The sequence below is a fragment of the Asterias amurensis genome, chromosome 17, assembly GCF_032118995.1.
Source record: "Asterias amurensis chromosome 17, ASM3211899v1".
Taxonomy (NCBI): domain Eukaryota; kingdom Metazoa; phylum Echinodermata; class Asteroidea; order Forcipulatida; family Asteriidae; genus Asterias; species Asterias amurensis.
In genome coordinates, this window is record NC_092664.1 from 9,568,472 (window position 1) to 9,856,829 (window position 288,358).

Consider the following 288,358-nt stretch of genomic DNA (forward strand, 5'->3'; position numbering starts at 1 on the left):
GGCACCAAATGTTTTAGAATAAATAATGATAAACACAGATATGCCTCGAAATTGCGTGGTTTGCCTTCAAGGTCCTATGATCGACACTGGCCATTATGCATATTCATTTAGAAGACCATTAATAAAGGCACATGGACATGTTATGAGGTAAGTTATTTTGACCTTCACCCGTTTTGTGAAAACATAATTCACATTTTGCCAATGGCAATTAACCTTAAGATCGATTTGAACCGACATACACCTGCAATACAATGCTTCTCTGTCTCCGGAGAAACTTATGAGGGCGGTGTCACATGCAATTGTGTCCGCCATGCAATACTGTCCGCTCCGGAAACTTTTGCATATACAATCGTGTCCGGGGCTATGCAAAAACCGTACGGTGTGGACATGTACATGTATATGACTGTACATGAGCGTGCATGCACTGAACCTACGGTACTATAATATATGCAGCATTAATAATTTTTTGTTAACTTATTTTATGATTGCATTATTTAAAAGAATGGTAAAACGTATTCCGTCAATCAATGGCGTTTAATTCACTGCAATGACGGTTTTGCACGGGGCGGACACAACTGCATATGCAAATGTGTCCGGGCGGACACATTTGCATTTTGCAGCAGCGTCCGGGCGGACACGATTGCATATGCAAAACCGTCTTGGGAACATTATTGCATATGCAATAATGTCCTCCGGATTGCATAGAGGACATTACTGCATGCGACACCAGCGGACGTCTGCTCACTTGAATCCTGCTTAAATGCACTGTATGCTGTGCACTACTGGTAAAGAATGGTTTGCATTAAAGGCAGTGGACACTATTGGTAATTACTCAAAATAATAATTAGCATAAAACCTTACTTGGTAACGAGTAATGGGGAGAAGTTGATGGTCTAAAACATTGTTAGAAACGGCTCCCTCTGAAGTGCCATAGTTTTTGAGAAAGAAGTAATTTTCCACGAATTTGATTTCGAGACCTCAGACTTAGAACTTGAGGTCTCGAAATCAACCATCTAAAAGCACACAACTTCGTGTGACAAGGTTGTTTTTGTCTTTCATTATTATCTCGCAAGTTCGATGGCCGATTGAGCTCAAATTTTCAAAGGTTTGTTATTAATGCATATGTTGAGATACAACAACAGTGAAGGCTAGTCTTTGACAATTACCAATAGTGTCCACTGCCTTTAAGAACTTACTTGAACCATGGAGGACTTGAACGAGCAATGAAGAGCTTACGATAGTTATTATTAAACATTTTGAGAAACGGCTCCCTCTGAACAAAAGGACAAGACATTGAAGTAACGTAATTTATGAAAAAGAGATAATTTCTCACTCATCAGATACAAAATAAAACCAGCCCTTTTTAAAGCATTCGAAAGCACACAAAGTAATGCAAATGAGTGTTTTTTATTTCAGATATCTTGCAAATTCGATGACCACAATTGAGCCCAACCTTTCACAGGTTTGTTTTATGCAGTTGGGATACCAAGTGAGAATACTAGTCTTTGTTAATCAATGTGCCCAGGCGTCGATTTCACCAAACTATTCATAACTTAGGATTGATCTTAGGACTTAGGACGGGTTCAGTATCAAAATACGTAGGACGCATTGAACCCATCCTAAGTTAGGACGGGTTACTCGTCCTAACTCGAGTTAGGATTTATCCTAGCGTTACGTAAAATCGACTGCAGTGCCTTCAAACCGAAATTTTGCCCAATAATTTGTCACCTTCATGATAGTCGGCTCTAATGAATATTCAGTGAGGAGAAAGGCATTTATTGAACAGTTTCTTGAGAGACATTTTTGCAGGTTGATTCCAAAGTGATCTCAAGGCTAATTGCCATTGAGAAAATGTGAATTACTTTTTTACAAGATTGTGTGAAGGCCAAGATAACTGACCTCATAACGTTTTATTTCGCAGACAAAGCCCCACCGGCCAGGTCTCAGCATTGTTATTCTCCAATACTCACACAACAGCAGGCAGCTAGCATGCTAACCATGTTTAGTGTTATTTTTTATCGACAAAGACAATCAAAAACTCAAATTATAGAAACTTCATGTGAAGCATTTGGTACTGGAAAGCACACCAAATTATAATTTGTGGAACAATGTTTTTTCTTTTTCTTTTATTCCCTTTAAACTTCTATGACTGAGCCAAAATGTTCACAGGTTTGTTATTTTTAAGCATGGTCTTTGACAATCACTAAACGTAACCAGGGGTCGATTTCACAAAGGTAGTCCTAACTTAGGACTAGTCCTAGGCAATACTAAGAGATAGGACCAGTCCTAAGTTAGGACCAGTAACTCATCCTAACTTAGGACTGGTGCTATCCTAACTTAGGACTGGTCCTATCTCTTAGCATTGCCGAGGACTAGTCCTAAGGTAGGACTACCTTTGTGAAATTCACCCTAGTGCCTTTAATATAAGAAAAAAATCCGAACATAATTTTGCATTAAGGACAGATCTGCAATGACTGGCCTTAGATGCAAACTACAATTTGACGTATCTATTCTACACAAAACAGAGGAACTTTAAAGGCATAAGGCACTATACACGTTTGGTAGACCAGTATTCTCACATTAATACATAAAATAACAAAGTAACATGTGTGAATTTGGACTCAATTTGTCATTGAATTTGCAAGAGAATAATGACAGAAAAGGTGAGAAATTAGTGAGAAATTACCTCTTTCTCAAAAACTACGTTACTTCAGAGAAAGCCGTTTCTCACTGTAGCAATTGTTTATCAAAAGCTCTCTATTGCTCGTTACAAAGTAAGTTTAAATGCTAACAATGTTTGAGTAGATACCAATAGTGTCCAGAGCCTTTAAGAGTTTGGGAACGAATACTTAGTTATTTCGCCTTTAGCTCCTCAGATGTTAACTTTAACTGTACCATGGTAATTGATGCGTGGTGTACAAGAAGGGCGTTGGCACGATAGGCCTACTCTTTTTTAAACAGTCAAGTCATGGTTGTATATCTATTGTTATCATTTTAAGAAATGGGGTCAATTGCAATCGGGACTTGTGGACTCTTAAATCAAAATAAGTTTAAAAGGTGACATATGCCCCATCATATGATTCGGTATTGCTATGGCTACAAATTTTGTGCCATCAGATATGTCTGCCTGAAGTTTGAACAAATGTCCGTGTGTTATTCCACGGTTTCTTTAACTACGGTTTGCCACGATAATTAATGTATACTAGCGGGATGCCGCGCTTCGCGCGGCACCCCGCTAGGATATAAAAATCCTTTACACAAATATTTCGAAATGTGGGTGAGGGTGTTATACGCCTCTCTCAATATTTATGCATGGCGTCATAATTCTAACCAAAAATGAAGCTATTTCGCACGTCCACCACTACTTGCAGTGGCTGTACCCACCTCGTTTTGGGTTAGACAACGTACCTTATGCATCTAGAAACTATAAGGCTCCCCTGTGATCCTTATAGGGGTCTAATATGTTGGGCCTCCCTAACGTTACACGTTTTTCAAATCAGCGTTGATAGGTGAAACTGACCGTTAGCCAGCAATAACTAAAGTTTCTTTTGTACTACACTACCAAAACTTTCTCCACACACTCAATATACATTCATAATGCTTGCATTTCCTTTTTAAAAAACATCGTCAAAAATGACATTTTTTACGTCCACGATACATAGCGTTGCTACAGCACTATAAGTAAAGCGAGTTTTTGGAACATGCTGTGTGCCACAAATCTAATTTATCTACTGTTTTTTTTTTCGGGGGGGGTGGGGGTGGTAAGTGCGTGGGCCTCTTTTTAGTTTATTCTCATCTAAATTGGTCTTGTAAACTTTCTGGTCAATAGGCTGCATGTATAACGGGAGCACTTAACGTGAACATCAAAAAAGTGTTTTGCAGGCAGAGATGCCAAGTCCAGAGGCTAGCTATGTGTGAGATTTTTCAAAGCTCAACCCCCATCCCCCCGGAAAAAAAGTTGCCAGTTTAAGAAGGCCTTTTTAAATCGCCGCCCAACTTTTTATTATTATTTTTTTTTTATAAATAAATAAAACAATGTGAAATTTAATTGTGGACAAAAAGTGTTTCAAAATGCATCAAAAGCCTCCTCAGAATAATTAAAACTCACTTGAGGTACACAGGAGATGTTGATGGTTAATGTGGAGGTTCGATTGTGTCAGATTATATCCTTCCAAACTTGAAAAAAATAGACTAAAAATGATGTCCAAAATCAATCGCTCACTTCTTCTGCCTGTTGTGTCTTCGCTAGTGGAGCGCATTTCAACGAATTTGCTAAAAGAATCGGAACAAACTTGTGCGCAATAAGCGTTTTGCGCTCTGCCGAATTTGAGCTGAACCTACTGGATGAGCAAACGCGTGCGCAATCTGCAATTTTGCGCTCTGTTTGTACAAATTTTGTACAAAAAATGTCGTTAATTTTTTTCCCGATCTCGCCCCAATAATGGTTGATGTGCGTGTGAGCGTGAGACAGAGCCCAAATGCGTGAGTCTCACGCCTAATGCGTGAGACTTGGCAGGTCTGGTTTTGTTTTATTGTCACTTTGGGCTTATTGCATCTCGCGAAATTTGAACGACAAACGACACAATTTCTGACCGCGTTCATGTTCACGCTGCTCTAGGAACAAACCTCCATACATCCCATATCTCTGGAACCCTATATCGTACAAACTAAATAAAAACGATAAACTCGTCCCCACTCCTTAATTTTCTCTAACTTATTTCACTTTCAGAAAGCATGTCAAGTCATGTTTAGGGTTTGTTACGTCCAGTTTGGGTCAATAGACAAACTCCTAAAAATGTAACCCATTCAGCCGCACGAGGTCTCTTTTGTTAATATTATCTCCATCAGTAACCAACCCGACGGGCCGATGGCTAAATTAATCTTCATAATGGATTTGGCAAAATGTACATTCTGAGACCTGACCGACACACTGCTCTAACAAATTTTGTGAATGGACTTATTCAAAAGGAAACTTAATGTCGTTTTGCTTAACAACTTTGACCAAATGCAAAGCAAAGTTCTTTTTTTTACAGCTTCAAAACAGCCTTTGACGTGTGTGTATAAGTTTCACCATAGAGTAAGGAATGGTTTCACAATTCTACCGCCATGGTTAAACTCTGAAACTGCAACATTATACCTCCATGAACAGACCGTATTCTAAAACGGTATCCATGTACCCATTTGAGTTTACTGGCAAAAGGTCCAAGGTCGCCACCCACTGTCAACCTAAAGTGGTCCCACGGCTACCTTCTTCACCAAGCAACAGGTGGCCTGTCTCAAACCAGACAACACACCACTCACAATACACTGACCAGAATGGCTCTTTGTGTAAGGCCCCCCCCACCCCCAAAATGTTATTAATTGTAAAGTTCCCTTAGACACCTTCCAACCTATAGCCGGCCCTACCCAATGTTTCCAAATTATTAAGCTTCCGTTTGATCCCATCCTTGTTCATCATGATAATTCTCATGCCGTTTGGAAGTGAATGCTTTTTTATAAATATTCTCCATTTAATCTTTTCAACAAATGAGTCACCCGCAGAAGGATTTCTAGGAAGTCTGATAACAACGTCGACCAGTGGTTGACACATGGTCACCTGCGAAACATCAATCTACGGTACTTAATCCATTCAATGCAAATTCGGTCAAATTCGTGAGATTGGTTTCGGATTTGTCCTGGCACCCAGCCTCTTCGACCCTTTCGACCCTGCGCGGCAATGAATGAACCAATCCGGAGAACCATGCTTAGTACAACACGAAAGTAACCTGACCAAAAAGGGCGGATCGAATGGCGGGTGGGCGTTCAAGGGGCAATGAATGAACCAATCCGGAGCACCATCTGCGAAACACTGTCCAATGAGTCGCCTGTCAGAAAGATTTCTAGGAAGTCTGGTAACAACATCGACCAGTGGTTGACGCACGGTCGCCGCCCAAACTTCCTCCAATCACATGACTTGTAAGTGCGAGTTTGGATCCGGGTTTTGCAGACTTGCAACCCGACGTCTGAAACCACACAAACGTATTGAATTCCATACAAACAACCGTGTTGGATTCCACAAGGATGCCATACCACTGGACCTTCTAATTTTCAATCCAAGATGGCGCAGGTTACGCTTTTAATAGTATAGATATGTTGGGCGCGATCGGTCAATCTGCGCGATCAACCGATCGCGCTGCGCTATTGAACGATCAAATTATGATCAATTGGTCGCGCAGCAATCGGTCGATCGCGCAACAATCGGTCGATCGCGCAACAGTCGGTCGATCGCGCAATGACATCTTTGCGCGATTGACCGATTGCGCTACGAGTATTTTTCCCGTTATCAGCGGATCGCGCAGGAAAGGCTTTGCGCGATCTACCGATCGTGCAGGATTGGGTTTGCGCGATCGACCGATAGTGCAGGAAAAGTCGCGCGATCAACCGATCGTGCAGGAAAAGTTTTGCGCGATCTACCGATCGTGCAGGAATGGGTTTGCGCGTTCGACCGATCGTGCAGGTAAACTATTCCTTGGGGCAATTTCTCAAAGCAATCAAATTCATAGCAGGACAAATTTTTGGTATCACCATAGTGATTTATATAGTGACGTCATACTACGATTGATTTGCAGTTACAAACAATGTTACATCTTTGTGAATTCGGCCCCTGAACTCCAGCCGATCGCGCCAAACAATTCCTGCACAATCGGCCGATCGCGCAAAACCATTCCTGCACAATCGGCCGATCACTTATAACCATTCCTGTACAATCGGCCGATCGCGCAAATTCATTCCTGCACAATCGGCCGATCGCGCCGAGCCATTCCCGCACGATCGGTTGATCGCGCATGTTCGTTGCCGAATGTTGCGCGATCGACCGATTGTTGCGCGATCGACCGATTGTTGCGCGATCGACCGATTGCTGCGCGATCGACCGATTGCTGCGCGACCAATAGATATTTCAATAGCGCAGCGCGATCGGTCGATAGCGCAGCGCGATCGGTTGATCGCGCAGATTGACCGATCGCGCCCAACATATACACCCTGACAAAATATAAACCGCTTTCACGAGATGCAACATCCTACTATATATTGGCACTTACTCAAATGTTAGCATAAAAACTTAGTTTGTAACGAGCAAAACGGAGAGCTGTTGATTAAAACATTGTGAGAAACAGCTCCCTCTAGAAGCGACATATTTTTTGAGAAAGAAGTATACTGTCAAAGATCAGCCGTCGAAAGTTGAAAGTTATACCTAAATACAAGATATAGGGGCTACTTGCTCAGAGAACAGGGATAAAACTAATCAAGTAATTGCTATTCAGATTGCTGATATCCATATTTATTTCAATAAACATATGCATACAAATTAACAACATATCAAGAAAAAATAGAAAACACCATATCCATTCACATTTAGCGAGGTGATAGTGGGTAGCAACCACGTTTGTGTTGATTAAAGGCAGTGGACACTATTGGTAATTACTCAAAATAATTGTTGGCATAAAACCTTTCTTGGTGACAAGTAATGGGGAGAGGTTGGTGGTTAAAAACATTGTGAGAAACGACTCCCTCTGAAGTGCCATAATTTGGGAGAAAGAAGTAATTATCAACAAATTTGATTTCGAGACCTCAGATTTAGAACTTGAGGTCTCGAAATCAACAATCTAAACACACACAACTTCGTGTGACAAGGAATATTTTTGGTTTCATTATTATCTCGCAACTTCGATGACCGATTGAGCTCAACTTTTCACAGGTTTGTTATTTTATGCATATATTGAGATACACCAACTGTGATGGCTAGTCTTTAACAATTACCAATAGTGTCCACTGTCTGTAAAGTTTTTTTTTAAAGCCTTATGAATGAGAACTTTATGACACTATAAAGTGTTGATAGTACTGTCAACATTTAAAATTAACATAACATTTAAAATGTAGCATATTTTCACATTAATACAAATCTGTACATAAAAGATCTACATGAACATTAGACTGGTCTTTATTGGTTTTAAATAACCAGTAGTGATTTCATTGGATGCAATGTTTTCATTGGATAGTGTGCAGTGACTAATTAAGCTTTCCATATATCTGATTTTTGATTGGTCTAAGGTGACGTGGGTGCAGCTGACAAACATCACCTCTGACCAATCAAAACACATCCAAAAAGCTTTCGTGAGTCTGCTGCATGCAGTGTGCACTAGTGTATTATGTACAGTACATTTACTTGCATAAAATATTGTGTTAAAGTATGAAGGAATTTACTTGATTCTTCATGTGAAATGAATGTAGGTGAAAGGTGATTACGGACGAGGATTGACCAAGGCTCAACAGTAGATCTCTGGAATGTGCTATAAATTCAGAGTTACCTCTTGTTATGAGCAAGATGTGATAAAAACATACGGCCTATTTCCAATCCGCGGTTCAATTTGACAATAATTGGGCATGCTTTGAGAATCCGCTCATGGTTTCAGACGAGAGCCTAAAGCCCAGATCATACTCAGTGAAAATTTTGTTGCGAATTTGTGACGTAAACATTCGTGTCGCATTCGCATTCACAGGAAGTATGAACCGGGCTTAACGCTGAAGCCGTTGATACGAAAAGGGCTGTATGTGTGCTCTGTATACACTGCAGGCTGGTATTGTTAATCCATCATTCAAAACCAACGTGATTGGTCAGACTGTGGGAGGGTTATTAACTCAGAGCATGAACAATATCTGCTGTTACGCAAATTCTTACTCTTCCTGTCAACTGCACAATGTCGGGTCTCGATAAAATTTCATCACCGACAAATTCTCTGGTCCAGCTCGTCTCTCCAGTAAAACTTGAGATGTGAGATTTTGCTTTGCCAGTAATCTTCGAATATCATCTGTGAAGTGGGTGAAAAATCTCGAGTTAGGATGGGTTTAATGCGTCCAACATCTATCATGTCTATGGAAACCGAACATAACTCGTCCTAAGTCCTAAGATTAATCCTAAGTTAGGAAGGGTGTGGTGAAATTGACGGCTGCTTTAAAAAACTTAGCACAGAATAATACTTCTTAGCAGAATATGGTTACCAGCCCAAATTAAATTTAAGTTTGCATTGTTGTGAATGGTCTGGTGCCTACATAATTTTTGCTAAACAAAGAAATTTGTCAAGCAGTACTTTCTGGTTAACAGCTTTATGAATTTGGGCCCAGTTTCATTGATGTCGTGTAGCAAGCCATATAGACAAGGAAGTTTTGCTTAGCAGAAATCAGGTTACCAGCTCAATTTACATTAAAGGAACACGTTGCCTTGGATTGGTCGAGTTGGTCTTTGAAAAGCGTTCGTAACCGTTTTTATAAAATGCATATAGGTAGAAAGATGTTGTAAAAGTAGAATACAATGATCCACACAAACATGCCTCAAAATTGCACGGTTTTCCTTTTACCTCGTCGACTATTACGGTCGGCTATTTATTTTTGACTCCCATAAATGGCCGACTGTGTTAGTTCGCACAGTAAAAGGAAAACTACGCAATTTCGAGGCAAACTTGTGTGGATCATTGTATTCTATTTTTAAAACATCTTTTGAACCATATGCATTTTATTAAAAAAAATCGGTTACAAACGCTTTTTATAGACCAACTCGTCCGATCCAAGGCAACGTGTTCCTTTAAGTTTGCAATGTTGTGGCTGGTGCTTGACTAAATATCAAGCAGTATTTTCTGCTTTTAAAAGCCCAGGATACATTGATATCCTATACATGTCCACTGTTTCTTCTGACTGCACTTATTACCAGGTTTATTCTCCTTGATGACCAGTAAGTAGAAAGATCCCTTTGGCGAGAGCAGCTTTGATACTTGTGGTAATAATCGATCCAGGACTTCCCTTCCGTCTTTGCCTCCTGCCCAGGACGAGGCGATACTTGAACTTCCAACCTACGAAGATTAATATAATATTAAAGGCAGTGGACACTATTGGTAATATCTCAAAATAATTATCAGCATAAAACCTTACTTGGTAACGAGTAAAGGGGAGAGGTTGATAGTATAAAACATTGTAAGAAACGACTCCCTCTGAAGTGACGTAGTTTTTGAGAAAGAAGTAATTTTTCACGAATTTGATTTCGAGACCTCAAGTTCGAAATCAACCATCTAAACGCACACAACTTCGTATGACAAGGGTGTTTTTCTTTCATTATTATCTCGCATCTTCGACGAACAATTGAGCTCAAATTTTCACAGGTTTGTTATTTCATGCATATGTTGAGATACACCAAGTGAGAAGACTGGTCTTTGACAATTACCAATAGTGTCCACTGTCTTTAACAATAATAGAGGCTTTTTTGAAGCGCACATAACCGTCACTTGGTGACGCTCAAGGTGCTTTAACGTAAAGAATTTCCTGGCAAGGTATGCGGGCCTATGTTTGAATTATGAGACCAGGGGTCGATTTCACAAAGAGTTAGGACTAGTCCCAACTTAGGACTAGTCCTAGGAGACATACAAATTACATGGATAGTCCTTAGTTAGGACGAGTAACTGGTCCTAACTCGAGATAAGACTAGTCCTAACTCTTTGTGAAATCCACCCCTGCTCCTATTAATAGCACCATGTAATGGTTTTGTGGCCCAATATGCTGCCAATCAAACCAGGAAAACACCGGGGCGAACCCCTTCTCTTTCGATAAGTGCACTAGGTTCTTTTGTGTGCACACACAGGACCAATGTGTTTACGTTCCATCCTGAGGACTAAGCATGGTCAGTTGGTCTTGAAAAAGCATTTGAAACCAATTATTATGAAATGCATTTATATGATTATAGAAGGATGTTTTTAAAGTAGAATATAATGATCCACTCAAATATGCCCCGAAATTGTGTGGTTTTCCTTTCATTTTGTGAACTAACACCGCTGGAACTTTTCCGCAAAATGGCGTGCCATGTTATAGTTATAAGGGAAACCGTGCAAATTCAAGGCATTTCTGTGTGGATGTGGATCATTATCTCCTACTTTTAAAACATCTTTCCAACCATATATGCATTTTATAACAAACGGTTTGCAAATGCCTTTCATAGACCAACTCGCCCAATCCAAGGCAATGCGTCCCTTTAATTATACTTATTCTTTTCCCCCTTATTACATGTAATTGTCAATATTTTTCATGGAAGTATTGAAATAAAATAAATGTGTACTTGAATTTAAAGGCAGTGGACACTATTGGTAATTGTCAAAGACCAGCCTTCACAGTTGGTGTATCTCAACACATGCTTAAAATAACTAACCTGTGAAAATTTGAGCTCAATCGGTCATCGAATTTGCGAGATAATAATCACAGGGAAAAAAACACCCTTGTCATAGGGAGTTGTGTGCATTTAGATGGTTGATTTCGAGACCTCAAGTTCTGAATCTGAAGTCTCGAAATCAAATTTGTGGAAAATTACTTCTTTCTCGAAAACTATGGCACTTCAGAGGGAGCCGTTTCTCACAATGTTTTATACCATCAACCTCTCCCAAATACTCGTCACCAAGAAAGGTTTTATTCTAATAATTATTTTGAGTAATTACCAATAGTGTCCACTGCCTTTAATTAAATGAATAAATATATCATGAGTAACCAAGTCTCTAGCTCACCTCTTCAGATGGTGTGACTACATACGGCGGATTGAAAATCAAGACATCAATACTGCCCTCAAGGCGTGGTTGGAGGGCACTCAAAAGGTCAGAGGTCACAGCCTCAACATGAACACCATTCTGGTCAGCTGTGCGTCTTGTGCTGGTGGCTGCTTTAGGGTTTGTATCCACTCCTCTGGAAACAAAATATACTAATACTGAAAGTCTTATATAGTATACGTATCTACCAACATGGGACTCAAAGCGTTTGTACATTTTTTCAGAAAGATGATTTGCATCAGGATAAAGAAGAATAATTTTGTGTGTAAGCACTTTGTACTAAGTACTTTCCCGAGCTCTGTGAAACAAATCACAGGGATATTACTCGGGTGAGATTCGAACCTACAACCTTTGCAACTAAAAAGCAATTTCATACCAACTAGACCCCAAGATTACCCGGTAGCTAGAGGCAGTTCGAATCGTATGACTTTAGCAGAGTGTACCCCAACGATGTTATTGTAAAGTGAAACAAATGGCTCACTCAAGCCTTGGCACTTGGCATTTGGTGGTGTGTCGTGGCCAAGCGGATAAGAACACCAGACTGATGTTTTTAATCAGTAGAGAAGGGTTCGAGTTCCGGTCGTGACACTTGTGTCCTAAAGCAAGACACTAAACCATTATTGCTGCGTCCTTTGGATGGGATGTAAAGCCGTTGGTCTTATGTGTTTTGTAATGCACTAGACGTGAAGAGAAGGGGTTCGTCCCAGTGTTCCTGGTCTGATCAGCAGAATAGCGTAACACAGCACCTTGTAAACCATTACAAATGATTGAGAAACTAATTAATACTCACAAAAAGAAGGCCATGCTCTTTAACAACTGAGCCAGAAATGTTATGACAATGCCTGAGCCTGGCCCAATCTCAACACAAATGCAAGGCCTGCAATCAACAACAAATGAAAAACAGAATTAAATTACAAACTGCTAACTACCAACCAAAAGGACCTAAACAGTATAACTTTTTGTTTGTTTAATGGTTAGTTAGTGGCCTGATTTTTCTCAAAGGCTAAATGAAAACACAACAAAGATTATAAGATAAACAGGGTACAAAATGGCAGGGGTAGAGGGAAGGGGCTAGTTTAACCACAACAAAGCTGGGAACACATAAGACAGTAATCAAAGAAAGTAATTAATTACTGAATAAGGCAGACTAAAAAAGGGATATCTGTGAGCAAAAGGAGAAAGCAAAGACAACAAATTAAGGTCAGACCAGTGTTGTAGCTAGACCACGTTTAGTGCTCTAAATCCAAGGGCAAGCGGTTCATCAAACAATATATATGAAGCCATCATTGCTAAAGAAGTGCAATCTGGAAGAAATCTGTGTTGCTGCTGCTGGGCGAAATTTGTTAGTTCTTGGCAGGCCCAACCGGCACCGCCCACAGTAGTTGCAATAACTCAACCCCCTAAACCTCCAGACGCGGGGAGGAGGGTTACATTATCGCAACTACGCCCACAGTGGCTACAACACTGGTTCAGACCGAAAGGGGTTATATGATTATGATACATAATGTACTGTTCCACCGAGTCTACAACCATTGAGATAATTGAACTTTCTAGTTGCAGCTTTAGACAGTGTTTGCATACAAATTGACATTTTCAATCTTTGCCCTGATTTTTCCTGCAAAGAATTGATTTAATTTTCTTTACCTCGAACTGTGAAGATGCTCGACATCCTTCTCCAGTGCATCGAGGAGTAGGAAAGTGTCTTCTGCTGGCTCGTAAACATCATGGAAGTCTTTTGAGCTTAGATGAGAATAGTCGGGAGTACTCATTCCAATGTTCATTGATACTGTTCATTGATACTGTAAGTGTGAGGGAAATATTAGAATGTATCTATTAAATATAAAACACTTAAATTTCAGATTTGAAACGCATCGATATTCTCATACAATGCACTTAAGACACCCACACTCCCTACTTCTAGAAACTATAAGGCTCCCCTGCTCACAGGGGAGCCTTATAGTTTCCAGAAGTACACAGTCCCCACACAGCAGTTTTGGGTTTTTGATTTAGAAAAATTTCTGTATCCTTCCACCACTTTTTCATTCGATATGAAGTAAATAAATTATGTCCAAGATTATCCTTTTGGGTATGTGTGAAAAAGTGGTGGCAGGAATAGGATATGGTAATCTTTCCCTGGCATAATTATACACTGTAGCAGTGAACGATTTCCCTTGTATAGCAGAGGAGCACAAGGGGTCGGTGTAATATTTTCTAGATTCCCCGCTACAACTTAGAAGTACATGTAGGCTTGTATTATTTTTAGTAGCCATTTCAGCCTGAATAATTTGCTATGCAAAATGGTACAATTATAGAATACAGGGCCACTCCACTATATATACCCACGGATATCCAAGGCTGCGTGGATGCAATCAGGGTTAGGGTTAGGGTTACGGATAATCTTTCGGTCGTCGCCACCAATTTATCCGCCGTTAATTAACTCCAAAACCACTGAATTTTTTTCTTACCTGAGAAGAAGGGTTACCGCATATATACATCCAGAAAAAAAACTTTATCCCCGCATCGTTTGTTTATCAAAAAATGTTTTACATCCTTCTCCACGTGCGGGTTGTTTGGCGCCCTCAAGAGGTTGAAAACATTGGTTGAAAAGAAGAATTGGGCGTTTTTAGGTCCAATTTGAACTATTTCTTGCGCACAACCTGTTATACTGACCATCAGGTTTTTGGGCTACATGTGTTAAACTAATACGAACTAGCTTAGCTGTTAGTCAGTGTCATGTGAGCTGCGATTCTGTACGATAAGTGAGTGTTTATTAATCCACAACATGAAACATGAATCTCCAGAAAGTGTCACAAGCAACGAGGAAAGTTGCCCAACACCTTCGTTGTTTGCTACAGGCGGACAATATTTGGACGGGAGTTTTATGCGTGTTGTCTTTCATGACATTACTTGCTGTTTTATCGCACGCTAGTGTTCCATTCATTTTCATTGCCGCACTGTGTGGAGGGGGATGGGCAACTTCGAGGGTGACTTCCCACGAATTTCAAGTTGGGAAGACCCGGGGAATTTTGCAGTTGATGCCTGATCTTGTGGACCGTTGCAAGGAAAAGAGAAAAGAATTCACTTTGCCAGGTGTTAATGAAAATTTAAAGCATTATTCGGTTAAGGAGTTTACCACCAGACACGGTGAAAAGGATGGAACAATTTTTCGAAATACACAGTGTTTACATACATTGCCAGTACCTGCCGTGCCTGTTTCACTGAAACTGACAGACACCGTCGATAAAGAACTGCAACATCTGTTGAAAAATGTCATGCTTGACTTTATCTCGTCTTGGTACGACGTTTACATCAGCGACCACAACCGCGGCTCTGAACTTTTCCTTGAGCATCTTCTCAAGACATCCATGAATCTTTGCAATCGTCTTGCGTCAATAGAGAAGAGGACTCTCGTCACAAAGTTGTTACTTGAGTTCCGAATCCACGTTTACCAATTCCGAAAAGCCACATCAAGTTTGAGGAAGCTACCAAATAAAAGAAACGGAAAGGAATTTGAACATGATAGCAGTAGTTTAGTTGCGTCCTATGAAATGATGTCGCTGTTACATCCTGCAATACAAGGAGCAGATATGGAAGCGGACTTTCTAAGGAGCACTATGGATATTCTGGTCAACTGTGCCGTTCCGAAGAGTGTAACCCAGTGTCGAGCGAGTACGGTAATTATCGTTGAAATTCTGACGTGCAATATTCTCTTGCCTCTTTTGGATCTGCTCTCCGATCCTGATTTTCTTTACCGACTCATCCTTCTGATTGTCTCAAGTTCTGTTTCAGAAGGCAGACCGAAGGCACCAGCAGAGAGTAATGATGGTAGTAAATGTAGTAAGCTAGAAAAACCTAATTACCAAAGTGAAGAAACGAACATTCCGATTCGATCGTCATACCACAATGGTCAGTCCCATCATTTAGAGACAGGTGTTACCGCATTGGCGGCAGATCCTACTGAACAGAACTTTCTTTTTAAGCAAACCCCTGCAACGGCTTGTAGTAACCCAGACACGACAAGCAAGAAACGATTACCTTTTGAAACTGATACATCACAGTCAATTCAAAGTAATGAAGGTGCTCATCGTACCAGATGTCCGCTACAGCCATCGTTATCCTTTCCAATTTGTCGATCTAAATCCACGGACCCTATTAATGACGCGATCCTTTCAAAAGTACATAATGGATTAAGCTTCATGTACTACTCATCGTCGACAGTTCCAGTCTCTCCATTATTGGATCACGCCCAATCAACATTACCAAATAGCCTTCCAAAGATGATCAGCTCTCCTAAGTCTGTCGGAACAAATCCTAAAGTTCGTCGACGGAGTGCCTCAGATTCCAGTTGTAATTCCGCATTCATTTCAGGAGATCTACTAAGCCATGTAACTCTGAATCCATGGGTCACGCCAAGACCTCCAGCGGAAGGTGCAGAAACTGATGATCTCATTGTAACAAATATCCCATTGACAGGTTTGGAACCTGCAATTCTAATAGCACCAGAGAACGAAGACTCTGCGGAGGTCTTTCCTTTCATCAATTCTAAGCCTGATGATCTGAATTCACCGCTAACAACAGGCATAGATTGCCAGTTTCCATTCGACGAAAGTGTAAAACCACAAGTAAGTTCTACTGTTGACGCGGCGCAAATTGATGAAGCTGTAGAAATCTTCAATAGCAATGATGATGGTGTTGAAACGTACACACGGACATCAGTTGTGGACAACAGTAGCAACGACAATACTACTGATGGGTCCATAATGCGTCCGATTCCACAATCAAGCTTAGTAGAGAAACCAGACATTGATGTGCCTTCATCACCCATTAAAAAGTTACTCAGACGACTCTCAATAAAGACCCTCTCTGAACCTGACGGCCCAACCCCAAATATTCAAGATATGACTCAAGATCAAGTTCACAAAAGTGATGCAACCAAGAAAGAACTCTCCCCAGCAAGAGTTTCAAGCTGCTCCACTTCATTGCTCCCAATCGACGATCAAGCAACAGGTAGTAGTTCAAAAATCCCATCTGCTGAAAACCCTAGGATAATTTCGATGACTTCACAAGGTGCAGAAGAGCCCATCGATGCATGTCTAACGTCTGAGGTGCATTCTTCAGAGAGTTTAGAAGCTGTGGCTTACCGAGTTGGCAATCTCCTCATTCCAAAAGCAGAGGTCTGTAAAGAGACTGGTGGAAAGAGTGAATTCTTCCTGTACTCAATACAGGTGGGTATGGTTGGTACTAGACTCTGGTCGCCTCTCTTCATCCGCAAGGATAAAGACAGGTGCTTGCTTTTCAGAACCAATGATTTCATTGGAGAAACATGGGAAAAGTTTCCATATGGCGCAACCACTTTTTTATTTGATATGAAATAACACAGTATCTAATTTACCTCAATGAGATATCCCTTTTTGTAAAAACGAGTGGAAAAGTGGTGGTGCCATACGGAAAGTTATCCGAAACATGCAGTGACATAAATCTTTTCATAGCTGTGTAACTATTGATTGGTCTGAGGTGATGCCGGTACAGTTGACAATCATCACCTCGGACCAATCAAAACACAGATATAGAAAGCTTACTTCCGGTTGTCTGCACGCAGTGTCCACATCGTGTATTACATGTATGTACAGTTTAGAAAGTTTGTATGTGAAATGAATGCAGGTGGAGGGTGAAGATGGGCAGGGATTGACCTCAAGGCTGAAGGCCACTCTCTGGTGTTATTCTCGAGCCTCGAAGTGTGACGTCAGATGTTCAGGCTGGTATGGTGCAGGCCTGTGTAAAGGCCATGGTGGCCATGGACTTTGTTGCCGCTGGCCTACTTACCCTTGGTGCCTTTCAGAAGTTCCTCAGACTTGACAGAGTTTCCAGTGGAAGTGCCCTTTTCAAAATGAAAATGGCCTTGCCCTCTCAAATATGAAATTTTAGGCTTGTGGTGTGGTTGCAACAATCCTTACCCACAATCCTCCCAGAGTCCCAACAGTCATTTTATGGGTGCTTTTTGTGGTCGGAACCAATAACGGTTTCGGTTGAATTGGCCATTGGTTATCACAGGCCAATGACCGAAACAGTAACTGGTTGCAGCCGCCAAAACGCACACAAGCTAGCTTTGCCCTAATTTTAAAAGCTGTCAAGTTTTTGATAAATTGTAAATACATTTTTTTAACTAAAGCAACTCTTCACTTTCAGTTTGATGTGCAGCCAGTCTCTCCATTGCAACGTGATGGCTCACAAACCTGTGATGACTCTTTATCAGAACGGCAGCTTGTTAAGAGAAGACACAGGGAGTTTGTCAATCTCCACTCAAGGCTGGATCATAACCCTGAGCTTAAAGCTAGCTTGAAAGGTTGGTCATTATTTGTAGAGTGTCGTGGCTGAGTAGTAAAGAGCATCAAATTTAAGTTCTGGTGGTTAAAGACACTAGACACTATTGGTTGTTGTCAAAATCAGTCTTCTCACTTGGTGTATCTCAACATGCTTAAAGGAACACGTTGCCTTGGATCGGTCGAGTTGGTCTTTGAAAAGCGTTTGTAACCGTTTTTTATAAAATGCATATGGGTAGAAAGATGTTGTAAAAGTAGAATACAATGATCCACACAAACATGCCTCGAAATTGCGTGGTTTTCCTTTTACCTCGTCGACTAACACGTCGGCCATTTATGGGGGTCAAAATTTTGACTCCCATAAATGGCCGACCATGTTAGTTCGCACAGTAGAAGGAAAACCACGCAATTTCGAGGCAAACTTGTGTGGATCATTGTATTCTACTTTTAAAACATCTTTCCAACCATATGCATTTTATAAAAAACGGTTACAAACGCTTTTGTTTTGACCAACTCGTCCGATCCAAGGCAACGTGTTCCTTTAAAATAACAAACCTGTGAAAATTTGAGCTCAACTGGTCATAGGTTTGGGTAAATTGTCTGTGTACACCAAAAATAAAACAGTGCACTCCTGTTTAGTAGGCCTGGGCAGCAAATGAAATCTACTGCTCGACTAGTCAAGCCTCAAAAGGTCGCGACTTCAACACTAAGTCGCAACTTGTTTTAATTCCCAAGATGCATTGGGGCATATTATTTGCCGCAAGCACAACAGTAAAATTCATGCTGTAAGGATTGAAGGATTGTATCACTGATGTCTGATGTAAGTAAATTATGTTGTTGTGCATAGCCCTGAACACAATAGACCGATCCAGTAGGCTCCGCCCACAACGCACGTGTGGGCAAGAACACGTGGGGCTCTCCAATGCCTGTCTGCACAACTCTGCCGCGCGCGCCAAGATATGCGCACGCACGTCGGACCTTATTTGTCGGACCTTCATTGCGTTGTGATTGCTCAATACGCAATGGTGCGGAGCTTAATGGATCGGTCTATTGGTTCACCAAACAGTTGCCACAGCAAAAGGGTGCAACAGCATAAGTTCAATCAGAGCACCACAACCTGCTGTGGGTGCTATGGCCTTTTTATCTGCTCAAGGCAGTCGAATTATTCACTCCGAAAAAAGACCGCCGCTGTATAAAAACCCACCCGTATTCACTGTGCGTAACATCGCACGACACGATGCCCCAGTACACTATCCGCATGCGGAGGCCGTCAGGCCGACAGCCTTGTAGGATCTGTGTTGAAGCCACTGACCTCATTACTATAATAAGCGAAGAGTTCCCACGGTCAGCTCATTACCATAATGCCCGCGAAAGACGAGACACGTTTACCTCACACACCAATTTCGTCCACTATTGGAATTTTTTCAATACAACACATTAAAACGGGAAGATACAGATCCGACAAGGCTGTTGGCCTGACGGCCTCCGCATGCGGTTAGTGGTGTACGAGTGCAATGACTTGTGTGAACAGTATTCGTGCGATGTGACAATGTGTATACGGGTTGGTCATTCGGTGTGATCGCACACACCATGCACAGGGTATACGGCGGGTGGGTTTACAGCTGCGTCTTTTCGGAGCGAATAATGCGACTGCCTTGAGCAAGGCTACATTTCAAACCATTTTGATTTCTCTTTGAAACAGGGTTACGAGATGTCCCCAGGCGTATTTCTTTTCCCCTGGCACCAACAGCCAAACCAGCCATTCAGCAACGACGTTTTAGTCTTCAAAATTATCTCCAGGTAAGAGAACTCAAAACCCAAGTTGTTCCAGTTCCATGCGGATAGAAGTTTGAATTTTTTTGTTTTTCCTTTATTCATTTATAGGCACTGTACACGTTTTGTAATTGTCAAAGACCAGTGTTCGCACTAAGTGTATCCCATCATAAGCATAAAATAACAAGCTGGTGAAAATTTGGGCTCAATTGGTCATCGAAGATGCGAGAAAATGATGAGAGAAAAAACACCCTTGTTGGACGAATTTTTGTGCTTTCAGAAAAAAGACTTCTAGCTAGAAGTCTTTTATTATTTTAGTGAGAAATTACCTCTTTCTCAACAACTACAATACTTCAGAGGGAGTCGTTTCCCACAATGTTTTATACTATCAACAGCTCTCCAATGCTCGTTACCAAGTCAGTTTTTAAGTTAATATTTGTTTTGAGTAATTACCAATTATATCGGAATTTGCGCTATACAAATTAACAAGTAATTATTATTATTATTGTCAAGCATTTAAAAAGGGTCTGTATACAGTTGGTAATGACTCTGAAAATTCATTAAAAAAAATAACTTGCATGGTAAGAAGTACAGCAGCTTCGGTTAGTATAATGCAGTTTGAGAAGCATTTCCCTTCTAAGTGCTACGGTTACTACACTTTTGAATTCCCCAAATTTGAATGTAAGAAGCGATTCAGCAGTTTACATTTAGTTTGCGGTAACACCATGTGTGTATCTACTTGCCAGGTAGAGTTTGTTCTTAGAGAACTGTCTTGCTTAATTCTACTACCGCGGAGTAGATTGTTCAGGTGTTCGGGAGACTTCTCAGTTCTGAAAAGATCTGTCCTGCTTATTAACTATTACCTGGGCGGATGGTATAGAAATAGGCTTGGACTACTACTTTAGCTTATAGGATCGTTATTAACTGTACTACCGGGGAGTAAGTTCTTGGGTTGGTCTTTACTTTTTGCAGTACTGAACGCATCTAAGATGTGTATTCCTATTAGGGATTATTCTGGCTGATATTGTTTAGCTGGTAACCTTATTTTGGTCTAAACATACTTTCGATGTGCTTAGCTACTTGTTAAGTAGGATTTGAAACTTTGAATGGCGGAAATTAGATATGGAAAGGTTTTGCGGGAACACAATGTTATGACTAGCTCTAATTGAGTTGGGGTAGTTCTGAAAAGAACCATTGGTTTCAACTCAGCTCTGATCGTCTTCTGGAAAAAGCTACTTGTTGTGCTAGAGCAGCTCTGGACAATATGAGGTTTATTTCCATTGGAACACAATTCAATGCATCTTTGATTGTTAATACTTTCAGCAATTGCTTGCAAAGCCTCTGCTACATTCCAGTACCGAATTGCGGGAATTCTTAGCCTTAGAAGGCAACTCGCACATAGAGTACGTCAGACATCAACCGAGAGAGTACGTCCCAAGGATAGACAAGGTAAGTGCTGGAGAAGGTTTAAATTGAGAATAAAGTAGTTTTGTTCGGTTAGTTACTTGCCTCTGGGCATCCCTTAATGTTGGCATTCTCATCTGCAGGATTAATTTTCAGAATTTTGGCTTTTGTGCACCTTAAATTGGGTTGAATCAGCCAGATTCAGAATTATTGGCCATGGCATGCTGGAATCTTAAACTTGACTCCCACACCGATGATACAATGGTGGTAGCCTATGTAACCATCTGTCGTCATCAACAAAAAGGCTGACGACCCCTAGAAAAGGGGAGATTTGGAATATGAAAGATATAGAAAAAATAGGGCAACTGCCTACAAAGGGCTAGAATAGCTCAGTTGGTAGAGGGCTACAATTTCGCCCATATCTCGTTGGGCCCCCCCTGCCCCCTTTCAATGTTGGTTCCAATTGGCGGTCCTCTTGTGCGTTACAGTCAACATTGAGTGGGGGAACGGGGGTGGGGGAGACAATGTTTATTGTCAATGGGAAGTGGACAGGGAGTGGTTTTATATAACGTTAGGAATGGGTGGCCCAAGCATTTTGGCAGGCATTGTAGCTTGTTAATACGGAGGTCATCGGTTCAAATCCAGCTCTAGTAAATTTTTCTTTTTTCAATCCCTAATACAAAAAATATTGCATTTACAGCTGCTGAAGCATGGGATGTCGGGCTTAGTGGACACTTTCAAGTCGGCCCTGCCCAGAGCGTTGAGTGATCAAGGTTCCATTCCCCCCATAAGTCCGCCCACTTCACCCATTAGGAAGACGAAGTCGTCTAGGAGTCTCTCGTCCTCTGGGTCACCGAGGCCGGGCTCTCCAAGGCCGGGCTCTCCAACTCCTGGTGAAGAGCAGGACGGTATAGAGAGAATGTATACATTTGGCAGAAGACCCAAGGTGAGGGCAGTTTGTTATTTATTTATTTATTTTTTTAATTTATTTATTTCCTACAGCCAAAAATGGATGGACACAAAATTTTAGTAATTACATGTAGCAATAAAAACTATAGAAAGGGTAAAAATTGTGCAAGAGAAGTCAGAATGGAGTTTTTTGGAACCATATTAATTTTCCCAAAATTTGTTGTCAACTTATTTGCAGACAACACTTCAACTAGCAATGGATTCCATCATCCAAGATCACACCAGAATGAAAATTGCGACCCTCTCGAGAAACCCATCCTCTGACAACGATGTAGCTAGTATCGGCCTACGTTCAGAAGGAGACGGCTCCGAGTCTCCCGCCCAAGCTGTATCAGAAACAGACAGCCCCCTGTCTCCCGCCCAAGCTGTATTGGAAACATTGCCGAGTAACCCAGGCTCGGTGTTTGGTTCTGAGGAGACGCCTCTGTTTGATGCCGTTATGTCTTTACTTGGAGAGGCACTCCACAATAAGGAATCTTGGTTTCTTGATGAGGGATTCCAGAATGTGTTGACCAGACTCGCTGGAGGCCCCTTGGATGGGTATGTTCCATTAACATTCTTAACATGTAGTAATGTCTAACTTAAGGACACTGTACACGTTTGGTAATTACTCAAAATATACAATGTGTATATTAGCATAAAACCTTACTTGGTACGAGCAACGGAGAGCTGTTGATAGTATAAAACATTGTGAGAAACGGATCCCTCTGAAGTAACATAGTTTTTGAGGAAGAGGTAATTTCTCACTAAAATAATAAAAGACTTCTGGCTAGAAGCCTTTAATTCCTATCTGAAAGCACACTATTATGTACAACAAGGGTGTTTTTCTTTCATCATTTTCTTGGAACTTCAATGACCAATTGAGTCAAAATTTTTACAGGCTTGTTAATTTATGCATATGTTGGAATACACCAAGTGAGAATACCGGTCTTTGACAAATTACCAAACGTGTTCATCAGTGCCTTTAATAATAATCGATGTAATCATCTATTAAAGGCAGTGGACACTATTGGTAATTACTCAAAATAATTATTAGCCTAAAACCTTTCTTGGTGACGAGTAATGGGGAGAGGTTGATGGTATAAAACATTGTGAGAAACGGCTCCCTCTGAAGTGCCATAGTTTTCGAGAAAGAAGTAATTTTCCACGAATTTGATTTCGAGACCTCAGTTTTAGAACTTGAGGTCTCGAAATCAACCATCTAAACGCACACAACTTCATGTGACAAGGGTGTTTTTTCTTTCATTATTATCTCGCAAGTTCAAAGACCGATTGAGCTCAAATTTTGAGATACATTAACTGTGAAGGCTAGTCTTTGACAATTACCAATAGTGTCCACTGCTTTTAAATCGGTAATTGTTCCTATTTTTCGAGGCAATGATGATGCTTTAATCCAGTAAATCTTTGGAAGTCATTATTTTCACCTTCTTTGCATAAATTACTTCTCTTTGTTTGTTGATCAGGTGGATAGAGCGACAAGTTCAGCTCCTATTCTCTGAACATTGGTGTGCCTTCTACCTGTCGGAGCTTCGTCAACTCCTATGGCCTGATGGGAAGTTACTTTCAGCCAGCGACGTTGTCAGGACGGAGGCGGAGAAGGCGGCCACCAAGGAAGAAGCTTTGGAGAGCCTCGTTGATCTTATGCCAGGTACATGCTGATTTCATTTAAAAGCAATGGACACGTTTGATAACGGTCAAAGACCAGAATTCTCTCTAGGTGTATCCCAACATATGCATAAAAATGACAAACCAGTGAAAATTTTGCTCAATTGGTCATCGAATTTGCAAGAGAATAGTGAAAGAAAAAACACCCTCGTTGCATAACTTTGTGTGCTTTCAGATGCATAATAAAAGGCTTCAGGCTTCAAGACACCAGTCACAACAATGTAAACTTTATGTAATTTTGGCTGGTAACCCGTTTCTAATTTCTATTACCCGTTTCTAAGCTTAGCAAGTCTGTGCTTAGCAAGTTATTTTGTGCTAAACAGGCTTCACGAATTGGGCCCTGGTCTTCAAGTTCCAGGAATTTTCAAGGAACATTTATTTTGTTTTTACAGATTCATTCTACACGTTTGTTGACAAACAAGACTGGAAGGATGGTCTCCAGCTACTACTTGACTCACTGGGAGATCCACAGCTTAACAGGTAAAGTTATGGAAGTGTCGTGGCCGAGCGGGTAAGAGAACCGAATTCAAACTCTGGTGTTTCTGATCAGCAGAGTGTGGGTTCGAATCCCCAGGCGTCGCACTTGTGTCCTTAAGCAAGACACTTTACCATTGCTTTGCCTTCAGATGGGATGTAAAGCCGTTGGTCCGATGTGTTATGTATCGCATGTAAATGAACCCAGTGCACTTAAAAGTAAAGGGGTTCGCGCGGTGTTCCTGGCTGTGGCTGCTGAATGCGCTGTAGCACCTTGTAAACCCTATAAGGTGCTACATAATTGGTTCTCAGAATTCATAACTTTCAATAACCTCTCTTTCTGTATTAATATAATTATATACTAAGCGCCTTGAGAACCTTGTTGGTAGATACGTGTGCTTTATAAGACTTGGATCTATGAGTTCAAGGCTGCAAATTTACCATTAGCCTTTTTATTGTGTTGTCGTGACAATACTTTGCCGTAAAAACTGCGAGTACCCAAATCTGATCATTGGTACCTTCAAGTATTGACTGTGCCAAGGAAGTGGATTTGAGGAGAGTGCAAAAAAAGAGATTGCTATCCAAACAGGGTCTTTATTTCACTTTGGTTAAAGGCAGTGGACACTATTGGTAATTACTCAAAATATTTATTAGCATGAAACCTTTCTTGGTGACGAGTAATGGGGAGAGGTTGATGGTATAAAACATTGTGAGAAACGGCTCCCTCTGAAGTGCCATAGTTTTCGAGAAAGAAGTAATTTTCCACGAATTTGATTTCGAGACCTCAGATTTACAACTTGAGGTCTCGAAATCAACCATCTAAACGCATACAACTTCATGTGACAAGGGTGTTTTTTTCTTTCACTATTATCTCGCAAGTTCGATGACCGATTGAGCTCAAATTTTCACAGGATTATTATTTTATGCATATGTTGAGATACACCAACTGTGAAGGCCAGTCTTTGACAATTACCAATAGTGTCCACTGCCTTTAAACAATAGTTAAACAACAATATTATTCAATCAAGTTCTCCTAGCAAGTGTACACAATACTTGTTTGGGATTTGTATCTATAATTCGGCCGAGGCCTGATACAATACATGTAACTCTATGATAGTGCACAAAAATATCTGATGTGAATCCAACCTGAAGGGATATGGCTATCATATCTGGATTAAGCTGAATCTGTATCTGTATCCGTGTTCTTGCAAAACTGCTCTAAATTTGTTTGCATGCTTTTAAAACGATGCTTTCCTTTTGGTTGTATTTATAAAGGCATCTTGTGTTCACTGCGTTGGATCTACTGATGGATTCGCTGATTGCTGAGATTCAAGACGAAGACTTTCAGAAAGACCTACTCTCCAGAGTGTAAATGCGGTGAGGACAGAGGGTGCAATTTTGTTTTGTAATCGACCCTCCCAAGAAATGTACATGCGTACAGACACTATTGGTTGGCAAACGCCATAGAGATATGCACTGAGCAAATGTGTCTGCGGCACGCTACCATCATCCCCATACAAATAGGCGAGTATTTTGCCAACCAGCGTGTTAGTCCTAACGCGTGACGTACAATTTACATCTTTTGTCTGACCATTCAGTATCATTCACTGGTTGTTTTGAAAGATAGCTACAAGCTTGCCACATCATGGTGTGTCGTGAATACATCTGCATTACTCGGTATGCTTTGGGCACCAAAGCAAAAATTCTATGTTTGGACGAGATTTGCAGTAGAATTATTTTTCAATCTTCTTTTTCAGAGACTTAATATTTTATAAGAATCATTTAAATACCAAAGTAAAGCTGACTTCTTCCTCATCACAGAACTCTCAATGTCATGAATGTGTTTTCAATATTTCAACTGTTTTGATGAGTAATTTATTCCTAAACACATACAACACAACGTGAATATGAAAAATACCAAAAGAAGTGCACACAAACAAATGCATACCTCACTTAGTGAAAGCACTAACTAGCAACAGTCAGTAGATAATAAGAGTATCAAAGTCTTATATAGCGCATGTATCTACTAACAAGGTACTCAAGGCGATTAGTATACATTTATACCAAAAGACAGGCTATTGAAAATTATGAATTCTGAGACCAAATTATGTGAGAGGGTTTACGAGGTGCTACGGCGCATACAGCAGCCACAGCCTGGAAAACCGGGGCGAACTCCTTCTCTTTTCGATAAGTGCACTGGGTTCTTTTACATGCGTTACACAACACATGGGACCAACAGCTTTACGTCCCATCCGAAGGACGAAGCAATGTTTAAGTGTCTTGCTTACGGACACAAGTGTCACGGCTTGGAATTCGAACCCACACTCTGCTGATCAGAAACACCAGAGTTTGAATAAAATATTAAATAACAACCATATTTACAGAGCGCCTTTTCAAAAGGATAAAAAAGTGCTAGGGATAACGCAAAAAACAAAAAAAACAAAGAATAATGAATCATGAACGGAGCAAAAATACATAAAGCAACAGAATCAAAAACACATACGGTGCTCTTAACCGCTCGGCCACGACACTTCCAGATATGGGGGTTTTTGGATTTGTTTGTCACTTTTTGAGGGTTCTGGGCTAGTATAGTGAATCAAAAATGCTCTTTTCCAAAAATCCCTGTAAGGTTTTTAAAAATCGAACCAAAGATGTAGGTAGTATGTCAATACATGTACACATATGTTTTTCAACACAGTAAATTAATAAATTCATAGATCCATATTTTAATTGTTTTTTATTATTATTTTTTTAAACAAAAATCTTTGTTCTCCCATTGTTTTGGACTTGCTTCAGTGCATCCCGTTAGTTATGTTCACAAAAATCAAACCAAAGATATTGTTTGTTTTATAACTTACATGTAAACGCAAATTTTTATCAATTCAGTATTATTAATTGAGGACTTTTTTGCATCTTTCTGTGTAAGTTTTAATCGTGTCCTTGTTTTGTTTTATCAACAAAATCAAACCGAGGCGGCCCTACTTGTAGTTAAGCCCGGCTCATACTTCCTGCGAACGCGAATGCGATACGAATGTTGATGTCACAAATTGGCAACGAAATTTGCACTGAGTTGAACCGTGCTCAACTCACTTGCGAATATCGCTTCGTATTCGCATTCGCAGGAAGAATGAACCGGGCTTTAGGCATGCAAATGGCAAAACACATCAAGTTCAGATTTAATGGTTTAAACCTGGCACACTTAAAATTGGTTCATATTGTGGTGTGGTAATTTAGGCTGAAAAGCTTTCAAGAAGGAAATCTGGCACATTTTGGGTGGAAGGATACCCAAAACCACTTTATTATTAATATTATTACTATTATTGTTATTATTATTTGCAATCCCTTGTAAAGGCACTTTACTTGTATTATTTTTATTACAAGATTATATGTAATATTATTAGAAAGCGATTCCTAAAGAAACTGAATGACTCAAGCACCAGCAAAATAGCTTAAATTTTATTGAAGTAATGTTATAAGGTATGTCATGCTCCTTCCCAATGCTCATACACCTGTAAAACGGTTTTACCCTTACGAACTACCAAAAGAAGCACAAAAATAAGCATATGAAAAACATGGGAATAAGGCCGGGAATTGGGTTACTCTGAACTTTGACAAAGAAAAGCGCAGTAAGTGGATTTTACCACAACAAAATTGTGTTTCAGCAGAAGCAGCGGAGTTGGGCTTGTATGTAAACCATCTTGGGCAGAGATTCAAAGACCTCTTCTGAGGCATCCTTTCTTCTAGATCTTTGAGGGCCGCTTTTCTTTTGGACCTCTGCCGATTGGCGCTTCTTGCCATCGCTTTCTAGGTGCTGCTAAACCATTACCAAGTCAGCTTTGCTGGTGTCCGCTATCTTAATTTTTTGTTTTCGTTCAGAAATTAAGTCTTCTGCCTTGATGCTGGTGTCAAACACCTCTTGTAGGTCACTCTTTTGGATTAAAATCCTTAAATTTTACTCTTTTTAGTCAAAAGAAGCATTTTATTTTGTGATGCTCACACCTCTGCTGACCCTGGTTGGTATATGAGAAGCTGCCTTGATTTGCATTGAAAAATGTTAACGCTTGTGATAATATTTGTCTGTACACGTAATAATCAAATTCCGAGGCGTGTGTTTCATCCCATTTGGGGGACACTAACATCTGTTAACTCTGGTTCAGTGGGCTCAAAAGACCCCAGTGGGTTTGAGAAGCTACCTCGTCTTGCATCGAAAAATTTCAACGCTGATGAGAACGTTTGTCTGTACATGTATTATAACCAAATTCTGGAAGGTGTGTGCCATCCCATTTGTATAGGGTTTACCATCTACTCTTAGGTTGCTTCTTTTGAACACACTTGAGTGAGTGATTGCATGAACATTTGTTCTGATCTCTTCTCTACAAATCTTGTGCTCTGTCTTATTGACATTTCTCGTGGCTGCTAGCCCTGCCCCTTTCTTGAATTCATCGTTATATGCAAATCTTATCATGATATTCGACCAGATAATTCTAGTGTGAGGAATTTGTTGTACTGGGTTAACACCCCAATAATAACTGGTAAAATAACTACTTAAAATAATCAGTGCAATTTTGCTTTAATCACTTGCCATCAGATTGTTACATATTTTAAAGAAGAATTTATTCCCACCATAACAACTTGTGTTTTTACATCAAGTGTCACATTTTATGTCACATTCTCATTTGATTAATATTTGGTTTACATTCCAATGGGTAAATCTTACTGGTCTCAATTTCATAAAGCTGCTTAAAGGCGGTGGACACTATTGGTATTTACTTAAAATAATAACCATCACAAAACCTTTCTTTATAACCAGTAATGGGGAGAGGTTGATAGTATAAAACATTGTGAGAAATAGCTCCCTCTGAAGTGAAGTAGTTTTCGAGAAAGAAGTAATTTTCCACGAATTTGATTTCGAGACCTCAAGTTTAGAACTTGAGGTCTCGAAATCAAGCATCAGAAAGCACACAACTTCGTGTGACAAGGGTGTTTTTTTCTTTCATTATTATCTCGCAAATTCTACAACCGATTGAGCTCAAATTTTCACAGGTTTGTTATTTTATGCATTTGTTGAGATACAACAAGTGAGAAGACTGGTCTTTGACAATTACCAATAGTGTCCACTGTCTTAAAGCAGTTCAATTTGCTAAGCATACGAAAATTATGTCTACCAGAATATGGTTACCTGCCAAACTACCATGTCACAGTACAATTTGTGACTGGTATCCTGCTCATATCTGCTTAGCAAAACATTTCAAAGCAATATTCCCTGCTTAAGTTGCTCTTTGATTGGGCCCTGGTGTCCTTACTTGGATTATTGGACATAAGGAAACTAAGGCCGTGTCCGAAACGACGACTTCGGCTACAGCTACGTCTAGATCAGCGCGTCTCCCAGTGTTGAGGAATAGGCAGACGCGCGCGATCTAGCCGTAACTGTAGCCGAAGTCGCCGTTTCGGACACGGCCTAACTGAGACGCTGTTGAAACAAGTAAACAACGGAAAAACCCAACCTTGTTTCTGCACACTTCGCCGTGTCATGACACGTGTTTAAAACAAATCTGTTGTTCTCGATATCGAGAATTGGTAATTGTTTTAATGTTTTCTCAAAAAGTAAAGCATTTCATGGAATAATATTTAAGGGAAGTTTTTCACCATTACCTTCTGTAAACCCTGTAAGTTATTTGTAAATCTGTGAACTTTTCATTTTTGTTCTGTTCAGAAAGTGTCCAATGGCTTTAATTTGCTAGCAGTTACACTGTTTTGTGATGAAATCACTGCTTTTTTGCAATGTTTATGCATGCCTATGTGATTCCAATTATTTTTCTTTCAAACTTTGTGAATATATAGTAAGTCTATAAAAAACTATATTGAAAATATAAAAATTATAATTATATGGAAAATATATTATTGAAATAAGATTTTCAGAATGAAAAAAGCTATAATAGTGCTGCACAGTATGAAATGAAACTAAATAAAAGCAAAGAATCAAATATTGTGTAAGTGGGTGTCATTGATTTGTTGTTTAACATCAGAGTGCTTTCCAAGTCAAGGAACTCTATACAGGGCAATCAGATCAAGTGAACGGACAACCCTGATCGTTGTGGGCCAAACAAACTTTACATTTTTATCAGACTATAATCAAGCACTCCCTGCAGGGCTAGCCAATCACTCCATACAGGGCTAGCCAATCACTCCATACAGGGCTAGCCAATCACTCCATACAGGGCTAGCCAATTACTCCATACAGGGCTAGCCAATCACTCCATACAGGGCTAGCCAATCCCTCCATACAGGGCTAGCTAATCACTCCATACAGGGCTAGTCAATCACTCCATACAGGGCTAGCCAATCACTCCATGCAGGGCTAGCCAAGCACTCCATACAGGGCTAGCCAATTACTCCATACAGGGCTAGCCAATCACTCCATACAGGGCTAGCCAATCCCTCCATACAGGGCTAGCTAATCACTCCATACAGGGCTAGCCAATCCCTCCATACAGGGCTAGCTAATCACTCCATACAGGGCTAGTCAATCACTCCATACAGGGCTAGCCAATCACTCCATACAGGGCTAGCCAATCCCTCCATGCAAGGCTAGCCAATCACTACATACAGGGCTAGCCAATCACTCCATGCAGGGCTAGCCAATCACTCCATACAGGGCTAGCCAATCACTCCATACAGGGCTAGCCAATCACTACATGCAAGGCTAGCCAATCACTCCATGCAAGGCTAGCCAAGCACTCCATACAGGGCTAGCCAATCACTCCATGCAAGGCTAGCCAATCACTACATACAGGGCTAGCCAAGCACTCCATACAGGGCTAGCCAATCACTCCATGCAAGGCTAGCCAATCACTACACACAGGGCTAGCCAAGCACACCATACAGGGCTAGTCAAGCCCTCCACCACCTACGGCAAACTTTGCTTAAGATCACGGCAAACTTTGCTAAAGGTTTATTTTTTATGTATAAACTTTTGTTTTACTCTCATCAGACCCAATCACAAGTGAACGGACAACCCTGATCGTTGTGGACCAAATAAACTTTACATTTTTATCAGACTATTATATGGAGGTATAGGCCTAATTGCTTCTCTCCACCCAGGGGTAAATGGGTACCTGTGAGGGCAGAGATGGTTCTTGTGATTGGTTTAGTCGAGTAGCACACATATTGCGCACAGGCTGTATACTCCCCAGGGAGCTGAGATGGTTTAAGGAATGATTTAAGGCCCAGTGACCAGGGGTAATAATGTCGGAAGCGCTTAGAGACACCCCGTGGAAAGCGCTATATGAAAACCTTGTATTATTATTATTATTATTAGTTATCTTGTGTCAAAGTTGTAAAAACAAGTGCAGGCCTAGTTGAGCCCAAACAAACGTGGTTTTATGATGTACCTTGCCCTTAGAGTATAGTCCTTGTCAGCAACTTATTAAGAGTAATGTAAAACATTGGGTTTTACTGAATGGGTGAGTTTATTTCCATGCTCTGTGCCCATGTACAGTTTGTAACTGCTGCTCATTATTGCTAAGTAATATTTTCTGCTAGTATATAAACAGCTCATTGGTTTTCAATGCACCAAACATGCCAGGCAAACCAACCAATGGTGAGTGAATAATGTTGTCAAATTTTTCGAGTTAACATAAACCGGGCGCAGCTTCGTGTGCGGTTGCGACGGACTGAACGATACTTCATGATGTGGAGGCGTTGAGGGTTGTTCTCGATTCTTTCAAGGCCCCTCCCCCTCCCCCACCCACCATCGCATCGCCCCGATCCCGGATTATGAAGGCCTTGATTACTTCTTCAACAGAGGAGGATATATATAGGGTAAACAACCCTGACAGGGGTCAGTGGTGAGTCAAAAATCACGAGATATCTACAGAACGGCTCTGTATGCACACCCAACTTACGTAACGGTTATCGGCTTTTCGGGATTAATGCTCCGTTATTTTTTAGTGTGGACCTCTAGCTGGGTAAACACCCGAGATTGGGGAGTAGTCATGGTTTAAAAATGACGCAGCTTTCATAACAAACCAAAACTTACGTGTATAATGTAATGTAAATTGATTGTACACCAATATCCATTATAAAAATATAAAAGAATGACATCACACGGCTTACCCATAAAATTATTGTCTGGTCAAGTTATTTCTCCTGTGTCATATGCTGTGTTATTGTTTGGTTCACTATAAGAGTGTAACAGACAGAAGCGGGGCATATGATAGTTCACACAAAAGAGGGTACAGAAGCGGGGCATATGATAGTTATACCCTCTTTTGTGGGAACTATCATATTATGCCCCGCCTCTAAACACACCCGGGTCAGAGTTGACCCGGATTCCAAGTACTTCACATGTGACACGGGTCCATGATATATTTCTGGGTCAGGCCGAACCGAAATATGTTTGAACCAAAATCTTTACCAGCATTGGCGTAAATTTGAACCATTTTTGGTGTTATTTTGGCACCTTTCCGTGTCACAATGACCCGGAAATAAGTCAGACCCTGTGGGACACGCGGGTCGGCTCAAATTTGACCCAAGAGTTTTGAAAGGGTAACTCGAATTGTTACTCTTTTTCGTTCCGTTTTTTTTTCTGAATTCCTTTCAATATTCCATTGCATTGCCTTTTTTCTTTATAGCTAATTGGTTTTTGTTCGTGCCTCTGCTGACGAAGGTTCGGTTCGGATCAAAAGCCAATGACGACAATTCCTCAATTTATTTTATAAAAGGGAAATAACTAATAACAATTACCCCCCCCCCCTCCATAAATAACACCCAACTGAATTGAACGTCATAAAATAACAATAAAGTGCCACTCAACAGTGTCACTTAGTAACAACAATGATTACAATTCAGAATTGAGGGCTAACAAAACTATTATGTTAAAGCCATTGGACACTTTCGGTAAACAGTATTGTCCAAGGCCCACACTTCGTGTATCACAACTTATATAAAAAATAACAAACCTGTGAAAATTTAGGCTCAATCGGTCATCGGAGTCGGGAGAAAATAAAGGGAAAACCCACTCTTGTTTCCGCACGTTTCGTCGTGTCATGACATGTGTTCAAAATAAATTTGTAATTCTCGCTATCGAGAATTGATATTGTTTAAATGTTTTCTCAAAAAGTGAAGCATTTCATGGAATAATATTTCAAGAGAAGTCTGTTAAAGCGTACAATGTTTAGACCTATACTAGTTTCGATTCTTGTATAACTCTGAATTTCAATAAACCCTGAATATAGAATATAAGGTCATATTTTAGTGCGCATATTTTAGTTTGTTGAAAGCAACTTATTTTAAAGCTTTATTTTCAAACCGTTTTCGATAATTTGAAACCATCCTGATTATGTTTATGACCAGGGCCAACATTCATAGAACTTCTGAACCACAAAAGGTATAGCTAAGCAAAATCAAGTACAATTTGTGACTGGCATCCTGCTCGCTCTGCATAGCAGAAAATTGATAAGCTACATTTTCTGCCTAACCACCTCTACGAAATTGGGCCTCCTTGCTCTTAAAAACACCCCCCCCCCCAAAAAAAAAAAAAAAAGAAAAAAAAAAAAAAAAGAAAAAAAAAAAAAAAACTCAGAGGAAACTTGCATGACATTTCTTATCGTTCCGCTAGCCCATAGCCTGATTTTTCTTTTTCGATAATAGGATTAAGAAGTTTGGCAAACATTGGGTTGCTGGTCTCACTTGAAGATAACAAATGTTAACCTTTGATATGTAACCATCTTTTACGCCCACCGAGGCCTTGACGAGAAGGATGCGAATCAAAACAACAGTGTTCCGCTATTCTCTTACTCCATATTGTTAATTTATATACAAAACGAACCAAACAAAGTGGCACAACTTTAATGTCTGTGAAAACCACTTCTGTGCGTGATATCTTGGCAGCAAGTTTCTACTTTTTTTCTGGACTTTGGTTGAATATAGGAGACTTGGCACTTGAGGTAAGTAGGGCCTACATGTAGTTAGTTAAAGCGCTTTTCAACGGTCTTGCACGGTTTAATTGCATTGAGTATTGTTTTCATGTATTGAATGTTGACTAATTAAAGGCAGTGGACACTATTGGTAATTGTCAAAGACTAACCTTCACAGCTGGTGTATCTCAACCAATTCATAAAATAACAAACCTGTGAAAGTTTGAGCTTAATCGGTCATCGAAGTTGCGAGATAATAATGAAAGAAATATAACCCTTGTCACACGAAGTTGTGTGCGATTAGATGGTTGATTTCGAGACCTCAAATTCTAAACTTGAGGTCTCGAAATCAAATTCGTGGAAAATTACTTCTTTCTCGAATACTATGGCACTCCAGAGGGAGCCGTTTCTCACAACGTTTTATACCATCAACCTCTCCCCATTACTCGTCACCAAGTTAGGTTTTATGCCAATAATTATTTTGAGTAATTACCAATAGTGTCCACTGCCTTTAAGTTCCTGAAATTGTATCCGTAAACAAAATCCACACGATTTTTGAAACGGAAACTTGAAACAAAGATTAAAATAGTGAGAATTTCTTATTATGTTTTAGATGTTTTTTTTTCTTGTAAATGTTTTAGGCCTATAGCTTATAATCTTCATGTTTTTAATGTTCAATTGTTTTTGTTTTGTGGAAGCATTGCTAAGTGTGAATAATTTGTACATAGGCCTAATCACTGTTTGAGTTCGGTCATTTCAAAGATCGTTGATACCATGTAGGTAGAACATAGGGAGAGGGATTGGTTACAGCTGTTCCTTGCTCTGTGGTTACAGGCATTGAGGTTTCACACTCAGTTTTCAGAAGCAGAAAGAAAATATTTACCAGGGAACCCTTGCGTATATTACATAATGGAGTAATTTAAGCTAATGTGCTGCATATGTGAAGCATCAAACTGAACTGTCCACTGATTTAGTAGGTTGATTTTGGGTTGAGCAAAGACAAATTTGCTAGACAGGAGTTTGAACCAACGACCTCCAGATAACGTGCCAGCTCTATACCCACTGATCTAGCCTATATCACAATGTGGGCGGTCCCGATTGGCAGTATGAGCCGCTCTATCTATTGTTAGAACATGAAGTAGCCTTCGGTAATGTCCACAAACGCTTTGTTAAAGCATTGATTGCAATGGACATTGTCGCCCTTGGTCTTTTGTTGCATGAAAAGAGTTTACAAAAATGGCGCCCAGGGCATACTTAACATTAATCCCGAGTTGTCCATGCATGCACACTTGCATCTTAAACACAGGTCTATTTTGACTGCCAAAACATGGTTGTATGAGGCATAAAGCACTGTCACTTTCTTTCAACAAGACCAACACCTTTGATGAAACCACTGGATAGTGTATTGGTGAAACGTCACTGATGAAACATTCGTGAGTTTGTTTTCATGTCTTCATCCATATATTGGAATTTGTAAAAGGAACATCTTTACTGACGTTCTGGACACTCCTAAATGAAAAGATTTAGAAATTATTTTGTTTGAAGCTGACTCTTTCGTCACCATGATTGAGCACCAACGATTAATATGCTCATGACTGTCTTTGCATATAGTGTGAGGTCAAATGGGATCTATTCATACTGAATATATTCCAGAATAAGACCAGCATCAACTTTATAACCAACTGCAACTTTTAATTTTGTAGTTCCTCCGACACCAAAAACCCGTACCTGTGTGAACACAACTTCTAACACACGAGATGGCACCGTCCGAGGAATACCTCGAATCCAACGGGAACAAATCGCTAAACAACGGCGACACCGAATCTGGGAAAGCCGACGGCATCTCGTACGAGAAGGAAAAAGATGCTTCACTTGACAACGAGGAAAGTAGTGAGCGCAGTTTCCGCTACGGGTGGTTCGGCTGGCATCCCAAATGGTTGCAGGGATTTAACAAGGCATCATGGCTTCTCGTGATTCTATGTGGTTTTTCAACTGCGCAGGTAATACTCAAAGTTTGCAAATTTATTTCAACCGTCTATCTCCTTATCTTGTTATCAATTTGAAACGCCCATCAATTTGTCATCAAAATGAGGTGGTCGCGTCTTACACTCTTAAAACTCCCGGTTCAGATTTGACCCGGATTTGGGTCCTAGGGGGGCAGACCCAATTTTGGGTCAATTTGACCCGGAATCTGTGTCAATGTGACCCGGAATCCGTGTCATGTGACCCGGAATCCGTGTCATTTTGACCAGAAATTAGGTTAAAAGCGGGGATTTTGACTTGGATTCCGGGACATATTGACTCGAACCCCGGGTCAAATTGACCCAGAAATGGGTCTGCCCCCCTGGGACCCAAATTTGACCTGGGAGTTTTTAGAGTGTACAGTTGTAAGCCATTTTGTGGTATAGTCGACACATCACTACTGCTGCTTTTGTTGGTTGGGTAAATTTGTCTGTATGCACCCAATCCAAACAGGTGCCCTCTTGTGTCCACCATACCTCAAAAAGGCTAATGGTAACTGTTGTGTCGAGTAAGACGTGTATGTCTGCCTGTAGTCTTTAACTTCTCCATTTAATATTAAGAAACATATCTTGTTGGCGTACTTGACGTTAATAGCTTAAAGGCAGTGGACACTATTGGCAATTACTCAAAATAATTATTAGCACAAAACCTTACTTGGTAACGAGTAATGGGGAGCGGTTGATAGTAAAAATACATTGTGAGAAACAGCTCCCTCTGAAGTGACGTAGTTTTCGAAAAAGAAGTAATTTTCCACGAATTTGATTTCGAGACCTCAAGTTTAGAATTTGAGGTCTCGAAATCAAGCATCAAAAAGCACACAACTTCGTGTGACAAGGGTGTTTTATCTTTTATTATTGTCTCGCAACTTCGACGACCGATTGAGCTCAAATTTTCACAGGTTTGTTATTTTATGCATATGTAGAGATACACCAACTGTGAAGACTAGTCTTTGACAATTACCAATAGTGTCCACTGTCTTTAAAAGTACTATACCTAAAGTCCATACTCAATACTAGTCACGAAAATAACCATAGTGTCAAACAAAATAATATATGATAACAATGCCTTGGTGGTCCTTTTCGAAAGGGTCCAGGTGTCTTCTTTGTAAAGCAGTATGTAGGTCTATGACTTGATGTTATTTTTTGTTTTCACTCCAGGGTTTGGTAATCAACGGGTACATTAACGTTGGTGTAGCCACAATTGAACGTCGCTTCGAGTTAAGCAGCAGTGCCACTGGCCTCATCGTCAGCATGTATGACATCACATGTGCTGTTCTCGTCCTCTTTGTGACGTATATAGGTGGGCAGGGCCACAAACCAAGATGGCTGTCATGGGGGCTGATCATTATGGGAACTGGCTCTCTTATATTCGCCCTGCCTCACTTCACTACTGGCCTCTACGAACCCGTCGTAGGTTCGGTCTCCGTTCTGTGTGGGGGAGCCGACTCGGGGGAACCACAGTGTGACGAAGACGGGGGTGGCACCTCGGGACTCTCCAACTACTTCTACGTGTTCGTTTTGGCCCAGATCTTCCATGGGCTGGGGGCTCTACCGTTATACACGCTCGGAGTTACTTTGCTGGATGAGAGCGTCACGACAAAGCAGACGGGTCTCTACCTTGGTAAGGAATCGCACTATAGACGATGTGACCTATGTTTACATTCAAACCGCCCTCTGTTGACAAAACACTACATACGTCATGTTTCGCCGGGCACTGAGTTGCGTAGTCATAGTAAGACTGCGTACACTTTCTAGCTGGCTGCCAAAACACAAAGGTTTTGCCCGGCGGTATGCGCGCGAATCATGTTATGGTTTTCGTGTGACGTCAGAGGTCACATCGTCTATACTGACCAATTTAAAACTCAGGTTAAAACATTGTTCAATCAATGGTGTCACAGTTAATTTCATTCCTTGCTGTATCTTTCAACATACCTCTTTCTCTCTTGAAAGTGCATAAGGACCTAACGGTTTTATAGACTATAAGTACTGTCTATTATTATTATTGTTCATGAGTTATTTCTTAAGTCGGCTAATGGCATTATAATTGTTCACATGAGCGACTGGTCACCAACGTTTTTTTTTTAAACAGTTCTACCTTTAAGTAGTGCTGTATTCTTTTTAAAAGCTAGGTATACATTGCAAATAAATGATGTGTTGAATCAATTCGAAAATCAGTTTGATTTAAAGGGAAGGTACGTACGTTTGGTGATCACTCTTAACATGAATAGCAATAAAGGCTTTTGGTTTGAAATCATTTTTAGAGACATTTCACTTCGAAGTAAGGTGGTATGTAAAAAGATATAATTTAGTTTTGTTAAAGCCATTATACACTTTCGGTACAGAAAAAAAATCACAGGTTTACAAATAATTTACAGGGTTTACAGAGGGTAATGGTGAAAGACTTCTCTTGAAATATTATTCCATGAAATGCTTTACTTTTTGAGAAAACATTAAAACAATATCAATTCTCGTTAGCGAGAATTACGGATTTATTTTAAACACATGTCATGACACGGCGAAACGCGCGAAAACAAGAGTGGGTTTTCCCGTTATTTTCTCCCGACTCCGATGACCGATTGAGCCTAAATTTTCACAGGTTTGTTATTTTATATATAAGTTGTGATACTTGAAGTGTGGGCCTTGGACAATACTGTTACCGAAAGTGTATAATGGCTCTAAAGGAACAATACAGAATTGGTAAGAAACAAAAATTGTGAAGATCACACATTTACATCAAACTTATACGGTCTAATGATGATGATAATAGAAAACATCCCTTGAAATATTTCTGTCTGAAATTGCATATTTGATGAGAAACAAGGGAGCGTTTAATTCATTTTTGTTTTGGCATCGAAGCAATGCGAAATTTGTAATTGGTTTTTCACTATTCTCTCGTGACCCAGAAGGCCGATCGTTCTCAAACCTCTACAGGTTTGTCAGTTTATATAATGGTGGATTACATTAAGTGCTTACACTGCCAGCAACTGTTTTTGCAAGCAAAACCAATTCTGTAATGTTCCTTTAAACCCTACAATTTTAACCTGAAAAGCGTTACTGCAGTGACTCTTTATTGATTGCATATCCTGTTAGGGATTGTTATCTTATAAAATTGCTCCGGAGTTTCGACGGTATCTACAACACTACCACCTTTTGAAATGCAAAATTCTCATGTCAGTTTTATTGCATAGGCCTACATCTACATTTTTAAATGTATACTTTGCAATGTATGCCTATGCTGTTGTAAAATATAGTATGTTCATTTATTGTTGTTTTTTCATGTAGGATGGTTTTATGCATTTTCTGCATTCGGACCAACCCTGGGTCTTCTCTCTGGTGGAGTTTTCCTGGGTATTTATACAGATTTAAGTGTCGACCAAAAAAGGTACTTTTTAAAGATTTATTTTTAAACTAACATACTGCCGTTGTCAAAACAAGTTAGTAGACTTGTTGATGATCAACATATCCATGGCCCCCTAAAACCTTTACAAGGTTGCCAAAATGTATGTGCCAATTGGCTTGACAGAAAACTGTTCAGCAATATTTACTGCATAAAGGCAGTGGACACTATTGGTAATATTACTCAAAATAATTTTTAGCATAAAACCTTACTTGGTAAAGAGTGATGTGGAGAAGTTGGTAGTATAAAACATTGTGAGAAACGGCTCCCTCTGAAGTGGTGTAGTTTTCAAGAAAGAAGTAATTTTCCACGAATTTGATTTCAAGTACCTCAAATTTAGAATTTGAGGTCTCGAAATCAAGCATCTGAAAGCACACAACTTCGTGTGACAAGGGTGTTTTTTCTTTCATTATTATCTCGCAACTTCGATGACTGATTGGGCTCAAATTTTCACAGGTTCGTTATGTTATGTATATGTTGAGATACACTGAGTGAGAAGACTGATCTTTGACAACTCATACCAATAGTGCCTTTTAGCGGCTATATGAAATTGCTCTATATTATTAATTTGAAACTGAAACATGATTATGATTAAATTAAACTTACTATGACAAAAATGATGACATAATACATTTTGCATGTTTTGCGACATCCACTTCCATGTGTGGTTAAAGTTGAAATTGGAAATGTCAAAGCTTTTCGAAACACTGTGTGGATCATTATATTATACTTTTAGACGCGGTTATCCTCCAAACATGAAAGTTTCGCTGCAGGGGCTAAAGTGCACCTCTTCGTGATAACACTGACGAATTTGTAATGATAATTCATCTCACATGCTACCATATAACGCATAAAGAAGAGAAGGGGTTCGCCCCAGAGTTCCTGGTTTGATTGGCTGCATATTGCGCCACAACACCCTGTAAACCATTGCATTGTGCAATGAAAAAGGAGATTGTCTCATAATTCAAACGTAGTCCCATTCTTGCAGAAATAATATGTTTTTACTTATTTCGTTTCTCTATCATTGAACTCGAAATTATTTTGTTTCAAATCCTAGTATTGAAGTTACATCGTCCGACCCAGCTTGGATTGGTGCATGGTGGATTGGTTTTGTCATCGGGGCCATTATCTCCTACATTGTTGCTATACCAATGAGTGGATATCCGCAAGAATTGCCAGGTATGTTTATTCTTATGATGTTTGTAACACTTGTAACACGGCCGCCATTTTGTAAAAAAAATAATAATAAGTTGTGACTTCACAGAATTACGTGTGTCCCTTCATTTGTTTTTAAATTTTGCCTTTCAGCAACTGCAAAGATCCGAGCAGAGAAGGAGTCCGAAGCCCACGTGGCCGGTCATGAGGATGAAGTAACAAAACCGAGTTTCGGTACCAAACTAGCCGACATTCCTCTGGCCGTCAAATATCTCATGTTTAATCCCACGTTTGTCTTCGTCTCCCTGGCTGCGTGCTCAGAGAGTCTCATCGTGAGCGGATTTGCAACTTTTTCTCCGAAGATTCTTGGGATCCAGTATGGTCTTTCACCGGGTGTTGCTGCAGCTGTCGTGGGTAATAATGGATATTTCACTTGATCATTGATGAGCCAGTTTGATATGTTCAAAAAGAAAAAAAAGTGGCGCTAGTTGCAAAACGACTTAACGACACTGGACAACTTCGGTTGTTGTCTTCTCACTTGTTGTATCCCAACATTTTTTAGAATGCACGGTATAACAAACCTGTGAAATGTGAACTAAATTGGTCGTCGAAGTTGCGAGATAATAATGGAAGAATAAACACCCTTGTCTCACGAAGTTGTGTGCTCTCAGATGCTTGATTTCGGGAGCTCAAAATCTAATTCTGGGGTCTCGAAATCAAATTCAGATATTTGAATTTGAGTGGAAAATTACTACTTTCTCGAAAACTACGTTACTTCAGAGGGAACCCTTTTCTCACAATGTTTTATACTATCAACAGCTCTCCATTGTTTGTTACCAGGTAAGTTTGATGCTTGCAATTATTTTGAGTAACTGTAATCAGGTTTGTCGTTATTGAAGTGTCATACAAAACGCCAATGTGCAATAGTGTAGCCTATACACTAAATTGTGAAAAACTAAAGCCTATTTTTTTGTACTGTTTCCCTCTAGGTATTTTGGCATTGCCAGCAGCTGTAGGCTCAACATTCCTTGGTGGTTGGCTGATCAAACGATTTAAGCTTAAAGTCAGAGGAATGCTTCGTGTGTGCATAGGCTCTGTACTCATGGTCATCATATTCGCATTCGTTTTACTTCTGATATGTCCACAGGAAATAGTCGCCGGGATCAACACAAACTACTATGCAAATACGTAAGTTTTTTCGTTCACAGCGACTGTTTGTTTGCATATCTTTGGCGTCTTGTCGAGAAAGGAAAAAGTTTGTTTTGGTTTGGTTTCTTTTAAGACGTTTAGGGTGAGCTATTTGGGAATGTAAAATAAAAAAATGGGAATAATTTGAAGTACCCTCCTATTGTTTAGTCTTGTATGACTAGCACACAAAGAAAGGAGTGTATAAACGGAACGAAATTCATATTCCACTATAGACCCCAACAAAACAATGCTCCTTCGCTTATATACAAACAAAAGTCATGCTAAAGGAACATTATAGAATTGTTTTTGCTAGCAAACTTAATTGCTGTAAGCACTTTGTGTAGTCCACTATAAACATTTATAAGCTTACAAACCTGTAGGAGTTCGAGATCGATCGGCCATCTGGGTCAGAGAGAAGAGTGAAAAACATTTCAGACGGAAATATTTCAATGGATGTTTTCTACTATCATCGATCATGATTAGACCGTTTAAGTTTTATGTAAATCTGTAATCTTCACGATTTTTGTTTCTTACAAATTACATAACGTTCCTTTAAAGACATTGGACACTATTGGTGTATCTTAACATTTTTATGCATAACATAACAAACCTGTGAAAATTTGAGCTCAATCGGTCATCGAAGTTGCGAGATAATAATGACAGAAAAAAACACCCTTGTCTCAGTAGCTGTGTGCTTTCAGATACTTGATTTCGAGACCTCAAATTCTAAATCTGAGGTCTCGAAATCAAATTCTTGGAAAATTACTTCTTTCTCGAAAATTTCATTACTACAGAGAGAGCCGTTTCTCACCCTCTCCCCATTACTCGTAATCGGGATAGATTTTAAATAATGATTTTGAGTATTACCAATAGTTAGTGTCCACTGCCTTTAATTATAATTTTAAAAAATCATATTTTTTCTTTTCTTTTCCCCTTTTTCCAAATGAAGGTCAGAAATACAGGACACGAAACAAGCAACGTGTAACTCTGGATGTGCCTGCGACGAGACTGCTGATTATAACCCAGTATGCGGGGATAATAACCTGCAGTACTTCGATCCCTGTCATGCAGGATGTACCAGCTACTCAGCGGATGATGGGGTATGTTTTTTCTTCTTCTTCTCCTTTTTTATTTTGATAACGTTTGTAGATCACGTTTTTGGCCATGACCGTGAACCCATACTCAACTGTGAATGAAGATGCGTAGTAGTACAATTTACTTGTAGAAGTTTCAGAATTATTAGTCGTCAAGTTGTTGAGAACAAAAAGTGAAAATCACAGAGCATTGTTTTCTCATGCTACAAAAAAAGTGTTCACCTCATTGAGACTAATATTTATTTATAACTATTATTTTTGCGAAATAATGTTATAATCACATCGGCAAGTAATACTTTAAGGGAAGCTTGTACCCAAACCCTTTAAAGGAAGTTCACTTGTAATAAAGTCATTTGCGAGTGTAAAGTCCGGAACAGTGACTTGCTTAGTCACAAGGTGTGAATCGCTCCAACTATACAGATAGTTGTTATGTGGTCGCCGACCTATACCGACACAGGAACCAAATTGACAAATTAGGGAGACAAAAAAAGCTCAGTTGGTAGAAATGACGGTACACTAATCCGGAGGTCGCAGGTTCAAACTCTGCTCTGGTATTTCTTTGTTCAACGTACAATTGAAATACGCATTTGTGTTGCCTGTTGGTGTAATTCGGGCGACGACAGTTAATTTGTATCACTTTTTTAGAAATTTACCGACTGTGCCTGCCTCGATGCCACGGGCAATCAGACCGACTCGATGCTGCAGGCGACACCCGGCCAGTGCTCCGTGGACTGTGGCGCTGTTCTCCCGCTCTTCATTGTCGGTTACTTTCTCACCATGTTCTTCAACTTCATGCCAAGTATACCAGGCACCAACACAGTATTAAGGTATTGTTTGTCTATGTTCAGAAATAAGGATTTCTTATGATGTATTTTGTACTTCTGCCAATAGTGTCTCTACTATCTTTTTATCTCGTATCCACACCGCCATGTACTGAACCATTGTCACTGTGTTGTCCTGTTTGTGTTTGTCCTTGTCTTTTCGTGTGTAACTAGTTTGTGTGTGCCAATATTGCAGTCTATTCTTTGGTGTTCTTTCTCACAATAAGTATAAATCGGGGGTCTCCATCCAACAAGCTTGCTTTTAGGAGACCTCCCCAACTTATTTTATTAAATTGTTTCCTCCTTTTTCGTGTTATAAAATTATGTCATTTTAAATAATTGAGCTGAAATAAATGTAACTATGAACTGTGAACTATATTATGCAAGTAATAGGAATAATGTTACGGTCACGGTAGACTTTTATCGTCAAACCTAGCTAATTTTCAAAACCAATATCAATGTACAAGGTTGACAATCACCGTTCAGATTCGAGATCCAAACAAGGGGGCACGTTGTAAAAATATGTGACCCGGTTGACTTTCCATACTTTAGGTATATCGGACGGCATAAGATGACATAGTGGGTAGAGTTGGTTTTGTTTGGTGAGAGAATGACTAGACCGGACTTGGTTCTCTATCAAATTGAGCAGAGTAACAGTCCAAGAGTAAATTGATAATTTCCATTTAATTTAACAATCTATGAGTGACTTCTAAGTGGTGTGTGTTTGGTATTTTTGATTATTTAGAGTTTTCCACTATGCTATGGGGGTTTATTTAGGGGGTGCACCCTTATAAGAATTCTGGTGATTCTCAATAAAGCACGCCACCAAGAGTTTGGCTCGTAAACTTTTCTGCTGTAAACTCGTCTGTTTAGTTTGAACAGTTAAGTATTGTGCCTCTCTATTCTCCTTTTTAAAATTCCATCTTTAGATGTGTTCCAGATACACAACGGTCCTTCGCCCTTGGAGTTCAATGGCTTTTTGCACGTCTTTTAGGTGAGTTGTATATATTAGATTATTATAAAACCACAATCACGGGGGTGCGTAAACTTTATACTTCACTACGATTGTTTCTTCACGTATAAATCGTCAGATCGGCGCCCTTAAGGTTATGTTAACGTTTGGGCATGACTCTGAAAATACGTTGTGTTTGTCTTGGTATTTCCACAGGGTCCGTTCCTGGGCCAATCCTCTTCGGCCGCGTCCTGGACAGCTCTTGCCTTCTCTGGCAAGAGAAGTGCGGAGTCCAGGGCGCCTGTTGGTTCTACGACGTTAGGACTCTGGCTTGGAAACTACTTCTCATCGCCGTTGGCTTTAAGGTTGTCAGTTTCGTCTTCTTCACCTTATCACTCGTCTTCTACAAATCAGCTAACGATGATGGAGATAATAATGACGATAAGAAAGAGGCCGATCCGAAATCAGCATTTGAGCTGGAATTGACAGACGCCGTCGAGGGAAAGTCGCTGAATAGGTTAGTTTCGTCCAGCAGTACCGCCGCGATTGTGAATAACGTCGAGTACGAAGATGGGAAGTAGAGAGAGGTTTTCAGTTTGACCAAGGTGGGACTGTTAATATTAAGATGCTTCCAACAGTTCACCTCCAAAGGTATAGCAGTGTCAACATGAAGAGCGACCTCTCATATGAACATTTGAAGCCAACATTTTCGTGGCGTGACATGACCTCGTCGTAAATACTCGGTACGTGCGCGTTAGGCGTGGAAATGAGGTGCAAGCTGGTCTAGCTAGCGATCAAGTTAGTGATCAAGTTTGATCGCTAGCTAGACCAGCATGCACCTTATTCAACAGTTTTAGCGTTTGCGCAATGGGTATTTGCGGAAAGGCCTATGGTATTCCAGCTGCTCCTAGTATACTGTGTCTGTACGGTATTTGGTCAATCTCATGAATTCTAAAGAGGATTTTCTAGGAGGGTCACTCTGAACTTCTGAACAAGAGATGGGATTGCCTCTGGGGATAGGGTTATTAATTGAACGGGGGCTTCCTGTGTCACACACAAACACAACGGTAATTTAAAAATACAAAGCAATCCGAACACTTTTTTTTTTAGTTCCATGTGATCTGAATTCACGTTGGCAATTACGTATTTTTTAAAACTAAAACAAGACTTTGTGAATAATGTCTTACACAATTTTATGTTTTTTTCTTTTTGGTATGTGACATTAAATAGGGTGGTGGTTTTTATAGAAAGTTGAAAATGGATTTATTGAGGTTAGGACCCCGTGCACTGAAGTCACACGCAGTAATTGTCCACATTCAAAGAGTTGCCGCGGAGCACAACAACTAGCTATGAGCACACGGAAACATCATGCTCACCTGAATAAATTTACCTGCCGAAGTACCATGTCACATTATACGTACCACTGTGACTGGTATCCTGGCAATTGTTTGCTTCTGCAGAAAGTTGTTGTTAGTCAAATATTCTTCAGCAGCTTGGTAAAAGTGGTCTGCCATTGTTTTTAGACCTCAAAAATGCATCTGAAGATCTGAAGATCTGGTGCCCCTAAACTGCGCGTGCATCGCCTATCATGTGCACGACGCAGTAAGGCAGCACGACTCCCCATCGGAGCACCAGTGGTGCTCCGATGGGGAGTCGTGCTGCCTTACTGCCAGTGCACTGGCGGTAGCCTGAACAAATCCCAAAATTGCGGTTGCAAGATATCATGTGATGATGACGTCAGCTGACTTGGGTCAGTAGCCATGTACAAATATTATATCAAAGTATTAATTTTAATTGTACCGTAAAATTTTGTGTATACAATCATTTGTAAATAAACAATTTTATGATTAATTTTAAAGTTTTGAGTGTGCACATGACTTTTGTTGCAACATACCAACCTATATCAAAACATGGAGATCACACGAACGCATGGATCTCCAAAACGACCCAGATTGGTTAATATCACGGGCTTCCCCATCATCAGTCCCAGTAACAGACTTGTATGTGGTCCCGGTCAACCTCCAAAACTTTCGATGTAGCGCCCTCTACCGGTTACAGAATCGCAAATCAAGGACTAATAAAAACACTGCGGATCTGTACAAATCAGAGCTTCCCACAATGAAGGCCGAAGTGTGAACAGGGGTCGATTTCACAAAGAGCTAAAGATTGATCTTACTTGAAAGTCAATCGTGGTTGTTAAAAGTAAAGTGTAATGTACCAATGCAAATCACAATGATAATACATGAAATCATGGAGGTGAAATTGAAGATATCTATTTGACACTTCCAGAAACCGCCAACTTATGACAAGGATGTCATTCTTTCACTCACTCCTGTACTACCATGGAGGCGGGCCTTCTTATAAAAGTGTTGTTTATTCTACATTTAATTTCTAAACATTTAATAATAGTCTCATTATAACTAAGTTGACGGTTTGGGAAGGGGACAGAACAAGAAAATTGTAAGAACAAACATAAGTATTTATAAAAAATTAAAAAAGTTAAACAAAATGCGCAGTCAAATTTTTCCTCCATGATTCAATCAGGTAAGACAGCGAAGGGGAGAGGAGTATTAATAGAATAAAGTGTGTATCTTGGCTATACCAATAACAGAAAAGAGCACTGCTGCAGCAAGGAGGCCATTGCCCATAGGAAGTTTTTTATGCGTTATAAACTAATGTTCCTGCCCTTGGATATCGGTATTGGGTTCGTCAGACAAAAATGCTCTTTGGGCTCTGGTCTGTAATCAATCAATGCGACTTTAGTCACCCAACCATACATTTACAGTGAATAGTTACATAATAATCGATGGCGAGGTAAGGTTTTGACTGAGAAAGATGAGGCAACAATTGGGCAAAGGAAGAAGTGTGGCATTGCGATTTTCAATGGGATTTAGGTCCGTGAATTGACAGTTCGTCCTTGATCCGTTGGTCTGGGGACGTCGAATGGCGACTGCATGTACCCGATTGTTAGACGGTGCTAGGGACTGGACGTACAGGGGGTTTACAGGCCTAAGTGTCGGCCCAAGTTTGACACTCCCGGAAAAGCCACGAATCTGGTAATTTTCGAGATGGAACGTCCCACGGTCATCATTGGCACACTCCTGCTAGTTTTGATGTTAAGAACATGTCACGTTAATGCTCAGAGTAAGTTTTTTGAAAACAATTATCTACGTTTTTTAATTTAATTTTCTTTGACACACCTGATGATAATGTTAATTTAGGATGTTAAATTTGCATCGGGGAAAAAATTATTCATTTTAGTTTTACCTATCGCGGTATTCAATCGATTAAAGGCAATGGACGCTATTGGTAATACTCAAAATAATTATTGACATAAAACCTTACTTGAGTGGGGAGCTGTTGATTGAAACAGCTCCCTCTGAAATAAAAACAAGTTTTTGAGAAAGAAGTTATTTCTCACTTAAGCATTTGACTCGAGACATCAGAATTTGATTATGAGGCCAATATTGAGCTCAAATTTTCACAGGTTTGTTATTTTGAGCATATCCTGAGATAAACCAAGTGAGAAGACTGTTTGACAATTACCAATAGTGTCCAGTGTCTTTAAGCCTTTAGGATTTCTTTAATTTTGCCTGCTTTCTGGATGTATTATAATCGGTTAACCCTTAAGGCTTCTTGTTGGTTAAGGTTATATCCCGTATACTTTGACCTAATTTTAGTGGGGATAAATATTGGTGGCGTCCAGCGGAATACTGGACAAGTTAATTATGTTCACGTGTATTTTTTGTAAAAAAATATTAGGGATGCAATGTGGATAGACTTATATTATTTGGCCGCGTTTTGGTTCAAGTTTGTCTCTGTTTCACCGGTTGTTTTTTGAAATCACCGTGTGCACTCCGGATCAATCGTAGCTGGCTGCAGTCCAATGATCTTCCTCACAAACAAATAACATCATAAGAAAATTAATTTACGCAGTCTGATGTGAGAGGAAATCAGATATTGACGTCACAAAGTATTCGCAACGAATAATTCGTGTCACTTGACTGTGCCACTCTTGCGAAACAGTCGCTGCTAAAATGGCCATATGACGTCAAAATTTGCTTCACACTCGCATTCGCAGGGAATCGGGCACTACTCTAGAAAATTTAGTCATTGTTAAACGTTACTTTGATATTTCAGAACGGAAGCTGATTTGAGCTTTATTGAGAAGAGTTTAAAGTATAAATATAAGCAAAGGGTGGATAACTTAAATTTGTGTGACACCCCACTCTAAAAAAAAAAAACCCCAAACGAAACCCAAAAAGTAAACAAATTCTAAAACCAAAAAGTAGACCTACATCAGTTCAGCGAAAACAGCCTAGATGGGCATTAGTACAGCAACCCGAAGATGGGCCCTATGACAGGAACACCATTTGCTGTTCCTGTTAGTGTCCATCTTCACAGACACACAAAGAATTAGCAAGTTATCGGCCACAGTACAAATTAGACCACATGAGTGCCGTGATCCTTCTAATAGATTCAGGAATTTTTCATGCGAACGAAACTTTGGTTAGTGTAGGGAAAAAGTTACGCAATTATGCATGGAATCAGCGCCTATATAACTGTTCACCAATTGTGTAATGTTCTTATGAAAGGCCTGCCTTGAAGAGACTTGCATTCAGGTAAGAATGGGTTTGTTGTCCGGTGTTGCCACACAGAGCGTGTTGTGAGCAACTCCCGTCCCAATGTTGAATTCAGAAGCCAGACTAACGTTTACTTATTTAATTTATGCCAGTTATTTATTTCATTTTAATTATTTGTTCGATATCCAACAGCTGATATCCTCCAGTTAAAGATATCATTAAACAAAACTAGAAACAAATTAGGTAAGCAAATTATGAAAAACAAACTATGTAAACAAATTATGTAAACAGATAAACGAACAAGTTAAAACTACAGTTACAGATTATAACAAAAACGAAGTAGGCTCATGGAGGTCTATTTCCTCTACCTACATGGTAGGCTAGCTATACATATAAAACTCAAGAAACCTGAAGCACACGTAATACAAAACAGACTTGGCACAAAATCAGGCAACCCCCCCCCCAAAAAAAAAACCCCAACCCCCCCCCCGAAAAAAAAAACAGACGCTAAACACCTCAACACCCAAACAAAAAACACACAACCAAATCAACAAACAAGCAACACCACAACAAACACACAACCAAATAAACAAACAAACAAAATTGTCTTGAGTTCCATGAGTTCTGTACAGAATGATTATCAGAAAGCAGTTTGATGACGTTCATTTATGCTGTTCTATTGAAGGAACTTCTAAATCTAGTTGCATGTTTTAGCTACATGATCATTGAATCAATTGAATCAATGGTCAAGTTGTATGAAGATGAAATCCTGGAAACAACCACATATGATCTTGTTTGGTTAAAAAAGCAAGTAGCAGCTGATCTAGTCCGTTAATTGTTCTGGAAGATGGAAACTAAAAGGAAGCAATGGTTAATAAAGCGGAAAATATGGCAAGTAGTGATCGATCTTTGCTGAATTTCATTATTTGAAATGTTTTCAACAGAAATCGAGTCATATGACTATAAATAGATCTAAACTGTGTGAAAAAAAACCCAATCATTTTCCTTATCCAGTGCTTTTCTAAAAGATTCGCGAAAAGCTCCAAACCGTCATAACGTTACGTCAAAAGTGGGAGTCCAATTTGTATAGCCGCTTTGCTTGCAGGGGTGGTATTCAACGGGGAGCAAAACTCACAGGCATGACGTCATGTCAAAGTATAATCATTTTGACGCACACCGTCAACGCGGGCGCGGTGTTTTTTAGTTTGTCAAAACCCCCTGTCAAAACTCTGAGTTTGCTGGGGCCTGATTTTTGTGTATTTACAAAATAACATTTAAACGGTAAACACGCGTAATAAACAAGATTAAATAGTATTCCCGTCAAAATAAAATCGCAAAAGAATGCCTATACCTGTTTTATAACAACTAAGTGGACATTCCTTGAATTATATAATCCGGCTGGTGATCGTTGCTTAGTTTTTAGTTAGCCACGCGATCCTGACTGAGCCGTGCGCCGGGACGCAATTTTGTTTCTCTTCACCTTAGAATTGCCGCATCCTCAAAAACGTTCCTGATTTTTTTCATACACTCCCCCCATGTATTAAATTATTGTCCACTTAGGGACTCCGTACAGACTTCTCAAGACCGCGAACTACAAGTTACATAATCAACTTGTTATTTCATGAACTACAAGATAGAAGGCGAATAATTATAGTGTTTTCGAAGATGGCAGCCCCACGTGCGCCATGTGTTGACAGCTCCAGCTGTCAATTCCAGTGCATGAGTCCGTTCCAGGTGAAAATAGTAGAAAATTTTACAAGTTTAGAAAAGTTTTGTCAGTATGGTATTCCATGGATAATATTCCGCACGTCGCCACCAACTTTTCCACCCTAATATTAATAAATAATTATTAATGTTAACTCAAATTCCACTGATTTTTTTTTTCGTCGGAAACTATGTCCATCGGAAACTATGCGGTGAACACAACAACTTTTTATTCAGCATGTGTTGTCCTTTTTGTTCATCAAAAGTATAATTTAAGAAAATATTTAAGTAGATGGAGGAGTTATCTTTTCATCTGTGATGGTTTTTGTCCTATTGGGACTCGTTTATGTGGTGAAATGTGTCTGGAAAAAACTGCTTGATCAGATCAATTATTTTTTTTAGGGATGTGCTCAACTTCTGAGCGCGGCCATCTTGATGATCATTGTTGATTATAAGGGATCCGATTATAAGCGAGCTTTTGCCGGGTTTGCAAAGATGATGTCATTATTTTGTAGTAACCTTGCTTTTTCTTTTGTAGCCCCAATTGTGACTTGTGTGGCCAACTAGCTGTCAGCCTTGGCCACACAAGTGGGGCTATTTCTTTGATTTGTTCATGACATGCCAAGTTTTGCGATCGTCGAGTGCGGTATATTTTCCTACTTGTTAAACTTAAAGGCAAAAAAGGGACACTTTTCTTATGTTTACTCTTAAAAGTAGTTAGTTGCGATAACGTAACCCTCCTCATGAAGTTCCTTTATGGGCAATTTTCATGGGCACAATTCCTATACAAATGGCCACCCAATATTATGAATATACAATTTGGCATGTTGAACATTAGTGAAAACTTACAGACAGAAGACACCTAATTTTTTGGATAACACTGTTTACCATAAGTGTCCAATGGCTTAAAGATCAAAGTATTGTATATTAATGTATTTTTTCATAAACAGTTGACTACATCAGCCCTTACTTTACCTTCTGCCCGACTGAGGTCACAACTTATGCTGAGAACGGTGGGACGACAGCAACTGTAGACTGGACGTTACCGACGGTCACAGACGACTCCGGTGTCCCCCCTCAGGTTACATCGACCTACGACCCGAATTCAGTCTTCAGCGTGGGCAACACCTTCGTAACATACACAGCAAGTGATGAGTCAGGCAACGTGGCTTCTTGTTTCTTTGTCGTCAGCGTTATCCGTAAGATTGATTTAAAACTATCTCAGCTCAACTATTAAATGAGTACTGTATCCCAAAAAATTCTCAAAATTTAATTGGGAGACTATTTAGATACTAGGCCTTAATGCCCAGTCTGAAGGACAAAGTTCATGTTGGATAAGACTTTGATATTATTGTTGTGAAATGTACAGATGACTGGCGCAGTTGGCTGAAATTACGGCAGGGTCTTTTCTATTCTTACTGTAAACAAGAAATGAGGCAGCACCTGAAGATAATGTTTTTATTTATTTTCAGAGTGTTCATTAACGATCTCCAGCTGCTCAAATGGAGGAACATTAGATCCTGACTTCTGTGAATGTGTCTGTCCAGAAGATTACACTGGAGAAACCTGCGAGGGTAAGAATGATGATCTAATCTGTGGAGACTGATTCCATAAAAATGTCTTAAAAACTCCAAAGCCAACTTATGGGGCAGTGGGTGTTCTACATTCCTAATGTTTCTATACTTAAACACTTTCCTCTTGTACAGATGTACCACCCCCTAAAATCTTCTAGAGAATTTGTGAGGTCTACATCACTCTATGTAGTTTTCTGTAGAGCAAATACTAAATTGCGTTGTTCCCTATATCCCAGACTGCGAAACTTTTACAAACAACAGCGCCCTCTGGTGCCCCGTCCTCGATGCCCTATGACAACTGCACTACATTAGCTTTTGCTTTTTATTCATTTTAACTGACTGTTAATTCTCAAGCTTTTGATTTTTTTCTACTCATTTGCTCTGAGAAAGATTATTTACAAAAACAAGATAGATTATAAAGTTATAATAGACCCTTTTGACACTTCTGTTGCGTTGGAATTCCAAGTTCACAATGAAGAATCTTTAGGGGGAGGGGTTACACCAAGACTCCATCTAAGCACCAAATAAAACTCTTGTGTAATAAATGCATTCAGTTTAAACTGCATATTGTTTCTTGTTTCATTTCAGCACCTAATCCTTGCTTGGAAACCCCAAGCTTATGCACGACGGAGATTGGGAAGTATTGCGTACCAGATGATAGCGTGGCTGGTTATGCTTGCCAGTGTAGAGACTATGATGGCTTTATTGCAAACAGTGATGGTTCATGCACAGGTGAGTAGGATTTCGAATATAGGTGTTTTTTCACCTTGACCCAATTTTAAAAGAAAAACTGTAAGTAGCTTACGAATAGGTGTTTGGGCTCAGTTTCTTAATATGCTACTTACCATAAGCAAAGCGAAAATCACTTTTAAACTGACAACAAGGCAAGGTCTAATATTTAAAATAAACATATGAGCACAGATTAATAAAAAATAATGGAAACTTTGATAGTTCCGGTATCCGGCACAAGCAGCGCTCATAGTGCTACTCTATAGAAAACAACCAACAAGCAATGAAATATTTTATTTATTTATTTTCATTTTAGAAACGCCGACCTTAAAGATTGGTGGGGTAACAATAAACTTGCCATTCACCTCTGGACTGACAAACCAACAGAGCAGTGCATATAAAGAGATGGCTTCCAAGTTTGTTACAGAGGTAAAACATTCTTCTTATTTTGTCAGCGTCTTGGTAAAACAATATATTTTATTATGTTCTGTAACAGTTTTTAAACAGTCTGATTTCGCTTTGGAAACACGACTATACAAAAAATATTAATTTTTTGGTTTTTACCCATATACACCGATGTGTGTAGCACTGTATACTCGGTACTTTCCTGAGTCCTGTAACATCTATAATACAAAAAATACTATCTACTAATATCTGTACTGTCTATCAGAAAACATATTGATATTTATAAATGGAGTTTTATTGATAACAAATTATTATTGGTGAGAAAACAAATTGTCGTTTGGCTGAAAATAATCTTGCATGGGTAACGAAAAGTAAAGGAGTTTAAACACCAAAGTGACCCTAAGAAACATGATTTTCTTCTCTCAGATGACCCGTCTATTTGGTAGCAAAGAAGCAACAAGATCCTTTTTGTCCTTGAGTGTCCTAAGCTTCTCAGAGGGTAGTGTAGTCGCTGAAATGTCAGCATCATTCCCCAGTGGTTCAACTCTACCAAGAATAACAGATATCATGGATGCATTGGCTGAGGGTACAATTTCAGATGGTTCCACCGACTACCCCATTGACTCGTCAGCTCTTGTTATTGAAGGTAAAATCCAATTGTTTCCAGGAATTTGCTGATTGTTTAAAGAGGGTAACCTTCAATTTTCAAAAAGATAAAGTCCCTGTTTAAATGGATAATTTGCAAGTCTCCAGCCTCGGGGTAAAATTAAGTAAAATGCCACTGTGTTTGATACTCCTCAAGTGCAATTCTTGTCCAAAATATAATTGTTTGATGGTGTCATGTTTCAAATATTAAAGACTTAAATATGGCGCTTTCAGTACACGTCCAGCCACAACTTGTAAGGCGTCTTCCATACAGTTTGCAACCAACTGCTGCTTCTTATCAAACTTTATTTTAAATTTGTCATATTTCTCCCTACCTCATAACTGTCAATATGTTATTGCCCCTTTGTGATTTGCCTCATGATTATTCTGTCATCCTCTGTGGGGCGAACTTCCTGATTGTGAAATTGAAAGCTATTTTCTGTGTACATTGGTCACAGGCACTGGTGGCGCTGACACCACCATACCCGTCATCAGTGGCTGTCCCTCTGGGGCCTCAGGTGTACTCTCAACACAAGGAGCCAGTTCAGCTGTTGTATCATGGGTTGAGCCCACTGCAACGGATAACGATGGACAAGTAGTAGATGTCTCCAGATCTCATGCTCCATCTACTACCTTCAGTGCTGGAAGCACAACTGTTACCTACGTGTTCACTGACACGGCTGGAAACGTGGCCATCTGCTCCTTTGATGTTGATGTGACACCAGGTAATATGTAACCCTTTAAGGGGAGACTTCTCTTGAGTTGTTGCTCCCGATCATACATCAGGGTAGCCATTTGTCAGCCACCTTATTGTTGATCAATGAATTGTATTTTGAAGATTTCACTCCTTTTTTTCTCCCATATATAACCTTTCAAGCCTGGTGCAAAATAAAATTTGAATGCAGCTGGCTTTGTTCTCAAGAGACGTTATAAGTAGTTGAAATGGCTGGGATTATTATATTTGCATTTTAACGCCCATTGTTAACGTCTAATTTGAACATCTTCCAGTCAATATGTCTGGTTTGAAACAAGGTCAAATTGGGGTCATTGCATCGTTAATAAAGTATGGTGTGCTGATTCCATAGAGTTATATATTAGAAGTAGAGGGCGCACTGGCCTATATATACGCGACCCAGCATGCGTGCAGGCAGTCATTTTCTAAGTTGACAAAACAGGCATCCCACAGTGTGTGTTTGTGGGGCCATTTTGTAAGTTGACACAATAGCATCGCGTATAGCGTTCAATAAACACGAACTCCAACATGAATTACATTTTCAACGCCCGTACAGAATGGCGTGCGTGTCTCCTTGTGGTCCTGTCACGTTTGTGCAAGCATCATCACCAGTGCACCGTCTAGTTCTTATATATTACTCTATGGATCTTTCATAAGTCCTACAATTTGTCAAAATAGAACTTTTATGATAATGATCTATCAGTAAAAACTTACCATGAAATTTGTTTTAAGAAATATTTAAATTTAAAATTGTTAATATATTTCAAAGTTTTGTTGTCCATATTTTCTTTCCGTACTGCCTGTAGAGCTGAAAATGTAAAGGCTATATGAATTTTTAAAGTGTGCCTTTGTTTGGTGGACAACAGCACTCACAATACGAATTCTACTTCAAATCAGGCTGTGTGGATTTGAATATCTTGTAAAATATCTTCAAATCCATGATTTGTGTTTTCTTTGTCAGTAATCACACCAATCTTATAAGTTAGATGCTGTTTGGGCAGAACTATTGCGATTTCCTTACATTCATTGTTACATCGATGTATTTTTCCTCATCTATTTACATATCTGGTGATGTAGACTACATCAGCCCTTTCTTTACTTTCTGCCCGACTGAAATCACAACCTATGCTGAGAACGGTGGGACGACAGCAACTGTAGACTGGACATTACCGACGGTCACAGACAACTCTGGGGTCACCCCTGAGGTCACCTCGACCTATGACCCAAATTCAGTCTTCAGCGTGGGCAACACCTTCGTAATATACACTGCTAGTGATGAGTCAGGCAACGTGGCTTCTTGTTTCTTCGTTGTCAGCGTTATCCGTAAGATTGATTTTAAACTATCTCAGCTCAACTATTAAATGAGTACTTTATCCCAAAAAATTCTCAAATTTAATTAGTTGACTATTTAGATACTAGGCCTTATGCCCAGTCTGAAGGACAAAGTTCATGTTGGATAAGACTTTGATATTATTGTTGTGAAATGTACAGATGACTGGCGAAGTTGGCTGAAATGACTGCAGGGTCTTTTCTATATTTACTGTAAACAAGAAATGAGGCAGCACCTGATGATAATGTTTCTTTTGTTTTCAGAGTGTTCATTAACGATCTCTAGCTGCTCAAATGGAGGAACATTAGATCCTGACTTCTGTGAATGTGTCTGTCCAGAGGATTACACTGGAGAAACGTGCGAGAGTAAGAATGATGATCTAATCTGTGGATGAAAAAAATTCCATATAAACTTCAAATCCAATATGGGGCAGAGGGTGGTTTACATCCTCAATGTTTCTATACTTAAACTTTCCTCTTGTACAGATGTATGTCACATCCTGGAATTTGAATTTAGCAAAAACGAGACATAACCTTCGGTAGTTTTGTTTGATACACACACAGGAGAGGGTCAATCACACACCATATCCACAAATTCATTTATGAATGAAACTATTTACATTTATTTACAAATCTCCCTATTTACAATACAATAATTATTATTTATAAAAGAGAGGAATACTAAAACACAATCTGCTTATAGACGTTGTCACCACGGAGGCTCCACCCGTAGTATTTGTTTGGGGTGTGGTACGTGTAGTGTCGGCACCAGGCCCGCCGAATACCAAAGGTCCTTCCCGTCTATAACTCTTTCGTTTCGTCCTTCCAGTTTATCTACATCTATCTCTCTCTCTTCCACCATGTGCGGTTCTCCCTTCACGGGTAATAGTGGGGTTTCTTCTCCCAGATTGGGACCCTGGAAAGTACACATAATAACACCTTATAACCTCTGCAATATTGTATACAAAAAACTGCTATCAAAAGGCGACATCTTAATGCTTGGAAAACGCTACTCACTTTAGTTTCAAGCATAAGTCTACGACTGTTTGGTGAGCACTAATCGTTTTGACAATATTAACAAAATAAAAGCTCCCAAAAGTTTGTTTTAAAGGAAATTTCATCGTTGAACACAAACTCCAAATTACTTGATCTCAATATCTTAATCACACAAATACTTCCTCAAGTTAAATTATTTAATACAACAAAATATGATTACTTACAGGTCGTTCTTCGATCCTGGCCTATGAGTAGTATAGTAGTTGTACGCCAATGGAAATGCTTAATAATGATGAGTTGAAAACTAGGTCGCACTTGATACTTTCGAAGCACTCAATTGCTCAAACAGTAGCATACACAGAATTTAATCTGGCAACAGCTCAGTTCTCACTAACTGGCTCTAAATATCGAGGCTGACAAACACCACGTCCTCTCCTCTGATCTCAAGTTGCAAGTGCCCACCCAATTAATATTTTCTCCAGACGAAAGATTTTTGAAACCCGCGAAAAATTGTACCCCGTGACTTCAATGTATTGTTACAAAAAGGGGTGCATCATCGAAACAGAAGCACTACTGGCCCAATATAAATTACAGCCAATCACAGACCATTCTGTCAACCTTACGTAACTCTCATTCATAAAAATGAAGTCTATGAATTTTACGGGCCCATTGGCCATAAAACCCAAAATCTTGTTACTCTGTAACGCAAACTTAACTTTGTACAAAATAGTAATTTCTCAAAACTAATTCACTTCGTGACAATGTACCACCCCCTAAAGTCCCCTAGAGAATTTGTGCTGTCTAAATTTCTTGATTTAGTTTTCTGTAGAGCGAATACTACATTTTCATTGTTCCCTATGCCGACTGGCATACTGCGAATAGTTTTACACAACACAGCGCCCTCTGCTGCCCTCTGCTGCCCTCTGCTGCCCTGTCCTCAACACATATGACAACTGCACTACATTAGCTTAAAATTGTTTTTTATTCAGTTCAGATAGGACTGTGGATTCTCAAGCTCTTAAATTTTTTCTTCTTGTTTGCTTTGAGAGAGATTATATGAAAAAATAAGATAGATTATGAAGTTGTGGTAGACCCTGTCGACACTTCTGCAGGGTGGGAATTCCAAGTTCACAATGAAGAATCTTTAGGAGGGAGGAGTTATACCAAGACTCTATCTAAGCACCAAATGAAATTCTTTGTGTAATAAATGCATTCAGTTCAAACTGCATATTGTTTCTTGTTTCATTTCAGCACCTAATCCTTGCTTGGAAACCCCAAGCTTATGCACGACGGAGATTGGGAAGTATTGCGTTTCAGATGATAGCGTGGCTGGTTACGCTTGCCAGTGTAGAGACTATGATGGCTTTATTGCAAACAGTGATGGTTCATGCTCAGGTGAGTAGAGTTTCTACATGTAGGTGTTTTTTAACAGTCCCCAATTTTAAAATAAAACATGTGAGTAGCTTGCAAATTGGTTCTTGGCACAGTTTGTTAATTGCCACTTACTATGAGCAAAGGGAAAATCAATAACTGACAACAAGGCAGGGTCTACAATTAAAAGATGAGCAGAGACTAGTAACAATAATGGAAACTTTTATAGTGCCGGTATCCGGCACAAGCGGCGCTCATGGTGCTACTCTATAAAAAACAACCAACAAGCAATGAAATATTTTATTTATGTATATTTTGTTTTAGAAACCCCGACCTTAAAGATTGGTGGGGTAACAATAAACTTGCCATTCACCTCTGGACTGACAAACCAACAGAGCAGTGCATTTAAAGAGATGGCTTCCAAGTTTGTTACAGAGGTAAAACATTCTTCTTATTTTGTCAATGTCTTGTTAAAACAATATATTTTATTATGTTCTGTAACAGTTTTTAAACAGTCTGATTTCGTTTCTGAAAGACAACCATACAAAAAATACTATCTACTAATATCTGTACTGTCTATCAGAAAACATATTGATATTTGTAAATTGAGTTTTATTGATGACAAATTATTAATGGTGAGTAAACTAATTGGTGTTTGGCTGAAAATAATCTTGCATGGGTAATGAAAAGAAAAGGAGTTTAAACACCAAAGTGACCCTAAGAAACATGATTTTCTTCTCTCAGATGACCCGTCTATTCGGTAGCAAAGAAGCAACAAGATCCTTTTTGTCCTTGAGTGTCCTAAGCTTCTCAGAGGGTAGTGTAGTCGCTGAAATGTCAGCATCATTCCCCAGTGGTTCAACTCTACCAAAAATAACAGATATCATGGATGCATTGGCTGAGGGGACAATTTCAGATGGTTCCACCGACTACCCCATTGACTTGTCAGCTCTTGTTATTGAAGGTAAAAACCAATTGTTTCCAAGATTTGCTTATTGTTTAAAGAGGTTAACCTCCCGTTTTCAAAAAGATAAAGTCCCTGTTTAAATGGATATCTTGCAAGTCTCCAGCCTCGGAGTAAAATTAAGTAAAATGCCACTGTGTTTGGTACTCCTCAAGTGCAATTCTTGTCAAAAATATAACTGTTTGATGGTGTCATGTTTCAAATATTAGAGACTTAAATTGGTTCTTTCAGTTCACGTCCAGCCACAACTTTTAAGGCATCTTCCATACAGTTTGCAACCAACTGCTGCTTCTAATCAAACTTTATTTTAAGGTTGTCATATTTCTCCCTCCCTCATAATTGTCAATATGTTATTTCCCCTTTGTGATTTGCCTCATGATTATTCTGTCATCTTCCTTGGGCGAACTTCTTTCCAATTGTGCAGTAAGATTTGTATTCCTGATTGTGAGATTGAAAGCTATTTTCTGTGTACGTTGGTCACAGGCACTGGTGGCGCTGACACCACCATACCCGTCATCAGTGGCTGTCCCTCTGGGGCCTCAGGTGTACTGTCAACACAAGGAGCTATTGTATCATGGGTTGAGCCCACTGCAACGGATAACGATGGACAAGTAGTAGATGTCTCCAGATCTCATGCTCCATCTACTACCTTCAGCGCTGGAAGCACAACTGTTACCTACGTGTTCACTGACACGGCTGGAAACGTGGCCATCTGCTCCTTTGATGTTGACGTGACACCAGGTAATATGTAACCTTTTAAGGGGAGACTTCTCTTGAGTTGTTGCTCCCGATCATACATCAGGGTAGCCATTTATCAGTCACTTTATTGTTGGTCAATGAATATTATTTTTAAGATTTCACTGCTTATTTTCTCCCATATATAACCTTTCAAGCGTGGTGCAAAATAAAATTTGAAATCCATGATTTGTGTTTTCTTTGTCAGTAATCACACCAATCTTATAAGTTAGATACTGTTTGGGCAGAACTATTGCGATTTCCTTACATTCATTGTTACATCGATGTATTTTTCCTCATCTATTTACATATCTGGTGATGTAGACTACATCAGCCCTTTCTTTACTTTCTGCCCGACTGAAATCACAACCTATGCTGAGAACGGTGGGACGACAGCAACTGTAGACTGGACATTACCGACGGTCACAGACAACTCTGGGGTCACCCCTGAGGTCACCTCGACCTATGACCCAAATTCAGTCTTCAGCGTGGGCAACACCTTCGTAATATACACTGCTAGTGATGAGTCAGGCAACGTGGCTTCTTGTTTCTTCGTTGTCAGCGTTATCCGTAAGATTGATTTTAAACTATCTCAGCTCAACTATTAAATGAGTACTGTATCAAGAAAATTCTCACAATTTAATTAGTTGACTATTTAGATACTAGGCCTTATGCCCAGTCTGAAGGACAAAGTTCATGTTGGATAAGACTTTGATATTATTATTGAGGAATGAACAGATGACTGGCGCAGTTGGCTGAAATGCAGGGTCTTTTCTATATTTACTGTATAAGAAATGAGGCAGCACACCAGATAATAACGTTTCTTTTAAGTCGGATTTGAAACTTTGCATGGTGGAGATAAGATATAGAAGAGTTTGCGGTAACACCATGTAATAACAATCTCTAAATGAGTTGGGGTGGTTCTGAAAAGAACCGTTGGGTTAACTCGATGTTTCGATCAGTATGCTCTGATCGTCTTCTGGAGAATGCTGGACTCTGATGCTGCATGCTGCTTAAGTACTAGGCGGTGGATCAGCGGTGATGCACGAAGGCTTATACCATTTGTGATCCGGATAGCCTCCAGCATGAGTTGCAGCACATCACCACTTCTCTACAGCGGAATGGATACAACGCCAAGCAAGTCAAGACTAGCAAGCCCGTCCCCCCGACCAAAGGGTCTCCTATACCCAAGGTCAAACACACACACCCACAGTTAGTTTACCATACCTAGGTACCCCCTCTCATCGCCTCCAACGCATCTTCAAGGAAGCAGGTATCAAGGTGTATCACTCCGCCCCGAAGAAACTCCATGGCTCTCTCCAATCGCACAAGGACAAGAAGGACCCCTCCGCCCGTGCCGGAGTCTATCGCATTCCATGCGAATGTGGTAAGGTTTATGTCGGGGAAACCGGGCGTAACCTTCCCACTACACTTAAGGAACACCGAGCATATGGAAGGAGGGGGGACTTCGATAAATCCGCCATCGTCAAGCATTCCCACATCCCTGACCACCGAGTGAACTGGGATGCTGCTGAGATCATCGCTCCCATCCAGGCGTGGCACCCTAGACGCATTAGAGAGGCCATCGAGATCCACAAGCATGACACCGTACCCCAAGACATCGGCTTCCACATCAGCGACATCTGGCTCCCCCTTTTCCCGACCAATGGATCTTCTATATCCACGGTCACCCCCTAGGCCCCAACTATTAGACTGCTTTGGGTCATCTATACCCTCAGTCACCTAGGCCCCACACCCTCACTGTCCCCTGTGCTTGTTCCTACTGACACGGTTCAGTGAGCACACACCCCCCACACAACCCCCAAAGGCTCCACAACAGGTTTCACCACGCATCATCGAGTTCACTTCCCGCCTACATTTCCCGCCTTCGTGCATCACCGCTGATCCACCGCCTAGTACTTAAGCAGCATGCAGCATCAGAGTCCAGCATTCTCAAGAAGACGATCAGAGCATACTGATCGAAACGTCGAGTTAACCCAACGGTTCTTTTCAGAACCACCCCCAACTCATTTAGAGATTGTTATTACATAACGTTTCTTTTATTTTCAGAGTGTTCATTAACGATCTCCAGCTGCTCAAATGGAGGAACATTAGATCCTGACTTCTGTGAATGTGTCTGTCCAGAAGATTACACTGGAGAAACCTGCGAGGGTAAGAATGATGATCTAATCTGTGGAGACTGATTCCATAAAAATGTCTTAAAAACTTCAAAGCCGACTTATGGGGCAGTGGGTGTTCTACATTCCTAATGTTTCTATACTTTAACACTTTCCTCTTGTACAGATGTACCACCCCCTAAAATCTTCTAGAGAATTTGTGAGGTGTACATCACTCTATGTAGTTTTCTGTAGAGCAAATACTAAATTGCATTGTTCCCTATATCCCAGACTGCGAAACTTTTACAAACAACAGCGCCCTCTGGTGCCCCGTCCTCGATGCCCTATGACAACTGCACTACATTAGCTTTTGCTTTTTATTAATTTTAGATGACTCTTAATTCTCAAGCTTTTGATTTTTTTCTACTCATTTGCTCTGAGAAAGATTATTTACAAAAATAAGATAGATTATGAAGTTGTGGTAGACCCTTTTGACACTTCTGTTGCGTTGGAATTCCAAGTTCACAATGAAGAATCTTTAGGGGGGGAGGGGTTACACCAAGACTCCATCTAAGCACCAAATGAAATTCTTTGTGTAATAAACGCATTAAGTTCAAACTGCATATTGTTTCTTGTTTCATTTCAGCACCTAATCCTTGCTTGGAAACCCCAAGCTTATGCACGACGGAGATTGGGAAGTATTGCGTACCAGATGATAGCGTGGCTGGTTATGCTTGCCAGTGTAGAGACTATGATGGCTTTATTGCAAACAGTGATGGTTCATGCACAGGTGAGTAGGATTTCGAATATAGGTATTTTTTCACCTGGACCCAATTTTAAAAGAAAAACTGTGAGTAGTTTACGAATTGGTTTTTGGGCTCAGTTTCTTAAATGCTGCTTACCATAAGCAAAGCGAAAATCACTAACTGACAACAAAGCAGGGTCAAATATTAAAAGAAACATATGAGCTGAGATTGATAACAATGGAAACTTTCATAGTGCCGGTATCCGCCACAAGCGACGCTCATGGCGCTGCTCTACAAAAAACAAACAACTAGCAATGAATTACTTTATTTTTATATATTTTGTTTTAGAAACGCCGACCTTAAAGATTGGTGGGGTAACAATAAACTTGACATTCACCTCTGGACTGACAAACCAACAGAGCAGTGCATTTAAAGAGATGGCTTCCAAGTTTATTACAGAGGTAAAATATTCTTTTTATTTTGTCAGCGTCTTGTTAAAACAATATATTCTGTTATGTTCTGAAACAGTTTTTAAACAGTCTGATTTCGCTTCTGAAACACGACCATACAAAAAATACTATCCATTAATATCTGTACTGTCTATCAGAAAACATATTGATATTTGTAAAATGAGTTTTATTGATGACAAATTATTAATGGCGAGTAAAAAAATTGTGGTTTGGCTGAAAATAATCTTGATGGGTAACGAACAGAAAAGGAGTTTTTAAACCAAAGTGACATTAAGAAACTTGATTTTCTTCTCTCAGATGACACGTCTATTTGGTAGCAAAGAAGCAACAAGATCCTTTTTGTCCTTGAGCGTCCTAAGCTTCTCAGAGGGTAGTGTAGTCGCTGAAATGTCAGCATCATTCCCCAGTGGTTCAACTCTACCAAGAATAACAGATATCATGGATGCATTGGCTGAGGGTACAATTTCAGATGGTTCCACCGACTACCCCATTGACTCGTCAGCTCTTGTAGTTGAAGGTAAAAACCAATTGTTTCCAATAATTTGCTGATTGTTTAAAGAGGGTAACCTTCCATTTTCAAAAAGATAAAGTCCCTGTTTAATTGGATAATTTGCAAGTCTCCAGCCTCGGAGTAAAATTAAGTAAAATGCCACTGTGTTTGATACTCCTCAAGTGCAATTCTTGTCAAAAATATAATTGTTTGATGGTGTCATGTTTCAAATATTAGAGACTTAAATTGGTTCTTTCAGTACACGTCCAGCCACAACTTGTAAGGCGTCTTCCATACAGTTTGCAACCAATTGCTGCTTCTAATCAAACTTTATTTTAAAGTTGTCATATTTCTCCCTACCTCATAATTGTCAATATGTTATTGCCCCTTTGTGATTTGCCTCATGACTATTCTGTTGTCTTCCTTGGGCAAACTTCTTTCCAGTTGTGCAGAAGATTTGTATTCCTGATTGTGAAATTGAAAGCTATTTTCTGTGTACATTGGTCACAGGCACTGGTGGCGCTGACACCACCATACCCGTCATCAGTGGCTGTCCCTCTGGGGCCTCAGGTGTACTGTCAGCACAAGGAGCTGTTGTATCATGGGTTGAGCCCACTGCAACGGATAACGATGGACAAGTAGTAGATGTCTCCAGATCTCATGCTCCATCTACTACCTTCAGCGCTGGAAGCACAACTGTTACCTACGTGTTCACTGACACGGCTGGAAACGAGGCCATCTGCTCCTTTGATGTTGATGTGACACCAGGTAATATGTAACCCTTTAAGGGGAGATATCTCTTGAGTTGGTACTCCCGATCATACATCAGGGTAGCCATTTGTCAGCCACCTTATTGTTGGTCAATGAATATTATTTTGAAGATTTCACTCCTTTTTTTCTCCCATATATAAACTTTCAAGCCTGGTGCAAAATAAAATTTGAATGCAGCTGGCTTTGTTCTCAAGAGATGTAATAAGTGGTTGAAATGGCTGGGATTATTATATTTGCATTTTTAACGCCCCTTTTTAATGTCCAATTTGACATCTTCCAGTCAATATGTCTGGTTCGAAACAAGGTCAAATTGGGGTCATTGCATCTTTAATAAAGTATGGTGTGCTCTTTCCATAGAGTTATATATTAAAAGTAGAGGGCGCACTGGCCTATACATGTATATACACGACCCAGCATGCGTGCAGGCAGCCATTTTCTAAGTTGACAAAACAGGCATCCCACAGTGTGTGTTTGTGCGTCCATTTTGTAAGTTGACACAATAGCATCGCGTATAGCGTTCAACAAACACAAACTCCAACATGAATTACATTTTCAACGCCCGTACAGAATGGCGTGCGTGTCTCCTTGTGGTCCCGTCGCGTTTGTGCAAGCAACATCACCAGTGCGCCATCTAGTTCTTATATATTACTCTATGGATCTTTCATAAGTCCTACAATTTGTCAAAATAGAACTTTTATGATAATGATCTATCAGTAAAAACTTACAATGAAATTTGTTTTAAGAAATATTTAAATTTAAAATTGTTAATATATTTCAAAGTTTTGTTGTCCATATTTTCTTTCCGTACTGCCTGTAGAGCTGAAAATGTAAAGGCTATATGAATTTTTACAGTGTGCCTTTGTTTGGTGGACAACAGCACTCACAATACGAATTCTACTTCAAATCAGGCTGTGTGGATTTGAATATCTTGTAAAATATCTTCAAATCCATGATTTGTGTTTTCTTTGTCAGTAATCACACCAATCTTATAAGTTAGATGCTGTTTGGGCAGAACTATTGCGATTTCCTTACATTCATTGTTACATCGATGTATTTTTCCTCATCTATTTACATATCTGGTGATGTAGACTACATCAGCCCTTTCTTTACTTTCTGCCCGACTGAAATCACAACCTATGCTGAGAACGGTGGGACGACAGCAACTGTAGACTGGACATTACCGACGGTCACAGACAACTCTGGGGTCACCCCTGAGGTCACCTCGACCTATGACCCAAATTCAGTCTTCAGCGTGGGCAACACCTTCGTAATATACACTGCTAGTGATGAGTCAGGCAACGTGGCTTCTTGTTTCTTCGTTGTCAGCGTTATCCGTAAGATTGATTTTAAACTATCTCAGCTCAACTATTAAATGAGTACTTTATCCCAAAAAATTCTCAAATTTAATTAGTTGACTATTTAGATACTAGGCCTTATACCCAGTCTGAAGGACAAAGTTCATGTTGGATAAGACTTTGATATTATTATTGAGGAATGAACAGATGACTGGCGCAGTTGGCTGAAATGCAGGGTCTTTTCTATATTTACTGTATAAGAAATGAGGCAGCACACCAGATAATAACGTTTCTTTTAAGTAGGATTTGAAACTTTGCATGGTGGAGATAAGACATAGAAGAGTTTGCAGTAACACCATGTAATAACAATCTCTAAATGAGTTGGGGTGGTTCTGAAAAGAACCGTTGGGTTAACTCGACGTTTCGATCAGTATGCTCTGATCGTCTTCTGGAGAATGCTGGACTCTGATGCTGCATGCTGCTTAAGTACTAGGCGGTGGATCAGCGGTGATGCACGAAGGCTTATACCATTTGTGATCCGGATAGCCTCCAGCATGAGTTGCAGCACATCACCACTTCTCTACAGCGGAATGGATACAACGCCAAGCAAGTCAAGACTAGCAAGCCCGTCCCCCCGACCAAAGGGTCTCCTATACCCAAGGTCAAACACACACACCCACAGTTAGTTTACCATACCTAGGTCCCCCCTCTCATCGCCTCCAACGCATCTTCAAGGAAGCAGGTATCAAGGTGTATCACTCCGCCCCGAAGAAACTCCATGGCTCTCTCCAATCGCACAAGGACAAGAAGGACCCCTCCGCCCGTGCCGGAGTCTATCGCATTCCATGCGAATGTGGTAAGGTTTATGTACTTAAGCAGCATGCAGCATCAGAGTCCAGCATTCTCCAGAAGACGATCAGAGCATACTGATCGAAACGTCGAGTTAACCCAACGGTTCTTTTCAGAACCACCCCCAACTCATTTAGAGATTGTTATTACATAACGTTTCTTTTATTTTCAGAGTGTTCATTAACGATCTCCAGCTGCTCAAATGGAGGAACATTAGATCCTGACTTCTGTGAATGTGTCTGTCCAGAAGATTACACTGGAGAAACCTGCGAGGGTAAGAATGATGATCTAATCTGTGGAGACTGATTCCATAAAAATGTCTTAAAAACTTCAAAGCCGACTTATGGGGCAGTGGGTGTTCTACATTCCTAATGTTTCTATACTTTAACACTTTCCTCTTGTACAGATGTACCACCCCCTAAAATCTTCTAGAGAATTTGTGAGGTCTACATCACTCTATGTAGTTTTCTGTAGAGCAAATACTAAATTGCATTGTTCCCTATATCCCAGACTGCGAAACTTTTACAAACAACAGCGCCCTCTGGTGCCCCGTCCTCGATGCCCTATGACAACTGCACTACATTAGCTTTTGCTTTTTATTAATTTTAGATGACTCTTAATTCTCAAGCTTTTGATTTTTTTCTACTCATTTGCTCTGAGAAAGATTATTTACAAAAATAAGATAGATTATGAAGTTGTGGTAGACCCTTTTGACACTTCTGTTGCGTTGGAATTCCAAGTTCACAATGAAGAATCTTTAGGGGGGGAGGGGTTACACCAAGACTCCATCTAAGCACCAAATGAAATTCTTTGTGTAATAAACGCATTAAGTTCAAACTGCATATTGTTTCTTGTTTCATTTCAGCACCTAATCCTTGCTTGGAAACCCCAAGCTTATGCACGACGGAGATTGGGAAGTATTGCGTACCAGATGATAGCGTGGCTGGTTATGCTTGCCAGTGTAGAGACTATGATGGCTTTATTGCAAACAGTGATGGTTCATGCACAGGTGAGTAGGATTTCGAATATAGGTATTTTTTCACCTGGACCCAATTTTAAAAGAAAAACTGTGAGTAGTTTACGAATTGGTTTTTGGGCTCAGTTTCTTAAATGCTGCTTACCATAAGCAAAGCGAAAATCACTAACTGACAACAAAGCAGGGTCAAATATTAAAAGAAACATATGAGCTGAGATTGATAACAATGGAAACTTTCATAGTGCCGGTATCCGCCACAAGCGACGCTCATGGCGCTGCTCTACAAAAAACAAACAACTAGCAATGAATTACTTTATTTTTATATATTTTGTTTTAGAAACGCCGACCTTAAAGATTGGTGGGGTAACAATAAACTTGACATTCACCTCTGGACTGACAAACCAACAGAGCAGTGCATTTAAAGAGATGGCTTCCAAGTTTATTACAGAGGTAAAATATTCTTTTTATTTTGTCAGCGTCTTGTTAAAACAATATATTCTGTTATGTTCTGAAACAGTTTTTAAACAGTCTGATTTCGCTTCTGAAACACGACCATACAAAAAATACTATCCATTAATATCTGTACTGTCTATCAGAAAACATATTGATATTTGTAAAATGAGTTTTATTGATGACAAATTATTAATGGCGAGTAAAAAAATTGTGGTTTGGCTGAAAATAATCTTGATGGGTAACGAACAGAAAAGGAGTTTTTAAACCAAAGTGACATTAAGAAACTTGATTTTCTTCTCTCAGATGACACGTCTATTTGGTAGCAAAGAAGCAACAAGATCCTTTTTGTCCTTGAGCGTCCTAAGCTTCTCAGAGGGTAGTGTAGTCGCTGAAATGTCAGCATCATTCCCCAGTGGTTCAACTCTACCAAGAATAACAGATATCATGGATGCATTGGCTGAGGGTACAATTTCAGATGGTTCCACCGACTACCCCATTGACTCGTCAGCTCTTGTAGTTGAAGGTAAAAACCAATTGTTTCCAATAATTTGCTGATTGTTTAAAGAGGGTAACCTTCCATTTTCAAAAAGATAAAGTCCCTGTTTAATTGGATAATTTGCAAGTCTCCAGCCTCGGAGTAAAATTAAGTAAAATGCCACTGTGTTTGATACTCCTCAAGTGCAATTCTTGTCAAAAATATAATTGTTTGATGGTGTCATGTTTCAAATATTAGAGACTTAAATTGGTTCTTTCAGTACACGTCCAGCCACAACTTGTAAGGCGTCTTCCATACAGTTTGCAACCAATTGCTGCTTCTAATCAAACTTTATTTTAAAGTTGTCATATTTCTCCCTACCTCATAATTGTCAATATGTTATTGCCCCTTTGTGATTTGCCTCATGACTATTCTGTCGTCTTCCTTGGGCAAACTTCTTTCCAATTGTGCAGAAGATTTGTATTCCTGATTGTGAAATTGAAAGCTATTTTCTGTGTACATTGGTCACAGGCACTGGTGGCGCTGACACCACCATACCCGTCATCAGTGGCTGTCCCTCTGGGGCCTCAGGTGTACTGTCAGCACAAGGAGCTGTTGTATCATGGGTTGAGCCCACTGCAACGGATAACGATGGACAAGTAGTAGATGTCTCCAGATCTCATGCTCCATCTACTACCTTCAGCGCTGGAAGCACAACTGTTACCTACGTGTTCACTGACACGGCTGGAAACGAGGCCATCTGCTCCTTTGATGTTGATGTGACACCAGGTAATATGTAACCCTTTAAGGGGAGACTTCTCTTGAGTTGTTGCTCCCGATCATACATCAGGGTAGCCATTTGTCAGCCACCTTATTGTTGGTCAATGAATATTATTTTGAAGATTTCACTCCTTTTTTTCTCCCATATATAACCTTTCAAGCCTGGTGCAAAATAAAATTTGAATGCAGCTGGCTTTGTTCTCAAGAGATGTAATAAGTGGTTGAAATGGCTGGGATTATTATATTTGCATTTTTAACGCCCCTTTTTAATGTCCAATTTGACATCTTCCAGTCAATATGTCTGGTTCGAAACAAGGTCAAATTGGGGTCATTGCATCTTTAATAAAGTATGGTGTGCTCTTTCCATAGAGTTATATATTAAAAGTAGAGGGCGCACTGGCCTATACATGTATATACACGACCCAGCATGCGTGCAGGCAGCCATTTTCTAAGTTGACAAAACAGGCATCCCACAGTGTGTGTTTGTGCGTCCATTTTGTAAGTTGACACAATAGCATCGCGTATAGCGTTCAACAAACACAAACTCCAACATGAATTACATTTTCAACGCCCGTACAGAATGGCGTGCGTGTCTCCTTGTGGTCCCGTCGCGTTTGTGCAAGCAACATCACCAGTGCGCCATCTAGTTCTTATATATTACTCTGTGGATCTTTCATAAGTCCTACAATTTGTCAAAATAGAACTTTTATGATAATGATCTATCAGTAAAAACTTACAATGAAATTTGTTTTAAGAAATATTTAAATTTAAAATTGTTAATAAATTTCAAAGTTTTGTTGTCCATATTTTCTTTCCGTACTGCCTGTAGAGCTGAAAATGTAAAGGCTATATGAATTTTTAAAGTGTGCCTTTGTTTGGTGGACAACAGCACTCACAATACGAATTCTACTTCAAATCAGGCTGTGTGGATTTGAATATCTTGTAAAATATCTTCAAATCCATGATTTGTGTTTTCTTTGTCAGTAATCACACCAATCTTATAAGTTAGATGCTGTTTGGGCAGAACTATTGCGATTTCCTTACATTCATTGTTACATCGATGTATTTTTCCTCATCTATTTACATATCTGGTGATGTAGACTACATCAGCCCTTTCTTTACTTTCTGCCCGACTGAAATCACAACCTATGCTGAGAACGGTGGGACGACAGCAACTGTAGACTGGACATTACCGACGGTCACAGACAACTCTGGGGTCACCCCTGAGGTCACCTCGACCTATGACCCAAATTCAGTCTTCAGCGTGGGCAACACCTTCGTAATATACACTGCTAGTGATGAGTCAGGCAACGTGGCTTCTTGTTTCTTCGTTGTCAGCGTTATCCGTAAGATTGATTTTAAACTATCTCAGTTCAACTATTAAATGAGTACTTTATCCCAAAAAATTCTCAAATTTAATTAGTTGACTATTTAGATACTAGGCCTTATACCCAGTCTGAAGGACAAAGTTCATGTTGGATAAGACTTTGATATTATTATTGAGGAATGAACAGATGACTGGCGCAGTTGGCTGAAATGCAGGGTCTTTTCTATATTTACTGTATAAGAAATGAGGCAGCACACCAGATAATAACGTTTCTTTTAAGTAGGATTTGAAACTTTGCATGGTGGAGATAAGACATAGAAGAGTTTGCAGTAACACCATGTAATAACAATCTCTAAATGAGTTGGGGTGGTTCTGAAAAGAACCGTTGGGTTAACTCGACGTTTCGATCAGTATGCTCTGATCGTCTTCTGGAGAATGCTGGACTCTGATGCTGCATGCTGCTTAAGTACTAGGCGGTGGATCAGCGGTGATGCACGAAGGCTTATACCATTTGTGATCTGGATAGCCTCCAGCATGAGTTGCAGCACATCACCACTTCTCTACAGCGGAATGGATACAACGCCAAGCAAGTCAAGACTAGCAAGCCCGTCCCCCCGACCAAAGGGTCTCCTATACCCAAGGTCAAACACACACACCCACAGTTAGTTTACCATACCTAGGTCCCCCCTCTCATCGCCTCCAACGCATCTTCAAGGAAGCAGGTATCAAGGTGTATCACTCCGCCCCGAAGAAACTCCATGGCTCTCTCCAATCGCACAAGGACAAGAAGGACCCCTCCGCCCGTGCCGGAGTCTATCACATTCCATGCGAATGTGGTAAGGTTTATGTACTTAAGCAGCATGCAGCATCAGAGTCCAGCATTCTCCAGAAGACGATCAGAGCATACTGATCGAAACGTCGAGTTAACCCAACGGTTCTTTTCAGAACCACCCCCAACTCATTTAGAGATTGTTATTACATAACGTTTCTTTTATTTTCAGAGTGTTCATTAACGATCTCCAGCTGCTCAAATGGAGGAACATTAGATCCTGACTTCTGTGAATGTGTCTGTCCAGAAGATTACACTGGAGAAACCTGCGAGGGTAAGAATGATGATCTAATCTGTGGAGACTGATTCCATAAAAATGTCTTAAAAACTTCAAAGCCGACTTATGGGGCAGTGGGTGTTCTACATTCCTAATGTTTCTATACTTTAACACTTTCCTCTTGTACAGATGTACCACCCCCTAAAATCTTCTAGAGAATGTGTGAGGTCTACATCACTCTATGTAGTTTTCTGTAGAGCAAATACTAAATTGCATTGTTCCCTATATCCCAGACTGCGAAACTTTTACAAACAACAGCGCCCTCTGGTGCCCCGTCCTCGATGCCCTATGACAACTGCACTACATTAGCTTTTGCTTTTTATTAATTTTAGATGACTCTTAATTCTCAAGCTTTTGATTTTTTTCTACTCATTTGCTCTGAGAAAGATTATTTACAAAAATAAGATAGATTATGAAGTTGTGGTAGACCCTTTTGACACTTCTGTTGCGTTGGAATTCCAAGTTCACAATGAAGAATCTTTAGGGGGGGGGAGGGGTTACACCAAGACTCCATCTAAGCACCAAATGAAATTCTTTGTGTAATAAACGCATTAAGTTCAAACTGCATATTGTTTCTTGTTTCATTTCAGCACCTAATCCTTGCTTGGAAACCCCAAGCTTATGCACGACGGAGATTGGGAAGTATTGCGTACCAGATGATAGCGTGGCTGGTTATGCTTGCCAGTGTAGAGACTATGATGGCTTTATTGCAAACAGTGATGGTTCATGCACAGGTGAGTAGGATTTCGAATATAGGTATTTTTTCACCTGGACCCAATTTTAAAAGAAAAACTGTGAGTAGTTTACGAATTGGTTTTTGGGCTCAGTTTCTTAAATGCTGCTTACCATAAGCAAAGCGAAAATCACTAACTGACAACAAAGCAGGGTCAAATATTAAAAGAAACATATGAGCTGAGATTTATAACAATGGAAACTTTCATAGTGCCGGTATCCGGCACAAGCGACGCTCATGGCGCTGCTCTACAAAAAACAAACAACTAGCAATGAATTACTTTATTTTTATATATTTTGTTTTAGAAACGCCGACCTTAAAGATTGGTGGGGTAACAATAAACTTGCCATTCACCTCTGGACTGACAAACCAACAGAGCAGTGCATTTAAAGAGATGGCTTCCAAGTTTATTACAGAGGTAAAATATTCTTTTTATTTTGTCAGCGTCTTGGTAAAACAATATGTTTTATTATGTTCTGTAACAGTTTTTAAACAGTCTGATTTCGCTTCTGAAACACGACCATACAAAAAATACTATCCATTAATATCTGTACTGTCAGTCAGAAAACATATTGATATTTGTAAAGTGAGTTTTATTGATGACAAATTATTAATGGCGAGTAAAAAATTGTCGTTTGGCTGAAAATAATCTTGCATGGGTAACGAAAAGAAAAGGAGTTTAAACACCAAAGTGACCCTAAGAAACCTGATTTTCTTCTCTCAGATGACACGTCTATTCGGTAGCAAAGAAGCAACAAGATCCTTTTTGTCCTTGAGCGTTCTAAGCTTCTCAGAGGGTAGTGTAGTCGCTGAAATGTCAGCATCATTCCCCAGTGGTTCAACTCTACCAAGAATAACAGATATCATGGATGCATTGGCTGAGGGGACAATTTCAGATGGTTCCACCGACTACCCCATTGACTCGTCAGCTCTTGTAATTGAAGGTAAAAACCAATTGTTGTCCAATAATTTGCTGATTGTTTAAAGAGGGTAACCTTCCATTTTCAAAAAGATAAAGTCCCTGTTTAAATGGATAACTTGCAAGTCTCCAGCCTCGGGGTAAAATTAAGTAAATTGCCACTGTGTTTGATACTCCTCAAGTGCAATTCTTGTCAAAAATAAAATTGTTTGATGGTGTCATGTTTAAAATATTAAAGACTTAAATTGGTTCTTTCAGCACACGCCCAGCCACAACTTTTAAGGCGTCTTCCATACAGTTTGCTACCAACTGCTGCTTCTAATCACACTTTATTTTAAAGTTGTCATATTTCTCCCTCCCTCATAATTGTCAATATGTTATTGCCCCTTTGTGATTTGCCTCATGATTATTCTGTCGTCTTCCTTGGGCAAACTTCTTTCCAATTGTGCAGAAGATTTGTATTCCTGATTGTGAAATTGAAAGCTATTTTCTGTGTACGTTGGTCACAGGCACTGGTGGCGCTGACACCACCATACCCGTCATCAGTGGCTGTCCCTCTGGGGCCTCAGGTGTACTGTCAGCACAAGGAGCTATTGTATCATGGGTTGAGCCCACTGCAACGGATAACGATGGACAAGTAGTAGATGTCTCCAGATCTCATGCTCCATCAACTACCTTCAGCGCTGGAAGCACAACTGTTACCTACGTGTTCACTGACACGGCTGGAAACGTGGCCATCTGCTCCTTTGTAGTTGATGTGACACCAGGTATTATGTAACCCTTTAAGGGGAGACTTCTCTTGAGTTGTTGCTCCCGATCATACATCAGGGTAGCCATTTGTCAGCCACCTTATTGTTGGTCAATAAATATTATTTTGGAGATTTCACTCCATATTTTACCCATACCTGTATGTGACCTTTTTTATAAGTACAATTATGCTTTTGTTGTCGGACAACAGCACTCAGATTTCAGATTTTGCGAAGAAAAAAAAAACCCATCTTGATGAACAACTTAAAATTATCTTCAAATCTGTAAACCATTCTTTCTTCATCCGTAATGAGCACAATCTTATAACATTTTCTGGGCGGAACTATTGCTAGCTTCTTGTGTTCATTTTGCATTTCTGTATGTTTTTCTTTATTTGCAAATCTGGAAATGTGCATGTAGACTTCGTCAACCCTGTGTTTTCCTCCTGCCCGAGTGACATCACAACATCTGCGCAGAGCGGCGGTACAGCAACTGTAGACTGGACGGTACCGACGGCCACAGACAACTCTGGGGTCACTCCTCAGCTCACCTCGAACCACTACCCGAATTCAGTCTTTAACCTTGGCACCACCTCAGTTCAATACACTGCAAGTGATGGTTCAGACAACTCGGCATCTTGTTTCTTTGATGTCAATGTTATCGGTAAGAATGCTTTTAAAGGTAGTGGAAACTATTGGTAATTCCTACTCAAAAAAGTTATCAGCATAAAACCTTAGTTGGTAACGAGTAATGGAGAGCTGTTGTTAGTATAAAACATTGTGAGAAACGGCTCCCTCTGAAGAAACGTAGTTTTTGAGTATGCAGTTATTTTCACTGAATTTGATTTTGAGACCTCAGAATAAGATTTTGAGGTCTCAAAATCAAGCATCTGAAAGCATAATTTTGTTTTTCATTATTATCTTGCAACTTCAACAACCAATTGAGCTCAAATTTTCACAGGTTTGTTATTTAATGCATATGTTGAGATACACAAAGTTAGAAGACTGTTCTTTGACAATTACCAATAGTGTCCATTGTCTTTAAACTCTCTCCACTCAACTATTAAATGAGTACTGTGTCCAAAATGTTTTGTCTATAATAACTAGTTCTTGTATAGCGCATTTCATAATAACTTCTAAATGCACTTTACATTAGTGCCCTGGTCTTTGGGCCAATAACGTTGTTCTCCTTTAATTTTGCACTAATTTCATAGAGCTGCTTAAAGCCATTGGACACTTTCGGTAAACAGTATTGTCCAAGGCCCACATTTTGTTCATCACAACTTCTATATAAAATAACAAACCTGTGAAAATTTAGGCTCAATTGGTCATCGGAGTCGGGAGAAAATTATGGGAAAACCCATCACCCTTGTTTCCGCACGTTTCGCCATGTCATGACATGTGTTTAAAGTAAATCCGTAATTCTCGATATCAAGAATTTATATTGTTTTAATGTTTTCTCAAAAAGTAAAGCATTTCATGGAATAATATTTCGAGAGAATTCTTTTACCATTACCTTCTGTAAACCCTGTAAGTTATTTGTAAATCTGTGAACTTATAATTTGTTTTCTGTACTGAAAGTGAGACAATATTGCTGCTTAGAAGAAGTGAGCAATTTTCTGCTTAGAGCAGGATACCAATCACAAATTGTACATGTGACATGGCAGTTTGGTTGATAACAATATTGTGGTACATGTAAGTACAATTTTGTTGAACTTAGCTGCTTTTCATGCTTTAACAGCTCTATGAATTTGAGCCCTGATCATATTTGAATGCACTCCAAAACCAGTAATGTGTCATAAAAAATATTTCTCCTCAGATATTAATGGACCAACCGTAACCTGTCCGAGCGATGAGTCTTTTACGAATGTAGCGTCAGGAGTGAATAATGCTCAGATCGTTTGGTCAGCATCGCCCTCGGCCAGTGATATTGTGGATGGTGCCATTGGAGCTAATGCCATTACATGTGAAGATGGTAATTCCATGACGGTAATGTCTGGAGACCGCTATAAGATAGGTATAACGACAGTGACATGCACAGCGTCTGATTCAGCCATGAATCAAGGATCATGTCAATTTGACATAACTGTTGGTAAGTTGAGTATGTAACATAGATTGCATCGGGAATGAAATATATTGTTAGGTCTACACTATGTGCTGAGTCCTACAGGGGACAATTCACATTCAACCCACAGAAAACATCATTGCATATAAGTGCAACTATCAGGAAAAAAATCAAACACTTTCGATATTGGCTGTGCTCCGTGGTCATAATGGGTTGATGTGGCTGGCAGCCGAATGCGCCCTTGCATGCCTGCTTCTCGAACACGTTGTAGCCGCGTCCTTCGCAACTCAGCTCTAGCTGCGAGTAAGGACGATTAGCTCCCCAAATTATTAATAATGTCTTCAAGCGGCACCATTTAAAGGGAAAACAGGAAAGGGCCCAAAATTGGTCCCTGTGGAATGTCAAATTTCAGTTGGACCTCATCTGACATCATTGATCCAAAAAGGTCTTTTTTTGATGCTTTTTATTTAAAATAAAATATGCAACTTATGATGATGATTTTAACGGTCTGGTTTTCAGAGTGTTCAATTTCCGCCTCGGATTGTTCAAATGGAGGAGCATTTGATAACGATTTCTGTGAATGTCTCTGTCTAGCGGATTACTCTGGAGAAACCTGCGATGGTAAGAATAACAATTACATGTAGGGCCCAATTTTATAGAGCTGCTAAGCATAAAAATTTGCTTAGCATTCAATTTCTTCCTTGATAAAAACAGGATTACCAATCAAATTTCCATGTGAACTTCAGGATAAGCGAACAGCAGCTGAATACCAGTAACAAGCAATATATATGCAACAAATGGAAAGTTGGTTGGTAATCCTGTTTTTATCAAGGAAGAAATTTCATGCTACGCAAATTTGTCTGCTTTGCAGCTCTATGAAATTGGGCCCTAATCCCTGGCTGAGACTGATTTCATGTGCGTTTGTAATAAAAAAATGATCTTGAAGCAAACTTGGAACATGGCTTTAAAAGTGCTACGCAGCGTGTTATTGGAACAGAAATTGAGGATTCAAGTTTGCTTCAACATGTTGGAGATTAAATTAATTATTAGTATACTTTTTAGAGATGTATATTTTCATCGGGATAATGAATATTAATTTTTGGCTTTACCCATATAAACCGATGTGTGTTAGCACTGTATGCTTCTTACTTTCCCGAGCTCTGTCAAGAAAAAATTACAGGCATATTGCTTAATAATAATAATAATAATAATAATAATAATAATATCAAAGTCTTATATAGCGCACGTATCTACCAAACAAGGTACTCAAGGTGCTGAGTATAATACAAACTTTCAGAAAGATAGGTATTTGCAGTGATGAATTTTGAGACCCAATTATTTAGAACCTTATAATGGTTTACAAGCTATATAAGTAGGATTTGAAACTTTGCATGGTGGAGATAAGATATAGAAGAGTTTGAGATTGGTTTACAAGCTGCTACGGCGCATACAGCAACCACAGCCAGGAACACCGGGCGAACCCCTACTCTTTTCGAAAAGTGCACTGGGTTCTTTAACATGCGTTACACAACACATGGGACCAACGGCTTTACGTCCCATCCGAAGGACGAAGCAATGATTCTAGAATTGCAAGGGTCGTGGGTTCGAATCCCACCCGTGTAAATGTGCCTGTGATATTTGTTCACAGGACTCGGGAAAGTACTGAGTATACAGTGCTAACACACATCGGTGTATGGGTTAAAAAAAATTTTTTTTAAAGAAACTGTTAAACTCAAAATATTTCAATTGTATATGTTTTTCTCCCTTTTCCCCCCAGATTTTAACCCTTGCTTGTTAGACACCAGCTTATGCACGATGGAGATTGGGAAATATTGCGTTCCTGATGATAGCGTGGCTGGTTACGCTTGCCAGTGTAGAGACTATGATGGCTTTATTGCAAACAGTGATGGTTCATGCACAGGTGAGTAGAGTGAAAGTTCTTCAAGAACTTACCAAATGGTATACAATTAAAACAATTTATCCAAGTTAGTGGCTACAGCTTTGGGTATGACTGTTGGTAAGTTTATGGCAAGGATTTCCTTCACTTCAGCGCATGATGATGTGGCGATCAAGCTATATGAACAAAAAGATAATTATGTACATTTTGTATGAATCTTGCTTAAGCTCATCTCCACATAATATTTGCTGCCTTCTTTTACCAGAAATACATGTAGCAGAAGCATTTTCTTGTATTTTCATTTTTTCGGGGATTGTAGTATTTCTTTGCTGTTTACCATTTTTTCGCTTTTAATCATTGTCTGATTAGTTTGTTATTCGCTTGTGTATATTTTATGGATGGGGCGCACTATACATCAATAAATTATTATTTCTATTATTATCTTTTAGCTTTCATCATGATATTTGTTTAAATCTTGTTTTTACAGAAACACCCACCTTAAAGATTGGTGGGCTTAAAATAGATGAGCAGTTTACTCCTGCCCTGGAGAACCGTCGCAGCCGTGCATTCCAAGATTTGTCTTCAACCTTTATTAATGGGGTAAATTATAAATCGTAACGGTGTCTTGGTAAAACATAATTTACATTATGTGTGTGACTTCATGTACTTCTTGGCCATAAACATCAGATATTACAGCAATACATTTTAGTGTTTTTTATGTATTTTTTATTGAGCTCAGGAAGATCCTGAGGAAGATGTCACAAACGTGAGATGGCAACATCCTGAAAAACATTATTAATGTTACTTTTCTTTGTTGTTTACGATTATTTATTATGATATTTGGAAAAAAAAATCAATCAATCAATCCCACCTGCTAATCAGATAACGTATTTCAGGATGTAGGCATCTTAAAAGTAGGATGTCATCTTTGCAGGGTCATGGACATGCACAAAGGATCTCATGGGTGCTGTCTTTTATTGCATGGCCAAGAGCCTCTTGGTTTTTAAGCTGCCTGGTTAAGACCTCACCTTAAATTTCTTCCAGGAATGAATTGTCCCTTTAAAGTAACGAGATTTGTCTCTATTTTTATCAGATGAAAAGTATATTCAGTGGGTCACCAGCTACTGCTTCCGTGTCGTCCTTGAGCGTTCTAAGCTTCTCAGAGGGTAGTGTAATCGCTGCAATGTCAGCATCCTTCCCCATTAATTCATCCGTGCCGAATGTTACAAACATCATGGATGCAGTGGCCAGTGGATCCTCAAACTTCAGTGTTGACGCGTCATCTCTGATTGTTGAAGGTACATGTACATGTATGAACCAATTTATTTGCTAAACTTTATGTGAGTTTCCTCCAGAAAGAAGGACTCATTTGCAGACTCCATGTTTTCATAGTTTATGCTTAAATTATTAGTTTGAATTGTTACCGCCTTGTTCAAATCATCAGCCAAGGGACTCACTGTTAATAATAATAATAATACCATGCATTTATATACCGCTTAATACAGGGTTTCTAAGCGCTGAAACATAAAATAATAACCTGTTATATGGTGTCACTAAGTGTAGGATGGCTCCCTCTACCAAGATTGGATGATATTCCTATCCGGGGTGTCGTGGCCGAGGAGATAGAGCACCGAACTCAAGCTCTTGCCATTTCTGTTCAGCAGAGTGTGGGTTTGAATCCTGGTAGTGACACTTGGGTCCTAAAGCAAGACGCTTCAAACCATAAGCTTCTCTCCACGTAGGGGTAAATGAGTACCTGTTAGGGCAGAGGTGGTTATTTGCATTGATTAGCTTTAGTGCGATCATAGAGTTATATATAAGAACTAGAGGGCGCACTGGTGATTGCTGCTTGCACAAACCGGACGGGACCGCAAGATGAAAAGCGCATCATTCTGCACGCACGTTGAATATGAAATACACGTTTGAGCGATGCTGTTTGTTCAATTTACAAAATGGCCGCACAAACACACGCTGTGAGATGGCTGTTTTGTCAGCTTAGAAAATGGTCGCCTGCGTGCAAGCTGGGGTGCGAATATAGACCAGTGCGCCCTCTAGTTCTTATATATAACTCTATGAGTGCGCTACATATTTGTACAGGCTGTATACTCCCCCAGGGAGCTGAGATGGTTGAGGGAATGATTTAAGGCCCAGTGACCAGTGCACAGGAATGTTGGAGCACCATTAGCATCACTGCGTGAGGGACCTGATCGCTAAGAAGCCCTTATTATTATTATGATTAGGGTGCTATGCCTGAAGAAAATTAAGCACCATATACGTTCACTTTTTTCACTACTTAGATATTGATAGCTGTAAGATCTCTCCATGCTTGAATGGAGGTACATGTAATAATACTATTGCCAACTTCACCTGTACTTGTGCACCTGGATTCGGCGGAGAAACATGTGAAATTGGTAAGTATATGATCGATCATTTGGAAAAATTGCAAAAAGTGGTTGTACTGCAAGTCATCTAGCTAGGGTCCTTTTCCTTTTTACTAAGGAGACAAACTGGGGGTCCATTAAAAATTACTACAACTTATGTGTTAGTTTGGTTGGTTTCCTTTCCATTGTTACCCTATAGCAAAATTTACCAGGGTTCCTGAAATGGTCACCATGTGGACACAGTGTGTCTCAGCGTGTTTTTTGTGTGAACCAACCATGTTCAAATCACACACCATTCACACAGTTTTCATAGTCTTGGAGCGGTCACAATGTGGAATGGTCACCGTGTGAACACAGTGATCTCAGCGTGTTTTCTGTGTGAACCAACCATGTTCAAACCACACACCATTCACAGTTTTTATACTCTGGGAGGGGTCAAAGTTTGGTTTGAAATATGGCTTCAATCTGACCAGTTTGAAATAATGGCAGCCACTTTTCTACCAGGTGTGGGCAGCACAGCCATTTTTTTAAATGGGTTTTCATAGTTTACCATGCACTCTGTGCAGTGGTATGATATGCTAATGGTGCAACTATCTTGTACTTAGATGTTTATTCTTTATATTGTTTTAATCTTGTAAATATTTTTCTCTCATTTGCAATGAAATCAATGAAAATCAAACTACATTGACGCATCAATGAAATCAAACTACGTGTACCGTGGACTATAATTTGTTTACGCTTTTGATGCAGATATTGAGGCTCCAATCGTCTGCTGCCCAAGTAATGCTTCTTTCGTAAATGTGGATGCGGGGACAGCATTTGCAAATGTCACCTGGTCATCCTTGCCATCAGCCAGTGACAACGTTGATGTTAACATCACAGATAGTGTAGTATGTGAAGACGATTTGGGTAATGTGGTGATTTCGGGTCGAGCATATACAGCAGGCCTAACAACAGTGACATGCAAGGCTCATGATACTGCACTGAATGAAGGATCATGCCAATTTAACATCACTGTGGTTGGTACGTTCCCTTTTGATAATTTCATTTTTGTTGTTGAATTTCATGTATTTTTATTCATACACATACAAAGCATCTTGGTAATAATAATAATAATAAGACTTGTAATGCGCACATATCCACCCTGCTGGGTGTTCAAGGCGCAGTAAAACCAAAACAAAACAAAAACAAAACACAACACAAAGAAAAACAGAAACAACAAAATTAATTATTATAAACCTGTGACATAAGATAAGTTTTGAGAAGAGACTTGAATTTTGCGGTACAAACACAAGATCGAAGATTAACTGGTAGAGAGTTCCAGATGCGTGGCGCGGCTGCCTGGCTTCTTAAGGATTAGCAATTGATTGCAACTTAAATCAATACCACTACGTTTTGCAGTCCTGTGTATTTACTTAAAAACAAATGCTCTTAACTTTAGACTGTCATACAAATGTTATATGGTAGCCTCACTTACTAACTCAGGCGACCTAAGTTGTCGCTTTCCCGCATGTTTGAGTCAGGCTCGATGTCTGACACACCATACAACTGATTAGCTCTTCCTTGTTGTTAACTCCTGCATCCCCAATCAGGGTCTTGAGCATGGTCTTGGTGGGTCTTCACGGGCCATGCCTGCCGTGAGTGGGCTTCCACACGATGACTTTATTGGCCGGTAGCTCTGGGTGCCGTAGGCAGTGACCAGCAAGGCGCAATGGGCAAACCTTAGTTTTCTCACTCAGTTGGGGGATGTTGCCTTACAGCTGGCAATCCTAAAAAAATAGCCATGTTTGTCTATTAGATAAAACCAGAAAGGTGATAGGAGCACTTAAAGACCGATGTAATGAAGGGGACAAGCTAATATAACTTGTACTTTGCTTGTCCCCATCATTGCATCTGACGAATTAGTTTTTGCTCAGAAGCTCATGCAGTTTTGCTTGTATTTAGTTAGTCTTTAAAGCCATTATACACTTTCGGTAAACAGTATTGTCCAAGTCCCACACTTCGTGTATCACAACTTATATATAAAATAACAATCCTGTGGAAATTTAGGCTCAATCGGACATCCGAGTCGGGAGAAAATAACAAAAAAACCCACTCCTGTTTTTTTTGCGCGGTTCGCCGTGTCATGACATGTGTTTATAACAAATCCGTAATTCTCGCTAACGAGAATTTATATTGTTTTACCGTTTTCTCAAAAAGTAGAGCATTTCATGGACTAATATTTCAAGAGAGGTCTTTCACCATTACCTTCTGTAAACCCTGTATGTGTAAATCTGTGAACTTTTATTTTTTTTTCTGAACCGAAAGGGTCCAATGGCTTTAAGTGCTACCACTCCCTTCCAAATGTTATATAGACATGTAACTGCAAGCAAGGGGGATGTTGTAATTTTACAATAGAGTGTAGTGTTTTTGAAGTTCTCTAACCAGCGAGGAGAGTCCCTTGCATACTTCTATATGTACCTAGTTTTATGTTAAACAAAAAAGAAAAAGTTTTCTTTATTTCTGGAGGACGTCCAAGCAGGCTCATCAGTAAGTTTTTTTGTAAACTTGTTAGAACGTTTCTGTCGTTTTCTGTTCTAAGCCATTGACCGATGCTTCCCATTACAGACGATGAAGCTCCAGTCATCACATGTCCGGATAACTTAGCATCAGTCGAAGTAGCGATCGGAATGAACCAAGCTGCAGTCGTTTGGTCGCCGCTGCCTTCAGCCAATGACACAGTTGACGGTATCCTCGCATCGGACCGCATAATTTGCGTAGACGATTCTGGTAATCAAGTAGCGTCCGGAGTTGACTTTGGGATAGGCTTGACGACAATTATCTGTACAGCTCAGGATGCGGCTTCAAACGAAGCCACATGCGACTTCAATATCACAACAGGTAATCATAATATTAATTTTGGTTTTTACCCATATACACTGATGTGTGTTAGCACGATACTCAGTACTTACCCGAATCACAGGCATATTCACGGGGTTGGATTCAAACCCACTGCCTCTAAACAGTGGGCAATCTTGGTGGTTTAGTTGGTATGACACTGCTCTAAAATTGCACAGGTCATGGGTTTGAATCCCACCTGAGTAATATGCCTGTGATTTTTTTTTTACAGGACTCGGCTAAGTACTGAGTTTACTGTGCTACATAACAGTACCAGGTGTTCAGTCCTAGCACAAATCTCTGCATATGGGTATAACAAAAGTCAATATTCTTACTGATATTTTCGAGCACAAATCGGTGCGTAATGGGTATAAACAAAAGTTAATATTCGTACTGATATTTCCGACGAACAACTCATTTAGCTTGATCATATCACAGCTGTTTGTGCAAGGGAAAATTTTGACTTGTTCTAATATTAATAATAACTAGTTCTTACAATAACAGATTGCAATTAAATTGCTTGTGTCACACACTGACATAACTTCATTAGCATTTTAATAATTCAGCTTGTAAAAATGAAGGATAGAGTTTGTGATTTTGCTCTTTTGTTTCCTGTCTTTTCAATGCTACCCTAGAGTGCTTGCTGTCAGCTGTGAACTGTTCAAATGGTGGGACATTCAGTGCTGATTTCTGTGAGTGTCTGTGTCCACTGAACTACACTGGAGATACTTGTGAAGGTAGGATGGTCTTTTTGAGTTTGGATACACCACGGTTTTTCACTTCTTTGTTTAACCAATTCGCCAAATATTTGGCAAAGTATATCAAGCACATGGTTAATATCGTAAACCTAGTATAAGCATACTGATCGCACGTCGATAATAATAATAACAATAATAATAATAATAACTAGACATTAGGTGTTTGTGAACAAACACAAAGCTGTTCCGTGTTATTTTGCTTGGATTAAGTGCTAAAATGACCAAGGAGTCTGTAACTGAAAAAAAAGTTTGAAAATCGGTTGTGTAGTTCTTGAGATATGGTCCCACTTCCGGTTGACCCGGAAGAAGAGGTCAAAATGGGGTCACGGTTTTACAAAGTTTATTTTAAATGCCTGAGGAGTCTATAAGAGTAACAAGTTTGAAAATCGGTTGTGTAGTTCTTAAGATATGGTCCCACTTCCGGTTGAACAGGAATAGAGGTCAAATTTGGGTCACGGTTGTTCTAATTTTATTTTTGATGCCTAAGGAGTCTAAAACTGAAGAAGACTGAAAATCGGTTGTGTAGTTCTTAAAGATATGGTCCCACTTCCGGTTGACCCGGAAGTAAAGGTCAACATGGGGTCACGGCCAGCCAATGCGAATGTCCAATGTCAAAGGAGTTAATAACCAAAACAAAATTGAAAATCGGTTGTGTATAGTTCTTGAAATAAGGTCCCACTTCCGGTTGACCCGGAAGAAAAGGTCAACATGGGGGTCATGGTTTTCAAAGTTAATATTTAATGCCTAAGGAGTCTATAACTGAAAAAAATTGAAAATCGGTTGTGTAGTTCTTGAGAAATGATCCCACTTCTGGTTGACCCGGAAATAAAGGTCAACATAAGGTCACAGTTTTCAAAGTTAATATTTAATGTCTAAGTAGTCTATAACTGAAAAAAGTTTGAAAATCGGTTGTGTAGTTCTTGACAAATGGTCCTACTTCCGGTTGACCCGGAAGAAGAGGTCAAAATGGGGTCACGGATTTTCCCCAACAAAATTTAATGCCTAAGGAGTCTATAACTGAAGAAAAACATTAAATCGAATGTGTAACTCTCTCGGATACAAATAATAATAATAATAATAATAATAATAATAATAATAATAATAACAAATAAAAATCTTGACGATTTCAATAGCTGTTCCGACCACTACGTCGGAACAGCTAATAATAATAATAATAATAATAATAATAATAGAAATAATAATATCGAAGTCTTGTATAGCGCACGTATCTACCAAACAAGGTAGTCAAGGAGCTGAGTATACAAAAACTTTCAGAAAGATAAGTTATTGCAGTGATAAACTCTGAGACCCAATTTTGAAGCACCTTATAGCAAGGTGCTACGAGGTGCATACAGCAGCCACAGCCAGGAACACCGAGCGAACCCTTCTATTTTTGATAAGTACACTGGGTTCTTTTACATGCGTTACACAACACTTGGTTTTTTCTGTGTGAACCAACTATGTTCAAATCACACACCATTCACACAGTTTTCATAGTCTGGGAGAGGTCCAGTGTGAACACAGTGTGATCACAGTGTGTTTTCTGTGTGAACCAACTATATTCAATTCACACTAAATTCACACAGTTGCCATAGTCTGAGAGTGGTCACAATGTGAAAGGGTAACTGTGTGAACACATTGTGATCTCAGTGTGTTTTCTGTGACCCAACTTTGTTCAAATCACACTTCATTCACACAGTTTTCATACGTCTTAGAGTGGTCACAATGTGAAATTGTCACTGTGTGAACACAGTGTGATCTCAGTGTGTTTTCTGTGTGAACCAACTATGTTCAAATCACACACCAATCACACAGTGTCCATAGTCTGAAGGAGGTCACAATGTGAAATGGTCACAGTGTTAACACAATGTGATCTTAGTGTGTTTTCTGTGTGAACCAACCTTCTTCAAATCACACCACATTCACACAGTTTTCATAGTCTGGGAGAGGTCACAGTGTGAAATGGTCACCATGTGAAATGTTCACTGTGTGAACACAGTGTGATTTCTGTTTTTGTTTTGTATAAACAAACTATGTTCTAACCACACACCATTCACACAGTTTTCATAGTATGGGAATGGTCACAATGTGAAATGGTCACTGTGTGAACACAGTGTGATCACAGAATGTTTTCTGTGTGAACCAACCATGTTCTAATCACACACCCTTCACGCAGTTTTCATAGTCTGGGATTGGTCACAATGTGAGATGGTCACCATGGATCACAGTGTGTTTTCTCTGTCAATCAACCATGTTCAAATCTCACACCAAACACACAGTTTTCATAGTCTGGGAGAGGTCACAATGTGAAATGGTGTTATGATCAGACAGAAGGAGGGTTAAAAGAGAAATATGGTTTATTTGACGCTATGTTATGGCACGCTCAGTTGTCACACTAAAGTGCCCATTCTGTTTTGTAGCTTTTTACTTTTGGTCAACAAGTTTGTTCAGCCTGATAATAACAGCATCATCTTTCTCCTCCTTCCTCCCTGAATAGTTGATCGACCACCAACGTTCAATTCCTGTCCATCCAACATGTTTGTAAACACCACACTGAATGAGGACTTTGCAGTGGTGACATGGCCCGTTCCAATGGCTGTAGATGACAATGGCTCACCCATCGTCGTTGAACAGAATGGATATAACACAGGAAGACGCTTTAATATTGGGCAGTGGATGGTCATGTATGTGGCCACTGATTCCATTGGGCAGACTGCCTCATGTGATTTTAGTGTCACCATTACAGGTAAGTTTAAGGGATATGTGCCACACTTCCTTGTCAAATTCCATGTGAAAGTTTGTAGATAATGTGATGCCAGCACTCAGCAGTCGATAGTTTAAATACCAATGAAAAATATTCATTGGCTAAGCTGCCATGTGGTTGTTGGCCACACATCTGAGAAAATGATTGTATATAATAAGATGCGAGCGTTCAGCAGTCGATAGTTAAAATACCGATGATAGCATGGTACTTAAAAATTTTCATTGGCTAAGCTGTCATGTGGTTGGCCCAACACATCTCAGAAGTCATTGCAGCAGTTTACCCTAGTCTGTGACTCAATAACTGTTATCCGAACATGAAGTTATCTTTCTTGAGCAAAGTCTATGCTCCGGCATTTATATTAGTAAGTCGCTATATTGGCTGTCACACTTGGTATTAATCTAAGGCCCCACACATCTCAGATACTGTTACAGAAGATTAACAGAGTCAAAAACAAACAATCTCAAAACTAATTGACCACCGGGCAAATTAAAAATTTGTTTTCATTGTATATTTTTTTTTATTTTGTTCTACATTTCTTATTTGTTGTATCATGGAGGAATTCCTCCATGGTTGTATGTATTGTTTTTTTTGTTCTGTGCCTCGGAATAGGGTCTTGTACACTAGATAGATGGCGCATTATGTAAATGCATTATTATTATTATTATTATTATTATTATTATTATTATTATTATTATTATTATTATCATTATCATTATCATTATCATTATCACTATCACTATCACTATCACTATCACTATCACTATCATTATCATTATCATTATCATTATCATTATCATTATCATTATCATTATCATTATCATTATCATTATCATTATCATTATCATTATCATTATCATTATCATTATCATTATCATTATTATTACACCTTATACGGTAGAGGTTGATATCGTGTATGAAAAAGCCTTTGGATTTCTACGGTTGCCCATAACAGGTTGTATACTCCTCAGGGAGCTGAGACAGATTAAAGGGATGTTATTGGTCCAATGACCTGGGCACTAATGTTAAGCGCATTCAGATGGTTATTGTGAAATGCGCTATATATGAATGTGTTATTGTTATTATTATTTTTTATATATCTTTGTTTTCCTTCTTCAGATAACGAGATGCCAGTGATTCAGAATTGCCCGACTAACATCACTCGGGTGACGACAGCAGGCTCTATGGTTGCTGTGAGCTGGAATCCACCCTCCTCATCGGATAACTCTGGGGAGTACAGCATGACGGTGAATGACAATCACGTATCTGGAGATACATTCGCTCTTGGGGTGTACAACGTCATCTACACAGCTATGGATCCAAGCGGAAACGCAGAGACTTGTGTGTTTGTCATTACCATTGAGGGTAAGTTGCTGAAAAATAGTGGTACAATACAACTTTTGCATGATTTTCTTAAAGGGTGGCTGCAATGTTTTTTTTATTCATTTAAACGATTTAACATGACTTTTTAAACATGTAATTTTTTTCATTATTTTGTATTAAATGCGCAAGAAATTTAAAATTGGTTTTCAAGAGATTAAACGTTTGCATAAACGTGACGTCATGTCGGTAACCCGAGCCGTCGGGCCCCCTGGCTGTGTGCATATAGAGACATGTGTACTGTGTGGCCTGGTATCTATGCGCGTGTAGTTAGGGACCAGACTCTTTTTGCCGACGATATGTTTGTATTCCCTACGTGATGTCGATGGTAGGGGCGGTAACAATCCACTATTCGCTCATTACGCAAGTCAGATATGTCGGGAATAAACAAAACACATTTTATTGAGGTTCAATACATATATCAAAAATAAATGACAAAATGACAGCAAAATTAGCTGTTTTATTCACTGCAGCATCCCTTTAAATGTGTGGAAAACTACTGTACTTGTTGGAAAAGGAATAATAAACAATTTTTTTTTCTGGGATTCATTCATTTCACATTGATATTTTTTGGGGTAAAATAATTCATATGAGACTTGAACCAATGTGCTTTATGTGTTAGTTTTTTTCAAGAATACTGCTATGTAATTTGTTTTGGGTGACTGTCGTAATGCAACTGCTTCTCTTTAGTTGAATAGAAACGTCCAGTAGTTTTCTTTCAGCCTCAACAATAACATTGTTTTAGACGCCTGTTAAAATACTTCTCTAAAGGATTGCTATGAACTTGTAATTTCAGCTCGTAACTAATTGAAACCTATATAGGATTTGAGGCATTGCATGGTGAGGTATCAATGTATATTTGGTTTGCGGTAACACCATGTGTGTATCTACTTGCCAGATAGAGTTGTTCTTAGGGAACTGTCTTGCTCTCAGTCTCCTGACGATGACTAGAGCAAGCTAGTCAAAACGTTGAGACCAATTCAGAACTGACTCCGCGGCAGTACAGTTAATTACGATCCTATAAGCTAAGTAGTAGTCCAGTCTATTTTCTATACCATCCGCCCGGTAATAGTTAAAAAGCAGGACAGTTCTTTTCAGAACTTAGAAGTCTCCCGAACCTCTGATTATCTACTCCGCGGCAGTAGAATAAAGCAAGACAGTTCCCTAAGAACAACTCTACCTGGCAAGTAGATACACACATGGTGTTACCACAAACCAAATATACATTAATTGAAACCTCTGACAATTACCCAAACTAAAGTTTGTCAGGAGGTATCGTGTCTTTGTGTGTTTCTTTGCAGAGGATATGCCTCCTGTGTTTTCCTCCTGTCCTCGAAGCACCACAGTTAGAACGAAGATTGGAGAGGCATTTGCCATTGTTGGCTTCTCCAACCCAGGACCAACAGATGACCGAAGCACCCCAGTCCTGTTGGGCTCTCATGCACCAGGCTCGCAGTTCCCTCTCGGCGACACTGAAGTTGTATATACAGCTTATGATTCCGCTGGGCAATCGACTGAGTGTGTGTTTGTCATTACTGTGGAAGGTAAGAGCTGGGACTATAAGATGATGAGAGTGAAACCTCAAATACATCGCTATTGCGATATCGCTAATTCTGCATTTCACTAAAGTCATCGCAATTGCGATGACGTTAACAGGGAAATAAAGTTTTTGTACAAGGCTAAAAGTAGTGACCTTTGACATAACCCGCCACAATATGAATGCATTGTTATGATAAAGTGCAGTTGAAAAAGTAAATATGTTTTCATGCTGGTGCATACAAATCAACAAAAATTTGTGGAGATGTTTAAATTCAGGCATTCATTTAAAAGGGGGTTTACATTAAATAAATTTAATAAACAATTGGTGTAAATCTGTTGTAACTTTGAGAGTGATAACAATTTGATAACTTGTAAAATTTATTATGAGAATGGCGGTTTTTGTTTCTGACATCTGTGAATGTCTGTCTCATATGTTCTTTACTAAGCTTCCCTTCTGCACATTGTACGAACGGGAGACAACATATGTCTGAAATAGGCAGATAATATTGTCTCCGAAAATTGGTAATATACATGTACATGATATTTAAGGCAGTGGACACTATTGGTAGTTACTCAAAATAATTATTAGCATAAAACCTTTCTAGGTGACGAGTAATGGGGAGAGGTTGATGGTATAAAACATTGTGAGAAACGGCTCCCTCTGAAGTGCCATAGTTTTCGAGAAAGAAGTAATTTTCCACGAATTTGATTTTGAGACCTCAGATTTAGAACCTGAGGTCTCGAAATCAACCATCGAAACGCACACTTCTTCGTGTGACAAGGGTGTTTTCTTTCGTTATTATCTCGGAACTTTGATAACCGATTGAGCTCAAATTTTCACAGGTTAGTTATTTTTGGCGTATGTTGTGATACATGTACACTAACTGTGAAGGCTAGTCTTTGACAATTACCAATAGTGTCCACTGCCTTTAAATCGGAAAGGACAATTATTGGCTGCATAGTCAATTCGCCTTGGTCAACCTTACACACTTTAGTAACAAAAATGATGGTTAAAATAATCAAACCCAAGATAGTATCTCCTTTGTACCGATGATAAGCTCTCTAGCGAAGAGTAATGTACATGTAGCGCCATTTTACTCTAATTCATGCACAAACTATACGTCAAGAAGTACACCGCCAATAACTAAGCACAAAATGGCGCAATGTATCCTAAGTTTGGGATGAACTTTAACTTAGTGACCACTAACGAGTCATTGCAAGATTGTCATCGCTAAATCAATCTTTCCGATGAGTATACTCATCGCAAAGTTTTAGTGAAATCGTTTTCCAAAATCCATCGCTAAGGTGCGATGGATTTTGGATTTCGCGATCGATTTCGGCGTTTGCAGTGACCAAAACACGTTAGTGAAATAAAGCAAGATACATCATTTTGACTTTTAAATCTTCCTTGTAACATATGTGCTATTGTAATAAGTGCTTTCTTTGGACATCATAATTTTGGTATTTTGGTATGGTTTTTCTATCAGTCAAAATCTACAGTGAAAAGATATTTGGTTAAAAGAGAAACTGGGCATATAGTTTATTTGACGCTATGTTATGGCATGCTTGTCTTCAAACTTAAAAGCCCATTCTGTTTTGTAGCTTTTTACTTTTGGTCAACAAGTTTGTTCAGTCTGATAACAACATCATCTTTCTCCTCCTTTCTCCCTAATTAGTTGATGAACCACCAACGTTCAATTCCTGTCCATCCAACATGTTTGTAAACACCACACTGAATGAGGACTTTGCAGTGGTGACATGGCCCGTTCCAATGGCTGTGGATGACAATGGCTCACCCATCGTCGTTGAACAGAATGGATATAACACAGGAAGACGCTTTAATATTGGGCAGTGGATGGTCATGTATGTGGCCACTGATTTCATTGGGCAGACTGCCTCATGTGATTTTAGTGTCACAGTTACAGGTAACACTTCCTTGTCCAATTCCATGTGAAAGTTTGTAGGTAATGTGATGCCAGCACTCAGCAGTCGATAGTTTAAATATCAGTCAAAAATATTCATTGGCTAATTAAGCTGCCATGTGGTTGTTGGCCACACATTGGATGCGAGCATTCAGCAGTCGATAGTTAAAATACCGATGATAGTACTTAAAAAAAATTCATTGGCTAAGCTGTCATGTGGTTGCCCCAACACATCTCATAAGAAGTCATTAACTGTGACTCACTATCTGTTATCCAAACATGACGTTGTCTTTCTCAAGCAAAGTCTAAGCTCCATTTATTTTAAGTCACTACATGTATATCGGTTGTCACACTTGGTACTTATGTAAACACGTTGATTAAAAGTACTGTCGTTGATACGGCGACTTGTGGATGTAGGCCCCACACATCTCAGAAATTGATACAGCAGAGTCAAAAACATACTTGACCACTGAGCGAATAAAAAATTGTATTCATTGATTTTTGGGCAGATAACGAGAAGCCAGTGTTCCAGAATTGCCCGACTGACATCACTCGGGTGACGACAGCAGGCTCTATGGTTGCTGTGAGCTGGAATCCACCCTCCTCATCGGATAACTCTGGGGAATACAGCATGACGGTGAATGATAATCACGTATCTGGAGATACATTCGCTATTGGGGTGTACAACGTCATCTACACAGCTATGGATCCAAGCGGAAACGCAGACACTTGTGTGTTTGTCATTACCATTGAGGGTGAGTTAGTAGAGAGTTTTTGTTTTCGATGATGGATGGTTCTGCGACGGTATGTAGTTTTTAGGCAGACGCAGATTCATCCCAAGTACTTTGGTAGAAATCATAGCTGTCGTAGTACCATCCGTCGTCGACAATGATATCTCTCTAGTGCTGAAAAGGGTGGTAAACATTTGCATCAAAATCTTTAGATGTTTGGAAAAGTACTTGTTAGAATAATATTTTACTGCAGGTCATTCATTTCTCTTGGGAAAATCCATATTAACGACTTAAGTGCTTTTGGTATGATTTTTTTCAAGAATACCTATAAGTTGCTTTTTAAAGGGTCACTGTCTTCTTACAACCTCTCCTCTTTTACAACCACTCCTCTTTTAGGTGAAAAGAAATTCCAAGAAGTTTTCTTTCAGCCTTACCATTACGATTGTTTTGCCTGTAGTCTCGGAATAAATGCTATGATTTTGTAAACTGAAGTTTGTCAAAAATGATAATTTCTTTGTGTTTTGCAGAGGACATGCCTCCTATGTTCTCCTCCTGTCCTCGAAGCACCACAGTTAAAACGGACCCAGGAGAGGCCTTTGCAACGGTTAGCTTCTCCTACCCAGGACCAACAGACGACCGAAGCAACCCAGTCCTGATGGGCTCTCATGCACCAGGCACGCAGTTCCCTCTCGGCGACACTCAAGTTGTATATACAGCTTATGATTCCGCTGGGCAATCCACAGAGTGTGTGTTTGTCATTACTGTGGAAGGTAAGAGCTGGGACTCTATGCAATGTCAAATCGTCATTTCTATGTGGAATTCTATTCTACATGTTCTATGACGAAAGTAGCAAATTGCCGTCAGGGTCGATTCAAATATACTTGCAAAAGATTCCATTATAGTCAGTCCAGCTCCTATGTCATCAGCCATTTGTTTATATACATATTTCTCTCATAGCTACCCAGTCTGGGTTTTTTTGTGGAAAAGTTTCCTTGTTATCTGTTTGTCTTGTCTACTTGTTTGTAGTTTGTCTGTCTAGGAGTGTCTTCTACAAGCCTTGGCTTAATAGACCTATCCAGAAGGCTCCGCCCACGCCGCACGTGTGAGCATGAACACGTGGGGCTCTCTAATGCCTTTCTGCACAACTCTGCCGCTCGCGCCAAGCATATGCGCACGCATGTCGAACCTTAGTGTTGGACTTTCGTTGTGTTGTGATTGGTCAATACGCAATGGGGCGAAGCTTAATGGATTGGTCTATTTGACAGCCTCTCTTTATTTTGATTTTTGTTATATCTTGAGAAGAGTAGTATGACATAAATGTTGACTTGGATTGACATTGAATCTGGAGTGTTCGGGAACGGGGAGGGAGTGGGCTGGGTTCAAGAGGGCTTCAACAATTTTTATTTTTATTTATTAATATATTTTTGTTTTCTATAATTTTTGTACAAAATGTGTTTTTCTGAAATTCAAAATCCTAATGATCACACCTTACTGTTTCTCACTGTGTAGATCGTGGCGATCCAATCATCATGAACTGCCCATCAGGTATCACCATCTACGTGCTGTCAGCAAGTTCTGAAGCCGCTGCATTCTGGACCCTTCCGACTGCGAATGACACAAGTGCTGTTACATTGAGTTCCAACAAAGACCCTGGGGATCTGTTTGGGTCTGGTACAACCAAGGTGACCTATACTGCCACCGATGCTGCTGACAATGAAGACAGCTGCTCTTTCTCAGTAACTGTCCAAGAAACAAATCGTAAGTTGACAAAAAAAATTCCAGTGGATTTACAAAGTGAAATATTCACTCAAATTTTAAATCAGGTAGAAATGCAAAATTAAACAGAGGCCAGTTTCACAAAAGAGCTCTGATTGATCTTGAATGCAAATCAATCATAGTTGCTAAAAGTAAAGTGCGGTGGCACAATACAAATCACTATGGTCACATTGACAATTTGTCTGGCGACGAGTTTTATTGCTTTATGAAATCGGGCCCCTGGTTGTCAAATGAAATGGAATGGTCAAGCCGGCGAAAGATTTCCTTAATGATGCACAAGTAAATATTGCAGGAGTACAAGCAAGCAATTTGTTGTTGGAATGGACAGCACACTGGTTGCTATTGGTATACGACTTTGGTTTCTGTGGGTCTAGTGATGTGCTCTTAACTAATCGCAGTTAAGGCAGAATTTATTTACACGCCGTTATAAATACATGCAAAATCAATGCTTGTCTGTCCAACAGGTTTCATAAGATTGAACAAATTTTTTCCATTTCAGCGACCTATGAAACTGATGGTACAGTTGAGCTGGTCAGGATTGCAAACACTAGTTCCTCATCATTTACCCAAAACTTTGTGGATGCAGCAATCGATGACTTGATAGCAGATGTAAGTACTTCAAGATATCGTTCACAGTAATTTATTTCCCGATATAAGTATCTCATGTAGTTCACTAATACAGTGCCCAATTTGAGTTAACCCGGTGGAGGTAATTTTCAATTAAGGCTGCTGCGCAAGGACACCAAGGCATTTCCTATTTGCTAAAGGGCACTTTGTGAGGAAATTGTAAATTTCTACTGGAGCTTTTTAAGGGCACCAAGGCAATGACCAGGGGGCATGGAGGCAGTGGCCTTTGTTGACTCCGTGAAGAATCAGGCCTGAGGTTGTCAACATCGGTATTAATGTAGAAACTTTTCTTAGCCCTACATAAAATTGTCATAATTAATACTCGCTTAGCACTACATAAAAATGTCATCGTTAATACTCGCTTAGCTCTACATAAACATGACATCATTAATAGTCACTTAGCTCTACATGAAAATGCCATCGTTAATACTCGCTTAGCCCTAAATAAATATGTCATAGTTAATACTTGCTTAGCTCTAAATAAATATGTCATAGTTAATACTTGCATGCTGGCTTTCCTTGCAGTTGGACAAATTGTTTCGACTGAGTTCTGCGGCTGCAAACTTCATTGGAATCACTCTGGATACTGCCAGCCTATCTAACGACAACAAAGCAACCGTAAAGTTTATCATTTCTTTCATTGGATCTCCACCTCCGAATGACACTGACATAGTTAATGCATTCACGTCTTCTTTGACCGGTGTTTCCGCCAATGAGTTTGATACAGGCAATGCTGTTACTGTGGGTTCATTCTTGTTGAGTAAGTATTTTATAAAAAAGAATTGCTTCTTCACAGTACAGGAACATTGTTTCATGATTTGTTTATAAATCCCACACATGCTCTTTGTGTGGCAAAATTCATCTTGTAACTAAATTTCCTTGCCAATATTTTTGTACAATACTTTACTCTTGAATGGTATTTTTTCTCAGGCCAGCAAGACTGTCGACAAATACCTTGTCAGAATGACGGCACATGTGCACTTCAAGGAAGCTCATATACCTGCTCGTGTACTGCATCCTGGTCTGGCGAAACCTGTGAACAAGGTATGTATATGACATGTAATATGAAATTGGTGTCAGAAGTGGGATCAAAGAGATCAAACAAAACTTATTAAAGATAAAAGATTGAAGATAAAGATTTGATAAACACAAACATTCCTTGCTTAGCTACTTTTGCTTAGCCACTTTTACAAGTAGCTTCATGCTCGTAAAACCAACACCTTGCGTAGATTTAGCAAAACTGTTTCAAGTGGGACAGACCATCATACATGTAGGTTTCAGAAGATTTAATTTTTTCAATTCTGTTTTAACAAACGATCTGTTTCATTAAAATTAGGTGTCATAATTAGTAAACAAAAGTACAGTGTACATTGTGCTTCAGGGACTGTCTTGGAAAATGAGAGCACAAAAATGGTTACGAAATTTAAGCTCCTATTAACAAAATCAAGTGAAATATTCACCTGGCAAAACATTCTCTTAGGATACTTGGGAATGACTATGTACTTTCCAGTCAAGTTAGTTTTTTCTTAATTTCTGCAATTGATGTCTGTTTCCTTTCTCTAATCTTCCAACGTGATCGTGTTTTTCTGATACAGATGTTGATGAGTGTCTAACCGCTCCTTGTGCTTTGGACCGTGTATGTATCAACACATTGGGTAGTTACATCTGTGGTTGTGCTTCCGGATTCTTCCTGGTTGGTGACTCCTGTATCTGTAAGTATTAAGCAGCAGCCATAAATCATGTTCAAAATGAGTGCTCCTGTGGGAAATCTAAAACCAATGATGTACTTTTTACACTAATGGTGGCATGTCATGGCCTAGCGGTTAAGAACACTAGATTCAAACTGTGGTATAGTTCTGATCAGCAGAGTGTCCCCAGTCGTGACAATGTGTCCTTAAGCAAGACACTTAACCATGATGCTTCGTCCTTCGAATGAGACATAAAGCTGTTGGTCCCATGTGTTGCGTAACGCACATAAAAGAACCCGGTGCACTTTGCAAAAAGAGAAGGGGTTTTTCCCCCAGTGTTCCTGGTTTGATTGGCTGCATATATTGCGCCACAGCACCTTGTAAGCCATTACACGATGCTATGTAAAAGGAGCAGGTCTCATAATTGAAACGCAGTCCCACATACCTTGCAGGAAAGTACTGTTAAAGCGCCTTGAGTGTCACTGAGTGACGGATATGCACGCTACATAAGAAGCCACTGTTATTGTTATTAATTCTAAAAGTCAATTATGATTTTTTTCATTTGCCTATTATAGCCGTGTCTCAGTTCAGTGGTTCGTTTGCAATCACTCGTATCGGCGCTCAAACGGCAGTTTTTAGTGCTGCTTTGGATGACGCATCTTCCCAGGAATACCAGAGTGTTGTCAGTGACGTCACAGCAGTGGTATGTACTTTAATACACGGCACAACAAATTACTAAACTCAACTCCGTGTTGGAACAAAGTTGTCGGATATTCAAAACATTGGTGGGAAAGGAGCTTTCTAACTTTGACCTACAATTAAGATGCATATTGTGCTGCTCGAAGAAATGACATACATAGGTCAAGTTTGTCAATCCGTATCTGCCGATACCCTTTTCTCACACCAACACTGTATACGCCTAGGTATTGAAAAACCCACACAAACCCAATCAGTTGGTGTACATGTAAATCTTTATACGCTTGTTGCTATAGTGATTATATGAGAAACTGGATCAGAGAATTATGTAGTCTTTCCAGCAGTAAACATTTTGTTGTGTATTCGTTTTTATTGCAAGGCAGTAAATAATATAACTTGAGTTCAGTGCGCTTGAGTCTGCAGGTGCACCTGACCAAAGCATAATCAACCCTAAACCGTGTTCATCTAGGAAAACAGAATGCGAACCAGTGTGTTTTCGTATACAAGGAATCCCACTTGACAAGTAAACCAAGTTTTAAAAACAATAATGTCCATATAATTTGTTGAACAGCTGGATGGAATTTTCTCAACTGAGCCGTCCTTCATAGAATCTCAAGTCCTGGGCATGTCCAGTGGCAGCATCATGGTGGAATACCTCCTCATCTTTGCCTCGGATACCGAGTTGAACCAAGATGCGGTTACCAAGCAGATGAGCGCCAGCGTGTCCGGTGATGGGGAGATGGCCAATAGTGATATCTACATCAGACCATCCTCACTCACTGTTGCTATTGGTAAGTTTGATTAGTAGTCTGATATGAACATTCCTCACACAATATCCACTGTGGTTTTAAATGATGCTTAAAACTATTCCAGCCTGAGATATTATAAATTTACAGTTTCCTCATAGAGGTGCCTTTTCAAAATCGAAGCGTCATGGGGCTGCTTTTTATGTGTCCGATATGAAACTTAAATCATTTCAGTTTTGTCTTCTAGTGTGATCTGAGTAAAATCTGAGTTTTACCACGATGTTTATTTTTGTTTTCTTTTATATCAAACAGAAATTTGTCCGTCTGGCTTCTGCAAAAATAGTGGAACTTGTTCACCAGACCCTGTAACGTATGAAAGTACATGCACGTAAGTCCAAGTTGTTTGGTTCTTTTAATGTCATTTGATGAATTTTGACAGAGCTTACAATGAAATTACAAATTAACAGTTTTGTTCTCACAAACATTTCACTGAAGTATTTTTAAAACAATTTCATAACCACCCGTGTTATCATTTTACAAAACTTTTTGGAGCTTCTTGTCAGTAAAAACTTTAGGAAAATCCTAAGTTGTTCCTGACGTTAAAAACTGTCCTCCCAGAATCTGTCCAAAAAGAGATTTGCAGTAAACTGTAATCAGTTCTCAGGCCTGATACTTCACAGAGGCAATGAAGATGATTGTTTCCTTGCTTTGGTGCCCTTGAAATGCTCCAATAGAATGCACCAATTTCCTCATAGGGTGCCCTTTTACCAAGGAGAAAATGCCTTGGTGCCCTTGCCCTTTCAAAACATAGCACACAGTAGGCCTGAGTTCTTGCCTATGATGACAACAGCATTGATCAAATATACTCTACATGTACTTGAACCATGACAGGTGTTCCAGTCCTTACTCCGGAGACCGCTGCGAGATCACCAATGTCTGGTCACCGATCGTCATTGCCATGGTAGCAACCGCTGGGGTGCTTAGCATTGTCCTGATTGCTCTCTTCTTTGCCTGTTGCTTCTTCCTCGGTAAACGTCTTGATGAGAAAGAACCCAAGTACCCAGGTAACTACGACATTGAGCAGCGAGACTCATACATCTCATCACTTCCATCCAAGAAGCAGAGCCGATCGTCGAATGCTCCGCCGTCTCAGCCATCTGGACGTAGGATTCAGACAAGCTTTGCCGCTTCAGTTGATCTCGATGCCGGTAGCTATAGACGAAATGTGAGTATAGTTTCTCATGTGTTTTTTTGTTTTTTTGGGGGGGGGGGGATGGGGGAGACTCTTAAGTTATAAATTATTTCCCTTTCTTTATATTGTTGTATTGTTCTTTGTTTTGTTATTGTATGAGTGGGGTCTCTACTCGACAAGCTGATGCTTTTTGGAGACCTCCATCTTCACACAAAATCCTATTGTACTTTATTTTCCTTATATTTTCCTTAATCATTATAATATAATGTAAATTATATCACTTTTCTCTGTGTGTGGTAAAAGTAAAAGGAATGAAGGAATGTACATAAGAGTCTTATGAGGTTCGATGTTGAAAGAATTGTTGTATTTTGCCCGGATGACTAGATATTTAAGTGGAAAACGGCTGTGATTCATGTTGTGCATGATCTCTATGGATGCTAATTTAACATACACTAATATAACTGCTTTTACTTAAGTTATTTTTTTATTGATCACTTTTCCTTATTGCTCTGTATTTGCTACATTGGACCATTAGACATGTTTCCTTTTGTTCACAAGGCCCTTTATGGGCTAGCAACAATACTACTGATGAGGCTAGCTCGTTAAGTAATGTTGCAAACAAATACATCAATATTGGCAAGAGTTCTAAGATTATTTCCTTTCAGCTGTCACTAACTCGTTAAATTGTTTTTTTTCTAGACTGATGACTTGGCCGATGTTTCCTTTGTTAACCACGTCTTTGACATTCAGGTAAGACAGTACATTTCAAATCTTACAGTACGCTTCAAATTTCTTCTTAAAAGTTATCTTATGTCACAGGTAAGACAGTTAAGCCGTGTTCGCATTGGACTAACGTTTTACCGAGACAGTGGTTAACATTCCAAAAGGGGAAACTTACCAGCGTCCGCACTTGGATTTACTTGACTCGGGTAAACTAACCGACACGATCGGTAAAACACATATCCACTTAAGAAAAACGCAAGAGGGCGCTATCGCAGTGACCTCTGACAGGGGTGCATGACAGCGAGAATGCATTGAGTGCAACCGAGCTTCCGTCCATGTACACAATGCACGATGTAAGATGTGTCATCACGCAATCACGTGGCTGCAGGTAGATCGGGGACCGGATGTGGCTTTTTACCGGACGGCTTTTACCCTGATCGCGTTCGCATTGGACTTTTCGGCTCGGTTAAACTAACCTGGTCAATTTAACCGGGCACCTTTGGCTCGGTTAGACTAGCCATTGGGGTCAGGTAAGTTACCTGGGAGGAAAACTTCCTGGGCTGTTCGCATTGGACTTAAAATGGGTAAGTTACCCATTGGCTCGGTTAGTTTACCCAAATTAAGTCCAATGCGAACAGGGCTTTAGTTACATTTTAAACTGAAATCAGTTGGTGTGCTCGATTAGCTTCCCTGTGTCGACCCCGCAGTGCTCACTTGGGTGAGCCCCCTTAAAAGAGCTAATCGAACGATCACTCACCCTCTCTTGGTGACGTCATGCACCTGGGGCCAACCCCGAAATGACCCACTCCATAGGCATGGCACTCGGGGCTAACCTGTGTGAGCCCCTGGAATGACGTCAAAGCTATTCGAACGTACCTTGGGCAACTGGGGTCGACCCAGGGAAGCTAATCGGACGCACCAATTGTAAGATTTTTTTCAATTAAGGTACAGCTATAAAAATGCCAACCAGTGAGATCACCTTCTTATTTATTGTTCACAAGATGGTTGGATGAAATTCTGGAAAACTACAGATGATCATGAATTTCCCTTTTTTCAAGACCAATAGTGTTGAAACTATAAGCTTTGTAAATCTGTCTGTAAAAATAATATTTCATTCCAATTTTTCCCTCGATCAATTACAGGATGATGAATCAACTCAGCAAGTCACATGTCTTTATGTAAGAATGATAAGTTTTATAGCCTTATATATATTAACATATACATTGTCTAACTTTGTTAATTTTTTTTTCATTTTAGGGGGCATGTTAACTGTATGAATTTTCCGACACTGTTGGTGTTGCATTCTTCAAGGCCCGCTCACACAGACCTTGATAACGAGAACGACAAAGAGAATGTTAACAATGCACAACCTCGATTGGTTGAATGAGCGTGGGCATATTCTGGGTGGAGCATTTCAACCAATAGAATGCGTTCTCTGTGCGCCGTTATCGTTATCGTTTTTCATTATCGCTGCAGTGTGACTTGGCCTTTTCTCTTGGAAACGGAAACATGTTACCAGTAACAACCATTACAGTTTTGTCTAATTTGTATTTGAACCTTTTATTGATGGTCAAACTATTTTGGATTTCTTTTTCATCAACAGAGTCTTCGCCAGCAATCTTTGGGCTATACAGACGATGTGGTAAGTCTTTAAAGACCTGCTTGAACGAAAATGTCAAGTTGTGAATTTTGCTTATTTTCATTTGAAATGTTTTCAATCAATAAAGAAATTGAGTCATATGACTATAAATAGATTTTAGTTGTGTGAAAAAACAATAATTTTGAATAGCCTTATCCAGCGCTTTTCTGAAAGATTCGCGAAAACCTTTGTTATGTAATCACTCATGTTACAACATAGTTGGGCGCTCCAATTTATAACAAGGCTAACTCTTGAAAACCATTGTTATGTAATCACTCATGTTACAACATAGTTGGGCACTCCAAATTATAACAAGGCTAACTCTTGAAAACCATTGTTATGTAATCACTCATGTTACAACATAGTTGGGTGCTCCAATTTGTAACGAGGCTAACTGTTGAAAACCATTGTTATGTAATCACTCATGTTACAACATAGTTGAGCGCTCCAATTTGTAACAAGGCTAACTCTTGAAAACCATTGTTATGTAATCACTCATGTTACAACATAGTTGGGCGCTCCAATTTATAACAAGGCTAACTCCCAGTCATGACGTTGGAAGTGTTTTTAGTTTTTCAAAACCTTGAGGTTGGGGTCTGCTTTTTTGACCAATAGTTACGAAAAAAAAAATCAGAAGTGTACACAAATCAAAATTACATTTAAATGATGAGCAAGCGTATTATAAACAAGTTTTCATAACATTTCCGTTAAAAACATTTGGCTCAAGCATTTAAGCGTTTTTCAAAACCTTGAGGTTGGGGCCTGCTTTTTTTTACCGATAGTTACGAAAAATTCAGAAGTGTACACAAATCAAAATTACATTTTAATGATGAGCAAGCGTATTATAAACAAGTTTTCATAACATTTCCGTTAAAAACATTCGGCTCAAGCATTTAAGCGTTTTTCATCATTGGCTTTTTTTTTTCATTCTGTGCTGTGAAGCTGCTCTAGGACCTAAAAAACATTCACCCTAAACTCGACGAGAAAAATTGGCATGTTAAACCGTCATCCGACTTTAGTTCTGCACAAATATTCTATTGATTGTTGTTTTATGTTCCATGTGGTTCGTACACTTAATTTTTGCCTTTTTTTGGTATCCTTCTATCTTTAGCCTCGTGACTACCCGATGGTAACATTTATGCACCCTTACATTGCAACAGGACACGAAGCCTCCGTAAGTTGGACTTAAAATTAGTTCAAGGGGACTTTTCCATAATGACCATCATTTTACCATGTTTTGGGATAATATATGCGAATAAACATTGTATATTTTACACAATGTTTTGCACAACCTTTACCATTAAAAAAAACAAAACAAACCTGCTTTTTTCGCAATTTTACTTCAATATGTAATTTATTTCTTAATTCTTTTTTTATTTAGAAGCAGGTAAATGCTGCCCAAGGAAGACGACTCAATGTTGACGCAGACTATTTCTAGATGGTTTCGCAAGACATCACCATCACAAAAATATACCGGAGTCTCCCTACATGTGGTTTTATACAATGACCGTTACCACCGTGTTTCTCAAAAGATGTTATACACTTTTGAAATGGCTGTCGAATAAAAAAAATTATGATTCTGGGGGAAAAGGTTGAGATGTACGGATAGCTTATGGATTAAACTCTCATTATGACACCAAAAAGTCTGAAAATAATTCATGATTGGGTGAGCACTGCTCACTGAAGAATAGGTAGCCGAAACTTTGGGGTGATACTTGTGTGGATCACTATATTCTACTTTTAAAATATCTTTCTAATCATATGCATTCTATAACAAACGGTTAATTAATACGCTTTCCAAAGATCAAATCGACCGATCAAAGGCAACGTGTTCCTTTAAGTGAATGCTGCTACTGGAGTTCTGCCTCCTTTAGAACGCACTATTCCAACTGAAATCATGTTTTAATTAAGTTTTATTTTATGTATTCAGGAGTATAGTGTTTTATCTGTTGAAGGTCTTACTATTTTAAGGTGTAATTTTTATAAGGTCCAACTAACATGTTTTATTTATGGTAGTTTAGTTGTAGATAATGTCCAACAATTGATTTAATTCAATTATTACTGTGTACTGAAGCTCCCATAGCTTAGGTTTGAGTATTTCTTTACGTAATTTAATACTTTTAAAAAGTATACAACTTAGGAGTTCATCCAAAAAGTTACAGATCAGAACCACTCGTTTATAAAATAACTAAATTCACTTTTTTATCAACCAAATTCCTTACAGTATTTCTGTACTTTCGATGTATTTTTTACTCTTTCTCACGTTTCATTCTTTATTTCACTGTTGGCAGCCATTGCCCATTGGTAATTTTATTGACTGTATTCCTAATACTTTTTTTTTTTTTTTTTTTTTTTTTCGTGTGTCTATTTTTTTTATAGTAAATTTTGTAACACGTGTATCCTCATTTTTTTAACCGTTATTTTAAGCTTTGTAACACGTGTAGCCTAAATTGTCTTACCAATTATACTATTTATTACTTATAATTACTTGTGTAAATCACATCCAGTTTGGATGTGATTCAAGAAGTGGGATGCTAATAAAATGAGATCAAAGGAAATGTAATTAATTGAAATCCCCTGGCTGCCGCTTCCCTGGCTACACGTCAGTTAACGGTCAGGCATGATAATCTTCCTGTTTAAACAGGAATTCCTGTTTTTTTCCTTTTCAAATTTGTGGTCTTCGAGTTCAGTGTGAATTTGATATAAATATTGGGGGATGTTTTGTAGGGGGTATACAGTCTTGGTTCCAATAAGCTCCAGTTGTTGTGTCGTCACGAAAACCTAATCGCTATCTTAACTGCTATATCACCTCATGGCATGCTTTTTTAGCGTTCAAATTTTAAGATTTTTTTGGGGTACGAAATAGATTTCCTGTTTTTTCATCATCGCCCGTTCTCATGCCTGAACGGTTGGATGGCTTCCGACTTGCACCCCCGAACAACGTTCAAAATAGGGACCCCGCTAACATAGGGCTATAGATAGCCCAGTTGGTAGAGCGCCGGCACGTCAATCCGGAGGTCGTTGTATCGAATCCCACTCTAGTCAATTCTTTGTTCATCCCAAAAATCATTTCAAAATTTACCCAGTCGGTTTCCTTTGTGGTTTATATCCTACATTTGTTTGGTATATATTTTTTTACCAGTCTGTGATGGCCCTTTTTGCCGAATATCTTTGTCACGAAATTTACCAAAGAGCAAGCCCCGATTATTTATCCACTTGGCTGTGATTTTCCTCCTTGCTTCAACATTATTATATATTGGCATTTCCTAATGATGTTTACATCTAAGTGATGTCAACCTGATGTCTAGGATTATTTGAGCCCTATAGTTTACTTTTGATAGCGCCCTCTCGTAGGGAAAATTGTGGCAAATCAACACGAATAGGTTTTAAAAGGCACTGGGGTAGATTTCACAAAGGTAGTCCTAACTTAGGACTAGTCCTAGGCAATGCTAAGAGATAGGACTGGTTCTAAGTTAGGACCAGTAACTCATCCTAACTTATGACTGGTCCTATCTCTTAGCATTGCCTAGGGCTAGTCCTAAGTTAGGACTACCTTTGTGAAATCCACCCCTGGACACTTAATAGGCCTAATGGTAATTACTCAAATAAATTATTAGCATAACAACTTACCTAGTAACGAGCAACGGAGAGCTGTTGAACACTTAATTGGAAAAAGCGGCTCCATCTGAGGTATAGTTTGTGAGAAAGAGGTAATAATTTCCAAATCGAATATTTGAATAATTTAATCTGGTAAAAAGACCTAGGAATCTGAAAGCACACACATTTAATAATGCAACAAGGATGTTTTTTCTTTAATTATTCTCTATTCATATCTCGGACAGTTTCTTCATTCCTATTGGTGGAGAGAGCGTCTCGTGGGGTGTTTAATAAACCTTTGATAATGACCAGTGTTTATAAAAGGTTGTTGGCGGGACAGTTTCTTCATTCCTATTGGTCAATGGCTGGAACAGTTGTGCCACATCACGAGATACGCGACGCGCACAGCAATCTCCTTATAAGGAGTTGTTTACCCGAGGGCCTTACCATTTCATAGCTTGAGGGGTGTTGTGTTGAAAAAAATCATAGAACAATTATAATTTTTGCATTTATTTTACTTAGTGACCGAAAAGTGTTGATGTTTTTTTTTTACCGAAAAGGTATTTATGAATGGGAATCAAAGTGTGTTGAATCGGTTTTCAACTAGTGGTTTAAACCCGCCGAGGCCTGGTTCTTGATAATTTACCTCGACTTCGTCTCGGTAAAATTATCAAGAGCCAGGCCTCGTTGGGATTAAACCACTATAGTTGAAAACTGATTCACCACACATTGATTGCACAATGAAACTATTTCTGTGACGTCACTCTGATCTATTGTTGAAAGTGTAGATCATTTTTTACGAATCGACACTTTCGTTACGAGTCTACACTCGAGTGTAGGTTCGTAACATAATTATAATCTACATACAGTTGAGTGTAGATTCACTTGAAAATTACTGCCTTTCCAACCTGAAAGACAAGTGCAACAAAACATAGCTGAAAATTTTTTATCTTTCAATTTACAATAACATTTTACAGCTAAGAGCAATCACTTTAGTAACACAATTTATAGCTGAGCAAACTGACGTACTCGATAATGTCACTAAAGTATGCCTATTGACCCATTGCCCGCGCGTCACACGCGGCGACTGATCCGCGCTCACCATGTTGGTGGGCAAGTTAGGTTTACGTGTATTAATGCCGCGTCGCCTAAAGTGCACACTTCACTGCATAACGCACATCATCACATTCAAGATTTTTTTTGATGATGACGTCAGGTGAAATGGGTCAATAATATTTTGTACAAGAATCATAAAATGTGACCAACCGTCGTTTGACAACGTCTCACGAGAGCCGACGAAGGCGAGTACACTGTATTCACGAATCTACACTTTAGAGTATATTCTCTGACTTAAACTATTTCCCCCATTGGTCATGTAACACAGTTTCAATGAATTGGATTTCTCAATAGCACTAGTTCACTAATCTGCACTTGTTCGTCCATTCTCCTTGACATAACTTCGTTTGTTGTTTTAATGCATTCTATCCACAAGGCATGCATTCTGTTAGGATTCTGTTTTATGCATTCTGTTAGGATACACCAAGCGAGAACACTGATTATTGACAAATACCAAAGTTGTTCATCAATGCAGTTTTGACGAGTTTGTTGTCACGCACGCTCTCTACTACTAAAAGGCTATATAACTGTGGCCCATTGCTTCAAGGTTGCAATAGTTTATTGCTCCATGAATGTAGGTAGCAATAATATATGACAAGATTTTGCAAGAGATTGACAGCAGAAAAATTGTTGTCCTTCACATAAGGTACATTTTGTAAAATTGTACAGCCATGCTACAACTTAGCAAGGGACCCTTGCTATTGCTATCGTGTGAGAGGGGATGACGAGGTGACATTGTCTCTCGGGAGGGGGGTATTGTGGGGTGTCGTGGCCGAGCGGATAAGAGCACCGAATTCAAGCTCTGATGCTTCTGTTCAGCAGAGTGTGGGTTCGAATCCCGGTCGTGACACTTGTGTCTCTGAGCAAGACACTTAACTATAATTGCTTCTCTCCACCCAGGGGTAAATGGGTACCTGTGAGGGCAGAGATGGTTCTTGTGGTTGATTTAGCCGAGTAGCGCATATTAATGTTGCACAGGCTGCATACTCCCTACCAGGGAGCTGAGATGGTTTAAGGAGTGAATTAAGGCCCAGTGACCAGGGGTAATAATGTGAAGCACTTTGGGACGCCCTCCGGGTGTGAAAAGCGCTATATAAAAACGGGTTATTAGGGTGTCAACACTGTCTTATGCAGTTGATGATTCGCACAACCTGTCAGTATAATACCTCCTTTAATTGCTTTATGGCAAGACTGCTCAATAGGTTTGTTTTGTATACTAAAACGTGTGTGAGCAACTCCCTGTGTGGGCATTGCTCATTGCCAGAGAATGATAACAAGAACTTTTTCAATCAGCCAACTCACACTGTATGCTAGTAGGCTGGCCTTGGCAAGTATTACATAATATAAAGGTTTTCTGTGCGCTAATGGCCGTGCTAATCGACGTGCTCTATGTCACTTTATTTACGTATAACGGTCGAGCAATTATCTTCAGATGCAATGTTTGAGGCAGCACCGTCACGCGTTCTTGACACAATCCTTACCCAGAACCACTCATCTTAATTGTATGCCTGAACAGGGTGCGTACAGAAAAAAAACTAATGTATAATACTTAAATGTGACGTTGAAGTGGCCCTGAGTTGTCTTCGATATTCGAGTTGCAAGCTGTTTCTTTGGGGTAGATGACGGGCAGTCATAAGGCTGGCTATCACTCCCTCGGTTACATCTATCTAGCAGCCAGCAGCAGCACAACGTATTGTTGAGTCTTCCATCACGGATAACCCTAGCTTTAGTTTTGTGACTGTGGTGTTTTTATATCATCAACACGAAGAAGTAGAAACTTGCATGAGCGCATGACCGTCCATCTTCAATCTTCAACGATGAAATCCTTATTCACCTACGGTGTATTATACCTAGGACGATGCAGAGTGACGTCACAGGCATAATTATTTTACACAACGGTGAAGTACCATGCACCCTTGTAAACTCCTGAGGCCATCATAAGAGGAGGACGCAGCAGCCCAGTTTTTACTCGTACTACCGTCTAGTTAGTTCCCCGCACCACCAGTTCCAGTTGTCTTGTCTTCAGCACTGGTCAGTTCTATAGCACTTTTATAGCACTTTTGTCTCCGGTCTGCACTCAACCAACAATCAAGTACTCTTGGCTTGAACGTCCTCACTTATTAAGGATCATACCGAGTTACGTTACCAGAACTCATACGTGAAGATAAATTGTGGCCACAAGAAGAGCGAAACAAAAATGGACGACATGGTCACCTCGCGAGAAGAAATGCTCAACTCGGACAACTTCTGTGCGTCGTACCCTGAGTTACCGGTGCTAAATCTCACCGATCCAGTGGTAGCTAGTCGGTACGAATACAAGCCGTTTCCGGCTGCTTTAGTGGCTGCTATCTACCCGGGTATCGCGCTGCTCGGCCTCACGACAAACTTGTTGTTTCTACTCACAGTTTATCGTGTTAAGTCCATGAGAACACTGACGAATGCTTACTTGAGTAACTTGGCAATATCGGACGTGATGTTCCTGTCAACAGGTAGGTTTATGTACATGTAGTAAATATATTCAACTAAATATTAAATCTTTGAAACTAGTACGTATAGTAGTTGAAATTGGAGGCACTGGGGTGGATTTAGGACTAGTCCTAGGCAATGCTAAGAGATAGGACCAGTCCTAAGTTAGGATGAGTTACTGGTCCTAACTTAGGACTGGTCCTATCTCTTAGCATTGCCTAGGACTAGTCCTAAGTTAGGACTACCTTTGTGAAATCCACCCCTGGACACATTTGGTATTGTCAAAGACAAGTTTTCTGACTTTATTCTAAAAAATAACAAATCTGTGAAAGTTTAAATTATTTGGTCAATGAAGTTGCAAGAGAAAAATGAAAGAAGAAGAAACACCATTCTGTTCCACAAATTTGTGAAATTACCTCTTTCTCAAAAAACTATTGCTACTTCAGAGGGAGCCATTTCTCGCAATGTTTTATACCATCAACAGCTCTTGCTCATTACCAAGCAATGAGGTAATTTTCCATAAATTTGATTTTGAGACCTCAGAATTAGGTTTTGAGGTCTCAAAATCAAGCATCTGAAAACAACGGGATGTTTTTTTCTTTCATTATTATCTCGCAACTTCGACGACCAATTGAGCTCAAATTTTCACAGGTTTGTTATTTTATGCATAGTTGAGATACACCAAGTGAGAAGACTGGTCTTTGACAATTCCCAGTAGTGTTCAGTGTCTTTGGATCTGTCTATGTATCTACAAACATCACCAATTGTTCACGTTTTTGGCTTGACTTTCTTGTGTAGTTTTCACCACCTGCATTTTTCTGTATCCGGATACGGTTGAATAGGTTAATGACTTGTAGTACGTCATGTTTTATGAAAGTATAATTTAGCAAGTTCATTCATTCCACGATGTACACATCTCAATTTAATGAAAAAATAATACGGACAAAATTTATTTCTTATTTTTTGTTTTTACAGGAAGGCAAAAAAAAAAAAAAAAGATCATACAAAATAGGTGCCCTCTCAGACCAGGGGTCGATTTCACAAAGAGTTAGGACTAGTCTTATCTCGAGTTAGGACCAGTTATTCGTCCTAACATAGGACTATCCATGCAATTTGTATATCTCCTTGGACTAGTCCTAAGTTAGGACTGGTGCTATGAAATCGACCCCTGCTCTTAAAAAGAGTAAACATTCTAACACATTTATTATACATAACATATCAATCAAAAATTGTAGTGGAAATTAAAACAAGAGACGGCAAGTATAAGCAATACACGCCCGATATAATACAATAGCCATCGTAATAAACAACTTAGGCCCCTAATGTGGTTATGTAAGGGATTTACTATTATTTTCATCTACCATGACAATGGCCTACCAGTCGGATAAAGAAGCGCATTTTAATGACCTACACAAGACCCACTGAGAACTGCTATAAACGGCCGACCTTGTGCTTACTGTGCGATTTCCAGTTCATAACGCTGCTAACCGTAAGCATATACCGGTTGATGCCTGCACAAAAATAAATGACGTAACAATGAATGCAAATCCAGGGTAAACGCGCAATATGGCCGCCTAATTGATATGCTAACCTGTGAAATACCCTTGCACCTTAGCAAACTGTTCTGCTACAGTAAAGCACGAAAATTTGCTTAACGTAGCAATGACGTGGACATTCCTGCTGGTTTGAGATGCAGACAGCATCAATTATGTTGCCAAGATGCACCCCCATTTCAATTCAAGGTCACAGAAGTTACCGGACACCTTTGGTAATAATTGTCACTTGGTGTATCCCAACATGCATTAAAAAAAATATGTGAAAATTGGACTCAATTGGTCATCAAAGTTGCAAGAGAACCATGAAAGAACAAACATCATAGTTGTGCCTAATAAAAGGCTCCGGGCCTGAAGGCTTTTAATAACTATTTTGAGTGTGAGAAATTACCTCTTTCTCAAAAACTACGTTACTTCAGTAATTTAGAGTAATTGCCAATAGTGTATACGCAGTCCGAGCTTTATGTGCACCCCCCCCCCCCCAACCAGGGTCCCTCCTATAATTGTGTCTGCGGTAAATTCAAATTGTAGCAATACCAACACTGGTTATTATATATAACAACTCTCTTTATGCCCAAATCAACGAGAAAAACAATTAAACACATAACACGCTCCTTTAAAACAAATTTCAGACCCATATGATAAAAAGAGTCCTTCGGCATGTGTTTCATGCACAATGATTTGAACGTAAGAAAACAATAATGACTTTACCCAGCAAAACTAACATAATAGTTTAAACAAAGGTTAATTAAAATGGACATTCAAGTAATTATTTTAATTGCAAGGCAAGGCCTTATCAACCTATGTCTCCGAGCCTTTTAATGCTTTTCAACATTTCCTATTAAATTAATATTTCCTGCATTTACTGTGTAGGAGGCTGATGAACAGAGGATCGTTGTTTTAACCTTGTAGATGTCACATAATCAGGAGGTGTGGCTCCGAACAACAAATTGAAAAGAGACGAACAAGCCATGCACTCATGAATTAAATGAACAATGAATATTCTATGCAGCATTTTCTGATTTTGTTTTAAAAGACCTATTGCTTTTCCACTCTACACAGTATCGAATCCTTTTGTTTTGAAGTCTACTTTTTTTTATGCTGATGTTTTTCTTCTTTTTTCCGTATTTTTTTCAGGAGCAGCCTTTGGTTTTTGGAAGTACGTGTCCACTCCAGTAACGTCTGATTTCTCGATACTAGGCGGGGTCCACGGCTGTTTTCTGACGCAACAAGCCAACGCCATCCCCGTCTTTGCATCTACCTTAATGGTATCTGCAGTTACCATCGAACGTTATCTGGCCATCTGTCATCCATTGCGTCACTTGAAATTCAGATCTAAAAGGCGCACTACTATCATCATAGCCTCAACGTGGTTCGTTTCTATGTGTCTCGCGGCCATGTTGTTTCCAAGCACTAGAAACTACTACACACTTTGCGTCATGTGGCCGGATGATAAGTACTTCGTTAACTTTCCAGGCCTTATTTCGTACTGTGGTGGTGCGAATGATAACTGGTCTACGGTCCTAGCATTCTGTGGTTTAACAATCCCATTCATTGTGGAGATTGTTGTTTGTTTCGCCTTATTCTTCTTAATACTGCGCAAACTCAGTGTGCGAATTGGCGGGATTGGCAATAACGCCAGTGATAATAATAACTCTAAAAACACGCGGGATCGAGTTGCGAAAATGTTGGTGATCACTGGCGTGACAATATTCATTCTACTCACACCTCGCACTGTAGTTACGATCTACTACTACATAAAAGTATTCACTGGTGTCCAGGGTTTTTCTCCCGATACTGAAACTATTCTCTTTATATCGACCAATCTTCTTGTGTACGTGAATTCCGTGGTCAACCCGATCATCTACGCGTTCGCCAACGAACGGTATCGAGCGGCGTTCCTTGAAGCAGTCAGATGTTGTCCTCGGCGCTCTAGAAGTAATTCGTCTCTTGGGCTGCATGAAGATTATAACAGCAAGACCCAAACAACCAATACATAGACAAGGCGCCTCTGAGAAGTTGCAAAGTGGTCATTCGTGTGAACGCGAATGCGAAGCGAATATGACGTGAATATTCGCAGCGATATTCGCAATGGAGTTGCCCTGCTGCGAATTTTTCGTTGCAAATTTGTGACGTCAACGTTCGTATCGCATTCGCATTCGCAGGAAGTATGAACCGGGCTTAACTCGCCCAAACGGTGCATGCGGTCAACGTACATTATACATCTGTGGAAGGCCTACTAAGTGTAATTTGAAAATAGTTTTGAAGATTTAAATGTGTTAAATTATTAATTTCGGCATGACTATTTTACAATGGCCGTCTTCTTTGGAACCGTTCATTCTTTTGCAGACTCTTGGGGGCGCACTATATTATGATAACAATATATCTATTTTTTTCCCCCAGAACGGCAGCACTTCGGATTGAAATGTTTCATGTATTAAATAAATTATCATCATGTTACTTCCTATCGCGTTTCATGTTCAGGGACATTACCAAACGTACATTTAAATACCCTTAAAGGTACTGCGAGCACTTTAGCAATTGTCCAAGACCACTATTCTCACTTGGGCCCAATTTCATAGCACTGCTAAGCACACAAGTTTGCTTAGCATGAAATTTCTTCCTTTTATAAAAACAGGATTACCAACCATATTTCCATTTGTTGCATAATGCTTGTAACTTGTAACCAGCTGTTTTTTGTTTATTCTCAAAACCATGTGGAAATTTGGTTGGTAATTCTGTTTTTATCGAGGCCAACATTTCATCCTAAGCAATTTTTTTGTGCTTATAGCAGCGCTATGAAATTGGCCCTTGGTGTATCCCAACTTATAAAGTATTAAATCACATAATAATGTGAAAATTTGAACTCGATTATTCAACAAAGTTGCACGAGTATCATGATACAGGTGGCTTACATAGGCTTCAAGCCTAAAGTCTTTTACGTGTGAGACAAACCTCTTTCTCAAAAACTACAAAACCTTAGAGGGGGCCATTTCTTACAACGTTATACTATCAACAGCTCTTCATTGCTCATAACCAAGTAAGTTTTTATGCTAACAATTATTCTGAGTAATGACGAATAGTGTCCAGTGCCTTTAATATTAACGAAGGCAAACTTTTGAGGTAGATATTACGTAAAGGTACCACATTCACAAATTATTCTATAACATTATATAACGTCCTATAACAGTAATAGTGTATTAAAAAAACATCTGGTGGTAAGGGACATATGATGGTCGCTTTTTTTTTTGACTAATAATTAAAATTAATTAGTAAAACCCTGTATGTGATTACGTAATCATTTGATTACTTTCATCACCTTGTCGCTCGACTGCTAATTTATTTTTATAACAACAGCCTTGGGAAATCGTATAAAACTATGGGACATGAAGCTGTTCCATACAGTTACCACATTCACAAGTATTATCAACCAGTCAACATTATGACATATCTGACCTTCACCGTCTCTGCCACTGCCAAATCAATGGAACTCATAACCATCACAGCTTCGCCATGATACTTCACTCAGACAATTCAAGAATTAAAGATGCTATGTCAGATTTTTGGCCGATTTGACCCACAAATTTTGATTTAAGATTCAATAGGTATTTTGATGGGGTTCGAGAAAGTTACAAGCTTTCATTTGAGCCATTGCTCGAAAAAGTTCGCCATTATTAGTAGCAGTAAAATAAAGTGCTCAAAATTAGTTGTTGTCGGGATCCCGACAATATATCACGTGACCAATTCTTAGGTGTTTTATAAGAAACGTTTTAAATTTTTGTCATGGTTCCTGACCATTACAAGTAAAAGTTGAACTTGTTTTTGTTAGAGCGGGTGATACGCTTTGGAATACCATTCACTCAAAAAATTATATTTTGTAATGTTTGGGGCCAAAAATTCTGACATAGCATCTTTAAGACTCATTTATACAGAAACACTTGACTGTTTTGTTTTAAAATACACATTGGAACATCTTGGGTTTGGACTTCATTGTGCATCTTTTGTAGGCGCTTTGTAACCTTATGAAATAGACGCCTGATATAAATGCCAATATGAATGTATTTATCTATGTGTATATATATATGCATGTATGTTATGTATGTAATTAAAAAGATAAAGGTGGTATAGGATGTATAATATTGTTATCGCTGTATTTTGATTAATAATTTAATTGATATAAACGCTGTAGTATGTGGTTACATAATCTGTTATCACCTTAAGCTCAGCTGCTAATTGTTTATGGCAGTCTTGGAAATTGTATAACAATTGTAATTAAGGTTTCAAATGTAGTTATTTACGAGGCCGATGGCCCCAAGAGATGCGAGAGAAGCCTAGGCCTGCATCCCTTGGAGAAACTAAGTGGAGAGGCACGTCTTGCTCTTCTCGTGAAGCTGTTATATAATCTTATTTATTTATTTGTTCATATTTACTTTTAATTGTACTTATTTTTTATTAATTTTATAGATTGATTGACCTTTTTTTTTTTACTTTTCAAACAAAGCAAACATTTATTTATGCAAACAATCTACAGAATTTGCAAAAACATAGAAAAATAAAAAGTTACATTAATAGACAATAATATGAAATATCTGTTACAAATAACAGGTCATGATTAGTAGCTGGGAATGAGATCACGTCCATTGACTGGCGGCTTTATCAAAATCACATCTACTGTCCAGGGCCTATAGCCAAAATCACATCTCAGACAAAAATCACATCCACATGGTTAATTGCCAATTATCAAAATCACATATAATGACAATACCAACTCTCAAGGCCCTAGCCAAAATCACATCCTAGTGCAAAAAGCACATCATTGGTTAATTGCCATCACTTTCAATGTCTGGTGGTGTCAGATGCAATTGTGTTCCCCATGCAATACTGTCCGCTCCGCATATGAAATCGTGTCCGGGGCTATGCAAAAACCATCCGGTGGACATGTACATGACTGTTGTGCGCGCGTAAGCGAGCGTGCGTGCAATGAACCTACACATGTATATGCAGCATGAATATTCACGTATTAAGATTGCAGTGATTAGGCCTACCCAACGGCCGAAAATTTCCCATGTCATTCATGAAAATGCACTTGGCGAAAAAATGGCGATTGTGTTCCGCCGACTAAGGGACGTTTAATTTAATGCAAGGACGTATTTGCACGGGGGCGGACACAACTGAACATGCAAATGTGTTAGGGCGGACACAATTGCACAATACAGCAGCGTCCGGGCGGACACGATTGCATATGCAAAACCGTCCAGCGGACATTGTTGCATATACAATAATGTCCTCCGGATAGTATTGCATAGAGGACATAATTACATGCGACAGCGGCATCACCGAAATCACATCGAGTGTCTGCATAACCACCACACCTATGACCTAAGTTACCTAGACCCTTGCATACCTATCCCCCCCCCCCCCACCCCTGCATGCATATACATGTATATAAGCAGAAACTATAAAATAAATAGTAAACTTGCAGGTACAACCATGTGTAAATCTCTTAGGTACATGTTTTATGTAAGTTGATGTATTGAACCCTGTACTAAATATTTCTGCATAGTTTGCAATTAGTGTCACATGAAATGTGTTTTTAAATGAAAGTAAACACTGTCGTATAATGTTATTACATTCATAAATTATTCTCAACTTGTATAATTAAAACAGTATGTGGTGGATAAGATGCATGGTGTCACTGTCGCTTTAATTTGACAAAATTATAATTAAATTTATAATTAATTTGAAGTCAATTAAAATTAAATTATATATATTGTCCGATCTTTAAAAAATTATAAATGCGGAACACTTCGCTTACCTTGAGAATGCAACAATTGGGGAGAAGTTTATTGTCAAGTATCTTTAAAAAAGAATCTTTATCTGTCAAGACCGGGATTCGAACCCACATCACGTTGACTTGATCTCCAGACCTTGAGTCCGATGCTCTTATCTGCTCGGCCACGACACCACACTTACTTCCTCCACCCCAAAGGAATTGCTTTAATTGCTTGTAACTTCCCGCGTGTAGCACGCCTTTTGTAGCAGTCCGATTACCGTTAAAACATAACGGCGCCCTCTATCGGTTTAAAACATTTCAACCACATGATTTAATGTTGGCCTACTAATTATCTGTTTACGGGCTGAGATAAAGTCTTCGTACTCGACTCGATCTTCCCTACGCTCCTGTAAATTATCTTTAATGAAATGAATCAAGAAATGACTCAAAAAGCTTAATTATAGGCCAGAAATATAGTTAAAAATCATAGCTAGCAGATGCAAGAGTATTTCAATTATGGCTGCGCAGTGTTTTTAGTTTAGGGGCTGGACACCTTGTTTGGGTTGGGGTTTCTCACTGGGAGGCTCACAATTTATTATGTAGACTGCTTTACATACAACCTAGAACAAAAATAAATTCATTAACATTTTAAATTATATTGTCATGTAACAAACAATGTTAAAGATTACTCTCTCATAGGTAACCATCAAGCTTTAGTTCTAGGCATCTGTTATAATATGCATACTTAGTTCAAGCATCATGGTTCAAGGTTCAATGCTGATCATAAATTAATTTTATTACAATGTTACCCATTATTGTTATGGGTTCATAACAATTGATAACGAAAGAGAATTGATACTTGTTTCGGAACTCTTTGGGTCATGTCAGTCCAAGTAGTAATGCTTTAGTTAGTACATTATAGCATTTAAGTTGTCACTAGGGGGCGGTATATACGATTAGTGGTGTACTCAACAATCACCCAAAATAACATTCTAATAACCAACCAACCGGTGCCCCTTTCTTGTTACTGATCATCACAATGGCTCCATGAGTGGGTCCACTCACAAGTTGGATCTACTCTCTCATAAATTTCATAACGTGTAAACTTTTAGAAGTAAGCCAACATAGAAAAAGAACCAAATAATAGATCCGACCGACTAACCCAGCTAAATATTACTGCGCTCCACACTGATTAAAACATACACCAATAGATCATAAAGAGCTGAAGATTGAAAATAACATAGTGAACATTATATTTATAAGTAGGTATAATTAATTTACCAATCAGCAATTAAAGCTAGATCGAGACAAGATTCTGTATACAAATGTAATAGTAGTTAAATTTGCGCCTCTTTACACCCTTGTCATTAGCAGTCCGACTACCATTAAAGCACAACGGCGCCCTCTATCAGTTGAACAAACAATTCATAACCAAACTTTCTGTTCATTCAATCAGCGGGTCAGAACTAAGTAGGGTTTAGTGTTAGGGGTTAAGGCTTTAAGTAAAACTGACTATAGAACGCTGGGTTGTGAATCGACCTTCAGACATTATTTGGATGTTGGCCTACTAATTATCTATTACCGGGCTGAAATATACATTTTGTTTGAACTCGACTCGATCTTCCCTTAGTTTAACGCTCCTGCCCAGTCTGTAATGGCATGATGATGAACGGTACAGGCATACCGTGTAAATTTCCGAAAATCAAAATATTTTTATTAAGAAGTGAATCACGGTGAATACAGACCTGCTGCATAGCTAGCAGATGCAAGAATATTTCATAGTAGTGCTGTGTAGTGTTTTAGTTTACGTCCGGAGACAATAAAATGAAGCAGGACATTGCTCACTGACAGACTCACAATTATGTAGACTTTTGTAGTCAGCCTACAAAGAAACCTAGGACACAAACGTTTTGTAAACCTTTTAATTTATCTTCCTTGTCAAGTATTAACAAACAATGTTTAAGACTACTCTCTCTCTCTCTTACATTGTACTCCATGCATACCACAATGTTACCCACCATTTTTATCGGTTAATTACTGAGACTCAACGGAAAGAGAAAATTACTACTTGACTTGTTTTTAATAACTCTTTGGCTCATGTTTAGTTCAAGGATATATGCTTTATGATATCATTACCACTACCATTGTAAGTTGTCACTAGGGGGCGGTATATAAGATGAGTGGTCTACTCTCCGAGATCACCCGCTTTCTATTAATCAACTAACCAAAAAGTCATTCTCATAGTTACTGATCTTTACAATGGCTCCATGATCGAGTGGGTTCACTCACTTGCTTCTCACACAATTTGATCTACCCTCTCAAAACTTTCCAAACGGGTAAACTTTTAGAAACCTACACAGAAAAAGAACAATATTAGACCCGACCGACTAACCAAGCTAAATCTGAGGCCTATATACTACTCCACACTGACCAATCCCATAAGAGCTTATGATTGATCATAAAATAGTTGATATTTGTATAAATAGGTTGAATTAATCTACCTATCAGCAATTAAATCCAGATCAAGACTAGAGTCTTTATCAAAATAATATACTAATCTTAAAAGTTGTTCCCTTTTACCATGGAGGTAGAAATAGACCTCCATGCTTTTACACACTGCATTTTGAATCAGTCCGACGACCGTTAAAGCTTAACGGCGCCCTCTATTGGTTAAAACAAACTATTTAACCAAAATTAATTCAACTTCAGGGGGGGGGATAAGGATTTTGCACCTTATTTACCGAGCTGCGACAAAAGGAAGAATGTTTTTTTCTATAATGCGCGCTTCTCACCTGCCTGGACAAAACAGGGGGTCTCCTATTGGTCCATTACCCGAACAAGAATATAAGTTTGACCAATCACACACAACTCCCTGATGGTCTTGCAGATTAACACATTCCTCGGGCAGCCTACTTGTTATTAGCCCGGCCAGCGATGGCCCGTGAATGTGGTTAAAATGGATGTGCTTTGAACTATGTTATAATGCCACACCGTTATGAGCTCATATAACCTTTAAACGTTATAGCAAAGATATAATTTATAAGTCAAAATTATGCCAATTTACTCCACCTCCAACTCATACGAAATAAGGCAATTTTAATTATGAGTTTTTTTTTCTCCAAATGTCTAAACGCCCCGAACACATTCAACACCTGTGGATTATTTTGTTTAAAAAAGGGGTGGGGTGGCAACCCAAACCACACCCACAGAAAAACAAAAACATGCCAGAAGAGTGCTTTGATTCTCCTTTAAATAATTGCCTAATAATCGGGGGCGGGGTTTGACAAATCTAGCTGGTCTTTGAACGTAGCATTCTCCTTTCCCTGGTTTTCTAAATTTAAAGCCTACTTCCCGTCATTTTATTTCTCTCACTGGAATAAATAAATATAACCATCCAGTTCGGTAGCCCCTGAACATGTTCATTTTTTTTGTGCACATTCCATGGACTGCTATTGACAGTGAAATGTCACCTGTTTTAAGACCATTGTCTAAGCCTGAATAGAGTTTGTGCTTTTTCGAAGCACCCATTGTGGCCAATCCAGGCCATGCTTGTTGAGCTCGTGCTGCGTCCATTTGGATCTCGTGTCGGGGACTGGCAGCATGCCGTATCTCTCGGCTCTTTGGACTTCGCGTTTTCTCGATGAACTGAACTTTAGGCTTCTGGTAAATTGTACCAAAAAATATTTACCACGGCCAATAAGAATGTGCATTCAGAAACATTTCAGCACAATAACTGTGGCACTTTACATAACTTTTGACATTATTTTGTTGAGGCTTCGCCACGGCTGATATTAATTTGTTCAAGAAAGATGAACCATGTGGCATGTTGTCACATGGCAGACTGGTTACTGAATTTAGGAGAAAATTCAACGTTGAACCCTTTATTTCATTTACAATAACTCATCGTGAGTGTTACAAGCAAATGTTGACGACTAAAATGCAAGTTTCAATTCAACTTCGGAGTTGAGCTTGCGAGTGAGCTCCTGACCAGCCAAAGTTCCAGCCACATTTTTGAACTGTTTCCCGAGTTGCAGAAAGAACATTCTTGGTGCTGGTGACCCCAATGTGCCTGTCCAGATGGGGGATGTAAATCTATGGATATGTGGTATGTGGAAGATCTATGGATATGTGGTTTGTGGACGATCTATGGAGGTTCACCAAAGGACCAAGGTAAAAAAACTTCGCCAGAAATCCGACCTCCACTTTTTAAGTTCGGATGTGCGATTTACCATTTTAATAACATTTTGGATCTATTTTTTCCAACCCATTGAACAAAAATCTCTTGAGCAACTGGCAGTATAACAATCTAGTAATTGCAAAACACTCAATTTCAATAACACCTTTTTGTTAAGAAATAAATGGAATGGTATTTACACATCTGAAAAGACCTGGCTGTTAAAAAAACCCAGAACTATTGAACTTAAAAACACCTCATAACAGAAAACAAACAAGACAGATTTACTGTGTAATAGTGGAGGTCGGATAGCGCAAGTTAACCCTCAAGATCAAGATCAAGACAAGATGAAGACTGCAAAAAAGTAAGAGGAGATCTAACCCGTTCTCTTACAGAGTCCCACCCCTCGTACCGCCCCTTCCCCATCAATGTTCTTCAATCTTGTTGATGTTGTCCTTGCTTAATGTCTATCTTTCATGGTGACTTCAAGCTGTCTCTGCATTTCTTGAGTTGCATATTGGTCGAAGCCAGTGATGCTTTTTAATTAGGAGACTAGTCTTACTGGAAATTTCTGTCTGTGTTGATACTTCAAGTCGTCAGTTGTCATGTTTATTCAAATTGTCATGATTTAGAAAACAATTTTTTCTTAAATTTTATAAACATAAGGGTAAATTAAAACTGTACCATAGTAAATTAACACAAAACTAATTGTAACCACTATAAATGTTTTAGAAGTAGTTAAGCATGTAATGAGGAGGAGTGTTTGATCATTAGGAATTGTAAATAAATCATTTAGACCAGCTAAATGAATATTTTACACTTTCTGATATCATCATAACTCTGACTTCCGATTTTAAGCAATTTCAAAATGAAGTATTTGGTAACTGAAAATAATAGAGAAAAGACGAACAAATACAACCCTAAAACAATAATAGCCACCATAAATGTTTAAAAATTAATAATTATGCAGACCGATAATAAGTCCAGTCCAATCAACATTCATTCTGATGAGGAATGTTAGATTTAGGAGTATTGTAAATAATATTATTTAGTCCATGCTAAATGAATATTTACATGTTCCTAATATCAGCATTACTCTCACTTATGAATGTAATTATTTGAAAAATATTAACAAAAACGTATAGGCAAACACAAGCTTAGAAACTTAACTTAGTCCTGAAATTAAAATCTTTTATAATAGCGCCTAACTGTCAAACTTCCGCTTATTCTCGAGCGCTGCGGAAAAAGAAAAAAATGAAAAATGAATGCTGTTAAAAAAGAAGATAAAAAGAAGAAGACGGAAGTCAACAGGAGAAAAAAACAGACGGTGAAACAGAGCAGGTCATCCATCGGGAACATGCATGAAGGGGAGATGTCAGGAACTCGTAGGTAAGTATGAATAGTTAGACAGTAAGGGGATAAATAGTGTTGGCCTAGAAATAAGACTAACTCTCTACTTTTTCAACAGGTTTGACAATTGTAAGTATATGTTGTCTTGAGCCAAGAACTGAGCTGTGAGTAAACGATGATGAAGACTCTCCCTAAGATGTCACTGACTGGAAGCTGTTCATCAATGGTTAAGTATTAGGTAAATGTATCAGGGTAAATTAGTCTAGCCAAACTTTCCCCCAGCACGTCTAACCAAACATTTCTGAACAAATTTTCTCAACAGCGCTAACCAATTTTCTCAACAGCGAGCTAACCAATTTTTTTCAACAGCCTGACCATTAAATGGTTAGGCTGTTGAGAGAAATGGTTAGCTTGCTGTTTTTCTCCGTAGCCTAACCTAGCCTCGACATAGGCTATACTTTTTTTTTTTTTTACACAGATTGTAATGCAGAAACTGAGAAGCTCCCTTGATGTCTCCAAAGGTCAGCAGGGTCAATGAGGTCAAGTATTAGCATCAAAGGTTATGTATCGGGTGAATTGTAATGTAAAGTATATGAGGGTTTTTGCAAAAGAACAAAAAGGAAATTTAATTGTGGCAAGCAGTTGTGCCTGCTGGCAGCTCTGGGACACCGTTAATTTCATCGGCTGGAAAAGCATGGGGTTAATCTCTTATAATTGCGGCAAGAAAACGTGCTCAGAAGGCAGCTTTTGGACACTGTAAATGACATTGTGTTGGTAAAGTGTAGGGTTATCTTTTGTAATTGTTGCAAGCAAAAATGTGCACAGAAGGCAGCTCCTGGGACGCCATTAAATACATGGGTGGGAAAGCATGGGGTTATCTCTTGTAACTGCGACAAGAAAATGTGCACAGGGCAGCTTTTGGACACTGTACATTTGTTTGGTAAAGCATGGGGTTTATCTCTTAATAGAACTTTGGCTAATTGATCTGACCCAAAATAATCTTTCTACTTTTTTCATCTTCCACAAAGCAGATCCTGTTCTCTCCTTGAAGAATGAGATGATGAGGAAGTTGTGTTCTGGAATCTTGACTGAGCTGAGGATGCTACCAGCAGGGACTGTGGTCATAAACGGTTTGAATATGTATCGAGTTTTACCTATGAGCATGGAGGTAGAAATAGACTATTTCTACCTCCATGCTATGAGTAACAAGTAATTAAAGTCTGGTTCATACATACTTCATGCGAATGCTAAGCGAATTTCGACATCACAATGGCTGTTTTCAAAGCGAATGTTTTGCAGGAGTTGAACAAAGTTCAACTGTTGCGAATTAATCGTTACGAATTTGTGATGTTGAAATTCGTATCACTTTGGCATTCGCAGGAAGTATGAACCGGGCTTTACTGGGGAGAGATTGGCCTACTAAATGTATCAACAACTCAATCAAGAAACTTGGAGGATGATAGACATCAGCATCAGTTTATCAACATCTTTGAAAAGAAAACATGTATGAATAGTCAAATAAGATTTTGGTTCTCAAACAACTCTCTAAGATGTTAAAAGACATCTGTTAGCAGCAGTTGAAATACTAGTATCATTTGAGATTCTACAAGAGCAAGCGTAACGAACCAGTACACTTGATTTAACAAAAGTGTAATGTTGTACAATCTAAGTTGAAATCCTTCAGGAAACACATTAGTGGGAGACTTTGAGGCACTAGGTGGCAGCAGACTTACCAGGTAAATTTCCATTGTTGACGTAGTTCTGAGCGTGCGCACATTATCAAGAACAATGGACTTTACCTGGTAAGTCTGCTGCCACCAAGCATCCCAAAAGTCCCCCCATCATTGACTCTCAATGAAGCTTATTAGAAATGTATGTAAATGCATGATTATAATTTTGTCTGTTGAATTTTTCCTCATAGTTGAGTGTGGACTACAACTATTGTTTGGCTGAGCATCGTTGGAAGATACAGAGAGTATGGCAACTACAACTGGACCTTATGAATGAGCATCACTATAGAGGATACAGGTGAGAGTCAACAACAGACCGCTTGAAGTTTGACATAATTCTTTTTAAATTTCTATTTGAAAAGAATGTTCATCCCACAAATTACAAAAGCAAAGGAGGGAGTTCAGTTTTAAGTATTGGCACTTTTGGAGAAGACAAAAGTCAATCAGAAGAAAAAAAAGTTCTATCCCAACACATAGAACAACCCACTGGTGGAAAACTTCATCAATAGAAGGTAAAAGGGGAAAAAAACAACCCTGGATTGTTGCATGTTTTTGTTCAATGACGACGCTCTCCTGACCTCTTTGTCAAGTTCCCCAGCGGAAGTTTCAGGAAGGAAACCAAGTGATGAGTTGAAGAACTGATTGTAGCTCAGTGAAGAAGTTGTTTCTGGCTGATGGTATTCAAACTTTTACCCAAACTACTGATATTTGTATGGAGAGGATTCATCAAAAGTAATCTTTGGAAATTATTTATTTTCCATTGCAGATTGAGACGATTGACTTTGAGATGACATTCCCGCAACCTTGGGAGGCTAATCAATGTTTCTTGGGAGGGTGTGTGCCACCAGCTTTTTGGAACCACCAGCTAGAAGACAACACCATTTCAAGGTATTAAATAACTCGCTGATAGAAGTTCAAGTGACTATGGATGTTAAGACTAACCAATTATTTTTGGGCAGGCGCAAAGAGTCAGCAACAGGCCACATGGTAAATTTGAATAAGAAAATATTCTTATTTTTTCCTTTAAAAAGGGACACAAAATGTTGATATGGATGAGTACATTCATTCCCATCCCTTAGTCTGCAAAAAAAAAAAAGCACACACATTAAACCCATGGCGTACAACCTATATAAACTGGGAGGCCAAGGTTTAAAAAAGGATTTGAAAGGCCCCAAATCGAGTTAAAGAAAATAGATCACTTGGCGAGTTTGGAAATAACAAATGAAAGTAAAAGTTCAAAAATAATGAAGGAGATGATGTTTCAGAAGTACATTTTGAAGGTTTAAAATTTTCCATTTTGAAAGAATACATTCATTCCCATCCTTTAGTTTACAATAAACACACCATTAAAAACCAATTGGTGGAAAAATAAATGATTTTCAGGAGAAAAAAAGAAATGGACTAAGCACAAAAAGATAAAGGAAAACATGGATTGTGTTTCTTGGATGTCATTCAGACTTTACTGAAGAAAATTTTACTTAATACAATGAATATTATGGTTTATTTTCTACAGTGATGAACTTAGAGATGACAATCACCCAAACTTGAGGCTATAATCAACACTGGGGACTGTGTGCCGCCAGCTTCAAGTCTAGCCAGCCCACTCTTTACTACAAGTTTAACCTTTGAAGAGATCCCTCTATGTTGAGACTAACCAATGCTTGGTAACAGACCGCTTGGTAAGTTTGAACACTATATATATGTTTTTTCTTTGGAGCGGAGAACCTTAAGGATGTTGATGCGATCCCGGCACAGCCAACAAAAAGTCAACCTGTTTGGTAAAACAAATTAATACAAAAATCCAAATAGTTCTTTGAAAAGAAGGTTCATCCCACAAGTTCAACAAGGGAGTTTATGTTTCGAAATTAGCACATTTGAATGTTTCAAATCATCCATTTCAAAGAATACATTAAAACAAACCACAAAACGAACTGGTGGAAAACTTCATCAAAATAGGAGCTTTTCACCAAAATGTAAAAAAAAAACACCCCCAAACCCCCGCCCCCCAAAAAAAACTAAAACAAAAAACAACCAAAAAACAAAAAAACATAAGGAATTTTGTGTAATGCTGTGTGCATGTTCACTTAGTAAAGGTACTGCCATGGATTTTACAAAACTCTTCCTATTAAACTTAAGACTAATCTTAGGACTTAGGAAGAGTTACTCGAGATAAGACGAGTTCTAACTCTTTGTGAAATCGTGTCGTAGCCTAAGGATACTCTCGCATACAACAGTAAGCTGTGCCAAAAGGAGGGTAAAGTCACAAGTTTCCATTCGCTTTTATCTAAAACCAACCCCTTTTGAGCAAACTGGTCAATGCCCTAATTTGATAAGATAATCTGATGCAAATGTAAAAACAAACTCATTGTTTGTTTAACAGAAAGATAAGTTATTGAAGCATTGATATTATCATGTCAATGCCAATAACTTTTAAATTTGAATTTGGGTGATCCCCCCCAAGTTACGCCCCTGGCATTTTTTTTCTTGTCAGAACAACTAATCAATGCTTATATTAAACAAATTTATTGAAACTAATCTTTAAATAATGGTTTATTTTATAGCCCAGACTGAGACAAACCTTGAAGATGACATTCACCCAGCCTTATCAACAGTCAACGCTCGTTGGACCGAGTGCCACCAGCTGAAGGACTGCGTCAAATCTAGCACGATGACTCTTCGCTACAAGAAGTTCAACTGTCGAAGGGCAATAGGTAAATCGATGCTTTTGGCTTATGTGCCACCGGCTGAAGGACTGCAGCAAGTCTTGCAAGATGATTCTCCAGTAAGAGTTAAACTGAGTCACAGAGGGATTGTTGCGGACAATCAACACTTTTTTGGACTGTGTGTGGCACCATTTGGAGGACTATGTCAACTCTACCTAGATGACTCTTCGAGATACAAGCTCAACTGTTCAAGTGACACATTGATTTGACGCTTCATAGTTGCAACCAATATTTTTTGGACAGTCACCACCTGAAGAAAGACTGCGTCAAGTCTAGCTAAATGACTCCCACATCTTCAACTAAAACAAACTGGACAATTGACAGCTCCATTAACTGCATAAATACACTTGAAGAGAGGACTGTCTACGGCCATGGCCGATTTGCAACTGGATGTGGCTGTTGCTACGGGAGACATACAATGTTTAGATACAAGCAAAAATTTCACAGCCATTTAGTCAGATACATGTACGGCCTTAGTTTTACTTGTTGTTTACTCATTAGGCATTTCTTGACTCCATCAAACTCCAATGTTGTTGTACAATGTTAGCTTGGTACTCACGTCAGTAATTTATTTGATAAAAACTGGTCTCATGCTAATTAGCATTGATGGTTCTTAATGGAAAATTCACTTCAAAGTTAAAGTACAATACGTGTTGGATTTTGATGGTGTCAGAGTTGATAGGAATATATTTATAAAGATGGTGCAGCCTTTGTAAAAAGAAACAAGCAATTACATCAACCCAGGGCCCGATTTCATGAGGCTGTCAAATAGAAAGCACTGCTTTTTAGCAAACAATTTCTTGCTGAGTAAAACATGAGTAGTGCACCAATCAAAATGGTGTAAACTTTACAAATATCTGGCTGGTTTCTGTAAAAGGAACACGTTGCCTTAGATTGGATGAGTTGGTCTATAAAAAGCATTTGTAACCGTTTGTTATAAAATCAATGTGGTTGGAAAGATGTTTTAAAAGTAGAACACAATGATCCACACAAACATGCCTCGAAATTGCACGGTTTTCCTTTTACCTCGTCGACTGACAAGGTCTGCCATTTATGGGAGTCAACTTTTTGACTCCCATAAATGGCCGACCGTGTTAGTTAGCAATGGAACAGGAAAACCACGCAATTTGGAGGCAAATAATGTGTGGATCATTGTATTCTACTTTTAAAAGATCTTTCCAACCAGATTGATTTTATAACAAACGGTTACAAACGCTTTTCAAAGACCAACTCGACCAATCCAAGGCAAAGTGTTCCTTTAAGCAATATTTTTCAGTGCTAGGCAAATTTGTTTGCTGACACGGTCTATGAAATATGGACCAGGTTACCAAAAATTTCAGTAAGTGTTTTCTTTGCTTGCTGAAATCGTTTCGCTACAAATTAGTGAAAATTTCAACAAATGTTGAGTGCAAAGGAAGCTTTTGAAAAAATTAAAACTGAATCATTGAATAGTTTCCAGCCTTTTTAAAAATCATGGCAAGTAAAAAAGATTATTATAATAATTATTCTGGAACAAACCTAATAAAAGATTGAAATTGATGAAGGTAGAAAAGAGGAAAATCTTGTGACAAAATTATGATGTTAATGCATACAACTATCTTAGTGTTGAGTTTAAGGTAAGACGTTTTATTTTGGAATTAGCCTTTTTGAAATATATGGTGGTACTAAAAAGTACACTGGTTTGGGTGAAATTTACCCAAACCTATAGTGTAATATTATGTCCAACATCTCAAATTGGCTTATTGTTTGGTGCCCTTTATCCATACATGTAGTAAGAAACTTTACACATACATTGCTTAAAGGAACACGTTGCTTTGGATCGGACGAGTTGGTCTATAAAAAGCGTTTGAAACTGTTTGTTATGAAATGCATATGGTTGGAAAGATGTTTTAAAAGTAGAATATAATGATCCACACAAGTATCACTCAAAATTGCACGGTTTTCCTTTTACGTCGCGAACTAACACGGTCGGCCATATATGGGAGTTAAACATTTTTTACTACTATAAATGGCCGACCGGGTTTGTCGACGAGGTTAAGGAAAACCAGACAATTTCATGGCATGTTTGTGTAGATCATTGTATTCTACTTTTACAACATCTTTCTACCCATATGCATTTTATAACAAACGGCTACAGAACGCTTTTCAAAGACCAACTCGACCGATCCACGGCAACGTGTTCCTCAAAGGTTCCAAAAACCAATGGTATACTTTCTCTTTAAGTGTTTTGGATTGGTCGTAACGAGGTTGACCAAATCGGTTGCAATTAATGAGTGGCTGAAAGTTTGGCTGGAGGAAAGTTATCGTAACTTTGTCATAGCTTACTTTGGCAGAAAGTTTTACACTCGCCTCCTTACCCCTACGGTCAACCTTTGGTTATACATGTACAATATGAAGTTGAATGTTTTTGGTGCACTAGCAAAGTTATTCATTTTACCACGGTATTTATCAACGCCAATTTTGCTTATAGCGAATCCAATCATTAGCTTGGCATGAGATAGCAAACTTGGGGCCAACATTTGTTCTCCTTTTTCCCCCAAAGTGTCTTTGAGTTTTCCTATCCGGCTCCTAGGCGGCTATTTATCCCAATTGGTTCTTTAAAGTTGATACATGTATACCCTTTTTAATATTAATTAAATGTAAATGAATGAAGTAAGCAAAACGAAATATAAAATGAAATGTAATCTTTTGAAATATAATATTGTCAATTTTAATTGGTCTTAATAAGTGGTAACAGATTTACATGTTTGCCAAATAAAAAACATATAATCATGAATCTAATTTGTCATAAATTAATCAGTCTCATCTTGGTAAACTGTGTCCAAATGTGCCATTGGTGCTCCATAATCTTTGGTAAAGAGCACAAAACATGAGTTCTGATGTCGGCTACTAAATGTGGGTTTTAATCCAGGGCCTATTTTCATAGAGCTACATAAGGGTGGGGTGGCACGTTGGGGGGGGGGGGGGGGACTGTCGTCATGATCATATCGGGGGCCTAGTTTCATAAAGCTGTTTAGCAGAAAGCATTGCTCGACAAATTTCTCAAAGCACAAACTGGTTGGGGCACCAGTCGCGACAGTGTAAACTTTATGGAATGTTGGCTGCTAACCTGTTTTTGCTTAGCTAGATTTTCATGTGCTTAGCAGGTTTTTGTGCTTACAGGCTCTATGAATTTAGGACGAGGCCTGTAGCTGTACACAGAATTATGAACTCTAACTCAGTTACTTAAAGGAACACGTTGCCTTGGATCGTCCTGGAAAAAAAAAATACGCCACATCGGGGTCGACCCAGGGAAGCTAATCGAATGCACCCTTTGTAACGCAACCTCCAGATAAGCAAACCCTGGTACCATTGTGAATATACCCATTCATTTTGTATGGGCTTGCGCCATCTCTTAGTTAACTACGAAAAAGTTTGCCCCAAATCATGTGACATAGCAACTGTCTGTGTAGTCTGATGAATTCAAATTTAAGTGTTAACTTGTGGATCAAGCTCATCATTGTACAAGACAATATTCAAATCTAACAACAAATGGCTTATCACCATTCTGTTCATAAGTGCCTGAAATAACACAAAGGCCAGGGGGGGGGGCATAAGCCTCCGTTGCCAAGGTCTTGGCCTTTGCGCCCCTTCAAAAGTTTCCCATAGACTTTGAAGATTCTCCAATGAGAGTGCCCTTAGCAAAATGAAAATGGCCTTGCCCTGTCAAAGATTGAAATCTGGGCCAGTAATTGTGCGAAAAATTTCCACATCACACAAATTGGCTCTACCCATTATGAAGGCGCTATACTTCTTGTAATGCCACATAATTCACCTTTGAGCTTGCCGATGATTTGCTCACAAAAATGAATGAATGGATGAGGAAAATGAAAAATATATCAGAGTCCAGCATTCTCCAGAAGATGATCAGAGCATACTGATCGAAACGTCGAGTTAAACCAACGGTTCTTTTCAGAACCACATCAACTCATTTAGAGATAGTCATTACATGGTGTTACCGCAAACTCTTCTATATCTTATTTCCACCATGCAAAGTTTCAAATCCTACTTAAAAAAATATTAGTTTTTCAAAAACTTGTACATCATACTATCTTTTTAGTTGGTAAAAACAGGGCCCGATTTCATAGAGCTGCTTTAAAAGCACAAATAGTAGCTTAGCATAAAAAAATTATGCTAACCAAAATAAGGTTACAAGCAAAACTACCATGTCACCAGAACACTTTGTGACCGGTAAAACTGAGCACTATTCTCTGCTTAAGCATGTTAAGCAGCTCTAAGAAATCTTATCTTCTCATATCCTCTGAAACGTACATTGCTTGACTGAGATATCAGTTTTTAAAATAAACAACTTTTCTACAAACATGTGGTCTGAAAATTCTTTAACCGGCGTCCCGCCATCGGTGTCCACACTCCGGGCTGCAGCATTTGTAGAAGGTCGTCATAGGTTCATCAGCTGAGCGGGTCTGTATCTGCATGAAGTAGGCCCTCGCGTGTTCACACTTGGGACATTTCTCTGTGAAAAACAAAGACAAAAAACAAAAGAGATTAAAGGGGCTACATGATTTTCCTAACACAAAACACGATGTCCACAGATTTAAATTAAACTTACACAGTTTGAAGATCATGATAGTAGAAAGCTTCCCTTGAAATTTTAGGTGCTGTAGTTTTTGAGAAATGAGTAAAACAACAAATGTTCATCTCAGTTTTAACATGTAAAAACATATTAACCAGTTATGCTATGGTTTTGGTATAAAATCATAACTGGTTAATGGGATTTTACATTCTAAAATAATTTTTGTCTTTCTGAGACGAAAATTATTTTGTGACTTGTTTTACTCATTTCTCAAAAACTACACATAACAACCTCAGTTAGTAATATTTGAAGGGAAGCTTTCCACTATCATTATCTTCAAACCCTGTAAGTTTAATGTAAATCTGTGGACATTTTGAAAAAGTACCCGAAGTACACAGGGTTGGGGGGTCACTGCTGATGAAGAAATTTGAACCTAGGATCTGACTTTACGGAAGTTGAAATGATGGCAGGCCGGGAATTACACAGAGTTAATGGAGGGCCATGGACGCTGTTGCCCCTGGTCTTGGCCTTAAAAGGAACACGTTGCCTTGGATCGGACGAGTTGGTCAAAACAAAAGTGTTTGTAACCGTGTTTTATAAAATGCATATGGTTGGAAAGATGTTTTAAAAGTAGAATACAATGATCCACACAAGTTTGCCTCGAAATTGCGTGGTTTTCCTTCTACTGTGCGAACTAACATGGTCGGCCATTTATGGGAGTCAAAATGTTGACCCCCATAAATGGCCGACGTGTTAGTCGACGAGGTAAAAGGAAAATCACGCAATTTTGAGGCATGTTTGTGTGGATCATTGTATTCTACTTTTACAACATCTTTCTACCCATATGCATTTTATAAAAAACGGTTACAAACGCTTTTCAAAGACCAACTCGACCGATCCAAGGCAACGTGTTCCTTTAATGCCCATTTAGATATTTCCCATAGATTTTAAGAAATTTCTAATGAAAGTGCCATGGCCTCTGTTACCCCAGTCTTTGCCTTGGTGCCCCTTTAGAAGTTTTCTACAAACTTTATAATTTTTACAATTGAAGTGCCCTTTGACTTTAAGATTTCCAAAGAAAGTGCACTTTGCAGAATGAAAATGGCCTTGCCCTTTCAACGATGAATTTCCAGACCTGTAATGGCATTTCCACCTTTTGATAGCCCTTACAATAATATATTTTACAAAACATTTAGGAAAAGTATCCTCAGCCAGGGTTTGTCCAGAACTTTTTCATTGACCAGCCAACAGGGCTAGGCTCAAATAGTTTGTCATTTCACTAGGCCTTCAGCTTTTTCAAGCAGTCCATACTTCATATAAAATTTGGTGTTTTTCAGAACACTGAACTAGTTTGTTGTCACTTAAAGGATTTGGGTAATTTTTCAAAATGTCAATAGATTTACATTAAACTCACAGTATTTGAAGATAATGATAGTGGAAAGCTTCCCTTTAAATATTACTTACTGAGGTGCTGTAATTTTTGAGAAATGAGTAAAACAATGTCATGAAAATACTTTGTAAATGCTTAAAACAATTTTGGTATCATGAAACCAAAATTATTTACTCATTTCCCAAAAACTATGCACCTCAGCACGTAATATTTTCAGGGAAGCTTTCTACTATCATTATCTTTAAACTGTGTAAGTTTAGTGTAAATCTGTGGACATGGTGTTTTTTGTCCTACAAAAAAGTACATGACACCCTTTAAAGAGAATTTTGATCTGGTCAGTTACGGTGGACCCTGTGACTGTGAGGGAGAATGCTGTTGAATCAGGTGAATAGTCGATGAGCTCACCTCGATATTGGAAGTTGACAAACTAGTTCCTGAGGCAATTAAGCACAAGAGAAGTAGGGAAGGATTTCTTTAAATGTGGAAAAATCAAGGGTTTACCAATGTTCTTCCCATCAATTGATGTATCACCCTGGAGTCGGGGCGGCCTTTGACTTGAGTATGTGACATTATTATAGGGGGATTTGCAGATGATTTTTGCATGGGGCTATGTTACAAATTAACGTTCTCACCAGCTGTTGAGTCTACATTCTCCCAGGCTGCTGCTCCTCCCAGTACATCATCAACTTCCTTCAGTCGTGGGAACTTCTTGCTGGAAATCTAAGGAACACAAATAGACCGTTTACAACATCAGCGAATAGGAATGCAAGCTCACAGTAACTTTAAGTATCCTATAATTGACATGTGACAAATCAACCATTGGGGATACTGGCAGACTGGTCACCTCTCAGATTTAGCTGAGTATCATTTTAGACACTTTCATCTATGGGTACAATGAATGTAGAAAAGGCAAAATTGATACACCTTCAAAGAAAGGTGTCGGATTTATCTGTGTTAATTGCCCCCCTTTTAATTTTGTAATGGAACTTTGACCCTACCTCTAGAAATAATGGATTAGTCCAAGATTGCCACATCAGCAGAGTTACTCTAGACAGGATGTTGGTTTGGTCATTCTAAATACCAATGATGACCAGTACCAGACACATTTAAAGGAGTTTCTTCTTCTAGATAAATATTGTGACAGTGGTTTTCCATTATTCTTTACAGGTATGTTGATTTTACTATTTCTTTATTAATTCCATTGTGCTTTTTAATAGAAATATCTAGATTATTGAACTTTAATATTTGCTTCAAATGTGTTATGAACTTGATCAAGACAATGTAACTTGAAGACAGTTGGGAGTTTTCACTCCAAGATTACAAGATCAAGAAAGGATTTGTTTCAGACTTGGAAGACAGTTGAAATGTTGTTTAGAGTTTCCTTTATCAAGTCATGTAATAATGGACGGTGATAATGATTTGATTTAGATGAAGTGAAATTGCTTTCTTTCAATACTGCTTGGACTTTATTTAGTATTTAAAGGTTACTTTTATTGATTGAGGTATCACTTTTCTAAGTTTGCTTTCAAGTGTTAAAGTGTTCTTTATTTGTATTATAGACATTCATTACTAGTTTCTGTTGTAAGTATTTGTTGGAAAGAACTGTAGTGTTCTTTCATATAGTTTGGAAGTATTGTTAACCAGTACTTTGACCGAACTCCATGTATAGAGAATATTGGTAGCCAAAGACATTGTTTATTGGAGGTTCAAGACCTTCCTATACTAGACCACACAGTGTGAGCCCAGTGGCTCTGAAGTTGTTTGAGTGGTGTTGCAGTAGGGCAGGAAGCGAGATCAGAAGGCAATGAACACCTATTTTTTTTGTGACTACTTAAGTAGCTGTAGGCAAGAACACCTATTTTTCTTGTGAATATTTAATTAGCTACACCTTGTAACAAAGATCTAATTAGTTCTAATTATAACACACCTCAGTCTAAGTCTTGCTTGTTATGTATTCTAGTTTGCTGAAATACGGTCACATGAACTAATATTTCAGTGATCGCGCGCAGGCTCGTGTTTTGCAGGAATTGTGCACGCCGGGCACTTGTCTTTGAAAATAGTGCCTGGTTACAATTCTCTCTTGACTTGAACTGAGATTGAGAACAGCAACTACAAAACTTCCTTTCTTTTCCAGATTTCTGTTCTTATTTCACATTAAAGACTGAGGTGTTATTTATAAAACACACTATGACTAACATAATTGGGTAACTAGTGGGCGTATTTTGGGCCTGTGAGTGACCAGAAGAGGGGCCTATAGTATTTGTATTTATTTCCCTCTGCATTCGGCCTCCTGGAAATAGCATGAATAGGTCCCCCTCCCCTGTCCCTCATCTCTCTTTACTAGTCACTCAAACTAGTCCCTCGGGGAATAGACGTACACTAGTTTATTAGTTACCTCATTGCCAGTCAGTATGTGTATATTCTTAATCTAGAGACTGGTAGTTTGTAGTAGGCCAATGCAATTTAAATTGCAAGCAGCAAGTTCGTGATGCCATAAATGTAGTGAACCCCAACATCAACAGATCATCAACAGTGCATGCAGCAGGCAATGCAATTGCTAAACAAAAATTAGTTAGAATAACCATGGAGATTCCTCCATGGAATAACGTTTATTTTATTTTAGTTACCTTTCTCGTCACATTCTGAATAAATGGACACGTATGACACGCAAATCTGTAACACTGTGGTCCCTCTTCAACAACGAGAACGTTGGCACACGTCGGACAAAACATCAACATATTTTACGCTGAATATGTTTGTCTTTATGATCGAAACAAGAAAATCGAGGCACATGTTGTTATTTTCTTGTAGATATGAAGTGCGCCCTCAAGAGGGGGTAAAGTTTGTCATTATTATTTTTCCAAGTTCCAGCATGAGCGCATCCATGCTTCAATCAAGAAAACTGTGGCGTGCGTGCGTGGAGCATGGTCAACCGTGGATGTTCGCCTTTATTTTAGTTCATGAATCGGGTTAAAAATTATACATGTAAGTATTGTATGGTTAATCAATGTGAATGAAATGAGTGAATGGTTATATGGTGTACGAATGATAAGAAAAACTTTTGTTGAAAAGAGTGGGACAGCTGAATCCGGATTTGCTGATGAACATGATTCTGTCTGTGTTCGGACGGGTACCGGTCAACTTGGTCCCAAGCCAACTCGGTCCCAAGTCACCTCTGTCCTAGCCCACCTTGTTGAGCTGTTAGTGGCTCCGCTTTTAACATCGGTCTCATCACTGTCACCATTACAGCCCACCTTCGATACATGTCTTAAACGCTAAGTTTTCAAAGGTCGCAAAATGCGAGGTACAGTCATTTGACCAGTTCGGGATCATTGACCAGTTCGGGATCACTTCAACTTTGCAATAACCAAATAATTATATCACTTCTCATTATTACCAATTTCTGTTGATAAATGTGAAGATTAACACCCATTAAACCAACAAAACCAAAAATAAGGTGCCAAATATCATCAGCAAATAAATTATGGCTGTTTTCCTGAAGGTTGTCTGCGAAATTTATCATTTTTTTGTTTAAAAATGTTGGTTGAAAAACACTGTTAAAACTTCTTACCTGTAGAATTGGAGTGCCGGGGCAAAAAATATTTATGTAAAGTGATAAGAATGTGTAAAAAGACATTCCTGTAAATACTGTGCAGTCATCTTGTTTTTTTGAGGTGACGAAGATCCCAAAATCTTCTTTGGGCGGGCAGCTTACCCTTGACCAGTTCGGGATCACTCAACATCTCATTGGTCAAATTGTGCCGCACTAACTTACGAAGTCAGTAAGTATGGTAAAATCATACTACTGCAGTAGAAAGTTTATTTAGTTGATTTTGAGAAACATTACTTCAACAAATTCTTGTAGATTTTTTATTTTGTGAGAAAATTAAACTTGGAGGGGTCAATATTGCTTTTTAGGTTCACTTCACTTTTTCATTTGCCTTTGCTGTTGTTTTGGGGTTTTGTGGCTGGGTTTTTGCGCTGCTATTGAGGGCACTTGCATGACATTCACTAAAGAAAGGAAGTCCAAGTCCATGCCAACACACCTCTGATGTGTCGTGTCCTTGAGAGACAGTTTTATGAATGGGAGTATGGGTTTGCAATAAAGGGCACTCTACTGATTCAGAATAGATTCAACTGATCCTGAACTGGTCAAACAGGTGACGATACTTTTCTCAAAGCCTCTTCAAAAGAACTAATATTTTTTCGTCAGTGAATACTTGGTGAGTTTTATGACATGTTTAGGTAAACTGATAAACTTTTTTGTTTAAGATATCAAAGAGATTGCAACAAAAAACAATGTGAATTCAAAAAGTGATCCCGAACTGGTCAAACGACTGTAGTTTGATTGCAAATTTCTCCCATTTAAAAAAGTCCAATACTACTCCAACATACCTCATTTGGAAAGGTTTCCGTATGGCGCCACCACTTTTTCATTCGAAATAAAATAATATAGTATCTAATTAACCTGATTGATATATCCCTTTTTGTAAAAATGAGTGAAAAGGTGGTGGCGCCATACGGAAAGTTATCCCCTCATTTTATTCCTTACATTTGTGGAATTACTATGACCGATCACAGGGCTTACTAAAGTAAATGATGACTCTGTCCAGATGTGATGATTTGAAAATTGGTCCAAAAAAACGTGTACAAAAATTACATTTAACGTGACATGTTCTTGGGCGTCGCCATGTTTTAATGATTCTCCTCTTGTTGGACGTGAGAAGTCAGGGTACCAGGCAAATCTTGCAAGTCATGAATATCCAAGAGGGTATGTCACGTGACGCGGTATGGCTACGCTGATTTATCAATTTGCGGGGTGTACAAAGTAAAAATGAATATGTATGAGGTGACGTTGCGCGGTGGTAGTTTCCAGATACAGCGCATCGCTACGTCACCTTATACATATTCAGTTTTTACTGTACACGCACATAAGCCTAGCGGTCATGACGTACCTTATGGATATTCATGACTTGCAAGATTTGCCGGGCGCCCACGATCAACAGGTTTTAGGGAAAATCAAATTGATTTTCGAGAGTGAACTTTTTAAAACATATTATCTCAATGATCTCATGCTAAACATTGAAAACTTGCTCTCTTGAAGGAGTCGTGCACACACGTTCTCACAAACACGCTCAAAGGTTTAACGTTATCATATAACGGGATCGAACATCTTGATTTTCTTGCACCATGTGTTTCTTCTTGCGTGCAGGCGTGGTAGCTCTAGCTACACAAGGGTCCTTCAGTACGCAAGCAATGTTCATTCACACAGCACGCACAGACAATCGTGGTATAATTTTCACAACGTTGTGTTTTTAAGACGGAGGTCTGGACCTTGGTCTTAAAAAGACCAGGGACCCGTGCCTATTTAAGCAGAGGTACCTTTCACACGATGTGGATTAAACAATGTTGTGTTCTTAAGACCAAGGACCCCCTGCCTATTTTCCTCGTGTGAAAAGGCCTTTTGTCTTTCATGTCATTAGATTTCATTTTACACAGTTTATTGCATCTGTGGGAAATGTTATTCAGCCAATCTTAATCTTAATCACCCCATGGTTATTGTTTATTGGGACCTGGAAGCACAAGTAGCACTAGTCTCATTTGCATACTCCTTTGTATTGTCATAGTCATAGCCCAAGAATGCAGCACACTGGTTCCTGTGGGTCTCTTTCATAATCTTAATGCAGTTGTTCACAAGACACCATTCTATAAGGAGTTGTTTTTAAAGAGATAGTTTTGTACAGCGCTGGCTGCGCGCAGTTTCCACTGTTGGAAAATGGAATACAACACATTACAACTACATGTCATCATAATGCTGTTTCCAGTCTTGATAAAGAACCAATCTGTCGGGTCACAGTTATTCAACTTTTACTCTCTTGTATTTTAACAAGAATTTGTTTCTTTTCAGATTGATCATAAGATACTGGCTTCATCATGAATGTCATGCAATCCTGAGCTTAGTGCGAATTCTTCTTGAGGAGAGAAACTTAATGTAACGGACCTTGCAATTAAAGACTAAGAGTCTTAAAGAGATCAATAGTAATGGAAGCTGATCCATCGACCACGTCACTGCCTACCGACGTCCAGGACCGTGAACTATTGGAACCTTCTGTAACGAATACACAACAGCTCACAGCCAGTGACACTATCATAACCCAAGAGGATCTGACCCACAAGCAGGCGATGGAGATTGTCCGTGAAGGACTGAGCGATGTTCTGGATGGAGATCCACTCTTGAGTGATCTCCCTGCCGGTGTAACCTCAGAGGAAGTGGCCTTGCAGATTGCGCTCGAGTACGGACAAGCTATGACGGTGTGCGTCCAGAAGTTCACAGGAGAAATTATGCGTAAGAATTGACCCCTTGCACGACTCCCAGAGCCCAGAACTGATACTTCAATTTACAATTTCCTCAGGGGCACCCATTATCGAGGAGGAAATGCCTGAACTGCCGTTGTCCTTTATAAAAACCGAAGCATATAGGCCTGCAGAGTCAAAAAAATTTTGGGAGAAGTGCGAGGGACAGAAAATGGTTTCTAACCACAGGTTAAAGCAACTCTCCCAAAATCTTACTTTGGCGTACATGTTTTGCTCGTCCCCAGCGCCTTGCTTTAACCAAAGGCGCTGGGATGGGCAAACGTATCATGCACTGTCATTGGTTTCATAATGCGCAGTCCCATCATGCATCACACTCACACTGCACCATATTTCTATGCACTGTACGCATGAAGACTTCCTGAACAAGAATCTGTTCAAGCGATTAGTCCATCCCAGCGGTCCTGGATTGACTGGCCGCTGGGGCCGAGCGAACGTACATGTATCCTGTCGGCCATTTTAGGAGGCAGACTTAGAGATTTTAATAAAAAAATAATATTAATAACCAGTTTTAAAATAGCGCTTTTCACACCCAAGGGGTGTTCTCAAAGCGCTTCCGACATTATTACTACTGGTCACTGGGCCTTAATTCAGTCCTTAAACCATCTCAGCTCCCTGGGGAGTATTATACAGCCTGTGGACAATTATATGCGCTACTCGGCTAGCCCAATCACAAGAAACCACCTCTGCCCTTACAGGTACCACTTAACCCTGGGGTGAGAGAAGCAATTAAAAGTGTCTTGCTCAGGGACACAAGTGTCATGACCGGGATTTGAACCCACACTCTGCTGAACAGAAGCAGAGCTTGAGTTCAGTGCTCTTATCCCCTCAGCCACGACACCCCACGATTTTCCAATGGAAGTGCCCCTTGCCCTCTCAAAGTTGAAGTTCCAGAACTAAAATTGCCTCTTTGGAAATAAAAATGCCATTGAAATGAATTGATTAATTTAGATTATGACACTCTTTTTCTCAACAGCTATTGTGGTATTACAAGGTGCTAGAGTACAGGATCTGAAGCAAGCTATTCAACGTTACGTCACATTGAACGAGGACAGGAAAGGAACACAGACCAGTATCAGTTGGTAAGTGCCCAGTTATATAAAGCTGCTTTTTAAAATAATACCTCGTTCATACATAGACGTCATTTCTACTACAAGAGCTGTCAACTGTCCTTGATTCTGCAGAAAGTTCCCTGAAAATAAACCAATATTTCCAATATTGACCACTATTTCTAATATTGACCACTTCATGTAAGCTACATGTAAATTAAATTAGAGTGTGCTGGATCTCTTGCTCACCTCTGTAGACCTTAACTTACTCATGTACAGTATGAATAACTGAGTAATGTTGCTAGTCTTATTGTTGACCACTACATGAAAGCTAAATTAGAGTGTGCTGAATCTCTTGCTCACCTCTGTAGACCTTGACTCACACAAATAAATGAACAACTGAGTAATGTCGCTAGTCTAATGTTGACCACTACATGTACATGTAAGCTAGATTAGAGTGTGCTGAATCTCTTGCTCACCTCTGTAGACCTTGACTCACACATGTGTGAATAACTGAGTAATGTTGCTAGTCTTATGTTGACCAAGACATGAAAGCTAAATTAGAGTGTGCTGAATCTCTTGCTCACCTCTGTAGACCTTGACTCACACAAATAAATGAACAACTGAGTAATGTCGTTCGTCTAATGTTGACCACTACTTGTAAGCTAAATTAGAGTGTTCTGAATCTCTTGCTCACCTCTGTATAGATCCTGACTCACACAAATAAATGAACAACTGAGTAATGTCGTTAGTCTAATGTTGACCACTACTTGTAAGCTAAATTAGAGTGTTCTGAATCTCTTGCTCACCTCTGTATAGATCCTGACTCACACAAATAAATGAACAACTGAGTAATGTCGTTAGTCTAATGTTGACCACTACTTGTAAGCTAAATTAGAGTGTTCTGAATCTCTTGCTCACCTCTGTATAGATCCTGACTCACACAAATAAATGAACAACTGAGTAATGTCGTTAGTCTAAAGTGGACCACTACTTGTAAGCTAAATTAGAGTGTTCTGAATCTCTTGCTCACCTCTGTATAGATCCTGACTTACACAAATGTAAGAATAACTGAGTAATGTTGTTAGTCTAATGTTGACCACTACATGTAAGCTAAATTAGAGTGTACCGAATCTCTTGCTCACCTCTGTATAGATCCTGACTTACACAAATGTATGATTAGCTGAGTAATGTCGCTAGTCTAAAGTGGACCACTACTTGTAAGCTAAACTAGAGTGTTCTGAATCAATCTCTATGTTATGTACAGTTAAACTGAATTCAGAACATTGATATACACCTGTACAGACCAGTATTTTATTGAACAGCCATGTGTACTTGAGCTTATTAATGGGAATGCTATTAAAACTGGATCATCACATACATCATTTAGATATTTGTACACTTCTGAGAAGACGCCCTCTCTAGCAAGGGTTTACCAATTGGCCTGCATGGGCGACCAGCAGTGTTCCGATGGGGAGTCGTACTTACCGGTCGGTCTACACCGCCACTACAATACACTGTCAGAACTGCACAATGCATGAACCATTTATTTTACAATTCACAAAGCTTTTACATGTATATTAGTGGATAATTATCCTCATGTGACAAGTCTTCAACCAGTCAAAGTGCATAAACCTCTTTGAGGTATTTATTTATTCCATGTCCAGCTATGGACCTGGGCCAAATTTCATGAAGTTGTTAAGCAGATAAATTGCTTAGAAAATGTCTTTGTTTAACAAAAAATTTGACGGGCACCAGTTGCAACGATGTAGACTTTATGGAATTTTGGCTGGTTACCAGTTTCTGTTGAACAAGAATTTTCTGTGCCCAGCAAGTATTTATGCTCACAGGCTTTCTGAAATCGGGCCCTGCTTTGATCAATACAACACAGCCCCATTCCAATGCCCTTTCTCTACTAAGCAAAATATTTGTTTGTGTTTTGTTTTCTTTGTAGGAAATATGTCTGGCGAACTTACTCCCTCTACATTGATGGTGAGCAGCTTGATAAGAACAATAAACTCAAAGAGTAAGTGTAATGCAAGTAACTGCTGCTGTTAGTATGTACTTCTCTATAGACCTTTATCATGCTGCCTCTATCTTGGTCATGTTCCTCTTGTCGAATAACAATAATGCATGCTTAAAGTAACCATCTTGCAATTAGGAACCAGACTATTTTGTTCTTCCAGCGTCGGTTTGGTAACATTGGTATCAATGAGAGAAATTCAAGATGGCTGCACCGTGATTTTAAAAAGCTATATTGTTGTCAACAATGACCATACTCATTTTTTCTTCTTATTGTACTCTTTGATTTTTTTTGCTATAAATATCAATCCTGTTGTTTTTAGAAGATTGTTTTAGAAGTTTCCGACTTCATGAGTTTTTGTTGTTGTCTCTCTCTCTGAGGTCAAAGTTCCTTTGCATACTTCAAAGATTAATCATACCCTTTTTTCCTGCAGAACTTCTAGTTTTCCATTTGTGGTTAAGCTGGGGGTCTGTAGATCTTCTGTTATGTAACCCTCATGGTTTTTAATTGTGGAAGTGACTGTTATATTTTTACTTTATTTATTATGCTTTTTTAGTGAAAAAAAAAAGAGTTAATGGCCTGATGTTGGCCTCTTGCTTAATTTTTACTCATGGTTGTAAGATTTTATAAGGAGACTCGGACAATACAAAAATCGTTGTCCCTCACATGAGGTATATTTTCTTTAATTTAACAACCATGCTACAATTAAGCAAGGGACCATTGCTACTTTGCTCATGTGTAGTGATGCGGCCTATTCCCTTATTGCTAGCATATTATTCGCTTCAAATTTATTTCACCTGTAACAAATATTGCTCAGTACTGTGAAAACAATAATACCTATACTGAATAGAATTTTAAATTTAATTGTAATTAGTTTATGTTTTTTTTTTTTTTTTTTTTCACACTCAGATATGGGATCAAAAACAAAGACATAGTTACATTTGTCAAGAGACGGCGATAGCGACGACACAAGACAGCAATATCATCGTTCTTTTGTAAGGCTATTGTTTTGAAACAAACATCTTCAAAAGATACCTCAATGAACTCCAGGCTGCCTCCTCTTGTGTGGTTTAATTCCAACAAGTTGCAGTCGGATCTGTTTCATGAAGAACTAACTCCTGGAAAACGGCACAGGAACAAACTCTCCGACTGTCTTCACTGTGGTTTGGTATGATATGTAATGTAGGTGTAATATCCTGCAATGTGATATCATAATTATGGTCAATGCATTGATACGGTACACAGTCAACCCTCCTACTTATTGTCTTATCATTCCATTTACCAACAGCACTTTTGAATTGAACTAGAAACAATAGTGGAATGCCAGGTGTATTGTGACATCAATGTGGTTAATCAATGTTGTTAATACTGTATACATTCCATTACGAAACATAGTCAACCTTCCCACTGCTTGATCATTTAATATCACCATGTGCGTTTTTGAATAATATGTGCAATGATATATTAATGTAGATATATATCATAAAACTACTCTGTGAAAATTTGTTCGCAAATCTCAAAAACTCAAATAGAACAAAACAACAATGCAGGTCTACATTTTGATCTTTCACCTTCCATACCCATACGTGTTTGGAATCCGTATTGAACTTTGGTTATTTCGGCCATATCTGGACATAATAGACCCATATTTTGTATTTGGAAAGTTACCAGTAAATGTTGGACAAATATCTCACCTTTAATTGCCACCACCTTTTCAGGCGAGATGGCTGGCTTTAGGTTCTGATCCTTATGGACATTGCACCCAACTCCTGTGAGTGAGTGTGTTGCAAGCTCTTTAGTTGTAAAAATGGCGGACAGCAACGAGTTTACCATTTTGCGTGGGCAATCCTTGCTCACCATTTTCATCCTACTTGTCGGAACTAAAACAGATCCGTCAGCTAAAAACAACTGCAAAATAACAGTAAAAGGCTGTCAGGTGCTTGGTTTAGAATCAGAAATAGAACATGGATCACTCCATGGACACATGCACCCATTGAACACTTTGAGATACATCAGGCTGTATAGCTCATCTGGTAGAGCACTAACTCTATTTTTGAGGCATCACCGGAGTCCGGGAGTGATTATGTCCACGCAGGAAGAATGATCTGTGATTGGAATACACAATCTGAAAAAAATATCCCTGATAGAAACGTTTCTGGGTTTTTTGGGGTAAAAAAAAGACATCTTTTGCATTAGCTGCTGTACTTTAGGGTGTCGTGGCTAAGATGATAAGAACATGGAACTCGAGCTCTGGTGCTTCTATTCAGCAGAGTGTGGGATCGAATCCCGGTCCTGACACTTGTGTCCCTGAGCAACACTGTTTACTATAATTGCTTCTCTCTACCCAGGGGTACTTGTTAGTGGGTACCTGTGAGGGCGGAGATGGTTCTTGTGATTGATTTAGCCGAGCAGTGCATATTAATGTTGCACAGGCTGTATAGTCCCCAGGGAGCTGCGATGGTTTAAGCCTAGCTCTATGGTTTAAGGAATTAATTAAGGCCCAGTTACCAGAGGTAATAATGTTGGAAGTGCTTTGAGATGTGCTTCGGGTGTGAAAATTGCTATATAAAAGCTGGTTATTATTTGGTGCTTTCGATTAGCTTCCCTGGGTTTATGCGGTGCTTACTTGGGTGAGCCCTTGACAAGAGCTAATTCAAACGACCACTCACTGCTCTGGTAGTGACGTCGTTTACCTGGGGCCAGCCCCTGAGTGACCCACTTCACAAGCAGGGCAATTGGGGCTGAAGGTGACCTTCCCAAACAAGCAATGGGTCCTTCTCGTTAAAGTTCAAAGGGATTTTCAATGCTTTACAGTGTAGCTCCCAACGGTAGGATTTGGTCTATCCACACATAATCTTGGTCTTGTTTCTTGATAACTCGACAGTCCTTGCTCAGCTGGTGTTTTGGGTTTAGTACCCAGGTTCCGAGTTGAAAACATCCCTTAACACTGAGTTTGGGTCCTTCTCGTTTAAGTTCAAAGGGATTTCCAACGCTTTGGCTTCCAGTGGTAGGATTTGGTCTATCAAAACATAATCTTGGTCTTGTTGCTTGATAACTCAATCGTCCTTGCTCAGCTGGTGTTTTGGGTTCAGTTCCCACATTCCAAGGTGAATACGTCCCTTAATACTGAGTTTGGGTGTTTCTCGCCAAAGTTCAAAGGGATTTCCAACGCTTTGGCTCCCAGTGGTAGGATTTGGTCTATCAAAACATAATCTTGGTCTTGTTGCTTATTACTTGACCGTCCTTGCTCAGCTGGTAATTTGGGGTCAATTCCCACGTTCTGAGGTGAATACGTCCCTTAACACTGAGTTTGGGTCCTTCTGGCCAAAGTTCAAAGGGATTTCCAACGCTCTGGCTCCCAGCGGTAGGATTTGGTATATCCACACATAATCTTGGTCTTGTTGCTTATTACTTGACCGTCCTTACTCAGCTGGTAATTTGGGGTCAGTTCCCACGTTCAGAGGTGAATACATCCCTTAATACTGAGTTTGGGTCCTTCTCGCCAAAGTTCAAAGGGATTTTCAACGCTTTGGCTCCCAGTGGTAGGATTTGGTCTATCCACACATAATCTTGGTCTTGTTGCTTGATAACTCGACAGTCCTTGCTGAGCTGGTGTTTTGGGGTCAGTTCCCACGTTCCGAGGTGAATACATCCCTTAATACTGAGTTTGGGTCCTTCTCGCCAAAGTTCAAAGGGATTTCCAACGCTTTGGCTTCCAGTGGTAGGATTTGGTCTATCAAAACATAATCTTGGTCTTGTTGCTTGATAACTCAATCATCCTTGCTCAGCTGGTGTTTTGGGTTCAGTTCCCACATTCCAAGGTGAATACGTCCCTTAATACTGAGTTTGGGTGTTTCTCGCCAAAGTTCAAAGGGATTTCCAACGCTTTGGCTCCCAGTGGTAGGATTTGGTCTATCAAAACATAATCTTGGTCTTGTTGCTTATTACTTGACCGTCCTTGCTCAGCTGGTAATTTGGGGTCAATTCCCAGGTTCTCAGGTGAATACGTCCCTTAACACTGAGTTTGGGTCCTTCTGGCCAAAGTTCAAAGGGATTTCCAACGCTCTGGCTCCCAGCGGTAGGATTTGGTATATCCACACATAATCTTGGTCTTGTTGCTTATTACTTGACCGTCCTTACTCAGCTGGTAATTTGGGGTCAGTTCCCACGTTCAGAGGTGAATACATCCCTTAATACTGAGTTTGGGTCCTTCTCGCCAAAGTTCAAAGGGATTTTCAACGCTTTGGCTCCCAGTGGTAGGATTTGGTCTATCCACACATAATCTTGGTCTTGTTGCTTGATAACTCGACAGTCCTTGCTGAGCTGGTGTTTTGGGGTCAGTTCCCACGTTCCGAGGTGAAGACATCCCTTAATACTGAGTTTGGGTCCTTCTGGCCAAAGTTTAAAGGGATTTCCAACGCTTTGGCTCCCATTGGTAGGATTTTGTCTATCCACACATAATCTTGGTCTTGTTGCTTGATAACTCGACCATCCTTGCTCAGCTGGTGTTTTGGGGTCAGTACCCACGTTCCATCCTTTTGCCGACCTACTAAAGATGCTGCACATACTTGACCGGTGGTTTGCTACTCTGTTCATCATAGATAGGTTATAAATTTAGGTTATATAATAGGTTTTAAACTGCCAAACTTCATCAATGCAAGCGACTAGTTTGTTATAACAACTTAAGTTTCTATTCAATTCACCAATGGTTTATCAAAACATGTATCACAGTTAAAAACTTAATTGCACATGTCAACATCATATGTTCAAAAGATACATCAAATAGAAATTAACAAAGACAAGGATATTATTAAACGGGACATTATTATTACTATTGTTCAAAAGATACATCAAATAGAAATTAACAAAGATAAGGATATTATTAAACAGGACATTATTATTACTAGTGTTCAAAAGATACATCAAATAGAAATTAACAAAGATAAGGCAAAAGACATTAACAAGGAAAATTGTATACCAGTAATACAAGTTACACCAAAAACAAAGTTGTAGTAAAGAGGGTATCAGAAGATAGTTGCACTAGGCAGGCCTAAGATCCTACATGGCGCTCGACTTGATGATGACAAAACGTATTGATTAATAGATTAACGAGGTAGCTTGAACATGGCCCTTTTCTTTCCGGTGGGAAGAAGTTCTGCGGAAAAAAGCATATCTGGGAAAAGTCAAGCTCATCTAACGATAGAGAAAGATCAACTGGATCCGAAATGACTGCCATCATAGGCAGAATTACCAGGATCAAAACCTCCATATAACCATGACTGAAAATTACTTGCACAATGTATTATCAAAAAACCAAAATATTAACTCGCCACTACTATGACTCATTATCTATGATATTAATGTTGCATCCACTAACCTGCTAACTCTTGTTCATTTCACTACCCACAAAATGTTGTTCATACCAACCAGGGTACAAAGCCCGATTAAATCAAAATAAATATGTATCCACACACACCAACCTACAGTTTTGTGATATTATCTTTAATTTTTTTTTTTTCAACCAAAGGATGACGTACCAAAAGAAGTCGCCCCCCAAAAAGGTGATGGTACGGAACATACAAGTACAAGACTCTACAGGAGAAATCCAACTGGCTCTTTGGAACGAACACTCATCAAGCCTGATTAAATCAGGAGACAAAATCAAAATCACCCACATGTCTCCGAAAAAGAACCACTATCTACAGCCGAGGTTACTATCCACAACACAAAACACAAAGATTAAACACCCATGGTTAGAGGCATGTTGTTTGCACCCCGCAACACTGCAGACAGCCTACATACATGTACACCTCCAGTGTTGGGCCCGGTACGGCCATCATGCAGTGGAAGGAACTTTGGACAAACTAGAGGGCTTGCAATGATCAAGATGAATGCTACGCATGTGCGTGCAGTAAAGAAATTCACCAACGAACTGAGAAGATCTTTCGGATTTACAATACAATCTTAAAAGCCAATGTAAGAAAGACCCTCATTAACAAACTTCTTCCCGAAGAATTTGTTTACATCAGATAGTGTGCTGTTTGTACCAATCTCAAATCATGTTGCTCCATTTAATAAGTATATAGGCCTACAACATTATATAATAATAAAATAAGAAGAATTCCATTTAGAAAAAGATCTGAAAGCTCAACTTAGAAATCAATCATTATTATATTATTACGAACAATTAAATGAAACAAGATATCGAAAACTCCAGCATAATTGGGAGCTTCTTGTTTAAGACATAAAAATAGTAAAAACTAGGCAGGAAATACATAAAATCTATCATATACAAACAGTAAAATCATGCAGAGCCGGCATTTAAAATTTCCATGAAGGGATGGGAGTTTGTTGAAAGCGCTTGGTTCTAAATAGGGAATTGTGGGGTGGTTGCTGTTCCTTTAGGTTCCTACGTACATGTATCATGACTTGCTACAGGTAGCTTCGCAGGGGGAAGTAAGTGAGCTGTTCTTGAATTACTACTGTAGGTTCTTGAGGTTGAATATATATAATCGGCTTTGTCATCATAGCGGTTGTGATACCAGCAGATAGATGTCAGGTTAGTTGCATCACCAGATCACTCAACGAGTCTTTCTGATTCTGTTGTACCCGACTGCAGCTGCGAGACCTACTGGCACGTTTTATGGTGGATTGGAGGACGTTCACCTGGAGTGTGAGGCTTGCTACGTTGGGATGTGTGGAGATTGCAGACTGTTATCCCGTAAAAGAAGGTTTCCTGCGTGCAAAGACAATGTATTTTCTAGTACATGTATGATAAGGTAGAGTCACATTGCAAGTAGTTTCTTTCTCTTTTTGTCCCATGGGAATCTGAAAAGTTTGATCTCCTTTGTTGTAGTGCTCTCTTCATTACAAGCCAATTTCTGCAAAAGTACTTTCCATGCTGGCAAATTTTTGGCAGGACTGATAGCTCTCTTCTTTGGGTCTCTTAGCGACATGGCATTGTGACTTCTGTCATTGGCAAGCATAGGAACTATGTGATCAAAGCCAAATCTTTTATTGATCTCAACATGAAGAGGCATTTCTGATGACACTGTCTGTGTTACTGATAGTAAGCGCAGGCAACATTCCTTGAGTGCAGGCACTTTCTGTCTTTCCTCCAAATCTTTGCGTCTTTTTACGAGGTTCACCTTTTCTTGGTACTGTTTTTATATGGTCTTATTAGTAATAATAATATAAATAATAATTTTTATAAAGCGCTTTTCACACCCGTCTCAAAGCGCTTCCGACATTATTACCCCTGGTCACTGGGCCTTAAATCATTCCTTAAACTATCTCAGCTCCCTGGGGAGTATACAGCCTGTGCGCAAACTAAGCGCTTCTCGGCTAAATCAATCAAAAGAACCATCTCTGCCCTCACAGGTACCCATTTATCCCTGGGTGGAGAGAAGCAATTATAGTTAAGTGTCTTGCTCAGGGAAACAAGTGTCACGACCGGGATTCGAACCCACACTCTGCTGAACAAAAACATCAGAGCTTGAGTTCGGTGGTCTTTTCCACTCTGCCACGACACCCCATATGTTGTCACCTTTTTGGCGGGAACCAATCTTTTAATCTTAAGAAAGAATTATCTTTAAATATGAGATGGGTATACCAAAATTAATTCAGAATCTTTGAAGAAGGTATACATTTGGCAATCACTCTTAAAATTAGTGGCAATCCGATATTGTTTGGTTAGAAGTACAGCAGCCTTTGATAGTACATGTAGTATAGACGATGTGACCTCTGACATCACACGAAAACCATAACATGATTCGCGCTCATACCGCCGGGCAAAACCTTTGTGTTTTGGCAGCCAGCTAGAAAGTGTACGCAATCTTACTGTGACTGCGCAACTCAGTGCCCGGCGAAACATGACGTATAGAGTGTTTTGTCAACAGAGGGCGTTTTTAATGTAAACATAGGTCACATCGTCTATAACGTACTTTGAGAAGCATTTCATCTCAAAGTAATGTGATGGAAAAATATATCAAATTATTTGAATCTGAGAAGCGTTACTACTAACTCATGCTGTATGTCTACAAGGCTATCAACAACCTTGCCCCTAGTTATCTTTCTGCCATGACTCAACTCCAGAACACTGGTTCCGCTGAACACAGACCAAGACTGCGCTCCTCCACTGATCGGACCCGGCTTGTTGTCCAAAGATCGTACAAGAAAGCTGGTGACATGACTTTCACATCTACCGCGGCTCGTCTTTGGAATGAACTTCCGATCTGTTCTCGTGAAGCGCCATCTTTGTCTGTTTTCAAGCGGAAATTGAAAACTCATTTGTTTCCGTGATTCACTGTTTTCTTTGTTCCTCTTCTTTGTAAAGCGCTCCGCTCTTCGTGGGGCGCTTTAGAAATGCTTGTTTATTATTAGGAATGGTTCTTAGATTGTGTATTCCAATTACAAATTATTATACCGTAACCTGCTTTGACAATTCCAAATGTTCCTACTGTCTGATTATTCAATCCTCCACTCCGTTTTTGAATGAATGGGTGCATTTGATTAGCTTCCCTGGGTCGACCCCTGCTCACTCCGGTAAGCCCCTGACGAGAGCTAGTCAAACGATCACCATCCCTCTCCTGGTGACGTCATGCACCTGGGGCGGGGGGCCAGCCCCAAGTGACCCACTCCACAAGCAGGGAGGGCACTTGGGCCTGACCCGGGTGATCCCCTGGAATGACGTCAAAGCTATTCGAATGTACCTGGGGCAGACCGGGTCGACCCAGGGAAGCTAATTGAATGCACACATAGATGCATTGAGCTCATCGTCACAGTTCACTGTCAACCCTCCTACATGTACTATACTACGTAAAACAGTGGCGTAAGGTTGTAATAAAAACTACATGTACCATTATGAGTCTACATTGTAGATATCACACTCAGTTTAAATTCTGATTAAGTTTATTTATTTTAGAAATCTGTCAAAAAACTTCTCTTTGTACACGTGTAATATATATTTGTAAATAAATGTACACTTTATTCATATTAAATAGTTTGTGTAAAATGTGTTTCTTAACAATCTAAAAGGCAATCGGCCTTAAATTGTCATGCTATTGTTTTTACATATTATTTTTCAAACAAAATTGTGTCTCATAATATTATAATCTAGATACATACTAAAAATAACAAATGTTTACAAAACATGATCACAAACGAGCACAAATGTGGGCTTTTATTGATGCATAGTGCAGCCTGAGCAGATCTGTTTAAGAGCAGATCAAGTTATAAACCACAAGGTAAACTGACTGGTTATATTATTTGAAATAATTTGGGTTGAACAAAGAAAATATTGACTGGTGGAATGGGTGTTGAACCTGCGACCTCCGGATTAATTGGAGGTAATTGACAAAAGTTGAACCAGCAATATTATACAATTGTTGCACGCTGTGACGGGTTCCATGGCGTTTTGTACACTCGAGAGGGGAAATGGAACCCGAGGCGAAGCCAAGGATGCCATTTCCCCTCGAGAGTGTACAAAACCCATGGACCCCAGTCACAGCGTGCAACAATTGTTTCGTTATACCTTTGTTTAATTGTTATTCCTCTTCTCGAAGTTCTGTTGTCATCTTCAAACATTATTACGACGGACTACTCATTGTTTAATAAGCAGACGAACAAGAAACGATTCCCTCGAACTCGCGGTTGTTTCGTACACAGCGCTGGAAATCGACCAACGCCGGGAACGATCAAGGTGATGTACACCAGTGAACATCCCTTTTCATGTTAACCGGTGGCCCGTCGAGCCATGTACATGTAACATGCATTTTGGTTGCGCGTCACATGATTGGTTCTCGACCAATCAAACTTCACAGTTTGTTACCGAGGTATAACAATAGGGTTTGTTAGCTCAGTTGGTAGAGCGCCAACAACACATTAATCTACAGATTGCAAGTTTAGGTCCCGTTCCGGTCAATTTTCTTTGTTCAACCCACAATTCTTCCACAATAAATATTATGTACAGGTTTAAAGACCCTGGACACTATTGGTAATTGTCAAAGACCAGTCTTCTCACTTGGTGTTTTTCAACATATGCCCAAAACAACAAACCTGTGAAAATCTGAACTCAATTGGTCGTCAAAGTTGCAAATAATAATGGAAGAAAAAAATACCCTTGTCACACGAAGTTGTGTGTTGTCAGATGCTTGATTTCGTGACCTCAAATTCTAAACTTGAGGTCTCGAAATAAAATTCATGGAAAATTACTTCTTTCTCGAAAACTACGTTACTTCAGAGGGAGCTGTTTCTCACAATGTTTGATACTATCAACCTCTCCCCATTATTCGTTACCAAGTCAGGTTTTATGATAATAATTATTTTGAATAATTACCAATGGTGTCCTACTGCCTTTAAACCATGATTGGAGGTAAATATCGACTATCAGGCTAAGTTTTCCTGAGGTGTGATTTTTGGAGTCATTATATTGAAATTTCATAACTTGATCAAAACGCGTACAATAAAAATGTGCAGATTTGAAAAACTAATCAATATCTACATGTTCAAACAAAACATTTTCTATGACACTTGAGTGTTGCCCAATAATGGCTCTGTTTATTGCAGATTTCTACACTTGCAGCCAACAGAATAATTTATGTTTCAGGAAAATCTTTAATGGAGCTTTCCTATAAAGTTTCTTGTCCCAAAAGGGTTTCCGGGTCCTCCTGTTTTATGGCTGTACTTCATTCATGGTTGATGTGGCTGCCTGTCTAAAGTGCTCTTGCATGCCTAAAGCTCGACCACGCTGTAGCCACATCCTTCATAATTCAATTTCTCAGCTGCAAGTAGGGATGTACAGCCTCCCACCAATTAATATTTTGCAATTTTGAATTGTTAGGTCTTTACAGGCAATGTAAACCCTCAACCCTTGAATCCTGAACACTTCTTTGATTTGTCAACCGTGCAGCACAGGGGTCACCAACTTAAACTGTACAAATCAAGATCCAACCTTAACCTCAGGAAGTTCTGGTTTAGCCAGAGAGTGGTCAACTACTGGAACATTCTCCCTCGATAGGCAATTGAAGCTTCAAGTGTGAACATTTTCAAGGGACACGTGGATAAATTCCTAAAGAACGTCGGGGGGCTCTACATAAGCTTATCTAAGCTGTCTGCCCCAGTAACCAGAACCACCGTCTCCTCCCCAGTTGTGTGATGGCGTCGGTGGATTCAAGTAAGTTCAAGTAAGTTTTATGTTTTGACAACACTTTTCGCAGGGAACTCAACAGGTTACATGTATCTATAGTTGTAGCATGTAGCATCAATGCTCTGTATGTTTGACTGCGTGAGGGAGCTCTCAAACTTATTTGTATCACTTCTTGGGGTATATTCATTCAAACTTAAAACAGTTATCAAAGATTGGAATGGCACACATTACATTACTACCGTAGACATCTAACTCATCACGGACAATAAGACCTTTAAAGGAGCCGTTATAATCCACCTACATAAAGCAACTTACAACTACCCATAACAAAAGTGACTGAATGTCAACTAAAACTCTGCAGAAGGAATTACGTAATATGCCTGAAAGTGATAAAAATACTATTTTGAGCGCCCTCACGTGTTTAAAAATACAGTGCATTGGATCATCGAGCACCTGGAGTTGAATTATTGAATCGATGCTGTGGTAAATACTGTACAAGTTATCACACAAGCGCAAGTGGAATACGGAAAATATAGCGCTTCTGCGTACCATATCCAACGAGGCCGAACATATTTATCTTCAGGCAAACTTGGCGCGTGATATAGAACACACAATACGCATGGTAGTGATATTAGCCGTGCAATATAGGTTTTTCTAACCACTCCATTCTGCCAATCTGATTGGAGGATTAGCGCGTACTTGAAGATAAATACTATTGTGAGCGGCCTCACACGGTCTAAAATACGGCGCCTTGAATTAACGTGGACTTGGAGTTAATGATTTGTTGATTTGACACTCTGGTACATACTGTACATATGGAACATGTACATCAATGTGAATCTCATCGCCGTCCTTCATATCGAAACGGCTCATTGGCATTCCAATCAGATTCAATTCTTGCGTAATGACCTCGTCTGACTGGGGGCTGGTTGTCTTGTGGTATAACACCACTAACCTGTCCAAGATAAAAATGATAGAGTAAAAAAGGTATTTGTCAAAGACCAGTCTTCTAACTTGGTGAATCTCAACATAATGTGCACAAAATAACAAACCTGTGAAATATTTGAACTCGGTGGTCGTTAAAGTTGCGAGATACGTTTATTGGAAGAAAAAACACCTTTGTCACACAAAGTCGTGTGCTTTCAGATGCTTGATTTCAAGACCTCACTCTTGAGCTCAGCTGCTGGCGTACGCGCAGGCACATAACAGTCTTATATTGATTACCAAAGTATTTTTTGCATTTTGTGTAAATTAGCGCCAAGCAGGAACCTAGCGTGTCACGCCTATGTTTAACCACTTCTAGCAGTGTTTGTATCACACATAAAAAAAACCAACCATGTGACGTGCTCTCCACAAATTGAAATAGCGAAACTGTCATGGGTATTTTTGAATATTAATTCACAAGCCTGAAATGAAGTCTTACCTAGCTGGCATCTCTATCAAGCGGGAACAGTAAATCTTGAGGATCTTGACTGGGTCTGTAACCCTCATCTTCACATTCTCCTTAATGCACTTGCCCTCGTAGATGAAGTTAAGCTTTACAAACTCCTGAAACCCCTCTCCGAGACTGATGTGGGAGAATGGTTTCAGTTTGCCTGGTGGAAAAAACAAAAACGGTTGCTTAAAGGCAGTGGACACTATTGGTAATTGTCAAAGACTAGCCTTCATAGTTGGTGTATCTCAACATATGCATAAAATAACTAACCTGTGAAAATTTGAGCTCAATCGGTCATCGAAGTTGCGAGATAATAATGAAAGAAAAAAAAACAAAAAAACCTTGTCACACGAAGTTGTGTGCATTTAGATGCTTGATTTCGAGACCTCAAGTTCTAAATCTGAGGTCTCGAAATCAAATTCTTGGAAAGTTACTTCTTTCTCGAAAACTATGGCACTTCAGAGGGAGTCGTTTCTCTCAATGCTTTATACCATTAACCTCTCCCCATTACTCGTCACCAAGTAAGGTTTTATGTTAATAATTATTTTGAGTAATTACCAATAGTGTCCACTGCCTTTAAATGGCATGCCATTTCTCCCTGATTCTGAAGAAAAGTAAAATCCGTCCCGAGCCAGTATGGCTCATCAGGCCAGTGTTTATATCTGAGAATAATTCTATTCGGCCCGGACAGGATGCCAGTCCATCGCAGGTTACTCCCCAGCTCAAGCAGGCGCCCAGCTAAGAAATACATCGCGATATTGCGATACTTAATCGATATCGCGATACATATCACGGTATATCGATATTTCGATTAAAACCAAATCGATCCGATATCAAAGTCGTTTCCAAATTAGTATCGCGATATTCGATAATATCGTGATATCGCCCAAGCATAGCTACAAATGTTCTAAAAATAAGAAATTAAACTGAGGAGACTCACCATGGGTCTGGACAAGTTCATGGTATCTTGCAGGGGGGTCATCATGGCCGCTGAAGGTTCGGATGAAATGACGCTCGGACTTCTCTCTTTCCACCTCAGTCACCTCACTCCCATTCAGTAACTTGATCCTTGGAAGGCTGTGAAATTATCAGTTTTCAAACAAATAAAATGGGTGGCACTTCACACACAAAGTGATGATTTATTTTGCATTTGAAAAAAAAAGAAACAGCAGCTGCAAAATGCTCTCCAAACTAAGCTGGGATGTAAATGTAACTGGCCAAGAAAAAAACACACAAAGGACTCCTGCCCCCCAAAATAAGTAAATAAACAACCAAAGAAAAAACACATACATTGTAGTTTAGAACTAATCTAAAATTAACTTCACGCAATTGAAAGTTAAAAGAAATCAGGATTGGAAGAAATCATGATTAAACAGAGTACAGTCCTCACCTTGCAACAGCAAGCTTTCTTCTGTCTTTTTGGTCCAATGACTTCAACAGTGGTATATTCTGTCAACATTGAATTGGGTTTAATATGTTAAAAATGAATCATATTCTTTGCCATATTCTTTGGAATTCAGCTTCTCAGTTTTAAAGAATGATTTATACAATTATTATACTAACATCGAGAAAGCTCTATATTAAAGGCAGTGGTTACTAATGGTAATTACTCAAAATAATTATTAGCATAAAAACTTACTTGGTTACGAGTTATGGAGAGCTGTTGATAGTATTAAACATTGTGAGAAATGGCTCCCTCTGAAGTAACATAGTTTTCAAGAAAAAAATAATTTTCCACGAATTAGATTTCAAGACCTCAGATTTAGAATTTGAGGTCTCGAAGTCAAGCGTCTGAAAGCGCACACCTGTGTGTGACAAGGGTGTTGTTTCTTTCATTATTATCTCGCAACTTCGATGACCGATTGAGCTTAAATTTTCACAGCTTTGTTATTTTATGCATATGTTCAGATACAGCAAGTGAAAACACTGGTCTTTGAAAATTACCAATAGTGTCCAGTGTCTTTACAATGCAAGTCTCAATTTCTTTCATGATTTTAATGTAATTAAGTAACAGTATACTACACAACTTCTCCATGTTTATTGGGCCTTAAAAAACATTCCAGAAACATCTCCTTAAAGACCAGTATTCTCACTTAATCCCAACACATGCAATTTTTTTTTTAAATAACAAACCTGTAAAAATTTGACTCAATATGCTATAAAAGTCGCAAGAGGAAAATGACAGAAATAAACACCTACATGTACATGTACATGTTCGTGTATGTTGCACACATTTGTGGATGACCCCAAAAGACTGCAGGCTTGAAGCCTTGTATTATTTGAGTGAGAAATTTCTTTTTTCTCAAAATACCTTGTTTTTCAGAGCGAGTCATTTATGGCAATGTTGTTTACTATCAACAGCTCTCCATTGCTCATTACCAAGTAAGGTTTTATGCTGAAAATCATTATGAGTATAATTTCCAATACTGCCCGGTGCCTTAAAAGGAACATGTTTGCCTTGGATCGGTCGAGTTGGTCTTTGAAAAGTGTTTGTAACCGTTCGTCATAAAATGCATTTGAGTATTGATGTTTTAAAAGTAGAACACAATGATCCACACAAGTTTGCCTTGAAATTGCGTGGTTTTCCTTTTACCTCATCAACTAACACAGTTCGCAAAGTAAAGGAAAACCACGCAATTTGGAGGCAATTTTGTGTGGATCATTGTATTCTACTTTAAAAACATCTTTCTAACCATTAAGATGCATTTGATAACAAACGGTTACAAACGCTTTTTAAGGACCAACTCATCCGATTGAAGCCAACGTGTCCCTTTAAGCAGTACAGTAGGACACCCTGCTTCAAGCTGCTTTTACCTTGATTTTGACAGAGTGTAGTCTTGGAAAGAGCCTGAGATCATGCAGGTGTTGCCATGATGACAGAGCAGTGTCTGTGACACACAGCGACTCTAAGGATGTAAAGCCTTGAGAGAAGACCTGCTCCTCATCATTGTGTGGATTCCTCCTCATCTGTTCCTCCTGTGCTGAAACATCAGTTTGAATTTCTTTAGATTCACCTGTCTGGGTAAATCATGGACACGGTTATACCTCATCAGGGGCCAATTTCATAGAGCTGCTTAAACAAAGAAATTGCTTTTAAAAGCACGGAAATAGCTCACTTATTTTACACATGTTACTGGCCAAAATGTCATGCCATATACATTGCTTGTGACTGGTATTTAGCTGTTGTTTACTTAGCATAACAATTGAGTGGAGTCTTGGTCGGTAATCTGATTTTACTAAGCAAGGATTTTTTTGCTTAAGCAAAATTTAGTGCTTAAGAAGCTCTATGAAATTGAGCCCAGCAGGGTGTGTGTTCGGATCCCAGTTGTGACACTTGTGTCCTTGAGCAAGACACCTAACCCATGGAGGTAGAAATACTTAACCATACATGTAGTTAGGTTATGTGTGTTGGAATGCACATAAAAGAACCAGTGTGCTTGGTCTAATCAGCATCATGTTGCGCCGCAGTAACATGTAAAACATTAAATGGTGCTATAAAGGAAATGAAGGATTAGGGCTCATACTTCAAATCGTAGCTGCACATACCTTGCATGAAAAGTACTGTCAGAGTGCTTTGCTCTTATGGGTGTGATAAAGCATGGAGGTAGAAGATAAAGCGCTATAAGAACCCAATAGCATTTGTATTGTTATCACATTGACATTTCATTGGAGTTTATTTATCTTTTGGAAAATGTTTATGAAAAATCAGTAATTGCACTAGTTAAAAATAGTATAAGTCTGACTTCTTGGCCAAAATAACACACAAATCACTGTTACCTGTGTCCTTTATGATAGAAAGCATTGTTAATGCAAACAATCATTTATTTTTAACAACTGCTAAAAACAAAGTACGACAACAACTAAATTTACAGAATATTGGAAAGAAGCAGCTACCTTATTTTGTTTTCCAGAAACACAGCAGGAGTCACCTTTGACCCTTGCCTCTTTCTCCTTGACCATCTCTTCTGTGTCCATATAGCCTGGCTCATCCTCGACAGCATTGCCACCTATTGCTTCCTGTCCCCTCCACTCAGGTACAGGCTGGCTCTCCTCTTCACTCCCTGTACTTCTTCTATCGCTTGACGAGTCACCATGAAGATGTGTCGAGTCAGTTCCTGAATGCATTTCTGTTTCTTCTTCTGAAGCATTTCTGTTGACCGATGCTGAAGATGTTCCTTCGTAGTACACGTCTTCAAGTGGGTTCTCTAGTAATATGAGAGTCTTCAGTTTCGGAAGAGACCTCAGTTTTGCAACCTCTTCCCATCTTCCAAACGTAAATTTCACAAGAGCGACAGAAAAGGGAGAGAGTGAGAGGTGGGGGCGGAGAGAGTGAGTGGGGGGGGGGAGGAGAGGGATAGGAGGGTGAAGAAGATAAATGTAATCTATGAGTTTCCTTGTAATACAAAAGAGGAAAATAAATCGTCACATCACATGTATTAATTACTATCAGTACCTAACACCTGTATCTCAATAAGCTTTTGAAGCAACAACTACTTTGTCAAATGAAATGAATTGTCATAATACATACTGTACAGGGCCCACTTTAAAAAAGCCTGTATAAGCACAAAACTTGCTCAGCACAGAATAGTATTGCTTAGCAGAAACGGGTTACCAGAAAACATTACAATAATTTTGCAATGTTGTATCTGGTGCTCCCCTCAGCTTTTGCTGAGCAAATAAAAATTGGTAGAGCAGTTTTTTGTGCTTATTAATTGGCTGTATGAAATTTTGCCAAGTACAAAGCCTAATTTCATTGCTCCGCTTACCACTAAATTCTGCGTTAATGGCACATGGAAATCTGAGTGCTGTAAGCGCATTGTTCTGTGGTAAGCAGTGCCATGGAATTGGGCAAAGAGGAATTAGGAAAAATTAGGAAAAATAAAAAATGTGAATATCTGGGGTAAAACATTTAGCACCTACATGTAGTACATTGTATATCAAGTACTACAGGGTCCCGTACCTCCTTATCTGGTTGTTATTCAGTGCTAGTTTGAGAAGCTCAGTGAAGTGTGCTGCTAGTTCCTCCTCGGTGATTGAGATACCATTGTACTCTGCACAATGAAACAATACAAAATCCAATTAATTTTTTTTTATGGAAACAGTATAAGAAGCGAAGGGTAACAAGGATTGTGGTGGTACAGGGCGGGGGGGGGGGGGGGGGGGGTGGCACACAAGGGGATGTACCATTTCTTTTAGGGGGCACTTCAGGCAATCAAAATTTGAGTTTGGTGTTTGCACTTCTCTTAAAAAATATAATTTTAAGCACTTTTGTTACGGATTTAAATCTATTTTGTTTAAAGACACTAGACACTATTGGTAATTGTCAAAGTCCAGTCTTCTCACTTGGTGTGTCTCAACATAAGCACAAAATAACAAACTTGTGAAAATTTGAGCTCAATCGGTCGTAGAAGTTGCGAGATAATGAAAGAAAAAACACCCTTGTCACACGAAGTTTTGTGCTTTGAGATGCTTAATTTCAAGACCTCAAATTCTAAATCTGAGGTCTCAAAACTACGTTACTTCAGAGGAAGCCGCTTCTCACAATGTTTTATACTATCAACCGCTCCCCATTACTCGTTACCAAGTAAGGTTTTAAGCTAATAATTAATTTGAGTAATTACCAATAGTGTACACTGGCTCTAAGATAAATTGATTCAAGCTTTTTCTAACAAAATTTTCTTCTTGCTGAATTAGATTTTCCCACTGTTCTGCCAAAATATGGTAGGGCATTTACATATACACCTATTAGCATACCTCTTGTAGAATTATTTTTAATGATTTTGTTGTTGTAGTCATCTTTGGAAAGTTTTTGAAATTTGTTCAATTTAATCAAGAACTACTTTGTTACCATTCATGCACAAATGCAGCTGTTTTAAGTTGGGCAAAAGGCGTGATAAGGCCACCACTTCACTCCATGAAACTTTAGTATTGTTAAGCACCAAGTCATCAACGCCACAAGAAAAGTAAAGTTTGTCACAAATCTGTTTGAATAAAAAAAAAAAGAAAAATACAAATATTCATTCAACCCAGTGGTTGATTTTCAGATAAAATACACGTATGGATGGCACATTTATTACTAACTCTAAGTAAAAAGTCATTGGGGTGGCATGGGTGGGTAGTGCATAAAGTGGCCCTGGTCTGGATTGAGAAGAGTTGTTGGTTTTTTTACTCTCAGTTTGTTTTAAAGGTAGTGGACACTATTGGTAATTGTCAAAGACCAGTCTTCTCACTTCGTGAATCTCAATAATATGCATAAAATAACAAACCTGTGAAAATTTGAGCTCAATTGGTCGTCGCAGTTGCGAGATAATAATAATGAAAGAAAAAACATCCCTGTAAATACAAAGTTGTGTGCTTTCAGATGGTTGATTATCGAGACCTCAAAATCTGATTCTGAGGTCTTTGAAATCAAATTAGTGGAACATAACTTCTTTCCAAAACTATGTCACTTCAGAGGGAGTCGTTTCTCACAATGTTTTATACCATCAACAGCTCTCCATTACTTGTAACCAAGTAAAGTTGTATGATAATAATTATTTTGAGTAATTACCAAAAGTGTCCACTGCCTTAGCATACCTGTCTCCCACTCAGGGGGTTTGAGCTTAGATTGCAAAACTTCAGACGAGGCAAGTGTTTGAATATCATAAATACTTCCTCCCAGCTACTCAACGCATTGCCCGAAAGATCCAGATCTGAAATATTTGGACAGAGGGAGGACAGTCCATTTGATGGAATGGCAGCATGGCTGATTCCTTGGTCGCACAGCACCTACAAGTTTTTATAAATAAATGGAAAAGTTTTATAAATTGGTCAGGTCAGGGCGCAATACTCCTTTCATTTATTTTTTGACTATGTATGATCTGCAGTTGTTTGACTGCAGATGTAAATAAAATTTTAAAGGAGTATAATAACACCTCAGTTATATACTGGCTCTAGGGCGTCAGTTGGTTTTTGCCATTGTACATGATGATGTAATAGTGGTGCTTTTAAATTATATGTTAATTTATGAAGACAATACAATAATAAATTGTCACCTGATGTTAGCTTAGTTCACCCTGGCCTGGGATCATTTATAAACAACATGCATACAAAGACGTTGACTTGAAGATTAAACACTATAAATTATAAACTATACACTATAAACTCTGATGCGATGCGGGTATCCATTTTTATCAGAGTATAATATCCAGATCCAGATCCAGATTAGGCTAGTATCACTAGGTACAGTATCGTGATTTCATTTAAAAATTAAACCAAAAAATCTTAATTAAATTCTAAATAAATCTAAAACTAGATTTAGTAGATTTAAAATTTTCAAATTTTCAAATTTGACTAGATTAGCAAAAGCAAGATTTACCATAATGATTATTTATTAATTGACAAAATTATATGAATGGTGACTACATACAGCCGTTTTCAGGTACTCCAACTCCGGACTCTCCTCACCACCGTCCCCGCCTCCGTGCTCACCGGGTTCCCCGGCGCTATCATCCCGCGATCTCCCCCGCTGTCGACCCGCCCTCCCGAACACCACAATTTGCACCCCAAAAGTTTTACATTCAAGTGCCTCATCTTCACTGCAATATTTCTCCTTAAGTGCACTTAGAAAGGTAGTTTGTTCTGCCATGGTTCACTACTGACTGTGGTTTGAAATAAACCTGGGAAGAATTTTGTTGTTTATCGTTCGTTCCACGTCAACTCTTGAGTCATACTTTGACATTTGATGTCATGTTTATTTCTGTCCAAAATAAACAAGATTACGCAATCAATAAATAAGTAGTCTGATGCCGAAAGCTAGCTCTATTTTCTGCCCGCTTAGTCGTCTGGGAACTCGACTGGATTGTAGCGCCCCCAAGTGGTGAGAAAGTGTGGTCTGATACCAACGGTATTGTTGGATTTATGCCGTAACTGTACGTTGTGTATGTGTCTGGGTGTCAAACACTATATACAAAGCGTTTCATCAGTGATCAAAGTGTTCCAACATGGGAAGTATGGGCGAACCAAAGGACACGGATAAAACCGCAGAAAAGGTTAGTTTTTGTCACATTTTCACAGTATGTATTCCACATGAAATGTCTGAACTGTTTACTGTTAACATTGTTTAACAACAAACAACAAAACAACGTAAGTTGAAGCCGTTTTCTCTGAAAGTTCTGGATAGAAAGATCTAGCAAGAATTGACATTCCATACATTCCAATGCAGTTTGTGTGCTTTGTCCGTATTTAGACAAGTGACAAATTTGTGGTGTTGGATCAGTTTGGGTTATTTTTTAGTGTGCTTAAAAAAGAGAGGGCAAAGTTTCCGTAGGAAAAGTTTCCTTATGGCGCCACCACTTTTTCATTCGAAATAAAATAATATAGTATCTAATTTACCTGATTGATATATTATACCTAATCCCTTTTCTTTTTGTAAAAATGAGTGAAAAAGTGGTGGCGCCATACGGAAAGTTATCCTTTCCGTATCCCCCGCCACCGTTTTTTCTTTCGATATGAAACAAACGTAGTAATAGTATCTAATTTACCTTCAATTTTAAATTTTATATGACTCATAATGAGTTATGACTTTTTTTTAATGAGATATCCCGTTTTGTTCAATTAATAAGTGAAAACAGTGGTGGCGCCAAACGGAAAGTTATCCAAAGAGAGAATCTGAGAATTGAACTTTGTAGTAGGTCACAACTTGTGGAAAAGATGCTGTGACCATAATTTGACCAGTCGATCACCTCCTCCTTTACCTTTTTTCTAAGGGCCTACATTAAAAACAAAGCTATATTTTTAATTATAAAATACAAATCATACTCATACAAAGACTATTGAATGATAACGTTAAAGAATAACAAAGTTTGTTTTGTTTGAGCCTAAAAAATTCTAAATGTTATTAAAACAAATAAAGTTAAGGTAACTTTAATGTATTCTTCTTCCTTTCAAGTGCTGCTTCAACAATTGAAAACTATAATATAAACTTCGCTAAGACACTCTTTGTTTACTCCAATAACTGCAAATAAATAACATTAATATGCTGTATTCTAATGTATTTATTTCAAATGTTTATCTTATTTTATGGCCTTTCCATAAAGGTCACTTTTGTTAGTTAAAAAAAAATCTTTTTAGTTAGTATCGTTTCTGCTACAAATATTACAAATATTTATAGCAGAAACGATAATAACTAAACAGATTTTTTTTGAGCTCCTTACCTGGTGCATGTTTCCCTCCATATAGACTATTTTTTAGAGGAACATGAATTTCTTTCTCCAGGCTGGAGAAATGTTTTATACTTGGGTTGTAGCCAAGAAACAAACACTGTGAGTTTTTAGCCTTGTTCAGGGTGAATGTTTTCTGGTCCGGCAAAACGTTTTAGTTCAGATAGGATTAGTTCAGATAAGAATTCAAAGATGGAAATTAGTTAATTTCATTAAATTGTTTAAAGGAAAATAAATGTAGATGCACAAACCTAGATTGGGCCAGTAAACTCAAAGCTAATATTTAGTGAGTGAAATTGCAGTCAAATAAATTTTAGTACTTTTAAGTACAAATAACTGTTAGTAATTTTAAGTATAAACAGTTATTTGACTGCAATGCCTACTGTTTCAAGTGACAACCTTCAACTTCTAGACTGCATTTCATCAAAGGAGAAAGCACTATGGTAGTTGTTTTGTAAGTAAATTGTTTGGTAAAACAAATTTATCAGCTAGGGCTCTTCAAGATTGTCTATTAATCAGCGATTTTTGGATACAGCAATTTTTTGGATTTATTGAAAATTAAAACTACTTGGTTGAATAGAACCTTATAAAAAAAAATTGTTTTTCTGTTGACACAACTTTTTACATTTCTCAAAGACGTGTTGTACTTTATTTTATATTATTGTTTTTTTTTTTTAGCTGGCAGAGGCTAGGAAGTGGAAGGAGGAAGGCAACGCCAGCTACAAATTAGAAAAGTTTGAGGATGCGTTATCTTCGTACACAAAAGCCATTAAGTCTTGTCCAAGCGGACACCCCGAGAGGGCGGTATACTACAAGAATCGCTCTGCATGTTACTTGAAACTGCTGAACTATGAAAAAGCTGCTCAGGATGCTAGCGCTGGTAAAACAGTTATTTCTTTTTCTTTAGTTCTGGCCAGGTGCCATTTCCTAATGACTATTTCTTAAACCGCTTACACTTGGTATTCTTGAAAGCTCCTATTTGTTCTGCTGGCCTCACAGAGCCAAAATTTTCTTTGACATGTTTGATAGAGAGTGATACTCTTAACCAGTTAAAAATCTCAAATCCTCAATTGGCAAAGTGAAGGACTTGGTCCAGATGGCCACAAAGCAAGTGCTTTTCTCAACCTCTACTGAAGCTTCTTCACCAGAAGACCAGCTTTCTCTTGAAGATGAGCAGAGTATACTGTTCGAAACTTGAAAACCACACTGGGTCTTTTTAGAGCCAACACTCCACCAAAAGAGATTTTACACACGGTTAATCCCAGTATTGGTTCATCTTTACGACCAAGAAAAGTCTGTGATCTGCCCCATCATAAATTGCCGCCAATCGCTCCGTGAACCGCTATCCCCCCATAGCAGTTATTGGGGTAATAGCGGTTGGAGGAGTCGTAAGCAGTAATTCATAATGTGGCTGATCGCTGACTTTTACTTGTCTTGGAAATACAGAACAGGGACGTCTTGTACCAAGACAACAATCCACATCTCGTTTTGGCCCCCCTTCCCCCTTTCAATGTTTGTTCTCATTGTGGCATGGTTCTAGTTAATATTGAGCTGGGGGCGGGGGACGGGGTGATAATTTTTTTTGTCAGGGGAAGTGGACAGGGGGTGGCCCAAGCATTTTGGCCGGGATTGTAGGTTGTACCAGCAAGTTTACCATTTATAGTTAATTCTTTTTAGTCTTAAATTTCCTCATTGTTGTATTTTCACAGCCCTGGATGTCACTCCTAACGATACCAAAGCACTGTTCAGGAAATGCCAAGCCCTTGAGCAGCTAGGGAAGATGGAGGAAGCCTTCAAGGATGCCCACAGACTGAACCAGCTAGACCCTGGGAACGGAGCTGTTCAGGGCATGCTGAGACGACTCAATGCAGTGGTCTCTGAAAAGGTACGGTATGTGTTGGGCAGGGATGAGTTTTCAGGCATGCCACGGAGGCAGCGAAGGCGACTGCCTCCATGCCCCCCTGGTCATTGCCCAGGCCTGGGCGACTTATAAAATTTACTACTCGACTAGTCGCACCTTAAATAGTCGCAACTAGGACGCTGGTCTCGACTAATTTTTAATTATCAAGATGCATTGTGGCATTATTGGCGCAATTAAAGACAGTGGACACTATTAGTAACTGTCAAAGACTAGTCTTCACAGTTGGTGTATCTCAACATATGCATAAAATAACAAACCTGTGAAAATTTGAGCTCAATCGGTCGCCGAAGTTGCGAGATAATAATGAAAGAAAAAACACCCTCCTTCACACGAATTTGTGTGCTTTGTGATGCTTGATTTCGAGACCTTAAGTTCTAAACTTGAGGTCTCAAAATCAAATTAGTGGAAAATGATTGATTTCTCAAAAACTACGTCACTTCAGAGGGAGCTGTTTCTCACAATGTTTTATACTATCAACCTCTCCCCATTACTCAAAATCAACAAAGGTTTTATGATGATATTTATTTTGAGTAATTACCAATAGTTTCCACTGCCTTTAAGTAAATTTCAAGCTAAGGATTGAAGGATTGTGTCACTGATGTCTGATTGTGTTTTTGTATCTTTTGTCTTTTCAGGCCAAAAATCTTTCCACAACGGACAGCAAAGTGTCCCAGATGTTTACAGCACTGCTGGATGAGACGTCTGATATCGAAAGAAGACAACAGGTAATGATTAATAAATCTCTACATCTCTAATGGCCCACTCACACAGGCCTCGATAACGAGAACGAAAACTAGAACGATAGAAATGTACGCTCTCGATTGCTTGAATTGCTCCACGTAGAATAGGCCCACGCTCATTCTACCAATCAAGGGCATGCATTTTTATCGTTCTCGTTTTCGTTCCCGTTACTAGGGCCTGTGTGACCGTGCCTTTACATGCTTTAAGCCCCTTTTCTCAGTTCTCTTTCAGCTCGTTGTGACTACTGAGATGGGCCAATAGGGTAGCCCATGCAGAAGTGCCATCTTTACAACATATCACATATCTTGGGAAGCTTGATCGTAGTTAAGTCTTTAAGTGTGCGTATATTCTTACTTTTCAGGCAGCCAACAACCTGATTGTCTTAGCGAGGGAGCCAGCCGGAGCGGAGAGGATCTTTGCTGAGGGAGCTGTATCTAAGATTAATCATATACTGAGCAGTAATCATAAGGAGTTGATCCTGGCTGGACTGAGGGTCTTAAGCTGCTTGTGCAGAGGGCACAGATCAAGGGTGAGAATGGAGAACTTAAGTTTAAGATTTTGAAAACCGAGGTGTCGTTACTTTCATTTTGTGAAAGAGCCTCTATTTGTGGAAGTGCCTCTATTACATTTCTTAAATAACAAACCCCTTGTGGTTTGTGATTGATATCTGAAATGATAAGTTGCATCCTCTTAAGGTGATCCCCTGGCTGTCGCTTCCCAAGTTGTATCGTAAACTTGGGTGTAATCCCTGGCTAAAGCGTCTACACGGCAGCTAATGGTTATAATACAGATCTGACTGGCACCCCAAACAAAGATATTGACTACTAGGGAGACTGCCAACATAGGGCTATATAGCTTTGTTCGTTACTCTGGATGTCGTTAGCTCAAATCCAAAACATTTCTTTGTTCAACCCCAAATCATTAAGGTTCTTACCTACAATACTTGCAATGTCTGACCATGCAATATTGTACAAATTTATTTGACTACATTGTCGCAGAATATAATCACAAGGTTACTCTGTTACATCTGGACATCTATTCCATTTCCAGAAGCGAGGCTGAGTGAAATGGACAAGCCATATTTGACCAGGTGAACAAAAATCAAGAAAAAAAAAACATTCCAGATTTTTCAAGATTTGATACATATTAACAAGAAAGGTAGCAGTGAAAGCCTTCTTAATATCGGCTTCACTGAAAAGACTTGTGGAAAAAAATCAGATGATATGTCACTTTGTGAAAATTGCAAAGACTAACACCTCTTTTCAGTGAGCAGGTCGTTATAAAGTTTATTGGTAACCCTTTTGCCTTTGTTATCTTTTTTCTTCCAGGCAAATGCCGTCCTGAAAGATTTCTCCCTGCCGTCTCTTGCCAAGTACATCTCATCACAGACAGAGGAGATTGCAAATGCTGCCGCCAATATTCTTCTGACTGCCATACAGGTGAGATGGGTTGATTGAAAAGAGGGCATTGCGATATTAATATCAGAGGTTTGTTTGCATGTTTGCTTTGAGTTTGTCTTCAACACACATCTTATTCGGCAAAGCTTTGCCAAACTGAATAACTGTCATGACTGTGGTGATTTATTTATGTCTCAGACGAATTTTGGAATGTCCTCTTTTGAATGGGTTGTTCATGCCGGTTGATTTATAATTACATTCCATTGTGTTGCATGCACAGTCATGCACCTACTGTAGTACACTCTGTTTCCCAAGTACGTTAAGGGTAAAAGTGTACTGAAATTCATTCTCAAAAACTCCCTTTTTAAAGGAAGTTTTGTCGCCATCCCTGGTTCCAAACCTTTGTCCTTAAATTGTACAAAATGAGGATTACAATAGATCGATCTGAGGCTGTCACCATTGTTTTCGTTAATGCACGTAAAATAACCCAAAATATTTATCATGGAAGAGTACGGGTTAACTCTTGTGTTTTTGGTTGACATAGTAAGCAGCCTTGTTGACAGGTTTCCTCAGGCTTGCGAGCTACAGTGATAAACTCACTTATGAGGCATCCTTGTTTCATTACCAGAAATATATGCCTATAGCAAATAAATAAGTAGAATCACACCTTCTCAGGGTGCTGTTAGTGCAGAATTCTGTGGTAAGCATGACATTGGACAGGAAATAGGCCCTGGGACTTTCTGGCTGGTAGCTGAATAAATAACAGTGGAAGTAGTCTTGGTAACACTAGAGAGGTTAAGCTGCACGTTACGCGAGCAAATACGTTAATGTGAACATTAACAATTGTGTTTCTCGGTGACGTCACAACTTTAGGCTTATTTTATGCTCACTTACATGTATGACGTCTGCACGTACATGACATACCTGGTAACTTCACTTATTGCTTAATGCTTAAAATTTGTGATTTTTACAACAAAAATTTCTGATGTTCACGTTCACGTTTTGCTTGGTAACGTGCAGCTAAACCTCCCTGTTTACTGTGAGCTGATCCTCTGTTTTTTTTTTCTTTGCAAGGCTATGCTTGGGCAAGACACTCGGGAGGCAAGGCATGCTGAAGAAGCTCTCGTCCAAGGTAAACTATCTTAAAGTAAAAGAATCAAACTTGCCTAAAGGCCGAGTTAAGGCAGCGATAAAGGAAACGATAACAGTCTTGACGCAAAGAAAACACATTCTATTGGTTGAATGAGCTTGTGCATATTCTGCCTGGAGCAATTCAACAAATAGAATGCGTTCTCTTTGTGACACAGCCTTAATTCTCCCAACCGAGTAATATGCCTGTGATTTGTTCACTGAACTCGGGGGAAAGTGCTGAGTATACAGTGCTAACACACATCGGTGTACGGGTAAAACCAAATAATATTCTTTATCCTGAATGCAATTTGAACATCTATCAAATATCTCTCCAGTGGTTGACATCTCAATTTTCTTGATCAGCATGCTCTGATTGTCTTCAGGAGAAGTCGTTGACAACCGATTGTTTTGATCAGTATGCTCTGATCGTGGTGGTTATGAAATGAACCAGTGGTTGACAACTCAACGTTTCACAGAGTACTTACATTTGGTCTAAGGTTAATAAATGTTGATGGTTTTGTTTTTTCTTACGCAGATGTGAGCCAAGAATTCAAGTCACTCTTGATGTTCTTGCTGGGTCTACTGACAGATAAGACGGTCTCTGGTTACGGCCGAGATGCTACAATTGACATCATCATTGAGTTTGTTCCTAAGCAGACTGGGGTCGGAAGGGCATTGGCATTCTTGACAAATGGAGGTTAGCTTGAATACAACCCTTTTACTATTTAACCTTGTTGTCGAGCGGTCAAGCTCACTGGACTTATGCTCTGCATATACATTTGTAGGGTCAATATCGGGGCAAACATTAAAATTGGGTCATTGCCGGGCCAATATTGGGCAAACATCAGGCCAACATAAGACCAACGTCGGGCCAACATCGGCTACCAGCATTGGGCCAATATAGCGCCAATGTGCAAAACGCACAGCATTGGGCCATAATGGCAGCCAGCATTGGGCCATAATGGCAGCCAGCATTGGGTCATAATGGCAGCCAGCATTGGGCCATAATGGCAGCCAGCATTGGCCCAGCATTGGGCCAATGCTGTTACGTTTGCTGGGATCTTTGAATTAAAAAACTTCATAAACCAGTCTAGGAATAACTAATGATAAGTGCTTTGAGAGGCCAGTAGATAAAGAGTTATAGAAACTAGTTAGTATTATTATTGATTTGGGGTGAAACACGTTGAACAAAGACAAATTTTCTAGAGTGGAACTCGGACCAATGACCTCCAGATTAACGTGCCGGCATTCTACCAACTGAGCTATCTATATCTAGCCCTGTATGTTGGCAGTCTATAATAATTTATTGTTATTAATATTTGTTTCATGTTCTTATTTTATGTCAACAGGTTTGACGAAACTGTTGGCGGTGGCGGGTCAGGTACCAGAGCTAAAGCGGTTACCGATAACGGTAAACACTCGTATGCACTCGGCTGTTGCATTATCAAAGCTCTACGATGAAATGAGCAACGACAAGAACAGGAAGTACTACGATGAATTGTGCGATAAATTTGTCACGTAAGTTTAATTGAAGGCATTTTCTTAAAAACAGTAGTCTGTAGTCGCTTTGTCACCTATCCTGGTAATTTGTTGATGTCTTTTTTGGCTGTGAACCAATTCTGTTAACGTTTGTTTTTTATTCCAAGTATGTGCCATTGGCCTATAGACCTTTATCACGCTGTCACCATCTTGGTCATGTTCCCTGTTTCCAATAACAGTAATGAATGCTAACATGCATTGTGCATACATGGCACCATACTATTATTTCGTCCAGCCTCAGTTTGGTTACGCTGAGTTGGAATGGAGTAAAATCAAGATGGCCACAATGTGATAAAGGTCTATTGTCCTTGCTGTTTTGTTTTTGTTAGTCCTGTATTTTCTTTTGTTTTTCTTGTTATTTGCCGAATAAATAATAATATTAAAAATAATGAACATAGTAGGAGGGTTGACTGTGTTTTGTGTGTAGATTCACCTCATGACTTCATACTGCAGGATGGCATAGTGATTGATCTTGAATGGGTCTTTAATTACAGGGAGAAGTTCCATGTGAACTCGATGGAATCCAACATGGAGGCCATTGGAGCAATCACCACATTGCTTCAGGGTCCATTTGAAGTCGGCAACAGTCTCATCGGCAGAGAAGGTGTCATCCAGGTTATGGTTGCCATGGCAGCAAGTAATGACATGCTCCACCAGGTAGGTCTGGGGTGCATTCTGGGAACAGTCTCAGCATGCTGAGTTTACAATAAATCCTTGACAACTTTACTTTAAAGGCGATGGTCTTACTTGGTATGAAATATTTACTCTGTATTGTGGAAAATCTTTCAGCAAAATGGTGTCATTTGACACGGCATTCTTAACAAAACTGGTTACCTCCCAAAATTGCATGGAGTCTAAATAGTGCAACCGGAACCCCACTAATTTTTTGCTCGCAAAGAAATTTGCTAAGCAATTTCAAAAAGGCAGGGGACCGGTCTTTCTCAGTTGCTGGTCTCCAAAGCTGCATCTCTCTACCAGATCACATTCCCAGTATTAACTCACTTCAGACTTTCAAGTCTAAATTGAAAACTCATCTGTTCTCTTCTTGCCCTTTAACTGTCTATTTTGTAGCATTCTTTAGCAGCGCATTGTGTCTTTGGAAAATGCGCCTTATAACCCCTGTTTCAGACAGGCGCTCCAGAGTTGCGCCGAACCAAATTCTGATATAAGCACATGAAAAGTGTGAAGTCTGAAACAGTTAGGAGCGCTTGTACGCGCTGGAAGTCAACATATCGACTGTTGCAGTAGTTAGGAACGACTCTGGAGCACCTTGGTTTCAGACATTGATCTTATCATGAGCTGAGCTAATGTTAATGTTTTGTTAAGTTTGCCTGTCTGTAACCAAAATTTATTTGGGTCGACCTAGAGTCGCTCCTAATCCAATTAATTTTGGCGCGACTCTGGAGTGCCTATTCTGAAACGGTTGTTACTTATTATTTTTTTTCTTCAGAAAGTGGCTCTTGAAGCCATCGCCCAGGCAGCCAGCAAGAAGGACCGATGCACAGGCATTCTAGAATCGGGCATCGGTATCATCAAGGAGTGCTATAAATCCCCGAATGATAACATTAAAGTACGAGCCCTTGTGGGAATGTGTAAGCTCGGAGCTGCAGGTGGAACTGATTCCAGCGCAAGGCTCTTTGCTGATGGGTCAACGGTCAAACTTGCCAAAGAAGTGAAAAAGTAGGTATTCCAGCCATCGACTTTACCAAACTCTTCCTAACTTAGGACTTATCATATGACTTAGGACGAGTTAAGTTCCTTTGAGCATTGAACACATCTTAGGTTAGGACGAGTAACTCGTTCTAACTTGAGATTGGATTGATCACAGCGTTTCGTGAAATCTGCTGCCAGCAATCTAGCCCATTCTTACACCTATATTTAAATTTAAATAAAATAATACAAATTTTAAATGAAGTTTAGCAAAGATCAGTTGTTGCCGTTTTCATTCAAGCTGGTCTCAAACACATGGGTGATACATATATGTCTTTAAATTCCCCAGATTCCTTGTCAACCCAAAGAAGGACCATGATCTAAGGAAGTGGGCAGCGGAAGGTTTGTCCTTTCTCTCTCTAGATGGTGATGTAAAGGAGAACATCATCAACGACCCAACGGCAATACAGGCTCTCATTGAGCTAGCAAAGGTAAGACAATGGGATGGTCTTAAAACCAAAGAGATGTTAGAATGAGTTGTGCGCCACCAAAATTGGCACACTTTGGGGAACATTCACTACACATATGTGTATGAGGCCCAAGTGTAGGAAAAGGGTTATTACATTTCTTGTCTGCCGAAAACCTTGAGGGATTTTTTTTACAACTTGCTCGACGACGAGAATACACAGTATTTTGTTTGAAAAGATTTTAGCTAGTGTTATTATTAATTGTCTATTGAAGCATATCAGGAGGTCTTGTAGCACAGTAGAATATACTTAATGTTGGATAGTTTCTGTGCTCTATAAATGTATTTGTTATTATTATTAAATTCATTATACACTTTCGGCGTAGAAAAAAAAAGGTTCAGAGATTTACAAATAACTTACAGGGTTTACAGAAGGTAATAGTGAAAGACTTCTCTTGAAATATTATTGCATGAAATGCTTTACTTTTCGAGAAACACTAAAACAATTATCAATTCTCATTGTCGAGAATTACAGATTTATTTTAAACACATGTCATGACACGGCGAAACGTGGGGAAGCAAGGGTGGGTTTTCCCAGTATTTTCTCCCGACTCCGATGACCGATTGAGCCTAAAATTTCACAGTTGCGATACATGAAGTGTGGGCCTTTGGACAATACTGTTTACCGACAGTGTCCAATGGCTTTAAGTACGTGCTGTTTAAGTACGTTACATTGTTTCCTCTCTGGAGATACTGGCTTCAGCGCATTGCAACTATTGGAACATGCACTTTACAAACACTTGTATTATTTTTACTATTAATAATAATAATGAACGCTACATGACCAACAATCCTCCAGTCAAAAGGATCTACTTCTTGGGTGCTATACTCGGGAGTATAAATGGGTACCAGCGAGGGTAGAGGTTGGTGTTGTATATGAAGAAGCCTTCGGGGTCTCCGAGTGCCACATCAGCTCAGGGCTGTATACTCCCCAGGGAGCTGGCAGTAAAGTAAATTGAGTCAGTTATTGTAAAATGTGCTTTATCAGAACTAAATATCAAAAAGATCTACATGTACTTGGGTGTTACCCAGGGGTATAAATGGTAACCTGCGAGGGTAGAGTTTGATGTTGTGTTTGCAAAAGCCCTCAAAGCTCCGTGGCAGCCCGGGGCTGTATACTCCCCAGGGAGCTGACATGCATAAAGTAAAATGATTCGGTTATTGTAAAATGTGCTTTATATTGTTATTATTAATGTGTGCTGTGATTGTTCAATTGTTTTGACTGTAGAGCGGAGACAAGACAGTGCTGTACAGTGTGGCGTCAGTCTTTGTCAATCTGACCAACAGCTATGATGTAGAGAAACTAGAGCCAGAGATGGTTAAACTGGCACAGTACGCAAAGCAACACATTCCTGAACCTCATCCAAAGGTAAGATCTATCGTTATACAATTACACAAGTAAGTTGGTTATTATTATTATTAATATTATGCATATTATTGTAAAAATTCTGGTAATGAGACAAAGGTTTTTGTACTAGCAATCTCAGATGTATAATATCTTTCTTTGGGGGGTTCCAGTCAGAAGCCATTCAACCTATAACTTCCGTGAATCTTAAATCTCCTTTTCCTGATCGTCATGTACATGTAGGATAGTAAAGAATACCTGCAGGAGAGACTCCGGAAGCTACTGAAGGAAGGTGTGGTCACCGCTCTCGTCATCCTAGCCAAGGCAGAGAGCGAGAACTGCAGAGAATTGGTTGCAAGGTTTGTTGGCTTTCTTATTATTCGTTTTGTATATTTGGTCTGCAGTAAATATCATGTGTACATCTACTTGCTGGGTAGATTGTGGTCTTTTGACAACTTGTCTTGCTTTATATTCTACTATCGTTGAGTATTTTTTTCAGAAATTTGGAGACTTCTCTACTACCGGGGCGTGGATTTTGGAATTCTGGAGCCTTCTCAGTTCTGAAAAGAACTGTCCTGCTTGTTGGTAGTTTATTAGTAGTCTGCCGGGACTACTACTTTTACTTAATGTATCGAGGGGGACTTCTCGTTATTGAGATGTCTTAGAAAATCTTGAGCAAATATGTCAACGCAGGAAGAAAAATCGCTATAGAAACTGAACACACAATCTGCGAAACATTCCTTAGTGACAGTAAGGCATCTCAGATTCAAATTTGTGGGGGAAAAAAATTTATATCTTTTTTACAAAACCACAATACTTCAAAGTGAAATGTCTTTCAAAATGCTTTTTATTATTGAAAGCTGCGGTAGGTTTCCAACCAAAAGTTTTTATTGCCATTAACTTTAACAGTGATTACCAAACGTAAACCTTGCCTTGAATGTTATCCTCCTACATATACATGTATTCAGGGTGTACCTCACCTTGACCGAAGGCAAAGATGACCGTGGACTGATTGTGCAGCAAGGTGGCGCTAAATCCCTGATACCTCTAGCCAACAATGGGACGCTGGAGGGAAAGACTAGGGCTGCTCAGGCCCTCGCTAGGATCGGTATCACTATTAATCCAGAAATCGCATTCCCAGGACAGAGGGTGAGTCTTGTTTCTTGTTGATTTGACCCTTTCTTATTTGCTCTGGCATTTTTTTGTCTTCCACAGATTTCTTTCGAATTTTTCTTATTCATTCATTACCTCAATTTTTCTCTTTTTCTTCTTTGAATTTTGTCTTTTATGTTTCCTACATCTTTTTAGTATTAATGTTAAGTAATTTTCAAAAGGGCTGTCATTGCTTGTTTTTCAAATTGGCTGCCATTGCATTGTTGTTCAAAATGGCTGCCATTTCTTTGTTTTATTCAAAATGGCTTCTTTTCTTTGTTTTCAAGTTGGCTGTCAGTTATTGTTATTCAAAATGACTGTCATTTCATTGTGTTATTTAAAATGACTCTCATTGCTTTGTATTCAAAATGGCTGCCAATGTAAATGGCCCTATAGACGATGTGACCTCTGATGTCACTTGAAAACCATAACATGATTCGCGCGCATACCGCCAGGCAAAACCTTTGTGTTTTGGCAGCCAGCTTGAAAGTGTATGCAATCTTACCATGACTACGCGTCTTTTTGCCCGGCGAAACATGACGTATACAGTGTTTTGTCAACAGAGAGCGGTTTGAGGCAAACATAGGTCACATCGTCTATAGCCATATATCTTTTTCCCGAGATACTCCGCTGACCGTGTGCCGAACTCCATGCTCATATCATTGAAGGAACAATCCCATCAACTACCTGCTATTCCATCACCCCAATACTTCAATGTATTTTCAATGTGCATCATAGTCATTTTATTTCTTGAGGCGGTGAGACCACTCCCGTCCCTCCTCCATGGTGAACGGACTGGGTTGCAGAACTCTCAATGTACCTCTCATTCATTCTCTTTCTTTGTAATGAAACCCCACAGTGCCTGGAGGCGGTGCGACCACTCATGTCCCTCCTCCATGTTGAACGGACTGGGTTGCAGAACTCTCAATGTACCTCTCATTCATTCTCTTTCTTTGTAATGAAACCCCACAGTGCCTGGAGGTGGTGAGACCACTCATGTCCCTCCTCCATGTTGAACGGACTGGGCTGCAGAACTCTCAATGTACCTCTCATTCATTCTCTCTCTTTGTAATGAAACCCCACAGTGCCTAGAGGGGGTGAGACCACTCATGTCCCTCCTCCATGTTGAACGGACTGGGCTGCAGAACTCTCAATGTACCTCTCATTCATTGGATCTCTTTGTAATAAAACCCCGCAGTGCCGGGAGGCAGTGAGACCTCTCATGTCCCTCCTCCATGTTGAACGGACTGGGCTGCAGAACTCTCAATGTACCTCTCATTCATTCTCTCTCTTTGTAATGAAACCCCACAGTGCCTAGAGGGGGTGAGACCACTCATGTCCCTCCTCCATGTTGAACGGACTGGGCTGCAGAACTCTCAATGTACCTCTCATTCATTTTCTCTCTTTGTAATGAAACCCCACAGTGCCTGGAGGCGGTGCGACCACTCATGTCCTTCCTCCATGTCGAATGGACTGGGCTGCAGAACTTTCAATGTACCTCTCATTCATTTTCTCTCTTTGTAATGAAACCCCACAGTGCCTGGAGGCGGTGCGACCACTCATGTCCCTCCTTCATGTTGACCGAACTGGGTTGCAGAACTTTGAAGCCCTGATGGCTCTGACTAACCTCGCAGGAATCAGTGAGTCAGTGAGGTGAGTTTAAACCACAGTGTGATGGCACCTAACATAATAATAAATAAAAATAATCAATTTGAACTGCCTCTAGGTACCAGGCAATCTCAGTAGTCTAGTTGGTAAGACAGTGCTCTAGAACTGTAGAATTGCAAGGGTTGTGGGTTCGAATCCCTCCCGAGTAAAACTGCCTGTGACTTAAAGACAGTGCACACTATTGGTAATTGTCAAGACTAGCCTTCACAGTTGGTGTATCTCAACATATGCATAAAATAACAAACCTATGGATATTTGAGCTTAATCGGTCATCGAAGTCGCGAGATAATAATGAAAGAAAAAAACCCTTGTCACACAAAGTTGTGTGTGTTTAGATGGTTGATTTCAAGACCTCAAGTTCTAAATCTGAGGTCTTGAAATCAAATTCGTGGAAAATTACTTCTTTCTCAAAAACTAAGACAATTCAGAAGGAGCAATTTCTCACAATGTGTTATACCATCAACCTCTCCCCATTACTCGTCACCAAGAAAGGTTTTAAAGAATATTAATTTTGTTTTTTTTGCCTGTTATAAGTACTCTGCTACATGTATAAATACACAAAGACAACCCAATTTGAAAGCTATTGTTTCCGAAAGAGATGTGTTTGAACGGAAGTCACAAGTTATGTTTCGCCATGTAGGAAAATGAATGTAGATTCATCACCCGAGTTCAATTTGATTGTAGTGAGAGCCTGTTTTATCCGAATGCAAACAGTTAAATTTTCTATTTCTTTTTTTCATGTACATGTATTATTCCTGTATACAAATGTATATTTTGTTGTTTCTTTTTTCTTGCCCTCTTTGATTATTTTTCTCGTGAGTGTTTTGAGAGGCAGTTTTATCCGATTGCAAACGGTTATATTTTCTTTTTGTTGATTATATTTTTATGTACATCTGATTATCGGTGTATCTATTTTTGTTGTCTCTATTTTCTTGCTCTCTTTGATTCTTTTCACTTGAGTGTTTTGAGAGTCTGTTTTATCTGATTGCAAACGGTTAAAATTTCTATTTGTTGTTTTCTATCTATTGTTATGTACATGTATTATCCATGTATATAAATTGTATTCTCTATTTTCTTGCCCTCTTTGATTCTTTTCTCTTGAGTGTTTTGAGAGCCAGTTTTCGATTGCAAACGATTAACTTTTGTGTTTGTTGATTGTATTTTTATGTACTTATTAGCCGTGTATATTTTGTAATCTCTTTTTTCTGGCTCTCCTTCTATCTTTTCACTTGAGTGTTTTGGGGGCCTGTTTTATCCGATTGCAAACGGTTATATTTTCTTGTTGTTGTTTATATTTTTATGTACATGTATAATATCAATGTATATATTTTTCCCCTCTATTTTCTGGCTCTCTTTCTATCTTTTCACTTGAGTGTTTTGAGAGCCAGTTTTATCCAATTGCAAACGGTTAAATTTTTTATTTGTTGGCCTATATTTTCATCTTCATGTATTATCCCGGTATATATTTTGAGTTTTCTGTTTCCCTCTCTATTTTCTCTTGAGTGTTTTGAGAGCCTGTTTTATCCGATTGCAAACTGTTAATTTTTTTATTTTTTGACCATATTATTTTCATCTTCATGTACACGTATTATCCCGGTATATATTTTGTGTTCTCTGTTTCCCTCTCTATTTTCACTTGAGTGTTTTGAGAGCCTGTTTTATCCGATTGCAAACTGTTAATTTTTTTATTTTTTGACCATATTATTTTCATCTTCATGTACACGTATTATCCCGGTATATATTTTGTGTTCTCTGTTTCCCTCTCTATTTTCACTTGAGTGTTTTGAGAGCCTGTTTTATCCGATTGCAAACTGTTAATTTTTTTATTTTTTGACCATATTATTTTCATCTTCATGTACACGTATTATCCCGGTATATATTTTGTGTTCTCTGTTTCCCTCTTTATTTTCACTTGAGTGTTTTGAGAGCCTGTTTTATCCGATTGCAATCAGTTAAATTTTCTATTTGTTGATTCTATACATGTATTATCAGTGTATATATATTTTGTGTTCTCTTTATTCTTTATCTCTTTTTCTCTTGAGTGTTTTGAAACCTATAGGCCTAGGGCCTATGCATTTTATTGTAAATGGTGTTTACTTTTCAAACCTTGAAACAGCTGCGTTTTCATAATGCAATCTGTTTTTAAGCATGTGAAGACCATCTGTTTACATGTACGTCAGATTTTTGTTCAATTTTTAGTGTTCCATCTCATGTATGACAGTGTATGACTGTAGCCATGTAGGAAAACTTGAAACCTATGCGCTTTACAGTAAAGAATGTTAACTTTTTAAACCTTGAAATGTCTGTGTTTTTATAATACATTTTGCTTTGTATCTAGCGAAGAGCATCTTGTTTAGGTTGGGTTCCTGTTTTAATTTTATTTGTGTTGCATCTCATGTATGACTGTATTTTTTAACATTCATCATGTTATTTAGTTTGTGGATACAGTATTTATCTTTAAAATATAAAAATTTGATTGAATGTACTTTGTATGATTGGTAAGGATACAAAATATGTTTAACTTAGAGCTTACTGATTATGGTGTTCATACTTGAGCAATTTTTCTTGAAATAATTCCCTCTGAAATAAAGTAACATTAGAGAAACTGTATCTGAACCCCCTAATAAGAAATAGAATTAGAAAGGTTTGTTTAGTCATTGGTCTTAAACAATCTTATGAATTTGAAGTTATTGTCTCCCAACGTCATCCAAAACTAATTATTCTAACATACATGTAGGCCTACAGTATAATTAAAAACAGTATTTACACACAATCAATAGGCCTACAATAAATAAAATCAGAAAAATTAAATTTTTTTTCTTTATACGTATAAGAACATTCTCAAAGGATTTCTTTTACAGGCCTACAGTGTAATTACAAACAGAACATTCACATAATACAATGAAAATATATTCCTAGTGGCTTTTCATAAAATTGTTTTTCTTGCTTTCCGCAGAAACCGAATCATGAAAGAGAAAGGTTTTTCTCAGATTGAGAACTACATGTTTGAGGATCATGATATGATTAAAAGAGCAGCTACTGAGTGTATGTGCAATTTGGTCGCCAGTGAAGAGGTAGGTTTTTCCCCGATTCCAAGATTGATACCAGGTGTTTTTTTTGTAATTTAGTAATAATAATAATATCAAAGTCTTGGATAGCGCAAGTATCTACCAAATAAGGTACTCAAGGCGCTGATTATGTACAAACTTTCAGAAAGATAGGTTATTGCAGTGATGAATTCTGAGACCCAACTTTTTAGCACGTTAAAAGGGTTTACAAGATGCTACGTCGCATACAGCAGCCACAGCCAGGAACACCGGGCGAACCCCTTCTCTTTTCGATAAGTGCACTGGGTTCTTTTACATGCGTAAAGTGTGTCCAGATACGTATTTCATGAAACTTGTTCGCACAAATACGTCAAACCACAAAAACTTGCTTAGCAAAAATAGTTTTACCATAAAAAACCAACAACATACAATTACCATTGCTGTGACTGGTACATTGTACCTCGGTAATTTCTAGCCAAGAAATTTACTGAGCAGAATGTTCTGCTTAACAGCTTCATGAAATTTGGTCCAGGTCTGTGAAATGAGGTCTGTGGATTTGGATGATTCGGAATTGTTTTGGTTTAGTTGTGTGAGTGATGTCTTAAATCCATCATTTATAATGAGTGCATTACACTGTCAAGAAATGATTTGAGGATTCAGAGAATAATGCCTACCTAAAACCTCTCTGCAATGTCCAACGACCCCGTCAGCAGTTCATCAAATTGAATGTTTTTTGTTTCTGTACACAAGCCAGTACAAAAGTGTCTTATAACTTGAGAGTCCAAGGCCACGGGTCATACTGCCTAAAGGGTCATATACCATGGGCCTGTCTGAAGACAGAAGGACGGCAGAGGGTTAAATCTGTCATTTATAATGACCCGCTTATGAGTGCTATGAGTGATTGATTGCAAACCTTACGGGCAGGATTTTGGAACCTCATTTCAATCATTTCATTTTTTCAATTTTTTGACCGGCCCTGGAGAAGTTTCTTGGTGAAATGACAGGGTTAAGCTTCGTATGGGCAAGATTTAGCGACACCATTTTAATCATTTTATTTTTTCAATTTTTTTGACAGGCTGCGGGGAAGTTTCTCGGTGAGAATGACAGGGTTAAGCTTCTCGTTCTCTACTGTGCTGAAGAGGATGAAGCGCTAGTTAAGGCAGCCTCGGGCACGCTGGCCTACTTATCACAGACTGAAGAAGTCTGCAATAAGATCTTGCAGGTGAGCGACAACTGAGTAATTGGTTCTTAACCCTTAAGAGTCAGGAAAATTAATCGGAAACAGAAATACGTTGTTTTTTGCGTTGTAGATTCTACGTTTACATGGGAAACATTTGAAATTGTCAATTCAGTCCAAAACTTGTTTGTGCTTAAAAGCAGCTCTGTGACAGCGGGCCCAGGTCCGTGATAATGGCTTTAAAGGAACACGATGACTTTGATCAGTTGAGTTGTTCTTAGAAAAGCGTTTGTAACCGTTTGCTATAAAATGCATATGATTAGAAAGATATTTTAAAAGTAGAATATAATGATCCACACAAGTATCACTCGTAATTGCGTGATTTCCTTTTACCTCGTCGACTAACACGGTCGGCCATTTATGGGAGTCAACCATAAGTGGCCGACCGTGTTAGTTCACAAAGTAAAAGAAAAACCACGCAATTTTCCGAGGCAAATTTGTGTGGACCATTGAATTCTACTTTTAAATCATCTTTTTAACCATATGCATTTTATAACAATCGATTACAAACGCTTTTCAAAGACCAACTCGACCGATCCAAGGCAATGTGCTCCTTTAATTCATATATAGCGCATATCCGTCATTCAGTGACGCTCAAGGCACTTCAACATTCAGTTATTTCCTGCAATGTATGTGGGACTGCATTTGATAGCACCATGTCTTCTGTGTCATGATATTGTTTTATATGTTTTTCTGCAGGTCAAAGCATGGCTTGAAATCCTCCAGGGCCTTTGCGCCAGCGAAAATCCTGACATCCGGATGCGCGCCGTCCACATCGTGATGAACATCGTTGAGAGCAACAAGGAGAATGCCACCACCACCATAGAAACAAACCTTCTGGAGATCCTGATGGCATTCACTAAGGATAACAATCCAGCCATGGAGGGGGTCAAGAAGAGGGCGGAGAGCGCCCTCAAGAGGGCCGCTGAGTTGGAGCTTATCAAGCCAGCTGAGTAAAGCACATCTCAAAAAGATATGAGTCGTGATTTACATGCAGATGATTTTTCATGCAAAGAGAAGTTCGCTTTTGCCTGAGCCTGTAGCCCAGTTCATACTTCCTGCGTATGTGCATGCGAAGCAAAGTTGACAGGAATTTGACGTCACAAATATTCACAAGTGAGTTTCCCAGAGTTGAACTGCTGCGAATTACTTGTGAGCAACTTCAATATAAATTTATGCTCAAATGGTACCATATAAACTTTATTCAAATGGCACCACATAAACTTTATTCATCACATGCATATAGAGGGCGCATTGTTGAGCAGATCCAGAAACATTGGGGCAAGCACTTTCTCTTGGCGATAAGTGGAACTGGGTATACCTGGGTTCTTTTACTTGCATTACACAAACACAAGAGACCTACAGCTTTACGATTTAATGTCTTGCTCAAGGAAATAAGTTCAATGACCTGAACCTCGCTGATTGGAGATCGAGTCCGGTTGTTTTAACCGCTCACCCAAGACACATTCAAAATTCAACAAAAATTCATTTGAAGTTTGGAGTCATTATGTACCATGGATGCTAAAGCTAACTTGTAATCAGTTTAAAGAAAAACAAACTATGAATTTCTGAGGCAGGCGAAAGGCAATGTTTAATATCTGTGGCAAAATGGTCACAAACAATATGAATGGATAACAGTGTAGATAGGGTGGTTTTTCTGAGAGTATTTTTAACCAAACAATTATTTATTGAACAGATTTTCTGTTTTTGACAACTTGCGGGTTGTTTGTAATACAAGTTTTATTTTAAGTTACTTATTCAATCTTGGTCAAAGGAGGAATACTATGCATTGCTGCATAATATTATTCCTAATATTATTCTTCTGTCACTGAAATTTCTACTTGAGTTTGTATTTAGCTAGTGAAAGTGTTAAGTAGTGAACTTTTGTTGTCATTTTTTTTCTTTTCATACTCCGGCTTTGGTTTGAGCGATTAAATAATGATTTGGATGGAGCAGGATTTTAGCCAGATTAACATGCAATGTGCTCTACAAACTGAGCTACCAAACTAAATTGTGGCAGCTCTTTGTTTGTCAATACCTTTTTTCTTGTGGGGGAGGGGTGCAGTCAAAAGTTTAACACATACTTCTTTAACTAGATTTTATAACATCATGTCAATAGGGGTAACCTTAACTATATATTTTACTTATAAAATGAAATGAATCATCTATGCAAATTGTTTCCCTATGGTTATTGTCACAATAAACATCTCAGTAACTTTTTTTTTTGTGATATGTTGCTTCTATTTTTGTGAGATCATTTTAAAGAATCGTGGAACACATTGACTGTTTCCTTCAAAAGTTGAAGCAAAAGATCAAAACGGTTCCGTATGCAAAATCTATAGAACGTGATATGCTGCTCGTTTGGCTCAAAAGAATCGTTTGTAAAACCTATGAAAATATGTTTTTAACAGCGTCTTATTTCATAGTAGGCTACACATACTTCAGATTTCTAAAGTGAAGTATGTTTCGTTTCTTTAGCTCCAAACTCTTTTCAAATCCTTTCCCCCATGAAATTAAAAAATGGTTTGAAAATGGGGTCACGGTAGGGGGAAAACAGAGAAGTGAACGGTTCGGTACATTAAATTGCCCTTCTAATTTATGGCTTTGCCCAAACACTCCCCTACCCCGAAATCCAAACGTCTGATTTACGACTAAGCTTTGCCGAAGAATAAAGTATGTTTCAATCGCACAACATCGGTAAACAGTATTGTCCAAAGGCCCACACTTTGTGTATCACAACTTATATATAACAAACCTGTGAAAATTTAGGCTCAAACGGGAGAAAATAACGGGAACGTTTCGCCGTGTCATGACATGTGTTTAAAATAAATCCGTAACGGTTATTCTCAATATCGAGAATTGGTAATATTGTTTTAATGATTTCTCAAAAAGTAAAGTATTTCATGGAATAATATTTCAAGGGAAGGCTTTCACCATTACCTTCTGTAAACCCTGTAAGTTATTAGTAAATCTGCGAACTTTTAATTTTTGTTCTGTTCAGAAAGTGTCGCCACATTTGTGTGTTCTTTGAAGGAACACAAATCTGCGTTTTTCTAAAGCAAGGTGCTAACATGCCATTTTCTTGGTGCGAAACTCGAAGTTTCTGCTTAGCGTTGTGAGCCACCCTATATCTGCATGCATGGAACGTCTTCTTTCTAAATCTTCTCTGTGCAAACTCCCCGCGGACACTGCAATATTGCGAATCTCCCTTTTCATTGTCAGGGGGGTTGAATGCAACAAAATATGATAGAAGCTACAAAACGTATTGACCCCCTGCCCATGTCGACCTGATTAATTTTCCATCCATTCTCTCGCTTACAGGTTGCAAAGAAATGGGATGATACAAAGCAATGTTCCCAGGCTTTTATTGACCGACATCCCTCTCTTTTAACAGAAGAGGCTACACATGCGTGATGAAGAACACAAAACGAAATTATATTCACCCCCTTTTCAGCTCAAAACCAGGAGATTTTATGTCCCTTTTCGGATTAGCATGTATAGTTTTACATAACATGAGAAATATTGGATGTTGCCAGCTTCTTGTTATCATCCTCTTTGCTGAGCTCCCTTGACGGGAAGATCATCTAATTAAACATAGCGCTATGAGGAAGAATTCCCAGGCTAGCCAGAAATGACTCGTCGGGCCTGAACCAGTTGTGGGTCAATTTTGAACCGGAACATGTGTCTAAATGACCAGAAACTGGTCATGGTGATGCACAATCCGGGTCAAAATCCATTTTAATAGTTTCCGGGTCAGTCTGACCCAGAAAGGGCCCAACTTCATAAAGCCTGTAAGCACGAAAATGTGCTTAGCATGAAATTTCTTCCTTCGTTAAAAACAGGATTACCAACCAAATCTCCGCGTGGCTTATAGGATAAGCAAACAAACGCTGAATACCAGTAACAAGTATTGTGCAACAAATAAAAATTTGTTTGGTAAGCGTGTTGTTATCAAGGAAGAAATTTCATGCTAAGCAAATGTTCGTGCTTACAGGCTTTATAATTTTGGGCCAGGCCCTTTAGGACTCTGAATCGGGGTCCATTCGGACCTGTAGTTGTCATAGGAGGAAGGGTTTGCAAACTGCCCAGTGCTTATTGAAAGCACAAGTCACCCAATGTAATTGTGGCTGGTAAACTGTTTCAAGATTTTCTTCATAAGGCTGTATCAGGCATGAGATTGTTCAGACTCTTGGCTTAATTCAGACTTTTTATGTCGGCCTGGTGAAGAAAATCAGACAATATTTTTTCCACAAACAAAGAAATTCTGCTCATTGGTCTACTTCTCTAGTTTTGTGGACATTGGTCCAAAAGCTCATTGAAGTCCATGACCCCAGGGGAATACCAAACAGTAGAAATGGCATAAAAAAAAAAAATTGAAATCGTATCCAAGTTTCAGACTTTTTTTGTTAGTGGGCCTAATTGACTTTCACACCTGCTTTTTTATGCAATTGGAAGCAAGATTAAGAAGGATGAAGGGATTATGGTTCCTACTACACGGACATAATATTATTTGCTCCGGATTTTTCGGCGAAAATGGCATAATTTGCCTTTAGGCAGCTCTGCTGTGACTGTGGCCAAGATTCCAGTGTAACCATGGATGAAGACTGACTTAGACTACTGAGTTTTGTCATCGGATAGCAATGACTTTGTGTCAGACAGTCGGCGGGGAAGTTATATTGTGTAACTTGGTCTCTTTTTAGAGAATTCCTAGATTAAAAAAAAAATTGTACAAATTAAGCTTCCGAGTGTTTTGTTACACACGAAGCAGGTGGTTTTTTTTTTGGAAATAAGTTTTGTTTGTGGATTGCTTTATTGTGTATGGACGTTTCGTTCTTGCCATCGGACGTATACTGCCATGAAAGGCACTCTTCCGGACGATGATGTTGGAAGAACTACGTCGTTGTCTCTTAACGTCGCTTTTGGCGATTTTTCAGTAAGGTTTCCATTTACATTTAGTGATCGGATAACGCCGGTTGATTTGTGCTGCAGACTGCTTTCGCACTGAAAACTATTGGCAGGCCTAAATACTCAAAATAATTGTTAGAAGAAAAACTTTCTTGGTATTAACAAGAAATGAAGAGAATGTTGATATTATAAAACATTGTGAGAAACGGCTCCCTCTGAATTAACGTAGTTTTCGGGAAAGAAGTAATTTTCCACGAATAATTTATTTCGAAACCTCAGAATTTGATTTTGAGGTGACCCACTCCATGCCCCACAAGCAGGGCACGAAGTGACCCACTCCACAAGCAGGGCACTGGGGGCTGACCCCCGGGTGAGCCCCGTGTATGCTATTCGAAAGTACGACTGGGGCAGGCCAGGTACCCGGGTCGACCTAGGGAAGCTAAACGAACGCACCCGTGGTAGCGCAATCGGTCTATTCCTGGGGATGGGTAGGGCTTAGGTGCTCTGTGGGTGTAGGGGAGGCTCTTATTCCTGGGGATGGGTGGTAGGGCTGAGCTGCACTGTGGGTATAGGGGAGGCTCTAATTCCTGGGGATGGGTGGTAGGGCTGAGCTGCACTTTGGGTATAGCGGAGGCTCTAATTCCTGGGGATGGGTGGTAGGGCTGAGCTGCACTATGGGTATAGGGGGGGGGGGGGCTCTAATTCCTGGGGATGGGTGGTAGGGCTGAGCTGCAATGTGGGTATAGGGGAGGCTCTAATTCCTGGGGATGGGTGGTAGGGCTGAGCTGCACTGTGGGTATAGGGAAGGCTCTAATTCTTGGGGACGGGTCGTAGGGCTGAGCTGTACTGTGGGTATAGGGGATGCTCTAATTCCTGGGGATGGGTGGTAGGGCTGAGCTGCACTGTGGGTATAGGGGAGGCTCTAATTCTTGGGGACGGGTCGTAGGGCTGAGCTGCACTTTGGGTATAGCGGAGGCTCTAATTCCTGGGGATGGGTGGTAGGGCTGAGCTGCACTATGGGTATAGGGGGGGGGGGCTCTAATTCCTGGGGATGGGTGGTAGGGCTGAGCTGCAATGTGGGTATAGGGGAGACTCTAATTCCTGGGGATGGGTGGTAGGGCTGAGCTGCACTGTGGGTATAGAGGAGGCTGTTATTCCTGGGGATGGGTGGTAGGGCTTAGGTGCACTGTGGGTATAGGGGAGGCTCTAATTCCTGGGGATGGGTGGTAGGGCTGAGCTGCACTGTGGGTATAGGGGAGGCTCTAATTCCTGGGGATGGGTGGTAGGGCTGAGCTGCACTGTGGGTATAGCGGAGGCTCTAATTCCTGCGGATGGTTGGTAGGGCTGAGCTGCACTGTGGGTATAAAGGAGGCTCTAGTTCCTGGGGATGGGTGGTAGGGCTGAGCTGCACTGTGGGTATAGGGGAGGCTCTAATTCCTGGGGACGGGTGGTAGGGCTGAGCTGCACTGTGGGTATAGGGGAGGCTCTAATTCCTGGGGATGGGTGGTAGGGCTGAGCTGCACTGTGGGTATAGCGGAGGCTCTAATTCCTGCGGATGGTTGGTAGGGCTGAGCTGCACTGTGGGTTTAGGGGAGGCTCTAATTCCTGGGGATGGGTGGTAGGGCTGAGCTGCACTGTGGGTATAGGGGAGGCTCTAATTCCTGGGGACGGGTGGTAGGGCTGAGCTGCACTGTGGGTATAGGGGAGGCTCTAATTCCTGGGGATGGTTGGTAGGGCTGAGCTGCACTGTGGGTATAGGGGAGGCTCTAATTCCTGGGGATGGGTGGTAGGGCTGAGCTGCACTGTGGGTATAGGGGAGACTCTAATTCCTGGGGATGGGTGGTAGGGCTGAGCTGCACTGTGGGTATAGGGGAGGCTCGTATTCCTGGGGACGGGTGGTAGGGCTGAGCTGCACTGTGGGTATAGGGGAGGCTCTAATTCCTGGGGATGGTTGGTAGGGCTGAGCTGCACTGTGGGTATAGGGGAGGCTCTAATTCCTGGGGATGGGTGGTAGGGCTGAGCTGCACTGTGGGTATAGAGGAGGCTGTTATTTCTGGGGATGGGTGGTAGGGCTGAGCTGCACTGTGGGTATAGGGGAGGCGCCAATTCCTGGGGATTGGTGGTAGGGCTGAGCTGCACTGTGGGTATAAGGGAGGCTCTAATTCCTGGGGATGGGTGGTAGGGCCGAGCTGCACTGTGGGTATAGGGGAGGCTCGTATTCCTGGGGATGGGTGGTAGGGCTGAGCTGCACTGTGGGTATAGGGGAGGCTCTAACTCCTGGGGATGGTTGGTAGGGCTGAGCTGCACTGTAGGTATAGGGGAGGCCCTAATTCCTGGGGATGGGTGGTAGGGCTGAGCTGCACTGTGGGTATAGAGGAGGCTGTTATTCCTGGGGATGGGTGGTAGGGCTGAGCTGCACTGTGGGTATAGGGGAGGCTCCAATTCCTGGGGATTGGTGGTAGGGCTGAGCTGCACTGTGGGTATAGGGGAGGCTCTAATTCCTGGGGATGGGTGGTAGGGCTGAGCTGCACTGTGGGTATAGCGGAGGCTCTAATTCCTGGGGATGGTTGGTAGGGCTGAGCTGCACTGTGGGTATAGAGGAGGCTGTTATTCCTGGGGATGGGTGGTAGGGCTGAGCTGCACTGTGGGTATAGGGGAGGCTCTAATTCCTGGGGACGGGTGGTAGGGCTGAGCTGCACTGTGGGTATAGGGGAGGCTCTACTCTCTGGGGATGGGTGGTAGGGCTGAGCTGCACTGTGGGTATAGGGGAGACTCTAATTCCTGGGGATGGGTGGTAGGGCTGAGCTGCACTGTGGGTATAGGGGAGGCTCGTATTCCTGGGGACGGGTGGTAGGGCTGAGCTGCACTGTGGGTATAGGGGAGGCTCTAATTCCTGGGGATGGGTGGTAGGGCTGAGCTGCACTGTGGGTATAGGGGAGTCTCTAATTCCTGGGGACGGGTGGTAGGGCTGAGCTGCACTGTGGGTATAGGGGAGGCTCTAATTCCTGGGGATGGGTGGTAGGGCTGAGCTGCACTGTGGGTATAGGGGAGACTCTAATTCCTGGGGATGGGTGGTAGGGCTGTCTCAGAGCTGCACTGTGGGTATAGGGGAGGCTCGTATTCCTGGGGACGGGTGGTAGGGCTGAGCTGCACTGTGGGTATAGGGGAGGCTCTAATTCCTGGGTATGGTTGGTAGGGCTGAGCTGCACTGTGGGTATAGGGGAGGCTCTAATTCCTGGGGATGGGTGGTAGGGCTGAGCTGCACTGTGGGTATAGAGGAGGCTGTTATTCCTGGGGATGGGTGGTAGGGCTGAGCTGCACTGTGGGTATAGGGGAGGCTCCAATTCCTGGGGATTGGTGGTAGGGCTGAGCTGCACTGTGGGTATAGGGGAGGCTCTAATTCCTGGGGATGGGTGGTAGGGCTGAGCTGCACTGTGGGTATAGGGGAGGCTCGTATTCGTGGGGACGGGTGGTAGGGCTGAGCTGCACTGTGGGTATAGGGGAGGCTCTAATTCCTGGGGATGGGTGGTAGGGCTGAGCTGCACTGTGGGTACAGGGGAGGCTCTAATTCCTGGGGACGGGTGGTAGGGCTGAGCTGCACTGTGGGTATAGGGGAGACTCTAATTCCTGGGGATGGGTGGTAGGGCTGAGCTGCACTGTGGGTATAGAGGAGGCTGTTATTCCTGGGGATGGGTGGTAGGGCTGAGCTGCACTGTGGGTATAGAGGAGGCTCGTATTCCTGGGGACGGGTGGTAGGGCTGAGCTGCACTGTGGGTATAGGGGAGGCTCTAATTCCTGGGGATGGTTGGTAGGGCTGAGCTGCACTGTGGGTATAGGGGAGGCTCTAATTCCTGGGGATGGGTGGTAGGGCTGAGCTGCACTGTGGGTATAGGGGAGGCTCGTATTCCTGGGGACGGGTGGTAGGGCTTAGCTGCACTGTGGGTGTAGGGGAGGCTCTAATTCCTGGGCATGGGTGGTAGGGCTGAGCTGCACTGTGGGTTAGGGGAGGCTCTAATTCCTGGGGACGGGTAGTAGGGCTGAGCTGCACTGTGGGTATAGGGGAGGCTCTAATTCCTGGGGATGGGTGGTAGGGCTGAGCTGCACTGTGGGTATAGGGGAGGCTCTAATTCCTGGGGACGGGTGGTAGGGCTGAGCTGCACTGTGGGTATAGGGGAGGCTCTAATTCCTGGGGATGGGTGGTAGGGCTGAGCTGCACTGTGGGTACAGGGGAGGCTCTAATTCCTGGGGACGGGTGGTAGGGCTGAGCTGCACTGTGGGTATAGGGGAGACTCTAAATCCTGGGGATGGGTGGTAGGGCTGAGCTGCACTGTGGGTATAGAGGAGGCTGTTATTCCTGGGGATGGGTGGTAGGGCTGAGCTGCACTGTGGGTATAGAGGAGGCTGTTATTCTTGGGGATGGGTGGTAGGGCTGAGCTGCACTGTGGGTATAGGGGAGGCTCTAATTCCTGGGGATGGGTGGTAGGGCTGAGCTGCAATGGGGTATAGGGGAGACTCTAATTCCTGGGGACGGGTGGTAGGGCTGAGCTGCACTGTGGGTATAGGGGAGGCTCGTATTCCTGGGGACGGGTGGTAGGGCTGAGCTGCACTGTGGGTATAGGGGAGGCTCTAATTCCTGGGGATGGTTGGTAGGGCTGAGCTGCACTGTAGGTATAGGGGAGGCTCTAATTCCTGGGGATGGGTGGTAGGGCTGAGCTGCACTGTGGGTATAGAGGAGGCTGTTATTCCTGGGGATGGGTGGTAGGGCTGAGCTGCACTGTGGGTATAGGGGAGGCTCCAATTCCTGGGGATTGGTGGTAGGGCTGAGCTGCACTGTAGGTATAGGGGAGGCTCTAATTCCTGGGGATGGGTGGTAGGGCTGAGCTGCACTGTGGGTATAGAGGAGGCTGTTATTCCTGGGGATGGGTGGTAGGGCTGAGCTGCACTGTGGGTATAGGGGAGGCTCCAATTCCTGGGGATTGGTGGTAGGGCTGAGCTGCACTGTAGGTATAGGGGAGGCTCTAATTCCTGGGGACGGGTGGTAGGGCTGAGCTGCACTGTGGGTATAGAGGAGGCTGTTATTCCTGGGGATGGGTGGTAGGGCTGAGCTGCACTGTGGGTATAGGGGATGCTCCAATTCCTGGGGATTGGTGGTAGGGCTGAGCTGCACTGTGGGTATAGGGGAGGCTCTAATTCCTGGGGATGAGTGGTAGGGCTGAGCTGCACTGTGGGTATAGAGGAGGCTGTTATTCCTGGGGATGGGTGGTAGGGCTGAGCTGCACTGTGGGTATAGGGGAGGCTCTAATTCCTGGGGATGGGTGGTAGGGCTGAGCTTCACTGTGGGTATAGGGGAGACTCTAATTCCTGGGGATGGGTGGTAGGGCTGAGCTGCACTGTGGGTATAGGGGAGGCTCGTATTCCTGGGGACGGGTGGTAGGGCTGAGCTGCACTGTGGGTATAGGGGAGGCTCTAATTCCTGGGGATGGTTGGTAGGGCTGAGCTGCACTGTGGGTATAGGGGAGGCTCGTATTCCTGGGGATGGGTGGTAGGGCTGAGCTGCACTGTGGGTATAGGGGAGACTCTAATTCCTGGGGATGGGTGGTAGGGCTGAGCTGCACTGTGGGTATAGGGGAGGCTCGTATTCCTGGGGACGGGTGGTAGGGCTGAGCTGCACTGTGGGTATAGGGGAGGCTCTAATTCCTGGGGATGGTTGGTAGGGCTGAGCTGCACTGTAGGTATAGAGGAGGCTGTTATTCCTGGGGATGGGTGGTAGGGCTGAGCTGCACTGTGGGTATAGGGGAGGCTCGTACTCCTGGGGACGGGTGGTAGGGCTGAGCTGCACTGTGGGTATAGGGGAGGCTCGTATTCCTGGGGACGGGTGGTAGGGCTGAGCTGCACTGTGGGTATAGAGGAGGCTGTTATTCCTGGGGATGGGTGGTAGGGCTGAGCTGCACTGTGGGTATAGGGGAGGCTCCAATTCCTGGGGATTGGTGGTAGGGCTGAGCTGCACTGTGGGTATAGGGGAGGCTCTAATTCCTGGGGATGGGTGGTAGGGCTGAGCTGCACTGTGGGTATAGGGGAGGCTCTAATTCCTGGGGATGGGTGGTAGGGCTGAGCTTCACTGTGGGTATAGGGGAGACTCTAATTCCTGGGGATGGGTGGTAGGGCTGAGCTGCACTGTGGGTATAGGGGAGGCTCGTATTCCTGGGGACGGGTGGTAGGGCTGAGCTGCACTGTGGGTATAGGGGAGGCTCTAATTCCTGGGGATGGTTGGTAGGGCTGAGCTGCACTGTGGGTATAGGGGAGGCTCTAATTCCTGGGGATGGGTGGTAGGGCTGAGCTGCACTGTGGGTATAGGGGAGACTCTAATTCCTGGGGATGGGTGGTAGGGCTGAGCTGCACTGTGGGTAAAGGGGAGGCTCGTATTCCTGGGGACGGGTGGTAGGGCTGAGCTGCACTGTGGGCATAGGGGAGGCTCTAATTCCTGGGGATGGTTGGTAGGGCTGAGCTGCACTGTGGGTATAGGGGAGGCTCTAATTCCTGGGGATTCTTGGTAGGAGGGCTGTCAACATTTGAGCAGGTTCTGTTATGCAAAAAACTAATTCGCGACTAACTCGGGACCTCAAATTCTAAATCTGAGGTCTCGAAATTAAATTCGTGGAAAGTTACTTTCTTGAAAACTATGGCACTTCAGACGGAGCAGTTTTTTCACTCAATGTTTTATACTACCAACCTCTCCCAATAATTTATACTCGTCACTAAGTAAGGTTTTATGCTAGTAATTATTTTGAGTAATTACCAATAGTTTCCACTGCCTTTAAGACACATGATGTCGAGAAAGACAATCAAGTTGACCAACAGGTGCAAGATCAATCTCTTAAGGGGCTTATTGTAAGAGCATGCGGTCAAGTAGACTGGTCCCCTGTCTTTATCCGCAGTCTCTAAGTTTGACGTGAGATGTTCAGACTAGTGGTTAAGATCAGAACCCACCTGGCAAGAATTGTGGCTCACCCACTCAAAGTGACCTGGCTCTAGAGACATTTTGCATCAGGACTATACACTCTTGTTTCAATTCAAAGGCTAAAGGCTTTAGGCACAATCAACGCGGTGTAATGAAATCTTTCGCCTAGTCGTAATATTAAACCGTAATCTGTAGCTCAATAAATCTTATTACATGAAACCTTTAACTCTCTTTGATAGCCAGTGGGCATCATGCAGTCATTTGTCAGATATGACTTTTTATACGATTTCTGAGGCATGGTTTTGTAGTGTATTTTATTTTTGCCCCGCAAGCCTGGCAGTGGCTAATGAAATACTGTTTTCAATATTTTGACTCGGCAGTTGGCCATCGAAGTTGCAAGAAAATAAATCACAGAAACCAACCTGCTGCACTAAATTTGTGTGCTTTCAGATGCACAGAAAGAGCTTCAGGCCTAAAGTCTTTTAATATTTGAGTGAGAAGGGAGCCGTTTCTCACAATGTGTTCTACTATCAACAGCTGTGTACATCTTTGCGATAGCGCGGAACACGTGGTGGGCTAATGATGACCCTTCTCTAGCCGAGGGCGCCCTGTTTAAATGACATCATAACCCATACAGTCTATCATCCAACATTGTACAAACACTGCTCCGATCCTCCTATCAAATCGTCACCGTAGCAACCAAAATCAAGAGTGAAAGTGTAAGGGGTGGCTGCTTGCTGTATGTGAGCAGCAGGAAGCAGACGAGAAATCTCTTTAGTGATGGCGCGGAACTCATCTCACTTCCCGATGTTGATGTAATTACCTTGAACATACAACGCGTATGTCGGGTTCCGGCCTCTTACTGTGTTTGTTTATAATGTTGATGTCGTTAGGAAGACGGGAGCGGGAGCTGTTTGTAATCAATTTTAAAAACCTCAGAGGGGGCACGTGCCGTGGAGTGGAGTTTTATTTTAAGAGAAACGTACTTCTTCTTTTCTTCTTCTATTTTTCAAATAGATTTAAGCCCCCTCCCCAGTTGTCGGTACACACTTTTTTATAACAAACTTGTGAAATATTTATCAAAAATGCGATGGTCACGTTTCAGTGAATATAACGTAAAAGTGTATTGTTGTTTCAAAAGAGCCAGAGAGTACTTGGCAAACATTTATTGCGCATCCGTCAGCAATGGAATGGGTAGAAAATGCTTTAGGTTGATCAGGAACTGATACCTATTTCGTGAAGCTGTTTAAGTGAGTCCAAGAAACTATTGCTGAACGGAAATCTTTTAAGGGCAAATAAACACGGGAACCAACAGCTGACATGGCACTTGACATTGTATTTTAGCTGGTAATCCTTGTGTACTACCTTACAAACAACATACTTAAAAGAACCCTGAACACATATTGTGGAAGAGGGGTTGACCCACATGTGTTTATAGTTCACATATAGCAAGCTCGATTGGTCGTCGGAGTTGCGAGATAACTATGAAAGAAAAAACACCCTTGTCACACAAAGTTGAGGTCTCGAAATCAAATTCGTTGAAAATTACTTCTTTCTCGAAAACTACGTCACTTCAGAGGGAGCCATTTCTCATGTTTTAATATACTATCAACAGCTTTCCATTGCTTGTTATCAAAGTAATTTTGTTTATGCCACCAATTATTATTTTGAGTGATTACCAGATTACAAGTGTCAATATGCCTTTAAACATTTTTATTTCTTTCGAGTGGAGTTATTCTTCTCCGTTTATTCTACAAACGACAACATAACATCACTTAATCCACACTAATAAAGAAGCATAATAAATACTGCTATTACATAGCAAAAAACAAACATAAATAGATAAACTAGTACAAACACAGAAACAAATAAAAAAATATTTTAGCCTTTAAATATTTTTAACAATCAGAACAAAAAGTACAGATGGGGATTGCACTGCGTCCTTGTTGTGATGGAACATTTCCCTCCTCCAAACACCTTCCCTTTTAAAAGAATACACATTTTTCATGAGTACTTTCCAACTATTTTGATGGGTGCAGACTAAGACATGTCACTTTACCGCCTATATAAGTAACCAGGTAAACGAAAGAGAGTGGGGGAAAGCACGTGGCACTCAAACACCATTCAAACAATCATCTGTCTGATTCACTATTTATAACAGACCCTTGACATCCCGGACCGTTTGTTTTCCTATCTCTCATCACGTCTAAAACTCCATTGACCGTGACATCTATAGAAGAAGAAGAAGAAAAAAAAACCGCAGCTACCAACCAGGATGAACATAAAATCGCACACTACACACTTTTCCCGCGTGATGCTTATTAAAACCGTGAGTCCGAACCACCTGTTTTTTATTATTTTTTCCCCTACTTTTTCTTCTTATAGTTTTTTTTTTTACCTTTGCCTCCCGATGACCCCTCAAAAACTCGCCCTGGCGCCCGGGGGAGCCCCACGCCATAATTGGTTAAAAGCGAGTTGAGTGCCTGCCCGGTACACTTAGCGGCAGCGCTTATAAAAATCACCAGGGACTTCGCGGGGTTTGAGTTTCGAGATGTTTCAAGACTCCGTTAGCTGACTCCTTTCGTGGCGGTCTGTGAAGGGGGGGGGGGGGGGGGGTGGGGTGGGGGTGGTTCTATAGATGTGAAAAATAAGAGCGATGGAGGGGGGGGGGGGCTGGAGTATAATGAATTTATGGACTGAGGCACCTATGTATTGGCAAGAAAGCATAAAACTTCAAAAGGTGAAATGCGGTCAGCGGGAAATACTTGAATAATTTTTATTTAATTTATGCACAGTTTGCTTTTCACCCGTTTGATGGTTTTTGTGTCTTATACTGCAAGGTTCTTTTCTTCCGGAACTTGGTCGTTGAGATCTTGTCTGTATTAAGAATCCTGAACGGTTTCTTATACTGTCCTGGTGTCCCAGTCAGATAGAGAAAATGGTGCCCCTTTGATAGAGAAAATGTCTGGGAGATTTCTGAAATCTTCGAAATTTTGCAAACAATTTATGGTATGAGCTCTAACGTCTTCCAGTCATGCGTTGAAGGCGGAGGGGGGGGGGGGGGGGGGGGCACAGGTGGGACCTAAACTTAGGTTCGGACATATGCCCTATCCTAACTTTCGGAAAGTTTAATCTGAAGGGAAGACCCTTGTTAGATGTAAATCGCACATCTTGCGTGCGCATAGGCAGTGGACACTATTGGTAATTACTCAAAATTATTATTAGCATACAACCTTACTTGGTAACGAGTAATGGGGAGAGGTTGATTGTATAACACATTGTGAGTAACAGCTCCCTCTGAAGTGACGTAGTTTTCGAGACAGAAGTATTTTTCCACGAATTTGATTTCGAGACCTCAGGTTTAGAATTTGAGGTCTCGAAATCAATCATCTGAAAGCACACAACTTCGTGCGACAAGGGTGGGTTTTTTCTTTCATTATTATCTCGCAGCTTCGATGACCGATTGAGCTCAAATTTTCACAGGTTTATTTTATGCATATGCTGAGATACAGCAAGTGAGAAGACTGGTCTTTGACAATTACCAATGGTGTTCATTGCTGTAAACACTTCTGGTGTGGAAGTTGGGGAAACAACGCGCCTTGTTTCCATGGCGGCTGTTTTATATTGTACATAATTAGGATTCGACTGCAAATCTCCATGTGTAATAAATGAGGTCAGTGTTTCTGGAAGAGGATTTGCGTAGGCGCAAGGCTGGTATCCTTGAAATGTGACGTCAGATGTATCTGACGTCACACTTTGAGGTTCGTGAATGTTACGCGAGAAATTGAGCCTACGTCAATATTCTGACGGTCACGTGGTACAGATGTATCGTTGACCTCACATTCATTTCGCAGTCCAATTCTATGTAGCCTACGTCCATTGTTGTTCTATTATTCATGACGGTGGGGTACCACTAGAACATAGAAAACCTTGTCTGGTATTAGTATTGTTCCATTGTTAAAATTGGCTTGTATAAAGGACTTTGGATACTTTTTGTAACACAAAACACGATGTCCACAGATTTACATTAAACTTACACCGTTTGAAGATAACGATAGAAGAAAGAGTACCTTAAAATATTAGTTGCTGAGGTGCTGTAGTGTTTGAGAAATGAGTAAAACAATGTCATGAAAATACGTTTTTACATGCTAAAATAATTTTCGTCTCATGATCACTGAGACGAATTTTTTGCATGACATTGTTTTACTTACTTCTCAAAAACTACAGCACTTCCCTTATTTTCAGGGAAGCTTTCTACTATCATTGTCTTCTAACTGTGTAAGTTTAGTGTAAATCTGTAGACATTGTGTGTTTTGTCCTACAAAAAACACATAGACCCTTCAAGGGCACCGTGACACAAAGTCGAGATACAGTATGCCATCCCCTTATAATTACACTTTTAATAGAGTGCTTGATACAGTTGACTTTAAGTTAAAATGAAGGGAGGTTCCCAGAAGAAAAATTACTCACACATTTAATTTCTTAACAATCTGTGTTATCTTTGGTGCGTCCACGTTCTATGATTCCCATGGAAGAAAAAAAGTACCCCTTAAAATTGCCGTGTGTAAGGGCACCATGACACAACATCGAGAAAAAAACATGCCACCCCTTTAATAGTTACACTATAAAAGAGAATGTATGAAACTTTAACTTAAGTTGGAAAGATCTTAGAAAAAAAATTCAAAGTTAATTTCTTCACAATTTGTGTTATATGGTGCGGTTTGTGAACGTTTATAAATCATTTCTACACCATGAAAGCAGTACAAGTCCAACCAATCTAATTTGTAACTTGAGAGGGATCTTGTTTAAGAAACTGTGCAGCCACAAAATAAAATTAATGAAATTATGAGAACTTGTTACCATCAGTCATTGAACAATGTCAAAAACGGCGTCAGAAAAGGGAGGGCGAGAATAGTCTTCAAGTGCAATTGAATATTAGTGATAGTGTAAAGCAGACAGTTATCCGTTAAACGGGAAACACACACATTAAAGAACGAGACTAGGAGTGCGTTTTGGAAACCCAAGAAGCCCAATCGACTCAGCAGGTCGGTTACCGGTTGGTCTGAACACCATTAAGCTTAAACAGCATCGTCACCGCGCTCAACCAAACGAGCAAACACGCAGTCCAATGTTACTGGTTGGGGTTGGGGTTGTAAATCAGTAATAACAGAATTTGAATTCGCCATAAAGTGAATCCTTAAAAACGCACTGTGCATCCGTAACAACTGATTGTCGTGAACCGTAACGGATTGTTAAACAATAAGAACGGGGGTTAACCATGCAGTCATTTATATACAGCGGAGCATTTGTGGATTCAATATCAGGATTTGTTATTAGTGCAAGCTTCAATGCTGTAATCGGTCCCTTATCTAAAACAATGCGTTTTGAGGTACGGAGTCATCAAACATGCGAACGGAGCCTGAACCGGAGCATTGTCTTGCCGTGGTATCGAAAAGGCACATGAGCTGAAAAGTATACATTTGACCCGAAGAGGGCGCCCTTGCAGAGCACTTGGCATCAAGTCGCTAGTAGCGCATTAAGTTATTCTCACATGATGAGTTTAAATCACCCGTCATGCGATTTAACACGCCGTGAATACTGAAGTGCGTCTGTAGCTGTCTATAGGGGCTTGTTCCGACTCCAAGCTCCGAATCCGAGACTAAGGGGCTTGTTCCGAATCCAAGCTCCGAATCCGAGACTAAGGGGCTTGTTCCGAAACCAAGTTTTCAGGGTCCGGTAAGCCGCATCCATCTTTAGGAAGACCCCGTGTCAATGGCATTGAAGCTTAAAACCAGGAGTGGCAGGAGTTTATGTCCCCCTGAGATGCTGTCACTCTCTTTGGATTAACATACTTTCGGGTCATAGTGTTCAAGAACACTTTCATAATCCTGGCCAGATTGAACCGGGTTGCCCCTGTTCCTAATCCCCTGCTGTTCCCTCTCCCACCACCATTCCCTGTCCTTACCCAATCTACCCTCATCTCTCATCTACTCTTCACATTCTGTTGTACTCAAGCCTTGCTGCCAGTCATCTTCATTCAGGACCAGGGCTTTAGTTTCTATTTAGGTCTACAGTTAGTTCTGTAAATCATGTCTATTTTGTCTCGTCTTGTTGCACCCTTGACTACCGCCTGAAGCCACGTAGGCACCGTACCTGGGGATGAGGGGGAGGGGGACTCCCCCTTTAACACCGGACCCAAACATTTTAAAGTTCTAGATCAATCGATTGTTGTCACTTGTTTCATTCGATAAGGGTGAACTTCCATTTTTGAGAGATGATAGAACCTTGTTCTAGTGTACAAATAAAGAAATTCCCTTCTAACATTGACACTGAAATTGCACGAACTAGCGGCGCACAAGGAATTTGTCTACAGCGAGAGATAATTAGGATAATAAAACATTGTGTTTCCTTCTGCTGTAGTGTGCGGGGAGGTTGGGCCTCAATTTGGGCCATACGTGTGAGATTGGGTCTTGGTATAGTCGCTTATGAAGCGCCGAGCTGAGTCACTGTGAAGTCATAATGTCATTGCCTTAAACTTAAACGACACTGGACACTATTGGTAATCGTCAACGACCAGTCTCCTTACTTGGTGTATGTCAACATAATAAAATAACAAACCTGTGAACATTTTAGCTCAATAGGTCGTCGAAGTTGCGAGTAAAGAAAAACCACCCTTTTCACACGAAGTTGTGTGCTTTCAGATGCTTGATTTCGAGACCTCAAAATCTAATTCTGACTTCTTTCTCGAAAACTACGTCACTTCAGAGAGAGCTGTTTCTCACAATATTTTATACTACCAACAGCTCTCCATTACTCGTTACCAAGTAAGGTTTTATGCTAATAACTATTTTGAGTAAGCACCAATAGTGTCCACTGCCTTTATAAGTCAACAACACTGTGCGTAGAGCGCTATGTTGTTGTTCAATATTACATTATGCAGTGACTACTGAAGTCTTGTCTTTACAACTTGCAGCACAAAACTATGAATACTGATCACACCTAACACCAATGCTTCACACTAAATCGTTTCGTCTATCTTTGAATCTGACAAGCGTAACTGAGAGTAACTCAGATTGTGTATTCCAAGATCGGATATTTTTTCTTTTGTGTAGACCTACATATTTGATATTATCGCTCCTGAATTTCAGCAATAGACCTTATGCACATGACGTCATTTCAGTAGGGCGCCCTCACCTAGAGGTCAAAAGCAGGTTGTTCATTGGCCAATCCTGTGCGCCGCGCGTACAAATCTGTGCGTTTTGATTGTTTCGTCACCTTTTTTCCACTAAGATGGCCGCTGGATGACGTCAATGTTTGTAAACAAAGGAAAGGTCTATATCGAAAATGCGACCAACCCGACACCATAGATATAGAATTAAAATAACTAGATCGGCCGCGCGTACATACGCGCCATTGCCTGTGTAGAAAAAGTTTTTGTTCGCCATGGACGCGGTAAAAATTTCACGTTCGAAAGGCGACGCGCAAAAATGAACACGGGAGATAGGCCTTTGACGCGCTAAATGTCACGTGCTGACGGCAAAAAGTCACGTGCTGACTGCTGACGGCAACGCACAGAAAATGTACACGGGAGATAGGCAATGGCGTCCCCCATGCCAGAACCCGCGTATGTACGCGCGGCCGATCTAGTTATTCTGTTCTGTATCTATGCCCGACACGCACTGGGCGTGCAAGTGTTGAGCGCCGCGCGCCATTTGCTGCGGTATCTCCAATGCCTAGATTGTGCAAAAAAAGACACCGCAGTTGGTATTTTCAATAGAGGGCGCTATCAATTTTGTTTCGTCGGATTGGTCTTTACTTTCCCTTTAATTTTTTTTGCTTGAAATGCTATAGTTTCGTACATCCCTTATTGTACATAATTGGCACACATGTAGTATTTGAAAGACAGTGAACCGATCCTATGTAAGTTGCGACCCCTTTAAGAAGTGATATAGATACACAGACTCGGGAATCGATTTGTTAACCAAATTCTCCTGAGCATGCAATGAGTTGATCAGTAAAAAAAAACAAAAATAAAAACGTGCAATGGTGATACGTACTCGAGTTTTAGATTCGGATTTCGGCAATTTGTTTTGGCATGCCAGATACATTTGGGATTTGACTGAGTCCGGAACTATCTGTAAATGAGAACATTTCCCTCGTCAAGCCATCAAAAATTGTTATGGAAAATATGTTGATCTCTTATTAAAGTGAACGGTCCTCAATATGTGATGTTTCATGACATATCATCTGTTTTAATTGATTGAGGTTGTCTCGATCCGTAGTTTTTCCAATGCCTCCTTCTTGTTGAGTCTTATAGTTTTATGCCTAAACGCGTAGTTTCAGTTGCAATGTCCCCTATATTATAACACCCTTGGACACTTGCAAATCATAGCTGGCGTGTTCATTTGTAAGGAAGCCTATTTGCGACAGCGAAGTTAATAATACACTCTTACTTAAAACTCCCGGGTAAGAGTTGACCTGGATTCCGGGCCTAGGGGATTTCTCCAATGGATCCAATATGGGTCCAATATAATCCGGACATGTCATAGTGAACCGTAATTCGGCTAAAATCTTGACACATTTTCAGATCCGGTCTCCGAGTCACTTTGACACACGATCCGTGTCAAACTAACTCCATAAATGGATCAGGGGTGGATTTCACAAATAGTTAGGACTATATAGTCTTATATCGAGTTAGGACCAGTTACTCGTCCTAACTTAGGACTATCCATGCAATTTGTATACCTCCTAGGACTAGTCCAAAGTTAGGACTAGTCCTAACTCTTTGTGAAATCGACCCCAGGTCCCGTGGAATCTGGAATCAGGGTCAACTGTGATGAAGATGTTTGCTCTATTAATAATTTACATGTTTTTTTAAGTAATATTTTTCATGCCATCAATGGGCTCCCTTGCATGAAGACTAAAACGAGTTTTGCATCCTCTTATGCATTCATTTTCCATCTCATCTTCTCTTCCTACACACAACTGGATGTGTGTTGGAAACAAATTTTGGGTGCAAGGTTTCTTGTAAAAGAAGACAAATTTGATTAAATTTAAAGATGCTACCTCCGAAGATTGAGTTTGATTTTACAGATGCACGTCCGCACATGCACATTTACAGATTTACTCTTGAACGTGCTTAGATCCAATCGAATGAAAAATCGATTTTCGTTCATGGACCAGTGTGATATAATAATAAAATAAGGAAGTTGGACATAGAAAATGAAATACTAGATGTAGGCCAGGAAGTATTGAAGTGAATACAAATAAGACTATATGGTATATAGTTTGATAATCTTTATTAAAGGTATTTTACAGGACAAGAATATTAACAACACAATCGTTTACTTTAAGTCTTACTGGTTAATAATACAACCATTGTTTCCACTGAGACTTAGTATTTAACTCTGAAATGAAGTCATATTCGTTAAAATTTTAAGCCTATCTGCAGACCCAAAGTTTTTTTAAGCTGATATGTGTTGATACATGTACAGCCAGCATTGAGAAGAGTATATGTAGAAGTTGTTCTTGGTTTTGTGTCACTATTTTCTCCTGACTCACAAAGAGGAATTAGCCAAAATTGTCACAGGCTTGTTTATGGTAAATCAACACAGAAAGTGCGTCTTTTGTCGTCAACTTTGCCATGTAAAAGCCTACCGTACCTTTAATGTTAGTACACAAGCAACCTAAAAGAGCGGTTTAAGAGAAATCGAAGATCTGAATACAAGAATCTTAGTTTTCCTTCATCATTTTCACCATGTCTGAACTTAATCTTTCGAAATTAGACCACGAACAAGTATCATCGGATACAAAAGTGCTACACCTTAAACATTGGAAACTTATGATGTAATCAGAAAAACTTGACCTTTCAAGCACATTGACAGTTTGCATTTACAGATTTGAAAATGACGTCACGCGACGGCACATTTTTTTCTTTATCGAAGTCTTTAATTCACGGGGCTATAAAAAGTGCGTTTATGCTGTGTAGGCTTACCTGGTTATTAACCACCTGTACAACAGAAACAGGTTTGTAATTGAGCGACTCCAAGCTATAGTTTGCTTGGCATAAAAAAAATTGTTGCCTTTAGCTAAAGTACAACCAGGATTTCTTATACTTTAAGACTGAATTTACATTAATTAATTGGGGGTAATTTCCCTTAATATTGAGTAGGCCTAGGTCACAATAAAACTGAAAATAAAAAGTTGCTTGATGTTGACCGGGAAAACATCTTAACTCTAAAAAAGACGCGACAGAAAATACGTGTGGATTTTCCCTGTCCAAAGGCTCAGTGAAAATCCGTCTAAACAGAAGATAGACCTTATCGCAAATACCAATGCGCAAGCGCAGACTGTTGAATGAGGTGCATTGTGGGATATATATGAATCAAATTTGTAATCAGCTAGACCACAATGCACCTAATTCCAAGCTTTACGCGCGCGCCCCAGTATTTGCGAAAAGGTCTATTGAAGCATGATTGTCTATCCAGCTTGCTCAAAGAGCTGCCTGTTGGCTTGCACAGCTGTCTGACTCGCGGTCTGCGCAACTTCTCGAGCAAGAAAGTACAAAGCCCCGCCCCCTAGTGACGTTGATGTTGTTGAATCTCTCTTCATTGGCCTTTACAATAGAAACAAAGTAAAACAAGAAAGGAGAACAAAACAAAAGTTACATTACTGGGCTATGTGCATAAGTGCCATGTTGAATGAACAGCAGAGTCATCTCAATGCATAAATATCTTCGGAAACCATAGCCTTTGAACTTTTGGTTGTCTTGTGTACTAATAGACATTGGGTGTTTTTTTGCGCCAGGAGTGTCGATCAATGAAAAACATGGGCGCCAATGTTCAACATTTCTACTGTTATTCTTATTAATGCAACTTACGCAACCAAATAGAGTTAAAAAACTAAATCAAGCTGCTAAGATGAACGCCATGTTGAATTTGACAAACTATGGCAGGTTTTATAGTTGTGTATACCGTAATGATTCAAAATCAACGTGTCATTGCCCCACAATACTAAAAAAACAAAAAAACCACAAATGATTTAATGATACCCCATATTACTTCACGATACCCTCCAGTGTCTTATATTACTACCTCACCACCCCAAACTAATAATCCACAATACCCCACAGTTTCTCAAAGTACACTGTCTTATAGTTTAAAAAAAGTTGTAGTTTTCTCTGAGAGACCAAGCACAAACTTACCCCATGTCGCCCCTCACCGCGCTATCAACCAAGGCAAGGTTCTTAATAAGTTCTTGGTTGAGAACCTTGGCATTTCGTTCGTAGATGCTCCTTATAGACATCTTAAGAAGGTCGACCATGTCAGCGCTGACAGAGAAACAATTTATAAAATAAATGGACCTTTTAAATGATTGAAACACCGAAATTTAATCTGTATTTATAAGCTCAATATTTAATCTACAAGTAGACAACCAATTCTTGTCCCGAGAACATGCCCGTCTCAAATAGTTGATGTTTGCAAAATTGAAGTGTTCCTATCTATAAACAAAAACAACAAAACATCGCACAGTTCCATGTGCATATTCTTCTGAAGCTATAATATTCCTAAAAATTGAAACCCTTTTCCCCTCTCTGCATCTTCAACTCGTCCTGTTTTTTTTAAATGGTCATTCTTTATAGGATGAAACTAGACGAGCCACTAGTTTACAAATATCTACTTTATTCTGAGCTAAGTCGCTGCGTATTAGAAAGGCACCTGTCTCCAAAAGGACATTATCTCCACGCAACTACCTTGACCAAAATGCCATCCTTTTCCAAAATGCATTTAATTGAATTTTTCTCATAGTTATGGTAGCATGTCCTTTTTATGAAAGTTTCACCCAAAGCCCTGTAGCTTCTGGAAATAAAAATATGAGTTATTATAACTTTAATTAAGATGTAATATTTGACTGAATCCAGGTGGCTTAGAATGGTGCATAACAACATTTAGACGATGCACAATAAAGAGTTAAAATTTTGCGGTCAAAAACTCATCTGTTTTGAGAAAGCAACTTTCTTGGAGTCCTACTCAATCTTGGCATCGATAAGTTGTCGATATTGGTACGATTAGTTGTATATCTGTGTATATCTGTATGTCTGGTTTAATTGTCAATCTGTGTCTTTGTAACGATTAGTCTTGTTATCAATATTAATTTGTCAATCTTGGTATCGACTATTATACCAGTTACTTGCCAGATTCGTAACCTGCTCGAAAAATCCCCGACAGCTTTTAGTTGTATGTGGCCTTTTTTCCCGGGGGCGGGGGTAGGGGGGGGGGTAGCTTTTTCTTTTAGACTGGTCAGCCTAGATTCATTGTGTTACAAATTGCATTCTGTGGTATATAGAGCGGAATATACAAGAACATCATGCGGGATATGACTTTCATGATTGTCTCTGTTTTCATAAAACACCGGGGATTAATAACGAGATGCTTACCGTGGGAGCACGTCCCGTGATCCGGTGAATCTCTCCCCGAGGGCCGAGGCGTGCTGGGCCCGTAGTAAGCTAAGCTACGAGCAGCAGGTACGTGGAGTAGAAGGACATTGATGCCATGGTTTTATGGTGTATGTGTTCGCCTCTGGTTTTTCCTATTTTAAAGATAACCAACATCGCATTTTGTTTTAGTCAAGACGAATCACCTTTGCTACTTTGCAATGATGCTTTAAGGGAATTAGGTCATTTTGTAGGACACAAATACAATGTCCAAGATACACATAGTAGAAAGCTTCCCTTGAAATATTATTGCCGAAGTGCTGTAGTTTTTTATTAATGGGTAAAACATTTCACACAATGATTTTTGTTTCAGTGAGACGCAAATTATTTTAGCATGTAAAAACGCATTAACCAGTTTGTAAAATACCAGTACAGATAAATACGTTATACATGCTAAATCTGAGACGAAAATTATTGTCATGACATTGTTTTACTCATTTCTTAAAAACTACATACAGCACCCCAATTAGTATCTGAATGGAAGCTTTCTACTACCATTGTCTTCAAACTACGTATGCTGATATGTGTACAATGTGTTTTGTGCTACAAAAAGTACCCAAACCCTTTAACATTAATGCCTGAAGGGGTAAAGATTTCCATTAAATTTGGATACAAAGGGATTGGGAAATGGTATTACCGAGGATCGTATCATTTTAACAACATGGTATCGGGCCTGCTAGGGCATGCCCAAGGTCAGTCACTCTTGTTCAAAATGGGTGTTGACTTGTCAGGTTTACTGCACTGGTTTACACGTCGACGGTTTGCAAAGCATATAGTGCGCCATCAAGTGTCTGCTCAGGTTAAGCTTATTTAGTTTTTCATCTGCCATTACTAATTGATAAACTGGTTTATTCGGGGAAAGTTTTCCAAAATAAATAAATTGTTCGACAACGATTCCTTTGGACGTGTGGCATGGTCCATGCTTATGGATAGAAGGAATGCATAAGTTTGGTAGTCAGTCTTAAAATATATTGCAAAAACAAGCTCATGGTTATATAAGAAGCTCATAGAACCTTTTGTTAGTAAGAAGCATTTTGAAAAACATTTTACTTCGAATTACTAAAAAACAATAATAACAATAATATTACTATTAAAGGCAGTGGACACTATTGATAATTACTGAACATAATTATTAGCATAAAACCTTTCTTGGTGACGAGTAATGGGGAGAGGTTGATGGTATTAAACATCGTGAGAAACGGCTCTCTCTGAAGTGCCATAGTTTTCGAAAAAGAAGTAACTTTCCACGAATTTGATTTCGAGACCACAGATTTAGAACTTGAGGTCTCGAAATCAACCATCTAAACGCACACAACTTTGTGTGACAAGGGTATTTTTTCTTTCATTATTATCTCGCATGTTCGATGACCGACTGAGCTCAAATTTTCACAGGGTTGTTATTTTATGCATATGTTGAGATACACCAACTGTAAAGGCTAGTCTTTGACTATTACCAATACTGTCCACTGCCTTTAAACTGACATGTAAACCTCAACCTCAACAAAATGTTCAAATCTTATCATACATAAATATCAACTTACCTCTTAAATATAGAGTCGACTTGGGCACCGTTTCAATCGTTCTTTGCAAGGAGTAGCATTTGAAACCAACTTGGTATCCCGTTGTATTTATACTAATTCTCAATCAATTTACCTTTTGATAAAATACCCTGTTGTGTGGGGCTCTTACAAAAGAGCCCGGAGAAAAAATACAACACCAAATCCATTTCAATCGGTGTCTCAAATTTATCAGCAGTTTCACTCTTGTGCAAACATAAGCCATCTGCATATTATGTTATGTTACAACACAGAACTCGACAAACAGCCACTCTCGTGGAGTTTGTATTGACAGTAGGTCTATCTTTTAAAATGGACCCATATGGTGTTTTTACAGTAGCTTTTATCATCGCCTGGCATTTAAAAATTTTAGTTTGAAAATAAATTGTGAGAGAAATTCACAATAATGGTATTTGCGTTGGAGTACAAATATAAAACAAGATATACACAATCGGTTTGTTGGTTTTAACCCGGTAGGGGGAGAGCCACATTGAAACAAAAATATTCAATTAAAGTCAACATATTTAATCTATGCAAAATTAAGCCAAGGCCTGTATAGCAAACAGCATAAACAGAACGCTTGGATAGAAGTAGAGTAATAATTGACAAATTAATAACAAACACAGTGTACCCCTGCCAGGTTTGTGTGCAGGCTTCAAATGTATTTAAGAACTAAGATAGAAAGAAAGAAAGACAGTCAGGAAACAAACTCAAAGGCGGGACTTCAAAAATTAAAAGTTTAAAATTGCGTGCCCCCTTTAAACTGGGACGAGTGGATTAGCAAGCCTTTGCAAACAGAGATGCACTACTAGCTTGTTTAATGTCAGAGATATTTACTTTTACATAATAAGTTGTGCTGCTGAAACACACTTTTGATAACAGCGTTCCCGTCCCGTGAGATTCAGTTTTCGCGGAAACCTCTTCTTCAAATCTACAAGAGAGATTTGTTTATGGTGCACTGCTAGGCTACCGACCTTTCCACAGTCAACAATAAGGGGCTCTATATTTAAGATGTCATATATTCTGACGTAAGAGCTTCCAATATGACGATCTTACATTAAAAAAAACAATGCTCTCTGCGTATTGTATGAGAAAATACAGACAGTCACAACAATAAACCACATAAAAATAAACCATTTTATAGGCTAAATATTGGGTCATAGATTGGTATGGGAAAAGTAAAAAAAAAAAAAAGAGTAAACTCCTTAAAATAATTAGGCAAAGGTCGGGTCGTTGATTGGTAAATACTAGAACAATTAATGGCCCATACTTGGTAACTGCAGCTGTTGATAGTATAAACTATTTTGGAAAAAAGGATTCCATTCGAAGTTCTATGGCGTGTATCAATATTCACCCTCATCTGATAAACAATTTATGAATGAATTCTTAGATTTCTGAGGGTTTGCCCCGGTCACCTGAACCTGATCCACCATTTCTGTCTCTTTTCTGATCACGTGACATCTGAACCATCTTGAATTGTGGCCCTTTTCAAATCCATGGCTTCGGCTTTGGATTTAGCTTCGGATTTAGCTTCAGGCTCCATTTTATGATTATGTTGCCATGTTTTCGATCTCATTTGGGAGAGGTGCACCCAAGAGGGGCGGACAAGGGCTCTGAGTATGGAGTGGGGGGGGGGGGGGTATCAGCCCCCTGTACCACCTTTAAAGCCCAAAGTAGTACAACGGATTGGTTTTTGTGTGTGCATGCATGGACTGGTCGACGTGAACGAGTGGTCTGTATGCCTTGTACAACGAACATCCAATAAACAAGGCCCTCTGTATATTGACGGCACTCTCTGCACATTTTATTTTGATCATTTTTCGTTGTTTGTTTAGAGCATCTTCTGATGAGAGCGTAGATGTCATGCAATAAATAGGTTGCTGTGACGTCTATATAAACCGCATAAACAACCTTTACCACGTGCTTAGACTGTGTAAGACTGACGTGCTGGGGGCTTTATCGTCAAAACATCACGTTGTTTAATGCCATTGGTGCCCGGCTCTTCGAGGGATATGAGTTGTAAAAACAGTTTGAAATCCAATTTTTGGAGAGTCGGCACTGGTATTAACTTTTGAACTTCCCGGTCAGGGCTGACCTAGATTTCAGACCAAAGAACTTGTGTAAAGCGACTTTATCATCATTGCTTCTCTCCACCCTGGAGTATGAATGGTACTAGTAGAGCTGGGGAGTAAGCTGCGATTGACTCGCATCCTTTCAATACCCCTATTTTAAGTCGTTTAATGCCAGTGAAACCAGGCTTTGACAACAACTTGTTGCCGTTTTTGTTCAAGCTGATTTTTAAAAGCAAACAAAATCGACGTTTCGATCAATATTTTGTCGTTGTCGTCAGAAAAAAAGCTAGTTATTCATTGAAGGGTTACTGAATTGAGCACCTAGACTGCCTCTTTCCTATCCCATTGTAGGCTTGCGGACAAGTCGGTAAATGTCTGTCGCTGTGATAGCGTTCCGACTCTATTGAATCTCCCCACGATTCCCGCGGTATTCTCGCGACACTACTGGCCCCGCGAGACTACTGCAGCCCCAATAACCATTAACGACTTGTCCACAAGTCTAATACCCTTGTTGTCTTCCCATTGATAGACAGTAATCACTGATACATGTATCTTTATTTATTTAAAAAACGCAGACTATCGCGTACTTCCACGGCTTCAGCCATTGGTTTGACACAGTGTTTAGAATCAAGAAAACAGGCGACACTAGTTCGAAAACAATCCGTAGTACTACTAGGTTTTTCAGCTTTCTTTCCTCGCTTCATCAGCAAAAAACAATATTCGACAGCCAGGAAAACGTAATCGAAACCCGGCACAAGGCCTACGTTGAACCATTTATTGTTAATGTCTGTTGTTTTTCATCCGAGATCTCATTACCTCCCGTCGCTAAATAAATGAACCCTCATTTTGACATGACATGAACACATTATATGACGTCATCAACGCCCTCAGACGTCTTCGCATGATCATTCATCTCACTTTGAGGCATTGATGAATCTCTTATCTAACACCGCATCGACACAGCCCTCAATTTCGACGTTAAAGGCACTGGGGTGGATTTCATAATGAGCTAAGAATAGTCTTATCTCGAGTTAGGGACGAGTCCTACTTAGGACTAACCTTAAGTCTTTAACAACCTCTAACGAGTCCTATTTGACTAGTTCTTGGTTAAGACTTGTGAAATCGGCCCGTGAACACGTTTGGTATCGTTGAAGCTTACTCGGTGTATCCCAATTATATACATCAAATTGCAAATCTGTACAAATTCGGACTCAATTGGTAATCATAGGAAGACAAAAAAAACACCCTTGTTGCAAAATTTAATTAGAGTGCTTTTAGATGCCTGAGAAAGGCTACAGTCCTGAAGTCTTTCTCAGATTCAAATATTTTAGTGAGAAATTATCCTCTTTCCCAAAAACTCCGTTACTTCAGGGGGAGCCGTTTCTCACAATGTGTTATACTAACAATGGCTCTCCATTGCTCGTATCTTGAGTATTTCCAAACCTAACAAGTGCCTTTAAAGATAACAACAAACACAGTGTGGCTTCTAAAGTTTTACCCCATCGTCGCAAGTCGGTAATCTTTGTTATTTCAATTCTAAAAAATAATAACAAAACTGCGTGTTTGTTTTCTTGTTTATGTGTTTCAATGTTAATTCCCCTTGCTTTTTTAAACACACAGTGGGTGGATACAATGATGGCCTTATCGGCAAATGATGACGTCAACTTTGTATTTTTTGAAAGTGTGACAAGAAAATGTTGTTGCGATTGACGAGATGGCTTTTGGTGTTCAGAGTAGGTTGACATGTTTTTTCTCTTCCTGTTCTAAACAGAGAGTTAATATTAACTTGACGAAGCGTCTGTCCGTGGTGTGTGCTAATGTAAATTATAACACCCCTTACAAATATTCTGCAGTTTCATTGGTTTAGAGCGCGTCACGTGATATGCCTTAGTTTTACTAGACAGCGGCCGTGTGAGTGCATCGTTTGCCGTGTGATACACGGCGTGCAGTACCCAGACGTCTTTTTACCCACCTCGAACCCAATCAGTTGTGCATCTGTGTATCTGAAACGTGCGTACGAACGGTACGTGTACGAAGATGACAAAATAATAGTCTGTTGGGGTGTTATAAAACATTTATTGACTGCTTTAACTCGTGCTATGGTTAAAACTACGACTCCCTCGGTGATCCTGGGACCGTTCAACTTTTCCCTCGGCTGCGCCTAAAACTAGGAAAAAAGAACGATCCGGGGATCACCTCGGGAGTCGTAATTTTAACCACAGCTAGCACTCGAAGCAGTCAACTGAATTTGGACAGAAGACATACATTAAAACTGTGAAGAAGAAAAGACAAACAGACACCCCATGCAACACTAACATTAAACATAAAGCGGAACAAAAACCATTTAATTGTTGGTAAATGTATATAAGATTCAAGCTATGAAAACCTGAGATCTTGACTTTCACTTTATAATTTTTAAAGAATTCATGTTTATTAAACTGTATGTTTAATAACTAGACATAGACGATGGGTACCATTTTTTGCCGGAAGTATCTTAAACCCCCCAGCTTGCAACTGTAGACTTGCTATACTAATTTATATCAGGAATCCTCGTTAATTTATGAATTATTCATAAAGCTGCTGCATTATTCATGAGTTTAGCATAGATTAAGTCGGCGGCTCGGTTCATGCCAATTAATTCTCAATAATGACTTCAACTCATCAGTGATCTATTAAATATTTTTTTTTTATATCAGATGTCAACGACCCCCATCTTATAAATCTTATGTTTTAATTTTAGAGGAAAGCCATCAAGAAACATGATCGAAATCAGACAGCAGTTTTTCTGGGTTTTTTTTCTGTTTTTTTTTTTTTCATTGTTTGATCTTTCAAACCCTTCCCGAGGTAATTTTTTCTCTTTCTGGGACAAAGACAGTTTCTTACTTTGAAGTCTGCTATAGTACCGGCTATTGAACTTTGTATTTAAAGGGAATGAATATCGTCCCTTTTAAAGGTAGGTTCGCTCTTTTTCTTTTTTTTTTTTTTTTTTTTTGGGGGGGGGGGGGGTCAAACAATGCTGACTTACAAGTACATGGCTCGTTCTCTGTTGTCCTTCCCCCCCTTAATATTCGTGCTGCCTGGAAAAAAAATGAATACTACGTCCTTAGACATCCTCCAGTTTGTTTTTTCTCTCTGGATATTCGCTTATCCAAAAGCGCCGCATTCTTCAACATAGTCCAGCTGCTAAGGCCCATATGTGGACAAATTGTGCACTTTGTGGTAAAAGCATGAAACAGATCTATTCTCGTCACATTTGCCTCCATGTCATCTAGATATTTCCCCAGTCCTGACAATGACGCCAAAAGCTCCAACCCTGTCAGGTTATTATCCTTTTTGATATCTTATACTTCCTTCGAACCTACTCTAATATCACCTGGCAAAGCTACGTAATTTATATGAATTATTCTTTGTCTCAACGCTGCAACATCCGGACGCCTATGTTCTATAACATGATCAGTCTGAATGTTAAAATCCCAGCAAAGGATCTTGGCCTGGTCGGTCTCTGCAACTTTCCCTGTAACATGGTCGTACCATTTTGCAGTCATTTAAACACCCCATTTCTTACACAGATTTTTACCGTGCTAACTTGTTTTCTTTTGTAGTATATTTCATTTGTTTTTTCCTGGCAATATGTGGTTCGAGTATTGTTAATGCATGACCTTTTCGATCTCACATCATGCTTGAATCATAGTTTACTTCAGTGTTTTTAAATGCTTCGTTTGAACCTATTAAATAACCGCGCTAAAAGGCCAAATACACACGTAGGCAGTTGAAAAGATTGCTTGCCATTAAACTAGAAAGACGAGTTCTATTGACATATTGAAGTTAATTATGGTTTTAAGAGACAACTCTTTGTGGATATGTAAGGAGGTTTTTGCATTGAATGATAAATGAAGGTCAAAACCATTTGATTGTTATTGTGGTTGTTCAATTTATATCGCATAGAAACCGACTGTGAAACCGACAAGAGAGGCATACCCATCTCTAAAAGTCCCTTTCCCCGTACAACCTCTGTTTTTGATCTGTTCAATCAAAGACATCAACTTTTCAAAAGTCTACCGAGAAACTGTAAGAAGTTTGAAACGTTGTTATTTTATTTTTATTTTATATTATTTTCTTCTGTTTTTATATTTAAAAAAATAAATAAAAAAATGGGGTCAGGATTTACCCGGATTGCCGTTCCTAGACAGCCTGACCCTTTCCGGGTCAGGCTGACCAGGAAAGTGGTTTCAAAATGGATTATTAGCACATATTCTGCATAACGTTAACCCACTTCTGAGTCATTTCGACACAGATCCCAGTCAAACTGACACAACAATTGGTCCAAGTGACCTGGATCCGGGTAATTTTTGACCCAGAAGTTTTGAGAGTTAACCTTTAATGTTTTTCGATAAAGTGCCGACTAAAAGGACTTCAAATGAAACCTTACACAAGTTTATAAATCCCAAAGACCTACGCACATTCCGATAATTATATGCAAATTAATCTACAATGTTATCAATTCCCGTGGGTAGAAAACAATCTAAACCATTCCAAGTCATGTTTAAATGAATGGTCAATAATGCACATTAACAACGAAACGGGGTTAATAATAAAACAGGTCATACTTTGAATGTGCCTTTACAAATTTGTTGTTAGTCAGTTCAACAGAAACAGCTGGGTTGCGTTTCTTGTCCGAGCATAATAAAACACCGGAACGAAGCCTGTGGGCCCAATTTCATAAAGCTGCTCGAGGCACTGATCACTATTGGTAATTACTTTTTATTTGCATAAAAACTTACTTGGTATTACGAACAATGGAGAGCTGTCAGTAGTATAAAACATTGTGATAAACAGCTCTCTCTAAAGTAACGTAGTTTTTGAGATAGAAGTAATTTCTAACTCAAATATATATGAACTGAATTCGAGACCTGAGGACGGTCTGAAGTCTCGAATTCAATTATTCTGAAGGCACACAACTTGGGACAAGAGTAGTTATTTTCCAATATTCTCTCGCAACTTCGACGACCAATTGAGTTCAAATTTTCACAGGTTTGTTATTTTATGCGTTTTGTTACGTTTAGATAGACACCAAGTAAGAAGACCAGTCTTTGACAATTACCAAAATGTGTCCAGTGCCTATACGCAGACAATATTGCTTAACAATTTTCTGCCTTGCAGAAATGAGCAGTGTACCAGTCACAAATTACATAGGCCTATGTGAAATTGTTATTTAGCTGAAACCCTGTTAAGTATAAAATAATTTGGTTGTGCTTCGCTACTTTTTGTGCTTAATCAGCTATGATGAAATTGTTGTCAGCAGCATGAGGGTGGGTTCGACTCCCGGTCATGACATTTGTGCCTTTGAGCAAGTCACTTTAACACAACTGCTTCAAAGGTAGTGCATTCTGCTCTACCAGCCAGGCTCCTAGTCGATGGTACCCATGCCTATACCCTGTTGGACTGTGAATGGCGTAACCCTGCATTTCAGATGTGCCCATGGTACATCTGACAGATGATTTGGGTCGACATCACAGATCAGTTAAGTGCAGCCTTCACCTTGAAGTGGCCATCCAGCCTTGTGATGTTAGCCAATATATTATCAAAACATAAGAAATTAAAATCAACTCAAGATTGAAACATCATTTTGCAAAAAAAGTCTCGAACTTATAATGTCAACAGCAGACCTTTTGTTTTCATTAAAGGTTATATTAAAACAAGCTACTAACAACACAAAAAATAGCAGACGGACCATTGTCCGTAGGCCTACATACATTTTCAACACTAATTCAATGAAAATACCACATGCCCACGTTTCAAGCAAACACTTACTCTAACATTTTCAAGTCACAGTTTTCGAGTTCACATTATTTTGTCTATGATGCAACTGTACAACAAATCTGAAGGTTAATGTTGTTTTGTTTGTGTTTTTGTGTGTGTGATCTAGCTTTAATTAAATCAACCAAAACGTTATGAAATGCTACCAAATGTCAAAGAACCATTTCATTGAAATGTTTACATCGATTTCTTCTTAAAACGCTTTTGTTTTGTCAAAGACCACGTGTTGAACAATGTGTTTTGAAATTTATCTTTCTCAGCCGTTACACGCAGGTTCACGGCGCGGCTCAATTTCACTGCACTGAAATCTATAGCCTCTAAGTATTGTTCAATTTTCAGAAAAGATTCACGTGGGGACAGTTGTGAGAATGGATTTGAATCGCAGCTCATGGCCTTGTCTAGATGGATTTAAAGGCACTGTACACTCTTGTAAATTACTCAAAATATTTGTTGGCATAAAGACTTTTGTTGGTATAAAGACTTTCTGGGCCTTGAACACCCAGCAGGGTGGATATGTGCGCATTACAAGTCTAATTATTATTATTTATTACTTGGTAAAGAGCAACGGAGAGCTGTTGATAGTATCAAACATTGTGAGAAATGCCTCCCCCTGAAGTAACGAAGTTTTTTAGAAGGAGGTAAATTATCACTAAAATAAAAGAAAATTTCAGCTGGAGCCTTCCATGCATCTGAAAGCCCACAAAGCAGTGCAGCAAGGTGTTTTTTCTTTCGTTATTCTCTTGAAACTTCGATGACTACTTGAGCCCAAATGTTTACAGGTTTTTCATTTTATGCATATGTTGGGATACACCAAGTGATAACACTGGTCTTTGACAATATTATATACCAGAGGTGCCCAGTGCCGTTAACCGTCTACGTGTGGAGATCAGTTTACTGCAAAGCATAGAGCCGTACAAAAAAACAAACAGATCACAGAGGTTATTTAGAAATCCTGACGCAAGCTGCAAAGGATTGAATGACAGTCAAAACACAAAGCATGAATCAATGCTGCGTATGATAACAACTCGAACAAGTTGACCATTCACGGGTCAGTCTTATAAAAAACACGTAAGAGACTAGAAGATCTTGAGTTCCATCTTCACGAAGATCTTTTGATATCTTTGGTACGTGTAGCCTTTTTCTGCAGCTTTAAAGGAACACGTTGCCTTGGATCGGACGAGTTGGTTTATTAAAAAGCGTTTGTAACCGTTTGTTATAAAATGCATATGGTTGGAAAGATGTTTTAAAAGTAGAATACAATGATCCACACAAGTTTGCCTCGAAATTGCGTGGTTTTCCTTTTACTGTGCGAACTAACACGGTCGGCCATTTATGGGAGTAAAAAATTTGACTCCCATAAATGGTTTTACTGTGTTAATCGACGAGGAAAAGGAAAACCGTACAATTTCGAGGCATGTTTGTGTGGATCATTGTATTCTACTTTTACAGCATCTTTCTACATATATACATTTTATAACAAACGCTTTTCAAAGACCAACTCGACCGATCCAAGGCAACGTGTTCCTTTAATAAATCTGGTGTCAAAACGTGTTTTGAAATTATCTATTGGATTTATAATATCTTGTTTTGTTGGAACCATAATCAGCCTCGTGATTTGTATTGTGGGAGGACGCGGTGCTTGTATTTTAAAACTTTATAATTATGTGCAATAGTTCCATATTTGTTGGTGTTGCTCATTTTGTCTTGTATTCAGTCCGTTGGGGGTGTGGGGAGGAGGAGGAGGGGGGCGGGGCTGTATAATGAGTAGGTAAACATATTCAAACCGGGGACCTATAACACAGGAGGACAATGGTCCTCGGTTCGGGAAAGGTCAACAGTTGGAGTATAAATAAAATAGAGACAAAAGGAGGTCCTCTGTTGCAGGCGTGTATACATTTGGTGCGTTCGTTTAGCTCCCCTGGGTCGAACCCGGTGCCTGGCGTTTTTTTTTACCAGGACGAACGTGGGTTATTATCTGCACACACTCGTCCTGGGAAAAAAACCGCCACACACCGGGGTCGACCCAGGGAAGCTAAACGAACGCACCCATTGGGAGCGTTGATGAGCACATGCATCCTGTGTGAATAGTGGCCACCGAATGTGCTTGAATGAAGCAGAAGTCGAGGGCGTCTGCCCACGTGGTCACCCGAGTAAGATTTGAAACTCAGCTCGATAAAACAAATCATAAATCTAAGATGTGCGACGGAACAATAATTATAAGGTTTCAAGAGCAGTGGCGATTCTAAGTATGAACATTGGTGTCAACATTTCGACGTTATGGTTTACTGAGAATCTTTTAAGTGGAGGATGTCTCTTTCCTGTGACGTGGTCTGTGTAATTTAAAGCGTCTTATTTTTCAAGGAATATTCCATTTGGCCACAAAGGACCATTTAATATCTCTTTCATCATCGAAACCACTTATGCAAAATATCAATTATCATAGAACTGTCAAAAAGATTTTAAATGGTCGTATTCATTTAGTGCTTGCACGATCCCATGCCGGTCATGGACAATCCCGGCTCGCTGCCCCCGTATGCTCTCTTCGAACGACACGCTACCTACCACTTTCTCGTAATCCTTTATTTAATCGTGAGGCATCATTCTTTCTCTTTCTTTGATGGACCTAATGCACCATTATTATCGTCTTAACGATCAGTCCTTAGCTGAAGACTTTCATTAGTGAGTCCACCGTGCCATTATGGACCGTCAAGTCTCTTAGCCTCAATATTGTGACGTATTGGGGCCTCTTATTTAATTGCGTTTGATTGAAGAGATTGCATTTGAAGGTGAAAGTAAGAAGTGTTAATGTATGAAGATCTGTGGGGGATGTCATGCCCCTTTGATGTCCCCAGTATTAAAGCAGTTGTTGAAACTCTGTTAATTTTGAACTCCACGTAGTGCTTGCATTCTTGGGGGAAAGTTCAATTCAATAAACTTCAATATGACGTACATTCCATACTCTTTTTTTTTCTTCAAATAGTACTATATGAGAATTTATCAGTACATAGAAAGGAAATAAAATAAAAAGCTCTTTGATTGTTTTTAATCTGGGCCCAACTTCACAGAGCTGCTTCTTAAGCAGAAAATAGTGCTTACAAAATTCTGCTAAGCAAATACAAGCTATATACCAGACACAGATTGTACATTGTGTTAGACTATTTTGGCTGGTAACTCTATCGTGGTAAGCATAGTTCTGTGCTGAGCTACTTTTTTGGGCTGAAGCAAAGAAAGTTTTCATAATCGAAATGAACAAACATGAGGACTTCACATAAAAACAAAAACAAGCGGATTAACGTAGTTAATGTATTTTTTATTTTATTTTTTTTGTTTTAAGTGAGAGGTTTTCTTCACTCGCGATGTTTTGAGCAACACAACAATTTACTTCTGCTGGATGGGTACTTATCTAGTAATCATAAAACAGTGTCATTTTCCGAATCGGTGACGTCTTTCTGCTGTCTTCAAATAAATGACCTGTCCTTAATCCTTTCTCAAACTTGTTTCTAAACTTGTAATGTCAAGAATGGTTTTTAAACAAAAATTGTCATGCGCAGCACCATGCTGTGGAGATTATGTTTTTGGGGAACGTGTCTTGCTTTATATTCTACCGCGGGGTCGATTTTTGGGAATTATGGACCAGGACACTGTTCTTTTCAGAAATGAGAAGTCTCCCGAAGTCTCCCGAGGTCTCCCGAATAATTCGGACATATAATAATAAAGGAAACTTGTAATGCGCCGTGTCTGTCACAGGTGACACTCCTGGCGCAGGAACCCTTACAAAGCTAACAACTGAAGGAACTAATTAAACAAAATAAACAGAAGGAGAAGCAGCTTGTGTGAAGAGGTGGGTCTTGAGTTGGTTCTTGAAAGTGTTGGAGGAAGTTTCCTTTCTGAGTTTGATGGGGAGTGAGTTCCATAGGGAAGGACCCGACCGAGAGAAAGAGCGGTTTCCCCATGAGTGAAGAGAGAGGGGTACTCGGAGAAGGTTTCTATATCGGAGAAGGTAATCTATTACATTTCTAGAATATAAAGCAAGACAGTTATCTGAAGAACATAATCTACCAAGTATATAATACACACATGATGTTACGGCAAACTTTTGATACCTCACCATGCAATGCCTCAAATCCCATATGGATTTTACATAGCTATGGACGTTTAATTGACCTTCCAAAACTCCGCCATTAACATATGGTTGTTTTTAATCACTGTTCCCCTGTGTAGCGTTTCCTGGTTCTGGCATCAATCCTTCACAATATTCACAAGGCTTAATTTATTGTATAAATTTGCATCGGAGATAAATATCTATTTAATTCAACTATACCCATATACATCGATTTGTGGTGGCATGTACTTTTCCGAAGTGTTCGAAACAAAAGTCATGGGTTCTAACTCAACCGAGTAATAACTGTGATTTGTTTCACGGGACTCTGGAAAATACTGAGTATACAGTGCTAACAGACATCTGTGTAAAGGTGAAATTGAAATTCATACTCACCTGGTCCATTTGGTGACGCACGCATCTTATTATTAAACCTTACTGACCCAATGAAGAATCAGCGGTGGTGTAACTAGATATTATTATTTGGGTGGGTGGGGTGGGCGGGAACAGCAGACATACATCGGGGGCTTCTTCCTTCAACAAGAGAAACAATTTCCAAGAAATTCAGAATATTTGCGCATTATCACTAGACGAGGTCGTGCATTTTCCAAATTGTTTCCTGTATAGGAACAACACAATTCTCGAGTTCTTGTAATATTTTGTCTCTTAATTTGGGGTGGGGTATAGAAGGATGAAAGAGGCAGCCAAGCCATCTGGGTTTACTTTCATTAAAGATGCTATGTCAGGTCTTTGGCCCCAAAATAGATTTATTTGAGTGAATGGTATTTCAAAGAGTATCACCCGCTCAAACGAAAACAAGTTTAACTTTTACTTTTAATAGTCAGGAACCATGAAAACAATTTTGAGCCCTTTATTTCACTGCTACTAATAATTGGCGGACTTTTTCGAGCAATGGCTCAAATGAAAGCTTGTAACTTTCTCAACCCCCATCAAAATACATAATTTAATTTTAAATCAAAATTTTTGGGTCAAATCGGCCAACAGTCTGACAAAGCATCTTTAAGCTGTTTAGCAGAACATTCTGCTTGAAACAAATCCCTTGTTGAGCAAGATTTGAGTTGGGTACCATGCAGCCACACTAATGTTAAATTTATTTTGGCTGGTAACCTAAGTTGATAAGCAAGAGTTTTTATCACTGCGTAGCAAGAGTTTTTTTGTGCTTACATTCTTTATGAAATTGGGCCCAGTCCGTACCGGCAAAACACTACTGTGTTTTTATCACCCACTCCCAATTAAAAACAAAACATTTTACTCGAATGTTTTCGTTTTATTTTCATGCGTGTTCGTATTAAAGTTTGTTTTTGTCGTGTGTACTGCTTCTCTATTTTTTTATATTATATTTTATTCATTTTGATGTACTTTTATCTGTTATCTTCTCTATTTTTTGAGGTTTTCAGGGCTTAAATAAATAAATAAATAAATAAATAAATCAATAAATAAATAAATAAACGAGTATGTCCAGTTTCCATTAGTGTCCATTTTATGCATCTCATTGTGGGGGGGGGGGGGGGGGGGGTCTCGAGAAAGTTTAAGTACCACTGTGTTTTAAAACCCACTTCTATCATCATTATGAATACTTTATACTCGCATTGCCCTTTTTAGTTCCAATCGTGTTTGCAACAGTTTTTGACTAAGGGATTGCTTCTGTATTGAACCCCATCTAGCCTTTATAATGGCTATAGATAAATCCCATGTGACGTCACAAATAGTGTAATGTCGGCCATCTTCACCAGCTAAATAATGTTTTGAAAAGCACAGAGAATTGTCTTGAGAATTTTGTACCATTCGGGAAAGAATTTTTGCAAGCCACCGGCACACATAACTGAAAAAAAAAATAACAAGAAACTTGGAGTTAAACAAAAACCCAGTAAAATAAGTTATTTAAAAATTACAGATCAATCATAATGAAACATTTTAAAATTTGAACACAAAATACTCGTTGTAAAAGTGGCACAAAGCCTTGTTTTCTTTGTGTATTGTTCCTCAAAGTTTTGTATCGGTAGACGTATCTGCTTCTAAATCAAGAAATCTGTTGAGCCTTCTTTTGAATTGAACAAGAATATCTTGCGAGTGTTTGGTGTACGGCGAACTTGTCTAATAGTGCCATGGAGAATGCTAACCAAGACTAAAATTACTTCATCTTTTATGTTTAAATCTCCTTTCCCACACTGGTGTTTGACTCCACATCCGAATTACAGCACTGCATCACTACAGCACTAGATCCCGATAAACTTTGGAGACCGCGCAGACGATAATGATGTTTACACCTTTTGTGTGTATGAATCCGCCACACTAAATTAGTTCACAAGTAACATTCATGACCGTACCTGCTAATTGTATGAGAAGTGTTTGTTATAACACTTAAACACTTGTTCTTATAATCAACTTATGAGTAACCTACTGGCCGTGGGCTTTTCGAGGCAAGGTTTTCTTTTAGTTTGGGGATTGGCGTAGAATATGTCAAAGGGTGATACGGTTCATGTTTTCTTTACTTCCGGGATTTTCGCCATGGATGTCTCGAAATGGACGGACTCAAAATGCTTCGAAAAGTTTGGTTTTCCCTGTCAAATTCTACCGAAGAGAGACGTATGAAACTCATGGACATTGTGGAAATATACTTAAGGATTGGGTGAGTAGCATCCCTGTACTTGAATTGTGTATTTCCGGTGATATTTTGGTGAAAGTCTTGTGACATTATTTTGAACTCCTGAATGACTGGTGTTGTACTATGTGTGTGCTCGTAAGTATAGTGTCATTATACACGCACGAGCATGTTTAGCTATAATTTTAGCAAACCTCTACTGTTTTCTACCTTCATGGTTGGAATCTAGTTTCTGATAAATAATGTTTAAAATCATCATATATGTGATGTCAAATACCTATAGATATCACACCACATAAATTATGCTGAGTTTTGCTTTAGTGTTTTCTAATAATTTGTAACAATTAATGGTCATGTTCACGTCATCTATGGATAGGCCCCATAACAATGGCGGAATAGAATCATTGCGTGTTACGTGTGCAGTCAGTAGTGTTGGAAGACGGTTATATAATTTGCACCTGTGAACATTCCATCCTTTGTACGCATGATGTTGAATGGAAACATCGCTATGCAAATGAGTAAAGTCTAATTGGGAATGCAGCATACATTTGCATACTAGACGGCTTGTAGAATGACAATCTAAATTTGGCATTCAACTAATCCTATAAATATGACCAACTCGGTGGTTGAGCTGTAAATAACTCTACTGTAGAATGTCGAAGATTCAAATCCCATCCGAGGTATCGCTCCCCCCCCCCCCCCCGCAGGATTCTGATTGATTTGTTTTTTTTTGTGTTGGGCAAACCTCAATCTTAAAAGAAGGTAGGCTACTGAAGCAAACCATATAATACCGTTTTAAGCACTTTTCTTCCGCTAGTAACGGTAGATTTTTACCGTCCCATAGAACTATAATTCTACATAACAGAAACACAAACTTCCGAACCTATAGAACACTTTTCAATAAATTAGCCTGTACATAAGCGTATATGCCAAAAATATAACCAATCATTCAAACAAACTAAATGAATAAACAATAATGATATATTGGGGGTCGGGGGGGGGGGGGGGTCTCTTATGTACAATAGATGCATAAGGTGCTATATTATGGGACATTGTGAAGGGGGGGGGGGGGGGCTCCCTGTACCGCATTTCCAATAAAATGACAGTGGCATACACAATAAAACCGTATCATTATTTTTGTCAAATATGCAGATGCCTTACAATTTTGGGAGGGTTATTTTTTAGACACACACACTCTCCCTAACTTGAGCAGGAAACTTCACACAAAAAAACTACACACATTGTGCTCAAGTGATTTATCCATACAATACTGCACATTTTTTATTGATTGACCATGAGTAGAGAGATTACATGCTTTTAAAGTGTCAGGTAAAAACTGTACTGTTTCGGTTTATTTTCTGAAAATAATCAGGAAAGGGGCATTTTTCGTACTTTAAATCAATATTTACAAAACTAAAATATTTGATTTGGTTGGAACATGACGTGTACATATATAAGGTGCTGTTATAGATGACATTTACAGTGACGTCAATGGTTGTTCATCCCGTGCTCAGAATATTTCAAAAAAAATCGTGAAAATTGAAACACTAATCGAGTTATCATTTAATTGTAATGATAAAACACATGATAATTTTATATACAAATTAATAAAGGGGATATTTAATATAACATTATTTATCACGAATGAGTAGAGTAGACAGGCAATAATGTGAACTTCTAACTTATTTAAAATATAATATAAAGGCTATTTTCTGAAAAAACCACACCCATAGCTTCAAAGGCCTGATATCTAGCGCCCATCACAACATACAATTGCCCCACAGTTCGCAACGGACTCACGCGTGCACTAGACAGAAATGACGAAACATCAGGGCCCATTTTCATAAAGCTGCTTAAGCACAAAGAAGAGCTTAACACAACAAAGTCAAACTGCCATGTCACAAGTACTATTTATGACTGGTATCCTGCTGGTTCTGCTTAGCAAAACATTGTTAAGCAGTGATGTCTTTTTAAGCAGCTCTATGTAAATAGGCTCTGAACTTGCGCTCTGCACTTTTTGATGCACTAAAATGCGAGATCGCCAGTCATTTAAAAAACATAACCACTTACTATTAAAGTTGGAATCTACGACAGGATGTTTAGAGTTTATTGAAATTTATAATACATCGATTTTGAACAGATTAACTAATCTACAATTGTAAAAATAAACGTTTTGTTTGTTCTGATCCTGTTAAGGTTCATTTGGTTGAAACATTTCGATCGAATAAATTATACAGTTCAAGAAGAAATGTGGGTACAGCTACCAAATTAACTATTCATACTAATTAAAACGTCAGAAATAAACCGACTGCTATTAAAACACCCGTTTTCACTTTTGTTTAGTGTCTTTGTGAGTATAAATCACACCCTAAAGTGTTAATTGTGGACATTGGATCAAACAATCTGATGAAGGAAACAATCATTCAGCTTCTACATTATTATTTTAAACACAAACGAGGTACTAAACGATAAAAGCGTTTGTTGAGCGATTTCCCCAATGCCAAATAAATACTCATTAGTATTAATTAGTTAATTTCACAGACTTAGTCCTTTTCAAAATATTGAGATGATTTCATTCAACCACACACAATAAATTGATCGAACTATAAGTAATCATTCGACAAAATGAGTAAATTTACCTGTTTGTATTCTTCCAAAAAATTATTAGTTATTCGATATAATAGTAAATGAAGGATCTTTGTTCCTTACTTCCATTAATGATGTATTTCCTTTGTTATCAAAACTTCATTCTTGAGTGTTAACTTGAGCTAACCATAACTTAACTTTGTCTTAATCGTTTATCTTTGAGTTCCACGTGGACAGGCGCGTAATGCACTCAAAAGTTATTTCCGACCCGTAATTTAAACAAGTACATGTGTTGGTTTGCTTAATTTTATGCTTTTGGCTATAACATAAGCGTTTGTTATAAAATCCATATGGTTAGACAGATACATGAAATGTAGAAAGTTTTACATCGATAACCCTTTTTGACAAAATGTTTTTGTAACTTCATGAAGGAACATCCGCTATTTTTGGAGAGCCCAATTTTTGACTCAATAAAATGGCGGACCATTATGTTTTGCTGGCTATTATTCTGGCCAGATCGATGTTTGAAAATTAAATTAGTATAAGTCATACGGTGTTCTTTTAAACCACGACCAGACACAACTTTGCATTATTTGCGAGGTTATCTTTTTGAATCTTTGTTTTTTAAAAACAATATTTAGTATGATCTTGATTACTTCGATCAGCTCTATTTTGTTTTATAGGAATAGTAGGCCTAGTACTTTGCAAATTGACGAAATGAAATAAAGCTTATCGACAGACAATATTTTTGAAAAGTTTCAGGTGTCACTGAAGGCAAAGTGTTGAGAAATTGTGCATGTGCAACTATCGTTGCATTAAAAAGACGGCCACATCCATTCTAGTTTGTTTTGCATTCTGCAATTAACACAGCTTGTTTAAACAAATAATAATAAAACACAAATCTTTGAAGAGCTAAACAAATGAGGTAACGTTGCGTGTTATATAATGATAGATAATACCTTTTAGTTATGTTTAAACAATTGATTGGAATTGATTGTTAATTTATTTCCACTCCCCCCTTTTTTTTGGGGGGGGGTCACAGTTATATATTCTTAATCGTATAGGAGGTTGCGATAATAAACTTTATTTATGACAAAGTGCGAACAAGAAAAAAAAATGAAACGTATTTACACGAGGGCAAGACTGGGGTGTTAAACACACAACACAATTTCTCAAGGGACGTTTCGACTTGGCGATCCTGCTTCCGATTTAAGTTTATGTTCCTGTACTAAGTTCGCAATGCCGGATCCTTTACTTCCGTTAGTAGGCAGTCATACTGTTGACGGTGAGATCCGAAAGGCCATCCGTTATCTTGCTCCGGGTGATCCCTCCGGGGATCCTGGTGAATCCCCGCGGATCCCAGATCCACTCCAAAACGTGTTCCGTCAAATTTCTCGAGTAATATTGTCTGCAAACCATATTTGAGCACTTTAAAATGGCAAGGCCATTTTAATTTTGCAAAGGGCACTTTTGAAGGCCAGCAAGGCCTCCACGGTCTGTGTGTAATTCCAGTCATGCAAATGACCGTGATGGTGGGCGGGTGTGACCACTCTTCACGTTCCGTGTAAACGGGAGGTGAACCGGGGCGGGATTGGCTGGCTGCCGTGTGGAGTGGTGGGTGAACTCACACATCTGTTTATAGCTTGCTTCGCCTGGGGTCCTATTATGGGGGGCGTCTGAAAACGAAGATGCAAACCGAGTTGTGTATAACAAAAAGTCCGTTGTTAATCTTCACCCTTTTTAAAATTCAGCCTGTATAATATCCTGACGAAATCTGAGAGTAATGACAAAGAAGAAAAAAAACATGAATTAGAACATAAAAACACATAATCTAATAAATCTTGGGGGACATGGAGGGAGTTAACATGTCGATTAAACAACCATAATATAATGGAAACTGTGTGGAGGTATGGCTTTTGGCGTGAATTACAACCCAACCTTCATTCACTAAGAAGACGTTCGGGTATAACACCTTTCGCGCCAATTCGGCTTTTTTACACCATAGTCTGCGGATGAAGTACATTCCACGCAGTATTACATGCAATTAGGAATAATGCATTGGGATTGGTGGTCCAAACAGATTCTCAGAGCACTGCGAGTGGATTCAATTAAGACAATGGAAGAAAAACAGATCTCGTTTTGGTTACTCCTTTTTCGTTTGTTATTGCTGCCAATCGTTCAGAGCAACCATGTGACATTCCCCCAAAACTGTCAGTAATGACATGTGAAAGCTTTGCCCGGTCATAGTCAGAACGCTTGAACAAAAATGGCAAAACCGAGATCTCTTCTAAAACTTATTCTTAATCAACATCACAATGATGACGTCACATTTTGACGCACGCCATCATTGTCAAAAGTGTACAAAAATCAACAATACAATTACTTGATAAAACACTTTACAAATGGCTTATTAGGAAAATCTATTTATTAAACGTTTGAAAGAAACGTTTAATAAGTAGATTTTCCGTGAAATTGTTCCCTGTTCAAGCAGCTCTTTTACTTAAAGGCACTGGACACTAGTGATGGTTGTATAAAACATTGAGAGAAACGGCTTCCTCTGAAGTAACGTTTATTATAATTTTTTTTGAAAAGAGGTAATTTCTCACTAAAATAATAACATACTTCAGCTGAAGCCTTTTGATATGCATCTATGCACTCAAATGCAAAAATTGTGTTTTTTCTTTTATTATTCTCTTCTCTTGCATATTCGAAGACCAATTCCTTCCAAACTCTCACAGTTTTGTTATTTTAAACGTATGTTTGGATACACCAAGTGAGAATACTGGTCTTTGACAATTACCAAACGCACACATCCGTCGAATTTATCAAACTGTTCCTAACGTTATATGGTTAATCTTAGAATGAGGACTTAAAGACAGTGGACACTATTGGTAATTGTCAAAGACCACTCTTCTCACTTGGTGTATCTAAACATATGCATAAAATAACAAACCTGTGAAAATTTGAGCTCAATTGGTCATCGAAGTTGCGAGATATGAATGAAATAAAAAACACCCTTGTCACACGAAGTTGTGTGCTTTCAGATGCTTGATTTCGAGACCTCAAATTCTAAACTTGAGGTCTCGAAATCAAATTCGTGGAAAATTACTTCTCTCTCAAAAACTACGTCACTTCAGAGAGAGCCGTGTCTCACATTGTTTTATACTATCAACCTCTCTCCATTACTCGTTACCAAGTAAGGTTTGATGCTAATAATTATTTTGAGTAATTACCAATAGTGTCCACTGCCTTTAAGACGAGTTAAGTTCTGTATCTATAGACATTATGAACGCATTAAATCCACTCTTAATATGCCCAGTTGCTCATTCTAAGGAGACCGGCGCCTTTGAATGTTTAAACAGAGAAAGTGCGCCTTACAAATGCTGCGTTTTATTTTCTTTTTAATTATTATTATATGATTAATTCTAGCGTTTCGTGAAATCGGCTACATCGCTTTAACATAAACTCGCCACTTGTTGACCCTACCGCCTCTGCACATCCACCAGCACAGGCTTACGGCTCACTTGTTTTCTTAGGCTGTGATGCCCGCCACTGTCCAAAAATAAGTGCTATCGTGCGGCGTCATAAATAGACAGAGAATCGCCCGACACTTACAGGTGTAGTCAAATTGCTATTTACACGTGTGTAACATCCCACCTCATCATTTAGGGAATACCTGAAGGGGATGATGATTAGGCTTAGGTGTGGGGAAGAGATGGGGGTACCGTCCACAAATATTGATGTGTATACGTACAATCTTTGACAGACCTCTTTTGATGGACCGATAAACGAGCTTTTAGTTTTTTTTTCCGAACAACATAAAAATGTCTAGGCTAGTATTCAGTGTGACCTGATCATTTAAGTGATGGTCCCGAGTTCTCTTTTATGCCGTCAAAAATATTTGGTTAACCGATGTGAGTGTTCTTATACAGGTTGTGGCTAAGTATGTACAGTGGACAAACGAAGATGGTAAATATAGAGGGGATCCCAGATCACAGGGCACTGGCCTATTTCCCGTCACGTTGGCCCGTGTTCGGACACTTAATCTTCCCGGGAAGAGAGACAGCTCGTCCATTTATTGTAGCAATTAAACAGCACATCTTACTGCCGCATATAGTGTAAATCAAGTAGATGGCATACAGTGTTGACTTGGACTTAACTTTAATTTGACAACCTCACTGCAAGACCGTGTTCGAATCATGCCTGCACTTCGTGGCTGCAGCGAGTAATGACTTTTCGGCATTGCGGCCATGGTCGTGAGCCCAAGTGAATAATTTGAAGTTGGAACAAAGCTTGTATCTGAAGACTTAAGCTACGCAACAGCTGCTGGTTAACGTTGTTAAAACCACAATTGCTGGTTAAAGATGTTGAAAACAAAAATGAGGAAAATGTTTTCATATGTTGAAATTGTGCCTAGTTTTTCACTATTTTCTACGGACTCGCACAACGTGATAATCAACAAGTTTCACTTGTTTGTTTAATTGTTTGTTTGTTTGTTTGTTCATGTATAGTTAACCACACAAAATACGAGCACTGTTACCATTTTGACAGCTCTTTACCAATCCTGGTTAATAAATTGAACTGTTTTGTGATTGTATATTCCATAAGTTTCATTATTGCAAAACTGTTGAATGAAAAGCCACGACGAGCGCACGTTTGGTCAAAGCAGCAGTTATAATAATCGTTGACTGAATATCAAATCACTTCTAGCCTCAAATTAAGAAATTGTATTAGAAACTCATTCAAAAAGGGTGATATCAAGTTACAAAGCGCTGGGGATATTGTGTCAGTTACACTATACGGTTCTTCCTATTGGGGATCTTACATTACAATGTCACAGTGTCGAAAACTGCACGGCTTGAACGTCCGGTCTCACCAGGTGTCCGCTTTGCAGTACAAAGCCTGGCACCTGGTGACTATATCCCCAACCCCTCTTGATCCGTCGCCGAATAATCAGGAAGCCCTACACTTTAGACTGTAGTATCTCATACAATTTAGATAAAACTGCTGAAAGCCGGCCTCAGGTCGACCTACGCTTTTCTTGCACCCGCAACAAACTATCGGCAACGCGCAGACAGAATAATGCTCAGGTCACACTAACTGATAACTCATGCGCCTGCGATTGGTTCCCGACCGTCGGGATCACGTCGTACAAGTTGAAATTGATCTACTCTTGCTAAATCTGCTCTTGTCATAAAATAAAAAAATTTGAGCGGCGACTGTTTCAGATTGTCTTAAAATCATCGCAGTTACTTTCAGGTCGTAAATAATCGCCGACTGAAAAGTTCCCGATGGTCTTAGCTCAGGCGCAGTGTGATCATGAAAAGTCAGTCGCCGACTGTTGACGCAATGTCGACCTGAGGCCGGCTTATAAAGGTCCCGCACACTTTTGGTTGTTGTCAAAGATCAATGTTATCACTTTTCGTTTCTCAACTTATACAAAATGATTTTTTCACTTGTTTTCAAACAGCACGCCAAGTCGAGGTAGGTACACTTTAATCAACGCTCACCAGATAACAAAGTCCAAGTTGTTGTTTGGTTCAGACCCATGAGGTTATAACCGAAGTTAAATTGGGGCATATATATCAGACTGTGACGTCATTACATGGAGACTAGTACGAAGGTTTTTGTTCATGCCATTTGTGTTTAATGTATTCCCTAAATAGCGTTTTCCAGAAACATCACTGTTTGTCGGCATAAGATATTGCGAAGAAAACAAGGAAGATAACAAACAAAGATTCTCGGTTGCGATGTTCAGTATGCAGTTATTATTTTCCTTTTCTTCATTTCTTGTCTTAGTGTGTGGGGAACCAGCCTTTCGTACGAAGCCATCGCACTGATGGAGTAAATAAGACATTTCTTAAGAGGGTGGAGGGGGGGGGGGTACTGGGACAAAGAAAAACAGTTTGACTTTATTATTTTTTTTAATGCATTAGTAAATGTAATGACCGAACCATACATTTATGCATTACGGGGGTGGTGGTTTGGATACATGTTACTTTCGTGAGCATAAACAGCCCAACCGCAGCATTGATAATTAGGAAGTAATAGAAAATACGATCGTCCGCGTAATACCTGACAAAATAATTCAGCATATGATTGGAATCTTAAAAATATGGATAATGCTACTTTCGTCGCTTGTTTTTTTTCCTTTCCTTTTGCGCAGCAGCGCAATGAGCGCCGCTTGCGGTGGATACCGGCGCTTTAAAAATTTCCATTATATTATTTTATTATAATAAAATGACTATTGCTGCCGTACGGTTTTATACATTAAAAAAATATCGTTGGTGCCACGAGGGGGCGGTGCGGGATCGAAGGGAAGTGGGGGGGGGGGGGGGGGGCACACAAACCGCCAAGCCACACTATGGTTCCCCTTGTTATTACGGAACCAATGTTGTGTTGTCAAATACCCTGAGTGCATTAACAGCATTTGGCGAAAGTGGTTTATTCTGCCTTTGAAAGTCTGCGTATATCGCCTTGCATTATTAACATGTCTTTACATTAGCATTCTGCATTGCATTTGTGTACTCTTTTTCCCATCAGGGATACACCAAAAGGGTATGGAAGTGGTGTTGTGTGTGGCCCAATGCTCTGGATAAACACACAAGGGACCATGCCCTTCGTAGCTGCCCAACGCTAAACACACAGCTAACGAGTGAGCTGCTTGCTATAAGGCGGTTTGTGTGGATCGAGGTTGCATGGTCAGGGAAGTCTGTCGACAGTATGACGAAAGTAGAGAAAAAGTCGTCAAACAAGGCAGTCATATTCCTTAATGCATTTGGACAACAGACATCTCCCCTTCCAAATCCCCGCTGAAATTGCATTCTTAATGTCCCTGTGAGTTTCCGCCGGTTCCGCGACGCTCTATAACGAAATGCTATTTGCATCGTTGAAGAGTTTTCCTCACACACTAGAAAAACAGTCAAGAAAATAATAACTGCATACTGAACATAGCAACCGAGAATCTTTACCATTTGTTTTTGTCTCTTCGTTGCTCTATACGCAATCTCTTGTGCCGGCAACCAAACAGTGATATTTTGGGAAAGCGCTATTTCGGGAATACATTTTAAACACGAATGGCATAAACAGAAACCTTCGTACTCGTCTCCTTGTAGTTACGTCATCACAGTTTGATATCTATGGCCCGATTTGACTTCAGTTATTATCACAAGGGTCTGAACCGAACAACAACTTTGACTTCTATTCTGATTATGGGTGAACGTCGGTTATAAAGTGTACATCGGCTTGCCGTGTGAAAACAAGTGAAAAACACGTGTTTTCGAGCAGCGTGCGTTTGTTCCCATCTTCTTATGTATAAGATGGGAACAAACGCACGCTGCTCGAAAACACGTTTACACGATGTTGTGTATACACAACAACACAAGTGTGTACATTCAATAATATTCATGTTTCATGTTGTCCCTATTAAGGCCGATCGTAGGTGGAAAAAAAAAATAATAATATCAGTGGTTGGACACATTTGGTAATTGTCAATGACCAGTATTCCCACTTGGTGTATTCAAAACATAACACGTATGTACAGTGCCTTTAAAGATGTTCTCTGAACCTGGTATCCTCCCAAATCAGTTAATTGCTTGACGTTTCGATCATAACAGAGTCTTTCTCGAAGGATAAACTTTGTGTTCTAACAACTGAAATACCGTTTCTGAATTCAAACGTGAACGAGTCTGAAGCAAATGAAACGATATCGCATCAAGGCACATTGAAATGGGGTGGAGGAGTGGGAGGGGAGTGGGAGGGGACGGGCAGCATTCATATGGAATAAGGTCTTTCTAACTTTAATCATGAATAAGTTTATGTTGATTTCGCAAAGAAACCACCCGAGGGTATAGAGCAAATAATTTCAAGTAGGGGTTTAGCGGGTGCAATAATAACCACCCACCAACCAATCCCCTCCCATCGTCGCCTCTCGCACAATCAACAAGAGCAAGTGCTCAGTGCTAAATTAAATATAAATGCGGTTTTACTTGAGAGTTTCTCTGTGACCAACCATAATTGTAACTTCAGTTTTAAGGTGATTGCGACATTCCGTCAGATTATGACGAACACAGATGTTTTGTGCAGCCATCTAAACGTGTTCTTTGACTTTTATACTCGAAACTTTTACGAGAAGTCTAGATCAATCACTTTAATTTAACAAGAAGGGGGGCATTAGTTGTTTACAGGCTGTTAATGAACCATAAGACAATTAATATAGACAACTATTGCAGTTTTCTTTTCTTAATGGCACTGGACATTTTTGGTAATTATTCAAAATATTTGTGATCGAAAAAAACTTACTTGGTAACGAGCAATGGGGAGCTGTTGATGGTATAAATATTGTGAGAAACGGCTCCCTCTGGAACTTAGTTTTTGAGAAAGAGGTCATTTCTCAAAAAAAATCAAATACTTCAGATCGGTAGCCTTTTATTAGGCATCTGAAAGTACACACATTTTTGAAACAAATGTGTTTTTCTTGTATTATTCTCTTGCATCTTTTGATGACAAATTGATTCCACATTTTCACAGACTTACTGTATTCATATGTTGGGATACACCAAGTGAAAATATTGGTCTCTTACAGTAATACCAAACGTGCCCAGTGCCTTTAATCTTACAATCGACAACACAGAGATAATAACATGTACTAAAAGTTTCACCTACCTGTAAACAAATTGCAAACACCTATTTTGGTCATTAGTTTTATGATTTGCCCTATCTCTTGCGTCCGGCGATTTGAAAAAGGCCCTGGTTGGCCTCGGCCTGATCGACTTGGTCTTGACGGTCCCGTTCGATTGCGTTCAAACGGATCCTCTGAATTGGGAATATGGGCGAAACAGACAGGCCTTGCCTTTTTCTTGGAATCGTGTAACCTGTGATTGGTACAGACAAAGACAAGGGAAAAGTCAAACTTTAGTATATATTCACGATAGTCCTTTTATAGAAGAGTTTGCGGTAACACCATGTAAAGACTATCTCTAAATGAATTGGGGTGGTTCTGAAAAGAACCGTTGGTTTAACTCGACGTTTCGATCAGTATGCTCTGATTGTCTTCTGGAGAATGCTGCATAGTCCTTTTATTAATAGGGTCTCTGAAAGGTCAAGTTCAGTGTAGTGAAGGACCCATTCTTCCAATATAGGTCCTTTTCGAATCCACGGGATCGGCTTTGAATTCGGCTTCAGGCTCGTCCTCTCGTTTGAATCCCAAAGTACACATACGCAAAACACGCCCAATTTGTTAAAACAACCGCGGAGCCATACTAGCTTGAGCCGAATCTAGAGCCGAAGCCGTGGTTTCGAAAAGGGCCGTAGAGTCATTTTTATGAAAGTGGAAAACTACAGGCCCTGTAAGGTTAAAATGTTGTAACATGAATGATGTTTTATTCAATAGCCTTTCAGAGTGCAATTTAAAACGGTACGTTTAAGGATGACCATTGATTCATTTTCATGAAAGTGGAAAACTACAGGCCCTGTAAATGTTAAAATGTTGTAACATGAATGTTTTATTCAATACCCTTTCAGAGTGCAATTTAAAATGGTACGTTTAAGGATGTCAACAATTAATGGGTCTGTAACTTAAATAGATAGACATGTTTGCGTCACTCAAATGTTCAAAGTCAATGCCTTTTAATTGAACATCATCAGTATTAAATTACATTGAACTTTTGAAGGGCAGGTGTCATTTTTATCTCATAGTGACTTGGTACAAGTCATAGTTAAGACATCATATCTCATACATATGATTGAGTACTTTCTCATATGAATAAGTTCAAGTAAATATGACTCATACTAATTCATTTATGACATATCTCATATTGGCTCCATTGACAAATAGATAATAATTATTACTTGAAAGCTAACAAGTCATAATTATGACTCGTATACTGACTCATTGTTAATGAGGTATTTTTCTCAATGTCATTTAACGCTTCCGTATTATGGAAAATGTTTCCCTATAGTAAAACAAATGGAATAAATTAATGGATGTTAAATTTGCATCTGGGATAAGGAATATTAATTTTGGTTTTACACTTACACCGATACGTGTTCCCGAGTTCTGTAAAAAAAACAAATTTCAAAGGCATACTACTCAGGTGGGATTTGAACCCACGATCTTTGCAACTATAGAGCAGTACTTATAAAACCAACAGTCAAGTAAGACACTGAGTCTGGTGATTAGACAATGCTCTAGAAATGCAAAGGTCGAGGGTTCGAATCCCACCCGAGTACTATGCCTGTGATTTCTGTTCTACATAAAACTCCGGAAAGTGCTGATAGATACAGTGCTTACACACATCGGTGTATAAGTTAAGCCACAATTGATATTGTTTTATCCCATCTTTTGAATACAAAAGGGTAAAACCAATATTAAATGGCACAATCTTAGCTTTATCCCTTACCTGGTCCTGATCCTGAGCGTGACATTGCCAAATCATTCAGTCTCCTTAAGATTTGCTGCCTTGAAAGTCTCCTTGGATTCCTTGGGTCATCCGCTTCAAAACTGGGGTCCAACAAATCGTCGTATTCAAATTTAAACAGGCCTAGAGGTTGAGCCTCGGTGCAGGCGGGTAGGCACAGGAGAAGGGCGAACGTTCCAAGGGACACTAACAGAATAAGCCGCTGTAGGTCGTTCATGGTGACTGCGTCAACCTTTAGTTTCTGTTGTTTTCCTGCGGGGTCGAAAGAGATTTTGAAAGTTAATTTAAAATATTGTAACTCGAGTTGTTTTTCACTGATATTTTTTTTTTAATAGATGGAAATTTGCTCGGTGACATGGAATATTAACTATGGTTTTACGTCTAGTTTAAAAGACACGGCTCTAGATTTGAAAAGGTCGTGGGTTCGATTCCCACCTAAGTAATTGTGTCTGTTTTTTTTTCACGGAGCCCGGGAAAGTGCTGAATATGTGCTGACAAACGTCGATGTATATTGGTAAAAAACAAAATTAACATTCTGTATCCCTGGTGATAATTTTCCATCTATTTAATACAATATTGTAACTCAAATTGTTTTTCACAGAGATTGTTTTCTTATTTGTTTTGTTTCCCCCTTCTTCTTGAAACTGGTTCGTGCGTGACAAAGTGGCCCTTGGTCAACTCGACTCTGACACAATCCGGAAGACTTATTATATGCTTGTTGTTTCCGTTGGCGAAGAAGAGAAAGCCAATAGGGTGAACTATTGTCTCGCTGTGGGGTATTTGTGTTATGGGGTATTTGTGTTATGGTCTAATGTTAAACATTATGTTTGATTCTTGCTGCAGTTGGCGCGTTGTGACAGCAAGAAGTGCCCATCTTTGGTGTCCATGTTGTTCTTGTTTGAGAATGGTCATTGTTGGACTAATTTTTTATAGAAATACTACACGATGGTTATACCAGAGATATTTGTAATTCCACAGAATGTTAGTATTGGCACGAAAGACACTCAAACATTTCTTTAAAATGAACATTGTCGTCTCTTGATGGGTAATGTCGTTGGTCACCTGACAAAGTCATTGAATATTCATGAGGTATCATGGGCATGCGTCTGTCTGGAATGTAAGTCAGTGCCCGGGGCTTCTGCAAAAGAAACATGAGCATAAAATCATTAAGTTTCTGTATGTTCGAGTTTCTTCAAGTGCGAGGAATAATGAGGTACTTGTGTTCATTAACACATTATGACCTAATTTTCTATTTCTATAGCGGTCACCTGATCCGCATTATGAATAATTCAAGAGGTATCCTGCGCATGCGTCTGTTTAAATTGTAAATCAGTGCTTGGGGCTTATGCAAACTAAACATGATCATAAAACGATGAAGTTTCTTCTTGTACAAAGAAAAATGAAGCACTTGGTGTTATGACATAAAATATTTTGCTTTTTCTACAGCGGTCACCTGACCAACATCATGAATCATTCATGAGGTATCCTGCACATGCGTCTGACTGTTTGGAATGTAAGTCAGTGCCTGGGGCTTCGGAAAACTCAACATGTCCATACAACCCTCAAGTACAGGTAATAAATCAAACACTTCAAATGACTTTGTGCATATAATGATGAACATTTTGCATGCCTTAACGAAAAGTGGATTTGTATGGATGTTTTTCTTTCATACAGCTAATAAGCTTTAAAGAAAAGCTTAAGCAACTAAGAATAACAAGTCAAACATTCACTCTGGAATCATTTTAACTATCCGTTCTAAGACGTACGTAGACTCTGCATTCGGATAATGACAGCTTGACTGACTGTTTTTGTGTTTGTTCTTAGTGGGACTTTAAATTAATGTCGGCGAGTAGGAATAATTGTATATTTCCAACATTTGCCACCCTAGTTTTGTTGGGGATTTACTCGCATGATTTTCGGGTTTGTGTTTTAACTCTGAGCACCGATACCAAACCGTATCTTTTAACCGTATTAACTTCGTATAAAGCATGAATTAACCAGACCTGATACTTTAACGTATGACAAATAAGCGGAATAAATTCAAGGTGACCCGCGACCGAGCGAAATCGGGTGCATAGCCCCGCCGCGTAACGCGACACTAAAGCCCCATGCCCCTGCGCTTCGCGACTTCCCTCGAGTGGGACCACACTCCAAAGCAGCGCCGTTACCGCACAAGGGCCTCAGCGCTCGCCTTGAGAAAGCAAAAAAAGGGAAAAGTCAAGAAGCAAGTCGCTCTCAGACGATGGGGTCCCTGCTGCCCCGCGCTTGACGAAATTCGGAAGCGCTGAAGGGGGTTAAACAAGAGTCCTTATGCGACACTCATCAGGAGCGTAGATTAGAAAATCCTGAATGGTCTTGATGCCTCGATTGCCTTTGTCGCTAAACTGTTCCCCTAGGTCGTAATCTAATATCATGTTTTCTTTCGGGGGTTAGCCTGATGACCGATGTGGGTTTTGTTCTTGTTTAAAACATGATTTCTTGCGAATCATTTAAATGAAAACGGCGGGGGTTGTGGTTGTGAAGAGGAAAGTTTGTGGAATTTCTTCCAGTTTGATGTAGATCTATGCCATAAAGAACGCCGTATATAGAATAAACTAAATCACTGTGGGCCATAACCAGACATTTTGAATAAGGGTTCACGATAAAAAGTACAATATTTTGAATGTATTAACAACTTTATAAACGTTTTGAAATCAAACAAATGAATGTCTTCTTGTATATGGTTGAACAATATGTTTGCATGAAAAACAGTATTGTGCGATAAATGCCTTGTGGTGATAAATGTGTTATACATTGAAGACTAAGAAAAAAGAAAAAACCATAAGCTATCTTGATCTGAACCAGTAAATACCCGAACCAAATTGAGATAGCGCGTTACTTTTATGGAAGCTCAAACTAATGGTCAAATTTTAAAGCTGTCAAAAACAAGACATTAGTTAGCACAAGGCTTTTAGCCAGGATTTGGTGAAATGGTGTCCACATTTACTGAACATTTAAAAACTGGGTGATCAAACTTAAAGACACTGGACACTATTGGTAATTGTCAAAGACCAGTCTTCTCACTTGGTGTATCTCAACATATGCATAAAATAACAAACCTGTGAAAGTTTCAGCTCAATTGGTCGTCGAAGTTGCGAGACAACAATGAAAGAATGCTCGATTTCGAGACCTCAAATTCTAAATCTGAGGTCTTGAAATCAAGTTTGTGAAAAATTACTTCTTTCTTGAAAACTACGTCACTTCAGAGGGAGCCGTTTCTAACAATGCTTTATACTATCAACCTCTCCCCATTACTTGTTACAAAGTGAGGTTTTATGCTGATAATTTTTTTGGGTAATTACCAATAGTGTCCACTGCCTTTAAAAACTTGGACATGTGAATGACAAATAAAACAGGATGCCCAAACTTAACAGGGTGTAAAAAGACACCTACATGACAACCCACTGGTTAACAGTGTGGTGAGCATATGTTTTCCCCATGAAACACGTCACCAGCGAACATGTATGGGGAACTTAATTGAGGAGTCCTTGTTCTCACTGTTACAAATCTGCCCCTGTTCCTTGAAATGAAATGCGACTTTTTTTCGTGAACGCACACACGCTCGAATTTCCCGGTCGGCAATCAATGTACGCTAAAAACATCCAGCGCCTGAAACCATAAGAGAATCCTCCCTCCATTTCCCGTCGCGTAATGATTTGCAAAATGTAAAGTGAATTTGCATCAGACTCTATGGCACGCCACTTTGGGTACGCGAGGACGGATGGGGTTGCCCCTGTTAATGATATCCGACGTGACACACGATACAAACTCGACAAGTATACATCCGTTGCAACTTGAAATTTAGGCCCATGCCTTCTTGGAAAGCAGTGCGTCGCCTGTTTCTGACACAAGTTTAGGAAAGCTTTGCAAATAGTGAGTATTATCTTATTCTGTTTTGTAACAACATGACTGGGAATTAGCCTTTTTGAGATATGGTAGTCGCTATAGGTTTGGTTTGGTAGTATACAGACAAATTAACCCAAACCTTATAGTGTTTTAGTAACGCGTCCATCATGATACCTAATAATGGCTATATGAACGTGGGAATTTGCAAATAGAACAAACAACCTTTATGGATACTAGTAGAGCCTGAGGTGAAACCTCCCATAGCTAAACTGCGTTAATTATATCGGATTAAGTTCTAATGGGATACTTTGAGGCGCTAGGTGGCAGCAGACTTACCAGGTAAATTGCCATCGTTTACGTAGTTCTAAGCAATTGCGCACATTACCGAGAACAATGGATTTTACCTGGTAAGTCTGTTGCCACCAAGCATCCCAAAAGTCTCCCATTACAATGGAGTAATCTAAGTTTTCTCAGTACTATTGTTATATATGTTTGATAACTAGGCCAAAGAACCATACAAAATTACCTACAAAGCACTTACAGGCCCCACAATTCTTGAGAATGACATTTCTTTACTACAGAAAAAAGAAAACAAAATTGCGTCCAGGGTTCGAACCGGGGTTCACAACGTAGTAATATGCAATGTGGAATTCACAATGAAGCAAGCAAGAATGACCATTCAGTTCAATATACAGAGACGTGTTATTTAACTTCGATCCAGTGATGTAAATAATACCTAGCCAGCTCGACCATATTACACACTAAATAATACTACAAATTAATATCTATAAAGTAGAACACCATTTATACTGTACTATATTCCACAGGTCATTCATTCTTATACAGGGGCTTTTATCTAAGCTCTCTTCCCACACAACATAGAACCTTAACCCTGATGGTAAACTGTCTGGATTTAAATAACAAAACACTTGTATTCGTCCATTCATTCCATAGTCGTATTAAGTAACTTGATAATCTGCTAAAAAAAAAAAAGAGAGAGCCGTTTTTTCTTCTTCTCTCCCTCAGCTAACGAAGTCACTGGCGATGATTCTGTTAACTGTACAAATTTGCCCCCGTCCTTAATAAAGACTCGAAACTCAATAAAGCTTAACCTGTTCACATGAAGTACAGAAATCAAGATAGAGAGATAGAAAGGTGGAGAGATATACGTGCTTTGAAGCACTTTCACAATGTCAATATTGTGTGAAGCTATCGCTCGAGGTGTTACATTTGATCCCCTGGTATGGAACAGCTTTGTCCGCAAGCCGCCCCCGGCTCGATTTTTGAGGTTAATATTTCACATGAAGTTGGGAGTCAAAGAATCACCATATTTACTGATCATTCGTTACTAAAGAAGCAGCGATTATCCAGCACTGTTTAAAATAGAAACTAAGTAAACAAAAAAAAAACACATTGAGAATGAGAAAGGTGGGGATTCTGAAGGCAGCCGTTTCAAACGTAACAATGGCGAAAACTTGTATCTATATCAACCACGTTTCGTATTAAATAAAGGCGAGATAAATCAAGGGTTTGGTATTTATGTCAAGTCCTGGTTTGGACCAGTGCGAGTGTGTTCATACAATTCTCAAATATAAAGGACTCTAATTTGGGTTGGGGATCCGTAATACCACAGGGCCATATATGGTTCAAAATGTTTTGGACTAAGAGTAATTTTACAGGAACATGATCATACTAATGAGAAAGCGTCGTAACCCAGTTTTACCATAACAGTTTTCATTTGAACAGGCTTCAGTGTGTCACTCCCTTCTCAGTAAATTTGAAAAGTATTTCATCGGATAAAATGTCAACATTTTGGGCATATTTTGTTTTTTCTTCAAGAAATTACATTAACCATCACTTGAAAAACACAAGACCGTAGGACTTGCCCGGTCAAAGGTTTACTGGCCCCAAACTACTGGCCTATAGGGCGTTTGGTCCAGTGTAAAATTTGAGCACTGAACATGCATCCATTATTAGGAGAAAGTATTATATTAATTTTGTTTTTTACCCATACACCGATGTGTGTTAGCACTGTGTACTCGGTACTTTCCCGAGTCCTGTGAACAAATATCACAGGCATGTTACTCGGGTGGGATTCAAACCCATGACCCTTGCAATTCTAGAGCAGTGTCTTACCAACTATACTACCGAGGTTGCCCGGCAGCTAGAGATAGTATTCGTTCTTGTACATGACCCTGCATTTTTTCTCTTATTTTTTTCTTCTTCTTGTAGAGCACCCCAGTCTAAATTTACCTCTATGGATACCTTAAATACTTTCTCATTGAGTGGACGGTCTCAACAATGAGCCGAATATGAGCACCACGGTTTCTATATAGTTGAACTGCATACACACACGAATTGCATTACAACATTACAGAGATATGAACCACAGCACTTTTAAGTATACAAATGTTACAATACAACCACTAGGGTCGTCTGTGGTACTGCCTCGGCTCGATCTGGCATTGTTGGTGAATAACCTAGTTGTTTAGCTTTTTATATCGCTTATTTGGGTTGATATTAATATTAATATCCGGCTAGAGCAACCATGCGCACAGATTCATTAGATGGATCGTTATTGGCTTGACTGAGTATCATGGTCGCCATTGAATGATGGATAAAAGGCTGTAAAATAAGAATAACTCTTTTTTTAGTTTACTTTGCTCAGGACATCAAACAAAAGGGGGTGGGAATTTTTTCAGATTGAGAGCCTAACATGGACTTTTTTTTTAAGCTTGAAAGCAGGATGTGAGCTTATTCGTTTTTTAATGAGTTTTGTTTGAGGTTGGAGTTGAAGTAAAACATTTTTTTTTTCTGACTTGCACATAGAGCTGAGTAGTGAGTATGTTTAACAAAAACTCGAGTAATATTTTGTTGTATAGCGATTTATCTGCGAAAGGTATACCGAGATACCGAGTTTCTACTGCACGTTGCATGCACCTGGTTAAGGTTAACAAGATGCTGTGGGGCAATCGACAGTCAAGTCCGAAACACTGGGCAAACCCATTCTTTTAACGATAAGTTTAAATTGGTTGTTTAACGTTCACAACACACGGGGCTTATGGCATTACGTGCCACTCGAAGGACGAATCATTTTACGATGAAGTGACACGAACGGGTCCCGCACCCACACTCGGGCAACACCCGAGTTTGAACCGTTCACAAGATCGCTCTGCGATGCCACTCACGTTATATTCAATGTCGCCTGACGAGCCAGACAGACAGATTAATAGATACCGAAGAATAACAAACTTTTGTATCTCGCACCGAGATAATTAAATTTAAAGAGCGGCTATAGTTGCATTGCAAAAAGTTATAAAGGCACCGGACACCGTTGGTAACTGCAAAGACCAGTGTTCGCACTTGGTTTATACCAACATGTGCATAACATAACAAATCTCTGTTATATTATTGGAATCAATTGGTCGTCGAAGTTGTAAGTAAATAATGAATAAGAAAACACCCTTGTTGCACAAACTTGTGTGCCTTCAGATGCCTAAAAAGGCTTCAGGCTTTTTTTCTTTCTTTCTCATAATCAAATATTTCGTAAAAACTACGTCACTTATAGGGAGACGTTTTTCACAATGTTTTATACGACCAGAAGCGCTCCGTTTGTCGTTACCAAGTAAGTATTTAGGCTAACAACTATTTTGAGTGGTAACAAAAATATGTGTCTAGTTGTGCCTTTAAACAGACTTGTATTAACGTTCAAACTAACAGAAGAAGATGAAAGACAAACATAAAAACTATGGTTTGCTGACTCAATGCAAACACGAACACTGAAACCGCAAACCCTCAACAACTTATAAAGCATTCATGACAATTTAAAAAAGCAATGGGATTTCAACCTAATTCAAACGGAAATTAAAAAGAGCAAATCAACAACCTGTCAATGAATTGTATAAATTCATAGTCTATGCCGAATGTAAATTCAAAAACAAAACAAGTAAATGGCTAGGCAAGATCCAATGCAAATACAATTAATACTGGAACAGCTGCGAAATGTAATTGCGAATTGATGAATCGCTGTAGATCAACAATAAACGCAGACAGTTAACAAACCGAGCAAGTTCAGGAAGCCTTTTTTTAACAGGCCGATCAGAATCGAGCATGCTTTTAAAAGGTGCAGTTACTCCACAAAACCCCAAACATATTTGGGAACAAATTAAAAACAACCCGAAGCAAACTAATCAGAAACATTTAATGAAATCAAACTAACAAACATTGTGTCAACCACAAACAAGAAACTGCATAATCAAAACAGCATTTATTTGTTGAGGGTTAGTACCGCCTTGCTATTTATCATTGCAACTTTGTGTTATAGCTGTAATACTTAAAAATAAAACCGTATTGACTTTAATGGCCATTAAATATCCTGTCACTTTAATATGATCGCACCGATCGAAATAACCACCCCTTTTCAGCGTTCACACCACACTCAATAAAACAATAACCCTTGTTTGGTGTGTTCACGAACAACACGTTTACCCCAACATTTTGTTAAAATGTTCACACTACAGAGGTAGTTTGCGTGATTTGTTTTATGGAAATCTGTCCGTGAAAGCGTTTAGTCGGGCAAAAGCGTTAAGTCTGCCAAAAGCACTATGCTTTTTTATTCCTTCTTGGGGTTTTGTTTAAAGATTACAAATGTAAACGAAGAATTTGCTGAGGATTAGGACCTTATATCAGAGGTAAATTTTTTAAAAGGGTCAAGGGGTGCAGACCAAGAGATGGGTAATAAAGAGGGTTCCAAGGTCGAGTTGAGTTTACACATCCAGTTTCCAACAGATAGAGATAGATTCCCCGTGAAAGTGGTCTCTTAACACACTTTTCAGAGTTTTAGCACACTTTACCACTCTTTCAGAGTGAGATTTTAAACTTTGAAGTCATCAGAAATCATAAACGTGGTTTGTGTATTCCAAGGAGGATGATTATTGTTCTCTATGTCAACATTTTATTTTGAATGGCGTTATGGGATATAAATTCCGGATTGAACTTCAAATTCTGTGCGCAGCAATGTACCGAATATGTTATTTGAAATGTAGTCATCGAACGATTTTGATTATGACAAAAATTTCACTAACTTTAAGGGTACCAAACACGGAGAAATTTAAACACAATTTTAACGTTAAGTTAGAGGCTCTTTCCTGATTTCCATTAGGACTCTATCCTAATGAACATGAGTTGATCACTTGAAGCCTGTCTTTAGAGATGCTTCCGATATTTTTTTTTTACATATAACATTATTTACATTTTATACAATCAGTCCTTGCCGACGACTTACAATGCGTTTTAGCTATCAAGGTTCGTAATGAAGTGTTATTCATCTTCTTTGATCAGTTGCTTTGTTTTGCCCCAGTCTGTATCTCATGAATGTTACTGAATACCCCAATGCCACCCACACATACAAATACTAAACCCTACGTTAAGATGTTTGCCCTCCAGCTAGATCAACTAATTACAGTTTCTCAAATAGGCTGTTCAAAATCTACATATTAACCAACGACTTTTTCAACTCATAAAATATAGCTGCCTGGATTCCAGAGTCATTACTACTATAATATGCAAACATTGTAAAAATATTCTTGAGCAAAATTACTGTTTTTCTTTTCTTTTTTTCTTTCTAATGCAAGTCGCCAGACAAACACGGTCTGAATGCCACTTCAAGGTGTGGGTTACAATTATTTTTTTTTCCAGAGGCCTTTGCCACCTACTCCTAGGGCTGAAACAGAGTTACCCCTTTTACAGTCCATACGGATGTAGGCTTGGGTATCATCCATCAGAAGCCTGGCCGGTAGAGCAGAAGGCACTACCTCCCCGATTTAAATATCGACACTATTAAAGGTATATTATAACTACCCTTTGTGAAAATCTAAATATTTACCTAAAAGGCGCCGAGGCACAAAAGAGCTGAATAAGTAATTGATGGTATTGCCTCTTAAAGCCAAATTGGTTTTCAGAAGTGTCTCCATAGAATATTAGTGAACCCAGATTGTCTGGACTAATCTTTGAAACATTAGTTCATACTGGTCTCTATGCCGCGTTGTTGACCAATCAGTACTTTCAGGAAAGTTCACCGAAGAACAACTGGATTTCAACAATTTAGTTTAAGGAGCGAGTATACACCCACACTATAAAGAACGGCTCCTACAAAAACAAAGACTTTGAGATAGCAGCATTTATAACTCGATACAATCCATCTCTCGCTCCACGCCTTTCAAATGAGTAGGTTGAGACTTCCTTTGGTATATACATGAACCGGACAAACACTTCAAGAAAAGGTGATTAATTATTGTGTTTTAATAACAAATGTCTTTGAAATAATATAGCAGCACAAAGACATTGATCGATCTCAATGGTGTGCTACAATATTTCTTGTTGGATGAGTGAAGTTTCCCCTATTTTATTATGATTTTGAACCATTTTGATTTCATTTACTATACAAACTTCTCGGAGATTAAAATAATAGAATAGGTTATAGACAAATTAAGATTAATAGTCAAACAAAACTTAAGCATTTTGTATTTTTAAAGAAAATCACTTGAGCAATCATAAAGAGGGCTGGAAAAGACACGCTACTCCAAATTTGAACTGAACCAGAACACACAATAAGCCAACTTATTGTGTGTTCTGTTTTTTATCCAATTTAGACGAGCGTTTATTTGTTAAGGATGTTTTACCTCACACCGAAGGCAATGGTGTGCATCATACTTTATTAAACTATTATAATCATCAATAATTAACCCGAATACATTTGTCTTTTATAGTAAAAGCAAATTATGCACCCACATAATGTGCCTTTCAAATAGTGCTACTGTTGGCTATCATACTTTTTTCTTTTTTTCAAAAAAAAAAAAAATAATACAGACCTTGTAAGATGGGGGTGTTAAAATAATTGAGAGAGGTGTACAGCGAAACTTTGAAAATAGTACAAAGAAAATTGGGGAAAAAAGGAACAACATAAAAAAGGTACCTTTTATGTTTTCATTCATTTGTGGATCCGGTCAATTCATTTCCCAAGTCTAGAACTTTCTACAAATGCATTTTGTTTTAGTTTCCGTAAGGCTGTATACGTTCACGACGAGGAGCCTAATTCTCACGTGGTATCTCGCCAATTTTGCTCCGAACCTCCTGCCATTCTGATTTGAGTGATGCGCAATTCCGCATTAGGAGCTACAGAGGTTGTATTAGTCTGGCAAACGCCACCAGTCACATTACAAATACCTTGTCCATTACACAGGTCGGTGTTCAGCGCCTATTGCTAGTTCAATCTTCCTCTCTCAGAATCCATCTTGACGTGTCACCCTCTCTAGGCCTCGTCCGCCGGATATGGAAGCTCTTTGCCTAATGAAGGCATTCGTGTAACAAGGGGCCAATAATGCCGTAACACCGCGCCCTAGATCACGGCCTTAGATGCGGGTACTTCAGACTAGCTCGGATGGGGTATTTGTACACACACATTGAAACAAGGAGAGCATTTTTTAAAAATGGCTTTTGCTAACAAAACAGTTGCTGGCAGTGTAAGGACTTTATGTAATCCACCATACACATAAACTGACAAACCTGTAGAAGTTTGAGGTCAGTCAGACATCTGGATCACGAGAAGATAGTGCAAAACCGATTACACACTGTTTTTTTGCATGACTTCGATTAAACAAAATTTCATGAAACGTTCACTGGGTGAGTTTTATTTATTTATCATCGAATATTACATTTAAGGCTAAAATATTTTATGGGAAGTTTTCTACTATCACCATTATACCGTGTAATTGTGTGTAAATCTGTGATCTTAGACGAGCATCTTTTACCAATTCTGCAATCTTCCTTTAAAAGGTGATTTGACAATCACGCAACATGTTTGAGGCTTCGGGCGCAATTTCCTTTCCTCTCTGGCTCTGAGAGGCAGAAGATAGATCAAGTTTACAGCGTCCCCTTCAGTCTTGGGACTTATTATTATCATGGTCACTGTGTTCTCATGTCCACAAACTGCACCCGAACTAGATTCGTGAGCCGCATAAGCACAACAAGTAGCTTTACCAGAATAAGGTTACCAACTAAACTACCAAGTCACATGTACAATTTGTGATTGATATACTGTACTGGCCTGACGTTTCGACCCCAGCAGAGTCTTTCTCGAAGGAGAAAGAGAAAGATTCTTTCCTTCGAGAAAGACTCTGCTAGGGTCGAAACGTCAGGCCATTAACTATTTTTTGCATTTATACTCTCGGTCCATTTGGTTGGTAAGTTGTTTGCAACAGCTAATTCTATTTTCTCGGATAAACTGTACTGCTCAGTTCTGCTTAGCAGAAAATTGTTGCTAGAGCAATATTTTCTGTTGAACCGGCTCTATGAATTTGGGCCCAGACGACCTGCTTGGTGGATGATAGTCTTTACCATGCCCGACATGTGGGTAGAGGGCATCTGCCTTTGCTATGATGCTCGATTGGGGGCATGGTGTACCCCCCCCCGAAAAAAGTGTATCCATTGTCTGCTTGGATTCGACTTCTACTAATTCTCTACTTCTGAACAATAGAACAATTGTGTGTTAATAGTGGAATGTTCCGGACACTTTTGACATTAAAGACAATCTTTATTCATCATTAAAAGCCATTTGCCTGACGGATGATAATTATTCAAAAATAAATCTCATCAAGTCGTGAATACAGAAAGTAGTCATTTAATTCTCACAATAATAAACTTACACAGATTCACTTCCAAGCTTCCGGGGACGAGAGAAAAAAAAAACCATCACCCAAGATTTAAAACCAATTACCACAAAACCAATTGTACCTTTTGATAACATTCGGAAGTCTAAATAATTCTGAAGTGGTAGATTTTGTCGCGACTCCCCTTTCCTAAAAAACCCAATGCATGTCAATTATTGGCCACAATGCGTTATTAAGCCCTGCATATAGATTATAAGTGTCGCAGTTGTAGAAATGGTTGACGATGGATTCGCAACTGAACTGTTATTTCATCAGGCTCGGATTCGATTGAGAGGAGCACGTGGTTGTATAATTACCTTGTGGTTCATGACTTGTTTGTCAGTCCGAAAATGCATTTTTTTTGTTTTACTACAGAAGAAACAATGCCATTGTGAACAGCAGGAAGTTAATGTGTTTTTGGATTAGCTCAATCTTTGAATCCAACCTTTGTTAACTTTATTTTCCGAAAACATTCGTACCTGTAATGCACTTGTGATTATACAGTTAATGGTTCGTCATTCGGATGAGAGGCAAATTTGCATGTCCTGTGGGTTGTGTAGCCATGTCAAAAGAACCAGGTGTGGCGGTTTCATTATTCAGCCGTGTTAAGTTTTCCGGGACTCAGTAAAGCATATAACAATTGACTTCTTTCGCTTGCTGTGCGCAGGCGTCGCTTGCTGTGCGCAGGCGTCGCATGACGTAATGTTACCGTATTTAGTCACGCGGAAAACTGAACACAGCGGAAAGTTGAAACCGCCACACCGGCCAGTGCATTGTTATCGTAAAGAGAAGCATTTCCCAAAGGTGTTTGGGCATGGTCTGGCAGCAATAGCTGTCACCACGCCGTTCACCCCTTTTATTAAAGGTGTTGTAATATGGTTGCCTTGTCTCATGAAGTCATTCTTAACATCTCTATCAGATTAATGATACATTGGCGCTTGAAAATGCCATTTACGATAGACATGATCACATTTAATGTACATCATTAAAAGTGGCTTACATTTTTCCTTTGAACATCACTAAGCATTTTGCTTACAAATAGTAAAGGCACCTGTCGTAATAACGACAAAGTATCCCCATAGTGACCGTTCCTAAATAAATAATAATTAAAGCCATTATACACTTTCGGTAAACAGTATTGTCCAAGTCCCACACTTCGTGTAACACAACTTATATATAAAATAACAATCCTGTGGAAATTTAGGCTCAATCGGACATCGGAGTCGGGAGAAAATAACGGGAAAACCCACTCCTGTTTTCGCGCGTTTCGCCGTGTCATGACATGTGTTTATAACAAATCCGTAATTCTCGTTAACGAGAATTTATATTGTTTTACCGTTTTCTCAAAAAGTAAAGCATTTCATGGACTAATATTTCAAGAGAAGTCTTTCACCATTACCTTCTGTAATCCCTGTAAATTATTTGTAATTTTTTTTTTTTCTGTACCGAAAGGGTCCAATGGCTTTAAAAGCTGTTGAACCTGTCAAATACGCATGAAGAATGTATAGGGGGCCTATATTAGAATTGACAGTCATCGATCAGCCCAGCGAGCCAGTGGAACGATGGATGCCGTGATTTGTTTCATTTATTCGGGTTGCGGATCGCTAAGGGCATGAACCTTTGGTATCTTAATAATAATATATAAGTAAGTACATGGTACTTTGTTATTCAATATAGCGTGTGGGAGGCAACCAGAGATAATGAAATTTGTCTACCATGGTGATTACTGGTACTGATGAACCACCACACCACAAAAAAACAAAAAAACAAAACCACACATTTTGACATAGACTGGGTAATTCGTATATATTTTTATTGTTACCCATTTATTAAAGTCTTGTCATCTGACTGTAGGACGGTAGCCCCTTTTCACTTATAGTTTGATGCCTAATAGCGTCAATACCTTATAGTTTAGGAGTTGACCTGCTACAATTTACGGGGCGCCTGCGACATTATTGCCTTTTTCAGAAAACACTTGCACACTAACAATCAATCTCTCTTCCCGAACCACAAAAGTTTCGTTCCAGCTAAATAACACTAATGAGAAGTTTTAGCTAAGGGCATGAACCTTTGATATCTTTATATTATATATAAAGGAAGTACATGGTACTTGGTTATACGATATTGGCGTGTGGGAGGCACCCAGAGATAATGAAATTTGTCCATCATGGTGATTACTGGTGCTGATGCCCCAATGAGAAAAAAGAAAATAAACACATTGGTAATGAAAGTAAATTGAATTCATATTTGCCTTCGCGATGGGGTTTCTTATGACACTGTGCTCATCCCATTTGTCTTCGTGATTTGATGACAGGGTAAAGATTGGTTGATTATCATGCGTTGACTCTGGAAAGTGATTAGACTGGTGTGGATACAGAACTTTAGGTTTCCAAAGACTTCTGTACCGCAGATTTACCCTTGAGAAACGTAAAATCATTATGTTAACAAATTGTAACCGAACATGTTTTTGAATGACAAATATGAATAACAAAAAAAAACTTCAGTTTTGTCAAGACATTTATATCGCAGATTACCCTTGAGAAACGTAAAATCATTATGTTATCAAATTGTAATTGAATAGCTGTTTGAATATTCTGTGTTATGAAGATTGATGTTATGCGCCAGCTGTGTAGCTTATCCTGCCTATCCTTTCTTGTTTTTGTAAGATTGAATAACGCCAACGTCTGTTGTTTGCCAGTTTCCATTTTCGTTCCCACATATAGGGTTCATTAAAACAAACAGGCACTGGAGACGTCTGGTAATTGTCATTGTCAAAGACCTATATTTTCACTTTGTGTTCCCAACATATGCATAAAACATAAAACCTGTGAAAATGTGGGCCCAATTGATTTTTTTTTTTTTGCAAGAGAATAATTATGGGAGAAAAAACACCCTAGTTGCATAACTTTGTGTGCTTTCAGATGTACAATAAAAGGCTTCATTTAAAGTTTTTTAATATTTGAGTGAGAAATTACCTCTCTCGAAAAAAATACGTTACTTCAGAGGGAGCCGTTTCTCATTGCGTTTTATACTATCAACAGCTCTCCGTTGCACACAATACCAAGTCAAATTTTATGCTAACAATTCTTACGATTAAACTACCAATCGTATCCAGTGGGGCCTTTAATAACAATTTCCGTCTGGGATTTAAAGATTTTATATATCTTTTGTTTAACCATCTGGGCAGTCAGATTTCCGGATCATTTTATGCCTCATTGTACAAACTGAACTCATATCGTCAATGATTCTCTTTTAAGCCTACGTCTTGTGAGATCCAACAAATCATCAGCACTCAACCATTTAATTTTAAATTGGATTTCAATACTCTAGGGAACAATACGAATGGAAATATCGAGTTAGAGTCTTACATTGTTAATGGAAAGACGATTCCTAGGTACACATTAAAGGCACTGGACACTATTGGTAATTTCTCAAAATGTTTGTTAGCAAACAAAAAACTTACTCGGTCACGAGCAATGGAGAGCAGTTGATGGTATAAAACATTGTGAGAAACGGCTCCGCCGAAGTAACTTAGTTTTTGAGAAAGGAGTAATTTTCTTACTTAAGTATTTGAATTGAAATTAAAAAACCTCAGCTGATGTCTCGAGTAAAGCATCTGAAAGCCCACAATTTGTGCAACAAAAAGTGTTTATTTCCTCCATTATTCTTTCGCAACTTCGACGACCCACCAATTGAGCTCAAATTTTCACAAGGTTGTTATTTGATGCATATGTTGGGATACACCAAGTGAGAATACTGGCCTTTGAAAATTACCAAACGTGTCAATTGCCTTTAAGTTCCCCGTCGGCGGTAAGTAAGTACGGATTTGTGTTCCGGGCGACGGAACCACTTATACTTGTGTCCGGAACGGCGGTTAAAGAAAACGTCATTTAGCATGATTTAGGAAGAAAAAGATATAACTTGAAATTAAAAACATGATCGAGCTTTTAACCACTTGGGCAATCAATCATTTTTAAGTAAGACATTGAAGAGAGATTTGAGCGGAAAAAATGCAAGGGGATAGCTTTGTGTTGATTTCAATTCGATACACGCTTTATGGTATACTCAAATTGATCTATAGGATAATAAAAGGCTTTCCAACTGAAAGCTGTTACTCAAGAACAACGCACATCTTTTCCGTTAAGAAAAACTTGCATACTATTGGTAAATTTACTCAAACATTTTAGAATAACAAAAAGTCCTATGGAAGTAAAAGAAATAAGCTGAAAATAATAATTATTAAGACAAATCAAAGACAGTAAAAAATATTCTATCATTCTAAATCCAGAAACAAAAACTAAAGTCAGGATCCCGAAACTAAATCTAGTTTTTAACTCCTGCAGTAACGTAAAAATACTGAACACATCGGCGAAAGAAAAAAAACGGACGGACCGTCATTTCCAATGTGTCACACATGTTTGAAACTGGAAACCGTTTGTGGAAGTCCATAGTATGTTTGGATACGTTCTTTAAAGTGGTTTTCCTTTTTGTTCAGTTTCTTACACTAAACCATATCTGGGGTAAAATTTGAATGGTTTGTGCCCTATTTGAGTCTGTAACATAATATAGCTAATGCATGCCGTGTAATCACTTTAGTCAATTGGGAAGCTCAGTGTATTACCGCTTAAAGAAACATAGACCTATACTTGAAAATTATAGAGTTGGGAAGTAAGGCCATCACATGAGCGATCAACAGCCTAAAATCCTTTTAAAAGATCTGATTTCTATAACTGCAACTAATGCCAAATAAAAGCGCATACACGACGAAGCATTAACTTTTATAAACTTCGCTTGCGTAAGATTGCCGTCGGTGGCAGCAAACATGTTGTGGCGTCGGAAAGCAGGTTTTGCTAGCTAAAGATCAGAGCTGCTTAAGCACACATATGATAAAAGGAACAACATATGCATACCGGAATATTGCCACGAGCAAATGACATGTAACATGTACATTATATAACAGGTGTCCTGCGGGTTTTTTTTCAGAGCAGAAAATATTAAAGCGATTTGCTTTAGTAGCTAAAGAAATTTGGAGGGCTCTGCTGACCTTAAGCAAAGAATCGGCGCTCACGGAAGAAGAGATGTTCTGCACTTACGTTAAGCGTATATTTCACGAGTTTAACACGGTCGTTTTGCCTCGGTGTTGGCCTGAATTCCACGTTATGCTTTCTTCGAATATACATCTAGTAAGCGAAGAATGATGATCACAAGCGCATCATTCGTGCTAAAGCAGAGCCATGAAATTTGGCACAGTTAAAGGCAGTGGACACTATTGGTAATCACTCAAAATAATTATAAGCACAAAAACATTACTTGGTAACGAGTAATGGGGAGAGGTTTATGGTATAAAACATTGCGAGAAACGGCTCCCTCGAAAGTGACATAGTTTTCGAGACAAAAGTAATTTTCCACGAATTTGATTTCGAGACCTCAGGTTTAGAACTTGAGGTCTCGAAATCAACCATCTAAACGCACTCAACTTCGTGTGACAAGGGTGTTTTCTTCGTTCATTATTATCTCGCAACTTTGATGATCGATTGAGCTCAAATTTTCACTGGTTAGTTATGTTATGCATATGTTGAGATACACCAACTGTGAAGGCTAGTCTTTGACAATTACCAATAGTGTCAACTGCCTTTAACGCGTGTTTACTATCCATGTTAAGTACCCATTTTATCTTGTAAAATTATAACTGGCCAATTGAGAATAACAGCGTTTACTTTTTTTAACCCCAGCTACAGTTTTGTAAATATAAATAAATTATTGGTTTTAAAGTTTACGTGATGTGTAATGTAACTTTTGATGTATTTTATAACGAATCCAATCCGATTATGGTTGCTTATGAAATTACCCTGACATTACCGCATATGGCGTGAATTTAAAGTCACACTATTTGCACGATAAAACAAACATGCTGGTTCAGAATTAACGCGACCTATAACACAACACAATGGAAAATCGTAGTAAAACAAAGACAAACACCCCACTGTTAAGCTCTGCAAATATTTTTTTCTTCAGTTATTCGCCACCTCCGCACTCTTGCCCACCTCATTGTTTTCTTTCCATATTGTGAAGAACTTGAACAAAGAGCATCGTTTCCTAATTGCACTGCTACAGTCAAATGTTTGAACGCAACACGTGTTGTAATATTTTTTTGAATGTGTTGCTCCAACGGACAAAGACAAGAGCTTTTATACACATTGAAGCGTAACTTTGTGTCTTTCCACTCTTCAGCGTAACTGAATCAAATGAGAAGTGTGTGGGTGACGCCTTCGGTTTTTTTATGTCGACAAAGTTCCAAGCATTGACTTTTGGTTGTATAATAATTATACAAAGTATGCGTAGGTTACATGGGCAATGTTTTTTATATTTATCTTTTAAATTTTTTTATTTGGCTTTTAGCGTAATTTTTTCTCGACTTTATTGTAATCATCGAAAAGCTCATGATTTATGTACAAGCCTTGTGTTTTATGCAGATTTCTATCATAAACAAAAGAACAGGAACAAACCTTAAGTTCGAAGACCCACATTGTGTGAAGAGACTTTATTCCCTTGCTTATCGTTTTGTCAATGTTTTTTTATTTATTTTTAATATCGGTGTGTGTTATGTTCACCAAAGTCAGACAACGTTGTTGGTGTATGAATGTGTAATCCCAACACTGTGCTCAAACGGGGTTTAACGCTAGTCTCCCTGAGGAGTCGCTTCACGTCTCTTAAGTCGCCGAGGTACCGATAGATCACGAGATACCAACCATCCATTCGTTTAAATTGACTGAATAAAAAACTAGTAATGTGAGCAGGTACTTAACGCGTTTTAATCCAAGAAAGATAAATGGACACTTTTGTTGCTTGCAGCTCGACATATTAACAGAATGATATAATGCAACTAACGCGCCTTTAATGTGGCCGCGGGTTATATCACTGTGAGTGTGATAGGGTTACCCGGCAGCCGGATACCCGTGTTAGACCCGATACGTAAACTATCTTGTTTCACTTGTAGATGGTGTTAGGCGTTTGGTCCATATCACACCTTGACAAGAACGAGATCACCTAGGCGGTGTTAAAAGTAACTGACTTGATGATGTGTTGCCATTTTAGGGGGCAGCACCATTGTGCAAAGTCTCATTTATGTAAAACTGTTTTTGCAGCTAAAATGTCAGCTCAAAGTTATATATTCTTTTGTAATATATCTGTAAAACAAGACCAAATTTATCCTGCATTTTCTCCTTATAAACGATTCAAAAAGTTGTGTTATAGAAATATTGGATTTGTTTGGGGAAAACAGCAGAATATAAGACCTTGTTTAATAATATTGGACTGTTCCATGTCACTAATCGGCTTTGCCTCACTAATGGAACAGTCCAATTTTATCCTGTGAGTAAATTTGGTAATTTTTTGTATGAATAAAAATGCATCATGCAAAACTATTCGTACTATTTACCTAATACTAATAGACACTTTTCATTTCATAATTCACCATGAAAAAAAAAATTAACAACCAAAACAAATAAAGCAATAACACAAAGTTTAACAATATTGTATTAACTATTCCTACAATAGGACTAAGGTCTTAACAAAGCTATTACCTATTAACGAAGTATGTGCATGTGTTGAAAATTAGAGCAAGGAATTGAATCTACCTCCCCCCCCCCCACTAAAAAGCTCAACGATATTTTACTATTAAATTTTTTTTTTTTAACACATTTTGTCTCAAGTTTCGTATCCACTTTCCAGTACTTCTGTCACCATTGATTGGGTTGTCGGACCTTTAGAAAAAAAAAGGTTTCAACAATTTGAAGTGACCTAAAAACCGACTTACATACTAAAGCACCCTCCACCCATTAATCACTCTACCTTTTGGGCAACACAAAATTATATAATAAAAGATGCGGCATTTTCGCGGATGATACCTCAAGACTCATTTCAATTTCCCAAATTATTTTGAAGTGATGAAAAACACTAACTGGAATGAGGTTTGTGCCCGGCACCGTGCACACCACCGCGTGTCCCTTTGGCCGTTTTCTCGTCTACTGTGTCAGTTGAATGTGATGATGTAGGAAATCTAAGACATGTTCAATTTATATTTATGGATATAAAACCCTCAAGGTTGTTGTTTTTTTTATTTCTTGGCTAGTGTCGTCCTATCACTTTCTCAACAAACAGCGTGCGGGGAGAATTTCTGATAAGACACCACAGCAGTTTGTAAGCTGAAGGGAAGATACACGTTTTGTTATCACTCTTGAAATTAATGTCTATACAAACTGTTGGCTATAAGCTAACAGCAGCTTTCGATAGTAGTAAGTTGCTTGAGAAACAATCTCACTTCGAAGTAAACATGGTTATTGAAAACGATATATGTTCTTATGCCACATCATTTGAAACTGAGAAGTATCGTTTTTCAGATTGCGTATTTCTCTTTGGGATATTTCTTCCTGCGTTTGAAAAAAAAAAAAATTCACTTCGAATTAATACAGTTATAAGAAACGATATTTGTTGTTATGCCCTCGAATTTGAATTTGAAAAGCGTTACCTTGGTAACGCTTCTCATTTGTGCATTTCTGTCGGGGATTTTTTTTTTCTTTTCGCGTAGACATTATCGTCTTGGATATATCGTATTCGGTGATATCCACAACACGTGACCACCTTTTGAAATTAAATTTTCACATTTAAGTTTTATTTTATACATCTAGATGGATTACAGCAGTCGAACGTTAAAAAAAGGCACACTTTGCCTTGAATGCAATTTACGTGTTCTGTATGAGAAAAAAAGAAGCTGTTTGATACCAACAAAATATTTTGTTCTCTTCAGGTCAGATACTGGCCTATGACGTTTTTAAATGTATATAATGTTATTAATTGTTAACCCATGTTCTCCCCCGTCATGGCTATAACCAGTCTAGGTACGGGGCTATGAACAGGAAGCATTTAAGATTAAAATAACTCACCGGAGAAGAAGGTAGGAATTGATATTCCTCTTAAAACAGTCTAAATTATAGGATAGATGGAAACATGCACCAGCCAAAGCGAGCTCATGTTTCCAATCTGTCCATTGTGAATGCATTTAACAATTATTCAATCAATCAAAATGGAAATCGAAATTCATTTCCACATTGTTATTAAAAACTCTGGTCAAAAAGGAAATCACCTTATACGGCGCGTTCGTGATGAAGATGACACCTTTAGTAAAATGTTTTTTATGAAATCAGTTTACAGTTTTTGGTGCATGACATTTTCGCAAGCGGCCGTTAGTGAAATTTTAACCATTGGCGTTTCAAGGACGTCCAGCTCGAATTCCATACTTGAGAAACCGGTAATTACCGCAGCGCTCCATATCACTTTTAAATTCGATGTAAAATGAATCAGAAGCTAAGACAGAAAGATAAGAAAAGAAGAAAGGGAGAGGAGGCGGTAGAGAAAGAGGGTGGGAGGGAAAAAGAAACTTCCTACGCTTACTAGTATGCTCTACATTACGCCTGATTGACCAATGCAGGTTATGCTGGTGTTGGAACATTTAGTTCCTTCCGCATATTAATTTCAATTCAGAAAAAAACCCTCATATTGATGTTGTACGGGTGGTAAGCTCGAATGACTTTCCCTGTCCGGATAAAAACGGTAACTAAACTGCAAAATTATTCATTGTTCGTATATTTAAAAGACATTTTTAGCAACATGCATGGATGCCGCTGATATTGAACATTGCTAACCAAATAATAAAAAAGGATACAAAAAAATGTTTAAAAAATACATAATTGGTTTCAATCAAATGAGTGTGAAGTCACCGGTATTTAGGTTTTATCATTCTCTTAAATGAAATTACATTTTCAATTTGCCGATGTTTCTGCTCTTTTTGTTGCCACTCAAAATACATACACTGTATAGGAATGCTTCTTTTGTTTATGCTGACAAGAATTTCACATATCATGATTGACATAGTGATACTTTCAAGGAATTCTCTAGAAACGATTCCTGGGAGAGTAGAAAGCTTTTAGGTAGTTGTATCGTCGTTCATGAAGGATCTTCCCCGAAAGTAAACAAATCGTGAACAAATGACGTTAGTGTTGATGAAGTGCAACGGCGAAGCCTTTTATTTTATGGTTTTTGGTGGCTTTCCGTTGTTCTAAAATAATATTCGGTCAATATAAATACGTCATAATAAAGGCCACTCTTTCTCGTTTGTATGCACAAAGGTCACATTGCTAGTTGCTTTAAGGAAGTTCCCTTGCTTCCATCACAAGAATGACCAAGTAATTTAACTGATTATAAAGTACAAACTTGACCTGTTTTACGCGACGTGTTTTTAATTTGCAACCTTGGCTTTTGATTTGAAGGCTTTTGCGTGGTGGAGATACATAGTTTTTGCCACGATCAGATCGGTTGGAAAAGATCGATGCTCGGTTATAGCGCCTAAAGCGTTTGAGATGGTTCGGCATTTGTCATTGTTGTTGTTGTTGTTGTTGTTAATATTGTTTGGTTATTGATGCTGTTGTGTTATTTTTGGTGGTGTTTTGGTGTTAATGGTGTTGGTGGTGGTGATGGATGTGTTGTGATTTTTGCAGTTGTTGTTGTTTTTATTGTTCTTTTTGATTTTGTTTTGCTCTTGTTGATGATGTTGATGTTGGTGATGATGTTGTTGTTGTTGCTGCCGTTGTTGATGTTGTCGTAGTTGTTGTTGTTGTTATTATACAAAAATAAACCATACTATTTGCCCTTCCAGCCTCGGTTGGTTCAAATGATTTGAATTGGGTGAAATTAAGATGGCCGCATCATGATGAAGGTCCTAAAATAAACTGTTTTTTTTTCGCTTGGGTACTCATTACGGTCAGTCGTGACGAAATGACCGTAATAAATAAATAATCTTTATAATTGCATGCTTCACTGTCCGAGTTTAATATGGGGGCTGAAAGTTAATCAAGTAGAAGACTTTAACAAATACACCAATCAACATTATTTACACTGTAACGGTCCTTTGATAATTGTTACACGCTTGCATAAGTTCCTGACTCTATTTTATGCATGCAATAATTATTGACTTCCGTCAGACCACTGAATTTCAATTCGAAGTGATGGTGAAATATACAATAAAACGTCTCTTGTATTATGTTCGCGCACCAGTTCATGTGTATAGTTAACTTGTGTTGTATTGTAACATCCATACCGAGCATTTTGATATCGGATAAGTGATGCTGAATGATTCACACACAAAAAAGTCCCTGGTCCAATGTTCGCGCACCATTTCAAGTGAAACTGTGTATTTTTGTTAAAGTTGTGTTGTATGTTTATGTATATTATACTGGGCTTTTGACACTTATTGTTGTCACTGGAGTGTGCTATAGATATTAAAGACATTGGACACATTTAGTAATTGTCAAAAACCCGTTTGTTTACTTGGTGTATCCCATCACATGCTTATTAGCACAAACCTGTGAAAATGGGCTCAATTGGTGATCGAATTTGCAAGAGAATAATGAAAGAAAACACACCCTAATTGTTGCATTACTTTGTGTACTTTCAGATGCATTTAAAAAAATACTACAGCTGAAGTCTTTTTACTATTTGAGTGAGAAATAACCACTTTTTCAAAAACTACGTAACCATAGAGGGAGCCTTTTCTCACACTGTTTTAGTCAACAGCTCCCCATTGCTCGTGTCCAAGTAAGTTGTTATGCTAACAGTTATTTTGAATAATTACCAAAAGTGCCCAGAAACTTGCAACAGTTGTCTAATACTTGATGTGTCACAGCAACAGCCTATAAACAATTAATAATGATACTCCATCCTCATTTAACTAAAGTGATTGAGCGTTAGATAAAGTACTCGGGAATGTTTTGAGTATAAAATAAATCACCTTGCCCCCGAAAAACAAACTACCAAGCAGTATCACGAGAATGAAACCATTTTAATCAAAATGTTCCGGCTGGATGTCATCAAGAAAAAAAAACAAAAAAAACATTTCGGATGAATCGGAATCCATAACCACTTGTGACTGACCGGTCGTGTTTGTGTGTGCTTCGTATAAATCACTCTATTTTAATTCGACGAAAGAAAGTGCCTGGGAATGGGAGTAAGTGTGTGCAGATAGTAAGCCCTGCTCGACAGGTCTTGATGTATTCTGTGAAAGCGATCCTGAAGAACGTCCTGAAGGAAATGTCTAATTGATTTAACAAAATACATTTTTTTTTCTTACTGGGACCTCTATTCCCTTTACAGTTATACACTATGGAAACGCTTCCGGTGTCCCATGGAGAAACGCACGTTGTCGTAGACTTTGATTTGTGAGAGTGATTTCATTTGGCTGGTGTCCAGAAGCTGTCTTTGATGCCGATGTTACTTTTGGCCGAGAAGGTTCGAGTGTCTTAGTTCTACACAGTAACTGCCACTATTGGCTGCCTAGTTAGTGCATCTGTCCAGTCGAAACGATTCTGTAGTACTTAAAACTTCCAAGTCCTTAACGAACTCCAAGTTTGAACGACTTCCTATAACCCTCAACATCTTCATATTATAGTTCTTGAAAGGTTCGGGGATTTTTTGTAGGACACCAAACATAATGTCCACTCATTTACATTAAACTAACACGGTTTTAAGATAATGATGGTAGAAAGCTTCCCTTAAATACTTCTTGTTGAGGTGCTGTAGTTTTTGAGCAATAAGTAAAACAATAACACGCAAATAATTTTAATCTATTTTCAATAATTTTCGTCTATTTAATGCTGTATTCCTGTTTTGTTCTGTAATCTTGTAACGGGCACATCCGCCACAAGCCTCGGCTTTTTGGATAATGCCTCCATGTGATGTGAATGTGGAAATAAATGTTTTATTGATTGATTGATTGATCTAAGGAGACGCCCCTTTTCTCCATAACGTCTTTATTTGCATCCTTTTTCCTCGTATAAAACTCAATGGGGTATGCCCAGACACAACCTAGTCGAGTGCAATGTCTAGATTCCCACGCACCGGGAGTGAACCCACCTACCTTCCCCGTAAGTTCTAATCGATTTACCACTTATGTCCGGTGAGCCTGGATCAATATACCGGTAACATACGTATTCCGCCCCAAGACTGTCATCCAGCTAGGCATAACTGTTATCTTTAGAGAGATGGAAAAAAATATATATTGTACGGCATTCCCAGTGATGGATGGGACGTAAAGCCGTTGGTCCCATGTGTTGTGTAACGCATGTAAAAGAACCCAGTGCACTTATCGAAAAGAGAAGGGGTTCGCCCCGGTGTTCCTGGCTGTGGCTGCTGTATGCACCGTAGCACCTTGTAAACCATTATAAGGTGCTAACTAATTGGGTCTCAAAATTCATCACTGCAATAACATTTCTTTCTGAAAGTTTGTATATACTCAGCGCCTTGAGTACCTTGTTCGGTAGATACGTGCGCTATATAAGACTTCGTTATTATTATTATTATATTATTATTATTATTATTATTATTATTATTATTATTATTATTATTATTATTATTATTATTATTATTATTATTATTATTATTATTATTATTATTATTATTATTATTATTATTATTATTATTATTATTATTATTATTATTATTATTATTGTATGTTTTATATATTATGGTTGACGTACCTACACACTCCCTCCCCGCCCATCCGCACCGCCACAGCACACACACAAGTATTTATTAATAGTAGATGTGTACTAGACTTCCCTTATACAACTTTGAACCATTCCAATAATACAAACACATGCCTAGGGAGCTGTTCCAGTTCCGTATGAATCTTTCCTTAATAATGCTTGAAAGATCAACAATGTTTGAGCTATGTTGTGAGATTTAATTTCCCTATGGTGTTGTCTATGATCTCCTTTCCATGAAACTTTGAGTTTAAAAGCACACCAAATGAATGTTACCCCTCCCTCGAAAAAAACGAAGACAAAAAGGGCCTGAATGCTTTTGTTGTCATCTTAAAGCACACAAATTGTGCAAAAAAAAAGAGTGTTTTTTTCTCGTTATTCCTTTGTGACTTTGATGACCACTTTAGTCCAAATGTTCACAGATTTGTTATAACTTTCATATTTTAGGATACACCTAATGAGAATACTTGTCCTTGACGATATTATAAAGGTGTCAAGTACCTTCAATAAAGAGACAATCGAATATAATAGTTACGTTTGTCTACTTGAAGATACTGCGAAGCGTGTACGTGACAATAGGGAAATTCCATTCACTGTGATAAAAATACCGATGTTTTTTTTCAAACTGAAGAATATTGTTCAGATTACCGTGAACAGTTTTCAATTTCACTGGCTCCCTTTTAGTTTTAGTGACTTTGTCTTCAAAAACTCTTGGCAAATATTTGTGGAGCGTTAACAAAACATTCTCCACTCATACATAAATCGGTCAAACATCCGTCGAATTGTTTAACTTTGTTTAAAAAAAAGAAGATAATCTTGGGTAAAATGTGTCTGCTTCACTCAACTGGCACTAAAGAAATCTGTGAAGTAAATTAGGTCTCGGCATTGTGATTTGAAGTATCATGGTCGGACAGCCCGTCTCAAAGAAATCGGTCAATATTGCTGTCACCCACTTTCAGCGATCATGTTATACATTTTTATAAGCTGGTTTGAATACTTTGACTCTTATTAGGTTATTTGAAAAATTGCTTTTATACAATTTCTGTAAAGCTCTCGATATTTAGAGCACTCGGAAATTAAATGCAATATTGACAGTGAAATGAATAGCAGCTGCTCGGTAAGTGTTCAAGAAGATTATATTAAAGCCATTGGACCCTTTCGGTAAACAGTATTGTCCAAAGCCCACACTTCGTGTATCACAACTTCTATATCAAATATAAAACCTGTAAAAATTTAGGCTTAATCGGTCATCGGAGTCGGGAGAAAATAACGAGAAAACCCACCCTTGTATATTCGCGCGTTTCGCCGTGTCATGACATGTGTTTAAAATAAATCCGTAATTCTCGTTAACGAGAATTGATATTGTTTTACTGTTTTCTCAAAAAGTAAAGCATTTCATGGAATAATATTTCAAGAGAAGTATTTCACTACTACCTTCTGTAAACCCTGTAAGTTATTTGTAAATTTGTGAACTTTTTTTGTTCTGTACCGAAAGGGTCCAATGGCTTTAAAAACCACCATCGAACCAATTGCCTCGTCTTACAGTAAACTTATGTTATATCAAGAACAAAATAAGAACAAAATAAAAACAAGATACACGATCTCAAACTTCATTATTAACATGCCAGTTGATACACAATTCAATGTTCTAAAAATATAATTGTTGACAAGGTCACCATCAAACAATGGGGTCTTTGTTAAACAAAATGGAGTGTTAACAACTTGTTGCGAGATGCCATGAAGTGGCAGAAATCAAACGGTTTTGCGGTGAAAACAATCTGAAATCAGAGAAAAGACAAACGAAAAGTAAAAATAAATTTGTTTAGCTGAGAAGTGACCTGTCTTGTTTGAATTTCTTTTTCCAAGATTCCCATCCGTGTCTTTACTATTAGTGAACAGTTTTAAAAAGAGCGCTACTGGCTTGAGAGTTGCGCAGTTTGAGTATAAGTTCCACCAATGCAAAAATTCATATGTTGAAATTGCCACCATAAGTTTGGTAACATTATTGATACTGACAAAAGTATATAAAAACATTTGCGTAATAGGATGTCAAAATGTCACTTACTTCTAACTACACAATTACGTTGGTGTTTTTTCGCATCAAATTGGTCTAAAATGTCAATTTTAACACCACATTTTGTGCAGTGTACCCAATGTAATTGGTTCTGTCGCGTCATAATAACACAGCAACACAATAAATATCGTGCTAATAAGATTCGTAAAGAACTTCAGAATCAGATTTCTAGTATTAACAATATATTTCCAGTTTTTAATCACTCACTCCTGCTTTCCGCCCACTGTGATATTAATATTCGAAAAAATATACAAGCATGTGATGTATGGGCCTACTGTCGATATGGAGCTTTATAACATTCATGCACGCACATTGACGAATCGAATTAAATTGCCTCCCAAGTTATACACGAGAATAATTTCCAACCTGGAATATATTTAGACGCCTACAATTTCACAAGAGTTCCTTTAAAAATGAATAAAGCTATATACACGTCAGATTTTTAATCGAAATCTACAATAAGTTTACGGGACTAATACCATCTTCGCCCCCGTGGCATTTCAAGTCTAGGATCATGACCTCAGATAACATTCTCCATGATACCCAAACTATACTCACTCCCGCAGCCATGATTTCAAATCAAGCTGGACCAACACAATTTTCTCAATTTTTTATTAGATGCGCGTGAGGTGAGGTTTAGGGACAACAACCCTCACAAAATAACGCCAAGACGCAACTCAACACAAGGGACACGATGTCGTGCACTTTCACTGTTGATATTGAGGTATGTAAACTCCCGTTCAATGCTACCAAATGGAAATTAGAACGGGGATACCATAGCTAGGGTTAACGCGAGTCTAATTCACACAGAAAGACAAGACAAGAGACGTCGTAAAGGGAAGACAACACAACTTGGAACATGATCCTTGATAAGATGACATTTGATCTGAGGGAGTAGTGGCACTAATACACATTATAGTCGAGTCAGTCTTTTTTTTTTTTTTTTTTTTAGCTTGTTCATATTACGGAGATTCATCCGGTCCGGATAGGGAGGGAGGACATTAGGTTATATCCTGACAAACGAAGACGCCGTTTTTGTTAATCGTAGCATCAGTCACTGTCGCCAACTGTGACTGACTTCCAGTTACTCATTGGCAAGATTTGTATTTTTACTCGATCTGAACCCCACTTGGCGTATTCTGAACTAAAAAAAAAAGAAATTTTAAAGAAAACAAATAGGGGAAAACCACAAATTTCTGAATCGATTTTTGATCGACTATATCCACCTCTTGAAATAAATGTCCACGTACAAATCTAGAGGTTTAATAACTATGATCAAAAGGCCAAGACCACAGTGTTGATCAGAACTGCGCATACATCCTTGTTGTGATGATATAACACATTACAGTTCACTATGGCAATATCAACAACTCATCTTTAAAGTTAAGGTATAAATACCTTTGGTTTTATTTGTCAACGACTAGTACTAGTATTCTCACTTGGTACGTTCCAACTTATGTATAAAATAGCAAACCTGTGACAATTTTGACTCGGAGGTTATTGAAGTTGAAAGAGATTATAAAAAACACCCTCGTTGCACATGTTTGTGCGCTTTCAGATGCCTAAAATGGCTTCCAGACTGAAGTATTTTAATATTGATATTGAGTGAGAAATTACCTCTTTCTTAAAAACTAAAATACTCCAGAGGGAGCCGTTTCTCACAATGTTTTACACTATCAACAGCTCTCCATTGCTCGTGATCAAGTAAGCTTTTATGCTAACATTTATTTTGAGTAATTACCAAAGGTGTCCAGTGCCTTTAATATTGGATCGTAACTGACCACATCGAGCAGGTGGTTTTTATAAAGGTGGTGAGGTGAGCCGATCGGCAGGAGTTATAAGCCTACTACAACTTAATATCAAGACAATTAAAAGTACTTTATTTCATCCATAAATGCAGTAAAGACTCCTTTCGGGAATTACACTTTTACCACGTGTCTTCATCCTTGTGGAATACTGTATCAAAATCACGCACAGTCCTTCTTTACAGCATCTTGCATTTAAACTTGATTTGCACTTTGTATCCACGGCCGATTTAACATTGAACCGATCATTATTTCATGGTCAATTTCTTGCCAGTGGAACGTTATATTGAACGCAGGTTGTGTTTACTCTGAGCTCTACAAATCGAGCAATATATATCATTATTGTAACATCAGTTAGATAAAATCTGTGAGCACCAGGTAAACATTAATGTTCGCCTTGTATTTCGCTATCGAAGTAAATGAGAAACTCCGTTGCATGTAGAGTGTTTTTATGAATAGTAAATTTGATACCCACTACATACATTATTGGAGGTATGGTGGCCACTATAGCAGTGCACTGTTTGGTTTGATACAAACAACGTATATCCAAACCAAATGTGTGTAGAAATGTGTCAACTCACCATAGCTAATTCACTGTCATTCCGTGTTCACTTAAACGGAACCATTTCTTTAAACACATGTAAGTAACACATTACCCATTGTTTTAAAGTTTCGTAGCCGAGGAGGCTCCAGTTTTAAGGGCAAGGCAAAATCCATTCGAACGAATCAATGTACGGTATCAGCTCAATTGCTTCCTGCGTAATTCTATCTCCATGCACGTATTAAACAAACTCAAAATTTGTTTTCCAAAAATGAAGTGGTACTATGCAATCGATTCAAATTGTGGTCGATAGCGGGCGCTTTCGACAAAGGCTTGATGTAACTCTGTCTACCGTTATTGAAGCTGAACGAACAACTTACTCGGAATGAATGAAACTTCTATGATTTCCTGAGAGAGATGTAGATAAAAATTGGCTTGAGAGACAAATACACTTTACTTGTTTGCCTTAAGGGATAAAGGGGATTCTTTTTTTAGTAATTGTGGCTTGAAGGTAGACAGTGTGAGTCTTGGAATTACACTAGGGCTTTATTTTAGAATTGGCTGCTGCTGGTGCATACTTTTTTTTAAAGTGAGTTAAAATGAATGATCTGTTTGTGTTGTTGTTGAAAAATATATATAGTGACTTTCAAGGCGTTGATTTTTTTAAAAGACACGCATCTTATCAGATAGCTATAGGGCTTTACCTGGGAATTCTAGAAGGGAAAATGGCGTAACCGACGGGGGGGGGGGGGGGGGGGCGCACCCATAATGCATTAAATAACCCCCAGTATTATTTATAAAGACCAAAGAAGTACAAACATAAATCAACAAAACAAAATTGTTTAAATATAATTAAGAAAGCAAGTATTCGAAATATTTATAAATACAAAATAATACAAATAAGTTGGGTGCGTTCAGGTGCCTAATAAGAAAAGGATTCAAGCCTGAAGTCTTTTATTTCTTTTTAAACTTAGAATTTACCTCTTTCTCAAAAACCACGTTTCTTCAGAGATAGTCGATCATCACAAAGTTTTCTCCCATTTATCGTTACCAAGTAAGTTATTATGCTATTCTTTTTGTCAGTAATTACAAATAGTGTCCGGTGCCTTTAAAGGCAGTGGCACTATTGGTTATTGTCAAAGACCAGTCTTCTAACTTGGTGTATCTCAACACATGCATAAAATAACAAACCTGTGAAAATTTGAGCTTGATTGGTCGCCTACGTCACTTCAGAGGGAGCCGTTTCTCACAATGTGTTATACGATCAACCTCTCCCCATTGCTCGTTACCAAGTGAGGTTTTATGGTGATAATTATTTTGAGTAATTACAAATAGTGTCCGATGCCTTTAAGCAGTTTGTATTATAATAAGAAGAGCTATCTAGCGCAAACCAACAGTTGCAGTAATGACCAGTCTGAAAACTGTAAACTGTTTTGTTTCTGTGAGGAGGAAGAAAGCAACGCAAAAAGTCTATTTCGGAAATGACGCGCACTTAGATTCAAAACAACACGGATCACTTTGTATGGTCCCATCGTATTCAGTGTCGAGTGTCGCTTTCTTCACAAACACGAAAAACATTGCGTGTTTGAAGAACCGCGCAGTAAGAATGAACAATTCATCCGGGAAGAAGCTTGCTACACAATAAGGAATCTTAAGAGTTGTATCGAATTTTTTTTTTTTTGTGGACAGTCTCGTAAGAATACAAAAGAGACACTAACGTCAGCCGTGGTTGTCTCGCGAGAAAATTGAAAGAGTAAACGGCGGACTTGGATATAGAGAAAAGGGGGGAAACTAAAGGATTCATGTCGGGTTTATTTTTTGTCTTCTTCTGAATTGAACGTTTTGTGATCGCTTGAGGGTGGGTTGTAGTTTTTTGTGTCCCGTACGTAACCAGTCCTTTATAAATAAGAAAATATCAAACCGGAAATAATAAGCAACACTGCTTTCCCCACCATTTACGTCTAGTTTTTGAATTCGTAAAACACATACTTTTATTTACTGATGGACTAAACTTTGGCAATCCACCTGTGGGTGGAAGCCTTGCGGGTGAAAGATGAATACGTCAAAATTTTCTGCAAAAGTGTTTATTACCGTTTTCCATAAAATGAGAAGAAATAGGGCGTTTAGTAAAGGTTACGAGCATCTCTTCAGAAAAGTAAGTGCTATCTTTAAGGGTTTTCCCCTAGAAGTATAAAGAGAGAGAGAGAGATAGAGAGCGGAAGGGTGGAATTTTGCAAACCCATGGGACGCTTTTACATCTTGCTTCACGACGAACAACTCTTAAAACCAAACTTCCCACATCATTACGTTAATATTCCAATCACATTTTCCCTTGTTTTTAGGTGGGAGCTTTTAATGGATTAGTAAACCAAAAGACCGGAACTGTACGTCCCCAGAAGATCTCTTCCCACTTTTCCCCACATGGGAGAAAAAACCCAGGGCTTCTTGAACTGACTAGTTAACTTTGTTTAGTGCTAAACGCTTTTCCACTCCGTGATTCTTGCACTTAGCGGACGCGACGAGGCAGGGGCGACCGCGTGAAGTAGCTTTTGACCCCGAGTGTCATCAGCGGAACGGGGGAAAACGGGGGCCTGGAGTGTGTATTTGGCGGTCCGTGTTTGGCATTGGAGACAAGTTCCGTGTATTACCAACTACATTAGGAATCACTTAGTGGGACAGTGTGTTGTGGCCGGATGCATTTAAAGATATCCGTAGTGCGTGCTCTAGGGCTGTGTTGTCCCTGGTTTTTATTTTTATTTTTAATACATCGAGGCATTTATCAGAACGTTTTATAATCAGTGAACAATTGTAAGTGAGTTAATAAAAAAACAGTTGTCGTGAAAATTACTCTTTTAGGGACAAGTAGCATCTCCCATAAGGGCAAGATTTACACGATTTAATTATTGTTCTGAAGCCATTAAGTTCTTGTTAACGATTGCTGGTCGTTAATTTCACTCGGGACGGGAATTCTTTTTCGAAAATGGACGACCTTAATGGATGTGTTTGGTGTCACTTTCACTTTAAAACTCCTTACCCATTGTATTGTATTACCTTACTTTGAGTTCTTACATTTAACTTGATAACCACTGCGCAACCTGCGCAACAAGGACGCCCATGCGCAACAGAATTGGGTTGATTGTCGAACTAACTTGCGGTTGGAAATTACATGATAATGAAGATCTAATCGACAATTCAATAAATAAAAGACTAATAAAACAAGTGGCAGAGCCATTTTCACTTGAACGATTTAAAACAAAATAATAATTTCTTTGAACAATGTTCTTTTTAATACAATAAAAAAAGAATAAAAATAACGAGACGGCCAAAAACAATACTCACATCCACGTATTGAAGACCTGGACATTTATGATAAGTAAAAATTCATAAAGTACTTGACTTGAAAACTAGTTAGTATTCGAAGTTAGAATGACATTTGATTTTGGCATTTGATTTTATTTAAAACAATCCTCACATCCACCTATTGAAGACCTTGACATGTATGATAAATAAACATTCATAAAGTACTTGACTTGAAAACTAGTTAGTATTCGAAGTTAGAATGTAAAAAGGAATTTGAACTACTATTACGCCCAACTTTACACACAACTTCACACTGTATAAAACGCAGGTTAGCGCCTTTGCAACTGGCTCCATTTGAAACAAAAATGAAAAATCGCAGTAGAATGTGAATCCTTTGCCTCTCTTAAACTCGCATTTTCACGCATTTGCACACCCCGTCAAGTGGACATCTTGAAACTTTAACTAAAAGCACTCGCTCTTGAACGATTGCTATTTTAATGCAAATAATAGCGGATAAAGGGGAAGGTTGATGCCCCGCCCCCAATGTGGCGAGTGAGCACCACGGCACTTGTTATAGTGACACAGTAACGGTACATTTAACAACACCGGTGCACCAGTGAGGCGTCGAGGAGACACTGCTAGCGTGAAATGTCGCAGTCAGGATTGCAAAATCATTCAGTTAAAATTTTGATATACCGTCTGAAAGCCATCATAAATACATCTTGTGAACTGCTTGAACATTTTCTTTTGTTCCTCATGTGAATTTATGACTGAAAAGTCTCCAGAAATTCGAAAAAATCTACTCCACAGTAGTAGAATATACAACAAGACCCATACCCAATGAAGCAATGTCTACACAGCAAGTAGATGTACACCAGCCTGGTGTTACTGCAAACCAAATATACAGTTAAAAGTTTGTCTTAAATAAAATATTACGAAAAAATGTATTATTTCCAACTTGTACACACTTAAGACTGTCCTCAAAGAAGAATTTTTAAGAAAAATGAGGCAAAATCCCTCCGTACGATTCAATTATTTTGTTCACACTTTTTTTTTCACTTAGAATTAAATTGGTAATAACTATTCGACACGCAAACTTTAGTCGCATTGGCGGGACATCTAGGAATAAAGAATATTTCATGTATTTCTTACAAATGATCAAGCAAAACAAAGCCAACAGCAATTGGTTCTACGTTGAAAAAAAAATCAGATTTTACATTAAGTTTACGCTTCATTTGAAACTTTTTTCTTTGTTGTAACTGTGTTTAAGCAAAACTATCTTGAGAATCTGGAATTACATGTCAAGCATAATCTACCAAACTTACAAAGATGATTGTCTTTGACATTGCTCCAGCATTGCAAAAGTTGTTGGTTTGAATCCCACCCGAGTAACCAAAATTAATATTCTTACCCCCGATGAAATTTTATCATCAATTGATTGTCAATGATTTAAATGATTTTAACTTGTCAAATTTTTTTCTAGTTCACCCATGCGGGAATACACGCTGAATTGAGCAAAATAAAATAAAAATGTATGTAAAACGAAGAAGAAATATACTTTGGCGAAGCAGACGTGCATTTCATTGGAGAATTCGGGTCGAGTCTGACCCTCTTAACTTGTTAACGCAACATCTTTCCAACAACGCAGAAACTGCACCATGGTTTCAAATTAACAATCAATACAAACTCAAAATAAAATGCAAAACACAGTATACAAATAAACATATCAAAACTGAAGACTTACCTACCGTAAAGGCCCTTGTGGTGAATGTAATGTCGTCCTGAACCAAATATGCAAAACTCTCCGATTGGTTTAAAAACCCAATTCGCCTTGCCCCTATACAAAGAATATTCTGACCCGATGCTCCGAAGAAAGTAAAACCATAAAAAATGATATCTCACGTGTTGTCAGAGTGTATGTCTCCTAAGCCAAACTGATGCCGAGCACACTTTGATTCTACTTTATATACAATCACCATACCCAATAAGCACAACCCGTACTAGTAGAAACGCAACGAGGTAGGGATTCCTGAAAGAAATTATCGCAGTGTAATCACCCACGTTTTTAGAAGAAAAAAAATATAGTATTATAACAAACTCATTCAACACGCGGAGATTTTGCGCCCACTGCGCAAGTCACTGCGGTAGCTGTAGACGAATTAAAAACCGAGGGCGTTCCTTGAATGGGCAATGGCGCCTAGATAATTTTGTTTCCCTCTCCGTTCGGGGTTTTTGCTCCTTCTTCCTTTTTCCACGAACGTCCTGGATGTATGCCCCGATGATGAAGGGTTCGGCGCGCTGTAACCAACCTGTTGAGGTTGTGAAGTACAATTATCGATGGATAAGAAGAGAGAGAGAGAAACAAAACCGGTCAGGGCACGTCACCATTTCGCGTCTCTCCATGAGTTCACACTCTTGAACTCTTTTAGCTATCGTATTTCAAAAACGGCACATGTTATGTGCGCCTGTCGGGAAACGGAGAACGATGGTGCAGCTGCGAGGATGGCGAGCGGGTTCTTGTTCTTCTGTTGTGATGTTTGTGAAGCTTGATATGCTACTTGGGATGTATATCCGTTTTCTTCTCCATTTGTACTACTGTCTTCTTCGTCAAAAGGTCCCCTCACTTCCTCTTTTCTGACTACTTGTGCGTACACTTTTGTCTGCTTGTTATGGCACAAACATCTCAATTTAAGCAGCTCTATAATTCCCCATGTAGTATGTTTAGTTATATTTGACTCCTATATCTTGACCTACATTTTCAAATCTGTGTGTTTGTCTACGGCTTCCATATCCACTTTTTCTCATACATTTGCTGTAGTCGTGACTCATAATCACTGACATGGCTTCATTTCAATGTTGTTATTATTGTTTTCTTTCAACATCAGAGCATACTGATCGAAACGTCGAGTTGAAACCAACGGTCCTTTTCAGAACCACCCCAACTCATTAGAGATAGTCATTACATGGTGTTACCGCAAACCCTTTATATAGTATTTCCACCATGCAAAGTTTCAAATCCTACCTTTCTTTCAACTTCTTTTTCCCCCAATGGTTTATGGTAAATCTTTTCAATTTGCAACCAGCAGTAGATTACAGGAGCAGTTACATAATTACAAATCTGGATTAAAACATTACATTAATAATTAAAAGGGCCTTAAAGGCAATGAACACTATTGGTAATTACTCAAAACAATTATCACCATAAAACCTTTCTTGATTACAAGTAATGGGGAGAGGTTGATAGTATAAAACATTGTGAGAAACAGCTCCCTCTGAAGTGACGTAGTTTTCGAGAGAAAAGTAATTTTCTATGAATTTGATTTCGAGATCTCAGGTTTATAATTAGAGGTCTCGAAATCAAGCATCAGAAAACACACAACTTCGTGTGACAAGGGTGTTTTTTCTTTCATTATTCATGCATAATGTTGAGATACACCAACTGTGAAGACTAATCTTTGACAATTACCAATAGTGTCCACTGTCTTGAAATCTAACACAAAAACGGAGATGAACTGTTTACTCTAAATGGGAGTGAACAACTCAAGTCAAGTCATTATGTACTCTTTTCAAGAAATTAGGTTTACAAAATATTACACGGATGACACAGTTTTATTTCTCTCTGCTAAATAATAAAAGCACACTATTTCCTTGGCACCAAATCTCATCCTTATTATCAGCAGTCGCAATCGAGATCCCATCCAAAATGTCATGGTATAGAAGTGTTTAACCCTCATCATGGTCTTTATTTGCAATAAGTACAAGTCTGATACCTTTACTATAATGCACATGACGTCATTTGAGTATAGGGTCGCCCTCGGTATACACAGCTGCATATTCAGAAAATATAAAATCTATGTAAAAATTTGGAGTCATTTGGTAATCGAAGTTGCAAGAGATTAATGGCAGAAAAACACACCCTTCTTCTCAGAATCACCGCTTGTCACGAAACAGAGATCTATAGCCATCATGGTTTTCACCTGCTGGCGATTGTATACTATTTGCTGACCCCATAGCCTCCTAACAAATTTGACATAAGCTCAAACTATGCGTCTTTTTGACCTGTTTCTGGGTCATTATACGCAGACTTTAAATCACACTGACCCAGAAGTTGGTCAGGCTCCTTGAATCGGGAAACCAGGTCATGACATGGGAAAAGAGTGCATTTAAATCTATTTTATTATACCACTATACTAGACATTTTTTTCAAATTATGCGTCCGTTTTGACCATTTTCTTTGTCATTTATGCACACATTATTTGGATTACACTGACTCTGATCACACCCCTTGAATCAGGGAACCAGGTCATGACATGTGAATAGAGTGCATTTAAATCTATTTTATTAAACATCTATACTATTAGGATGTTTTCTACAAATTATGTGTCCGTTTTGACCAATTCTTTTTGTAATTTTTACACACATTTTGGATCACACTGATTCATAAATGGGTCAGGCCACTGGGACCAGGAAACCAGGTCATGAACCGGAAATTGAAGAGTGCATTCAAGTCTCTTACAATAACTACTCTGCCGCTAAGTGAAAATGTATCATTAGGGATGCACTGTTATTCATTCAAACCCCTGTTCAATTTGTTAGTTTGGAACATAACAAACGCACGATGATCGTACTACGATTAGATCAGCAGTTTCTGCCGTATGCGTTCTGATGCGGGTACAGCTTCTCCCCCCCCCCCTTATCACTTGATCTTTCTCGTGTCAGTCTTGTCCTATATCTATCTCTGTGCTATGGCTGTTTGTTTTTACGTGTTCAAAATACCTCCTCTGTTGTCATTGAAAAGTCCAACTAAATTAAGCTTGTTATTGCAACTTGATTAACTTCTGAGGTGTAGAGTCAGATGTATAAATAGGTTGATTGAACGATATACTAATATGCAAATGTTCTTGCCTCGAGTAACTTTGACGGAGTCTGAGAATATTTCTATGTGTATCATGCAGGTTACGGCAATAGGGTTGGAAGAGAGTTTGCTCACATCCCCTAGTTAAATCTATAATGCCAAGAGGAGCCAAACAACCAACCAAACAAACAAACACTCAAGTTATACCTATTGTGTATTACCCATAAACGAGCAGTGTTTCTAGCTAGGTTGGCTGCAATATGCACATCATCTTGTATACCTCAGAAATGGGCAAAAGTCTCATTAAAGCCGACCAAGTCCCAGGGCAATGTATGTTAATGGGGTTTCCAGTTCATACGTTCTTTAAAAATCACTGGTTATGACTGACCCGACATCTGACATCATACCAGGGGCCCTGATCCATTTATGGGTCAAAAGATAAATGGTTTCAAGACTGGAACTTTCACTCTGACTCTGTGTCATAATGGCCTCGAAATATGACCATCTGAATTGTTTAGAGTGTACCTACACTACTTACAAAATATAAAATTGGTGTTTTCCTTCCACAACTTATACTCTGAACTTCTTTGTTGTCTCTTTTAACAGGTACATCTTTAAGCCACATGAGTACTACACAATGCTACGTTTAGTTCAAAGAGGATCTCTTGCTTTCCGTGACTTATTTCAGGTAAGCTTCCTTCATATTTCTGTGTGAGTCACAATAAAAACCACCAAACTTTTGAATGTTAAAACTACTAAATGTTAAAACAAGACAAAACAGCCAATCAAACAAACAAACAAAGAAACAAACAAAGAGAATAAGAAAAACGAAACCCAAAACCTTCGAAAAAGGTGCGGTCCTCTCAAACTAGCTGCACATTGTGTTAAACACAAACGACAAACCAGCAAACCAAATTATTGAAATCATGAAGTTCAAACGGGTCAAGAAACTGGGTGTCATACGTAATAATACGCGTGCGTTAAATCAGAGTTCTAAAACAAAACGTGTAAGCTGGAGCAATAACTCCCTGTCTCAAAACTAAATCTCAAACTAGCATCAAGTCAACCCCTTTGGCAATACCAGGCAAAGTGAAAGATCGTATGATAAGAAATGGACAGTGCCTTTCGATTAAGGACTTCTGGCTCTTATGATTTTACGCAAATCAGAATAAACATTTAAAAGAATTTGTGTAAAGTTCTTAAGATTGATGTTGTTCTATCCGTTGACAGACATATTAAGCGCTTGTATCTATATTTGTTTTGTGTTGCCATAAAAGGCACAGATTACCCTTGGTTTTTTAGCCGTTTGATTGATTGAATCATTATATCAATGTGTGGATGTTAATTTGATAAAATTAACTTGTTAACATTTAATTTTGGTGAGAATATGCAAAGCCTTGACATGAGATGTTTCAATATCCTTGTTAGGTATGACTTCATGATCATATATTAAGATGCTTTCCTAGTTTCGCACCCGTTTGCTGTCCATCTCCAGCATAGGGAGAGTATAAGTAAGAATACAGCTTATTATAATCATCAGGTCGTATGTTGATATAGACAGACTATATGCACAGAGTCAATCTGACCGATGACATCAATGTTTTTTTCCAAAACAAATCTCAACACTGAAAAGAATAAACCACAAACACACAAGTATTCAGGACTGTTCCTTCCTTCGTGGAAAAATAAAAGAAGAACCAAAATAAATCTCACCCGCAACTCACTTGCTGCAACATGACATTTTAGAAGCGCATTGTTATTAATACTTGTGTTATCATTAAATTAAATCAGGAAAGTTAGGGCGTGAAATTGAGGATAACAATTCCGTCTCGTCTAGGAATTACCCACGCCAGTTGCCGGCGGTGCCGCGGCGGTTGTTGTAGTTTTGTGTCTTCGTCTTTTTAAAGGCACTGGACACGTTTGGTAATTGTCAAATGCCAGTTTTCTCACTTATATCCCAACATATGCATATCATAGCAAACCTGTGAAAATTTGGGCTCAATTGGTCATCAAAGTTCTGCAAGAGAGTAATGCAAACGCAAATACCATTGTTGTATTACTATGGTGCTCTCAGATGCTTAAATCTGAAGTCTTTTATTTATGAGGGAGCAATAACTTCTTTCTCAAAAACTTCTTCAGAGGGTGCCTTTTCTCACAATGTTTGATACTATCAACAGCTCTCCATTGCTCGTTACAAAGTAAGGTTTTATACTTACTTGCATTATTTTGAGTAACTACCGATAGAGTCCAGTGCCTTTAAGTTGTCTGGGCTCCGCCTCTGTCGTTATCGCTCTCTCATGGGTGGCTCTCGGTCGTAAATTGATTCCGTAGTTTTTTTTTTTAACAAAGGCGGGACAGTCAGCCCGCAGTGTTATTTTACGTGGATTAAACACAAATAGAGACGCGTGTGATGCGTGGGGAATAGCCTTCTCAGTGTTCCAGTCAGTCGTTAAATTGCTGTTTTATCACCATCATCAATGGAACCATTCTTCTTTTAATTGAGCTATTGAGTAAAAAATTGACAACAACGTTTCTCTTAAAGAAAAATCAATTTCAAATTTTGAATGCGTGGATTCTTGCTTTTGATCTTCTTTGTTGGTTAACAAATCAATCAAGGACTTATAATCTCTGTCAGAACTTGGGTGTTTTTATCGTTAAAAATTGACAACGTTTCTCTTAAAGAAATTCAATTTCAAATTTTGAATGCGTGGATTTTTGATTTTGATCTTCTTTATTGGTTAACAAATCAATCTAGGACTTATAATCTCTGTCAGAACTTGGGTGTTTTTATCGTTAGTCTGCCAATATTTCTCCACAAATCCCAAAGGGTCGGATACATTATATCCGTATACGATGCGTAGGGGTGTATTCATAGCTTTACGAATCAGATTCAAACATATAAATCAATAAATATTGTTTTTAATAACAAAACTGAGAACGTTTAATATCAACAATACTTAGCTACAGGCGTCTAAAAAAACTGTTTTTTGTTATTATTATGTGTTTTTTCATATTTACAAAGCGCACGGGTGTACTCAAATATTTATGAATGAAGTTCACTCATAAAAAAAACCAGTAAATACATTTTGTTCGAAAGAAAACAAGAAAAAAAGAAAAAAAGAAAAAAAAAAAAAAACTAAAGACGATTCCTATCGTTAAAGGCAGTAGTAAAATACTTAGCTAGGCTTCTTATGAAATAATCTGAGTTGTTTACATTTGCAATGTGTAGGGTGTATTCAAATATTTATGAATCAAATTCACACATTCAAGCAATAAACTATATTTTTTTCAATAACAAAACTGAAAATTACTTGTTTAAACAAGGAAGTGGAAACAATAGCCAGGAGTCTAAGTAGTCGACGTTTTTGCATTTTTGTGTATTCAAACCTTAGAAAAAAAATCTTAAATACTACCCTGAAAACGATTCCTTTCATTACGGAAGTCTTAGATAAGCGCCTTAGACAGTCTGAGTTTTTACATTTACAGTGCGTAGGGTGTTTTCTTTATCAATCAATATCACACATAAAAAGAAATAAAATATATACATGTTTTATATAATTGTAAACGATACCTATGAACAAGGAAGTAATAAAACACTTTCTAGACGCCTTCAAAGTCTGAGTTTGTACATATGGGTGAGCAAACAGGCTTGCTTTTGTGTAATCCGTCGCGCAGCGCTATCGAATAACCGACTCTCAATTAAACTACTGATTTACTTCTGAGAAATGAAAACCCCCTCCGTAAACTTGCCAATATTATTGTGATTATTGACGACCCCCACGGGGTTTCCCATCACGATAAACAAGTTATTCAAGCTACCACTGAAATCAGTGGGTTGTCCTTTTAACGAAAATATTACACCCTTTATTTACCGGATGTTTTCCACAACTACGTCATTAAAGTAATGCGTAGATGCTTTTATAACGCCATCACCGGTGGAAGTTCTACAGTCGTTATTGCTTTATGCTCTACGTCATTACAGTGTTATGATTATATTTTATCAGTAGTTTAATATCATAAGCGCCAGTCGATTAAGTACAAGTGATGAATATCCCTACGGGGATGGCCCAGTGTCTCAAGTTACTCTCACTGTCTTAATTAAACAAGAAATAATGGTTCTTCGGACTGTTTTTTTCTTTTCTTGATGTGATAAGACGCGGATTTTGAACTTGGAAAATAGCGTTCTAGTTTTATTTTGCATGTTTCCGTGGTTAATTTATTGTCCTCCTTTCCAGTTGACTCTGTGTTCCTTGGTGTTTGGCGTATTGCCTCGATCGCCTTCCACCTCTGTTACCCGAGGACTGTGGACACTAAGTGGATTTGGTTTGTAGTCCCAATACATGGACTGTGTGGGTTTTCCCTTGGATCAATGCTCTGCGGTTTTCCCTCCCACATTAAAGCCATTATACACTTTAGGTAAAAAAAAAAATATAATAAAAAAAAAATCACAAATTTACAAATAACTTACAGGGTTTACAGAAGGAAATGGTGAAAGATTTTTCTTGAAATATTACTCCATGAAATGCTTTACTTTTTGAGAAAACATCAACTCTCGATAGCGAGAATTACGGATTTATTTTAAACACAATGTCACGACACGGCGAAACGTGCGGAAACCAAGGGTGGGTTTTCCCGTTATTTTCTCCCGACTCCGATGACCGATTTTGCCTAAATTTTCACAGGTTTGCTATTTTATATATAAGTTGTGATACACGAATTGGGAACTTGGACAATACTGTTGCCGAAAGTGTCCAATGGCTTTAAAAACTGTTATTTCTTCAATGTCTTCTCTTTTTACGCTTGGCTCTAATTAATGCGTTGAAAATATTATACAACAAAATGATACATATAATTATTTGACTCGTTGCTCTAAAATACAAACCTTACTCCGTCAGGTTTGACTCGGATCGGGGTCACGTAGGGCCTGGCCCAAAAACTGGGTCAACATGTCTATATCAATATACGACAAAAATGAGTAAAATTTACACAAAATCTGATTCAAAATCTTAGTTATTGATCAGTTTCCGGGGTCAGCCTAACCCATAATGAGGTGCTACATAATTGTGTCTTAAAATTCACAGCTCTAATACCTATCTTGCTGTCAAAAAATGTATATACTAAGCGTCTTGAGTACCTTATTGGTAGATACAAACGCCAAATAAGACTCCGATATTACAGTTGGGTCAGGCAACTGGAAGCTGAAATTGGGCCCAAGTCGTAGAAGATGGAGGGTTGAAGCCTTCTTTGGGGGCCGTCGGCGGGGGCGCCCTACCTTGTCTGCTCGAGGATTTGATGAACGCCTTCTTTGGTTGATTCAATATTGTTGTTAGGATTCCTATTCACACCACTCCTTTAGTTGTTATAGTTCAAGGTGTTTCTCTCATTTGCTAAAGTAAACCACGATGGCCTAGATGTACACCGGTCTTTACATAAAAATCAAACTTTTATTAGATCAACTTGCCGGGCAATTTCGAGAAGAGTCAAATCAAACACAAGCCTCATTCAGAGGGTGTAGAATGTTTCAAAGCTTGAAATGGTATACGCGGGGAAATACTGTAACAAATCAACACTGAAATGTGAAGGACAACAAAAGATTTACCGGAAGGAAAAGGCACAATCAACTATTGCAGCGAAATGAATGGGTGTGATTGAATGGGTATCCGTATTACGTAAAAGGCGAGGCATATATTTGATTTCCCAATGGAACGCCATTTTGATTTTCCACCTCGCCTTGCGAACAAATAAAATACGAGAATCCGCAATGATTTTTCCCCAAAGCAACCTTTTTGTTGTTGTTGTTGTGACACAGTCCACTCAACGGAGTGGGGATTCTTGGTTTATATTTATTCGACACTGAATTATACCGGGTGCATTTATTTTTGTGTGTTTGTGCAATTCCCAGTTGCATGACATCTTGCAAACAAACAGTTATATATATATATATAAATATATATATATCTGAAGAAGGTCCGGATTGGATCGAAAGCTAAGGCCATCTACCCTATTCATTATATAATAAACCACAAGGGAAACTGACTGGGTACATTTTATAAATGATTTTGGGTTGAACAAAGAAAAATTGACTAGAGTGGGATTTGAACCAACGACCTCCGGTGTAACGTGCCGTGACCTGTATATATAGGTCAAACGAAGTAAGTTCTGCGGTGTTTCGTTTTAAAAACATGTTTTATTTGTTGACGAATAATCATTGAGCAATGGAATGTAACTTGATTTAATTATATAAACATTGGTTAGTGAACTTGCGTTTGGATTCTTTTGTCGAGTGAAACAATGACGCATAATTCATTTCATAATGCAGCTAAAAAATAAAAATTCCTCGAACTGGCAATTTGAGGAGTATGATCACGAGGAAAACCTCCAATTTTGGTATACAAAAATAGAATGGCATTTAGCCCTAATTGAAATCGTAATTCTTAGTAATTTAATGATCAATCAATACTTGTTGTTAAAAGTCGTTTTAAAAGCACAAACACTAACGGACTCCGACGTTGGCTCTCCAGCCCGGGTCCGCAGTGACCTTTTCACCCGTAGATATCACGTTCGTTGCCCGCTGGGAGGAAACCACTCTCGGTCAAAACTGTCCAATAAACTTCGCTGCCACTCAGCCGGGCCGCCAATTAGTCGACCACTATACCTTCTTTTTGCCATAATGTAGTATTGCAATACTCGTTCATTAGAGCTTGACTGGAGTGGGCAGTTTGTCCGTAGCGTGTGCAGACATGAGAGAGGGGGGTACAGTTTACGTGTTGGGTACTTGCGAAGACTTATAAACGCGTATAATTACGTCACCTTAACCCGTTAATGAGAGTAACTGATTCAATGGGTGCATTCGTTTAGCTCCCCTGGGTTTACCTCGATGTGTGGCGTATTTTTTCCCAGGACGAACGTGGGAAATTATCTGCACACGTTCGTCCTGGAAAAAAAAGCCACACGTCGGGGTCGACCCAGGGAAGCGAAACGAACGCACCCATTACTACGCCTTCCATTGAGTAAGAAGGGTACACGAGTATAGCGACGTATTTTCGGTTTCAAAATTTCCAGTGTTTACAAAATATTAAATAAAGCATTATTTTTATTTGAACAATATCATGGTGTTTTTTGTCAATGAGGTTTGGATTTCTGCTATTTTTACTGGTGTACTTTTTCTTAAACTTCTTATGGCATTTCCTACTGTCATGCACCCTGGAACAGGCTGGTCATTGAGATAGTGCAGTACAAATTCAATACATTAACAATAAATTACTTCCACCCATTTGCAGTTTGCTGAGCAGAAAAGTTGTCCCGTATATTAGATACAATATCTAGTAACAGTCCACTAAAAAAACTAAGCATCTATGACAAAATGGTGGCTTCTTCTATAGGAGTGCACTACTTCTACTTCTTTGTATACTCGGTATAGGGTCCGTAAGACAGGACGTTAAGCCGAGGGACTACTTGTCCATGAGCGGTGCAGGGGTGCGTTTGTACAAGGTGCAAGTAAAAAAAGACTCATTGCTGCTTATAGGTGAGCAGTCACCACTCCCCTGAATACCTAAACTGAAGATGTTGATGATGTTGCCGGTGAGTGAGTTCCACCAGATGACGGTTCTTGAGGAAAATTAGTTCGAGAATGACTGTATCCTACCTGGGATGGTCTGATATTTATTTGGGTGGTATGATCTGGTTTAACATGAGATGCTGCGTTACGGTATAGGTCTGAATTGACTGCAGTAGTTTGGTTCTGGATTTTGTGGAGGAGGGTGAGGCTGGCTGCCTGGCACGCCTTTCTAAGGTGTCCCATTCCGAGGTGTTCAACGTGGCCGACACTCTTGTAGTGCGTTGGTACAGCAGCAGCTGTAGAACAAACCTGTGGCAACACGTCGTTGAGTGGCTTCAGTTTTGGTTTGGGTGCCTACACTCACATTTTACCCAAACCTACGTTCACAGTGATGTGTCAAACTTTATCTCATAATAGCTTATTGATATGTGCCTCGCTAGATTAGGCTCAATCTGACAAAACACTGCAGTGTGGTGCGATCGAAATAAGAAACTTTGTAATGCTTTTATTGTAGAGAGAGAGGAGAGCAAAACTTAGGCCTATCCCTTTTCAACACCAATTATCGTTTGAAATGGAGCTGAATCGCCAGAGCTGTGACGCTATAGCAATTATTCTTAAGACTTGGTCAATTACAATAGAATAATAATTCACACGAACTAACGAGTATAAATGACAACTTTGGAAATCCTGACATTTATAAAACTGTCCAAAGTCAAGGAGTAGACCTTTGAAGGCGCCAGCTTATTTTCCAATCATATTATTTTTTTCTACCGCAAAAAAACCACTTAACGAAATCGGTAATGCACCCAAATAATGGACAAGAAACTTTATTTGGAAGGATAATATTATAAAAGCAATAGGGGGAAATGCAATCTTTATGCCTTTGTTTGTAAGGCCGAAATGAAAAGCATACACAATCCAAAATGTCAACTTAAAGGAACACGTTGCCTTGGATCGGTCGAGTTGGTCGTTGAAAGTGTTTGAAACCGTTTATTATTAAAAGGATATGGTTAGATAGATAATTTGAAAGTAGAATAGAATGATCCACTCAAACATCCCTCGAGATTGCACGGCTTTTTTCTTCGTCGCGAACAAACATGGTCGGCCATTTTGTGGAGTCAAAATGTTGACTCCATAAAATGGCCCACTTCGTAGTTCACGAGGTATAAGGAAAACCATACAATTTACAGGCATGTTTGTGTGGATCATTATATTCTACTTTTAAGTTATCTATCTTATACATGCATATCAAAACATACGGGTTTCAAACGCGTTTCAAAGACCAACTCGCCCGATCCAATGCAACGTGTTCCTTTATAGGCAGTGGACACTATTGGTAATTGTCAAAGACTAGCCTTAACATTTGGTGTATCTCAACATATGCATAAATTAATAGTGAAAATTTGAGCTCAATCGGTTATCGAACTTGCGAGATAATAATGAAAGAAGAAAAAAAACCTTGTCACACGAAGTTGTGTGCGTTTAAATGGTTGATTTCGAGACCTCAAGTTCTAAATCTGAGGTCTCGAAATCAAATTCGTCGAAAATTACTTCTTTCTCGAAAACTATGGCACTTCAGAGGGAGCCGTTTCTCACAATGTTTTATACCATCAACCTCTCCCCATTACTCGTCACGAAGAAAGGTTTTATGCTAATAATTATTTTGAGTAATTACCAATAGTCTCCACTGCCTTTAATGTAAAAATACAAAATCCAATAAACGTACATATCACGAAAGGAACGCAATCAACTCACGGGAGATGCCTTGTCAAATACACAACTGTAATGACAAAACAAAAACAAAAACACAAAAGGGGATTGTACTATTATTGAAGAGGTTAAAACCCATGTCTTCTTAGATGTTGGGCTAAAAGCGAAATGGATTTTTCCCCACAATGTCGATGAGAATATCCTAATCCTCTAGAGACCGAAATGCGCTTGCAAAATGGACATTCTGACAAGCCACTTAACATCCACTGCTGGAGCTATTATTTCCCCTATGTATCGCTCAGTCCCTACCAATCATTTCGATCGAAGTGGTGTCCACATTTTGACGTGGCGATAGTGCAGTGGTTTGTTAAGCAAAGAACCTCTCTCTTGTGAATAAATAACATTTGCGTAAAACCTTCTTCAAATAAAAGTTGTTTAAACATATGACACTTTTTTTCGAAGAGAAGGCTTTATGATAAATTATGGTTTTGTTTTGTTTTGTACAATTTGTTTCTTAACACAATGTTAGCTTCTTGAGAATAATAAAACTTCCCAAATTTTTAGCCAGTCGGTTTTCAGAACAGTTTTCACCGAAGCCAACACATTTTCCAAGGGCTCTGACCAGCGCGCAGCCTTCAAACTCAGTTGATAATCACTCGAACCCAACCTTTGAGAATCCCTGTATTAATTTCAACCAGTGTGCAGATAACAAGAAAATTAAAGGGGAAGAAAGAAAGAAAGAGGAAAACGAAATACGGGAAAAAGGACGAACAAAAACCATTTTGATTGGATCTGCCCTATAATTTATTTTCATCCGGAAGGTTTTGATAAAGTATTTTATGGCTGGCGGAACACAGGGGTGTCGGAACATACGGATGTCGGAACAAAGGTTTGGACTCAAATTTATGGAAGGCACTAAATACTAAACTCCACAGCGGTTCGGCCCATCGGAGAATACCCGAGCGAGAATGACCCTATGACGTCATTTTGCATATGCTTGCATCTTTTAGACATGAAAATATTAACAACCAGGTCCTAGTGGTTAGTCCACTCTTATGTAACAACTCCCCAAACCTGCTGCTACAAATTGAATAAAGAGGTCTGAAGCAGTGCTTGCATCTTTAAAACATGAAAATATAAACAACCAGGTCCCAGTGGTTAGTCCACTGTTATGTAACAACTCCCCAAACCTGCTGCTACAAAGGTACTTTAATATAGAGGTCTGAATCAGTACTGATCTTTTAGACATGAAATTATTAACAACCAGGTCCTAGTGGTTAGTCCACTCTTATGTAACAACTCCCCAAACCTGCTGCTACAAATGTACTTGAATAAAGAGGTCTGAAGCAGTGCTTGCATCTTTTAAACATGAAAATATAAACAACCAGGTCCCAGTGGTTAGTCCACTCTTATGTAACAACTCCCCAAACCTGCTGCTACAAATGTACTTGAATAAAGAGGTCTGAAGCAGTACTTGCATCTTTTAGACAATCATTAACAACCAGGTGCTAGTGGTTAGTCCACTCTTATGTAACAACTCCCCAAACCTGCTGCGTGGGGGATCGTCGCGAACCGTGCCGGAATGTTCCGAGAGCACACGAAAAGGTCCGAACCGCTGTAGAGGTTAGTTTTTAGTGCCTTCCCAAATTTATGGTCCTTTTCGAATCCACGACTTCGGCTCCGGATTCGGCTCAGTCTAGCTTGGCCCCAGTGTCGTTTTGACATCAATGCACTTGCTTTTGCGTAATGCGCTCGAGGCTTCAGACGAGGGAACGCGTTACGGAGCCTGAAGCTGAATCCAAAGTCAAAGCCGTGGTTTCGAAAAGGGTTTATGGTGAAATCAAGGGTATATTATTACCTCCCAAATCGAAAAGTACTCTTGCTGCACGTGAACATTTCTTGGAAGTAAAAACCCCCTATCAACATGTAGTCATGAATTCTAGACACATACACTTAAGAGATAAGCCCACTTGTGTATATTCATTAATGGCTTTCGTCCTAAATGTATAGCCAGAAGGATCCTCCTCGGATCGCAGACGTACACAATGAGAGTATAATGTGACGATTCTGTGTTTGTTTTCAATAAATGATGGATTGAATACAAGATGAGAAAGGGGTTTCAATTATTTATCCTTGCCGCACGAATGTTATCTTCTATTAATATTGCCGAGTCAGTGGGTTTATCAGACAATGATTCCTCATTTTGCAAGCAAGCAGGGGGCAAGGACCCAATTTCAATATTCTTTTATTTAGATAGATTATTATCAATTATATTAAACTATTGATTTTAAGTGACTTTAAATTAGCAATAGTTATTCATTTTACTTCATGTAAAATCTTTAAGTTTTTCTCGGTTTGGCCACCTGCTGTGAGAACATGTTGTTATTATCATAAACAATAAACTTATTTTAAAATAATCCAGTCAAAATACGATTTTGTTTAATTCAAGCTTGCTCTGATGACGTACGGGGGAGTTTTGCTTTGCATGTAAAACAACAAAAACAAAAACAAAAACAACATTTAACAACAGGTAGGCCTACTAAATTAAAACCACACAAAAAACACACATACTAAAGAACATAATGTAAAGGACAACCAAAAAACCAACAAACAAACAAATACCCCAAGAAGAAAAACAACAACCCCTATAACATTCAATAAATATTAAAAGGTGTCAATCATCCTTAACTCAATAGTTCATGCATTATTAATACCCATGAACTACATGTAAACCCTCACCAATGTGTTCCCTGCATGACCGCTGAAATTAATGTTGATTTATCCAGTAATGTTATTAGGCCTACTGCTTTACATAAGTAGATTTATTTTTAATCAAAATGCCCTTTTTTCGACTTGAAGCTAATTTTAGTTCTCTCTCATCTACAAACAAACCATGAATGTTAATTGTTGATGGACGTCCATTGATTTGGTATCACTTGAAATCAACAACAAAGTTTTAAGGAGAAAATCTATTTCTTTGCTTGTTTTTTGTTAATATCAACATCCTTACAAAATTATTTTGAAGAATATATATTTTTGTGTTTTGTTTGTTTGTCTGTCTGTTTGTCTGTTTGTCTGTTTGTCTGTTTGTCTGTTTGTCTGTTTGTCTGTTTGTCTGTTTGGCTGTTTGTCTGTTTGTCTGTTTGTCTGTTTGTCTGTTTGTCTGTTTGTCTGTTGTTTGTGTTTATTTCCATTCATACAACACATAATTCATCTCATAGTACAAGGCTATAAACCAATCAAAATATAGTCCAATATTAAACAAGTATGTAAGAATGAGGGTGTCATCCGAGAGAAGGACAAGGCCTTCTGTAGTGAAGCACCCAAGACTACTGTAAATGACAAACAAGTAGATAAAAGCAGTTGAAAGAGTATATAAACATTATTTCAGTTGCAGAAAATCACAATACAGTTGAGTTGTTCCAGTGACCATGTAGATTAAAGGATTGCAAGACATACAGTGGCTAGCCAACGTTAAATAAATGCTCATGAATAAGTATTAATCGTGTTAAGACATGTTCATTCGACTGCATGCTGTAATCAACCATCCTTCACAATCCATGTTTTTTTATCAAGAAATCCTTGCGACATTCAATTACAGTTTCCCCCACCCTCCCAAATTATGATCTATGTATGTGGATTTTGTGTTGAGATTACAAACTGGAGGGTGCTATTAAACCATTCGTTGTCCATTCGTTGTCCATTCATTATAGTTATTGCATTGAACGGGATTAGCCCCCCACCCTCGGGGGGAAATACTAATTTGAGATAGCGGAGTTAAAATCACTCTCCCTGCCGTCCCTGCCGGAAGAAGAACCGAGGTTGCCCACGAGAAGATGTGCACGTACAGTTGTTAACCCCCATCGTTTGTATGACGTCATTATCGGCTTGATTGAAGTATGATGAACACATCATGGAAGTGGTTTTATGTTTGCGCCAGTTTTTTTTTCTTCCAGAAATCAAATAAATTGAATAACACCTCTTTTATTTGGAATGAATGACCTCTCTTCATTCTGCTTGGATGAACCATAAGATGGTTTGCATCTGGAGATAAATAAGACAAACAACAACAAATATTGTTGTGCTTTGCTTGCCACGCGGTGACGTCATCGAGTCATCAAAAGATATTGACCGCAGGGGTTAGACTGGGTTTACAATTAAACTTGTTAAGGCTCAGAGCATGGACCACTTTGTCTTTTTCACACGTAGGCCAAGGTTGGGTTCGAGTGCCCGTTGGGGAGATCGGTAGTGTTTTTGTGGTTTGGAGAGGGGGTGGATGACGTGAAATACAACCGCACACAGTTCCGAAAATAGTGAGGTTTGTAGGGGGAACTAGGTCGTAAGAGAAGGGTCATAACAGAAAGTATTTTGTGTTCAATCTAAACGCTAAATCTCTCGGATTGTGTAGCAGAGACTTGGCATTTTATTTAGACCTAAAGTGTAGATTAGGCAAAACACATTTTCTGTGACGTCACTCTATTGATGAAAGTGTAGTTTTGTGATTTGTTATGAAAGTTATTTGTTTTTACACAATACGCATTGCTGTAGATTCGTTACGAATCTACTCCCAACTGAACATTTGTTACGAATCTACTTTCAACTATACATTCGTTTAATATTCGTACCGAATCTACACTTAACTGTACAATCGTAACGAATCTACACTTAACTGTACAATCGTAACGAATCTACACTTAACTGTACAATCGTAACGAATCTACACTTAACTGTAGTACCCATCTTCAAATGAATCCGGACAAGCACTATCCACCTATTGATCGCAAGATCCAGGCATTTCTTAATTGTTCCGGACATTTTCTATTTTGTTCTTACACTTGTTACAAGAAATAGAAACCCTTTTCCGTTTAGATCACTTACTACTCTCACATCCCTGGTCTCGGCATCATATTAAAGGGACACGACAGTAACCGGGGAGAGAGGGGGGGGGGGGGTGCTTTAGTTTGGCAGTGCGTGACACTGATTTGAAGTCCCTGGTTTGTTTTCAGTTCATTTGAATGAGGTTCCTCTTCTGATGTGGCGAAGGCATCGTAAGGTGCACCAAATTAAAGGCACTTGACACCTTTGGTAATTTTCAAAGACCAGTTTTCTCACTTGGTGTATCCCAGCATAGCAAAAATAACAGCCCTGTGAAAATTTGGACTCATTTGGTCATCGAAATCGCAAGAGAATAATGGAAGAAAAAAGTCTTGTTGCATATTTTGTGTATACTCTCAGACGCCTAATATAATGCATCACCTGAAGTCTTTTAATATTTGAGTGAGAAATTACCTACTTCTCAAATACTACGTTGCTTCAGAAGAGGCCGTTTCTCACAATGTTTTACACCATCAACCCCTCTCCATTGTTCATTCCAAAGTAACCTTCAATGCTAAGTAATTACCAATAGTGTCCAGTGCCTTTAATTAGTAGTTCTTCGGCAAACAACTAGGTCGGAGTAACAGGGTATATGCTTTTATTTCATTTATGTTAAATTTTCCGCGAATGTGGCAAATAATAATATGATAAAATAACTCGCTTTAATCAACATCATCATGAGACTAAACGTAATGCAAGCGAAGCAAATTCTTTGGCCAGTTTCAT

General features: G+C 39.2%; 10 protein-coding genes and 1 pseudogene across 11 annotated transcripts; 6 read left to right on the forward strand and 5 right to left on the reverse strand.

The window, feature by feature from the left end:
* Positions 1 to 7,166: 7,166 nt before the first annotated feature.
* On the reverse strand, positions 7,167 to 14,157 carry LOC139949767 (methyltransferase N6AMT1-like). The gene is made up of 6 exons (XM_071948302.1): positions 14,078 to 14,157; positions 13,257 to 13,411; positions 12,403 to 12,489; positions 11,574 to 11,748; positions 9,740 to 9,881; positions 7,167 to 8,846 (listed from the first exon to the last, which is right to left on the reverse strand). The coding sequence occupies exons 2-6, from the start codon at positions 13,391 to 13,393 to the stop codon at positions 8,725 to 8,727; spliced, it is 663 nt and encodes a 220-aa protein (XP_071804403.1). The 5' UTR covers positions 13,394 to 13,411; positions 14,078 to 14,157; the 3' UTR covers positions 7,167 to 8,724.
* Positions 14,158 to 14,360: 203 nt separating this feature from the next.
* Positions 14,361 to 30,316, forward strand: LOC139949884 (uncharacterized). Its single transcript, XM_071948448.1, has 9 exons — positions 14,361 to 16,837; positions 17,799 to 17,955; positions 19,635 to 19,732; positions 21,029 to 21,154; positions 21,810 to 22,055; positions 22,257 to 22,618; positions 23,542 to 23,726; positions 24,136 to 24,223; positions 25,493 to 30,316. The coding sequence occupies exons 1-9, from the start codon at positions 14,402 to 14,404 to the stop codon at positions 25,587 to 25,589; spliced, it is 3,795 nt and encodes a 1,264-aa protein (XP_071804549.1). The 5' UTR covers positions 14,361 to 14,401; the 3' UTR covers positions 25,590 to 30,316.
* Positions 30,317 to 34,004: 3,688 nt separating this feature from the next.
* On the forward strand, positions 34,005 to 46,620 carry LOC139949786 (solute carrier organic anion transporter family member 4A1-like). Its single transcript, XM_071948328.1, has 11 exons — positions 34,005 to 34,164; positions 35,838 to 36,134; positions 37,314 to 37,776; positions 39,438 to 39,537; positions 40,610 to 40,731; positions 40,861 to 41,121; positions 41,697 to 41,895; positions 42,845 to 42,995; positions 43,635 to 43,816; positions 44,740 to 44,804; positions 44,979 to 46,620. Exons 2-11 carry the CDS (start codon positions 35,892 to 35,894, stop codon positions 45,341 to 45,343), a joined length of 2,151 nt encoding a protein of 716 aa, XP_071804429.1. The 5' UTR covers positions 34,005 to 34,164; positions 35,838 to 35,891; the 3' UTR covers positions 45,344 to 46,620.
* A 1,062-nt stretch (positions 46,621 to 47,682) lies between these two features.
* LOC139949781 (uncharacterized) lies at positions 47,683 to 104,487 on the forward strand. The gene is made up of 61 exons (XM_071948321.1): positions 47,683 to 47,906; positions 52,000 to 52,248; positions 52,522 to 52,623; positions 53,212 to 53,355; positions 53,669 to 53,781; positions 54,184 to 54,403; positions 54,861 to 55,127; positions 56,213 to 56,458; positions 56,729 to 56,830; positions 58,712 to 58,855; positions 59,156 to 59,268; positions 59,576 to 59,795; positions 60,279 to 60,536; positions 60,855 to 61,100; positions 62,601 to 62,702; positions 63,294 to 63,437; positions 63,742 to 63,854; positions 64,161 to 64,380; positions 64,864 to 65,121; positions 66,213 to 66,458; positions 67,441 to 67,542; positions 68,134 to 68,277; positions 68,582 to 68,694; positions 69,001 to 69,220; positions 69,704 to 69,961; positions 71,053 to 71,298; positions 72,281 to 72,382; positions 72,976 to 73,119; positions 73,424 to 73,536; positions 73,843 to 74,062; positions 74,547 to 74,804; positions 75,205 to 75,447; positions 76,603 to 76,875; positions 77,368 to 77,469; positions 78,626 to 78,769; positions 79,233 to 79,345; positions 79,839 to 80,043; positions 81,043 to 81,156; positions 81,877 to 82,149; positions 83,734 to 84,006; positions 84,639 to 84,740; positions 87,259 to 87,507; positions 88,642 to 88,887; positions 90,204 to 90,446; positions 92,118 to 92,366; positions 92,873 to 93,118; positions 93,622 to 93,864; positions 94,604 to 94,852; positions 95,370 to 95,479; positions 96,023 to 96,257; positions 96,428 to 96,541; positions 97,093 to 97,209; positions 97,761 to 97,888; positions 98,453 to 98,672; positions 98,940 to 99,015; positions 99,519 to 99,852; positions 100,519 to 100,569; positions 101,685 to 101,720; positions 102,146 to 102,184; positions 103,293 to 103,355; positions 103,563 to 104,487. The coding sequence occupies exons 1-61, from the start codon at positions 47,831 to 47,833 to the stop codon at positions 103,617 to 103,619; spliced, it is 10,650 nt and encodes a 3,549-aa protein (XP_071804422.1). The 5' UTR covers positions 47,683 to 47,830; the 3' UTR covers positions 103,620 to 104,487.
* Positions 104,488 to 108,947: 4,460 nt separating this feature from the next.
* On the forward strand, positions 108,948 to 112,913 carry LOC139950100 (somatostatin receptor type 5-like). Its single transcript, XM_071948728.1, has 2 exons — positions 108,948 to 109,383; positions 112,051 to 112,913. Exons 1-2 carry the CDS (start codon positions 109,092 to 109,094, stop codon positions 112,911 to 112,913), a joined length of 1,155 nt encoding a protein of 384 aa, XP_071804829.1. The 5' UTR covers positions 108,948 to 109,091.
* Positions 112,914 to 129,629: 16,716 nt separating this feature from the next.
* Positions 129,630 to 135,439, reverse strand: LOC139949721 (DNA-directed RNA polymerase III subunit RPC10-like). The gene is made up of 3 exons (XM_071948222.1): positions 135,254 to 135,439; positions 133,259 to 133,346; positions 129,630 to 131,176 (listed from the first exon to the last, which is right to left on the reverse strand). The coding sequence occupies exons 1-3, from the start codon at positions 135,362 to 135,364 to the stop codon at positions 131,043 to 131,045; spliced, it is 333 nt and encodes a 110-aa protein (XP_071804323.1). The 5' UTR covers positions 135,365 to 135,439; the 3' UTR covers positions 129,630 to 131,042.
* A 44-nt stretch (positions 135,440 to 135,483) lies between these two features.
* Positions 135,484 to 147,737, forward strand: LOC139949496 (U11/U12 small nuclear ribonucleoprotein 25 kDa protein-like). Its single transcript, XM_071947861.1, has 6 exons — positions 135,484 to 135,611; positions 138,535 to 138,972; positions 139,975 to 140,080; positions 142,002 to 142,073; positions 142,980 to 143,238; positions 147,598 to 147,737. The coding sequence occupies exons 2-5, from the start codon at positions 138,669 to 138,671 to the stop codon at positions 143,029 to 143,031; spliced, it is 534 nt and encodes a 177-aa protein (XP_071803962.1). The 5' UTR covers positions 135,484 to 135,611; positions 138,535 to 138,668; the 3' UTR covers positions 143,032 to 143,238; positions 147,598 to 147,737.
* A 225-nt stretch (positions 147,738 to 147,962) lies between these two features.
* LOC139949495 (tubulin-specific chaperone cofactor E-like protein) lies at positions 147,963 to 162,368 on the reverse strand. The gene is made up of 10 exons (XM_071947860.1): positions 162,060 to 162,368; positions 161,228 to 161,419; positions 160,500 to 160,632; positions 159,612 to 159,702; positions 158,546 to 158,915; positions 157,466 to 157,669; positions 156,042 to 156,100; positions 155,592 to 155,728; positions 154,640 to 154,811; positions 147,963 to 154,171 (listed from the first exon to the last, which is right to left on the reverse strand). Exons 1-10 carry the CDS (start codon positions 162,276 to 162,278, stop codon positions 153,973 to 153,975), a joined length of 1,776 nt encoding a protein of 591 aa, XP_071803961.1. The 5' UTR covers positions 162,279 to 162,368; the 3' UTR covers positions 147,963 to 153,972.
* A 218-nt stretch (positions 162,369 to 162,586) lies between these two features.
* On the forward strand, positions 162,587 to 183,424 carry LOC139949494 (protein unc-45 homolog B-like). Its single transcript, XM_071947859.1, has 19 exons — positions 162,587 to 162,681; positions 164,530 to 164,731; positions 165,561 to 165,736; positions 166,408 to 166,497; positions 166,875 to 167,042; positions 167,842 to 167,952; positions 168,985 to 169,042; positions 169,577 to 169,738; positions 170,391 to 170,559; positions 171,075 to 171,237; positions 172,031 to 172,260; positions 172,580 to 172,721; positions 173,985 to 174,125; positions 174,345 to 174,460; positions 175,070 to 175,250; positions 176,791 to 176,906; positions 179,878 to 179,995; positions 181,044 to 181,190; positions 181,905 to 183,424. The coding sequence occupies exons 1-19, from the start codon at positions 162,634 to 162,636 to the stop codon at positions 182,160 to 182,162; spliced, it is 2,796 nt and encodes a 931-aa protein (XP_071803960.1). The 5' UTR covers positions 162,587 to 162,633; the 3' UTR covers positions 182,163 to 183,424.
* Positions 183,425 to 202,350: 18,926 nt separating this feature from the next.
* LOC139949915 (uncharacterized) lies at positions 202,351 to 205,621 on the reverse strand (annotated as a pseudogene).
* A 17,637-nt stretch (positions 205,622 to 223,258) lies between these two features.
* On the reverse strand, positions 223,259 to 270,583 carry LOC139949914 (uncharacterized). 2 transcript variants are annotated; one of them, XM_071948486.1, is made up of 4 exons: positions 270,383 to 270,583; positions 234,715 to 234,984; positions 232,979 to 233,187; positions 223,259 to 226,088 (listed from the first exon to the last, which is right to left on the reverse strand). In XM_071948486.1, the coding sequence occupies exons 2-3, from the start codon at positions 234,947 to 234,949 to the stop codon at positions 233,030 to 233,032; spliced, it is 393 nt and encodes a 130-aa protein (XP_071804587.1). In that variant the 5' UTR covers positions 234,950 to 234,984; positions 270,383 to 270,583; the 3' UTR covers positions 223,259 to 226,088; positions 232,979 to 233,029. The 2 variants fall into 2 exon arrangements, with proteins under 2 accessions (XP_071804587.1, XP_071804586.1); XM_071948485.1 differs by having other exon boundaries at positions 270,379 to 270,583.
* Between the last annotated feature and the right edge of the window lie 17,775 nt (positions 270,584 to 288,358).

Bases quoted from the DNA above. Each gene is read 5' to 3' on its own strand.
- LOC139949884 (XM_071948448.1), top strand. From the start codon at position 14,402: ATGAATCTCCAGAAAGTGTCACAAGCAACGAGGAAAGTTGCCCAACAC. The intron at 19,733-21,028 runs GTAAGAGAACTC...TAATACTTTCAG, and splicing joins GTCTTCAAAATTATCTCCAG to CAATTGCTTGCAAAGCCTCT. The intron at 23,727-24,135 runs GTACATGCTGAT...TTGTTTTTACAG, and splicing joins CCTCGTTGATCTTATGCCAG to ATTCATTCTACACGTTTGTT.
- LOC139949721 (XM_071948222.1), bottom strand. From the start codon at position 135,364: ATGTTGATGTTTTGTCCGACGTGTGCCAACGTTCTCGTTGTTGAAGAG. The intron at 133,347-135,253 runs GTAACTAAAATA...TGTGTTCCTTAG, and splicing joins TTCAGAATGTGACGAGAAAG to ATTTCCAGCAAGAAGTTCCC. The intron at 131,177-133,258 runs GTGAGAACGTTA...TGTTTTTCACAG, and splicing joins GAATGTAGACTCAACAGCTG to AGAAATGTCCCAAGTGTGAA.
- LOC139949914 (XM_071948486.1), bottom strand. From the start codon at position 234,949: ATGAACGACCTACAGCGGCTTATTCTGTTAGTGTCCCTTGGAACGTTC. The intron at 233,188-234,714 runs GTAAGGGATAAA...TACCAATCACAG, and splicing joins ACGCTCAGGATCAGGACCAG to GTTACACGATTCCAAGAAAA.
- LOC139949494 (XM_071947859.1), top strand. From the start codon at position 162,634: ATGGGAAGTATGGGCGAACCAAAGGACACGGATAAAACCGCAGAAAAG. The intron at 171,238-172,030 runs GTAGGTCTGGGG...TTTTTTCTTCAG, and splicing joins GTAATGACATGCTCCACCAG to AAAGTGGCTCTTGAAGCCAT. The intron at 181,191-181,904 runs GTGAGCGACAAC...GTTTTTCTGCAG, and splicing joins TCTGCAATAAGATCTTGCAG to GTCAAAGCATGGCTTGAAAT.
- LOC139949767 (XM_071948302.1), bottom strand. From the start codon at position 13,393: ATGAACATTGGAATGAGTACTCCCGACTATTCTCATCTAAGCTCAAAA. The intron at 12,490-13,256 runs GTAAAGAAAATT...TGTTGATTGCAG, and splicing joins GAGCATCTTCACAGTTCGAG to GCCTTGCATTTGTGTTGAGA. The intron at 11,749-12,402 runs GTGAGTATTAAT...TTTTGTTTCCAG, and splicing joins AAGAGCATGGCCTTCTTTTT to AGGAGTGGATACAAACCCTA.
- LOC139949496 (XM_071947861.1), top strand. From the start codon at position 138,669: ATGGAAGCTGATCCATCGACCACGTCACTGCCTACCGACGTCCAGGAC. The intron at 140,081-142,001 runs GTAAGTGCCCAG...TTTTCTTTGTAG, and splicing joins ACACAGACCAGTATCAGTTG to GAAATATGTCTGGCGAACTT. The intron at 142,074-142,979 runs GTAAGTGTAATG...TTTCACACTCAG, and splicing joins AAGAACAATAAACTCAAAGA to ATATGGGATCAAAAACAAAG.
- LOC139949495 (XM_071947860.1), bottom strand. From the start codon at position 162,278: ATGGCAGAACAAACTACCTTTCTAAGTGCACTTAAGGAGAAATATTGC. The intron at 160,633-161,227 runs GTATGCTAAGGC...TTATTCAAACAG, and splicing joins ACCCCCTGAGTGGGAGACAG to ATTTGTGACAAACTTTACTT. The intron at 158,916-159,611 runs GTACGGGACCCT...TACGTTTGGAAG, and splicing joins AATAACAACCAGATAAGGAG to ATGGGAAGAGGTTGCAAAAC.
- LOC139949781 (XM_071948321.1), top strand. From the start codon at position 47,831: ATGGAACGTCCCACGGTCATCATTGGCACACTCCTGCTAGTTTTGATG. The intron at 68,278-68,581 runs GTGAGTAGGATT...ATTTTGTTTTAG, and splicing joins CAGTGATGGTTCATGCACAG to AAACGCCGACCTTAAAGATT. The intron at 68,695-69,000 runs GTAAAATATTCT...TTCTTCTCTCAG, and splicing joins CTTCCAAGTTTATTACAGAG to ATGACACGTCTATTTGGTAG.
- LOC139949786 (XM_071948328.1), top strand. From the start codon at position 35,892: ATGGCACCGTCCGAGGAATACCTCGAATCCAACGGGAACAAATCGCTA. The intron at 41,896-42,844 runs GTAAGTTTTTTC...TTCCAAATGAAG, and splicing joins ACAAACTACTATGCAAATAC to GTCAGAAATACAGGACACGA. The intron at 42,996-43,634 runs GTATGTTTTTTC...TCACTTTTTTAG, and splicing joins GCTACTCAGCGGATGATGGG to AAATTTACCGACTGTGCCTG.
- LOC139950100 (XM_071948728.1), top strand. From the start codon at position 109,092: ATGGACGACATGGTCACCTCGCGAGAAGAAATGCTCAACTCGGACAAC. The intron at 109,384-112,050 runs GTAGGTTTATGT...TATTTTTTTCAG, and splicing joins CGTGATGTTCCTGTCAACAG to GAGCAGCCTTTGGTTTTTGG.